This window comes from Stenella coeruleoalba, assembly GCF_951394435.1.
Source record: "Stenella coeruleoalba genome assembly, chromosome: 10".
Lineage (NCBI taxonomy): Eukaryota > Metazoa > Chordata > Mammalia > Artiodactyla > Delphinidae > Stenella > Stenella coeruleoalba.
Window position 1 is genome coordinate 73976663 of NC_137156.1, and position 234987 is coordinate 74211649.

General features: G+C 44.6%; 6 protein-coding genes across 19 annotated transcripts; 4 read left to right on the top strand and 2 right to left on the bottom strand.

Moving 5' to 3' along the window:
* Positions 1-13815: 13815 nt before the first annotated feature.
* DNASE1L3 (deoxyribonuclease 1L3) lies at positions 13816-34762 on the bottom strand. Of its 2 annotated transcripts, XM_079934173.1 has the most exons (8): positions 34505-34762; positions 29725-29813; positions 26256-26345; positions 25575-25687; positions 22880-22992; positions 20109-20266; positions 14875-14971; positions 13816-14562 (listed from the first exon to the last, which is right to left on the bottom strand). In XM_079934173.1, exons 1-8 carry the CDS (start codon positions 34640-34642, stop codon positions 14446-14448), a joined length of 915 nt encoding a protein of 304 aa, XP_079790299.1. In that variant the 5' UTR covers positions 34643-34762; the 3' UTR covers positions 13816-14445. The 2 variants fall into 2 exon arrangements, with proteins under 2 accessions (XP_079790299.1, XP_079790298.1); XM_079934172.1 differs by lacking the exon at positions 13816-14562 and having other exon boundaries at positions 14578-14971.
* Positions 34763-61175: 26413 nt separating this feature from the next.
* Positions 61176-114884, top strand: ABHD6 (abhydrolase domain containing 6, acylglycerol lipase). Of its 6 annotated transcripts, none has more exons than XM_079934396.1 (10): positions 61176-61440; positions 79152-79216; positions 87335-87487; positions 98206-98362; positions 100012-100125; positions 101429-101561; positions 105058-105215; positions 108429-108483; positions 108691-108791; positions 113772-114884. In XM_079934396.1, exons 3-10 carry the CDS (start codon positions 87369-87371, stop codon positions 113946-113948), a joined length of 1014 nt encoding a protein of 337 aa, XP_079790522.1. In that variant the 5' UTR covers positions 61176-61440; positions 79152-79216; positions 87335-87368; the 3' UTR covers positions 113949-114884. The 6 variants fall into 6 exon arrangements, 5 of the variants coding, with proteins under 5 accessions (XP_079790522.1, XP_079790521.1, XP_079790523.1 ...); XM_079934395.1 differs by having other exon boundaries at positions 61176-61435; XM_079934397.1 differs by having other exon boundaries at positions 61176-61430.
* A 6216-nt stretch (positions 114885-121100) lies between these two features.
* Positions 121101-128823, top strand: RPP14 (ribonuclease P/MRP subunit p14). 4 transcript variants are annotated; one of them, XM_079933976.1, is made up of 6 exons: positions 121101-121933; positions 124731-124849; positions 124950-125034; positions 127395-127471; positions 128156-128234; positions 128686-128823. In XM_079933976.1, exons 2-6 carry the CDS (start codon positions 124773-124775, stop codon positions 128740-128742), a joined length of 375 nt encoding a protein of 124 aa, XP_079790102.1. In that variant the 5' UTR covers positions 121101-121933; positions 124731-124772; the 3' UTR covers positions 128743-128823. The 4 variants fall into 4 exon arrangements, with proteins under 4 accessions (XP_079790102.1, XP_079790100.1, XP_079790101.1 ...); XM_079933974.1 differs by having other exon boundaries at positions 124752-124849; XM_079933975.1 differs by lacking the exon at positions 121101-121933 and adding an exon at positions 122003-122215.
* A 37-nt stretch (positions 128824-128860) lies between these two features.
* Positions 128861-131296, top strand: HTD2 (hydroxyacyl-thioester dehydratase type 2; the record flags this gene model as incomplete). Its single annotated transcript, XM_079933973.1, has 1 exon — positions 128861-131296. The coding sequence occupies one exon, from the start codon at positions 128861-128863 to the stop codon at positions 129365-129367; it is 507 nt and encodes a 168-aa protein (XP_079790099.1). The 3' UTR covers positions 129368-131296.
* Positions 131297-136325: 5029 nt separating this feature from the next.
* PXK (PX domain containing serine/threonine kinase like) lies at positions 136326-212072 on the top strand. 4 transcript variants are annotated; one of them, XM_079933476.1, is made up of 19 exons: positions 136326-136527; positions 161924-161974; positions 163805-163852; positions 171858-172044; positions 180784-180861; positions 181365-181438; positions 182166-182240; positions 185186-185290; positions 186069-186170; positions 186634-186795; positions 187227-187344; positions 188604-188682; positions 191355-191403; positions 195885-195962; positions 196496-196582; positions 197026-197095; positions 200140-200202; positions 209298-209334; positions 210783-212072. In XM_079933476.1, the coding sequence occupies exons 1-19, from the start codon at positions 136426-136428 to the stop codon at positions 210967-210969; spliced, it is 1752 nt and encodes a 583-aa protein (XP_079789602.1). In that variant the 5' UTR covers positions 136326-136425; the 3' UTR covers positions 210970-212072. The 4 variants fall into 4 exon arrangements, with proteins under 4 accessions (XP_079789602.1, XP_079789603.1, XP_079789600.1 ...); XM_079933477.1 differs by having other exon boundaries at positions 200143-200202; XM_079933474.1 differs by lacking the exon at positions 209298-209334.
* A 541-nt stretch (positions 212073-212613) lies between these two features.
* PDHB (pyruvate dehydrogenase E1 subunit beta) lies at positions 212614-218361 on the bottom strand (the record flags this gene model as incomplete). 2 transcript variants are annotated; one of them, XM_079935354.1, is made up of 10 exons in its annotated part: positions 212614-213125; positions 213432-213573; positions 214855-214946; positions 215293-215403; positions 216041-216326; positions 216481-216516; positions 216620-216682; positions 216773-216880; positions 218046-218099; positions 218209-218361. In XM_079935354.1, the coding sequence occupies 10 exons, from the start codon at positions 218248-218250 to the stop codon at positions 212980-212982; spliced, it is 1080 nt and encodes a 359-aa protein (XP_079791480.1). In that variant the 3' UTR covers positions 212614-212979. The 2 variants fall into 2 exon arrangements, with proteins under 2 accessions (XP_079791480.1, XP_079791479.1); XM_079935353.1 differs by lacking the exon at positions 218209-218361 and having other exon boundaries at positions 218046-218186.
* Positions 218362-234987: the final 16626 nt, after the last annotated feature.

The window sequence follows — 234987 nt, forward strand, 5'->3', positions numbered from 1 at the left end:
CCAGTGGGTCCGGGGTTCAATCCCTGGTCAGGGAACTAGATCCCACATGGCGCAACTAAGACCTGGCACAGCCAAATAAATAAATAGATAAATAAATATTTTTTTAAAAAGAGCCTATTAGTCGTTGAGTGAAGTCACTCAGTGAAGCCCCAGCTCAGGGCCTGGCACAGAGTGGGTACCACCATACACCAGTAGTGTGCCCTGGGGCACATCATTTCTCCAGGCCTCCATTTCCCCACCTGAAAAGGAGGCTCTGCGAGCCCCAGTAATCACGCAGGTGGCTTAAGGCACACGGAGTGCAGCCTAGCAGCTGGCACCTAGCAGGTGCTTGTTAATCATCAGCTGACGTTTACAGAGGGCTTCCTCCGTGCCAGGTGCTGTTTGTCTCACGTTGTTAAACACTGTTCTAACGTCATTCTCTGAACACTAAGGGTAGTTCCCGCCATCATCTCGCTGTACAGATGAGGCCATACCGCTGTCAAGTGGCAGAGCTGTGTGTGAGGAGTAACCAGAGCTTCCTGGAGTGGAGACGACCTCTCTTTAGACCCCCTTGGGTGCCTGGCATGCAGTAGGTGTACACTGGGGTTTGCTGAATGGACTAGAGGCAGTGGAACCCCATGCGCCACCTGGGATCCTCTGGGTATGAGGAGGAAAGGCCTGGGCCCTGGGTTCCTCTGGGGCAGAACAGGGCCCCCTCCCAGGCACCCTGGGTAGGTGTGGCCTTTGCTCCTTTTTTCAGTCTGGTCTGTCCCACCCACTGCCTGTGTGTGGCTCGCAGTGCCCTGAGCAGCCCAGCCTCTCCTCTCCGGCAGGGCCTTGGCAACCCAGCCCTCATTGGCTGCACGTATCCTTGGAGATGAGGCACCAGCAGTGCAAACATAGGCGGCAGAATGTTTCCTCCCTCCCCCGCCCCCTTGCCCTCACTGCCACGAGGGATCTATTCACCTCCCAGAAGCAAGCCTGCTGGCAGGAGCACATCCGGAAGGAGACTGCCGCCCAGGTCGCCTGGAACATCAGCTATGGCCACAAGCACCTGAAGGAGGGACCCTTGCCCAGGAAGCGGCTCCAAAAGGCCCCCTTCAGGTCAGTCTGGGAGTGGGGCCATCCCAGGCCACCAGCTACCTGTTGGAAGGCCAGAGACCAGGGGGCTCCAGGATCAGCTGTCCAGGGGAGTAGGTGTCCAGGGCCCTCCGCCCAAGGGAGACAGAGTCAGGCAGACCCGAAGAGCAACTCGGGGGCTAGCAGGCCAGACCAAACCAGGGGGCTTAGGCATGAAGCAGGTCCCCCCGCACCCTGCAGCTGCTCTTCCAAGGCATCTCCCTCGACGGCCAAGGCCAGGCCTCCTACCTCCGGGATCGGCATTGGCAGAAGCCGGAGGAGAAGTTTCCGTCCTGGGAGTACAGCTGGCCTGTGGGTAAGGGCCACCACCCTCTTGCCATTCCAGGCCTTTGCAGGCAGGCCCAGCCTCGTCCCTCATCATATTCCTCTGGCTCACTATTCTCTGAGCAGGACTCCAGGCCTTTGCACGTTCTGGTCTTTCCACCTAGAATGTTCCTCCTGCCCCATCTTCTGCTGGCTAACTTTCAGATGTCACCTCCTCTGGGAAGTCTTCCAAGAGTCCTCCAGGAGACTAGTTGAGCCCACCTTTGTGCTCCTGCAATTTTTGAGTCTGCGCAGCACTATCACCACTCCTTGAGGATCCATCTGGCCTGGTGAGGCCTTGGGCTTCCAGGGCTTCTTAGTTAATTTTATTAACGCCCTCCCAGCTCCCAGGTTGGGGCTGGCACTCAGTCACTGTGGGATAAATGAGTATGGACTAGGGAATGAGGCCTTGAACTGGAATCAAGAGGTTGTGAGTTCAAATCCTGGCTCCGCCACTTTCATGTTGTGTGAGCTCACGCAAGAAACTTAACTTCTCTGGGCCTCAGTTTCCACACCTGAAAACTGGGAACAAATGAGTACCTCCCTTCCTTTGTCACAGGGTTTTGGTGAAATCAGGCGGGAAAACACTCCGAACAGGAGTTATCCTCAGAAAGCTGCATGAGGTGGGTAGGACACATTCATTCATTCAGCGTATAATCCTGTCGTTCAGAACAGCCAGTAGACGGAGATCTGGAGCCACTGAATCCCGGCTCTACGCCAAAATGAGTTAGTGAACCAACAGGCACAGAGCGACTCAGGTTGAAATTACCAGGCTGGGTTTGAATTCTGGTTCGTTTGTTTGTTCATTCACTCATTCATTCATTAACAGATGTTTATTGAGCACTTAATATGTGCTCCTCTTTTTGTCCTGGGGTGTATAGCAGAGAGCAAGACAGACATGGGCCCTCACAGAGGGCCGATGACAGATATAGGTAGTGTCAGGCTGTGGTCCGTGCTACAGAGCTGCACTTTTCAATCTTTACCATCACAGGAATTACCTGGGGATCGCGTTACAATGTAGGTTCTGATCCTTCAGTGACGTGAGTGGGGTGAGATTCTGCATTTCTAACAAGCTCCCTGACGATGCTGATGCTGCTGGTCCGTGGACCACACTTGAGTATCAAGGCTGTAAGAAGAGGTAAATCAGGAGAAAGCGATGGAGGCTGAGGGGCTGCTATGGTAGACAGGGTAGTCAGGGAAGGCCTGCTGGGGTGGGACGTTGAGCAGGGTCCCGGGTCGAATCTCCCCCATCGGATTCTTCTGAGAAGGGCCCGACTCCCTGTGCCCACAGTGTAAGACTCAGTTTAGGCCTCACATGGGGCTTCCCTGTTCCTCCTCTCCTGCTCGGCCCACAGGTCCATACCTGCTGCCTGTGAAACCACTGCCAGGCATAGGGTCTCCAGATGGAGCAAATTAAAATACAGAATGCCCAGTTGCATTTGCATTTCAGATAAACAGTGTAAGTATGTACCAAAGGTGGCATGGGACATACGTATGCTGAAAAAATTACTCATGGTTTATCTGAAATTCAAATGTAATTGGGCATCCTACGTTTTATCCAGCAACCCAAGCATTGGAGTCAGGGGAGCTGATTCTGGCTGCCCCCTGGGTACAAGGGCAGTGCTGGGTTCAGGGCAAAGTTCAGTTTTTCCCCATAGTGTTCTGTTTAAACCCACAGTTGCTCCTAGAATCTCTGGAATATTCTGTAAGCATCTGGCCTCATGCCCCTAACCCAACCGGTTCAGAAGCCAGATGGGGAACAGATGACAGACCTTCCACTGACCACTTCTCCCCTCCCCAAACAGGTACAGACAGGAGCTGTGTCTTCTCAGTGGGTGCAAATAGCCACAGAAGAGGGGTTGAAGGCATTGTCTGGGCCCCAGCTAGGTCAGCCCCAAGTGCCTTTTACACATAGAAAGCACCAGTCTGGTGCCTGGCACATAGTAAATGCTCAAGAAATGGTAACTGGTACTATTATTATTATTATTAATTCAACAGGGAGGATTTGCAGCCAACGGGCATTTGGGAAGCTAGTTCAGCCTTGGGCCACCCTGGAGGTGTTTACCGTGGAGCATTGGGATGGCTGGGGAATCACTAGACAAGGGGAGAAATGTGATGAGGGGTAAGTGAGGTTGGGGTTGAGATGGGATCGAAATAGTTAACAATTAGCATAACCTGCGTGCCCCCAATCAGGGCAGATCCTGGCCATGGAGCCAAAGCAGGGTCTCGAGATGCCCATGCTTTGCCAACCATACCGTTTAGTTACTGGATCCTAAGAAGGAATGGGGGGCCTAGGGTAGGGGTCAAGGAGCACAAGGGGCAGCGCTGTTGCTAAGTGCGCAGAAGCATTTCACTGTTCTAGCAGCTGGAGCAGCTGTGGCACTGTGTTGTGTTGGGCTGTGGGTGCGCTGGCAGGAGTGGTGGGCCCAGCACCGGGCCCTTGTTGTGTTCAGGGGAATCCATGAAGGACATCAGGGCTCCAGCTTACGCCAGGTTCCAGCCCATCACAAAGAGCTTTTACATCAAAAGGAGCATCTTCCATGTCCCACGGCGAACAGACCAGCGGATGTGAATTTGCTGGGGGTTCAGAAGCTGCTCCTTCCTTTTCCTGTGATCTGTCTGGACCCTGAAGAACAGAGACACTGCCAGCCCCACCCTCCCTCTGTTCTGTTCAGCTCTGCCAAGTGGGGAGGGGCACGAGTCCTACTCTAAGGTGGGCACATGTCTGGGATTCAGGGGGGCCCACCTGCTGCCTCTTGTCTGCCCTCAGGGACCTCAGCTCCTTGCAGAGCTCCTCGCCCCTGCCATCACCGTCACCAGCACAGGTCACTCTCCTGGGGGAAGCAATGGAACCTCCAAGTGCTCCAGCAGCAGACCTGGGGCAGGGGAGGGGCATCTTTAAGTTCTTAAGGTACTAAGGGGAGAGGAGGGGGATATATCCCTGTCCTTACTCTCTACATCCTGTTGAAGGGACCCATAGCAGAATTGCTCAGTCCCAGGGTATCCCAGAGTTTAGGGAGGAAGTCGTTTCCAAGTTTACTTTCTGCTTCTCACACCTCCAAGAACCTGCACAGGTCAGGGTCGCCTCACTGCTGTAACAAACAGCCCCTAAATCCCAGTTGCTCAAACGTACTAAAAAAAAATGTATTTTTTACAGCACAGTGCAATCTGGTGTTCAGCAGGCCACCTGCCACATGCTGATCTGGGGACGCAGGCTCCTCCCATCTGGTGGCTGTGCCATCTCCTAGGGCCTCAGAGTCCTTCCCTGAGTCCTCTACACCCGGCTGCGGGATGAGGGAGGAGAGACAGGGGCCTGGAGAGAACATGCCCACCCTTGACCACCTTGGCCTGGAGCCGACACATCCTATGGGTGAGAGCAAATCACATGACTTCTAGATGTGAGAAGGCTGGGAGTGCTGTGTGACCAGGTGGCCAGGAAGAAGAAGGGAGAGGGTCCCCAAACACCCAGCCCATCTCTGCCGCAGAGCCCGATGTGCCCTGCGGCTGCTCTAGGGGTGGATGTGAGCTTGGCCACCACCCTAAACTCACAAGTCCCTTCCTCTATGAGTTTGCTAGGACTCCCATAACAAAGGACCACACACTGGGTGACTTAAAATAACAAAAAGTTGTCTCACAGATCCGAAAATTAGAAACCTAAAAATCCTGCTGCCTCTGAAACCTGCAGGGAAACCCTTCCTGGCCTCTTCCTGGCTCCTGGGAGTTTGCTGGCAGTCCTTGGCATTCCCTGGCTTGCAGCTGCATAACTCAGTCTCTGTCTTGGTCATCACATGGCCCCTGTGTCTCTGTCTTCATGTGGCCATCTATTTTTTTTTTAATTTATTTATTTTATTTATTTATTTTTGGCTGCGTTGGGTCTTCATTGCTGCTCACGGGCTTTCTCTAGTTGTGGCGAGCAGGGGCTGCTCTTTGTTGTGGTGCACGGGCTTCTTATTGTGGTGGCTTCTCTTGTTGTGTAGCACGGGATCTAGGTGCGTGGGCTTTAGTAGTTGTGGTGTGTGGGCTCAGTAGTTGTGGCTCGCGGGCTCTAGAGCGCAGCCTCAGTAGTTGTGGCACACAGGCTTAGTTCCTCTGCAGCATGTGGGATCTTCCCGGACCAGGGCTTGAACCCATGTCCCCTGCATTGGCAGGTGGATTCTTAACCACTGTGCCACCAGGGAAGCCTATGTGGCCATCTTCTTATAAGGACACCAGTCATATCGGATTAGGGGCTTACCCTACTCCAGTATGTCCTCATTTTAGCTAATTACATCTACTATAACCCTATTTCCAAATAAGGTCACATTCTGAGGTACTGGTGGTTAGAACGTCAGCGTTTTTTTTTTGAGGGGACACAGTTCAGCTCATAACCCCTCCCTTCTGATAGCTAAACCTTGGTTACTGGGGCCATCTTGAAGGACCTTCCTCTTTCCTTGGATTCCCTCCCAGAATCCCAGACATGTCAAATGTTTGTGGCTGGCATCTTACCCAGCATTGGTGCACACAGCACCTCATTGCTTACAAGGCCTCTGGCATGGAGGGAACCCAAGGATTCACCCTGTTACCAACCAGGGTTCTTGGCCCCCTTAATCGATAGAAGTTGATCAGAGTCCAGACAAGAAATTCAGGCATGCTTTATTGGGGCACCTGCTGCAGCGGGGGAGTGAGAGCAAACAACATGTTCCTTGCCTGCTGGCTCACTCCCTGAGGCAGGGGCGAGCTTGTTCCTTATATGGGGTGAGGGTAGGGGTGTGTCCGGGGGGTCGAGCGGGAGGGGTGGCTTAGGTGGTTGGCCCACCCCTTAGGTGCTGTTGTGTGCAGGGGGCATGTGCAGTACCCTGCTTTTGCTCCTGACCCCCTACTTTTGCTCCAGGCTCTTCAAAAGTGGCAGTTGGGGTTTTTGGTCTTTTGTATCTTTTGGGCCCAGAATTTGCCCCAACTGTGCATGCACGCAGTTATTTTAGTCACATACAGTTTCTTCGTACTTTGTTGCTGGAGGAGAGGTGTGTCCAGGTGCAAGCACTGCAGCACTGCAGCAAAGGGCCCCAGGTCCCAGCCTGTCTCAGCCCTGCGCACAGCCCTTTGTGAAACCAAAATGCTCACGGGCCCACCCTGCTTAATCAGGGCACTGTGGTACCCTTCTACTCCGCTCGTTCAAAGAGCAGCCCCTCAGTCTGGCCGAAGAAAGAACGAGGCAAACCAACAGCTCTGTGAGGACCACCCCCAGAGGAACTTTCCAGGTGTCTCCAAGTTTTCCCCTTAGCCTGAAACTCCACAAAGGAGCTAGTAGTTTTAAAACAGCAAATTGAACTAAGTTGCCTGCTTTTCCCTTATCAACTTTGGGAAAGTTCTTGAGTGGGAAAGAGCAGGAGGCAGAGAGCGTGAACAAGGCTGTGTGTGCATGTGATCCTTGGGAACTTGCACCGCAGCCTTGCACCCTAGAGGCAGGTGCTTGAGAAATACCTGCCGAATGTAATCAACCAGATAGCCCACTGCGTTCTTTGGGGTCATTTGACTGAATGCAGCAAACCTTGATCTGATAGCTCCCAGGGGCCAGGTCTAGGCTGGGTCCCTGGGGCAGAGGGGGCAAATCTTCTTGGAGCTCATGGCACAGAGTGAGAAGGGCTGTGATGGGGGAAGACGGGCACCTTTGGAGCGCAGAGGGGACGCCTAAGCCAGCATGGGGTGTCAGGGTAGGCCTCCTGAAGGACATCACCATTATTTCTGTCATTAAATGAAACAATGCTCAGAAAATGCCTAGCAAATGGCTGGCTCTCTATATGTGAATTATATTAGTTGTTATTATGATTATCTCTATCGGCAGCAAGGCTGCAAAGCTGCTTAGAAGAGGACAGGCTGCTACCAGGGCAGCTTTTCACAGCTGGGATTTTGCAAATAAATTAAGTCTTTTGGAACATGATTTGAGTGATGATGTTTTCAGTTCTCCCAAGGATGATACCACATTGCTAGCACCATTCTAGAAACATGGGAAAAAGGTTGATTCATAACAAGCAATGGATGTTCCAGGTTGTTAGGGCTTAATACTTCTGGGGAATTTATTTATTTACGTATTTAGTGAGCACCTCTATGATATTTGCTACATGCAGGGCCTTATTCTAAACCCACACTGTCCAGTTCCATAGTCATGAGCTACATGTATCCACTGAGCATTTGAAATGTGTCTCATCCAAATAGAGATGTGCTGTAAGTATATAAGTATAATAAAAAATGTAAAACAGCTCATTAATAATTTTTATATTGAATCACATGTTGAAATGACCAAACTTGGATATATTGGGTTAAATCAAGGATCAACAAACTTTCTCTGTAAAGGACTAGGTAGTGGGTATTTTCAGCTTTGTGGGCCATCCAGTCTCAAATAAGCAAATACTCAACTCTGCTGTTGCAGTGTAAAAGCAGCCGTGGCTGGTACATAAACAAATGGGTGTGGATATGTTCCAATAAAACTTCATTTAAAAAAACAGGTGGTGGGGGCTTCCCTGGTGGCGCAGTGGTTGAGAGTCCGCCTGCCGATGCAGGGGATACAGGTTCGTGCCCCGGTCCGGGAGGATCCCACGTGCCGCGGAGCGGCTGGGCCCGTGAGCCATGGCCGCTGGGCCTGTGCATCCGGAGCCTGTGGTCCGCGGCGGGAGAGGCCACAGCAGTGAGAGGCCTGCATACCGCAAAAAAAAAAACAACAACACAGGTGGTGGGCTAGATTTGACCCATTGCCTGTAGTTTGCTGACCCCCTATGTTAAATAAAATACATTATTAAAATTAGTTTTACTTCTTTTTGCTTTTTAATTAATTTATTTATTTTTTGGCCGTGCCAGACGGCTTGCTGAACGTGGGCCACGGCAGTGAAACTGCCAAGTCCTAACCACCGGACTGCCAGGAAGTTCCCTTGTTTTGCTTTTTTAATGTGGCTACTAGAAAATTTCAAATTACAAATTGGCTCACATGCTATTCCTATCGCACAGGGCCAATCTAGGAGTTTTACAAGTATTAACTCGGAGGGATAGCTCTGTTGCCCTGAGAGAGGGGTGCCTTTGTGTGTGTGTGTGTGTAGGGGGGATGTGTGAATTCTGATGACAACCTAAAGAGAGCATGTGGAGTTGGTGCCTTGGCCTGGCTTCCCCACTGCTGAGTATGGAGTCCAAGGGCAGGCGGGTAGCTGCTTCCTGGGGTATCTGGACCTGTGCCCTCTCTCTAGGTTCATCCTTTGACTGAAGCGAAGTTCCCGGCAAGACCACTAGGTGGTGGTGTTGGACCACAGGGTACCATGGTTGGACCACTGGAAACCTGCATTTTCGGCTTGGCTCTGCCATGCATTTGTCGTGTGGCCTTGGATCTCAATTTCCTCACCTGTAATATGGGGTTACACTAGACTAGTGAAAACATTAACTTTGGGGGCATACTGACTTGATTTGACTTTTGACTCCACCAGGGCCACATTATGACTTTTGTGGGTCCTAGTGCACTTTTGCCTTCACGAATCCCTTCTTCCATGAAAAAATAGTAAAAATTATATTTTACAACAACACTGGTATAAAGACAGTTATGTTAATATTATATACTAAAACTTTGTCTTCAACCTAAATTTTTATTTTTTCCCTTCTTATCCTGAAAGAAATTAAAACATTTCCGTGGCCCCTAAAAGTGTTGTGGCCCTAGGCCCTGCGCCTACTCTGCCTCATGGAGGGAGGTGCCACCTCCACTACTCGCCAGCTGTGTGACCATGGGCAAATTGTTTAACTTCTCTGGGCCTGAGTTCCCTCATTTCTAAAATGGAGATGACAACAGAGCCCACCTTTTTAGTGCTATTGTTGGTATTTAGTAGATAGTGTATACCATTCCTTCTTAAAACACAGCCTGGCCCAGAGCAAGCTTTAGCAAATGACAGCTGCTGTCATTATTATTATTACTACTATCTTTAAAGACATCTTCAGCTTAACTTCTATGAAACTATTAAAGTAACTCAAGCAGGAATCTCAAAATAAGTAAGTTGGAAAAATAAAATAAAACTTCCAGGGTATTTGATGGGGAAAGTAAAAGAGTTTCCTAGAGGAGAGAGGGTCAGCAGAAGGACTTTTTGCAAATAACTAACACGTTTTCTCCTGCCATCAGGGAACTCATAGGAGGTAAGAACACGGGCTTGTTAACAATCAGTGGAAACCTGGGCCAGCTGGGGACTATACGCCAGGTGGGCTGACCCTCGGGTAAGGGGCGGGCATGCGTGCGTGTGCGTGTGCGTGTGCGTGTGGGCGAGAGAAACCGGAGCGTTCGTCTTAGAGAAGGGAAGTTTGCATGGAGTTTCGGAGGCTGTGATAGCCCTAGACCCACAAAGAGAGGGACAATGTGTTCACAGGTTAGAGGGGCAAAGAGGGGAGGGCAGTTTAGGCAGAAGGCACCGCACTGCAAATACCTGAGGTAGGAGGGTGGAGGGCAAGTTCAAGGAGCCACAGTGAGGTTTACCTTTAGCTGGATTTTAAGGTTTTAGTTCTTGTGTCTCTGGTGCCATCCTGTTTTATTTTTTATTCATTTGTTTATTTTTTGCTGCGTGTTGCTGTGTGCGGGCTTTCTCTAGTCGTGGCAAGCGGGGGCTACCTGTTGCGGTGTGTGGGCTTCTCATTGCGGTGGCTCCTCTTGTTGTGGAGATCGGGCTCTAGGTGCACAGGCTTCAGTAGTTGTGGCACGTGGGCTCTAGAGCGCAGGCTCAGTAGTTGTGGCACGCAGGCTCAGTAGTTGTGGTGCACAGGCTTAGTTGCTCCGCGGCACGTGGGATCTTCCCGGACCAGGGCTCAAACCCATGTCCCTGGCACTGGCAGGCGGATTCTTAACCACTGCACCACCAGGGAAGCCCTTCCTGTTTTAAGTTTAGTTTTTTGTTTGTTTTTTGACTGCATTGGGTCTTTATTTCTGCACGCAGGCTTTCTCTAGTTGCGGCGAGCGGGGGCTACTCTTGGTTGTGGTGCGCAGGCTTCTCATTGCAGTGGCTTCTTGTTGCTGACCACGGTCTCTAGGTGCACGGGCTTCAGTGGTTGTGCCACGTGGGCTCAGTAGTTGAGGCTCGGGGACTCTAGAGCACAGGCTCAGTAGTTGTGGCACACGGGCTTTGTTGCTCCATGGCATGTGGGATCTCCCTGGACTAGGGCTCGAACCCGTGTCCCCTGCATTAGCAGGCAGATTCTTAACCACTGCACCACCAGGGAAGTCCCCCTATTTTATTTTATTATTTTTTTTTGCCACACCACGCAGGCTTGTGGGTTCTTAGTTCAGCGGCAGGGCCGTGGTAGTGGAAGCACAGAGTCCTAACCACTGGACCACCTGGGAATTCCTGCCATTCTAGTTTATATCCTTCAGGTGTTCTTTGAGAAACTACAGTACACTAGAGGGTACTGTTATTTTTTTAAATCCCCAGTTTGAACCAGCAAAAATCATTCCCTGACTTTGCAAATTAGGTATTTCCATCCGGAAGGATTTCTAAAAGAAAAATTACAACAATTTTACTACCCAATGTTTACTATCTTTTTTTGTTTGTTTGTTTACTATCTTTTGCTCAAAATAATTTTTTTTAAAGGATAACTGTGTAAAGGCTATTGCTTTTTATTCCAAGATGGCACAGTTGTGCCCCCTGAGTTTAATTAACCTGACAAAAATTTATTGAGCAGTGACTAAGAAGACATAGCTCTGCTCCCATAGAGGTAGTAGGTTGGGGATGGGAAACAGACATTGGACAGGTGATTACACATGTGATGAGGGTTAGGAAGGGGACACGCAGGGCACTGTGGGAAGATGTAAATAAAGGTCCCAAAGTAGACTGGGGAGAGCTGATCAGGGGAGGCCTCTCTGATTGAGTGAGGTTTAAGTTGAGTTTCGAGGAATGAGAAGTTTGTTAACTGAAGGGGGAGAAGAGTGATGCAGGAGGAGGGAAACAGCACGTGAAGAGGCCCAGAGGCTGGGGAGAGCCTGAAGAACAGAGGAACAAAGTGATGTGGCTACAGAATGTACATGGTTGAAAATGGAGCTGGAAAGGTAAGTGAAAGCCAAGAACCACAGAGCTTTGTGGGCCGTGGTGAGGACTTGGGTCTTTATGCGGAGAGAAATGGGGAGCCATTGAGGGTTTAAGGCAGGGGAGAGATAGGATGAGATTTGCATTTTAGGGAGCACACCCTGCTTGTGGGAGGAGAACAGATTGTAGTGGGGAGGTGGTGGGACCAGTAAGGAGGCTGTGATGTCATCAAACAAGAGGCAGTGGCTTGGACTAGGGCCGCCCCCTTTGCCCTTGGCCCCATGAAGCCTGGGGAACCAAGCAGTCATTCAGCGAGTGTTGCATGCAGAGCCCTCACTGTTTTCCATCCCATTTTCCCAGAAGGATCAAGTGTGTATGCGTGCGCATCCTTGTTTCCTTGAAATTCCTTTAGATTTACTTAATTTCAGTAGTTTCCCTGAATCCTAAAGCTTGAACACACTGCTGCCAGCGTCCTGTGGGACCGCGGTTACCCACTCCTCCTTCAAGATGTGACCTGTGGGTTAGTGACGTGGAATACTGGCTCCTCAGCGTGGCCTCTGCCTTCAGGACTCTTTGGGTGGAAGCCCCGATAGGGGTCCTAGGTGGCTGACACAGGTGTGAACCTCTCTCACCCACACATCCCTGGGATGGGTGCGTTTTCTCCTTCTGGGAGGGAAGAGGGATGTGGCCTCCAGTTTGTCACTCTTTCCTCTCCCGGTTTGGCAACTGCCCTTTATACTTGCCTTCTTCAGTCCGAGGGAGAGATGGGAGCCAGGGTCGCTGACCTGGAGAAGCTCCCTTCTCTCCTTCCCACCCGCGCCACTGACTCACAGGGACAGGATGAAGGGCACTGGGGAGCATGTTTGTTTGAGGCAGGAAAGGAATGTTGATGAAGACGAGAAAATAGCGAAGACTGGAAATAGAGGCATCTCCATTTCTCAAGACTTGCCAAAATACTTGCTGTGTTGAATGATAAAGAAATGGAACACTTCCCTGGTGGCATAGTGGTTAAGAATCCTCCTGCCAATGCAGGGGACATGGGTTCGAGCCCTGGTCCGGGAAGATCCCACATGCCGTGGAGCAACTAAGCCTGTGCGCCACAACTACTGAGCCTGTGCTCTAGAGCCCGTGAGCCACAACTACTGAGCCCACGTGCCTAGAGCCCACGGTCCACGACAAGAGAAACCCCCACAATGAGAAGCCCGCATACCGCAATGAAGAGTAGCCCTGCTCGCCACAACTAGAGAAAGCCCGCGCACAGCAACGAAGACCCAACACAGCCAAAAAACAAACAAACAAATAAATTTATAGAAAAAAAATCAGGCTTACAGTCTCGTTTTCTTATATCGAAAGTCACATCATCCTGGATATATTTAGGAAAATCAGCAGAGAGGGACCACGTGTATAGAATGCTATACTCTGTATTTCTCAAAGTTACACACGGTGCTTATTTATGCAGACTCTTTGGTGGAATACGTAAGCTGGTAGGAGGGGCTGCTTCTGAGACAGGACACCGGGGGGCCAAGGCACAGCGTTCCTTCTCTTTGCTTATTCCTTGGTACTGCTTGCAGATTTAGCCCTGTTCATGTACTACTTGGACAGAGAAACAATATAAGGGAAAACAAAGCAAAACAAACCAAAAAAATGATCACCGTGGATATAGGTAAAATGGTGCCTCGCTGTTGGACTCCTCTGCAAGTCTTTAGTTGCAGAAAGATAACAAAATCCTCCAGTCCCTCCCAGTCAACTGGGCCTTCGTCCCACCAGGTCCCCCAAAGAGCCCAAATAGTGGCCTTGGTGACATGCAGTGTGGTGAATGTTATAATAGGGGTATGGCATATGTTGGGGTGGCCGGGGTTAGTTGCCCAGGCTCTGGGCTGGGCTGAGCCAGAGCCCAGAAGGAGGGAGAGCTTGGGGCATGCGGGGAAGGGGCAGTCCTGCTGGGCGAAAGTGCAAGGTGGGACGAAGGTAAGGCTGACATGATAGGCCAGGTAATAGAGACCTTCATGGGTGTCCAAATGCCCTGGGCTCTCTCCAGGTGGTGATGGGAGCTCCTTCAGGGGCTTTTAAAGCAGGGGGTGGGAAAGAGGGGGTGCTGTGGTCAGATTGGAATTTCAAAGGAGGACACTGGTGGTTACTGGGCTGGCTGAGTTGGAGGACTATTTGGAGGCAGGGAGACCAGTGGGAATGGCCTTCACCCTTCATCCCTGCAAGATATGATTGTGGCCTGACCTCAGACAGGAGGGCCAGATCCTGACTCAGTTCATTGCCCAAATCATGGGCTACAGTTGAGGCCTTGGTGTTCTTGGCATTTCTGGTCATTTCGCATGGAACAGGACGCCCTCAAGAAGACGGAAAGCTGATGTTCCTCTTCCTGCGGCCTCTCTCGGCAGGTAGAGCAGTGACAGCTGATGAGGCTCTAGCTCCCGACATGAAGGCCATCGTTTTGGACTGCAAAAGACCCTAGTTTCCTTTTGAGTAATTCAGGGGAGGTATGAGCTCGAGCTCTAGAGGGAGAATAGAAGACACTCTTCCCAGTTTGGCTCAAGATGAATTAGATACAAGTTGAAAAATGAACGCAGTTGGGCCAGTCTTGTTTCCTGAGCGCCGGGAACAGTTCATACCTATTGGAGCTGCTTTATGTAGTGCGGCGGGCCGTTTCCGACCAGCAGAATAACGAGCCGCCACACGCAAGATTCTTCTCGTATCACACTTTATTGGAGCACAGCTTGGTTGAAGAAAGATGGAAGGAAGACACCGCAATCCTATAGCAGTCTGCTTATATAGGGATTAAGAACATGTGTCGCTCTGTGATTGGCTTTTGCCGATGGTGCGACTTGTGAGCCAGCATCGGATAGGTCGCTACTTTAACCTCATTAGTATACTTAGCGCAAGCGCAGTGGCCACAGGAAGGATGATTCAGCTTACTTCAGCTTCCTGCTGCGTGGCAGTTAGCTGACCGCGCCCTACAATGTAGAGGCAAGAAATGGTGAATAAAATGGCACCCTTGTATCTAGGCGTGACTGGTCTTTTTTTTCTTCTTTGGAGAGACAGATTCTTTGCTGTTGGTGAAGGCCCTTGAAGACTGAAGTTTAAATTCAACTGGAAAGTGGTCGCTGACATCCAGGGCCTGTAAAGAGAAAGGAGAGAGAAATTTGGGAATTAGGAGACACTTTCATTTTAGTGATGAACGAATTCAAGCTGAGGGAGGCCCAGGATGAAATGCCCCAAGTCACCCAACAGGACATGCGCTGGGAGCATTGTCCCTGCACCAGTTCAGTCAGACATTGAGGCAGGTCCTCAAGTCACGGAATCATAGACTTTGAGACTCAAGGTCCGGTGGCTCAATGTCAGATCTCCATTGGTGACCTGAACCACCACTGGGTGACACCAACCCGTCCTTCCAGGACAGTGGCACAGAAAAACAAGACGACAGCTGTACCTTCTCTTCAGTCAACCCGTAAGCTTTCTGGAAGTCAAAGATGCTGTTTGATTGAGGAACAACAGAGGTGACGATCTCTTGTCCTCTAAGCACGATCCTGGAGAAGAAGAGGGAAGATAGTTAATCCACCCTGTTGATTTCTGAGATCAAACCAGGCTTCCTGCTTGACATCTAGAATGACTGAACCGCTTGGCGCTTTCACATGGAGTTCAAAAGTCCAGCCCTGGCTTTAGCTTGTGTTGAAGCTCAGGGCGGGCCACCCCAAAATATGCCACAATGGCATATTGATTATTTTGAATTAAAGTTACTTAAACGGCTAATGCAGTAGGGACACTGACCCTCCTGTCAATCTCCCTGAAAGCAGGAAATAAATCTCCCCTGTGAAAGATGCACTCCCTGCATCTGGAGGTAGAAGGAAGGACCAGCACCCTTATCCCCAGAGCAAGGGAATTCAGGCCAAGAAGCCTGTGTGAACAAACCTTGTTACTTCTTTAATTCACTACTCCAAGCCCAAATTCTCTTTAGATTCTTCACTCATTGAGAACCCAAACCTTAGTTTCTTTGTCCTCTCAATTCCTCACAAATGTATTGTTTTTTTGGTCTAAAAAGTATAAAAGCTGCCTGCTTTGACCACTTCTTTTTTTTATTTTAATTTTATTGGAGTATAGTTGATTTACAATGTCGTGTTAGTTTCAGGTGTACAGCAAAGTGACTCAGTTATACACATATATATATTCATTCTTTTTAAGATTCTTTTCTCATATAGGTTATCACAGAATACTGAGTAGAGTTCCCTGTGCTGTACAGTAGGTCCTTCTTGGTTATCTGTCTTATATATAGTAGTGTGTGTGTGTGTGTGTGTGTGTGTGTGTGTGTGTGTTCATCCCAAGCTCCTGATTTATCCCACATTCCCCCTTTGGTAACCATAAGTTTGTTCTCAATATCTGTAAGTCTGTTTCTGTTTTGTAAATAAGTTCATTTGTATCTTTATTTTTTTAAATTAGATTCCACATAGGAGTGATATCATATGATATTTGTCTTTCTCTGTCTGGCTTACTTCACTTAGTATGATAATCTCTAGGTCCACCCATGTTGCTGCAAATGGCATTATTCCATTATTTTTTATGGCTGAGTAATATTCCATTGTACCATATTCCATTGTACCACATCATCTTCATGCATTCCTCTGACAATGGACATTTAGGTTGCTTCCATGTCTTGGCTGTTGTAAATAGTGCTGCAGTGAACACTGGGGTGCATGTGTCTTTCGGATTATGGTTTTCTCTGGATATATGCCCAGGAGTGGGATTACTATATCATATGATAGTTCTAGTTTTAGTTTTTTAGGGAACATCCATACTGTTCTCCGTAGTGGTTGTACCAATTTACATTCCCACCGACAGTGTAGGAGGGTTCACTTTTCTCCACACCCTCTCCAGCATTTGTTATTTGTAGACTTTTCGATGATGGCCATTCTGACTGGTGTGAGGTGATACCTCATTGTAGTTTTGATTTTCATTTCTCTGATAATTAGTGATGTTGAGCATCTTTTCCTGTGCCTTTTGGCCATCTGTATGTCTTCTTTGGAGAAGTGTCTATTTAGATCTCCTGCCCATTTTTTGATTGTTTTTTTGACATAGAGCTGCATGAGCTGTTTGTATATTTTAGAGATTAATCCCTTGTCAGTTTCATTTGCAAATATTTTCTCCCCATTCTGTGGGTTGTTTTTTTGATTTGTTTATGGTTGCCTTTGCTGTGCAGAAGCTTTTAAGTTTAATTAGGTCCATTTGTTTATTTTTTTTTTTATTTTCATTACTCTAGGAGGTAGATCAAAAAAGATATTGCTGCGATTTGACCACTTCTTAGGTCCTATTTCTATGAGACCTCCATGTGCACAAATTAAGATTTGTTTCTTTTTCTCCTATTAATTGGTCTTGTGTCAATTTTATTATAGTCCAGCCATAAGAACTCAAGAGGGGTTGAGGCAGAAATTTCCCCCTCCATGACGGAGACCCTCAGGACAGTGCCTATGTTTGGGAAACAGGGTCAGCTCTGTGGTGATCTGTGGGCACCAGGGCAGTGTCTCTCGTGTGAGCAGGGAGCCCTGGCGGTAGAAGAGACATGGACATCACAGCACATTGCAATGGCTTGCGTCCTGAAAAGATGTTCCCTTTGCAATTATTTTCACATTTTCTGATTCAATTATGGAGAAAGGTTCTGGTTTTTTTTTTTTTTTTTTGCGGTACGCGAGCCTCTCACTGTCGTGGCCTCTCCCGTTGCGGAGCATAGGCTCCGGACGCGCAGGCTCAGCGGCTATGGCTCATGGGCCCAGCTGCTCTGCGGCATGTGAGATCTTCCCAGACCGGGGCACGAACCCGTGTCCCCTGCATCGGCAGGTGGACTCTCAACCACTGCGCCACCAGGGAAGCCCTCTGGTTTATCTTTAATGCCTCCCTAAGCTCCTATTTTGACCAAGAGAGAGCATTCTGCAGATGAGAGAATTAAGGTATAATGTAACATTGTTCGGTTTTCACTGGGCTTACTTTTACAATTGTATTTTATTTATGGCAAGTGGTGCTGTTTTCTTACCTTAGCTTTATGAAATTTCCTTTTAAAATATATTTATTTCAGTAATAAATGAATAGATTTAAAGACAAATATAGAGAAAAACCATAGTACAGTTGCTTTGCAGTGATAACAGAAAATGGGGACGCGGTGGTTAAATGGAATCTAATGTATCCCGAGTGGGGTGATGCAGTTGGGGTCTACATGGCCCCACTGACTGGCTGAAGAATGACAAGCTGGGTTAAACTGCCAGCCCATGACTGTCCAATGAGCTTTCCCCGATTCGGACCAGCTGACCTGGTTTCCTTTGTTTGCGACCAGCACCACCTGGTTAATTTTTAACTAATCTCCGTAAGTAAACTCTTCGCATTTGGGTGGAGATTTCTTTTTTTTTTAAAGATTTTTTTCTTTTGATGTGGACCATTTTTAAAGTCTATTGAATTTGTTAACAATATTGCTTCTGTTTGATGTTTCTTTTGGCTTTTTGGCTGCGAGGCATGTGGGATCTTAGCTCCCCAACCAGGGATCAAACCCCCTGCATCGGAAGGAGACGTCTTAACCACTGGACCGCCAGGGAAGTCCCTTGGGTGGAGATTTCTTGAAGCCATCCTTTCAGACCCAGAGAGTCAAGAAGAGCATAGTTAAGGCTCCCCCATTTCAGACTTCTGCTAGTTGTGTGTGCCGGTGAGTCTGCAAATCACACTAAGCTCCCTGAGGCTGCTCCAGTGCCCAGCCAGCTCTGGGCATCTCGGCCTGTCCACTAGCACTCAGCACATGGAAAGTGTTCAATAAATATTTGCACACAGAACAAAGACTGGAATTGAGGCCATTTTATCTTCTCCCCTCATATGCCTTTTTACAAACCATAAAAGATATATACTGTTACGGAAAACATAGAAAATTCAGAGCAGCAAAACAAGAAATTAATGTTTAAAAAAGCACATTGTAATCCTGCCACCTTTTGGCATACAAGTGCGTAATACTGGGGGTCCTTTAGTAAACACCTTTTTTAACCTGTTCGGCCACCCCATCTAATCCATCTTTCCCTGGGATTCACTGTTCTTCTGCTCCATTACTTTCGATCACCTCCCTCTCCTCTGCCAGGGAAAAAGAATGGGACCACAGAAGGGACTTGACCTGCCCAAGGCCACACAGCTGGCACGTGCAAGTGGGCGAGTGGGTGAGTGGCCCTCTCCAACCAGCTTTGCTGCAGCCCCTCACAATGGGATGGAGGGGGCAGGTACCCAGGAAGCTCAGTCTCCTGTAACTTCTCACCTTGGTTCTACTTCCCCCAGGGCCAGGGCTGTTTCCACCTTGGGCAGCAGAAGTGATGATGTCTGCAGAGGGTGCACCAGCCCTGAAAGCTCTAACAGGAGCAGAGGAGGTCACGGGATGGGAAGGAAACTCAGAACTCAAAACTAGAGAAATGGAAACTGTCTGCTTGCAGATGGCCATCTCGTGTAGACTGAGCTTGGGGAACAGCAACCACTCCTGGGAACAGGGCTCCTAGGGACTTTCCTGCCTGTGGTGTCCGCTGTGGATGAGCCAGTCATGAACATTCACACGCTTCAGGTCCCCCCCTCAACTCCCTGCTGACTTAAGGAGCAAAGCTGAAAGCTGATTGAAAATCTCCAGGGAGGCTTTACAAATACCAGAGAATGCTATTATTTAAATGTATATATTTGCATTTAGAAATGTGTAGGAATTCCTTGGCAGTCCAGTGGTTAGGAGTCGGCGCTTTCACTGCCATGGCCCGGGTTCAGTCCCTGGTCAGGGAACTAAAGTCCCGCAAGCTATTAGGCACAGCCAAAAAAAAAAAAATTGTATAGCAAAAGCATTAGAAGTGTAAATTTCCTTGCACTAACTAGTCTCATTTTTAGACTTTTACCCTGAGGAAATCATAAATAAACACAAAATTCCCTGGTGGCGCAGTGGTTGAGAGTCCGCCTGCCGATGCAGGGGACACGGGTTCGTGCCCCGGTCCGGGAAGATCCCACACGCCGCGGAGCGGCTGGGCCTGTGAGCCATGGCCGCTGAGCCTGCGCGTCCGGAGCGTGTGCTCTGCAACGGGAGAGGCCACAGCAGTGAGAGGCCCGCGTGCCGGAAAAAAAAAAAAAATTATATATAGGATGTTCATTTCAGCTATGCTTTTAATAGCAAACCCTTGGTAATAACCTAATGCCCAGTGACAGAGGACTGAGTGAGTAAACTGTGGTATGTCTTTGTGATGGAATAAGTGACAGCCAATGAATATATTGAGCATTTACCATATTCCAGACATTGCATGTGAAGATTTATATATGTTACTTTGTTTAGTCTTCATGTATGAGTGAGGCACTACTACAATCTCCATTTTACGGGTAAGGGAACAAAGACACAGAGCGCTTAAGTCTCTTGGTCCCAGACATATTAAGTGGTAGAGCTAGGATTTGAACACAGGCCCGTCTGACAGCAAAGCCTGCATTTGCCACTGCTAAGCTACAGTGACCAAGGCCATCATAGATGGTCACGCAGGTTGCGTACTGCACAAAGTACCCAGTGGAGAAGCTTAAAGTCTATTTAGGCTCAGCTCTCCAAGCCAAGAGCTTCATCTGCCCAGAGGGGGCCACCTTTTCCAATGCACACCGAGCACTGTGTGGGCTAGCGATGGTCTGGCAGATGCCTCCTACCTGTCATAGGCACAGTTTGTGCTCTTCTTGATCGTGGTATCCTCTTGGTCCCCGATCAGCCAAATGAACTTGGGGTCGGTCCTCAGGCGGATGTCCTTCCAGGCCTTCCTGGGGACGTAGCTGCAGCCGGCATTGAAGTCACCCATGAAAATGAAATTCTGAAAGACAAGATGCGAAACTGTCACCTGTAGGCATTGTTGTCTAATGCTTTCAGGCAGAACTGGTAGCAGTGACTCCACCTCGCACACCCAATAAACGACGAGTTCTATTATCAGCTGAATTGTGTCCCCCCAGATTCATAAAATTCATGTTCTAACCCCCAGTACCTAAGAATGTGACTGTATTTGTAGATGACCTTTAAAGAGCTAATTCAGGTAAAATGAGGTTATATGGGTGGACCCTAATCTGATGTGACTCGTGTCCTCATAAAAAGAGATTAGGACATAGACACAGAGGGAAGACCAAGGAGAGAAGCCTCAGAAGAACCAAACCCTGTTGCCGCTTTGGTCTTGGACATCCAGCCTTCCAGAACTGTGAGGGTATAAATTTCTGTTGTTTAAGCCACCCAGTCTTTGGTACTTTGTTACGGCAGCCCCAGCAAAATAATAAAGGGTCTTAATTTCATTTTGCTTTTTAAAAGAAGAGGCCACAGTTTAAAATTGAGCCACAGTTCTGCTGAGTATTTGACAGGCGAGTATGACAAGGAAGTGTGTCCTCAGTGGGAAGAAGGTTGTTTGCTGTAGCTGCTCCCTCCTGTTCTTAGTCACCAAATCTCTGGAATTTGGGGTGCAGATGTAGGTGGGGATGGAAGAATCCAGCTCAGTCATTCCCTCACTTCTTTTGTCTCTGGCTTAAACTACTGTAAGGTATAAACATATGAATGACTTGATGCCTTTTGTCTGCAAGCAGGGAAAATGAACTCGGGTGGTATATTTGACAGCTCTGGCACTTCTCTTTCTCTCCTCTTTTGAAGCTAGGAACTTACTCCTGTGGAAATTTTGCCTATTGGGGAAGTGAGAAGAGGCTTAAGTGGGGGGTGGAGGGGGGGTGATAGAATGAGCTGTCCGCCTCTGCCCCGAGGCCACCATCAGAGCATTCTATCTTGGAAGTGTTTTTCCTTGCAGGGCTCTTGAAACAGAATTTTAATATTCCTCAAGAGGAAACACAGATTTCCTTGTTTGTGCTATTGTTTGGCGCTGTTGCTAACTTTAGAGTTTTCGTCAAAAACATTTTATTTTGACCTTGGGTATCATGGTTTTCCCTGAGGTCGGTGGGCGCAGTTGAGGACAGGATGTCATCCTTAACCCGAGTATCAACCAGCTTCTATTAATATAGGCATGATTTATTGAGCATTCACTGTGTACCAGGCTCAGCGTTAAGCATTTTCTAAAGTTTAATTTAAATCTTAGAATAAACACCAGGAGGTAGAAGGAACCTTTGACAGCCCTGTGGAAAAAGGATAGAGGGGTAAAGTGACCCGCTCTAGGCTATTGAACCCTGATCAGCCTCACTGAAGGCCCCTCTCTCAGAGCACAAGAGTTTCCCCTCTTGTTCATTTTTGTGCCACTGATGGCTCCCCACTGCCTGGCACTTAACAGATGCTCAATAAATTCTTGCTGAATGAATAAGTGGAATTTATAATTTTAGGAACAAACGAGTCTTTCTCTTGCCCTGCTTTTTACAAATAAGTAATGAAATATACCCCTTGTGTGCGCCATGCCCCAGCTCTGTGTCCACACTTTATTTGACTGATTTTGCGCTTAGGGCAGCAAAACTGAGGGGGAGGAAGGGGGTCACTGGAGTCACATCTCAAAAGGAGAAAAGAGGAATGAGGAAGAGCCCTCTGAAGCACTTCCACATTTGCCAAGAGCTTTCACAGGCCTCGCAGATCAGGAGGTGGCATCCCTGTTGTCCACATGAGGAAATAATTGAAACCAAGAGAGGTGGTGGATGTATTCCCCTTCTGTGAGAATAGCACCCCTAATTTCTTTGGGAAACCATCTCCCTCCTCCACCTTAGTCCATGAGGTTGGGGTAAAGCTGAAACAGACTTAACCAATCAGGGCATCTCAACCACCTGATCACAGTGATTGGTTCAGGGACGGACATGTGACACAATTATAGCCAATGAGACTCAATCCCAGGGTATCTGTTGCATTGTGGGGCAGAAAATTTGTCAGTTGCTCTGGAAGCTGCTGGCAACTATCTTACCATCCCAAGGGTGGGGCCAGCCTGAGAATGGAGCCCACCCAGGGGAAAGGAAGGTCAAGAGATGGAGAGAGAGGCAAGACAAGCCCTGATTACCTTGTCTGAGCCCTGGGTCTAGCTATGCCTGAACCAATAAATTGCTCTTCCTTTTCATGAGCCATTTTGAGATTCAGTCCCTTGTAGCTGAAAGACTCCTGACCTCTCTTCGTCTTACTATTCTCAGTCGTGAAGTGGGAATGATCAAAATAGTTATCTCATCAGGCTATTGGGAGGATTAAATAAACTTGTCCGTGTCCAGTCTTGGCACAGTGCCCGGCACCAGGTACTCATTCGCTCTGTGAATGTTGGCCGCCATTATCAGTGGAGCAGTGTGTGAATTCCCAAGGCCCACATGGATGGTACCCAGGCAGATTCAGCAGAGAGATATTTAGGGCTGAGGAAAGGCCTAAAATGAGCCTCTAAAGTGGTGGTGGTCTGCACAGGCCCTGCGTCCTCGCCCTCCCTCTCAGGGACCAGATTCTGCCCCTGCTAGATGGGCATTCAGCAGACACAGAGGGTCATCACCTCCGCCTTCCAGCGACGTTTCACATCCGTATAAACATCAGCCAGCTCGTCAATCTCTTTAACGGATGTCTCAGGGGTGGTGTGCAGGGGAACAATCACGAAGTCCTTGACAGCTGAGGAAGAGGAAAGAGGCAGAGGTCACACGTTTCCTCTGGTGAGATTCCACGAACACTGCTTGAGGGAAACAGGCTGTGCCCCCAAAAGGCACGGACTGTGTCGTCTGGGGCCCCCCATTTCCAGAGGGTCCAGCGGTTGAGATTTGAATGATCTTAGGGTCATAAGGCAGCTATTCTCAGCACACGAAAGCCTCTTTTCTCCGACTCGCCCTGCGTGGCTAAGAGAAAGCTGGTAGACAGTGTTCCTCACCGGCATTGTGGGTGTTTTTATTTTCTCATTTTAAAAAACCCTGTATTTTCTATTTTTTTAAAATATGAAGGCTGTTTGGCTTTGTACTAAGAAAAAAATGTTTTTTCTAATTTAAAAAGTTGAGGCTTGTCAGTTTATACTCCTTTTGTAATCAGAAAAAAAAAAAAAAAGCCTGGAAAAGTTTATTTAAAACACAAAGTGGTCCTTTGTGGAGTGTCTGAAAACCTCCCCCACCAGGAGGGACTGAGGGAGCCTGAGAGAGGGATGGGCGTCTTGCCCATCTGTGTCGTTCTGAATACCTCCTCCTCGGGCTTTCCCTTGTTCTGTGCCTGGGTCCTCACTCCTACTCAGGAGCAGGGGGCTGTTGAGTGATCACTGCTCAAGTCCCACAGCAGGGAGCCGGGACTCAGACCAGCAGCCTGTCCCCAGGACCACACCCTGGTCCAGCAGCCTGTCTCTCACTCTCCCCCACACTCCTCCTCTCCACTCCCCAACCTCTTTTTGGTCCCCTAAACACCCCAGCTCCTTTCCCACCTCTGAGCTTGTGTGCTCACTGTGCCCTCCTCCCTCCAGAATGCCTTTCCACCACCTCTCTGTGACTGGCTTCTTCGGGTCACAGCCACTGTCACCTCCAAGGGGCCATCCCTGATTGCCCTGTCTAAGGTGGCCCCTCACCCCGCTATTCAGTGAACCCTGCTTACTGCCTTCATGCTCTGAAATTACCTGCTTAGCTCCTTAGTTTGGCCCACTGGAACCTAAGCTCTGTGAGAGCAGGCTTATCTGTCTTGTTCACCCTCTTGGCCCCAGCACCTAGTACCGTGCCCGGCACATTGGAGGTGCTCAGAAATGTTTGTTGATTGAATACATGAATGAATGAATGAGAGAATAAATGGAGGAAAGAAAAGATAGATGAATGGCCAACTCCTTCATCTTTAATCCCAAACAGGCAGGACATAAAGACATTTCCTTGGGCAAGATAGACACAAACAAGACACAGCTGTAGTGCCATCCCAGCCGGGGTGGGTGTGTGGGAGGGAGGGGTAGGGAAGGGTGGAAGCTCCAGACAGACAGGTTTGTTCAGCAGTTCACAAAGGCTGAGGACTCTCTCAGAGAAGAAATAATAATTTGGTGGGGAGGGCCTCTCCTAACACTGCCAGGTGAGCTAAATGTGAGTTGTGTGCGTGACAAAGACAATTATTGAACATGCTCTCTGAAAGGCATTTCTTGCCCTCAATAGCCCCCATCTCCTCATTTTTTTTGTTTTTTGTTTTCCTACTGGGAATTTCCTACTATTCTCCCATGTTTGTTTTCCTGAAATACTCTGCCCCTGAGCTAATTAACCCTCTGCCAAAATAGTGAACTTCATAGTTCAAGATGTTAATATTTGTGTAGTATAGATATAGGTGTTCATATGTACAGCTCTGCATATATTTATTTGGTCATTATCTGTCTCCCCCTCTGCAACATAACTTCACAAGGGCAGGGACCTTTCGTCTGTCTTGTCCAGTGCCCAGAACAGAGCCTGACATGTAGTGGGTGTTGAAAAATATTTGATTCTATATAGTTCCAGTCTATAAACCAAATTAATTCTTGACTGTCCATTGAGGGTTGCATGGTGGTAAAAAGTGTGGGCTCCCGAGATGCCAGTTTGAGTTGCAACCCTGGCTCGTCCACTTCAATAACTGCTGGGTGACCTTGAATAAGTGACCCCATCTATTTGAACCTCAGTCTCTTCCAGTGTAAAGTGGAGATAATCCTAGTTGCTACCTTGCAGGGTGTTGCAAAGATTACAGGAAGCTGACGCTAATCAGGGATCAATAATTGTTAGTGACTAATACAAGTACTATTGTTGTCAGAGATCAGGGTGCAATCTTTTGGATTTCCTCTCCATCCCCAGTCTGTGCGGGAGATTGCTCAGTGGGTACTGGAGGGACAGTGTGATTCTAGGTTGGGAGATCATCTTTGCTGGCCATTGCTCGAATTTTTCAAATGAAGGAATAGCTGTACTTGATTGGGACTAAGGGATTTTTGTAAATAATTTCCATCAGCCTAAATGCTCCAAAGAGAGTAAGGTTATCATTGATTTAAGAAAGTGGCTTCTTAGCTGAGGAAGTCTTGAGTCGTGGCATTCTGAGAACCCAGGCTAGTGTCATCAAACTATACTGCATCCTCTACATTCAAGTGTTAGAAGTTCTTAACGGTCATCTCAAGCCTGATGCCTCACTAAAGATGCTGCATAAACCCTGGGGTCACAGCCCACACTCAGGGCTGCTGCCCGTTTATGGGATCGCTGGGGATATCAGGGGTGAGAGGGGCCTGTGGGTCTCACCAGTGTGGGGTGACTGGAACCAGACCACAAAGGGTTCCCTGGAAAATACATCTGCATCGCCAGCCTGGTAGTCATGGTAGAGGTAGCTTGCTTTCACAGACACTAGCTTTTCCCTAGAAGAAAAAAAAAAAGAAAGTCCTCCCAGATGAGTTGGTTGTCTTCTTCCGTCTTTCAAGAAGCAGAGACGTAGGTTCTCACGGCTCTGTTGGCCTCCCCTGCAGGCTTGAGCGCTGGAAGGGATCTTTTGCCTGCGAACAAGGCTCAGTTGAGTCTTCTCAAGGACCAGAGCCCTTTGAGAGCTGAAGATCTGAGCAATACTAGTTATCTAGGGAACTCACAACTTAAAGGTCAGATTCAAAACAAATTATTAGTAGGAAGAAGATGAGAATATGAAGTCCCAGAGCAGCCATGCTGGGCAACTCAGGTTTCCATCACCAGCCAGGACTTAGCCATGAAGAAAAAAGAACTCTTCACTCTCCTGACCAGGTCACTGAGTCAACCAGTAGATTAGTTTTGAAGAGTTAATACTTTGCATCAGCCCTGATTTTGACAGCAATTATTTTGATCAATATTGAGAACTGGTTAGAGATCCAAATTTGGTTTGAAAGGAAAAATTTTGATTCTATTCACAGTCATAATTGATAAGTGAACCATGTTCCAGCAAGCATAACTTATACTTACTTATAGAAAAAGGCATACTGTTCTTTGTATGTGTTTCTTCCAAGACGAGAGCTAATCACATAGTTATATGTTTCGCCTCTTCTTGAGTTTCTGGAAGACAAAAAAGAGTTTACATTGCATCTTAAAGAACAAACGTTTCTCTACTGCCTAGGTTCCCCTCCTTCCAGTCTGCCTCTGTATCTCCTGTGACATCATGTAGGAGGGCCTCTGTTCATCATAAGCTTTGAGTCTCATAAGAATGGCCACCACCATTGACTGGGACTGTAACATCTACCAGGATCTTTACAGCCATTACTTCTTGTCCTTATAAGGTGGGTACTATTGTTACTCCATTTTTATAATTTGCAAGTACAAAGCTGGGATTTGAACTCAGATCCTACTCACCCCCAAATCCACCTGCTTTGGCCTGTACCTGTGGGACACCACTGAGACCATGAAACACTGTTCTGGCCCGTGGCTGGGCTGCACCTCATACTTCCTGGTGGAGTATACCTCACTAGGTCACCCTGTCCATGCACCACTCCTGAGCATTTATCACGTGCAGGATTCCCAGTAACATTTTTTTAGACATTCTCTTCTGCTCTGAAAACCCCCGGGCATTTTCTCACAAGTCCTGGAACTATGATTCCAAATCAGCTATTGTTTCTGTCCTGGGGGCTGAGGATATTGTCGTGAAGTCCCATTGATCCTACCCCTCACCCTTATCAGGGAAACTTGACTCTCAGATGTGTTTGCCAAATTTGCTGATAACTCCACCCTGGGCAGAGCCTGACGGTTCTACTTCATCTTCCCACGAGAAGATCTGGGGCATGTCTAAGCTGTGGCGTACTCTCAGGTTCCGTTGGAAAAAAGCAGAATGTTTAGGGGTCAACTTAGACCCGACAGAAATTCCTGGGAATGAATATTCTAAGGCAGATCTGGTCGTGGGAGCCCCAGGAGTGCAGACAGTGGATTCTGCTGGGCTTCCAGTTTGGGAAGGCTGGCCCTGTCCTGAATCTAGCCTTGCCAAGTCCTGGGTTGGCAAACTACTCGCAATGACTCAGCTGTGAGAGGAGAAGGGCCCCTCCTGGCTTACAGGGAATTAGGAGACAAACAGGCCTGGCTCTGCCTGGAGTCCATGGCACAGTCTAGGGAGGTTGGGGAGAACCGAGACCACTGGAGGTGGCAGGACTTAATCCAGACCAACTGCGGGCAGGTGCCTGGAGCCCCCATCCCCTCCGTCCCTCATAATTCTGAAAACTGGCCAGAGCCGCTCCAAGGACGGCTGAGGGGGCTCAGAATAGAGCATTGGCCTTGGAGACAGACACCACCAAGGTTCAAAAGTAGGTTTGGCCATTTACTGGCTGGGTGACCTTGGGCAGGTCCCTGCTCTCTGTGCCTCAGCCCCTCAGCTATAAGGGAAGCAGTAACAGTACCTACTCTACAGGCTGCTGTGGGGAGGAAATGAAATAGCACATGTAAATTGATTAACAGGTTGCCTGGCAACTGTGATACCCTGGTTAGGGTGTTAACGGTAGCTGTTTCTTACGGCCCTTTGGACCATCACCTGCCATCACAATTCCCTTACTTTGACGAGTAATGAACATCCCAATGTTTAGTCGCCACTGCTCCATACCAGGCACAGCTCAACCACTTACATGCATGACTAAATTTAATTATCGCCACATCCCAGGAAGATGGTGGGTTCTATTATTATCTCCATTTACAGATGGGGAAAATGAGGTACAGTGAGGTTCAGTAACTTGCCCTTTGTGGCAAAGCCAGAATCCAAACCCAGGTGGTCTGAGCTGAGCGTAGGTGCCTAACCCCTGGGCTACACTCCCTCTGTCATTGTCAAGAGCAGACTCAGAAACAGAAGACCTGGGAGGCTAAAAAGGAGACACGCTGCTCCAAGTCTGAGGTTTCCAATGAGAAACTGAGGCCCAGAGTGGGTGGGTGCAGTCAGCCCAAAGAGCCCTGTGTGTGAAGGAGGGAATCCAAGGCTCTTCCTCCCCAGCCTAATGAGGCTGGATTGACCATTCATTTCTAAAACACAATGTGAGTTTTCCTAATTATAAAAATAATATAATAATGGCCAGATATCACTGTTTTTTCAATCTGAATGGGGGGCTACATAGCTGTTTGTTATCTCCTCTGTGCTTTTAACTAAGTTTAAAATATTTCATAAGAAAAGGGAAGGGGGAGTGTAACATGCTCATTGTAGAAAATTCGGAAAATACATAGAAGCAGAAATCACATTAAATTCCTTGTAAATTTGTACCACTGTCCACATTTTGGTTCATTGCCTTTGAATCTTTTGTATGTTTTTTATTTCGTTTTGCTTTTTTACATAATTGAACTTGGTACCTATTGTATACTCTATTGTTTAATCTTATATCTACAGAAGAAACATTATATTAGAAGTTTTAAGAAATTAGTGTGTCTCAGAAGTAATAGACGGGGGCCCTTGAATATGCATTTTTAACTCACTCTGGGGTGATTATTCTTTGAGAAATAAATCATAAATATAACCCAATATCATTGAAAGCTATTCGAGGACATTCATTTATAAAATTTTAATTTATAGAGTCAATTCAGAATTTTTGTCAAATATTCAAATCATACAGAAGTATATGAAATAAAAAGCAAATGTTCCCCATTTTCTTCTCACACCCCTTCCACAATGGTCCTCCGATCATACCCACCACCGCCCCAGAAGTAACCACTAATAACAGCTTGAGCACATCCTTCCTGTCTTTGTTTTATGCTGACGCAAACTCAAACACATCCTCATTCACATATGATGTATTGTGACTACTAAAATGGGCTCTTCTACCTACAATTCTGAACTCGCTTTTTTCCATATGTGGTAGCCATCTTTCCATGCTAGAATATTTAGCTCTAACCTATTCTGTGGTAACCATGACATTTAATCGCTACATAGTATTCCAGCCTGTGGGTATATCATGATTACATATTTGCGCTCAATCTTTTCTTTGTAACAGTACTTCTCAGCTCAGCCTCTAGTCTGTTTCTTTCATTTCTCTCGGTCCTGACTCCTCACCCGTTTCCCTCTTTTGCTTTATCATGTTAAAACTAGCTGGTTGGGGCTTCCCTGGTGGCGCAGTGGTTGGGAGTCCGCCTGCCGAGGCAGGGGACGCGGGTTCGTGCCCCGGTCCGGGAGGATCCCACATGCCGCGGGGCGGCTGGGCCCGTGAGCCATGGCCGCTTAGCCTGCGCGTCCAGAGCCTATGCTCCGCAGCGGGAGAGGCCACAGCAGTGAGAGGCCCGCGTACCGCAAAAAAAAAAACTAGCTGGTTGAACGTTCTCAGGACCACGGTTAATAAAGTTGAAAGCCTGGGCAGTGTTGGCCACGTGACCTGGTGGTCTGGGCCAGTGCTGGCTCTCACGCTAGTTTCAGTTCCCAGGGACTTTCAGATGCCCTTGCACCTGGCTTTGAGCCAACAGTGTCCAGGGGCCCTGTCTTTACCCGTTCAGTCTCTCCAGCAGTGTGGGACAGATTATGTTGTTGCTGTCCTTGATTTCCATCAGGAGCATGATGTCACAGCGTTTGATGACCTGCAGAGAGAGAATTCCCGGGGTTGTGAGGCCATTTACTACAAATAATGAAATCTTCTGTTGGGCACTTACTATAACATAACATACTATGTTACTATTTTTTTTAATTGAAGTATAGTTGATTTACAATGTTGTGTTAATTTCTGCTGTACAGCAAAGTGACTCAATTATACATATATATACATTCTTTTTTTTAGACTTTCTTTTTAATATTCTTTTCCATTATGCTTTGTCCCAGGACATTGACTATAGTTCCCTGTGCTATACAGTAGGACCTTGTTGTCCATCCATTCTATATGTAATAGTCTGCATCTACTAACCTCAAACTCCCACTCATTTCTCCCCTCCCCTCTCCCCCTTGGCAACCACAAGTCTGTTTTTTATGTATGTAAGTCTGTTTCTGCTTCATAGGTAGGTTCATTTGTGTCATATTTTAGATTCCACATATAAGTGATACCACATGGTATTTGTCTTTCTCTTTCTGACTTACTTCACTTCATATGATAATCTCTAGTTACACCCATGTTACAGCAAATGGCATTATTTCATTCTTTTTTATGGCTGAGTAGTATTCCATTGTGTATATGTATTCAATACCACATCTTCTTTATCCAGTCATCTGTTGATGGATGTTTAGGGTGTTTCCATGTCCTGGCTATTGTGAATAGTGCTGCTATGAACATAGGGGTGCATGTATCTTTTTGAATGATAGTTTTGTCTGGATATATGCCCAGGAGTAGGATTGCTGGATCATATGGTAATTCTATTTTTACTTTTCTGAGGAACTACCATACTGTTTTCTACAGTGGCGGCACCAATTTACATTCCCACAACAGTGTAGGAGGCTTCCCTTTTCTCCACACCCTCTCTAGCATTTGTTATTTGTAAACTTTTTAATGACGGTCATTCTGACTGGTGTGAGGTCATACCTTATTGTAGTTTTGATTTGCATTTCTCTAATAATTAGCAATGTTGAACATCTTTTCATGTGCCTATTGACCATCTGTACGTCTTTTTTGGAGAAATGTCTACTTAGGTCTTCTGCCCATTTTTCGATTGGGTTGTTTGTTTTTTTTATTATTAGGCACTATGTTTTAAGTATCAAATTGGGTGCTTTGTTAAATTAACTAACTTCTCTGAAATAAATGATGGACTCCCTGAGGTAAGTACTATTATCATGTCCATTTTAAAGACAAAGAGCCTGAGGTTCTTTCTGGGAAAGCTGAGATAGTATCCAAAGTCACCCAGCTAGAAAGTGGCTGAGGCAGAATGTGAACCTAGGCAACCCAAGTCCAGAGCCCAGGGTCATGACCCCTGCACATCCTACCTCTTGGCTTTGCTTGAATAATTACAATAATAATAATAGTAAACATTTATTAAACCCTTAGTAAGTGAAGAATACCAGGCTGGATACTGCAGAAATAAAGAGGTATAATTATAATGTTAATAACTGTAAGAGATAACATTTACTATGAGCCTACTCTGAGCCTCATCAACCCTATCAGATGACTACGATTTTTAGCTCATTAAGCATAGGAGGTAACAGAGCTCAGAGTGGTTGAGTAACTAGTTTAAAGTCACACAGCTGGTATAGGTGGAAGACTAGGATTTGAACTCAGGTTAACATGACTGCAAAGCCCAGCATGCTAAACTATTAAAATACAGTTCCGCCCTCAAAGACTCATTATCAGTGAGAGTGACAAATGCAAAGAACTAGCTACAATGAGAGGCAAATGAAAGTTGTGCTAAATAAATGTCAGAGCTGTGAGAATGTTGAGGAATAATTAATTACATCTGCCCAGAGGATCAGGAAAGTCTCCAATGAGGAGGAGGCATTTGAATAGGCCCTGAGAGGTGAGGAAGAACTTAGTAAAAATGCAGGAGAGGCTCCTTCAGGACGAGCAATAACCTGGAAACCAGGGTGCAGACCAAGTCGAAGCCCATTAGAGACGACAGGGACCTTTGTGTGTATGGGGTCCTGGTGGGCTGGAATTTGTTGCTGAAGGACAGGGTATCCCCAGTGTTAATTTCGTCCTCTCCAAAGACATGGAGCGGGGGGAATATGCCACTGGTCCTGTTTCCAGAGCACATATATGTTCCAGTTTCCTCTCCAAGAAGGGCATAGAAGAGAGAGCCACCAGCACTGGCCGGTGCAGCCATTAAGAAGTGCTGGGGGCTGAGAATGCACCTGTGTAGTGACAGAGGAGGAAGACTATGTCCAAGTCTGGATCCTTCCATTAATAGGCTTGCATTATATACCCTGAGAAAGCCATAATTCAAAAAGTGTCATATAGGGCTTCCCTGGTGGCGCAGTGGTTGAGAGTCTGCCTGCCGATGCAGGGGACGCGGGGGTTCGTGCCCCGGTCCGGGAAGATCCCACATGCCGCAGAGCAGCTGGGCCCGTGAGCCATGGCCGCTGAGCCTGCGCGTCCGGAGCCTGTGCTCCGCAACGGGAGAGGCCACAACAGTGAGAAGCCCGCGTACCACCAAAAAAAAAAAAAAAGGAGTCGTATAGCACAATGTTCACTGCAGCACTATTTACAATAGCCAGGACATGGAAGCAACCTAAGTGTCCATTGACAGATGCATGGATAAAGAAGATGTGGCACATATATACAATGGAATATTACTCAGCCATAAAAAGAAACGAAATTGAGTTGTTTGCAGTGAGGTGGGTGGACCTAGAGCCTGTCATACAGAGTGAAGTAAGTCAGAAAGAGAAAAACAAATACCGTGTGCTAACATATATGGAATCTAAAAAAAAAAATGGTTATGAAGAACCTAGGGGCAGGACAGGAATAAAGACGCAGACATAGAGAATGGACTTGAGGATATGGGGAAGCTGGGACAAAGTAAGAGAGTGGCATGGACATATATACACTACCAAATGTAAAATAGATAGCTAGTGGGAAGCAGCCGCATAGCACAGGGAGATCAGCTCAGTGCTTTGTGAGCACCTAGAGGGGTGGGATAGGGAGAGTGGGAGGGAGACTCAAGAGGGTGGAGATATGGGGTTATATGTACATGTATAGCTGATTCACTTTGTTATACAGCAGAAACTAACACACCATTGTAAAGCAATTATACTCCAATAAAGATGTTAAAAAAAAATATAGACTTGCATTTCATGGCATCAGCCTTGCAGGGTTCACCAAGGAGAGCTGGGTGCTGGTCATCCAGCCAGCCTGCTGATTTAGTCACTTATCACTGTCAGATCTTTCTGGAAGACATTTTAGAATATGTATCAAAAGCCTTAAAAAATGCATTAATCCTTTGGTCTAGTTTTCCCACTTTGAGGAATGTTTTCCATTGTAAAAAGGTATCTACTACTTCTCTACACCTCAGTTTCCTCATCTGTAAATTGGCATAATAGTCATTGCCTCACAGGATTGCTGGAGGACAGATGGATACTTAGAGCAGTGCCAGACATATAGGAGGCAAACAACAAAGTATTGTTATTATTATTACTTACACAGATCAAAGAGGAAGATGCATTGCAACAGAAAAATTGGAAACAGCCTAAGCATCCCCAAATAGGAAAGCATTAAATGAAACATGTTGCAAACACAGCATAAGGCATTAAAAGTTGTGTTTTAAAAGAATATGAATAACATGTGAAATACTTCTCATATAAAAGCAGAATACAAAACTGATGACATGGGGTGTCTCCATGCTGCAAAATAGAAAAATGCCCATAACAAAGTTACCCAAGTACCAACAACTGTTGTCTTCAAGTGATAAGATACTTCTTGATATGTTTCTGTATTTTCAAAATAGTCCATAATGACTATTTTTAATTTAATAAAATTAATTTGTAAATTATAAGTTTATAATTGAAAAATTATACCTCTATAATTTTAAAAAATTAAGCTGTTATTAAGAAAGAAAGTTGCTTTATGAGGAAGGAATTGTGGGTGAAGAAGTGATGGCCGATATTTATGAAGACATGACAGGTGTGATCATAGCTTATTTAACATAAGTTAAATGAGTTGTCTTATATAAAGCGTCTACAGTGCCTGGCATATAGTGGGCTTAGCGAAGGCTTTATAAATGTTAGCTCTTATCATGGACTCTTTACATTTTCACAATAACCCTGTGCTGCACTTACATTTCACAATAACCCTTTCTTGCTGAAAGGCACGGGGTGGGGGGGCTGGGGGGCTCAGAGAGGAGAAAGGCCTTCTGGAGCCGGCGCACCTGGCTGCCAGGTGGAAGCTGAACCCAGGGCTCCTGGTGCTCCCACCACAATGTGGTGCCTCTGGGATTTTCTAAGGTAATAAAACCCAGAGTCCTGGGAAAGGTTTTAACTCCAGCATCAAAAATAAATTAACCTCTAAATAAAGCGAGTCAACTGCCTCCAGAGGAAAGTGAACACAGTCCCAAGACATTGGTCAGATTACCCAAGGAAAGTCTTATCTAAGTGGGGAGAAAGATTAGAATTGGAAGTTGGGATAAGGTGGATGGCTGGAGGGGGAGAGAATGAGGAAGAAGCTCGCGCGCGGGCCGCGTGTGCGTGCACACACGCACACGCGCGCGCGCACACACACACACACACACACACACACACACACGCTACCTTCACCCTAGGGACTAACTTCAGTTAAATTCCTCCTGAGTCTCTTAAAGTCTGAAAGCTGTAGAGAGAGTGTGAAGGGTGTCCAGCGATCCTTCTGACAGGAAAGGGGGCTCACCTTCACAATGACATCCATGGCATTACAGTTTGCCTTCTTGGATTTCCCAAAGGACCTCACATTAAAGGAGCAGATCCTCAGGGCCAGGACGCTGTGGGTGGAGAGGAGGAGCAGCAGGGTGGCCAGCAGCAGAGACATCCCGGGCTCCCCTGGCTTCAGGGCTTGAAGAGAGGACAGCAGTGTCTGGAGAGCAGGCTCCTGGCCACCACCTCAGGCTCGGCTGACTTGTTTGGCTGACTTGTTAAGTCTGCAGATAACAGGAATTACTGGATTCCTTGTTGCTGCTTTCACTTCTCTGAGGAACTGAAGATCATGGGTTTCATTCCGCAGGGAAATGAAGGAAATGAGCTAGTTTTTGGGATCCCTTGTTTTTGTCACTCGGGTAAGGAAACTGGTCAGTTGAATCTAGGCACCAGTCTCTGCAAAGTCACTCTTAACCCTGCTGGAAGCCAGCTGTGACATCTGGTCATCTCTACTGTGGTCACATACCATGTACTTTCTCATGGAAATTGATGAACTCGGAAATGGTCCACCCCAGAGGGCACCTGGGGTGTGGAGCCTTCTGCAGGGGGAAGGGGTGGGGCAGAGCCAGTGGGAAATTCTGCCAGATTTTCTGCCATCACTGGGATTTGGCAGCTGGCTATCCCTGGATACACCCAGATTCCAGCTCACCAATGACCCTGATGGGCATAATTAAGATAGAGTCTGGTTTGTTTCTTTTTAAATTTAATTTAATTTAATTTAATTAATTTGTTTATTTATAACTGCATTGCATCTTCGTTGCTGCGAGCGGGGGCTATTCTTCATTGCGTTACATGGGCTTCTCATTGTGGTGGCTTCTCTTGTTGCAGAGCACAGGCTCTAGGTGCACAGGCTTCAGTAGCTGTGGCACGTGGGCTCAGTAGTTGTGGCTCGCAGGCTGTAGAGCACAGGCTCAGTAGTTGGGGCACATGGGCTTAGTTGCTCCGTGGCATGTGGGATCTTCCCAGACCAGGGCTTGAACCCATGTCCCCTGCATTGGCAGGCGGATTCTTAAGCACTGCTCCACCAGGGAAGCCCCTGGCAGGCAGATTCTAAACCACTGTGCCACCAGGGAAGTCCAAGTCTGGTTTGAATTACATAATTTTTAAGGCAAGTTTTGTTGTGTACGGTTTAACATACCAAGTACTCGCAGTGTGTTGCCAGGAAAAGCAGTTGCTTGTCTGCTGGGATGGGTCTAATACCCTTGCACTTAAACCCCTGGAGAGATCCATGATTCAACCCGTATTATTTAATGTTTATGAGAGAGAGTTGTGTGGCCCCAAGAAAGGAAGGTTTTGCAAGAATTGTAGGATTTCAGTCCAAGTAAAATAGCTTTTAGAGATTTGGGCAGGAAAATAGGAAGTTCTGAAAAGCAAAAGAAGTTTGTTTTATATGGATAAAATCCAATCAAGTTATAAACCCAAGTAGGATTTGCAGACTTTGGCAAGGAAAATTCTTCTGCAAAGAGGGGAGGTAATGAGAATAACTTGAAACCAAGCGTTGGTATCTCCGGACTACCCCCCCTGAAGTGATGGGCATGTGGTCACAGCCACCGGGAAAAGCGTGCAGGTATCTCCAACATACATCCAGTCAGCATCCTGGCTGAAGTCTGTGGCCAAGTACACCCAGGCATTCTCAGGAGATAATCCCAAGTAGTACATGAGAGGAAGTAATGGCTTCCTAGGCTCATGGAGATGTGAATCTCCCTCTTGGCCACAGCCCAGGCCTTAAGCCTGGTTGAATCACTGATGAAAAGCTGGTGGTGACTGTCCTCCCTGGCGAGTGGGCATCTCCTGACCAGAGGAAGATTTAGAAGTCAGTGTGGTACACAACTTTTGTGCCTTTCAGGAAGGAATTTGTACGTATGTGGTTTTTATGATCTTGTAACATATGAGAGATTTTGACCTATTAAATTGGCAATCTTGTAATCCCAACATAAAATGTGCAATTGAGGGAATCTTTTTATTTTATTATATATATATATATATATATATATATATATATATATATTTTTTTTTTTTTTTTTTTTGCGGTACGCGGGCCTCTCACTGCTGTGGCCTCTCCCGTTGCGGAGCACAGGCTCCGGACACGCAGGCTCAGCGGCCATGGCTCACGGGCCCAGACATTCCGTGGCATGTAGGAATCTTCCCAGACCAGGGCACGAACCCGTGTCCCTTGCATCGGCAGGCGGACACTCCACCACTGCGCCACCAGGGAAGCCCTTGAGGGAATCTTTTTAGATTTGTAACTTTAAGTTGAAACCTTACTGAGTTTCTGTACAGTTCTGGAACATTTATAAGAATTTTGGGTTAACAGTGTTTTATAAGTTTAATTTTTTTAGACTTAGAATTATTTAGTATTAAAAAAGGTGGCTTTTTTGTTAGTTCAGAAAACTGAAGAACTTTACAAGGAAATAGGTGTATAAAAGAAGTTTAAAATGTTTGTAAATGGGTCCATAACCTTTATGGGTAATTATTTAAGTTTGTTGGATGTAGAATTGTCAGATTTAGCAAATAAAAGTACAGAACACTAGATCAATTAGAATTTTAGATCATTCAAATTTAATTGGGCATCCTATATTTTATCTGGCAATACCAACTGGACTTAAAAAAGGAATAAACACTTTTTTCTTAGGTTTATTTATTATTATTTTATTTATTTTTGTCTGCGTCAGGTCTTAGTTGTGGCACGCAGGCTCTTCGTTGAGGCACACGGGCTTCTCTCTAGTTGTGGCTTGCAGGTTTTCTCTTCTCTAGTTGTAGTACATGGGCTCCAGGGCGCGTGGGCTCCGTAGTTGTGGCGCACGGGTTTCAGAGCACGTGGACTCTGTAGTTTGCAACGTGCTGGCTCTCTAGTTGAAATGTGCCTCCCCTGCAGTGTAAAGCAGATTCTTTACCCTGGACCACCAGGGAAGTCCCAGGAATAAAAACTTTTATAAGCTGAACTTAAAAGCATGACACTATCTAAGGCAATAACCACCCTGCCAGGGTCCTGGGAAAGGTTTTAATTCCCAGCATCAAAAATAACCTAAACTAAGGCTTCCCTGGTGGCGCAGTGGTTGAGAGTCCGCCTGCTGATGCAGGGGACACGGGTTCGTACCCCGGTCCGGGAATATCCCACATGCCGCGGAGTGGCTGGGCCCGTGAGCCATGGCCGCTGAGCCTGCGCATCCGGAGCCTGTGCTCCGTAATGGGAGAGGCCACAACAGTGAGAGGCCCACGTACCGCAAAAAAAAAAAAAAAACAAAAACAAACCTAAACTATAGGATGAGTGAGTCAATTAATGTTTTGAATTTTTAAGTTTGATACTTTTTTAAAAAAATAAATTTATTTATTTATTTTTGGCTGTGTTGGGTCTTTGTTGCTGTGCACGGGTTTTCTCTAGTTGTGGCGAGCAGGGGCTACTCTTCTTTGCGGTGCGTGGGCTTCTCACTGTGGTGGCTTCTCTTGTTGTGGAGCGCGGGCTCTAGGTGCGCAGGCTTCAGTAGTTGTGGCTCACAGGCTCAGCTGCTCCACAGCATGTGGGATCTTCCCAGACCAGGGCTGGAACCTGTGTCCCCTGCATTGTCAGGCAGATTCTTAAGCACTGCGCCACCAGGGAAGCCCCGGGGACATCTTTTAAATTTGATAATTTGAATATTAATTTGAAAAATAAAGGAACCTCTGATTAGTGGTTTCTGTATATAGAAACTGCCCTTGAGGACTTCAAAAAAATCACATGAACAGATGGAAGCGATTGACCCCATTCTGTAATTAGCACATTGACTGCATGGACTTGAACTTTTTTAAAAAAAGTGCCTGGATTCTGGAAATAAAATCCTAAGAGTCAAATTTAAGTGAATCCAGCTAAGTGCAGGGGCTTTGCTTTGTGCTTTCTGTTTCATCTCACTTAACACTCCCCCAGGTCCTTATTTTGGTCCCTCCATTTTGCAGATGAGTAAACTGAGGCTTGTGCCCAAGGATACACAGCTAGCATGTTGCAGAGCTGGGATTCGATCCCAGTCACTCTGACTCAGGGTCAGCCTTCTCCCCCACCAAACCAGGCACACCACACCTCAATGAGAAATCTGCAGGACTTCCCTGGTGGCGCAGTGGTTAAGAATCCGCCTGCCAATGCCGGGGACACAGGTTCGAGCCCTGGTCCGGGAAGATCCCACATGCGGTGGAGCAACTAAGCCCACATGCCGCAACTACTGCGCCTGTGCTCTAGAGCCTGAGAGCCACAGCTACTGATCCCACGCACCGCAACTACTGAAGCCCTCACGCCTAGAGCCCGTGCTCCACAAGAGAAGCCACCGCAGTGAGAAGCCCGCATACTATAACTAGAGAAAGCCTGCGTGCAGCAATGAAGACCCAATGCAGCCAGGCAGTGAGGAGATAAAAGAGAACTTCCACTTTGTATTTATACACTTGGGTGTTGTTTGAATTTTTTTTTTTTAACAAAAACATGTACTTGTTCAGTAATTAGAAAAATAAAGTGCTAAAAAAATAAAGTGCTAAAAAATAAAAAGCTAAAAGCTTTTTATTCTTTTAAGCTGATTAAACAATGCCCATGCCAGCACGTCCTTCTGTGCCAACTTAGCCTCAGGCAGCTCTCACCCAGCCCCAGGAGTGACTGATAATGTGAGTGACTGGACCGACAAGGCTGCACTGGTGGCCCTCTGTTCCTCCTTCTGTCGGGCCTCCTTGTTGGGAATTGGGAGTTTGAGGCCATCTCTTCCGGCAGCCTGGAGCCTGGAAGGAAAGGCAGGCACTCACCTGACCCACACTGAACACTCTGAGGTGTCCTTCCTTCTGCCATTTAGTGGCTATGGGTGACATTTCCTGTGGCATGAACTTCCAAACAGTAGTCTGTTAGATGCTCCTGAAAAAAAGGATACACATACATTGGAGATTTATAATGCACATTAGCATATTAATGCTAATATTAACTGCTGAAAAGTCCTGTCATAAACAAAGCTGCTTAACTATGTTGGAACAGTATGTCCTGAATTTATTGTCCATGGAACACTCTTCTTCACATAATTCCTTTTAGTATCTTGAGCTATGTCCACCTTGGGAAACACCATCCTGATTGAGCGGGGACAGCCTGATCCCCTTAAAGCCTTAAGCACTAGTCCTTGTCAGTAGTCCCTACTGAAGAGTCCCATGTGTGTCATACGAGTGGGCAGACATGAGGATCAGCAGTTGAGATGCAGGGCCCCGGACACCACAGGCAGCCACAGCCATTCACCATGGGCACTGGTGGGGCAAGAGTCACTGGGGGACAAAGGGTACCTCAGAATTTGAGGAAGGCAAGATGGGGATTCCGGCGGGAGCAAAAGTATCACAGGCTGAGTTACCCAAAAGCAACAAAAAGAAACAAGGGGCCTGGGGCATCCCTGGATGTCCAGTGGTTAAGACTCCGCCCTTCCGCTGCAGTGGGCACAGGCTGGATCCCTGGTCGGGGAAGTTCCCTGAAAAAAAAAAAAAAAAAAACAAGGGACCTGTAGGGAAGTTTCTATTATTGGCAGGGGATGGACTGCATAACTCAGAACAGGTGTTTCCAGTGGCGGATGCCATTCTGTGTGTAATAAGGAGGGAGCCCTAACAATAATCTTGTCATAAATGCAAATTGCTCTAGTCATTAAGTTTCACAACCAGCTTGGGGTTTGGACCAGGGGAGGTGCATTATTTAAGGTTGTGTAATTGTGACAGATCTCACATTTGTATGATGGTTTCCAACTGATGAAGCAGGCTCTGGTTTGACCTCAAGCAGCATCTTCCACAAGGGGCTGTGTCTGGACCTCAAGCAGGTTGCTCTCTGAAGGCAGTCACTGCTCTGACTAGAGCCCTTCAAAGGCTCTTTATTTGGCATAAAGACCAAACTCCTTATTGTGGCCTCTACCTACCCACCCCTTCAAGGTCACATCCTCTATTCTCTTCTTCTTCCCCTGCTGGCCTCCCCTGGCACTGCTTGGCTTTCAGTTCCTGCCTCAGAGCCTTTGCATGGCTGTTCCCTCCACCTGCAGGGCTCTTCCTTCCTCCCACCTCCAAGTCTCAGCTTCAATAAAGACTTCAATGAAGTCTCAGCTTCAAGGGGGTGCCAAACAACTCTCTCCCTGGCCCCCCTCAGCCCATCAGGGGCTTCCCTCTCACTCTCTATTCATGGAACCCAGGTCTTTGCTTCATGGCGTGTGTGACAATGTATTATTGTCTACGAGCTTGTGTGCTGTCTAATGTCCACCCACCCCCGACCTCTGACAGCTCACACCAGCAGGGACATCTATGTGTGTCTGTGCTGCCCAGGACAGGACTGGGCATGTAGCAGGTGCTCAATAAATCATTGTTGAATGCATGATGTGATGCTCTGACTGACTCCAGAGCCTAGCTTCTCAACCACCTGAGAGGTTGCTGAGCCAGGGGAACTCAAGTCCCTGGATAACCAAGGGAGACCCCAGGCCACTGAGACAGAAGAAATAATAACAGAAACCACTACACACCATCTGCCTTTCTCGGAGCACTAGGTGCTAGGTTCTCACATAACTCCCTGACCTTGGGAGCGGAGCATGGAGCAGGCTTCTCGCTCTCGGCACTGATGACATTTGGGGCCAGATAATTCTTTGTTGTGGGGACGGCCCCATGCATTGTAGGATGTTCAGCAGCATTCTTAGCCTCTACCCACTAAAGGCCCGTAGCAATCCCCTAGTCATGACCACCAAAAATGTCTCTAGACATTGCCAAATGCCCCTGTGAGGGTGGAGATCACCCCATGTTGAGAATGTTGGTGTGGAGGTTAAAGTATATGCACTTGCATTTACGGCTCTTCAACCTTGGGCAAGTGTCTAAACTTCTCCGTGCCCATTTCCTCGCTTTTGAAAATGGGGATAATAAGAGCTCTTACATGGTAGAGCTGTGAAGATTTAGTGAGTTAGGGGTATTTAGTGGCCCTTAGGGATGTTCAGTTAGGGTGATATTCTGTCTTCAGAATAAACTGTGCGAAGACGGGGTTGCCATCCCCATTTTACAGATGAGAAAATTGAGATAGATAAAGAAGTCAGGCCCCAGTTGCTGACTGTGAAGTGACATCAAAGGCAGGAATTCGGGTTCTCAGGATTAATTCCCTTTGCCAGATCTTCATGGGTACAAAATGACCCATTAACTCTAGACCTCATCTGACCAATTGCAAACTCTGAGCTGGTGGTGTCATATTTAATGGGTTAGATCTGCCAGGGTGGGACTAGGGTGAGGCAAATGAGACACTGGCCTTGGGTGTGAACTTTAAAGGGGTGCCAAACAACTCAGTAATCAAGATAAATAATACTTTATGAAATATTTTGAATAATTAGTTTGAATAATTATTCAAATGAATGCAGAAACATCCATAATGAACAAAGTATCAAAATCTAAAATAAAGACAAGATTCAACTGTGCACTTTCATGACTCTGCCTCATTCAGCTCACCCTAATTCTGCCCCTGGGATCTGCAGATCTGTGCAACCACTCAGTGGGCACACTCGGCGGGAAGGATGACATTGGAGAAAACAGCGCCCTCTTCTGACTGGCAGTGAACACTGCTCCTTTTCTGAGGCACCAAGTTCGCCTTTCTTGCCCCTTGAAGCAGCATCCCCATGGTAGAAGAGTCTCTTCGGGCACCACAATGCTTTTCGCCCTGACCCCTTAATGAGCCATCTAGATTAAAAGGTTACAGGCAGGTCAAATGATGCCGTTGGCCCCCCGGCCCACCACTTCCCACTGGCCTCTGCCCTGCGCTGGATCGGTTGCCTTTCTCGTTACCACCTGTGCAGACATGCCCAGTGACCTGTCTCCACTTCTAGGGAAGATTCTAAAGCTGCCCATTAATAGAAAGTAAGCCTTTCAGGCTCACCACGTAAAGGGACGGTGAAGAAACAGGACCAAGAGGCTGCTCACAGCTGCTGACTACCGAGCAGGGAGCTGGCTACTTCTGTAACTGCACAGTTTCTTTCTCTTTTTTTTTTGGCTGTACCATGCGGGATCTTAGTTCCCCCACCAGGGATCGAACCTGCACCCCCTGCAGTGGAAGTGAGGAGTCTTAACCACTGGACCGCTAGGGAAGTCCCCTCTTATTCTTCTTTTAAATGTGTGGTAGCTCTTAGCTACGTTCTATTTATTTTGAAATAATTTCAAACATGCATGAAAGTTGCAAAAATAGCCCCCAAACTCACATATCCTTCATCCAGATTCACCAATGAAGCACAGGATAATTATAATGATAAAATATTATAGCAATTATAAAACTAGAAAGCTTAGCAATTATATATTAGCTAATCTACAGACCTTATTCAAATTTTACCAGTTATTCTAATAATGTCCTTTATAGCAATATTTTCTTTCTGATTCAGAAGCCAATCCAAGATTATGCATTGTTCTTAGCAGTCTTGTCTCCTTGGTCTCCTCTACTCATTTAATTATTTATTTATTTATTTATGGCTGCGTTGGGTCTTCATTGCTGCATGCGGGCTTTCTCTAGTTGCGGTAAGCGGGGGCTACTCTTCCTTGCGGTGCGCAGGCTTCTCATTGCAGTGGCTTCTCTTGTTGCGGAGCACGGGCTCTAGGTGTGCGGGCTTCAGTAGTTGTGGCACGTGGGCTCAGTAGTTGTGGCTCGCGGGCCCTAGAGCACAGTCTCAGTAGTTGTGGTGCACGGGCTTAGTTGCTTCGCGGCACGTGGGATCTTCCCGGACCAGGGATGGAACCCGTGTCCCCTGCAGTGGCAGGTGGATTCTTAACCACCGCGCCCAGGGAAGCCCGGTCTCCTCTACTCTTTGTCTTTCATATCCTCGACATTTTTGAAGTGTACAGGCCAGTTATCTCAATTTAAGTTTGTCTGAGGTTTCCTCATGATTACATTCACAGGATGCATTTTTGGCATGAATACTAATTTATATGTCACATGGAATTTCTTTTTCTGTTTTTTTAAAAATTAATTAATTAATTAATTTTTGGCTGCATTGGATCTTCGTTGCTGCGTGTGGGCTTTCTCTACTTGCAGCAAGCGGGGGCTGCTCTTCATTGAGGTGTGTGGGCTTCTCATTGTGGTGGCTTCTCTTGTGGCAGAGCACAGGCTCTAGGCACGTGGGCTTCAGTAGTTGTGGCACACGGGCTCAGTAGTTGTGGCTTGTGGGCTCTAGAGTGCAGGCTTATTAGCTGTAGTGCACGGGCTTAGTTGCTCTGCAGCATGTGGGATCTTCCCCGACCAGGGCTTGAACCCATGTCCCCTGCATTGGCAGACGGATTCTTAACCACTGTGCCACCAGGGAAGTCCCACCATGGAGTTTCTTAAGTGAGCTTTTTCTAGTGTTCACAGGGCAGCCAGGTAATTCTGAGACACAGGAAGCAGATTGATTTAAAAGCCCTTAATAACAGCTAACATTTATTGAGTGTTCGCTGTTTGACACTCCTCTCTGCATTTGTTGATTTGGGGCTATTCTCCCCTTGGAACAATGTTGTATGCGATACTTATGTCGGATCACAGCAATAATAGCAGCTACAGACCCTGTTAGGGGTCTATTAAGCTGTATTAGGCCCCATATTATATATACTGTTCATATGTACTAGGTTTTTAAAGCCTCCCTACCATCAAGTATTACTACTGTTCTCATTTTACGGAAGAGGAAATGGAGCCTCAGAGAAGGTGATTCACTTGCCACAAGTCTCCCAGCAAGTAAGAGGCACAACCAAGACTGTTCGATACAAGAGTTCAAGCCCCTGCTCAGTCTTCTGTACCCTGTCTTCTCTGGCGTGTAGCAGCGACAAGGCCCCATCAGTGTTCCATCTCAGAACACCGAGAACAATCCATGTCCCCATCCCCCAGACTCCCTACAAATGGGGTGCTTTCTCCCTGTGTTCTGAAACCTCCTTCTTACCCCGCACAGAAGGCACATGAGAGCTTGGGAGACACCCCACGCTGTGAGTAGGGGACCTCAGTAAGTTGTGTGGTGTTCTCTAGGGGCCGCCACCCCTTCTGGGTCATCATGCATTGGGCAATTATTTACAAACCATTGAAAATCACGTCAGTCCCAAAGACAGGGTGAGGAGGGTATTTATGAGCAGAAGGTGTCAATCTTTAACCAAACTGTGATTCATGAATGAGTCTCAAGGCAGGAATCCCATTTCAGGATGGAATTTCCCCTCCACAGACAGAACCTGCTCCAAAGTCGTCCCCAAACGGGATTTAGATGCAGGCCAGTGTCCTTCATAACACATGACCTTAAGAAATCAGCCTAAGTGTGCAGAGGGTACAACGATGAATAAGACAGCTTCTGCCCTTGGGGACTCAAAAATAGAGAGTTAATTGGACTTACCTTTGGTTTCAGTGAGTTTTCTGTGCCTCTGAGCTATCATTCTACATCCTGTGGCCACAGAATGTCATGATTTTGAATTACCAATGGAACTCTGGGATTCAAACCTTCTTGAGCCCCACTGGCCGCCATTTTATCTGGCCTATCATGACTTCTCTGACTGCAGAGTCAGGGAGGGTGGCCAACGGTCCTGGTTTGTCGAAGATTTGGGGGGGGTGGGTGTTCAGTGTAAAGACAGGGAAGGTCCCAAGTAAATCAGGATAATTGGTCACCCTGCTGTTGGGAACAGGGGCGGCAGGGGGGAAGGGGTAGGTGGGAGAGGAATAATGGTAGCCAACACTTACTTTGTTAAGAATTTAGTAACACTGAGAACAAATATATGAATTAAGTACTTTATTACCCCTGTTTTGTAGAGGTGTAAACTGGGACCCAGAGAGAGTAAGTAACTTGTCAGAAATGCATATTTAGTAAATGGCAGTCAGGCTTTCCAGAGAGCAGTCTGTGTTCCCAGCCATTACTCTGCACTGCCTCAGAGGTCTCATGTGAAAACGATGCAGATAAAGTCTCAATACTATATTTGAAGACTTGGCAGGTTCTGTGAAGATCAAGAAAAGACAATATATGTCTGAATGCCCGTAAGTTACTGCTCAAATCACAAGTTCTTACTGGGGAATAAAGAGCACTAGTTTTTTTTTAGAGCAAAAATAATGTGTATAATTCCCAAACATCTTTACAGAAAGAAAAAGAATAAAAAATTATCAGTCAAAAAAAAAAAGCCAAGAGAGGAGAAAAAACAACCAAACAAAAAAACAGATCAGGTACAGCAAACACAGTACAGAGAAAACACAGTAAGATGGTAGATTTAAACTCAAGTATAACAGTAATTACATTAATCATAACGGACAAAGTATTTAAGTGCAAAGATTGACAGACTGATTTAAAAAAATGCTGCTATTTAAAAAGGACACATCTAAAATATGAAGATACAAAAAAGTCAAAAGCTGGAGAAAAATACATGACGAGCGATTAACCAAAAGGAGGCTCCTACAGCTATAAGAATATAAAACAGACTTTAAGACCAAAAAAGGATTCCTGGAAATAAGGTGACTCCACAATCATCAAAGCCTCGAGTCACGAGGAAAATGTAGTTTTCAGCTTGTCTGGAAGGGATGAGCAGCCTGCTCAAGTCAGCCGGGGAGGTGACAGGCCGCCACATTACCTGACCCCCTCCCCAACACCTCCGGCTGAGCACTGTGCAGGCTCCAGAGGCCTGATGGCGGCCGGCCACGCCCCCGCCCCCTGCTGGCGGTCGGCCACGCCCCCCGCCCCCTGCTGGCAGCGCACAGGGGCTCCCTCTGCCCGGAGCCTACTTCTCCCTCGCCTTCGCAAGGCTAATCCCACAGGTCCTTTGAGAGGAGCTGCCAAGGTCTCTTCTTGGGCTTCCCTCTGCCCCTGGCGAATCCCGTGGCCGCCGGGCCTGCCCTCTGTCCCCTCTCTCAACTCCCAGGGCTGCCTTTGACCCGTGTATCCTCGGTGCCTAACCGGTACCTGGTATATATAAACAAGGGTGCGTGAGGGTTGTTAGTTTTGAAAGGGTAATTCATGAACACTGCCACATTTTAACAGGAAATTATCATTTTAACCTTTAATTCGCCAAGAGGGTCAGTCTGGGCACAGCTGAAGACATCCAGCCTGGTATGCACGGGAACACTGGCCAACCTTCCTCAGAAAGGCCCCGCCAGGCAGAATTCCCTTCTCTCCCCCTGCACCCCTCACATCAGTCTTGAAGCCCCAACTCACTGCACCGCAAACTATGCTATTAGCATGTCGTGGTGGTGACCGTGGTGACGGTGTTTGGCAGTGGTCCATGGGAGCAAAGGCCCTGCCCAACGCTGGAGAAAAAGGGAAACAAGTTTCCCTGGTTTAAAATAACTCAACTCCTACAACGAGAGGAGGAGACGGAAAATCTTTCCAAGCCCCTAGGTAGGAATGGAGACTCCCTGAAGTGGATTTGTAATGACACATTTAAGGGAGGGAAGTGTCAACAGCAGAAAGTAGCCAAACTGAAAAAACAAAACCTGCCAGTAAGTGCCCAGCATCCTCCGAGGAAAGAAACAGAGACTTAGGAGCTCACAGGCCTCAGTGCAACATCACCTCCTCCCTCTGCTCTGAATTCACACTCATCTACAGCCTTCTAATTACGAGGTATCACCCTGGATACCCAGGAGGGGACACCCAGAATATGGGTTGAGTATGTCACCACCCATGGGAAAGGGACCCCTCTGTTGCACAGTTTTAAAATGTCTTGCATGTTATATCCTTTCCACTTTCAGCGCATCCCTGAGTGGGGTCATCCACATCCTATCAATCATTCCCCAGGGACTGGGCCACACACACCCACTGCACCGAGGGCACGGCAAGGGACTTAACTGTTCCTGAGTCCAAGGAGCAGCTGATAAGTGACCCTTTGTGAGTAAATAATAACTACTATTAGGGCCCAGAAATCTAGAATCCCTGTCTCTTGAGCAATTCTCAGGCTATACCCTGAGGCACTAGAGTACACTGACCAGGGAAATGGGTGTAGGGCCATCCCACCCAGGTTCAAATCCTGGCTCTGCACCAACCAGCAGTGCAACCTGGTCCCAGGATGAGGCACTGATGAATACCTACACCAGAGGCAGCACAGAACTCCACACACACAGTAAGCACGGAGCATTCACTTTGGTGGGTTGGAATGGTAAGAAATACAGGACTACTTACAGAAAATAAACCACTCTAAAAAGTGACAGTGGACTAGGTGAAAAGCATAAGCTGGTTGTCAGAGAAGAGGACTCATCTTTCAAACACCCCCAATTCTGTCTAGTTTCTCCGTTTCCACTACCCCAGACAAAACCTCCTCCGCCTCTCGTCTGTACCCCTGCAGTCGCCCATTCTCTACTGAGCAGCCAGAGGGTCTCTGAAAAACCCAACCCCCTTTCCTAACACAACAGCTTCCCAGCCTGATGGACCTCTGGCCCCTCCATGTCTGTCTGCTCCCCTCCCCTCCCCAACAAGCCAGGCCGCACAGGCCTTCCTTCCCTGCTACAAAGGCACCGACCCTCCCGCACCTCGTGGCCTTGGCAATGGCTCCCCCGCCCCCCCCCCCACAGGCTCATGCACCTGCCCTTCCCACGGCTGGCCTACTCTGGTAACTCAGACCTGCAAACGTCACCTCCTCCGTGGGAACTTCCCCAAACACCCAGTCTTTCACATCAACCAATGTTAATCCTATGTACGACGCGACAACGACGTCTCCTGTTCACTTGTAAGTAGTTTCTCCATCATTTACGTGGCATCTGCCTTCCTCCACCAGAGTGCAGACTCCCCAAAGCATGGATCCTGTCAGTCTCGTTCACCACCGCATGCCTGGACCTTGAAGGGGGCCCGGCACATAGTGGGTGCTCCATAAATACCCAGACGGCAGCTGTCCGGACCCTGGTGGCCATCCTCACGGCCAGTTTTGTGCGCCCTGCCGTGGGTGGCAGGACCCAACAGCTCCCAGATCTGTAGCCAGAGGCGCTCGGTCCTGGCTCTTGACCGAGCGGCACCCGCTCCGGGTGCTTTGCCCGACAACCCTTGGGCAGACGAGGTCGGTGCGCTCCAGCTCAGGTCCCCACCAAGGGCATTACATTTTGTTTTTTAATTTTTCAAAAATTTATTTAGTTTTGGCTGCATTGGGTCTTCGTTGCTGCACGCAGGCTTTCTCTAGTTGCAGTGAGCGGAGGCTACTCTTCGTTGCAGCGCCTGGGCTTCTCATTGCGGTGGCTTCTCTTGTTGTGGAGCACAGACTCTAGGCACGTGGGCTTCAGTAGTTGCGGCACGTGGGCTTCAGTAGTTGTGGCACGTGGGCTTCAGTAGTTGTGGCTCGCGGGCCCTAGAGCACAGACTCAGTAGTTGTGGTGCATGGGCTTAGTTGCTCTGCGGCATGTGGGATCTTTCTGGACCAGGGCTCGAACCTGTGTCCCCTGCATTAGCATGCGGATTCTTAACCACTGCGCCACCAGGGAAACCTAAAGGCATTAAATTTTTTTTAAAAAAAAAGAAACCATATTTGAAATTAATTCTCAGATTGGGAGCAGACTTCTCTGGAAGCAGAAGTCAGTGGAAGTTGTGTTTCCATGGAGACCCAATCACATGCAACCAGGCTGTGATCACATGTAGCCACAATGATGGGGGAGCTGCCATCACTAAGATGAGGTGCATTTTTTTTTAACTTTAATTTGCATTTATTTCATGCTGAATTAATTCCTAGGCCATGAGTTTTTGTTTCTTCGGTTTCTTCTGGGATGTCTTTTCCTTCTGGGCAGCCTCCTCTTCTGGTTTAGGACCAATCTGTTCTTTTTCAGTGAGGGTCATCTCAGTGTGCTGGGGAGAGCTCACACACAGGTTAATCCACCCACGAGTTTGCTAAGTCCTGTACTGTATCTTGGGGGCTTTGTTCACCTGATGTTCTCAATGACCAGAGAATCTACATCTAAACCCTTGAGTTCAGTGTTACACTCTGCATTTTTAATCACGTGCAGTAAAAATTCACCACTGTTTTTGAGCCGTTGACCCTGCATCCAGACCCTCTGTTTCGCCCGGGCACACCTACCAACGCTACCATTGTACCAACAGAATGGCCCTTAAGGCTCTGTAAAGTGAACATCCTTCAGATACTTGGTGGATTTGGGGATATGCACACCCTCATTGGCCTGAGCAGTTTCACGAATGTTCTGAAAGTGAACACAAAGGTTTGAACCTCTTGATTTGCATGATTTTATGGGGTTTTCTGGGTCAAGTAAATAGCGAACCATTTTCAGAGGTCACCTCAGACCGCTTATGAGAAGAGAAATGAGGTGCGTTTCGTAAGGAAAAGACCCCAATGCCCATTCTGTTGTTCCGAACTTTGGGGAATCTCCGTGGCAGCCTGCAAAATGTAAGTCTTGAACAAGGTACTAGGAGGTAGTCATTGAGCACCATGTGATACAGCAGTTAGGAGCATGGATTCAGGAGACAAGTGTCTACCCCACCAATTGCTGGCTATGTGATCTCGGGCAAGTTACCTAACATCTAAGCCTGTTTCCTCATCTGTTACATGGTGGAAGTAATAACACCCACACTCGTGGCTGCTGTGAAGATGAAAGCCAATGGGCTAATGCATGAAAAGCACAATGTCCAGGACAGAGTGTAGGCAGTGAAGACATGTCCACTAGCCACTAATTGCCATCTGCCCACCCTATGGATTGAAATGAAAACAATCCTTTTGAGAACTAACACTAAGGAGTGGATGACAAGCCATCCCCTACAACTGCCTTCTCCTCCTGGCTTTGCCTGCCCCACCCCCGGGGTCCGTCCCGTTTCTGACTCTTTGGCCTGTTCCTGCCACTCGTGCTGCTTCATTCCTCCTGCTCCTGGCCCTGTTGGGTACCCCCTACTACCAGACCCCCAACCCAGGCACCAGAACTACTGCTTGAAGGGTGACCAGACTACGAGCCACCCATATAGATGTGTGACCTGGCTCCCTGCATGACCTCAGCAGCTCAGAGAAGAGACAACGTGGGAAGAAATGAGGGTGCACTAGCCTGTTGATAAATTAGATCAGGAAGCATCCTGATTTAGGTGGCATAATGTGATGCACATCTTTGAAAGTTTCATTACGATGTTCATGTTTAAGTGGCCTAAAGGCCCCAGCAGAGACAGCTAAGAGGGAGAGGTCTTGGTACAATGACCTGGGTGAAATGGATGCTAAAGTGAAGCCTATGAGGCACCCAGCAAGAAGCCTTGGAGAGATGTGTTCTCTTAGCAAGAAGAACTCTTGCCCTACATTCACACACGCACATGCACACACCTGCTGGCAACCTTCACCCATTGATTCCTGGCCTGCGTTTGGGGTCTTCATGCTCTCTTTTCCATAACTAACCTTTGACTATTCAAAGACAGTTTTCCAGCCCCTCTAAGGACTGGATGTGCCCCGTGAATGCTTGGTTTGGCTTGATCATCTCTGTAGACACATGAGGTTGGTACCATTATCAATTCTTCATCGTCATCCCCTGTCTCTACGTGAAGAAACTCAGGTTTACAGAGACAGCCAATAAGTGGTAGAGCTGGGCTTCATGAAGCCAGAGATCACCATCTTCACCTGAGTTACGTTCAAGTGACTCAAACACCTGGAGCTTGTGTTTCCACATCTGCACCACCATCTGTGTGTTCTTGCCAGCTCAGCATCCGCTGGTCACAATTTAGTACCTACATCCCTAGTTTCCCTGGGGTGCTATATCTCCCCTAATCTAGCCATGTAGCTCAGGAGAGGTAGGAAAGGATTTCTTAAACAAGATATAAAAAGCACCAAATACAAAGGATAATTTAACTAAATTAAAATTAACGTTTGTTTATCCCAAAGTACTAAAGAAAGGGAAAAGATAAGTCACAAACTGGGAGAAGATATTTGCAACACATGTTAACTACAAACCATTAAGGCATGGACAGAAAAATGAGGAAATGATATGAACAGGTGTTTCACAGACACAGAAACAGGAATGGCAAATAAATACATGAAAAATTGCTCAAGCCCATTAATCATGGCCATGAAGATTAAGATCGCAATGAGATACCATTTTACCCACTAGATAAAAGAAAAAGCCTTGTTTTGCCAAGTGTTGGAAAGATCCTAAAAATATTCTCTTATACTGTCTTCTAAAAATTTAGTTTTGCCTTTTATGTTAAAGTCTTTCATCTATCTTGAATTAATGGGGGAGGGGGGTGAGAATCGTTAAATTCCATATTCTTCTATACAAATAATTAATTGTTCTAGCACTTTTTACTGAATTGTCCTCCTTTCCCTGCTGATCTGAAATGTCAGCTTTGTCATAAACCAAGTTTCCCTATGTGCATGGGTCTGTTTCTGTGACTTCTGTTTCATTAGTGTTTTTATCTACCCCTACATGAATAGATAACTGTCTTAATAACTATACATTTTTAATAAGCTTGATGCTACCTTTCCTTCTTCATTGGAAGTATTTTGGCTTTTCTTGACCCTTTGCTCTTCCAAGGAATCTTAGAATCAGTTCATCTTCCTTGAAAAGCCCTGTTGAGATTTTGGTCAGAATTGCTTCTGATTTTGAAGGAAGTATTCCTAACTTTTCATTATTGAGGATCATACTTGCTCAAACTGTAGGTCTTTGGTAAATGCCTTTTAACTGGTTAAGGAAGTTCTCTTAGTTTCCTAAGAGTTATTACCGTAAGGGACCGTTGAATTTTATCTTAAAATTTTGCAACTATTTAGATGATATTATAGTTTTTCTTTAATATATTGATGAGGTTAACTACAAGAATATTTTTCTTATCTTGGTTACGAAGTATCAGCCTTTTTATTTATTGCTGGACTCGATTTACTAATATTTTACTTAGAATTTTTACTTCTTTGTTTTTGATTTATTTATGAGTAATACTGGTCTGATGATTTTGGTACAGAATTTACATTGGCATTGTAGAGTGAGTTGGGAATATGTCCTTTCTTTCTATTTTCCAGAGGAACCTATGAGAGAGTAGAATTTTCTATTCCTTGAAAGTTTAGATGTGCTTCTAAACTTTCTTAATGTTTCTGGACTTAAAAGTTTTCCTTTTAAGGAAAAGGATTAAAGATTGATTAAAGATTTCATCAATATCTTTAGTAACTATAAGATACGTTTTCTATAGTTTAGAACTGACATTTTGCTGATGAACTGAACTCTTTATCATTATGCAGTGATCCTCTCCATCCTTCATAATATTTTTTGTTAGTCTATGTTATCTAATATTAATTTAGCTACACTAGCTTTCTTTCGGATAGTATTTGTCAGGTGTATAATTTTCCATACTTTTACTTTCAACCTTTCCAGATTCCTGTGTTTTGGGAGTACTTCTTGAAACAGTGCCTCAGATTTTTTAACATTCAATTTGACAACTTCTGATTTTTAACTGAGGCGTTTAGCTAATTTACATTTATTGTGATAGTATATCTGGACTTATTTTTACTATCTTTTTGTGGGGGGAAAGTGTCACTTTTTAATATACTTCTTTTGGGTTGATTGGTGTTTGTTTTTTTATTGGCTTATGTCATTTCCCTCCTTCTATTGGTTCAAAAGATATATATGCATGTATGTTTGTACGTACATATATATGTGTCTTGTTTGTATTATTTTAGTGAATACCATTGACTTTTTACCACACATATTTAACAAAGGCCAAAATTATTATACTAATTCACTTCTCACACAAGTGCAAAGGCATTAGGACACTTAAACTCCAGTCACCTCTTTTCTAATTTATTGTTCCCAGCATTTTAGTTCTGACCTTGTATTAAACCTATAAATTTTATATTATTATTGTCACCATGATTGCTTTCTACTGACAGTTTTGTTTAGATTCACCATATTTACCAATTTCTTCACTCACTATTCCGGTTTTCATTTCAGTTCTTGAGTCATGCTTCTTCTTTCTGAAGTATATCTTAGAAGTTCAGTTAGTCAAGTCTTCCAGTTGTAAAATCACTTTGTTTTAATCCGTATTTCACCCTCATTCTTTTTTTTTTTCTTTTTAATATTTGGCTTGTAGTTAGAATCTGTTCTTACAAAGACAACATGAATCTTTACACAGCAATATCTCAAAGTCTGGCAAGATGCCTGCACTGTGAGAGGTACGTAGGGACTGAGACTGTTCTCGAACCAGTAGAATCATCTCTACAAGCCCACACTCATCTTGGAGTATATTCTCAGACTAATTTTTCTTTTTCATCCTTAATTGCTTCAGTATTTACCTCTCAAAGATAGACATAAATGAAAAGAACAATAATAACATAGCAAACATATCAAAACACAATACCATGATCATATCTAAATTATTTTTAAAACCAGGAATCTGCTTTTTTTTTTGACAAACATTATATGTTTTACTTATTGGAGGTATCTAAAGGTAGAGACAGAAAGTAAAATGTTGGCTACCAGTGGTGGAGGTAAGGGGGAAATAGGGAATTATTGTTTAGGGGTATAGAGTTCCAGGTTTGCAAGATGAAAAACTTCTCTCAGACTCATTTTTTTCTGCACCCGGCAGCCTGTGGGATCGTCCCTGACCAGGGATTGAACCGCACCCCCTGCAGTGGAAATGTGGAGTCTTAACCACTGGACCACCAGGGAAGTCCCTCTTAAGATGGTGAGTATCCAATTCCCAAGTCTTTGAAGATATTATTCTACTATCCTTTAGCTTCCAATGTTGCCATTGAGAAATCTGCTAACGATGTGATTCCTTCTTTTGTGAGTAATGTTTTTTTAATAACTAGCTGCTTTTGAGATCTTTTGTTTTTAGTGTTCTGCAGTTTCACTACCTTGTTTCTTGGTGTGGATTTCCTGTTATTTATCCTGCTTTATATGTTATATTTCCTACATCTATGGAGTCATGTCTCTTTTCTGCTCTGGAAATTCTCAGCCATTACTCCTTCAAATTTGGCCTCTCCTTCCTTCTTCTTTGATGTTGTTTAAATGGATTTTTAGATCTTCTCAGTCTATCCTGCATATACCATATCTTTTTTCCTGTTTTTCATATCATATCACTCTGTGCTAATATGTCTGAGTAATTTCCTCAGATATGTCTTCCAAATCACCATATTTGGTTAATCATGATCTACGAGAATACTGGATGCTCTCTTATGGAGAACATCCTTATTTGTGCTTGGAGTGAAGGAACGCTACCCACCTGAGGCTGCTGTAGCCATTTGAGGGTCCTGATAACTATGGGACTCGCACGTGCAGCTTCTTCAACTTAGAGCTGAAGGCTTAGTCTCCCAATATTGCTTATGGGTCTGCTATACATATCTGGTCCTGGGACAACCATGCATTTCACATTTATTTACTGCTCACTGCCCCCTACTCTTATTTTAACACTTTAACACTCTTATTTTATTTCAGCCAAGCAACCCACGACAAAGTCTATTTTATCCAAGACAGAGGTGTTTTGAGAAGAAGGGTGTTTCAGAATATCTGGTCCATGGTATGCTGAGATACCATTTGAATTTTAAAAGCCTAAAGATGAGACTGTTAAATTTCACCATGTTTTTGGCATATTCCAAATTATTGAAGCAATTTTGAACCCTGATTTTCTTCCCAGCTTTGTTTGATTTAAAATTTGATGACAAGTTCAGATTTCTGTTTATCTAAATTCTCTTTTTTTTTTTTAATGTCATGGACATAGAATTGGAGAATTTCCATTAGAAAATGGCTTCCAGTCTGATATTGTCAGATTAAAGAAAGTTGGGCCACTGTTGTTTAACCTTCTACGAATCCACTGAGCTGTGATGTTATACAGTCTAGATTGCTTCATCTTGCCCATAAACAGGTAATAAAATGTTTTGTCCAAAGCCTACTACAGTCTGTATACAGTTCCTACAGCAGTCTTCAGATCTACTTATGATAATAACTGTTGAAAAACCCTTCCTTTGGAGTGATTATGCATGCTGAACCCTTGGTAGTTACCTATTTTGTTTCGGTTTAATAATCATGCGCAGAACTTTGCTAGAAGTCAACACCATCCCTCTTGGTCTCTAGATTCCTATATCAATCTTTCTCCCTATTTGAAGTGGGACCCTAACTCTAATTAGAGTCTTGTGGCATGACTTCTCGAAGATCACTGAATACGTCTCTGAGGTCATACCCAAATATCCTTTTGGTTCCCTGGGCAATAATTTCTTTTGATCTGGTAACTGGGACTAATTTTTTAGGTTGGGTGTTCTTTCCATGTCCTTTCTTCCTATCCTGGACTTGTTTTCCCTCTTCGTGATGTTCTAACCTGACCAAATGGAAGCTCTTTCTGTGTGATGAAGATGAAGTAAACAGGAACCTGGTGGTTTTGCTTTCCCTTTGCCATCTGTTAGCATTACATATGCTCAGTTCCTTTTTTAAATTCATCTTCTTGATCCAAATCTGAATTTAAATTAAACTTTTTCTGTCTTTGGCATTCCAGTCTCAACCATTCTGAGTATTAGTCTCTTTTGCTGCTTGTTAAAAGTTCAGGTTAATCTTTTGGAAAATTTCCATTATCTTCTAACTTATACACAGGTGATTGGAAAATACTTGTACAGTGTTGGGGAGGAAGAAAATTTCCTCTACCCTTGTAAATTCTTTTGGCTGGTCTAAGAATTAAACTGACATGAGACACATTAACAGATGAAAATCAAACAAAAGTTTAATAATGTGTATATAAGGGAGAGACCCAGGAGAACTGAGTAACTTGCCAACATGGCCCAAACCCTCACCTTAAATATCATCTTTGGCTAAAGACAAAAAAGGATGTTTGAAGGTAGTGGTTTGGGACTTTATAGGGGAGAAGGCAAGTCACATAAAGATGGAAAAGCAAATGTTTGGTAAATAAGTGTTTGCTGGGCCAGGCAGAGACAGTGGACACAGAGTGAACTCTGCTCTCTAGGCCCTGCTGGGGTTTCCCCCACCATGCCTACTCCATATTCTTTGCAGATATGTCTGATGATAACTCTATCCTGGGAACAGCCCCTTTATCTAAATTGTTTAGGCAGCTAAGGGGGAGGTAAAAAGAAAGATTTCCTGAGTCTTCTGTTTCTTAAAAGTAAGGAGCCTAAATCAATCCTCATGCCAAAGAGACGTATTTTGAGGTGGCAAATTTTGCTCCCCTGCAGCAGTCACATTGCTCTCTCAGAGGCTTCCCTTTCCTTCCCATCCAGGATCTTCTCTGACCTAGGACTGTGCTCAACCGGCATTTTCAACAAATGAATCAATAGTGGAAGAACTGTCGTTTTAGAGCCTCCTGATTATTGAGTCCTTCTTTCCATGATCATATGCTGCATTTTGACATATGTTGACTTGTCTCATGATATATTTTTACTTCTTAACTCTTGCTTTGATGTTCTGTTTTGGGGGTGTGTAATAATTCAACCTGTAATTTAGACTAGAGTCAAAATGTATCTCCCACAACTTGATCCTACACATAAACAGAGGCTTGACAATTATTTAATTCACAAATAAATGTATAAGCAGTATTTTGAATTTTTTGTAAAGAAGATGCTTTTTTGCCTAAAAATGTTAGTATTTCATAGATTTGTAGATATAAGCTGCAAGGTGAGCTTTGCCATATCTTTCATAATTAATTCCATTACTAGTTATGGCAGTAGGCATCTCAGTGGTTAGAACAGAGATTTTGTGTTCATACACAGCTTGGTTTGGATTCTGGCAGTATCAGCTGTGTGATCTTGGGTAGCTTAACCTCTTTGAGCCTCAGTTTCCTCATCTGTAAAATGGGGCTAATAATAGTACCCACTTCATAGAGTTGTTGGGATGATTCATTGAGATAATATATGTAAAGCACTGAGCACAAAGTGAGACACACAGGAAGAGCTCAACACATGGTAGCTAATATTTGCCTGCTCTGTGCCACTCATCATGTTGGCCCCTGGGGAGACGGAGGTGGAAAAGGAGTTCACAACTCAGTGGAGTCAAGAGTCACTGAAATGAGTAAATATAGCTTCATGTACAATGTGCTACAAGGGTATGGATGATGGAACAGTTAATTTTTTTTAATAGTGTGGTTTTTTAAATAAATTTATCTTATTTATTTATTTTTGGCTGCATTGCTGCGCATGGGCTTTCTCTAGTCGCAGCGAGCAGGGGCTACTCTTCCTTGTGGTGCGTGGGCTTCTCATCGCGGTGGCTTCTCTTGTTGCGGAGCTCGGGCTCTAGGTGTGCAGGCTTCCGTAGTTGTGGCACGCAGGCTCAGTAGTTGAGGCTCGTGGGCTTCAGAGCGCAGGCTCAGTAGTTGTGGTGCACGGGCTTAGTTGCTCCGTGGCATGTGGGATCTTCCTGGACCAGGGCTCGAACCCGTGTCCCCTGCGTTGGCAGGCGGATTCTTAACCGCTGCACCACCAGGGAAGCCCCAGAACAGTTAATTTTGCATAGGTAATCAGGGAAGACTGCTTCAAGGTGGTGACATCTGAATAGCCTGTTGGGCAGGGGGCTCAGTGGTTGGCTCAGAATTGCCACGCAGTAAATTTTTGGAGAATGGATTGTGCGGATGGCTCATAGGCCCAGGGATGCTGCCCAGCTGGCATCTGTGGACATGTGGTATCATGTATTTTTCATTTTTCTCCTATGTATATTTCCGTATACTATTGACTTTTTAAAATTTTTATTTATTTATTTATTTTGGCTGCCTTGGGTCTTCGTTGTTGCACGTGGGCTTTTCTCAAGTTGCGGTGAGCGAGGGCTACTCTTCGTTGTGGTGCACAGGCTTCTCACTGCGGTGGCTTCTCTTGTTGCAGAGCATGGGCTCTAGGCGCACAGGCTTCAGTAGTTGTGGCACGCGGGCTCAGTAGTTGTGGCTCGCGGGCTCTAGAGCACAGGCTCAGTAGTTGTGGCACACGGGCTTACTTGCTCTGCGGCATGTGGGATCTTCCTGGACCAGGGCTCAAACCCGTGTCTCCCGCATTGGTAGGCGGATTCTTAACCACTGTGCCACCAGGGAAGCCCTCCATATACTATAGCATTTAAGTCTCAGCCATGTTGCGTTTGTACTTGGCCTTTGTACTTATTGTTACTCATAATTCCATCAGAGCTTGTGTATAATCCTTGATTCAATAGTTACTAATATTTTCTTATTATTAAAAGACTCTAAGTCCTTTGAGGCAAGATGTGTTCACCAGAGTGTACCTGGAATGCAGTAGGTCCTTGGTAATATTCGATGAATGAATGAATGAATGAATGAACTTCTTTGACTGCTGGCCCCACCACTGGCTATGGGATCTTGAGTGAGTCAGTTAACCCCTCAGTGCTCCCATCTGTAAAGTGGGTTAGCACATCTCACAGGGTTATTGTGAGGACTAAATGAGGTGATGTCCAGTGCCCGATCAGTAATAAGTGTGCATTAAACGGTGGTGACCATTGGCACCACTCAGTTCTGACTGGTATGCTGCTGAGTCTAGGAGATGTCCATAGACTGTGTGGCAGGGTGAAGTCTGGGGCCCTTTGCTGCACCAGCTGGCAGAGGAGAGGTTTCCAAACTCTTTCCTAATGCTGGGGTGAGACCTGTCAGGTAATAAGGAGTTTATACTTAAAATGACTGAAGGTGCCATTAGGAATGTGGATTGCCCCTGGGACTGCTCCCTGGCCTCCCACCCACCGCTGATTCCTCAGAGAGAGTGAATGGGGCATTGCTGACTTGAGGTGGGACCACAGGTGAGTCCCCTCCTCTTCTCCTGCCTTCTGAGCTTCACCGTGAAACAGAAGCTAATTAAGGCTTCTCTACTGTCAGTCACCAGGTGGAGAAGAGTCACAGGGAAGGTGACTCCCACCTGGAGCTCAGTGTATCTAAATAAAAAACTCCGGGGGGAAAAAAAAACCTCTCTGGATTTAGAAACTCCAGACCCTAGCAGGCCTCTGGGGCCACAACTATGAATTAGAAGAAAAGATGAATTACCCATTTTCAAGGTTTTGGAGAGGAAAAAAAAATTAAATGTAAAAGACAGGTGTTTTCCAGTGTTCCAATACACCAGGTAAAGCTTATTGATGGCTTCCAATGTGGGGTCTTCCAGGAAGTCATCCATGCATTTCATTCCCTTATTTATTCATTCACCCCCTCGCTGTTTGGTGAATGCTCCCTGAGCCTGAGATTGCTAATAAGTTGTAACTGAGGACTAAAGATCAGTCTTAGTCCCTGCTGCCTCTCTGGGCCTGCTCGGGGGTGTTGAAGGACTGCTAGTTTGAGGAGAGTTAAAGCCAGAGAAGGTAACATGGCCTTTGATGAATAAATTGTCCCCAAAGCTCTGAGAACAAGTCCATGAAGCAAGTCAGATGAAGCCCTTGAAATCTGAATGATGAGGTGGCTAACATCTTAGAAGAAGATGCTCCAGCTCCAGCCAGGGAGATTGTCCCAAACTCTGGATGGATTCCAGCAGCCCTGACAGAAGCAGATTTTACAGGGTGGTCACCAGTGGCCTCAGAGATTCACCTTTGCCACACCTCTGGGGCTTCTCATCCACATCCCATTCTTAAAACCCAAGACCTGCCCAACTCAGCTAGGCTTTGCCAGTCTGGAGGGCTTGGCAGGCCTGAGGCTGCCTTTGTGGTGGATTTAAATGGACAAGAGAGTCCTGCTGGGTACTGGTCCCACCTAGGTCTGGAGTGAGAAGCAGACAAGCCAGGGACTCAGTGCAGGAGGAAGACATCTCTGTTGCAGCCACCACCACCACCACCACACACACACACACACACACACACACACACACACACACACACACACACACACACACACGGTGCTCAGCACATAGCAAGTGCTCAGTAAATATTTGTTAAATGAATGAATAAGTACTTTGGTGGAAGAAGCCCGCAATACAGTGTGGGTCCAAAGGGAACTTAAGGAAGGCTTCCTGGAGGAAGTGACATTTGAATTGAGGTATGGAAAAAAGAGAGGAAGGAGTAGCCAGGCCAAGTAGGAAAGGATGAGAGTTCTTGGCAAAGGCCGAGGTGGTAGACTTCAGCCCAGGCGCCCTTGGAATGCTAGGAAATGAGGCTGGAGTAGTAAACTGAGGCCAGATGTTCAAAAACCTAGGCTTTGTGGCGGATAAGTTAGACAGAAAACAGTATTTGAATTTTAATGGGTGATAACCTTTATGCTCCCCTTCCTATTTTTTTGGCCTAGTGAGGTTTAATTGTCCTTAAAATGAAGAAATGGCCATAGCGGGCATTTAACCAGTGGTGGCTGAAAGCCTTATAAGATGGCTATTTTTGTCCCCAAGAGCTTTGGAGCTAGACGATCCAGGGTTGGAATTCCCAGTTCTGTCCTTTACAGGGCAAGCCCCTCTTCTCAGAATTCTGAAACAGGAAGCCAAGCACAATGTCCACCTCATAGGATCAAATGAGATAACCCATATAAGGTAGGGTTACTTTGCTTGCCCGAGAACCTGTCTTTCTCTCCGAGCCCTTCGGGGTCAGAGATCCAGCGGGAGTTACTGCCGGGTGCGGTGCCCAGCAGAGCTAGGCACACAACAGGTGCTCAGTAAATGAAACACAATGCCGCGACGAATTCTGGCGTCGCATTGTGAAACTGTGTGTGGCCCTCTGGGTTCCGATCTCTCCCCCAGGGCGCAAGTGAGCGCCTTCGGGGCGGGGCTGGGGTGTTTGGGTTCTTCCCCTCTTCCCCCAACCCCGCCCCTGGCTTCGCGGCGTGAAACTATTGGATGCCTGGAGACGGGTTGCTGGGGTCGGGTTGTGCGGAATACTAACTTTACACTCCGGGCTTAATGCTATAAGCCGGGGGCGCCGGGGAGCTAGGGGTTCTTGCCCCTGAGACCCCAAGACAGAACGCAACAGCCGGGGAGCAGCGCTGGGGGCCGGGCGCGGGCGGAGCCGGCTTTTCTGTCGGAGGACGTAGGCCCTCACGCAGCGCCTTTAAGGCTCCCATCCGAGCCGGCCCCGGAGCTGAGAGCGGCGCGGGCGCGGGCAGTGCTGCTGGACCTGAGCAGGAGCCCGGGGCCGAGGACAGGCGTCTAGATAGTGCGGCTGGTCCCAGGCGGCTGAGGTCAGGTGAGGTGAGCGCTGGTGGGGTGGGGCGGGCTGAGGCGGGGTGGGGGTGTGCACGTCTAGGAGGGAGTATCCGGGGGCTCCTCCAATGGCCCCGTGACCTACCTTCCACTTACCGAGTGCGGGCTGCCTGGCCTCCCTCCAAGCGGCACGAGGTGAAGAAGGGTCGGGAACATGCACCTCCCTTTTTACTGCGTTCCCCCGCCCTGGCATCAGCCCCTGCGCGCTTCCTTCCGGTGCCTGGATAGGTTTGACATTTCCGAATCCCTGGTCCCCCTACTTCCTGCTTTCCTAAGGCCGCGGACAAGGTGAGGATGGGTCGGGGACCTGCAACCTCTTTCTATTTGGCCTCCCCACTGCTTGCGCCATCATCAACCCGTGTGCGCTCCCCACCCAAGTGCCTGGGTGGTTTGGAGGCTCCTGCACCCCCATTTCTCCCACTTTCTGGGGAAGGGCTGCTGCTCGGCTGCCCTCCCAGCCGCAGTCACCTGCCCCCGTCCTGCCCCCAGACATCCGCACCCCTCAAGACCTCTCCCAGCCCAAACCGACCTCCAGCAGCCTTTCAGCTCCCCTTTCCTCAGCCTGCCCCAATTCCCTTGCCCTTGCGCCCTCTCCTCCCCTCAGCTGGCGAGTCAGGATACTGGTCCAAACACCCTGACAGCCCGGAGCCGGCCGGCCAACAGCCGCAGCATCCCCTGCCCACTCCTACAAGGGCTTCCTGGCAGTCTTGGAAATGCAGATTGTGTAACGCCAGCTGCAGGGCAGAGCACGTGCGGGTTTGCACCCCTGAACCCGCAGAGGAGGGGAGGAGGCCAAGTTGACAGAGTGAGGTAGGGAGGGAGGAAGAGGGTGCCGGAGGGTGAAAAGGCTGTACATCCAGGCCAATGTTTGAGTCCTTTTTTGTGCCCCCGGGCCTAGCTGGTTAAGTAACAAAAGGTCCCTGCTGGGACCAGAGGCCAGCATTTGTCTCAGCTCTCACCGGCTCAGAAATCCCTAATGGCTGACTACACCTGGCTGGGAGTTAAAAATAGTTTATTATTAATGATAGCAGACATACAATAAGCAAATACAGGGTGCCAGGCCCTTTCCTAAGCACCTTAAAAAAACCTGCCTTATTCCTCTCAACAGCGCCATGAAGTAGGTGCCACCACTGTGCCCATTTCTTAGAGGAGGAATGTGAGGGGTTCAGATATGGTTCCCTCCCAGAACACACAGTGAGTCTGACCTCAAGGCCCCTATTCTGAACCACTAGACTTATTTTATTGTTACTAATAAATTCTTATCAACAATATTTTTAAAATATAGGAAGTTAAAAATTAGAGAAATTAATAACCTGTGTTCCTACCATCAGTTTATTTTTCTAAAATTAGGTTTTCAGGCCAGCAAGAAATCCTTGGTAGCCTCCTGAAGAATACTGATGCCCAGAGAGGAGAAGGGACTTGCTTGAGGCCACACAGCCTGACAGTGCCAGGACCGGGGTGCAAAACAGGTCCTCGGATAGTTACTTGGGTACTTCCTGGGTTCTGTGATGCTGCCTCAGCCTTTCAGCTAGGCCCCTGGAGACCCTGCCCCCTCCCCCTCTGCACTGTGACCTCCCCTTTCCTTCTCTGCTTCCTTTGCTCTAGCCCAGGCTAGTGAACACACATTCTTCCTGCTGCTGCCTTTGCTTAGGCTGTCCGCACCTCTGGGAATGCCCTTCATGGAATCTCTAATGTCTAAATTGTCAAAAGTCCAGAAATAACAGAAGTAAAACCGATGAATCACCAGAGTAGTAATTAGTAAAAATTTATTGCGCAAACACACCAACAAGACAGAACCCGGAGCACTCAAACCAAAACGATGGAATGAGGCTCAGGGATATATTATTATAAAGCAGCTTACATAGGGAGAAAGCAGTGACGGTTTATTCTTTACAGTGGTTGGTTATGGTGTTAGAATTTTCTTAAATAACAGGGAATTGGTTAATAGTTACCTCATATCAACCTTGGGAAACAAGGTTTTGCTTATGATTTTTAGGGACAAGCAAGAAATGACCCAGGTCAAGTTAGTCTTGCAAAATAAATTAAGCTTTGTTTGTATGACTGAACTGGTCTCATCTGCTCAGGGAATTTTTAAGGCTGGTCTCCATTTGTTTGTTTGTTTGTTTGTTTTGCGGTACACGGGCCTCTCACTGGCCTCTCACTGTTGTGGCCTCTCCCGTTGCGGACGCGCAGGCTCAGCGGCCATGGCTCATGGGCCCAGCTGCTCCGCGGCATGTGGGATCTTCCCGGACCAGGGCACGAACTCGTGTCCCCTGCATCGGCAAGCGGACTCTCAACCATTGCGCCACCAGGGAAGCCCTCCATTTGTTTTTGATTTAACAAAATATTACCTACCCCTTAGCTCATCTGTCCCCTCCAAGAACACTACCCTGATTTTTCCCCTGCCCCCAACTAAAATTTGTTTCTTTCTCCCTTGGGATCCCATAGCTGGGACCCTACTACCTTCTACTCCCATGGTGGCGTTTGGAAAGTTCTGCAGCACGCATCTGTCTTGTCCTCTTGGGTGCAGTTGTCCTAGCAGGATCACGAGTGTTCCCCAAGACTCCTCTTCCACTTGCCTGGTGAAGCCCCAGGACAGAGAAAGAGGTCCATGGGGGATGGGTTGGTTTCTGAAGTAAGGATAAGCTCAGGATTTCTGAACCCTGCTACCCCAAACTCCCTTCATTGAGCTGCAGCTGATCAAAGAGAGAATGGCTCAGTGTGGTACCGAATGCTATAATTACATGTTTGTTTTTGTTTACAACCCAAAGGATTCCCACCAGAAAATCAGAGAGACTTGGGTCCAAATCCCATTTCTACCACTTGGTAGCTGTGTGGCCATGGGCCAGTTACCTAAACTCTGAGCCTCAGCTTCTGGTAATGGTACCTGCTTCAGAAGGCAGTGGTGAGATTTAGATAAAATAAAGCACAGGGCCCAGCATGTGGTAAGCACTCAATAAGTACCAGCTATTATGAAGAGTGAGCACCACTTTGAATTACTGGAGAATTATTAACTCATTATTAAATAGCTCATACTCTGCTTAGAGGTGGGTCAAGGGAGTTCGGGCCGAGGAGAGTAAGCATTTTTTTTTCCTTTATTTTATTATTATTATTTTTTAAAGATTCTGTACTTTAATTTATTTTTTATTTATTTATTTTTGGCTGCACTGAGTCTTCGTTGCTGCACTTGAGCTTTCTCTAGTTGGGGCGAGCAGGGACTACTCTTTGTTGCGGTGCGTGGGCTTCTCATTGCGGTGGCTTCTCTTGTTGCGGAGCGTGAGCTCTAGGCGTGTGGGCTTCAGTAGTTGTGGCATGCGGGCTCAGTAGTTGTGGCTTGCCGGCTCTAGAGCTCAGGCTTAGTAGTTGTGGCGCACGGGCTTAGTTGCTCTGTGTCATGTGGGATCTTCCCAGACCAGGGCTCGAACCCGTGTCCTCTACATTGGCGGGCGGATTCTTAACCACTGCCCCACCAGGGAAGACCTCTTTTAATTTTTATAGGAGTATAGTTGATATACAATTTTTATTTTTGAGATAAATATATTTATTTTGTACTCAGGAAGGCCGGTGAGAGTTTCTTCAACTCCAAACCATCCATTGCCTTTACAATGAGATAGAATTGCCTTTCTATTTGTTAGCTTTTTAAAAATTTATGAGCTACTAGTTCTGTGAGGATCTGCACACCTGGAATGAATGCGTGAATGCGATTTGTTCAATTGTAAGTGATTATGAAACAATGATAGGAGAAAAAAAACTTGCTCTTAGAGATGACCTTGGTTTTCATTGTGTGTTGGTTCAGGCCTATCTTGGGGGCAAGAGGTTCCATGCAAAAGTTATCTGGGTTTGGAGGGAAGGAAAGCAAGAGTGTTTTATCCTAGTACTCTAATGAACTGCTGAGAGTGGAAATCAACTTCCCTGTGTCGTGTTCTTTTCCAGCTCCTGGTTATTCTGATGACTAGATCAATTATTACAATGATGAGAGTTCAAAAGAAGAGGGCCAGGAATGCCCCCCTCAAAGCTGTGTTTGGAATATGCTGGGAAGCTAGTTATGCAAGTTGAAAAAAAATTTTTTACTTTAAAATTTCTCCTAAATTGATTCTTTGTTGGAATACATTAGGATCCCATTTGATAATTTAAGGACTGTTGAGTTTAGATATTTTAAGACATAACGTTTTGTAAGTTTCACAGTTCTATGGAATTTAGCAGACTTTAGGACTTTTCTTTATTTCTGTGACCCTGTAGGGACATAAACACTTACTGTACTATCCGTTACAGCGACCTTTAGCCACATGTGGCTATTTAAATTCAAATTAATTCAAATTAAATAAAATCAAAAATTCTGTTCTTCAGTCACACTAGCCACATTTCACATGCTCACGTGCCATGTGGCCAGCAGCTACCGTATTAAGCAGAGCAAATAGAGAACATTCCTGTCTTCACAGAAAGTCCTATGGGATAGCACTGTTTATATCTATAAGGCCATGGGAAAGCCACTTGATTACGGGGTTAAGTTCCCTTCTTTCTGGCAAGTCATCTGCAGGCCAAGAAATGGAGTGTGCAGAGGAAGTTTTACTGTCAAGGATGAGGATGTTAATAAATCCCCTTAGCCTCATTTTGGCTGAATGGCTCACTGGCTTTTAACACTGCCGGATTCAAAGGATGGGAGAGAGGGTGGAATCAGATGAAGTGTCTCTGGGCAGTGCATCTCCTGGCTGCATGTTATAACCTTCTAGAGAAGGTTAAAAAATACCCATGCCTGGGGCTTCACTGGTGGCGCAGTGGTTGAGAGTCCGCCTGCCGATTCAGGGGACACGGGTTCGTGCCCCGCCCCGGCCCGGGAATATCCCACATGCCACGGAGCGGCTGGGCCCGTGAGCCATGGCCGCTGAGCCTGCGCGTCTGGAGTCTGTGCTCCACAACGGGAGGGGCCACAACAGAGAGAGGCCCGCGTACGGCCAAAAAAAAAAAAAAATACCCATGCCTGGACTCTGCCCCAGGCCAGCTGAATCTGAATCTCTGAGGGTGGTCCCTGGAATCCGAGGAATCTGTATTTTTTTTAAAGCTCCCTGGGGGGTTCTGTTGTGCAGACCGGGTTGAGAACCACTGCCTTCAAGAGAACTGCCTTCTAGACTGTGCCCTTAAAAAAAAAAAAATTCCTGAGCACTGGAAGAAAATATGTCAAAGTAGATTTGGTGAGTGGCTAAAAATGTTCCTCACTGATTAACTACAGTAATAAAGGTTGGAGTTGAGTGGGCTCACTTCCTGTAGAAGTGGTCTCCCCTGAGGGCAGCTTTCCCCCTAGGGAGCATTTGGCAGCATCTGGAGATATTTTTGCTTGTCACAACTTGAGGACTTCGCCTGCGATACTGTTAATTACCCTCACAATGCATAGGAGATGCACAGCAAAGAATTAATCCGGCCCCAAAGACATAATTTTTGCAAACCAAAGTCCTCTCTGACCTTGGATGTAGTTGCCTCTTCAGAAGAGGTCAAGGGGGCTTCCCTGGTGGCGCAGTGGTTAAGAATCCGCCTGCCAATGCAGGGGACACGGGTTAGAGCCCTGGTCTGGGAAGATCCCACATGCCGGAGCCGCTAAGCCCGTGCACCACAACTACTGAGCCTGCGTGCCACAACTACCGAAGCCCATGTGCCTAGAGCCCATGCTCCGCAACAAGAGAAGCCACCGCAATGAGAAGCCCGCACACCGCAACAGAGTAGCCCCTGCTCGCCGCAGCTAGAGAAGGCCGGGGCGCAGCAACAAAGACCCAACGCAGCCAAAAAAAAAAGTTAGGGAGAGATTAAGATATCCTCCTAAACGGAACCCTCAGAAACCCTCTTGATCATATTTCAGGTTTTTCAATCCCAGAAGCTGTGTAGGGTGTTGCTGTCCGTGGTTGGACGCCTTTGGGGCTGTACCAGGGAAGCTGCTGATTCAGGGAAGCTGTACCTCCTGCTGAAGGTGTGGGCAGGTTCTTACTTACCCTGCTGCAGGTTGAGATCCTCTTCTTGTGAAGTAATTACCCAAAGTGACAGCAGCCTTTCTCCTAGGTGGTTTAAGCTGTGGCTTTTGGCTATTGGTATTGGGTGTTTGATCTGTGATATACCCAGAATAGGATTCAAGCTTGGACTTCCCTGGCGGTCCCGTGGTTAAGACTCTGCACTTCCACTGCAGGGGCGCAGGTTCTATCCCTGGTCTGGGAAGTTCCACACGCTGCGTGGTACAGCTCCCCCCTCCCCCCCCCCCCCCAGAAAAGATTATATGGAATAGAATTCAAGCCTTATATGTGATGAAGTTTGGGAACTGAGCTATGGGTTACACTCTGGGAATATAAAGATAGCAGGCATCTGAACAGACCTGGGCACAGTGGCAGTGCAGGGTGATGGAGGTGTGGTGTTTCTGAACACAAGTTCGTGTGCCCGACACACAGAAAGGCCAAGCAAACCAAAACGTCAGATTTTGGAGCAGAGAAAGTTTATTGCAGGGCCAAGCAAGGAGAACAGGTGACTCATGCTCAAAAACCCCGAACTCCCTGGTGGTTTTGGGGGAGACCATTTTAAAGTCAAATTTGGGGTGCGGGCTGCAGGTTGTGAGTTTCTTCTGATTGGTTGGTGGTGAGGTAACAGGGTAGTGCTCCAGGAATCTTGCGCTCATCCTGAAGTTACCATCCTCCACCTGGGTGGGGGACTTAGTTTCCGCAGAAGAGGGCAAAGATACTGTGATGTATATTCCCTGAGGAGGAACCAGGACCCTGCCCCAAGGCTGCACTATTCTGACAGCTCCTCTGTTTCTGCATTCCCTCTCTTCCCTGATTAGCAACTGTTTGAATATTCCCTTTGGAACTCAGGGAAGGTCAAGGAGGCTGAATGAAGCCTACAAACAAGAAATGGAGGACACAGAAGGGCTTTTGTGCCTAGGAGGGCCCCATAGGGTCCTGCTCAGTTTCAGTGGCAGGGCTTTCTAGCGCCGCCTTGGAAGGCAGGGCAGCTCTTCCCAGCTGTGCTGAGAGCGGTCGCATCCGCCAGTCACTGCTGTGAGCAGTCCCCGTGCATCATCTCATTTTGTCCCCACACCGAGGCTCTAAGAGGTTCAGTGACTTGCCAAGGTCACACACGGATCAGCGACAGAGCAGAGAATTGAACCCAGGTTATGGAACTGCGCAGCTGAACCCTCAGAGGAGCATTTACAGATGGGGTAATATTTTCATAGCCAAGACTTGAAGGTTGAGCGGGAGCTCAGCAGGCAGGGGCGTGCTAGGAAGAGGGGAGCGTTTGTGCCAAAGCTGTGCGGGTGTGAAGGAGCGTAAGGCTTAGGGATTGCAGATCATTCAGGGAAAGGTGGGGCGGGGGCCTTCCATGTCATGCTGAGGGCCACTGTGAGCCACCAGTGGAGTAGGGGCAGAGGAGAGAAGAGCTGTGTGCCATTGGGCACCTGGCTTAACCTCTCTGGGTCTCACCTTCCCATCTGAACTGGAGCCTCTAAAGCTACACTGCTCTGATGAGGAAAGTTCATTTGACTGGTGGCCGTAATGGGCAAAGTGAAGGAATGGCCTGCAGTGGCGCTGCTGGGGCCGCCCTGCTGATTCAGGGCTTCCATGCTTTCACTTGGTATTTATACCAAGTGACCACCAAGTGTTACCGAGCTCAAGCTCGCTCTGCTCGCCGCACAAGAGGCCAGTGAATCGGAGACGAGGTGTTGAGGCAAGGAAGACGACTTTATTCGGAAAGCTGGCTGACCGAGAAGATGGCAGACTAGTGTCTCTGATAAACCATCTTATCTGGACTTGGATGCCAGTTTCTTTTATAGAATCAGAGAGGGGGAGGTGGTGAGGAAGTAAAGTAAAAGGGCCATCGGTCTTGCAGAACATCTCCTGGAATGACCAGCCTCGGTGAGGGGATGTGTTTCTTTTTTTCTTGCAGTGGTTCACAGGTGGGCAGGGTTCCCTGAGGCAGGCCGTTATGTATGAGTATAATAACAAAAGCAACGAAAGGCAAAGGTTAAAGTCAAGCAGATCCAACGTGGGGTCCCATTTAGCTCTTCCCTTGCCCTTCGTGTATGCTAAAGTGCCACGGCAGATGCAGAGATGTAGTAAGACTTGTCTTCAAGGAGCTTGCAGCCTAGTGGAGGGTACAGCCAGTGTTTTCGTGAGTATTATGGTAAAAGATGCAGGTCATAAATACTTGTAGGTATGGAGAATGAAGCCGAGGTTGCTAATGGCTGGGGGACTGAAGGAGATAACTCTTAGTTCTGCCAGAAAGAATTGTTAGGAGATGGGGATAGATAGAGAGGGTATCATCCAGGTCGACAGAAAATGGGGCAGTGGAGAAAAATACAAAGCCAGTTCAGGTACAGTCACCAGAGGGTCTGATTATCAGCCTATCTAGTAGCAGATTCCCCATAGTTTACAGGTTTTAGTGGGGAAGCAGACGTTATAACAGGAAAATATTCATTAATGGACTTGCCACTTACAAACTTGGGTCCCACCCCGTCGTGCCTCCGTCTCTTTTCAACAGTGGTGTCCAGCCATGCTCCAGGAGCATCCACCTCTTGGTCATCGTCTCTCCCAGGTCTCAAGGACATTTTACAAATACAAGACAAACCTTGGAGAGAGAGACATGGGATTTCATGAACTCACCGCAGAAGCCGCTTGACTGTGGAGGCAGTAATAGATGTGACACCTGTTAGTTGATGACGAGAGGGCGGGACTTGAAAATCAAAGGATTGAGAGGCCTGGGGCAAAGCAGTAAAGCATTTTTGCAAAAAACATCCCTTGTATAATAGCGCTGTGCCAACCAAATGTTAACTGGAAGGACTTACCATACTCTAAGGCAATTTACGTGTGATTTATTCTTTGTTCTAAGAATTAGCACAGGATGACAGTTATAACTTAAATCTTGTTCCATATTTGCTATTGATCTTAGGATAGATTTTGATTTTTGTTTACTTATTTGGATAAAGTTCTAAACAAAACTGTGTTTTGACTAAAATTTTGAGCGTGGCATCACCTTTTTCTGATGCTGATTTCCCTGTGTACAGAGATCTCTGGGGAAGAGATTCTGGCTGGAGAAGGTAGGGACCAGCTCACGAAGGGCTCTGAATGCTGAACCTCATGCTGGAAGCCAGAGTTCTTGTCCTGGTAGAACCTGCCAGCTGTTTATAACAGGGCTCCTTTCTGTCTCACACTGGCTTTGTCCCTGCAGTTAGAAAATACTGTAGACCAGCTTCCCTCCTTTAGAAATGACAAAGCCCTCTTTAATCTCCTTGCTTTTCTTTTGAGTTCGGAGCACAGATTCGAGCCATGGGAGAGTGTTTTGGGGCCCTGAGGTTCTATTTCCGGCCTTCTGCTCTTGCATACCCATATAGAGGGCTATTTTAATTCCTTTCAGTCATGTGGAAAGTAGTCACTTATGTGATGCTCTTTCTAGCACCTTACCTTTGAGAGCTGATCTCAGCCAATGACAGTGCGTGTGTTTGCATTAATTCATAGAGCAGTGTTCGAGTTAAAGCTTGTTCTGGGAGAGCCTAAAGGCTTCGTGGTCCCTGGAGGTAAAGGGTCAAGTGGCTTTTGGCTCCTCTTTTATCCAGTGGAAGACTGGCTTGTATTTCTGTAGGGTTTTCTTGCTTTAAGCATGATTTCAAGCAGGTGGTTATTTCAGACTAATCGCCAGCCTACATCTTGATCCCAGAGGCTGCTGCTTTGAAGGTGCTGGGCTAGTTCAGGATACGTTGTGCGTGTTTCATTGCCTCGCTTCTTGGCCAGTACGATTTTTTTAGAAGATGTGCCACTGGGTATATAAGCCCCCTGTCTTCCAGCTGAGCCCCTGATTGACCTGCCTGCCTCTCTCTCTCCTCGGGCTGTGTCCCTTCTCCTCAGGATTGGGTAGCAGGATTTTCTGGTTCTCTGATTCTCTGTCTACAGGACCAGCCTGCTGGGCTGAGCTTCCTTGCCCACAGTGCTGCCCCAGGTGGCAGAAGCAGGGCCTGGGGCTGTGGGCTTGGCTGGCTCTCGAGCAAAAACCCCCGTGGGGAATCAGCTGCTAGTGATTCGGTACAAAGCAGGACGGAGTGAATCTTCTTATCAGTACCTTTCCCAGAACCATGAAGGAGATACACTTTCTGTGGCCATTGAGCATGTGAAATGTGGCTAGCGCAGCTGAGGAGCTGAATTTTATGTTTTATTTAGTTTTGATCATTTTAAATTTAAACAGTCACCATGTGGCTAGTGGCTACTGTATTGGACAATGTAGGATAGACCATTGTACTTGAGGAGTTTATATTGTATTTTTAAAATATTTTATTTTATTTGCTTATTTTTATTTTTGGCTGCGTCGGGTCTTAGTTGTGGCACACGGGCTCTCTTCTTTGTGGCTTGCAGGCTCTTCACTGTGGTGTGTGGGCTTCTCTCTGGTTGCGTCGTGCAGGTTTTCTCTTCTCTAGTTGTGGCGCATGGGCTCTGTAGTTTGTGGCACGCGGGCTCAATAGTTGTGGCGCACGGGCTTAGTTGCCCTGCGGCACGTGGGATCTTAGTTACCTGACCGGGGATCGAACCCACGTCCCCTGCATTGCAGGACGGATTCTTTACCACTGGACCACCAGGGGAGTCCCTATATTGTATTTTTTAATTAAATAGGGAAAACCTTGAACGTGCACATGGTAGCAATTCAAAAGGTACAAAAGGATATCAGTGAAAAGTCTCCCTCATCTCTGCCCCTAGCCTCTCAGTTTCCTTCCCAACCCCAGTCATGATTATCATCTGTGTCCGTCCTGAAACATTTTACACACATATAAGCATAACATGCATATTTCTCTCTCTCTCTCTCAATGCAAGAGATGTTATTCTACCCATTCTCTTCTGTTCCTTGCATTTTTAGTTAACAGTGTACCTTGGAGGTCATTACCCGTAGAGACAAATATGCCACATTATTTTAATGGCTTATAGTTAATTTTATTTGTATTTAATGGCTGTACATTATACTTCTTTATAAAGTTGTACCATCATTTACTTAACATATCCCCTACGAGTGGGCATGTGAGTGCCAATTTTTTTTTGCCGTGATAAGTAATACTATAACAAATAACCTTCACAAACATGTTCTCAAACATGTTCAGGTATGAACACAAATCAGTTCCTAGAAATTAGATTATTAGATCAAAGGTATGTGTACTGTACATTGCTGCAGATTTTGCCAAAATGCCATCTGTAGGGTTTGTTGATGGGAGTATAAATCTGTACCTTGCGTGAGGGCATCTATTTTCCCACGGCCCCAGCAGCACAGTCTGTTATTACGCATTTTGTTCTTTGCCAATACAATAAAGATCACCATCGCCTTGTAGGTTTAATTTGCATTTCTCTTGTAAATGAGAATGAGCATCTTTTTATATGTCGAAGAGTCATTTGTATTTCCTTTCTGTTACATGAACTACTCAGATCATTCGCCCATTTTTCTACTGGATTTTATTGTTGTTTTTATTGATTTGTAGGACCCTTTATTAGTCTGTCATCTCTGATATGTATTGACACATTTTAACCTTGGTCATAATATCCTTTTTTAAAATATTTATTTTATTTATTATTTATTTAATTTATTAATTTGGTTGCGCTGGATCTTAGCTGTGGCAGGCAGGCTCCTTAGTTGCAGCTCGCCGGCTCCTTTAGTTGTGACACATGTGCTCCTTAGTGGCGGCCAGCAGGCTCCTTAGTTGCAGCTCACAGTCTCCTCAGTTGTGGCACGTGAACTCTTAGTTTCGGCATGCATGTGGGATCTAGTTCCTTGACCAGGGATCGAACCTGGGCCCCCAGCATTGGGAGTGTGGAGTCTTAACCACTGCGCTACTGGGGAAGTCCCATGATATCCCTTTCCATGTGGACATTTAAAAACATTTTTATGTAGTCAGCTTATTAATCTTTATGTTATGGCCTCTAGGTTTTAAATCTTAACTTAGAAAGGCTTTCCCTGTGAAGGTGTTTTCAAACAGAGTTCTCATGTTTTCTTCTAGAACTTTCATAGTGTTATTATTTTATTTTATTTTCAAATTTTATTTTATTTATTTTTTTATACAGCAGGTTCTTATTTGTCATCAATTTTATACAGATCAGTGTATACGTGTCAATCCCAATCGCCCAATTCATCCCACCCCCACCCCCACCCGCCCACCGCTTTTCCCCCCTTGGTGTCCATACGTTTGTTCTCTACATGTGTGACTCAACTTCTGCCCTGCAAACCGGTTCATCTGTACTGTTTTTCTAGGTTTCACATGCATGTGTTAATATACGATATTTGTACTTCACTCTGTATGACAGTCTAGATCCATCCACATCTCAACAAATGACCCAATTTCATTCCTTTTTATGGCTGAGTAATATTCCGTTGTATATATGTACCACATCTTCTTTATCCATTCGTCTGTCAATGGGCATTTAGGTTGCTTCCATGACCTGGCTATTGTAAATAGTGCTGCAATGAACATTGGGGTGCATGTGTCTTTTTGAATTATGGTTTTCTCTGGGTATATGCCCAGTAGTGGGATTGCTGGATCATATGGTAATTCTATTTTTAGTCTTTTAAGGAACCTCCATACTGTTCTCCATAGTGGCTGTATCAATTTACATTGCCACCAACAGTGCAAGAGGGTTCCCTTTTCTCCACACCCTGTCCAGCATCTGTTGTTTGTAGATTTTCTGGTGATGCCCATTCCAACTGGTGTGAGGTGATGCCTCATTGTAGTTTTGATTTGCATTTCTCTAATCATTAGTGATATTGAGCAGCTTTTCATGTGCTTCTTGGCCATCTGTATGTCTTTCTTGAAGAAATGTCTATTTAGGCCTTCTGCCCATTTTTGGATTGGGTTGTTTGTTTTTTGAATATTGAGCTGCATGAGCTGTTTATATATTTTGGAGATTAATCCTTTGTCTGTTGATTCGTTTGCAGATATTTTCTCCCATTCTGAGGGTTGTCTTTTCGTCTTGTTTATGGTTTCCTTTGCTGTGCAAAAGGTTTTAAGTTTCATTAGGTCCCATTTGTTTATATTTCCATTATTCTAGGATGTGTGATTTATGTCAAAGAGTGTTCTTCTATGTTTTCCTCTAAGAGTTTTATAGTGTCCAGTCTTACATTTAGGTCTCGAATTCATTTTGAGTTTATTTTCGTGTATGGTGTTAGGGAGTGTTCTAATCTCATTCTTTTACATGTAGCTGTCCAGTTTTCTCAGCATCACTTATTGAAGAGACTGTCTTTTCTCCACTGTATATCCTTGCCTCCTTTGTCATAGATTAGTTGGCCATAGGTGCGTGGGTTTATCTCTGGCTTTCTCTCTTGTTCCATTGATCTATGTTTCTGTTTTTGTGCCAGTACCATATTGTCTTGATTACTGTAGCTTTGTAGTATAGTCTGAAGTCAGGGAGACTGATTCCTCCAGCTCTGTTTTTTTTCCCTCAAGACTGCTTTGGCTATTTGGGGTCTTCTGTGTCTCCATACAAATTTTAAGAGTTTTTGTTCTAGTTCCGTAAAAAATGCCATTGGTAATTTGATAGGGATTGCATTGAATCTGTAGATTGCTTCGGGTAGTATAGTCATTTTCACAATATTGATTCTTCCAATCCAAGAACATGGTATATCTCTCCATCTGTTGGTATCATCTTTAATTTCTTTCATCAGTGTCTTATAGTTTTCTGCATACAGGTCTTTTGTCTCCCTAGGTAGGTTTATTCCTAGGTATTTTATTCTTTTTGTTGCAATGGTAAATGGGAGTGTTTCCTTAATTTCTCTTTCAGATTTTTCATCATTAGTGTATAAGAATGCAAGAGATTTCTGTGCATTAATTCTGTATCCTGCGACTTTACCAAATTCATTCATTAGCTCTAGTAGTTTTCTGGTAGCATCTTTAGGATTCTCTATGTATAGTATCATGTCATCTGCAAACAGTGACAGTTTTACTTCTTCTTTTCCAATTTGGATTTCTTTTATTTCTTTTTCTTCTCTGATTGCCGTGGCTAGGACTTCCAAAACTATGTTGAATAATAGTGGTGAGAGTGGACATCCTTGTCTTGTTCCTGATCTTAGAGGAAATGCTTTCAGTTTTTCACCACTGAGAATGTGGGTTTGTTGTGTATGGCCTTTATTATGTTGAGGTAGGTTCCCTCTATGCCTTACTTTCTGGAGAGTTTTTATCATAAATGGGTGTTTAATTTTGTCAGAAGCTTTTTCTGCATCTATTGAGCTGATCATATGGTTTTTATTCTTCAGTTTGTTAATATGGTGTATCACACTGATTGATTTGCATATATTGAAGAATCCTTGCATCCCTGGTATAAATCCCACTTGATCATGGTGTATGATCCTTTTAATGTGTTGTTGGATTCTGTGTGCTAGTATTTTTTTGAGGATTTTTGCATCTGTATTCATCAGTGATATTGGTCTGTAATTTTCTTTTTTTGTAGTATCTTTGTCTGCTTTTGGTATCAGGGTGATGGTGGCCTCATAGAATGAGTTTTTGAGTGTTCCTTACTCTGCAGTTTTTTGGAAGAGTTTGAGAAGGATGGGTGTTAGCTCTTCTCTAAATGTTTGATAGAATTCACCTGTGAAGCCATCTGGTCCTGGACTTTTGTTTGTTGGAAGATTTTAAATCACAGTTTCAATTTCATTACTTGTGATTGGTCTGTTCATATTTTCTATTTCTTCCTGGTTCAGTCTTGGAGGGTTATACCTTTCTAAGAATTTGCCCATTTCTTCCAGGTTGTCCATTTTATTGGCATAGAGTTGCTTGTAGTAGTCTCTTAGGATGCTTTGTATTTCTCCGGTGTCTGTTGTAACTTCTCCTTTTTCATTTCTAATTTTATTGATTTGAGTCCTCTCCCTCTTTTTCTTGATGAGTCTGGCTAATGGTTTATCAATTTTGTTTATCTTCTCAAGGAATCAGCTTTTAGTTTTATTGATCTTTGCTATTGTTTTCTTTGTTTCTATTTCATTTATTTCTGCTCTGATCTTTATGATTTCTTTCCTTCTCCTAACGTTGGGTTTTGTTTGTTCTTCTTTCTCTAATTCCTTTAGGTGTAAGGTTAGATTGTTTATTTGAGATTTTTCTTGTTTCTTGAGGTAGGATTGTATTGCTATAAACTTCCCTCTTAGAACTGCTTTTGCTGCATCCCATAGGTTTTGGATCATCATTTTTCATTGTCATTTGTCTCTAGGTATTTTTTGATTTCCTCTTTGATTTCTTCAGTGATCTCTTGGTTATTTAGTAACGTATTGTTTAGCCTGCATGTGTTTGTGTTTTTTATGTTTTTTTCCCTGTAATTGATTTCTAATCTTATGGTGTTGTGGTCAGAAAAGATGCTTGATATGATTTCAGTTTTCTTAAATTTACTGAGGCTTGATTTGTGACCCAAGATGTGATCTGTCCTGGAGAATGTTCCGTCTTGCACTTGAGAAGAAAGTGTAATCTGCTGTTTTTGGATGAAATGTCCTATAAATATCAATTAAATCTATCTGGTCTATTGTGTCATTTAAAGCTTCTGTTTCCTTATTTATTTTCATTTTGGATGATCTGTCCATTGGTGTAAGTGAGGTGTTAAAGTCCCCCACTATGATTGTGTTACTGTCGATTTCCTCTTTTATAGCTGTTAGCAGTTGCCTTATGTATTGAGGTGTTCCTATGTTGGGTGCATATATATTTATAATTGTTATATGTTCTTCTTGGATTGATCCCTTGATCATTATGTAGTGTCCTTCCTTTTCTCTTGTAACTTTCTTTATTTTAAAGTCTATTTTATCTGATATGAGTATTGCTGTTCCAGCTTTCTTTTGATTTCCATTTGCATGGAATATCTTTTTCTGTCCCCTCACTTTCAGTCTGTATGTATCCCTAGGTCTGAAGTGGGTCTCTTGTAGACAGCATATATATGGGTCTTGTTTTTGTGTCCATTCAGCAAGCCTGTGTCTTTTGGTTGGAGCATTTAATCCATTCACGTTTAAGGTAATTATCAATATGTGTGTTCCTATTACTATTTTCTTAATTGTTTTGGGTTTGTTTTTGTAGGTCCTTGTTTCTCTTGTGTTTCCCACTTAGAGAAGTTCCTTTAGCATTTGTTGTAGAGCTGGTTTGGTGGTGCTGAATTCTCTTAGCTTTTGCTTGTCTGTAAAGCTTTTGATTTCTCCATTGAATCTGAATGAGATCCTTGCTGGGTAGAGTAATCTTGGTTGTAGGTTCTTCCCTTTCATCACTTTAAGTATATCATGCCACTCCCTTCTGGCTTGTAGAGTTTCTGCTGAGAAATCAGCTGTTAACCTTATGGGAGTTCCCTTGTATGTTATTTGTCGTTTTTCCCTTGCTGCTTTCAATAATTTTTCTTTGTCTTTAATATTTGCCAATTTGATTACTGTGTGTCTCGGCATTTTTCTCCTTAGGTTTATCCTGTATGGGACTCGCTGTGCTTCCTAGACTTGGGTGGCTGTTTCCTTTCCGATGTTAGGGAGGTTTTTGACTATAATCTCTTCAAATATTTTCTCTGGTTCTTTCTCTCTCTCTTCTCCTTCTGGGACCCCTATAATGCGAATGTTGTTGCGTTTAATGTTGTCTCAGAGGTCTCTTAGTCTGTCTTCACTTCTTTTCATTCTTTTTTCTTTATTCTGTTCCGCAGCATTCTGTCTTCCAGGTCACTTATCCGTTCTTCTGCCTCAGTTATTCTGCTATTGATTCCTTCTAGTGTAGTTTTCATTTCAGTTGTTGTATTGTTCATCTGTGTTTGTTTGTTCTGTAATTCTTCTAGGTCTTTGTTAAACATTTCTTGCATCTTCTCGATCTTTGCCTCCATTCTTTTTCCGAGGTCCTGGATCATCTTCACTATCGTTATTCTGAATTCTTTTTCTGGAAGGTTACCTATCTCCACTTCATTTAGTTGTTTTTCTGGGGTTTTATCTTGTTCCTTCATCTGGTACATCTTGTCTATCTTTCTGTGAATGTGGTTTTTGTTCCTCAGGCTGCAGGATTGTAGTTCTTCTTGCTTCTGCTGTCTGCTCTCTGGTGGATGAGGCTATCTCGGTGTTATTTTTTTATGTTTAATTCTTTGACCCCTCTGGAATAATTCAGGGGTTTTGTGACCTTCAATCACCCATCTACCTGTCTCCTCATTTTTCTGCTGCAGTGCCTTTGCCAGCATCTCTGCTCTGTCCAGCCCTGTTTTTGAGCTTTGCGGTCCCCTCTCTGTAGCCACTCTAATAGAAATACTGTATTCATTTCCCCATTGGTTGCCACCTTCCTCTCATTCCTTTGTGAGTATAACTTTAGGTAACCCTAATCCCAGATGGAGAAGGGGAGTTTTAATCTTTATTTGAAGGTCTTAGTTAAGTTTCAAGCCTTCAGTATCCCCTCTCACCCAAGCATGCCTGTTTCCCTTATTGCCTTTCTCGCTCCTGCAGGCCAGGTATCACCAGCTCAGTCCCTTGCTTTATCCTCATTGCAGATTCCTTCTTTGACCTTCACACCTTCCTGGCCAAGCTCTTTATCTCACTTGCCCTGCCTACCCTTGGTGCAGGTTGTTTAATTAGGGGAGGTGACCTGACCCGGAGGGAACTTTAAAGCCACAGGATATTTGCACTTCTCCTGTGCCGAGGAGGAGATGTTCTGCCTCCCCGGTTGGTTGTTAGCCCTTCATTCGTATTCTCTGATATGATTTAATGCTTTGTCATTTTCTTTCCTGTGATTCCAGAGTCTCAATTTCAGCTTCTGCCAGAGCCAGTAGCAGTTGGGAAAGAAGGCTGTGCTCTTCAAAGAGTGAGTATAGATTTTTAACACCATATATTACGGGGTGGGCGGGCGGGCAAGGCAGCCCTTTAATGAGACTGGGGCTACTCTGTAAGCTCCCTGGCACCCTTCTGCAGGCCAGCCTGTCTGGGGGCAGAAGTGTTCTCTGGTTCAGTAGGTCTGGTGGGGAGGGGATTGGGCACCTGAAGATTTTTAAAGCTCAAGATATATATCCAAAAGCCCTCCCTTCTCAAAGACTGTGCCTGGAGCAGGGCTCTGAGTTTGAAGGGAGTCAAGAAGACCTGGGCCTGTGGGGAGCAGGATGCTTTCCTGGGGAGTGTGACACTTGAATCAGCCCCAAAGACAGAGAGGAGTTCATCAGGCAGGCGGGAAAGAAGTGCTCCACACGAAGGGGACAGTGTGAGAGAGATGAAGTGTGAGGCTGTGCGGGGCTTTTGTGGGGGCAGGAGTTGGATGTTTGGGGTGCAGGCGGAGGTGGGGGCCAGGAAGTTGAGTCGGGATCATACGGAGTACTCAGAGTTCACACTAGACCAGAGCCCCCTGTCCTCGGTGTGAACTGAGAAGATTCCTCTGGCAGCTGGTGGTGGAAGGACTGAACGGGGTGTGAAAGAGCAGTCTTCACAGAAGTGGGAGCGAGGAGAGATGACGACCTGGACGCAGTGTGGCGGCCGAGGGAGCTGTGGTCTGACTCCTACGACGTCTCACACCTGGTGGGAATGTTTCTTCCCCCACGACGTTCCTAGTAAATGTTAAGCCAAAGGAATTGGTTGCACAGGCTTTCGGGGGGTGTGGACACCTTAAATCTGTGCTGTCCAGCGCAGCAGCTCCTATTTATATGTGGCTCTCAAGCGTTCACAATGTGATGGATGTGACTGAAGGACTGAACTTTGAATTTTATCTAATTAGTTTACATTTAAATAACCACCTATAAACAGTGCAGTTTGTCTAGACTCAGACAGGTTGGCTCCAGTGCTGGCACCTCCTTGTCTGACAGGAGTGTTGAGCAAGGAGGAAGAGTGAGACATGCATCGGAGTCTGGGAGGCCAGACTGATGGGGATACTGTTGGCAGAAATCGACAAGTCAGGAGCAAGGGGAGAGATGTACCTGAGACCTTGTAGGACAGGACTTTTGGGTCATGGAGATAGTGAAGCAGGCTTTTGGAAAAGTCTGGAAGAAGGTCCTGGCCAGGTATGTTGATTTTTGCGTTTCCTGTAGGAGGGAGTGGCAGAGGGTGTAGATATGGTGAGCTCTTCAAGGAAGACAATGAAGAGCTCATCATGGGACTGTTCAAGGGGAAAAGTAAGGAGCGTATCATGGGAATATCCAGGGGAGAGCGGGAGCAGAGAATCTTAGGAACCAAGCTTTGCATGCTCAGAGCCATGGCTTGTTTGAACAGCAGGGGTGTCTGAGCTGCAAAGTACAGAGGAGGAATGGGCTCAGCCAGAGTGAGGGGGAGACAAGGCCAGGAGGGCAGAGGTGAGCACCTTATGGCAGCAATCCTAGGGTCATGCCACACGTTCAGTGATGACTGGGCAGGCTTAACTACTTCCTTGGAACTTTCAGTGCGATTTTCCTTCGTGATGGAGAAGATTCCTGTGACAAGGCGTTAGAGCTGCTCATTTCTCAAATTACTCTATCTCATCAATCCTGGGGCTTCCATACAAGAGAATCTTAGTATCTTTTTTAGCTGTTGGTCATTAGTAATAGGTTTTTTTTTTTTTTTTTTTTTTTGCGGTACGCGGGCCTGTCACTGTTGTGTCCTCTCCCGTTGCGGAGCACAGGCTCCGGACGCGCAGGCTCAGCGGCCATGGCTCACGGGCCTAGCTGCTCCGCGGCATGTGGGATCCTCCCGGACCGGGGCACGAACCCGTGTTCCCTGCAACGGCAGGCGGACTCTCAACCACTGCGCCACCAGGGAAGCCCTAGTGATAATTTTGAGGAATTGGTTTATCTTTACAAGAACCTAGTTTCAGGACTTCCCTGGTGGCGCAGTGGTTAAGAATCAGCCAGCCAATGCAGGGGACATGGGTTTGAGCCCTGGTCCGGGAAGATCGCACATGCCGCGGAGCAACAAAGCCTATGTGCCACAGCTACTGAGCCTGCGCTCTAGAGCCCGCGAGCCACAACTACGGACGCCCGTGTGCCTAGAGCCCATGCTCCGCGACAAGAGAAGCCCACGCACCGCAACGAAGAGTAGCCCCCGCTTGCTGCAACTAGAGGAAGCACGCACGCAGCAAGGAAGACCCAACGCAGCCAAAACTAAATAAATTAAATAAATAAATAAATAAAAATTATTGAAAAAAAAGAACCTAGTTTCAGAAATCAGTGTTGGGTAGATGCAACAATGTTTAACAGCTGGGATTTTATACTCAGATTTCAAGAACTTAGTGCTTTTTCCAGGTGGACAACACTGTGGAAAGAATTTTCATATTGCAGAGTTCAAGAAAAAAATTATGAGCAGCACTGGTTAGTTTGTTGTTGTTTGTTGTTTTTTGGTGTTTTTTGGGTGTGTTGGTTCTTAGTAGCGGCACATGGGCTCTTCGTTGTGGTGTACGGGTTTTCTCTTCTTTAGCTGTGGCGAGCGTGTTCCAGATCACGTGGGCTCTAGCAGGCTCTGTAGTTGAGGCACTCAGGGCTTAGTTGCCTGCATTGTGAGACGGATTCTTTACCACTGGACCACCAGGGAAGTCCCAGCACTGGTTAGTTATTCAAAGACACCAGCAACAATAAGGTAACAAGTTGTTAACTTGTAAAGTTAGCATGTTACATCCTCTTAAAATAGTTCTGGAGAAGTGCAAAGAATGTCTATGGGAACACTGAACTCCGGGTCTTTTGTGTAACTGATGTACAATAAATATCTGCTTAGCAAGTGCTGAGAGAAGGCAAAGGTAGCATGAACCAGGCACACCTACAGGATTGGACTGAAATGCAGCTCATGCCAGGTACCAGTCAGGTGACCTTGGGGGCATTTGTTAACTTCTGTAAGCTTCAGTTTCTCCATCTTTAAAATGGGAGAAATGCTTCTTACTCCCAGTGTTGTGCAGGATAAAATGAGAGGATGTGTGTGAACCATCTACACGGGGCCTGGCATACAGCAGTCGTCCAGTACATGGAGGCTGTCGCTCTTCTATCTTTGGCTATGGTGGTAGTGGCCATGGTCATTATTGTTGTTGCTATAGTTATTAAAATAATCGTGATTTTGAAGAGACCAGGACTTTAGTTTGTCAAAATTGATGGCATATGATGTCCAGGGGAAGGCAAGATTCTATAAAAGTGTTTTACATTCTATTTATTCTTGGAATTTTGCTTTATACCTTAAGATTAAAGTATCAGAACTCAGGATGACGGGTTTTAAAAGTCAGTGAGAACATTAAAAGACAGTTGTGACACGTTATGCCTGACCTCTAACCCCTGACTAAACCTGGGAACATGAGTCCAATGTTTATCTAGATCTACTGATTAATTTTTGTCCCTGCGTTCAGAGATAAAGGCCCTGAATGCACAGCTTGGATGTTAACAGGGGAAGGCCACGTGGGAGCCTCCGGTCTCGGGGTGAGAGTGTGTTACCCTCCCTGGTACCATAAAGACCAGCTCTCCTTCCTGATGTCCCCTCGTGTCAGACTGTGCTGCAAAGCCGCTGAAATCACTGTCATTAACACTGGGGTGTCTCACGTGACACAACAGATACGTAAAACAAGTTCATTTTTCTTTTTCAGTCTATTCAGCCATTATCAAACACCAAAACGTTATCAAACATTAACCACGCACCAGATATTTCCCAGATACTGTTTTAGGTTTTGGGGAAAATGTAACAGGGAACGAGATTCTCGTGGGGAGCGAGCCAGATCCTACTCTTCAATTGTCTGGCATAATTTCAGAAATGTTTTAAGTCACCAGAGTAGGAAAAGGCAGATGAGATGTTTTGGACGAATGTTCTCATTGATAGATGAGGAAACCAAGGTCTCCCAGCCGGTGCGTGGAAGAGCCAGCGGAGCGCCCCACCCCCAGCCGCGTGCCCGTCCATCACACACATCTGCCCCAGTGGCAGCCATTCATCTGTCACCACCATGATGTTCACCAGATCCGTGAATCACCTATTAGCATTTTTCTTTAACTCATTTCCTTCTTTTAACTTAGATTAATGTGCATCGCTACCATAAACTGAAAATATCCATAAAAATCAACACAACGTTATTAAATAGCTAGATACCGTTGCCTGCGGGAGGCTCAAGGGTTAGAAAGCTATTTTGTAACCACACTGAGTTTCTCTTTGACCTAAGCAGGGCGGGAAAAGAACTGCAAAGAGATGACTTTCTCAGTGTGAATGTGAGTGTTACCTGATGCTGTGTAGCCCTGAGTGTTCTGCCCCCTGAAGTCATCTCGCAAACATCAGTTGTTTGGTCCCTGTGCTTAGGGAAACTCCACGCCCTACCCCTTAGTTGATGTTCAGTCATTGGTGATTCTGGGTTCACAAGGCTTCAGTTTTTCTGTGTCCAGCCTTGGGTACATAGAACATCCTATAAACAAACCCCAGCAGGGTAGGGCAGCTGCCTTTTCAAAGGCTGGGGCAAGTCCTTTGTAAAACGAAGGATGTTGCAGAGGTAGGAATAATGGTCAGCTCTTTATAGAAAACTCAGAAAACATGAGTGTCTTCGCTCAGGGCCTGTCTGTATTTGATGTCATCAGGGAAAGTGTGCAGGATTCTTTGTAACAAGTCCAAGCCTTGCTAAATTGATGATGCTCTGCAAAAGCTCCTTATTAAAGACTTTATTCTGCCGTTAAATGGAGGATGGAGCCAGATAAAACCTTCCCCCAAACTGACTGTGACATCCCTAGCAGGCATTGATGAAGCCATGAGGTTTCTTTTTGATGATCATGACTTCATGTTGGGGCTCCCATCTCCAGTGTCAGAGTCTGTGACATCTATGGCTTTGGGCATAAAATGTTCTAATTCCTAGTCTAAAATAACAGCATGCAGTTAACTTCCTGCAGCTCAGGAATCAGAATTCACGGCGGCCCTCAGCAGTTTTTAAGGCCTTTATGTGATGTGGAAAAGTCCTCTTGAATCCGCCAGTTCCCATCTTCACCAACTCTTGTGACCCACACTATTCAAATAGATTCGTAAAATACCCTTCACTCTGTGATTAATTTTCTTACCCCTTGACAGTGGGGCCTTTGTAGCATCGTAAATTGTATCCAGCATTAAATAGGTGACTCCTCTGGGGAGTTTTGTAATTATTGAAAGAGAGAAAAGTCAGGTCTCTTATAACATCACTGGGAATGGTTGTCCCTAAAACAAATAGGATTGAACCCATTTTGTAACTTTGATTTTCATTAATTCATTTGCACCTTATTTGTGTCCTGTGCTTATTCTAGGCACTAGAAAGAACATGTATGATTATTCCTACCGTCTAGGAGCTCTGGTTCTGGGAGGAGAAAGAGGCCAGTGATATAAGTGTGCTGGAAAAAGTGTTTACAGTGACTGAGAAACTGAGAGGACAGTTGAATCAGAAACACAGACAGTGCTTTTGCCCCTGAGAAGGCGGCAGCTTTCATTACCCTAGACTCAGTACTGTCCCCGGATAGAGTGTGTGTGAAACTGAAAGGAACCATCTAACCCACCTACAGATGTATCTGTTTCCCCCTCTAGACCGAGGGGCTTGTTTCACCAAACCTCTCACAAGAGACCAAACATCTAAATGGAGATGTCACATCTTCATGGAGAAATCAGGGGTGACAAATGTGGGTATTTAAAAGCAGAGAGGTTACAAAGATTGAGAAAAGGCCATTTGAAAAAAATTAGACCAAGTGGAGTTAGGAGCAAAGAGAGTGGGTCCAAGCCAGAAACTTGTTTTTTAATCATGACTACCAGCTGAGTGACCTTGCGCAAGTTACTTAACCTCTCTGTGCCTTAGTTGCCTCAACCTATAAATATAGGGAATAAAACACTCGCCTTGCCTGTCTGATGGAGTTGGTGTGCTCTATCAAGGGTTAGCAAATTACAACCTGAAGGCTGTTTTTTACAATACAATTTTATTGGCACACAGTCACACCCATTCATTACATGTTGTATGGCTGCTGTCTCGCTACAAGGGCAGCTTGAAGAGTTGCGACAGAGACCTTATAACCCACAATGCTGAAATATTTATCGTCTGCCCTTTACAGAAAAAGTTGGCTGACCCCCATGCTCAGTGGTCATACTGTGCCATCTTGAAATCATTATAAAATTGAAACACACATCAGTTGATAGAGGTGTATGGGACAAAGCCTTCCATTTCACAGGAAATATAAGGAAGACCATGATTTGCTAGATGTTTGCTTTTTCTTGAAGGAGCCTCTTTTTTATGTTAGTGAGATGCACACTTAACACAAGTGGCCAAGTCCTCAGATGGCAAAGGGCCACACCTGACTTACAGATCCTTGCAGAAGTCGTTTTCTCTATTGGGGAGGATGACGGGACTTGAAATATTTTTTATTCCATGAAAAAAAAAAAAACATGTTGTGAGTGAGTTCATGAGACAGGACTGGGTGGGGACCTCTAATTCAGTGGTGATTTCTAGAGTGCCTAGAAATGGGTCAGGCCCTAGTCTGAATGCTGGGGATACAGTCCCTCCCCTCCTGGAGCTCACGTCCTAGCCTTCAGATGTGTCCACCAAGTCTATGGAAGGACATCAGAAAGTATACTGAAAACTCTGCTGTTCTAATGTGTTCCCTCCTAACGTTTTACTGTATATCACTTATATGTGAAGTCTATGCCTGTACATGATACATAAGCAAAGATTTTAAAGGGTAGACCATGAAAAGCAAGTCTCCCTCTATCCCTGACACCCATCTGATTCCCACCTCAGATGCAACCACTGTTGCTGGTTTCTTGTACACCTTCCAGTGATAGTCTGTATATAGATAAGCATCCATGTGTACATGTGTATGTTTTCCTTCCTCTCCTCCCTTCCTCCCTTCCTTCCTTCCTTCCTTCCTTCCAGGCCTTCTGTCCTCCCTAACTTTTCATTTTTAAAAATTGCAAACCTAAGGGCTTCCCTGGTGGCACGGTGGTTGAGAGTCCACCTGCCGATGGGGGGGGACGCGGGTTCGTGCCCGGTCCGGGAAGATCCCACATGCCGTGGAGCGGCTGGGCCTGTGAGCCATGGCCGCTGAGCCTGCGCGTCCGGAGCCTGTGCTCCGCAACGGGAGAGGCCACAACAGTGAGAGGCCCGCGTACCGCAAAAAAAAAAAAAAAAATTGCAAACCTAGTAGGAAAGTTAGAGGTTACCAGTACATTTCACCACACTTACTTTATTTCTCCCTCCCCTACACACACATGCACGCATGCACACACACACATGGGCAAACCCAGATGCACACACGCATGCACACACGCATGTGCACAATGCACGCACAGATGCACACACGCTCACACACACACATATACATTTTTTCTCTCCTCAACTTTTAAAAGTGAGTAGCAGATATTACTATTCTTTATCCCTTAATACTTCAGCAGACGCTAGGAACAAGGACGTTCTCTTACATATAAACATAACCACAATTTCATCGCCACACTCACTAATACAATAATATTATCTAATAACCAGTCCTTACTTACATGTCCCCAGTTTCCTTTATAGCTTAAAAAAAACTCCAGGGTCATCTTAAGGATTCCTCATTACATTTAGTTGTCCTGCCTATTTAGATCTTTTAAAGCACTTGCCTCCTGATCCTTGCTCTCATTCTGTGTCATTCACTTCTCTGTTCTGCTTTGCTTCTTCACCTTGTCTCCTGAGATGGACTTTCTTTTTTTTAAATTAAAAAAAAAATTTTATTTATTTTTGGCCGCATTGGGTCTTTGTTGCTGCACGCAGGCTTTCTTTAGCTGCGGCGAGCTGAGGCTACTCTTCGTTGCAGTGCGTGGACTCCTCATTGCGGTGGCTTCTCTTGTTGTGGAGCACGGGCTCTGGGCGCGTGGGCTTCAGTAGTTGTGGCTCACGGGCTTAGTTGCTCCAGTGCATGTGGGATCTTCCCGGACCAGGGATTGAACCCGTGTCCCCTGCATTGGCAGGCGGATTCTTACCCGCTGCGCCATCAGGGAAGTCCCTGAGACGGAGTTTCAATACTGTCTCTCTCTTCAGCCCCTGCAGGTGTCAGCCAGCCCTAAAGCGCAGGATGGATCTTGACATGGTTAACATGTTTGTGATCGCGGGCGGGACGCTGGCCATCCCGATCCTGGCGTTTGTAGCCTCATTTCTCCTGTGGCCTTCGGCACTGATAAGAATCTATTACTGGTAAGTTCGTTTTATAGTTCAAGTTTTCAGGAGTATCATGACCATGCCACCTTCTCTGCTCGTCCTTTTTGGTTGTGGCTGTTCAACATTTATCATGAAATATTTCAAACTTACAGAAAAGTTGAAAGACGTCCTTTCTTGAATGTTGGGAGTGTTCCTGAAGTAGTGGTAGCTTCTCCCCAGGTAAATTCTTCCAGGTTTCTGATGGTGTCTTTACTCAGGAGACCACCCTGTCTCCCAACATCACTGATTCATGGTAATTCCTTTGGTTTTTCTTGGCCGTTGGATTCTGATCCAGTGATGTCTTGACAGGTACAGTGAAATACACTGAAAAATGAGTTAGAAAGAGTAGGATCGTGGAGATGGCATGGATAGGACAGAATGGTTTTAGATGTTTTTAAAAGCAATCATTAGTCGCGCCCACCCAGGGACGCCAAAAAAAAAAAAAAGTGTTCATTAGTAAAGTGACGGAAAAGAAGTTTCCAAAACTTCTGTCATTCTTGAGTCACCTTTATGCTTCTTGCTCTATCTGCATACCACCTCTACTTTTCTTTTGTATTTTCTTTAGAGTGACTTTTTAAGAAAACCTTCAATCAGTTTAAGAGTGACATATCACTACCTTAAGTGGAAAGCTTGCCATACATACCAAAAATATTAAATTAATATAAGAAAGTAAAAATAAGCACAATGCCATTAAATTCTGTTCATAAATTCTAGCCTAGATACCATTGCCTACCAAAGACTCTCTCCTTTCTCTGTGTTAAAAAGTCTGAGAGGTGTGAAAGGTATAGAGCCTTTCTCCTTGATGGAATCAGAAGGTTAACAGTTGAAAAGAGAGAAACTTTCTCATGATGTGCCTCAGGGACTTTTCATGCCACAGTCCATTTACCAAATAAAATCACCTCTCACACTCCCATGGTTTCATCCCATGATGAAGGAAATACTGAAATAGACCTGGTTCCTCTCTGTGCCATAGGGAAGCACACTGAGATTTAATCACAACTTCTGAAACTTAGGACTGCGTTCTGTGCCCTGAGAAAAGAATGCAGGGAGGTTGTGCCTGTGCCCTTTCTCTGCCCTCCGTTCTGGCTCCCTTTTGTTTCATTAGAGTGTGGAATTTTCCGCCTGCCAGCCAGGCTCTGATCCTTGAAAAGAAGCTAATTGAACAGAAGGGAGCTTTCATGTTTCACTCACTCTTGTGGGGAGGTGATGACCCCTTCCTAGGGTCACCCAGGACCCACCTCCGCATTGATGAAGCTAAGACTCTGCCTGCTTAAATGCCATAGCCCTTGAAGCACTGGCAGTAGGAGTGCTTTGGGGCCAAGGCTCCCATGTGGCCCCTGACGTGGAGAGGCCAGAGTGGTGTGCCCCTCTCCACCCTTGAAGTGAAGCAGAGAATGCCGTTCAGCGACGTGACCCATAACCACGTATATGGCTGCATGCAGAGGTGTGATCATTCTACCCACTGCATGCGGAAACCAGCCTCTGCTGCAGAGCCCCCCAACACCCAGTTCCTTGGGCCATCGTGGAGAAGGCTTTCAGAGTCAGAATGTTAGAGTAATTTTGATGCTTGATCTTTCAAGAGAAAATTAACTTCATAGCAAATAATTGACTTTTTTGAGTTAAAATTCATATAATTTAAACTTCACCATTTGAAAGTGTACATTTAATTGGCTTTCACCGTACTGTGAATTACCACTATCTAATTGAGAACATTTCCATCTCCCCCAAAAGAACCCCCATACTTGTTAGCAGGTACTCCCAGTTTTCTCCTCTCTTCATCCCCTGGTAACTAGTAATCTACCTTCTGTCTCTTTGAATTTGCCTGTCGTGGACATTTCATATAAACGAGATCGTACAATTTGTGTTTTTTGGGGGTCTGGCTTGCGCTTTTCAAGGCTTACCCATGCTGCAGCGTCTATCTGTACTTTGTTCATTGTGATGGCTGAATAATGGTCCATTGTATGGTTATACCACATTTTATTTATCCAAATGGACGTTTGCGTTGTTTCCACGTTTTGCTATTATGAATAATGCCTCATAGCAAATAATTCACTCTTATGAACAAGTAATACCACCAAAACCCAGAGAGGCCCCACAGAGAACATTCAGTCCTTTATTATCTGACAGCGCAGATGCAGGTGACCTAAAGCCTGCCCATGCCTGTCACTTCACTCAGAGCTGTAGCTGGAGGATGAACACAGATCTCTTTATTTTGTGAACTCAGCCACACAGGCCAAGAAGAAACCCAGTTGGCTGGGGAGGATGAAAATCCTAGAAATCCTTTGGGATTATGCCGGGTAGCGCTGTGGCAGAGGGGCTGTGATTACGGTAATAGCACCTGTAATGCCATTGCAGGGTCGCTGGAATTCCTGTGAGCGGCTTCCCCCACCCCACTGAAACGCACAGCCTGTTTGCTTCACATCACCTCACTGCAAGTGACACTTTCACAGTGGTTGTCATAGGATGAGCAGCTTTGCTGTGAGCCACTTAATGTCCCTTAACCACAGCTGCTCCTCCAAAGGCCTTCATTTACTCAGCTGCCCGTAATGACCACCCAAAGGTTCACCCTGCAGACCTGGCTTAGCCAAGTTAATTTTCAGGATTGCGATGTGAACAGGAACAGCAGGCAGTAGAGGTAGCTGGGCATCCCTGATACCCCAAGCCACGCTGCCGAGTGAGCGTATGGGTATGAGGAAGGCATCTCGGGGCGCTCGCGCCTGGACTTCCCTCTAGGTCTTCTGAGTTCCTCAGGGGCACAGACCCCCCGGTGGGTCACAGCCAGCCTTCAGAGAATTCTCTCTGGGTCTAAGTGTCCCTGGAGCATGGCTAGCACAGTTCCACAGAGATGGGGACTGTGATAGCTCCTTCAGGAGATGGCAAACACGTGGCTGTGAGAGTCCACAGGCAGCCACACTGGAGATGCCGTGGCCACTGTGGGTGACATAAGGGGCTGCTCTGGCTTTCATTTTCTAAACTGTCAAAACTGTTCACCGGGGCTTCCCTGGTGGTGCAGTGGATGAGAGTCCGCCTGCCGATGCAGGGGACGTGGGTTCGTGCCCCGGTCTGGGAAGATCCCACATGCCGCGAAGCTGCTGGGCCCGTGAGCCATGGCCGCTGAGCCTGCGCGTCCGGAGCCTGTGCTCTGCAACGGGAGAGGCTACACAGTGAGAGGCCCGTGTACCGCAAAAAAAAAAAAAAAAAAAAGATAAGAAATCATACATATAAGAGAGAGAAGAGGATAATTGGAAAAGAAGAAACAAAACTGATGTTGTTTCTGATGGCATGATTGTGTACGTAGGAAGTCCAGAAGAATCTATCGATAATTTGTTAAAATTAAAAATGTGAGGGGCTTCCCTGGTGGCGCAGTGGTTAAGAATCTGCCTGCCAATGCAGGGGACACGGGTTCGAGCCCTGGTCCGGGAAGATCCTACATGCTGCAGAGCAACTAAGCCCGTGCACCACAACTACTGAGCCTGCACTCTAGATCCCGCGAGCCACAACTACTGAATCCACACACCACAACTTCTGAAGCCCGTGTGCCTAGAGCCCATGCTCTGTAACAAGAGAAGCCACCGCAATGAGAAGCCTGTGCACCACAACGAAGACCAGCCCCCGTTCACCACAACTAGAGAAAGCCCGTGCACAGCAACGAAGACCCAAAGCAGCCAAAAATAAATAAATAAATAAATAAATGTGAATTTGGCAAGATTGCTAAATACAAGATAAGTAAACAAAAATCAGTTGTATTCTTATATAATAGCAACAAACAAATAGAAAATGAAAATATCTTGTAGCAACAAATATAAAATACCTAAGAATAAATCTAAAGAACTATGTGCAAAGCCTTTACTCAGAAAACTACAGAGTATTAGTGAGAGAAATTTTGAGCGACCTAAATTAATGGAGGGGATAGACAATATTTGTGAGTTGCAAGACTTTCCAATAGAGAGATGTCAGATTTCCCTACAGTGACCTGTAGATTCAGTGTACACACGTTTTAAAATCCCAGCAGGTTATTTTCTTATGGAATTTAATAAACTGATTCTTACACTTATAAGGAAAAGCAAAGAGCCAAATTAAGCAAGACAGGGCTTCCCTGGTGGCGCAGTGGTTGAGAATCTGCCTGCCAATGCAGGGGACACAGGTTCGAGCCCTGGTCTGGGAAGATCCCACATGCCGTGGAGCAACTAGGACCGTGAGCCACAACTACTGAGCCTGCGCGTCTGGAGCCTGTGCCCCGCAACAAGAGAGGCCGCGACAGTGAAAGGCCCACGCACCATGATGAAGAGTGGCCCCCGCTTGCCGCAACTAGAGAAAGCCCTCGCACAGAAACGAAGACCCAACACAGCCAAAAATAAAAATAAATAAATAAAAATTTAAAAAAAAAAGTAAAAAAAAATTAAGCGAGACAGTCTTGAAGGAGAACAATATTAGATGATTTACACTACCAGCTATCAAGACTAATTATTAAGCAATAGCAGTCAAGACGGTGAAATTGGCACAAAGGACAAATAAACCAACGGGACAGGAGAGTCCGGTAGCAGGTTTACATAGATACGGTCTCTTGAATTGTGACAGGTAGCACTGCTCTGCAGCAGGGAAAGGGGACTAGGTTAACTAGATATCCATCCTCAAAAAAGTCAAACTTGACCCCTTTGGCAGGTAGAATTACTAAAACAGCCCCACCAAGAACTACCTCCATAATCCCCAGAACCTGTGAGTATGATGAAATATCACTCCCACGGTTATGTCGTATTATATACACTTGACCTAAAGATGGGGAGATCATGGCCAATAAACATGTGAAATGATGATCAATTTTGTTGGCCCTAAGGGATATTCAAATTAAAACCACAGTGAGATACCATTTCACACCCATCAGAATGGCTAAAATGAAAAGGGCTGACTGACAATTCCAAGTATTGGCAAGGATGTTGTATTAGTTCTCTAGGGCTGCTGTAACAAATTGCCACAAACTGGGTGCCTTTCAACAACAGAAATTTATTCTCTCACAGCCCTGGAGGCTAGAAATACTAAACCAAAGTGCTGGCAAGGTTGGTTCCTTCTGGACTCTCTGAGGGAGGATCTGTTCCATTTCCCCGTCCCTAGCGTCTACTGGTTGCCAGCAACCCTTGGCATTCCTTGACTTGTAGTTGTGTTACTCCAGTCTCTGCCTCTGTCTTCACATGGTGTTCTTCCTTCTGTGTGTTTCTGTGTCCTAATTTCTCTCTTATAAGGACACCAGTTGCATTGGATTTGAAGCCAGCCCTAATCCACTATGACCTCAACTTAACTTGACTACATCTGCAGAGACCCTATTTCCAAATAAGGTCATATTCACGGTTTCCAGGTGGACATGAATTCTAGCGGGATACTATTAACCCACTACAGATTTGCAACAACTAGAATCTGGTGTATTGTTGACTGAAGTGTAAACTGGTTCATCCACTTTGGAAAACTCTTTGACAAAATGACCCACTGATTTCACCCAACAGAAGTGTGTATATGTATTGATCAAAAGATATATACAAAAATGTTCCATAGCAGCTCCATTTATAACACCTCCAAACTGGAAATACCCAATGTCCATTAATACTGTAATAGATAAATGAATTGAGGTATAGTCATACCATTATTCACACAATGGAGTACTATATAGCTATGAAAATGGAAAGAAGTAATGCTACATTTTACAACATGAATGATCCTTACAAACATAATATTGAGTGGAAGGAGTCAGATACAAATAAGAACTTATTGTATGATAAAATTCTAAAACATGCAGAACTCTCCTGTTTGAAAATGAGGTAGTGGGTACCTTTAGGAGGTATTAATGGGGAGGGGCATGAGGTGAATATCTGGGATGCTGGTCGTAGTCTAGACCTTGATCTGGGTGGCAGATAATGGGTTCATTCACTTTGTGCAGATTCATCAGGCTGTACACTTACAATATGTGTACTTTTCTGTATTATTTATACTTACATTGAAAGTTTCTCTAAAAAATAACAATGAAGGATGTAGAGAAATTGGATCCCTCATATACTGCTAGTGGAGAATGTGAAATGATGTAACCACTTTGGAATACAGTCTGGCAGTTCCTCAAAAGGTTTTTTTTTTAAAAGCTACTATATGACCCAGGAATTCTACTCCTACATGAACTGAGAACACCCAAGAGAACAGAAAACATATGTCCATAGGAAAACTTGCATATGTATGTTCATAGTGGCACTATTCCTAATAGCTCAGAAGTGGAAACAACCCAAATGTCCATCAACAGATGAATGGATAAACAAATATGGCATATCCATATGATGGAATATTATTTAGCCTTAAAAAGGAATAAAATACTGATATATTCTATAATGGATGAACTTGAAAACACTCTAAGTGAAATACGCCAGACACAAAAGGCCACATATTGAATGAACCCATTCATGGGAAATGTCTAGAATAGGCAAATGCATAGAGACTTGAAGTAAACTGGTGGTTGCCAGGAGCTGCAGAGGAGAATGGTGAGTGAGTGCTCATGGGTATGGATTTCTTTCTTTTTCTATTTTAATTGTGGTAAAATATACACAATATAAAATTTACCTTTTTAACTATTTGTAAGTATATAGTTCAGTTGGGTTTCTTTTTTTTTTGAGATTGAAGCAGTGCAAGCTTTATTCAATGGCCAGAGAATGGAGAAGTGGGAACTTAGTTTACAGCTGTCAACTTAGTTTACAACTATTACCTTAATGGCGAGAAGGATTTGCTTTTCTGGGGATATAGTTGTTTTACAATGTTGTGTTAGTTTCTGCTGTATACAGTGAAGTGAAGTAGAGTACCCTATGCTCTACAGCAGGTTCTCATTAGTTATCTATTTTATACATATTAGTGTATATATGTCAATCCCAATCTCCTAATTCATCCCACCCCACCCCCTTTCCCCGCTTGGTGTCCATATGTTTGTTCTCTACATCTGTCTCTATTTCTGCAGTCAGGTTTCTTTTTGATAAAAATGTTCCAGGATTAGTGGTGATGGTTGCACAACTTTGTGAATATACTAAAAACACCTCAGTCGTACCATTTAAAAGGGTGAATTTTATGGTATGTAAATTATATCTCAATAAAAAGAAATGTATATTCAACATCCTTGTCCTTAGGGAAATGCAAATGAAAACCACAGCGATATACTACACACACATTAGGATGGCTATTATTAAAAAAATGGAAAATAGCAAGTGTTGGTGAGGATGTAGAGAAACTGGAACCGTTGTGCTTTGCTGGTAGAAATGTAAAGTGGTATAACTACTGTGGAAAAGTTTAGTGGTTCCTTAAAAAGCTAAACACAGAATTACTATGTGATCCAACAATTGTACTTCTATACCCCAAAGAATTGAAAGCAAGGACTCAAACAGATACTTATATACCAATGTACATAGCAGCATTACACACAATTGCCAAAAAAATGGAAACAATCCAAATATCCATCAATAGATGAATGATAAACAAAATGTGGTATATACATACAATGGGATGTTATTCAGCCTTAAAAAGGGATATAGTTCTGATGTAGGGTACAACATGGATGAACCTTGAAAACATTATGCTAAGTGAAATAAGCCAGACACCAAAGAACAAATGATTCCACTTATATGGCTATAATATTTGTCACAAAATTTTCCACAGTTTTCCCTGGAATTTTGGCAAATGATATATTTGAAGGACAGAATCTTTTTTATATAATAATAAAACTACCATTTATTGAATATTTCCCGTGTGTTGGGCATTGAACCAGAATTTGTAATGGATTATCTCTTTTAATCTTAACCATATATATCCTTAGTAGAATGCAACATTTTCCCATATTATAGATGAGGAAATTGAGTTTCACGATCATATAGCCAGTAAATGAATGAGCTGGGATATGAATGAATGAACAAATTCATGTTACCATATCATATTTGATATCATGAAATATGTATGTTTTGTCATAAGAAGAGCTGTTAAGCTAGCCAGTTTTATTGTATCTTTAATGTTTTCAATAGGCAATATATTCATTGAAAAAGTACTAAAAAAAGCATGGTAAGTCTGCCTCCCACCGCTGTTCCCTCTCCACCTACTTCTCACAGTATTTCCCACCTCCGCTCCAGATACTCATTTTAATAGTACCTTGTATATGCTCGCATGCATTTTGTATGCAGGTATGAGTAAATATGAATATATATCCTCATCTCCCTCTCCCTTTATTTTACACAAAGGGTTAAAGTTGGTCCATTTAGGCTATTTGCTATTGTAAGACTTGGCTACCTCTTTGGTGCAAAGTATACCACAAAGTGAATCTCTGATTGAATTAATTATCTTTCATCTTGGAGAGATTCTTCATGCAGAGAGTTCAATTTGTTTAGATGGTAATTTCATATTGAAATCAGTTTCAGGCCAAACTCCAGCACTGCCAAGTCTTATGTAACCAACAGAAGCTGAGCTTTCAACCAGCTGCCATATGTTGTAAGGAATAAAACCAGAGGACTGATGAGATAATTCTTATGAAACAAGTTCTCACTGTCAGAGTCTCTAGGAAAAATATATCTGGAGTGGAAGGCAGGGGAGGGCATATGACCTTTATCAAGCTTATCCACCATAGTGGAAATTATGTCTGTACAAAATCAAATGTTTGTTACCATAAATTCCGCATCACAATTAAAATCCAAACAGTTTTTTTTTTTTTAAGCAGTCAACTCAATCAAAATCCAATACTTGAGAATGAATAGCTTCTTTGAAACCACACTAACACTTAAATATGGTTAAGACTCTGATGGCCAGTCTTTGTGTCTGAGTGATTCCCTGGGCCCAGCAAAGGGACCACGTTTCCAGAGCCCTGAAGACAAGGGATAACACCCCAAAATATGGTCTGATTTTCCACTCCATGTTCATTGGCCAGGCAGCTGCTAAGAACAAAGGCTGCATCTCCCAATACCTGGCCAACAAATGCAGTATATCCTCATAAATTGATTGCTTCTCTCAGGTGCCCTCAAGTGTATTTGTGGAGAAGCTTCAAGAACAAGTCAAGGAGCAGCTGTCCTTCTATGAGACTGGAGAGATTCCATGAAAGAATCTGGATGTCATGAAGGAGGCAATGGTTCAGGCAGAGGAAGCCACCGCTGAGATTACTAGGAAGCTGGAGAAACAGAAGAAACGCGTCAAGAAGGAAAAGAACAGCTGGCTGCAGTTCCCTTGCATCTTCAGAAAACAGCGTCAGTGCTCAGGGGGAGTGCAAGGAGACAAGTGCAAGACCCAAAAAGAAGAAAGTGAAAGCCCCAGGAGGCTTCTCAGGAGAATGGCACGGAAGATTCGTCGGTCTCTTTCTCCAAACCCAAGAAAAAGAAATCTTTTTCCAAGGAGGAGCTAGTTAGTAGTGATCCTGAAGAGACAGCCGGCAGTGGAAATCTTCCCAAGAGGAAGAAATCTTTCCCCAAAGAGGAACCAGTTAGTGACCCTGAGGAGTCAGGAAACAAGAGTGTCCCAAAGAAAAAGAGGAAATTCTCCAAGGAGGAGCTGTAAGCTGTGGACCGGAGGAGGCTGCTGGCAGCAAGAGCAGCAGTTCCAAGGAATGAAAAAGTTCCAAAAGCTCCCCCAGGAAGATTAGAATGGACCTTTCCCTGGTGGGGCGTAACCTGCAGCGATACTTCCCAACCCATCTCCTGTATCCCAATAAAAACAAATTCACAAGAATAGATAAATAAATAAGGTTAAGACTCAAATGCAGAAATTTGGTTGGTTGAAAGGCTAATTAAACTTCCAGCTTGCTCAAATAGAATTACAAATAGGCCAAGTAGTGTTTTTCACAGCAGTCACTGGAATCACCCACACTGGACAGCTGTGAGGTATGTTGAGTCCTGAGACAATAAGGAATCCAGGCGTCCATCAGACAGCCTCCTGTTGTCCTTTCTTGCCATCCAGAGATTTGTGGATGTGGAATGACACCACCGCCAGCAAGTGCAGCCTTGATGAGTCCGATTCTTCATCTCCATGAGTAGCGAGTTGTAGGTGACAAGAGGTAACACACTTTACCTTTAAGTCTTCTGATGCATTTCCTTCCAATTAAAGTACCTCTGCAGTGAGGTCCTCTAGGACTCCAGGGCGACTGCCCTGTACCCAGAGTCACTGACGCCTGCACGTCCACAGCTGCTCGTCCCAGATTTCAGGTGTCAATGAACATGGCCCACCAGGAACCGCAAGCTGGCTGTCTTCGAGGGGAAACCACCTTTGTCTTGGCATTTCTGGAGTCCTTCCCAGCCTTACCACCAGCCGTTTCCAATTCTGTGAAGCTCAAAGAAGCAAGGCAGAGAAAGGGCTCAAGTCAGACACCCAGTGAGGTCCCATTGCCTGCTCCTTCTTTGCACTGCGGTTCAAAACTGCTAGAAATTCATGTTAACAAAGGGTTATTATGTGTCATGCTTCTTAAGAAAACACCCCCTTTTCCCTTTCTAATAGACTGCTTAGTAACGTATATACATGTTACTTACAGAATATTCATGTAAGGTGCTTTCTGGAATGGTTTGGCTTTGTGCTTCTTGAGGGTGAAGCTCTGGGGGCTCCAGAGACATGCGTGGAGGATGAGGGCTGGGAAGAGCATTGGTCTTACTTCAAAGTGAGACTATACAGAGTCCCCCTCCCGAAGCTGCTTCTCTGGTGCTCAATGACTTTGACTTGCCTGTATTTTCTGTCCCCAGGTACTGGCGGAGGGCACTGGGCATGCAGGTGCGCTATGTGCGCCACGAAGACTATCAGTTCTGTTACTCCTTCCGCGGCAGGCCTGGGAACAAGCCTTCCATCCTCATGCTCCACGGATTCTCTGCCCATAAGGACATGTGGCTCAGCGTGGTCAAGGTGCAGTCCTAGAGCCTTCTCTCTTCAGAGGGTGTCACTCAGTCAAGAAGAGGTTTCCACTTGGACACGATGTCATCAGCAGGGGTAGAAAGCAAGGGGAACCCAGAACTGTGGCTCAAATCATCCTAAAATTAATGCAGTATATTATTCAGATCCTTTTATCAGACAAAATTAACTGAATTGAATGTTATTTGTAAAATCTGTGCCTTAAGAATCGTGTCACCGTATGAGTATTTCTTAGGGAAGATTCCTGACACTCACCTTCATCTCAGGCCTGTCATGACTATCAAGATCCAGCTTTTAAAAACTCACTTTTTTTTTGTTTTGTTTTGTTTTTATTTTTTTCACTTGTTTTTTTATACTCCAAGATTCTCCTCTTCCTTCACTCCTCCTCCCTTTTCTGTTTCTCCTTCTCCCCTCCCCATCTCCTTCCGTCTTCCTTCTATTTCTGCTTTTTCTTTTCCTTAGCCCTTTAGAGAAACAGTCTTGATCTGGCAGCTTTCTGGGATAGTTTTCCAAATCACTCCCTTTCTGTCCTGGTTTACTTGGGTGTGGCAACTTGCTTTACTGGTAAGAGTGAACAGCTGGTGAAGATGGGGGCTGGGAGAGGTCTTGGGAGGGAAGCACCCCAGGCTCCCACCTCAAGCAGGACCATACCCGAATGACCCCAAGTATGCTTCACACCAGGAGGAAAAGGCTCATACATCCTCTACTTCCTTATGTTCTTCTTTTTTTTTTTTTTTGCCGTACGCGGGCCTCTCACTGCTGTGGCCTCTCCCGTTGCGGAGCACAGGCTCCGGACGTGCAGGCTCAGCGACCATGGCTCACGGGCCCAGCCGCTCCGCGGCATGTGGGATCCTCCCGGACCGGGGCACGAACCCGTGTCCCCTGCATCGGCAGGTGGACTCCCAGCCACTGCGCCACCAGGGAAGCCCCTTCCTTGTGTTCTTATTTCCAAATCTCACTATGAGGACAGTCATCCTCATGCCTTAATGAACCTCTCACTTGCTGTCTCCGTCTTTCATATAACTGGATATTTGTTTATTGATAACAGATGTTTCTCAGATTCCTGGTTAAATGTGGCACATATTTAAATGGAAGAAGGTGTTTAGGATAAAAATACCCTAGGAATTAGACCTAATGCAGGAAAAAAAAAAAGTTGAAACCAGAATTAGGACGATCAGACATGGTTCTTAGGAAAGGCATTGCTCCCGTGGGCTCTGGAGCTGGACAGGACTCTGGGAGAGCAGAACTATCCCTTATAGTCCCAAGTCAGTGGCTGCGTGACTAGAGTTAAGCGTGGAAGGGGTGAGGGAAAGGAGAAGGATGTAGTACCTGCCAGCTGGTGTCAAGAAAGAGCAAAGGACGCAGGCCTGCTACCCTGACCTTTGTCCCCCTTTTCCAGTCATTCCCCCGAGTCCCCTTCCATTTCTGTATTAGATTTGGGGGGTTCCTGCTCCCTAGAAGGCTACTGGCAATGTTTATTCACGTCAGATGTTTCTAGGGTAAGATACTGGGTGGTCCAGGTTCATAACCTCCCAGGGAGTGGCTGTCCAGGTCACTTGGTAAGTAGGGGTAGCCTCCCCAGAAAAATGGGCAGACATGTTCTACACTGCACGTACTGACAGTCTGTGCCTGTGTATCCTCAGTTCCTTCCAAAGAACCTACACTTGGTCTGCGTGGACATGCCAGGACATGAGGGCACCACCCGCTCCTCCCTGGATGATCTGTCCATAGATGGACAAGTCAAGAGGATACACCAGGTAAGCAGGAGGCTCCACCAAAGATTGCCCAGGTGGGTCTTGCCCACTATTGCATGCCCGAGTCTGAAGAGCAGGCAAGGGAGTTCCGTTCTGACTCAACCATTCTCCAATGCATCCTGTCTGCAAGTAATTGCAAACAAAATGGCAGCAGCCCAGTGGTGTCCTTGGTCAGCTGTGGAGGACCAGGGCTTATTGCAGGCTGTTCTCCTCTAAACCTATTGCAGTTGTTTCTAAGGAAATGCCATCTGGGCGTTTTCTCAGCTCTTCAGAAAGGGAATTTAGAATTCCTCAAGTCCACTTCATTTTTTAGAGTCTATTTTTCTGCTTACCAGCTCCATGATGACAATGACAGCATGTCTGCCTACTTGTAGAGGATGGGGAGGGTGCTCTTTGCATTTTGTTCTAATTCAGTATCTATCTTCAGCCCCCTCTGACTGGGCTTTCAAGGTCTTGGGGCTCATGAACTATTTCAAAATTTAGTGGTTCATAAGCTTCAAATTGACATATTTTCCCCAGTTGAGGATATTTATTTCATGCCTGCCCCTCTCCCCCCATTGAACTGTGTATTCTGTTGAGGTCAGGAACCTTGTTTCTTTGACTCTTTGCTGTATCCTCAGCAGCTGACCATAATTCCTTGTACATAATAGACATCCAGTAAATATTTTTTAGGTGAATGGGCAGATGGGTGGATAGTTGGTTGAATGGTTGGATAGATGGAAAGTTGGATGGATGGTTGGATGAATGGTTGGATGGTTGAATAGACGGATGGGTGGATCGTTATCTGAATGGATGGTTGGATGGATGGGAAGGCCTGTAAATTAGGGCAACAGTCAGCAAACTGTGGCCTGTGGGCTCTGTTTGGCCTGCCACCGAGTTTTGTAAGGTAAGTTTTACTGGGACTGAGCCACACTCACTCGTTAACATGTTGTCTTTAGCTACTTTTGTGCTACGACAGGAGAGTTGAATAGCTGCAACAGAGGTCATGTGGCCCTCAAAAATTTTCCCAAGAAAATATTTACTCTCGGAACCTTTATTTTAAAAGTTTGCTGACTGATGAATTAGGAGAATCCTTGTTGATTTTATACTTACAAATGACCCTTCAGTAACCTGTGTCAGGTAAAGAGAAGTACATGCATGTAACAGGGCTCATCTGGATAATAGATCCAGTAGATTCCAGATTCCCTTTCATCAACAGTCCTTTTCACTTGTCCCCATAGGAAGTACAGAGGTTTTCTACTCTGTAATCACCGTTGTCATTGTCCACAGCTGTATAACCAAGCCTCTTTCTCATTTCCCTTCCTAGTTTGTAGAATGCCTCAAGCTGAACAAAAAACCCTTCCACCTGATAGGCACCTCCATGGGCGGCCACGTGGCTGGGGTGTATGCCGCTCACTACCCATCAGATGTCTGCAGCCTGTCTCTTGTGTGCCCTGCTGGTGAGTTACGAGGCTGAAATAACCCTATGAGTGACTTGAGCACAGCGGGGTCTGAATCTCTGAAGACATAAATGGCAATGTCTGCTTTGTTTTTTTTTTTTCTGTGGTACGCGGGCCCCTCACTGTTGTGGCCTCTCCTGCTGCGGAGCACAGGCTCTGGACGCACAGGCCCAGCGGCCATGGCTCACGGGCCCAGCCGCCCCGCGGCATGTGGGATCCTCCCAGACCGGGGCACGAACCTGTGTCCCCTGCATCGGCAGGCGGACTCTCAACCACTGCGCCACCAGGGAAGCCCTGACTGTTGAATCATCTTTTTGACGATATTTTAGAGATACTAATCAGATTGCTTCAGTGATAGGTACAATAGTTGTATAACCATAATCATAACCATATTGAGTTTTTTTTTATTTTAACATCTTTATTAGAGTATAATTGCTTTACAATGGTGTGTCAGTTTCTGCTTTATAACAAAGTGAGTCAGTTATACATATACATATATCCCCATATCTCCTCTCTCCCACCCTCCCTATCCCACCCCTCTAGGTGGTCACAAAGCACCAAGCTGATCTCTCTGTGCTATGCGGCTGCTTCCCACTAGCTATCTACTTTACATTTGAAAAATATGGAACGCTTCACGAATTTGCATGTCGTCCTTGAGCAGGGGCCTTGCTAATCTTCTCTGTATTGTTCCAATTTTAGTATATGTGCTGCTGAAGCGAGTGCTTGAGTTTTAAAATACAGAGCCAGCCTTGTTCCACAGTTTGAGGGGGTTAATGTAAATGTGTATAGTACTTTACAACATTTAAATACGTTGAAATATAATGATAATATTAACACCCAACATTGATTGAATTCTTATGAGCTAAGAATTTATATGGATTTATATGGATTTAATTCTTGCCTTAACCTTATGAGGTGAAGGTACTATTATCGTGCCTCTTCCTTTTTTTGCTGAAAACTCAGAGATCTTTATTCATTATAAGATTTTTTTTAATTAATTAATTTATTTTTGGCTGTGTTGGGTCTTCGTTACTGCATGCGGGCTTTCTCTAGCTGTGGCGAGCGGGGGCTACTCTTCCTTGCGGTGTGTGGGCTTTTCATTGCTGTGTCTTCTCTTGTTGTGGAGCACAGGCTCTAGGCACGGGGGCTTAGTAGTTGTGGCTCCCAGGCTCTAGAGCGCAGGCTCAGTAGTTGTGGCGCACAGGCTTAGTTGCTCCACAGCATGTGGGATCTTCCCAGACCAGGGCTCGAACCCGTGTCCCCTGCATTGGCAGATGGATTCTTAACCACTGCGCCACCAGGGAAGTCCCACAGATTTTTTTTGTTTTAATCAACAAACTTTAGTTTCTCTGTTCTTACAGGTATTCATGTCAACTTGAGCTGTAACGTGTCCCCTGAAATTATGATCTGAAGTTGGATTTTTATTTTTTTTATTTTTAAAATATGGTACTTCATGAATTTGCATGTCATCCTTGCACAGGGGCTATGCTAATCTTCTCTGTATTGTTCCAATTTTAGTATATATGCCCCTGAAGCGAGCACTAAAGTTAGATTTAAATTTTTTTTAATATATATAAGCCTTCAAACTTGGATTTACAGTGTGTTAGTGAGAAAAATCTTAATTCTTCTCTCTTCTTCCTTCACTTGCTCCCCTCCCCACCCCCGGTACTTTATTGGAGTGTGATTTACACATAGTAAATTGTTCAGATTTTTAGTGTATATCTCAGTGACTTTTTACATATGTAATTCTTATCTAGATCGACTTAGTATGCCCATTTTATAGGTGGGAACATAGAAGTAATTACGTTAGTGTTGGAGCCAGGATAGGGACTGACCCTGGGCTGTCTCACTCCAGAGCCCAAGCTGTGGTTTTGGGGGGAAGTCCTTTCACATTCACTACCTCTTTTATATATGACTCATACTCATTACCTCCTTTACCCGGTAGAATCCAGCCATGAATTGAACTTGTACACCTTCCACTGAAACATAACTGAATTTACCTTTGAAATCTTTTACTTACTCTGAAAGTTCAGTTTTCAGGTCTGTTAAGCTGATTGAAATCAAAGGCAAGCTCCCAAAGGGTTTTCTCTTCTCCTTTTCCCAAGCACTGTGTCTGAAATCATTTAGTCTTATAAAGTTTGAGAATTGGAGGAATAGCCCCTCTGGAAGGTTATTTAGATTTTAAATCACTTACGGAAGGTCAGATCTTAAATCACTTACGGAAGGTCTTTTTTGAGTTTCTGTTCATTTGCTCAGAGAAAGAGTTTTATACCAGAGTTTCCATTAGATGTTTAGAATTACATTTGTTTGTATACGAAAATGAAAAGATATGCTTTTTTTACTTTGAAATAATTTTACATTTACAGAAATGTTGCGAAGATAGTACGGAGAGGCCCACATGCCCTTCACCCAGTTCTCCCCTTAATAGCTCATGAACCTCAGTAAATTTGTCACAACTAGGAAACCAACACTGGTTCATTACTGTTAACTAAACTCCAGACCCTCTTTGGATTTCATTAGTTTTTCCACAAATGTCCTTTTCTGTTCCAGGATCCAATTCAGGGTATACCATATGACATTTAGTTTAGGATTATTTTTAAAGCAGAAGGAAATAGATCATGTAATCTGCCCATGGCATCATGAGAGCCACACGATACCCATGTTAGATTTATAGGAGTTGCTGAACATAGGAGTTTTATAAAGTGTGGATCTCTGTGGCACAGTATGGATGCCACTGCCTCTCTTGCAAAGCTCTAGCTCTTCAGCTAAGTTAAACACTTAGACATTTGCTCAGTGTTGGAAATGAAATTAGTTTTACCCTCCTGTGTGCGTCAGCTCGTGTGAACTCTTGGTGTCGTGCTTCAGGTGATAGAAAATAATGGTCAATCTGAGAGCTGTTCCAGCTCAGGATCGCCTATTGCTCCCCTGGAGGAGGAGGGACTACATGGGGGACAGCTCACAAGGGCACTCATTCTCGCTGTGTTTACGGATTGACCCCAAATAAGAGATTATTAAGTGGGTCCAGGCAGACGGAAGGAGTAGTCAGTTGCTCCAGTCCAGTCATGCATTTCACCAGGTCTCCTCTCAACCATACAGATGTGAAAGGGGCTCAGGCAAGCTGTCTTAGTCTAGACTGGTGCTCCTTCAACTCTATCCTACGTATGAATCCCCTGGCAACTTTAGTGAGATTCTGATTTAAGAGACTTAGGGAAAAGGCTGAGATGCTGCATTTCTTATGGGCTCCCAGTACTGCTGGTCCATGGACCACAGTTTGAGTAACGAGCCCCTCAAATATTCTGAAGAATTTTTTTCTATGTTTCTCAGAGTGTGGTTTTGACTTTGAGCAAGGATGTCGGTACCAATGAAAAAGAAATCTACTGGTGAAAAACACCAGGAATATATTAGTTCTGGGCTGATACGGGAAGTTCTCTATATAAAATGGGGTTTGGTAAGAAGGTAGATATATTGCCAAGCTGTTTTGGTTTGAATCCCACAGGTCTGCAGTACTCAACTGATAATCAATTTGTACAACGGCTCAAAGAACTGCAGGAGTCGGCCGCCGTAGAGAAGATTCCCTTGATCCCATCCACTCCAGAAGAGATGAGTGAAATGCTCCAGCTCTGCTCCTATGTCCGCTTCAGGGTGCCCCAGCAGGTAACGTGGTCTCAGCAGCAGTGTGCCTGCCCTCTGTCCAGGGCTCAGGTCGCCAGTACCTGCTTTCTCCTTGCGTTCCTGCCTTGTACTCATCTGTTCATTCATTCAACAAGTATCTGTATCATGCCCATGATGTATCCGGCACTGTGCTTGAGCACCGTGGGGAGTAAATAAGTCAGAGAAAGTCCCTGGGCAGATGCAGGCCAGTGGGGGAGGCAGACAATTAACAAGAAGACGAATAATTACAAATTGTAATAAGTATTATAGAGGAAATGAAGATGGTGCAGTGATTGAAAACAGGGGAGACCAGAGAAGCTTTGATAAGCCTCTGTGAGACAGCAGCATCGGCAGCGATGGATAAAACACAGTCAATTCCAAGATGCTGGAAGGAGGCCAGGGTGACTGGAGCCCAGAGGGTGAGGGAAAGAATGGGTTGAGAAAAGGTTGGAAAGGGATTCTGGGGCTGAATCAAAGAGTCTCATGTTTTAAAAAATCTCAGGACCCCTCTACACTCATAAGAATTATTGAGAACCCCGACGAGCATTTGTTTATAGAAGTTATAACTATTGATATTTACCATATTAGAAATTAAAACTCAGAAAAACTTAAAACACAAGGATACACAGCACTTATTTCATTAGCCTTCAGAATGATGACATTATCCCTCATTATGTAGGCTCTGAACATCAGTATGCTTTAGAGAGAATAAAAGTGAAAAAGACAAGTGACATTTAGTGTTATTATGAAAATAGTTTGACGTCTTGGACTCCCAAGAACCACTTTGAGAACCACTGGGCTAGATCATATAGGACCTTATAGGTTAGGGGAAGGAGACTGGAGTTTTTCTAAGTACAATAAGAGAAACACTGAAGAATTGTAGGTGAGCACAGACAGAAGCAGAGAAACCCATTAGGGTGCTGTTGTGGCTTGGAGATGAGGGTGGTGTAGACTGGGGTGGTAGCAGTGGAGACAAGACCGGAGAAGCTTTGGAAGGAAGAAGACAGGACTTAACTGGCAAATTGGAATGAAGGATGAGGGAAGGTGAGGAGTCCCAGGTGACTTCCTGGTACTTCAGTTGGGTAAAGGTAGTGTTTTCTGAGTAAGAGAAGGAGACGGATGGTGGGCTTGAGCGATAAGCTAAGAGCTGCATTTTGGATGTTTGAAGTTCAAGTTCCCTGTGAGACCATCAAGTGCAGGTGTCAAGTAGACAGTTGGCTATACAGGTGGAGCTGAGGAAAGTCTGGCCTGGAGTTGTACAGTTAAAGCCATCAGCCAATGATGATATTAAAGGTCTTGGGTCTAAATGAGGTTGTGTGGGGAAAACCAAGAGAGGAAAGTGTGGGGAAAACCAAGAGAGGAAAGTGTGGGGAAAACCAAGGGAGTCTGAGGCTGAGACCTCACAACAGCAAATTATCTCACTCTGTTGCAGGAACTGGACCCTGCCTCAGGGTGGGGTGGGTCCTCCTAGGAGTTGAGAGAATGGGCTCTATTTAGAAGTTGTGAACATGACTCATGCATGGGTGTGGCCCATCTCTGAGGAAGCACCCAGAATCAGATTTCTGCGGTATGTTCTATCCATGAAATCCTCTTTTCAGTCGTGACATTGCACTGATCCACTCTCCACTTATCTCTTTCCAGAATAGAGCGGCCAAACAGGGTTTTAGAAATTTCCATGTTTTGAGTGGTCAGGGATGTGAAAACACTGGGAGCAAATAAATGCAGGTCCCAAAGTCTTTTCTGGAGCACCCGAGCACTCAGCCCATTGCGTCACATTGTGTTATGGTCGTCTGTTTGCTTGTTTGTGTCTTCCATTCTTACCTCTGTAAGAGCAAGGACTCTGTCTTTGGCTGTTCTTGCATGAGGTAGCTCCTAGGTATAGATTCGATGGATCAACGGATGGGAGGAAGCCAGGATAATGCAGGGATGGAGAATGGATGTGTAGGAAGATACAGGATAGATGGATGCATGAACTGATGTATGTGCATGCATCGATGATTTAGGGATGGTGAAAATACCCGGATGGCTGAATGCTTGGTTGGATGGATGGGAAAATGTCTGGAGACAGCAGGGATGGAGGGTGGATGGATTGGTGGCTGCAGGAGAGATGGATACATGGGTAGACATATGCATATATGATTCAGAGGTGCAGGATGGATAGGTGATGGAGGATGGATGGGCAGATGCAGGATAAGTGGACACATGGATAGACATGTGCATGTCTGAGTCAGAGATGCAGGATGGATGGGTAGTTGGGTAGGTGGAGGATGGATGGATGGAAGATGGATAGATGCATGAGTGCAGGATAGATAGTAGAACAAAGAAAATATCTGATGCTCAGCACTGTGTGTTGGACAGCTTGCCATTGGTCTCACCTCTGGGCTTCCACTTCCCGAGTAGTCAGATTCTGTCATGCTCCAGCACTTTAGTCCAGAGCAGTTACGGCAGGATCTTCCCACTTCAGTCAGTGCACAGGACTCCTGAGAGTGCAGTTAAGGGGTTCAGACCATTCCCAGGGAGATGAGAGGAGTGATGGCTGCTAATGTGAGCCCTGGACGCTACCTCAAGAACCCTGAGGCGGGGGAAGAGGCGGGCCGTGTTCCTTCTGGCCACAGTACCTCTCTGGGCCCATCTCGCAGGTCCCGGAGGCCTGTCCTGTCCACCTGTGCTGCTGCCTCACAGCCCGCGGCAGGGAGGGCCAGGGCAGTGTCACACAACGAGCACAGGACACTGGAAGCCTTCCCACAATTTCTGCAATAGTTTATTTCTTCATTGTTTGAGAGGCCCTTCATCCCCAATGGTTTAATGTTTTTTAAATAGACCTGTTTTGCATTGGGTATTACTGAATAATTAGTTGATATTATTTCCATCCTGATTGTGTCTCAGGCTAAGCGGAGATTTTCTCAAAGGTAAAGCAGCTATCAGGCCATCTCGGGTGTATCTTACATGCCGCAGGGGACCTTTGGCTTCACAGTATTACCAAAGTTCCTTTCTAATGAGAAAGAAAAAAGCCTCTTATGAACCTGACTCCCCGTTACATTGCATGATAGTACATCATGGGAATTTGGAGGACCAGGCCCTACAGACCTTGACAATACCCTAAACTGCTGGAACCCTGAACTGCTGGACTTCTTTTCCTTCGTTGTCCCAGACCCATGTGAGGCCTGAGGATAGGAATCTTCCCTTGCCTTCTGACTTTGGGTTATTTATCTTCAGATCCTGCAAGGCCTTGTCGACGTCCGCATCCCTCATAACAATTTCTACCGAAAACGTAAGTAGCCCTGCGTTAAGCTCTGAGCTTGTGTGACAAGTCAAGCTTTATGGGTGGCTGGCTCTTTTTCCTTACATTTCTGAGACTGATAGTTTTCTGGGGCCCCTCAAGAAAAAAGCAGTGGCTTAGACTCAAAGACTGTCTACACTCGGTGGTGTCCACAGCCCAGCCCAGCATGCACTCACTTTATTTTCCTTCTCTCAAAAGTGTTTTTGGAGATCGTCAGTGAGAAGTCAAGATACTCCCTCCATCAGAACATGGACAAGATCAAGGTCCCGACGCAGATCATCTGGGGGAAACAAGATCAGGTGTGTAGCGTGTCCCTGTGACCTCCTGTGTCAGTCAGACCGGGCTCTGAGGAGAAGCTAGAGGTCATTTATAATGGGAGCCTGGCTGGTTTCTGATCCCAGGAAGAGGTGGCACACACCTGGTTCAGGTGCCAGTGTTCACGGGGAGCATCATTCTGTGAGCTGAGAGCAATGACATTGACCTCCTAAAATGTAAGGCAATTTTTTTTTTTTTAAACACACAAACTTTATTTTATAAATGTATTTATTTTATTTTTTTATTTATTTTTGGCTGCGTTGGGTCTTCGTTGCTGCATGCAGGCTTTCTCTAGTTGCGGCGAGCGGGGGCTACTCTTCATTGTGGTGCTCAGGTTTCTCATTGTGGTGGCTTCTCTTGTGGCAGAGCACAGGCTCTAGGCACGCAGGCTTCAGTAGTTGTGGCTCACGGGCTCTAGAGCACAGGCTCAGTAGTTGTGGCGCACGGGCTTAGTTGCTCCGCGGCCTGTGGGATCTTCCCGGACCAGGGCTTGAACCCGTGTTCCCTGCAGTGGCAGGAGGCTTCTTAACCTCTGCGCCACCACGGAAGCCCGTAAGGCAATTTTAAATCATTTTTGCAAATTATTTTTCTCAAAGCCATATAATCAAATGTTACATAAAACTTTAAAGAGTACAAAAAGATTTATAATGCGAACTTGGTCTCTTTAACATTCCAGATCCCAATTCCCATTTCTTTGAGGCCACACTTACAGTCTTGTGTATATTTCTTAAATTTTCTAAGGCAGGAGTTGGCAAACGTTTTCTGTAAAGGGCCTGGTAGTAAATATTTGCAACTTTGCTGGCGATAAGTTCTCTGTCACATCTACTCAACTGTGCTGTGTGTTGCAAAAGCAGACGTGGGGACATGCAGACAAATGGCAGGCAGAGCTCCAGTGAACCTTTACTCACAAAACAGGCAGGGGACCATTGTTTGCCCATTCCTATTCTAAGCATATATCAATATGCGTAAATAAGTTTATCTGTAAGTTTTTCAAACATGCTATATATATACTATTTTGCACCTTAGTTCACATATATAAGAAAGATATACCTTGGAAATCACTTCATATCAGCCCATACAGATGTACTCATTCTATTTTTAAAAATACTTTATTTTGAAATAATGACAAATTTATAGAAGAATTGTAGAAATAGTACAGAGCACTCCTATATTGCTTTACCACATCTCATCTGTTTTAACTGCTTTATTGAAATATAATTCACATGCTGTAAAATTCGCCTTGTGCACCCCACTGCAGCCCAATCGTAGAACACTTCTGTCACTCCCCAGAGTTCCCTCTTGCCCATTTGCAGTTAATCTCCATTCCTATCCCAGCCCCATGCAACCACTGATCTGTTGTTTGTCTCTGTAGTTTTGCCTAGAATATAGTTCTCTAGAATTTTCATAAAATGCTATCGTATTGCATGTAGTCTTCTGCGTCTGGCTTCTTTCACTCCAGCGTAATGTTTCGGAGGTTCATCCGTATTGTTGCATATGCCAGCAGTTTGCTCCTTTTTATTGCTGAGTGTCATTCCGTGGTGTGTGTGTACCACATCTTATTTATTACCAACTTTTGAACAGTTGCCACACTGGCTTCATCATCCTCATCTAGATAGATCTAGAAATATGTATTTTTGGACCATTTGGAGTAGGTTGCTTACATTATGTACCTTTACCCCCAATATTTCAAGGTGTATTTACTGCAAACCAGGATATTCTCTCACGTAATCACGGTACGTTGTCACATTTAGGAAGCTTAACATTGATGCGATCGCTTTTAACTAATCTACAGTCCATATTCCAAATGTATTTGTTGTTTCAATAACGTCCTACATAGACCCCTCCTCCTGCCCCCTGAACCAGGATCACATACTGCATGTCATGTCTCTTCCATCTCCTTTAATATGAAATGTTTCCCTCAGTCTGTCTTTATCTTTTGTGACATTGAGATATTTGAAGAGGGCAGGCCAGTTATTTTACAAAATGTTCCTCAATTTGAGTTTGTTTGCTGTTTCCTCGTGATTAAATTCAGGTTATATATCCCTGCCATATATCCCTTATCTCATGGGTGATAAGATACCACATCCTCAGAGGGACAGTGTCTTTCTGCCACTGGGTGATGGGGATTATTTTTTTTTTTGGCCACGCTGTGTGGCATGTGGGATCTTAGTTCCCCAACCAGAGGTTGAACCCATGCCCCCTGCGGTGGAAGCACAGAGTCTCAACCACTGGACTGCCAGGGAAGTCCTGGTGATGGGAATTTTGATTGTCTGGTCACGACGTCTTGTTTTCTTCATCTAGAGTAATTATTTCTCCCCTGGCAACTGGTAAGCGGTCTGGGGGGAGGCACTTTGAGACTGTGCAGACATCCTGCCCCTCATCAAACATTCCCCTTAGATTTATCATTCGTGAATGATCCTTGCCCAAAACAAAATTTTCTGTTCTTTTTGGGAGCTGCATAGTACTCCATTATATGGCTCTGCCGCAGTATATTTAACTAGTGCCCTATTGATGGTCCCTTAGGTCATTTTCAATTTTGCCATTAAACAACACGTCAGTGAACATCATTATACATGTGTGTTTGTGGAGTGTTGAGAGCATATCTGAAGGGTCAGTTCTTAAATGTGGAATCGCTAGGTCAGAGGCTTTGTCAGGTGGCTCTATTAGTTTACTAGGGCTGCTGTAACAACGTACCACAAACTGGGTGGCTTAAACAACAGAAATTGACCGTCTCACAGTTCCGGAGACTGGAAGTCCAAGATCAAGGCATCAGCAGGTTGGTTCCTCCTGGGAGCTCTGAAGGAGAGTCTGTTCCATGTCCCTCCCCAAGCTTCTGGGAGTTTGCTGGCAGTCTTTGGTGTTCCTTGGCTTATAGACTCATCACCCTCATCTCTGCCTTCATCGTCACGTGGCATTCTCCCTGTGCCTATGCATCTCTGTGTTTAAATTTCCCCTTTTTGTAAGATGCCAGTCATACTAGATTAGGGGTCCACCCTGCTCCAGTATAACCTCTTCTTAACTAATTACATCTACAATGACCCTATTTCCAAATAAAGTCACATTTTGAGGTTTTGGGGGTTAGGACTTCAGCATATGGATTTGGGGAGGGGGCACAATCAACCCATAATAAGCCCTCCAAAGAAATACTCATTTATACCCCAGAAGCTCCCCTTTGGTTTGCCACTGTTCTTTAGAAATCATATCTTATTGAACGTTCTTGGAAAGTTAAAAGCAAGAGGAGACGGTGGGAAATGGAGCCCACAGGCAGACAGAATTACAGTGTCTGTTAAAGGGTATCTAGCAGTCTTATGCTGTTGACAGTCGTGAGAAAGGAAATTAGAGTAAAGCTTTCCCCGTTGAGACAGCTCCCCTGTGGACACCAAGGTGAAAGCCACCATTGTGAGCCCTGGGCAGGCTGCACATCCCCACTGTATGTGTGTGAAAGCACAGGCAGGAAGTCAGGCTGCACCACAAAGGCTCACGACTGCGGACGACCCAGGAGAAGAGACTGGGGAGGGGGAGCCAGGTCTGTGTGCCTGGCGCAGGCCGGGAGGCAGCGGTGGTGGCGTCGTCCACGTGCAGCTGTCTCACGTCAGCCAGGTGCAGCCGAGAATGCACAGCACAGGAACGAGGGCATCCAGAGGAGGGAGGTCTCCTGTGCTTCCTTCGCACCAGCCAGGGACTGAAAGCAGCTTTGTGGATGCCTGATAGGAAAAGTGGGACCCAGGCTGGGCCAGCAGGGAGTCATTCAGTCAGAAATCAGAGTCAGAACAATGAAGGCCTTTCTTCATTCTAAAAATCCCAAAGGTGATGTGGGCTCTCGGGGACCAACAGGGAGAGGCGAACTCCTGTCATGCTCCCCATTAGCTGTTCCTTTTTGCATTTTTGCAGCCCAGGGTGCTCTGCATTCTGCTCACCCCGCTTCCCAGTGGGCGGCAAATCTTGGTTTTAATGATCTGGGTTGATGAGACTAAAGCTCGAAAACAGACCGTGCTCGAGGTTGTTGGGGTTTTGCTCTTGCTCTTATGGATGGAGGGGCCCACCTTGTCTGGGATGAGTTGAAGGTGAAAGTGACTAAGAGAAGGGGAGTCAATACAAACCCGACACCAAAGGAATGTGTTGGGGAGAAAGTCGGTAGGTTGGCGTTAAAGTAGCAAGGTAACCCAGGTGAAAATGCAATTGCGTTGTTCAAAAGGTGTTGGGCCTGGAAAAGTGGTTGGAAAAGCACTCCCCGTTTTAACAAACTTCAGTGCCGGAGGTCCCGCAGCTCAGGGACCCCCCAAAGGACCTTCAGGAGATACTCCTCCAGCTTGTGATAATTAGTCTTCCCCTCTGCGCGTCTCCTGTGTGGCCTCCCCACAGCTTGGGCTCCCCTAGTCCAGGGGCAGGGTGCGTTCTCCTGGCCCAGCCTGATCACATCACTGGCCGCTGTCCTTGACACAGCTCCACGGCCCCCAGCTGCCCTCAGACTGAGGCCTGGCTCCCGGCGTGGCTGGAAGAGTGAGCCCCCTCTGTCCCACCCCACATCCACCCCACTCAGACAGCACCAGACTCCTTGCCGTCCACTGCATTTGCCATGACCTCCCACCCTTGGGCTGCTCCCTCTTCCGTGAATTCCCCTCCCATGTGGTTTCTCAGCTCCCAGGATCCTCCCCGATCAGAGTCCTCGCTACATCGTTCTGCATTTGTCTGCTGTCCTGTCTGGCTTCTCCACCAGACCAGGATGTCCTCAGGGCAGGGTCTGTGTTTCCACCTCAGTAATGCCGCCAGCGGCACACCTCCTAGCGCCGAGCTGCAGGATAAAACGTGAGGCATGTGGTCACTTCCGTCAGAGAGCCACAAGCCCCAACACTGAAGTGACTTCGTCCTAAAAATCACCCCTGCCAGGCCTGGATGGGAGTTCTGTCCACAGAGCGCACAGGGGTCTGAACCTTTTCCGTCTAGTTTCCTCTCTCATCCTGCAGGTGCTCGACGTGTCTGGGGCGGACATGTTGGCCAAGTCGATTGCCAACTGCCAGGTGGAGCTCCTGGAAAACTGTGGGCACTCGGTGGTGATGGAGAGACCCAGGAAGACAGCCAAGCTCATTGTCGACTTCTTAGCTTCTGTGCACAGCACAGACAACGACAAGAAGCTGGACTGAGGCCCCAGTGGCAGCCTGCGCTCCGCACCCAGCATCCACTACCATCTCCAGAATCTGACACAGCCACCACTTCTCAGGGATCCTGCCCCAAATGCGGTGGGAGCGCCAGCGTCCCTGAGGAAGCCAAGTCCTCCAGCCCCAGTCTCTACAGATCCACAGAGCTTCGGGGGCCACGAGGAAAACTCCAAGATGTTTTTCACAAAATGCACATTCACATGGAACGAAATAAGAAAACCCATCTATGAAATCTACCCAGAAGTCTTCAAGTTCATGTCACAAAGCGCCCACATTGGACCATAACCACCGAGGACATTTTCTTTAAGATGTTCCTCACAGACTGAGGCTCGAGGTATTTCTGTTGCTTCTGACACTCTCCCGTGCATGCTCAGTGGCTGTTTTAGGAGCGTTAGTCCCCATTCACCAAGCCCCTCCCGTTTATGTCTAATTTAAGTTTACGTAGAGTCCCATATGTGAATGCAGCCCGTCAACTGCAAGACCACGGAGGAACACGGCAGGCTGTAGAAAATATTTACACATGCAGAAGGGCGTGTTCTGCCTTGCCAGCTCTCAGAGCAGCAGAGAACACAGGTGGGTGATTTGACCAGCACCCCCGTGTCAGGTATGTCTTGAGTGAACCCGGGACAGCTGCAGTACAAAGAACACCTGGCAGGGTGGGTTCCCTGGGAATAATTTATTATTTTTTAAAAAGAACTAATAAAGCAATAATGTTCTAGACATCTATCTAAATAATCAGACTCGGGTTCCGCTCCCAAGCACCTCTTTTCTATCTTGCTGTGCTATTGAAAACCCTTGGATGTAAAATACTAGATTGTTAATGAATTCTGTGAATTCTGTGAACAGTAATGTGATTGAAAATAAATCTAAACTGCTGTAAAAGTGACCACAATGACATAAAATAAATTTAATAAGTCTAGATCAGCAACATGCAAGTGGTTTCTGGTTTTTGGTGTTTTTTTAACATCTTTATTGGAATATAATTGCTTTACAATGGTGTGTTAGTTTCTGCTGTATAACAAAGTGAATCAGCTATACATATACATCCCCATATCTCCTCCCTCTTGCGTCTCCCTCCCACCCTCCCTATCCCATCCCTCTACTGGTTTCTGTCTTTAAGCTCTTAATGAAGTGCAATGTTGGCAGACGTTCTGTTAACTTTAAAATGTGTTTTTTAAAGTAAGGCTTGTTCTACAGGCATTGGAAGACCTTGCTTATATGAGTTGCTACTTTCATTTCCAGAAATCATGTTTGCAATTTTTATTCAATTGAAATTATATATCAATTTTTTAAAATTTATTTATTTATTTTTGGCTGCATTTGGGTCTTCGTTGCTGCACACGGGCTTTCTCTAGTTGTGGTAGGCGGGGGCTGCTCTTCGTTGTGGTACGTGGGCTTCTCATCACGGTGGCTTCTCTTGTTGCGGAGCATGGGCACTAGGGTGCATTAGGACTTCAGTAGTTGTGGTGCATGGGCTCAGTAGTTGTGGCTCACAGGCTCTAGAGTGCAGGTTCAGTAGTGTGGTACACGGGCTTAGTTGCTCTGCTGCATGTAGGACCTTCCCGGACCAGGGATTGAACCAGTGTCCGGCAGGTTCTTAACCACTGGAAGGCAGATTCTTAACCACTGTGCTACTAGGGAAGTCCTGAAATTATATATCAAAAACAAAAGGCATGAGTCATCAAACTGTTCCTTTTGACTCTCTTCTGTGGCATTTAGGAACCTAAACTCCCCAGGAGATTCACTCTTTCAAATCTTCTTACAGAGTCTGCAGCCATATAGTTCTGGAAATAAAGTGAGAACTTTGGTGAACATTGTGGTCTAAACTGGAATTCAGGACTTGGTCTGAATATTTTAGTTTATCAAGGAAGAGTAGAATATAGATCTTAAAAACAAGAGATGTGAAAATGTGACATCAAACTTGTGGGGTTCAGCTAAAGCAGTGCTCAGAGGGAAATTTATAGGCTGAAATATGTATATTAGAAAAGAAGAAAGGCTAAAAAATAAATAATTTAAGCTTCTATTTTAAGAAGCTAGAAAAAAAAAGTAAATAAATCAAACCTAGAAAAAAATAATACAAATGAGAGCAAAAATCAATGAAGCAGAAAAGAAAGCAGATATTTGACATGTTGCTTGTTCCAGTCTCCCATATTCACCAAAAATTCTGAGCCTAGTAAGGCTCTGGGAGGAGTCAGTCTTGATAGGTTTCAGTAGGGAGAGATGGTTTCCTTGGGGAAGAAGAAGCCTGAAGAAGCCCCAGACCTGGGATAACTACCCCAGATCATTAAGCCTGTTAGATGCAGGAATTGTTATGTCCTGGGTTGAACTAAGAATCAGGTCCAAAGGAGCCAATGCACTGCACCCTCAGTGGGGTCATCCAGAAAGGGGCATGTGCTGGCCATCCCACCTGGAAGGATAGTGGGCAAGGTGTGCAGGACACGGCTCCCACCTGGAAGTGGAAAGCACTCCACTGTCACTGGAAAACGTCACTGGAACCCACACCGCCTGCAGTGGAAGCGCAGGGTCTTAACCACTGGACAGCCAGGGAAGTCCCTTGAGAGTTTTGTTTTTTAAATTTATTTATTTGTGGCTGCACTGGGTCTTCGTTGATGCGCGCGGGTTTTCTCTAGTTGTGGCTTGTGGGCTCTAGAGTGCAGGCTCAGTAGCTGTGGCGCACTGGCCTAGTTGCTCCGCGGCATGCGGGATCTTCCCGGACCAGGGCTCGAACCTGTGTCCCCCCTGCATTGGCAGGCAGATTCTTAACCACTGCACCACCAGGGAAGCCCGAGAGTTGTTTTTGACAAACCTGCAAAGTGGGTTTTCAAGTTTCTCTCTTGGCCCTGCAATTCTGGTCCCATGGTGCTAGGAAGACTCGAAAGCAGAAAAGCACATCTCCCTCTTTAGCCCCACTTCCTGCCTTTGTGATTATGAAGAGCCTGCTGGTTACTGCCCCACTGGGCCCTTTGGAGTGTCTTTAATGACGGTCTTAGAAAGAAGAAAGGGGTCAATCATCACAGCCCTCCCTCAAAGACTGCCCGAAGCTTCTGAAATAAGAGTGGAAAGCCCCAGGAATCATAAGTGGGCTCTTCCCTCACTGCCTGGAGCAGGGTTGTCGAGGCTGCTAGGGATGGAGCCTCCAGGCAGATGTTGAAGAGGCTGAGGGACCAGTAGTGTTTAGAACCCAATCTGCCCGTTAGTCTGGGCTTCTTGTTCTGGGCAGAAGTGACACCAGGAGTGACTGATGCAAGACACTGGATGGAGCTGCCCATGTGTGTAAGTCTATCTTCTAGTTCCCCATCCCAGGGAAACTTAGTTGTTGCTTTGTCCAAAGGAGGTCCCCAGAAAGTACTGGGAAATTGTAATGTATGTCAGGCCAGGCTGAATCATGTAAATTACATGACTGAATCATATAAATGTGCCAGGCGCTATTCTAAGTGTTTTCCATGCATCAACTTATCAAGCTCTCACACAGCCCTAAAAGGGACATAGGACACTGTGCCCATTTTACAGCCAAGGAGACCAAGGCATGGAGAGGTAAAGTGTCTTGCCCAAGCTCACACAGATAACAAAGAGAGAGAAGCCTCTTGGTTTATGATTGAAGGTGCCTTGCAAAAACCGTGCTTTCACCGTTTCAGGCAGGAGCTGTCTTGCTCAATTTCCAGCAGAGCCTGGGGCCCTGTTGGCTTGCCTAGACCAGGCCAGTGTGTGGCAGCTTCAACCACAAATCACTGAGGTCACACCTTGGGCCCCTGCATGTGGGATCTAGTTCCCTGACCAGGGATCGAACCCGGGCCCCCTGCAATGCAGGATGGATTCTTTACCACTGGACCACCATGGAAGTCCTTGGGGTACAAAAGCCTCTCTGTGTTCCCTGTTTCCTGTTTGTAGAAAAAGGCTTTAGTCTCCTAGGCCTTCCCTGAGTTCCTGAAGAGCAGATTCAAGAAGTTACTAATTAGGAAAGTGAGGGAATGCAGAAACAAAGTAAAAGCAGTTAAGAAACAATAGTTCAGTAATAAAACACAGTCCTAGTTCCTCCTGGAGGGATATACATAATAATCCGACACGTATCTTTGAGTTGCTCGGCTGGAACTAAGGACCCACCCTACACCCCCCCGCAGGTGGAGGATGGTGACTACATGCTGAGCACAAGCACTAGACCCCAGACAGGTTGGAACCAGAAGGTTGATGAATAGGATTCCTGAAGCATCACCTGTTACCTCACCACCAAACAATTGGAAGAAAGTCGTCCACCCTGCAGCCCTCGCCCCAAACGTTGCCTTTAATAAAAAGCTCTTCCCTCAAAGCCATTGGAGAGTTTGGGTCTTTTGAGCATGAGCTGCCCCTGCTCCTTGCTTGGCCTTGCCATAAACCTTTCTCTGCTCCAAACTCCGACCTTTCAGTTTGTTTGGCCTCACTGTGCCTCAGGCACATGAACTTGGGTTGACCAAGTCTTTTATTGAAAGTAGCAATTTAGGACTTCCCTGGGGGCGCAGTGGTTCAGAATCCCCCTGCCAATGCAGGCGACATGGGTTCCAGCTCTGGTCCGAGAAGATCCCACTAGCCGCGGAGCAGCTAAGCCTTTGCGCCACAACTACTGAACCTGTGCTCTAGAGCCCACGAGCCACAACTACTGAGCCCACGTGCCACAACTACCGAAGCCCGTGTGCCTAGAACCTGTGCTCCGCAACAAGAGAAGCCACCACAATGAGAAGCCTGCGCACAGCAAGGAAGAGTAGCCCCTGCTCACTGCAACTAGACAAAGCCTGTGCGCAGCAATGAAGACCCAACACAGCCAAAATTAATTAATTAATTAATTAATTTTCAAAAAGTAGCAATATATTGGGTCTATTTCAGAAATGTTTGCTTAGGCCGGGTTTGAGAGCATTTTTTTAAAAAACTCTCATAGTCTCTCTCTGTCTCTTTCCAAGTCTTTCTGTCTCTGTCTCTCCTCCCCCACCCCTTGCCCCATCTCTGTTTCATCATTTTGTCTCGTACCCGTCTGTCTCCATCACCCACACAGACACTCTTAACAGTTGGAAACCTGATTCTTCTGATCCGTCAATCTTTCAAATCTTCCAGCGTCACTCCTTTAACCATACAGACTGGGCTTTCCCATCAGCCGCTTCTCCCTCCCCCTTTCATCCCTCCCACACTGGATGACGTTCATACAACCCTTCCATTCCTCGAAAGGAGGCAAAAAAGCAGTGCAAGTGGTCACAGATGGCGCAGTGGAAATGTCCTCAAGTTACCTGCCACGGTCAGGGCCAGAGGGCAGCGGTGCTGGGGCTGCTGTCCTGGTATCTCCAGCTACCCTTGGGGCCCAGTGTTGCTCTCTGGGCTGGAGATCACCAGGATGTGGGCCTGGGGTTGCCAGTGCCTGTGATGGGATGAGGGTCTTGTGGGACCATAAGTCTAGTCAGGGTGAGGGAGAGGATGTCCTCTGAGCAACAGGACAGCCCCTCTCTCTTGGCTCCTGGAGGAAACTTTCTTTCCATGGTTTCTGGATCTTTGGTCTCTAAACCCTCAGGACAATGACTAGGAACCTCAGGGCACATGTAGAAGGCTGCCAAGCTCCAGCAAGGGATGAGAGGAGAAGAAGGGATTCTTAGGGGCAGGAAGTGGCACCATGGTGACAATCCCAGTGACCCAAGGTGAAAGCTGGCTGGGATTGGGTAACTGTTGCTGAAGGGCAACTATTAGTGTGAGTGTAGGTCTGCAGTCCCTTACCACATCTCACAGAGCCAGATGTGATACCGAATTCAGAAATTTCAGACTTTACAGAGGTGGTATTTTGTGTATACCATACGTTGTGCAACACCCCCAGTGGGATCTGGGGCAGCTTTACATGATCAAATGCATTCGTATTTCTGCTGTATGCTCTATGCATATCCACAGCAAATGGGACAAAAGCTATAAAGAGCTTCACCTCAGGTAGGATTAAGCATTATGCCAGATGAAGAAAGATTTGGTTTCTGGATTTTTCTTGGATTTCAGGATTGCAGATAAGGGACAGTGAACCTGCACTCCCTGTCCCCCCTCTCTTACCTTGGCGGGTGGGGGTTGGAGCTGACATCTTGAGGAAGAGTCTGTTCTTCCAAGGTGGAAAGAGAGACATCCAGATGGGTGTGGTCCACGGCTCCACCTGGTGACCATTAGGGGCAAGTCCTGAATTTTATTTAACAATTATCAGTATTATAAAAGTGATGCCCTGTCACTTTAAAATAAATCAAACAAAATGAATGCTAAAACATTGTGAGCGTCTCCTATACCCTCCACACAGCCCCACCTGTCTTCCATCAGTCCACTTGGAACCCTTCTAGACATTATACTTAAGCACATATGTATGTGTGTGCACACATAGACACAGACATATGTGTAACTGGATGAGGCAGGTACTGAGCCCAAGTTTGACTGCTTGCCGCTCGAAAGGTCAGTACTCGAGAGACAAGTGTTAGTGAAAAAAGTTGTTTTGTTCAGGAGGCCAGCAACCTGCGAAAATGGTGGACTAATGTCTGAGACCATCTCCTAGTTGTGGGTTCAAGGACAAAGGTTTTAAAAGGGAGTTTCAGGAGTGCACAAGCAGGGGGCTACGTGCAGAACAGCACGGTCAGCTCCAATAATCATCTTGAGATGGGTCGTGCAGTGGTCTGGTCAGTGTCATCTTGGTGTTTTTAATGTGTACTCAATTAGTAATTTACTCCAGGGTTGGTCTGCTTCCACCTCCTTAAGTTCAGCCCCTGGAATTCTCAAACAAGCAAGATTAATTCTCTCGTAGTTAGACATGGAAGGAATTTTGTAGCTGGGAAGGCTCCACAGGGTCCTGCTTGGTTTCAGTCCCCCCTTTTCTTTGCTACCCTTCAATCCTGAGGGGAACAGGGGTGGGACAAGAAAGGGAATAAAGTTTTGGATAGGGAGATTAATCATAAACTTGTCAAGGGAACTCAGTTTTCAGAGAACGCGGTAGGAGTTGAGTGCCAGACACAGGATAGCAGTGGTGAGCCAACAAAGACAAGGCCCCAACCTCATGGGCTTTACACTCAAGTTTTGGCAGCCCCGAGGCCCTCTCCCATGTATGCCCCTGACTCATATCACACAATTGGTGGTAATACTGTGCAGTGTGGAGAAAACCATCTGAAGTCAGATGGCCCAATCCACCACTTATAACTGTGATCTTGGGCAAGTAACTTAGCCTCTTGTACCTCAGTTTCCACCTCTGTAAAATGGGGATGATCGTAATAATAGTTACTTTACGACTGTGTGAGAGTTCCATGAGATAACATATATAAAGGTTTTTGCATAGTACCTGGCACAAAGTAAGCACTTGATTATTGAATACACACGATATGTTTCACGAGTGCAGGGGCCATATCATCTTGTTGCCAGTGCCTAGCACATAATAGGGGCTCAGCAAGTACTTACTCAATAAACGAATAGATGAAACTTGGCTTACATTCGGAAATAGGACCATCTGGGGTTTTTTTATGTCAACCCAGACAGAACACTTACTATGCGCTGGGAGCCACAAGAGACACTGAGAACCGGTTCTGTCCTTGGGGATTGCTTTATTTAGGAGATGCTCAGCAGAAGAGACGCTAGATATAAATTTTTTGAACGAATGAAGGCATAGATAAATGAATGATTACGAAGCACGCTCTCGGGCACAATAAACATGCCCTGAGTCCCCTACCCTATGCAGACATTTGCGCACACGGCTTTCTGCAGCGTGGGCACTAGAGGGCACTAAGCATGGAGAGTCTCAGATTCAGAGTCACGCCTGGGTCCTTAGGAGAACTTCGCGCGGTGACGTCATATCCTCCCTAGACGTCACGTATCCGGGGGCGGGACAGAGGGGAGCCAAACGTAAACACCCCGGAGTTCGGGCCGTAGGCTTCGGGGGAGCTCCAAGTCTTGGTGGATTCTTGCAGGGAAAAGGAGTCCGGGAGGCGTCAGTCCAGTCCGACGGAGAGCGGGTAGGCGGATAGCAGGGCGGCTGTTTTCCGGGAGTGGGCTCAGTTGGCCGCACTGGTGACGTATGGACGCGCGCGCCTGGGGCGCATGCGCAAGGCGGAAGGACGGCGGGCAGCGAGGAGTGGTTAGCGGTACCTACCGCTCCGGCCGCGGACGCCAAGGGCTGAAGGCGAGGCTGGGCCGCCAACCTCCCCGGGCTTCTCTACAACGCGGTGTTAGTCGCGGAGGGCGGCTGAGAGGACCGAACGGGTCACGTGTGCAGAGCGCATGCGCCCGGCCCCCAGGTGGGCGCTAAATCAATGGCGGACGTTAGTCTGAGAAAGTTGAAAACGACTTAAGTGCCCAACAGTACGGGATCGAGGATTCTGGGTTTTTTTGTAAATCGTTGACTTCGTCCCAAAGTTATATATTGAATGCTTGCTGTATGCGATGTATTGTTTTAGGTTTTCGGGAAACATCAGAGAACAAGACAGAAAGATGCTTGTTTCTTTTAGAATGTATATTCTAATAGGGCGGGGGAGGGAAGTACGAATAAAGAATAAATGAATTTCACAGTTATGTTAGAGGGTGGTGAATGCTATGAGGAAAAAGTAGAGCAGTGGCATGGGGGGATGACATTAGATCTAAATGCTACTGGAATAAATGGAGGAATGAAATTAAGCAAAGCCATGAAGGAGGCAAGGGAATGAGCCGTGTGGCTATCTGGAGGAAGAGTATTTACAGCATGTGGAAAGGTAGGAGGGAGGCCCAGAGGCGGGAGGGAAAAAGCTAGGAGGTCTGTGTGGTGGGACTGAGCAGGGGAGAGCGGTAGGACGTGGGGTCAAGGTGGTGGGAGGAACCAGTGGTCCAGATCACGGCTGTAAACGCTTTGGCTTTACTCTGAAACGGGAATCTTTGCAAGGTTTTGAGCAGAGGAATGATGTGGCTTGGATGGTTTTTAGTAGGGTCACTCAGGCTGCTGTAGAGACTAGATTGGGGAGGGAAGCAGGGACACCTATTACTAGTAGATCAGGTAATGAGCATCCCTACAGCCACCAAAAAGGCTGACTTCAAAGATGATGATGACAGCCACCATGGAAGTGCTCACATTTTCCTGGTGAGCCTGGTGAATATGCCGGGCTGTAGCGAGGGTTTCACAAGCATCATCTCCTTTAATCTCAGGACAACCTGAAGAGGGCAGAGCTATCACTCACCCTGAGGCTCAGCCCTGTCAGAGGTGACTGCTCAATAAACACTTGCTCCTTCAGTCTTTTTTTTTTTGTAAAATAAACATAACCTAAAATTTACCATTTTTAACTGTACAGTTCATTGGCATTAAGTACATTCACGTTGTTGTACAACTATCACCGTTATCCATTTCCAGAGTAGTCCTGAAATCTTTGCTGTTATTGGCATCCTAAGCCCCAGTCCAGTCTCACTCCCCTACCTCAAGCAGCCAACTCCTCTAGGGTAGTCCGTAACACTTAAAAAACACCTATCGTGTGCCGGATAATGAATGGAATGACTGAGGGTCCTGTTCTCCTTGCCCCTTTAGTCGGGGAGACTCTGGTGATGGGGAAAGAAGCACCAGGTAACTATTGCTGCAGTCCTGAAACCAAAGATAACTCTTGAACATACAGGCCTCACACTACCACCATTTGATCAGTCCTGTATTCAGAAAGTGATGAATACTCTGTGCCAAACTCAGTAAATATTCGTGTTTGTTGAATGGATGGTTGGATGTACCTGCTTGACCCTGACTTCTCATTTTCTCTTGAGGTCATCATTTGGGGGTAGTTGGAAGTGGGCCCAGAGAGGTTTTTGTAAATGCTGGTCTATAGCTATGTGACCTTGGAAAAGTCCCTTTCCTTGGCTCGGCCTCAGTTTCCTGGTCCCTTTAGTGGGAGAACCAGATGTTAAACAAATAGACAATGTTAAGAGATTGTGTAACAAGAGTACCTAACTTAGGGTGTCACAGAAGACCTCCCTGAAGAGGCAGTATTCCTGGAAGAGGTGAACTTTAAGTTAAAATTTGAAAGATGAGTAGGAGCTATCCAGAGTGAGAGTGAGGTAGGGGTGGAGCCAAAGGACAGGGATTCTCTCCAGGGGGACTAGCATGTTCTGAGTTCTTGAAAGTTCCAGATCTGTTAGAAATGGCTTGAGTGTCCGTTCCAGAATTCTTCTTAAGACCTTTGCTGTTTAAGCTCAGTCTTTTGCAGGGCTGCCAAATAGCCCTGTACAGGCCTGGCTTCTAGACAGAGAACAGGCAAATCCAACGTGCGGGAGGCCAGGAGAACTACCACCCCTCATTCTTCTGTTAGTGTTCTGTGTTGACAGAGTAAATAAGAAGAGGGTCTTCGGTCCCAGATTTTACTCCTTTACGCTTTTTACTTTTTTTTTTTTTTGGTATGAATAGGCATCATGCCAGAGTGGTCTTGAGGCAGCTCAGGAGTGGTTGGAATCTCTGTGTGCCTCTGGGCAGGTGTTAGCTATCTTTGCTGAGCCTCAGTGTTCACTTCTCAAAAATGGGAATACTGATAGCTTTTAGCTCATGGGATCATTTTGAAGACATGACCTAAGTCATGTAAAGTGTTTAGCACAGAGCTGGGTACTCAGTAAGGGAAAATGTTTGCTGGGATTAAATAAGAGTACAGTGGTCTGGCATATATAAAATATAGAAACTTCCATTGTGTCTGTATGGGTAACATCAGTTTGACCAGAATTAGATAAGTTATTGTACTAAGAGTTCTTTTAAAAAATCATATAGGTCAAATTCTCATTAAAAAAGTGAAAAATAGCTTGTGTCTTGGTAATTTCTAGCCCCCTTGACCCTTCATGTAGGTGTGATCAGCACTGGAAAAGATGCCAGCCCCAGCTGCCGCATATGAAAGAATAGTTTACAGAAATCCCTCTGAGCACCACTACATGAAAGTCCACCTGTAAGTTCAGTCTCCTGAGTTTTATTTTCGACTACTCTTTTATGAATGTGAATGGCATGAAATTTAATGCAATGCATTTTTTAAAAAATATTTTTTACAGAGAATTTCAAGATCATGGCATTGGACTGAATGCTGCACAGTTCAAACAGCTGCTTATTTCAGCCCTGAAAGACCTGTTTGGAGAGGTATGGAATCACTTGGTAGTTTGAGCACTCCTAAGGTCTTTGTAAGACATAGTGAAAGGACACTTTTCCCAACATTATTTTAAAACTTTAAAACCACATTTGAAATTGCAGAAGCAGACTTTCAGAAGTGATGAGTTTTGTGTAGGTTTGTTCTCATATGCCTTCTAGTTGACAAGAACTTGTTAGACAAATGTTCAGTGTAGTGCAACTCAAAGTATGGTGTAGACTGGCAACCTGCAAACTGCTGGGGTTTTGGGGGGTTTTTTTGCCTGTTGTGGCTTGTACCAGAATGTAAATGAGCACACCGTTTCCTTTACTGAGACAGTCTCCAATGAAAAAAAACTGAGCTGAAATAAACAGTGTGCTCACTGATATTGTTGATTTCCACTCTGGCGCAGCTCCTTATCACAGACCAGCACTTTGAGTAGTCTGTTTTCGCATTCAATTGAAAACAAGTAGAGTTTTGAAGAGAGAACAAAGACAGATGATTCTCAGGAAATTATTTCCTGATACATATTCTATCAAATTAAAATCTATCAAGCACTCATCAAAATAAAAACGTTTACTCTGCAAAAGATTTGGTTCAGAGGCTGAAAAACAGACTACAGACTGGGGGGAAGATATTTGTAAACCACATGTCTGACAAAGGACTAATATCTAGAATATATAAAGATCTCTTAAAACTCAGTAGTAAAGAAAAATACTCAAACACTCCAATTAGAAAATGGGCAAAAGTGGGAGTTCCTTGGTGGTCTAGTGGTTAGGATTCGGCGCTTTCACCGCAGAGGCTCGGGTCCTATCCCTGGTTGGGGAACCATCCCGCGTGCCACATGGCATGGCGCGGTGCAGCCAAAATCCAAAAAAAATTCTTAAAAATGGGCAAAAGATACGAACAGACATTTCACTAAAAAGGGTGTACAGTTGGCAAAGAAGCACAGGTATGGAAAGATGTTCAGCATCATTAGCCATTAGGGAAATGCACATTAAAACCACAATGACACATTACTATACACTTGGCAGAATGACTGAAATGAAAAATAGTGATAACAGTAAATGCTGGTGAGGATGCAGAGAAACTAAATCACTCATACGTTGCTGGTGGGCATGTAAAATGGTGCAGCCACTTTGGAACAGTTTGGCAGTTTCCTTTAAAAAACTATGGTAGTTGTTTTTAAACTACCCTACAACCCAGCAATTGCATACCTGGCTGTGTATCCCAGAGAAATGAAAACTTATGTCCACACAAAAACGTGTACACAAGTGTTCATAGCACCTTTATTAGTAAGAGCCCCAAAATAGAAGTAAGCCACATGCCCTTCAGTGGGTGAATAGTTAAACAAACTATGGTACATTCATACCGTGGAATATACTCAGTAATGAAAAGGAATAAACCATAGATACACCTGACAAATTGACGGAATCTCTAGAGAATTACGCTGAGTGAAAAAGCCAATCCCAAAAAGTAATATACTGGGTGATTCCATGTATATAATGCTCTTGAAATAACATAATTATCATAATTATATAATCTAGAGAAAGATAAGTGTTTGCCTGGGTTTAGGGATGAGGAGGAGTGGCGGGTATGGCTGTAAAGGGGGTCGAAGGAGAGAGCCTTGTGATGCTATAGCTCTTTATCGTGATAATGGTAATACTTAAATTACCTGTATGGTAATATTGCATAGAACTACACACATATACATGTAAACAAATATGAGTGCATGTATAATTGGCAAAATTGGGATAAGCTCTGATTTATTATTTTCGGTTTTCTGGTTTTGATATTGTACTGTAGTTATGCAAGATGTTGACACTGGGGGAGGCTGAGTGAAGGGTGCATGGAATCTTCCTGCACCTTTTTTTTGCAATCTCATGTGACTAATTTTTCAAAATAAAAAGTATGAGAAAAAAAATCCATGCACCCTCTATATGTCAAGTATAAAACCTGGTTCCTGGGGATGTAGTTGTAAACAAACAGACATGGCTTCTGCCTCATGGTCTTGGTTATTTTAATAGGAAACCATCTTGAACAATTAATGGCAAGAACGATGAGTATCTTGAAATAGGAAGTATGTGGGTCCTGTATGTGAAAGAGCGTAGCAAGCAGTTGAGCTTAATCTTGGGAATCAAGGAAGGAGCAATTTAAACGAAGACTTGCGAAAGGTAAAGAGGCCTTAGCAATATGAAGAGGTACAGGAAGAATGTTCCAGGCAGGGGGAAGTTATAAAAAAGCAGGCCCAGTACTCCAGTCCATTAAATAAAATACTGATTTTTTGGAGAAGAAAAGCAGTTGACAGAATTAGTTATTAGAGTTCAAGAGTAATGATGATAATAGTCTGCTGACAGCATTATTCCATACTTAGGTTGATGCTGCTTTACCCTTGGACATTCTAACCTACGAAGAGAAGACCTTGTCAGCCATCTTGAGAATATGCAGCAGGTACGACAGACAGTGGAACACTTCTAGTTTAACAGAGCAGAGAGACGGATGGCAAAAAAAGAGCAAAGGTGCTCTCCTCTGAGAATGAGAAGAATTTTGTCATTGTGAACTCCAGCCAGCTTTTGGAAGTTTAAATTGGGGAGAATATGAACATTCATCCACCAGGAACTTACACCCTAGAGAGCCAAACTTGTGATTTGCTTACAACTATAATGTTTCCCAATTGATAGTCAGGGTTGCAAACTCAGAAGTGTATATTTTAGAAACATTCCTGACTGAGGTTCATGTTTTTCTTTGCCTTTGACATACTGTGCTTTTATTTTTTATTTTATATTTATTTATTTATTTATTTTTGCGGTATGCGGGCCTCTCACTGTTGTGGCCTCTCCCGTTGCGGAGCACAGGCTCCGGATGCGCAGGCTCAGTGGCCATGGCTCACGGGCCCAGCCGCTCCGCAGCATGTGGGATCTTCCTGGACCGGGGCATGAACCCGTGTCCCCTGCATCGGCAGGTGGACTCTCAACCACTGTGCCACCAGGGAAGCCCTGTGCTTTTATTTTTAAAGTTTTCTTATTTTAAATAGGTTTTCTGGTAGAAACTACTTTCTGGACCATCATAAACAAAAGTACTAGGGAGATGTTGCAGGGACAAATCTTTACTTACGCTTTCTCGATCTTTCCGTAGTGGTCTTGTCAAATTGTGGAGCTCTTTGACCCTGTTAGGATCCTATAAAGGCAAGAAATGTGCTTTCAGAGTGATTCAGGTAAAGACCATTCCTTCACATATTCCAAATGAGCTGAGTAGTAGACCAAACTACTTATTAATATGTGTCTCATTTTTGCGCTTGCATAAATCTAGTGTTGTTAACATCATCCAGCTGGGAGGGGAAAATTCAGGGCTTCATTAATTACAAAAATGTGAGACAAAGCACTTAGGTTTTAAATTTTATGGGGAAGGTTTGGGAATAAAACTTGGAACACCTGTGGAAAAGTCTTAACTTTTGTTGCTTAATGCCTAGCGCCTAATGTATTGGAATGCTCTTTCTGAGTTTATCATGACCACTTATTTATCTAAGGCTAGCTCTCAGGATGCTCTTTAAAATGCTACTACCTCACTTTGGTTTATCCTATAGAATAGGGCATGTTTCTACATTGTACTGTGTTGTGGTGCAGTTTTCTCCTGATACTGCCTTAAACTTTTTCTTTCTCTTATAGGTTTCTCCATTTCTCCTTGCATTATCTGGTAACAGTAGAGAACTAGTATTGAATTGAATAGTCTTCAATTTCAGAAGTATTCCTCGCTCTCAAAAGTACATTTTGGTGCCAGCATAATGTATGAGGACTGAAACAGCCTAAAAGCTCCTGTTGATGGAATTTGAGACCTCTGAAGATGCTCCCAGTAATTTCTAGCCATCGCCTTGGGTGGGGTAGGCTTCAGAGGAGTATCTGCCTGAACCAAGCAGTGCTAAACAGGCAGCACTTACAGCATGTGCACATCAGAGTTGGAGACCGGGCTGAACTCAGTAGGGCCTTCACACAGAGGGATGTGGCTATCTTCTCAGAATTAACAGGGGATGTCAATCCTTTGCATTTGGATGAAGATTTTGCAAAACACACCAGATTTGGAAAGACGATTGTACATGGAGTTTTGATCAATGGACTTATTTCAGCTCTCCTAGGTACTAAAATGCCAGGGCCAGGCTGTGTATTTCTTTCCCAGGAAATTAACTTTCCAGCGCCTTTATATGTTGGGGAAGTTGTTTTAGCTTCTGCAGAAGTGAAAAAGCTGAAGCGGTTCCTTGCTATTATTGCAGTGTCATGTTTTGTACTAGAAAGTAAAAAGACTGTTATGGAAGGCTGGGTTAAAGTTATGGTCCCAGAAGCTCCCACATCCTGAAATATGTCTTTAAAGATGCAAGTGCAGACATCAGTGTTACTATTATTGAACAGCCTCTGAGGAAAACAGGGATTGCTGTTCTTCACCAAGGAGGGGCTGATGGACCCATAAACCCACATTGGTGGAGGGGAGCTGATAGAGGGGTGTTCCATTGTCCACTTATGCTTTGGCCTTATGCATCACACAGGCTTAAGTATATTTATCATCTGTCTATAGGGAATTCCCTGATGGTCCAGTGGTTAGGACTCTGGGCTTTCACTGCCGTGGGTGCGAGTTCAGTCCCTGGTTGGGGAACTAAGGTCCCGCCAGCTGTGTGACACAGCCAAAAAAAAAAGCAAAGAAAAAGTGACTAGACGAAATCAGAGATGGGGCTTCCTTGGTGGCACAGTGGTTAAGAATCCGCCTGCCAGTGCAGGGTTCACGGGTTCGAGCCCTGGTTCAGGAAGATCCCACATGCCGTGGAGCAAGTAAGTCTGTGCACCACAACTGAGCCTGCGCTGTAGAGCCTGTGAGCCACAACTGCTGAGCCCGCGTGCCACAACTACTGAAGCCCACACCTAGAGCCCGTGCTCCACAACAAGAGAAGGCACCACAGTGAGAAGCCCGAGCACCACAACGAAGAGTAGCCCCTGCTCTCTGCAACTAGAGAAAGCCCGTGCGCAGCAACGAAGACCCAACGTAGCCATAACTAACTAAATTAATTAATTAATTAAAAAAAAAGAAAATCATAGGTGATTCTAAGGTTGGACATTGTGTCCAGGCTCCCATGAGGTGCCATTAAAAAAAAACCAAAAACTGAAAAAATATTGGGAGAGTTATCATTTAGCTTAATGTTCTACTTTTAGGATTTCAGACCTGATTAGATTTGCATTTGGATAAGAGAAACCTACCTATATCTGTGTAGAATAAGTTTCTCACTGAATTTATAACTAGCTAGCATTTAATTATTGAAGAAGATAGGTCATCTTTGAACACCTATCTTTTACTAGTAAATATTCTTAGATTCTGTTCTTCAGCAGTTTCTGGGTCAGAGTTTATTGTAATTTGTTACTGTTTACACCAAGATGGTAATTTGTTCAATGTTCAGTGTCACTTGCCCTTCAGATGGTTTTCCTGTTATCGGAGGAGGGCTTATGTGCAGATTTGGACTCAGCTATGTAAGTTCTCTTGGTCCCATGTATAAAACAGGATAAAAACACCTGCCACACAGGATTGTTGGAGGTGACAGATACAAATAGTTAAGCACAAGGTCTAGCTTATAAACAGTAGCTACTACTATTGCCCATTCTCTTCTGTGAATAAGGTTAGAGGTTTTCCTGAGTTTGGTGCTAACTGGCCAAAAGTTAGAGAACAGACCAGTCTTTCAGGATGTCAGCCAATCTCTGTTGGTATTCTAAACTTGGAATAGATCTTGAATGCAAAGCTCCTATTTTAGTAATCCAGATTTGTTTATCTCTCCCTTGAAAATACTGTGGGGTCCCCCCTTATATAAATAATATATGCTTTTATTTAAAAAATTATAAGGTAAAAAATTTAAGGAACACTGTGGAGGCCACGTTCTTAAGAGCTGAGGGGTATTAGAGAGGAAATGTGCCTAATGTGTTATTACTAACTGGTCATGCCCAACATAGCCAACACTATTAAGACAAGAATCTATAGTAGAACATACAGGTGGTCCACCTGTGCTCTGTAGCTTTAGGTGGTGGCTCAGACCACAGCTAGAAGCTTTGATGAGGAAGGTAAGATCAGGTTTAATTGGTTGCATCAACCAACATTTCCTGGAAAAAGATTTTTTCTTCCTGCTGGTGGATGAGTAACTAGATTTTTAATTTATTTTTTACATCAAGGGGGTCAGACTACTAGAAGGAATTATTCTAGTCACTAGAGGGCAGTGATGTGTATAAATAAAGTGAGTATTTTAAACTTTAATACTGTACCATACTCTAGTTTGTTGGTGAGATGAAAATACCAAAATCAGAGTGAGAAGCAAGGATGCCATTATCATGAGTTTCAAAATGGGCAGCATGTGTAGATTTAGATCCACCTGAAGATGGTGTATTTATAGGTGAAATACTATACATGCCTAAAATTTGATATGACATTGAAAAACAAAATGGGAAACTTAAGTCACAAAATAGAGACTTGAAGCTAAGACTGTATACTCCTGCAGAACTCATTCTCTGGGACTTAGCAGCAGTCCTGAAGCATGGGTTCATAAGTAGAGTGTGATGTAATCATTAATACTATAAGCTGCCATTCTTTCAATGATAAGCCAATTTTCTACATTAATTCTAATCCTTTAAACAGTTTTATGAAGTTAATGTTCCATTTTATAGGCAAGGAAACAGACTGATGTGGTGTGACTTGCCCAAGGTTGTACAGGTAATATGCAGTAGAGCTGGGATTCAAATAGCCCTGCCTGGCTCCAGGGCATTTTTTCCATCACCCTGTGGGTCTTAAAATGTTCCCATACTGGAACACTTTCAGTTTCTATAATGATATCTTGTTATGTGGCAGTAAAGTGTTTGGAACCACTATTCTATATACTTCTGTTTATACTCAGAATGTTCTAGATCTTATTCCCTTGCTACAGTTGTAGTGTTTTCCCCTTTGCTGTTACTTGATGGCTTCTACCCACACCTATTGCCTACACTTTTTCTAAGCTGACATTCAGTGATTATTTGTCTTCAGAGCAGAATTACTGAAAGAGTTATTCTAAAAATGAAACATCATGTGCAAGTCAAGTATGGTGGGGAGGGATGGATGTCAGATCTGGCGGATAGCTGATTAATACTCTGTAACTTAAAGTAGCTTCTCAATATGAGCATTTCCTTTTTTTTTTTTTTTTTGTGCTCAGTAGATGTCATGGTCTTCTTTGTGAACCAGTGATCTTTGTAAACCAATAAAAAGTTGGAATAGAGAAGCAGGCAAGAAGTTAGGGATACTTGTCTGTACACAATGACTTGTTTTTACTCAGAGCCAAGATTCTCAGACCTCTCATGCTCTGTTAAAGCTGACTAACAAAAACTAGCTGGTTGGCTTTTTCATTTTGAGCTCTGTACAAGTTGCCAGAAAGAATGGCTCTTCTAATGAAAGCATGGGTGACCCTCAAATCAGGAAGTCCCCTTCCAGGTAATTGCGAAGTGGCTTTGTACAGGGTCACAAGTGGAAGTGAGTACAAAAGTACTGACTAAAATATGAGGCCAAATTGTACTAGCACTTTCCACATAGGGGCATTATAAGACTGCAATTTATGTAATGTTTGATTGCCACAGAAATGTATACCCATCTTAAGCAATTTCAGTCTAATGTACTGGAAAATTGCTTAACAGCTTTTTATATTCTATTAGAAACATTTCCATATTGGTGAAGTGCCACTCATTTCTTTTTCTGGGCAGCAAATCTTAAGTAGCAGCAGGGAGAAAGCCTCACCACAGCCACCATTCATCTTGTGTATTCAGCTAGAAAAAGAAGAAACTGCTAAATGCACATTCGTACCTCTTAGGTAACCACAGGTTTTCATTTTGTGCTGAATTGTTAGTCATTTTTCTTCTATGTTCTCAGAGTATGATTAAGAGACCAATTTACTCCCAAAGAAAATTGCTACTAAATTACATCTATTAAGTTTTTATATTAAAACATACTCCACCAAAGGTTGACAGTCACTCTGAGCAGTTGTGCCACTCTGAATGCCTCATGCACTGGCATAATTTATTAACTGGCTCTATTTGAACAGAATGCAAGTGCTGTGGAATTACTCTTGGGCTGCAGTTGAGTATCTCCAGTGTCCCAGATGTTTCACTTCCTTTGTTCTTGGCTTTTCTTCATATGGATTACAAACACAGCAGAGGCTAGAATTCTCGACATCTTCAGAGAAATTTTGAGTTGGAGCAAAATCGTAAGAAAACCCAAAGACAAATGTGGACATTACATAAATAGAACAGGATTAATGGAAGGCTCCACAAGCAGTCGATTTCTAGGCTACAATCAATTTTTAGGGCGGCTCTTAGGTAGGCCACAGTTCATATGACCTTATAAACCCTGAGCAAAATTCCTCTGCGATGTGATGGGAAATAACCCGTAAGGGAAGTAAGAAAGATCAAATGTGAGTTGTTTGATTTATCCAGATGGTGAATATTTAAAGAAAGTCGTTCAGAGTTGGGAGGGGATGCTGCTTAGGAAGCACTGAGTTTTTCACAAGCTTCTATGTCTTGATTTGTAGAGCAGTTGCCAGGTCTAGAAGTAACCTCACTAAAACTCATTATCTTCAGTCAGTCTGGCCAAATGTCAAGCTGTTAGATAAACAACCTGTGGGCCATCTAAACATTCGGCAACGTGCAAGAATGTAAATTTTTTTTTCCCTCTGCCAGCCCTGAGTAGTGTATGTGGCAACAACTAAGGTACTGCATATCTCATTTGCTTTACCCAGCATGAGACTGGAAGCAAAGTTGATTTGATTCAGATCAGCTCTGGACTGGGGAGTTGCCCCACCTTCAGTATGAGCCACTTCAAAAGCCAAATGGATAGCGAGGCTGTCATAGGATTGGGGCCAGGTCTCCAGAGGATCTATTTAGTATTTATTCTGAGAGGTTTACTTTAGTCAAGAATTTCTAGAGAATGAGAAAGGCTAGATTGAGAGTGTGGCTTCATTTCATCAAATATCTGGTTTCTCAGTTTCGTTTTCATAGTAAGGAAGACAACAGGCTGTCACTTGATGACCTTTGCAACTCAAAGGTTATATAACACCATTATTTTTCTCCTAATCATACAAGTAGCTTCACTAGAGACATTTTGAAAAGTGCAAGAAAACAAAAAAATAGCATCATGATTCCACTTGCTAGAGACCCTCAGTTAATACTTTGGTGGGCTTCCTTCTGGTGTTTTTCCTAAAATATATTTTTAAATCTTGGGATCATAAAATGTATATATTGCTTTTTTCTACTTACTGTTATATCTAGAGCATTTCCCAACATCAACATCCTTTGATAATCTCATTTTTAATCATTGCAAAATATTCTGTTTATGATTGTACCATGATTTGTCCAATCTCCTATTGTTAGATATTTATCCTTGAGTGCTATATATTTGCACTTGTCTCTGATTATTTCCTTAGGATACTCTCCTGGAGGTGGGATTACTGAGTGAGAACATTTTCAAAGCCCTTGATATGTGTTGTCAAATCCCAGTTCCTAGTGCCAGGCCTATTACATGCTTAAGCACTCAGTAAATAATTGTTGAATGCATAAATGCCTTTTGGAAAGGTTGGACCAATTTATATTCCCACCAGCGGTATGCGAGAAGAGCCTTTTCTTGATCAGCCCACGTGATAGGAATAATGATTAAAGCAGAATTTTGGTTTCTGTGATTCTGGTAATGAAATAACCCATTTGCCTTAAAGAAATGGAAGTAAAAAGTTGAACCCTCCCTAAGTGATATATAGTTTTGTTTTAATGGACTGCTGCTTTTAAACACACTGGGACAAACATGGAATGCAGGAGAATTTTGATTATTTTAGGATGTAATCATGAAGTTCCATGTTTCCCTCTTCATATCTCTCTCTCCACTGAGTCTTGGCTTCTAAGTCAGTCTGTCATGGCTACTTGGCCACTTAGAGTTGCCCAGCAATCCCCTTAAGCTTGTGATCTGGGGCGGGTACCCTTTAGATACTGTCTGGGCTTGTGCTGTGATGTCAGATTGTGGTCATGGTGTTTCCAAGAAATTTTGTTCTTTTGTCTGAAATGTAGAAATTTAGGGAAGATAAATTTAAGAGTTAGAAACTTCCATCCTGAACTGTAGGGGAAGGAAGAAACTAATATTGTCTGAGGTTTTATTATGTGCTGAGCCCCTTCCCATCCTACTGCATTCCTCATATCAACCCTTCCAAAAAGTATTATCTCCATTTTGCAGATGGGGACTGGGGCTCAGAGAGGTTGGGTAACGAATTCAAGGTCACACAGCTGGTAATTCCTGGAGCCCTGAAGATCCTGGTCATCTAATTCCAAGTCTAACTCTCTCCACTGTCCTGGGACACTGCCCGGGGAGACAGCACTGTGGGTGGGCCAGGATTATGGCCTTGGGTTCAGGCAGATGGGGCCAATTTGGGGCTGAGAAGTTGGTGGCAGAGTTCTCTGGCTCTGGTTTGAGATTCTTGGAGCCAGTACAGTGGGACTGACCACCGCAAGCCTGAGGTTGAGAGTTCTCAAGTTTGAAGGCCTTGTGGGCTGAGCTAAGAGCTGGGGCAAAGGGTAGAGGTTGGGAGTTCGTGGACCAATACCCAATTTTTAGGGTCCCCAGTTCAAAGAGCTCTGGGTCTGAGGGTCCTGGAGTCTTAGGGCTCCAACTCTGGGGTCCAATCTTGAGGGCCCAGCTGTTAGGTTCTTGGGTCTGAAGAGCCAGGTTCACGAGTTCCCCATAAAACCTGAATCTGAGGGGTTTGTTTTAGAAAGTTTCTGGGTCTGCAGGGCACAGACCGAGGGTCACATCCTGAAGCCCCTTTTTTTCTGGGTCTTAGGGTCCTTGGACCTGGGAGGCCTGAGTGGGAAAAGTCCAGTTGGAAAGGTCTCGAGACTGAGAGTCCAGCTTCTGAGGGCCTAATGCGAAAAGCCCATCAGCGAGAGGCTTGGGATCTTTGCGCCTGAGGGTTCCCGACCGCAGGGTTCCTGACCGCAGGGCCCCAGACGCGATGTTTTCGGCTCTGAGGACCTCTGGAGGTGATGATGGCTTAGGGTGAATTGCCCCGAGATCTGAGGCCCGGTGCTAAGGGTACCGGTCCTGCGGTGCGGCCACGTGGAGGCGCGGGTCCAGGGCAGCGGTGACTGCGACAGTTTGGCGCTAGGAACCCGCGGGAGGCGGCGGGGCAGAGGGTTGCCAGTGTTGACAGCAGCGGCGGAGGGGGAAGATCGGCGCTAGGACCCCGAGGACCCGGCGGGCGGCGGCGGCGCGTGGGGCGGCGCGTGTTGACAGCGGCGGCGGCGGCGGCGGATCCCGGCGGGCGACGGGAGTCGGCGCCTCTGGTTCCTGCCCCTGGTCCCGAGGCGGTGGTGGACGGGCGTTCCGGGATGGCCTTCATGGAGAAGCCGCCGGCCGGCAAGGTCCTGCTGGACGACACGGTGCCGCTGACAGCAGCCATCGAGGCGAGCCAGAGCCTGCAGTCCCACACGGTGCGCGGCCCACCGGGCGGGCGGGCTGGCGGCGCGGGGCGGCCCCGGGCCCTGAGAGGGCTGCGGGCGGCCGGGCGGGGCCCGGGGCAGGGGTCGGCGGCCCAGGCCGAGACGGCTCTGTCGTGGCGTCGTTCCTGGGCCAGGGTCCCCGGGGCCCAAGCGGTCGCTGAAGTCCGGAGGGGTTGAGGGTGGGAACCGCAGCCCCTTGGGCCAAGGAGTGGGAGGGGCTCGGCGGTGCCCTGGAAAGGGACTCCGAGTTGGGGGAGGTGTTGGATTCCCGGGCCCACGTCGGGCCGGCGGAGTAAAGAGACCACTCAGGACCCTCTCATCCGTTTCTGCCCTCCGCCAGCCATCTCCTCCTCTTTGGGGCCAGTTTCCCTCCTTTAGGCTGGGGATATCGGTGGTGGGGTTGAGAGTGTGCCAGGCCAAATGGAAGTGTGACTTTAGAGCCTACTTGTTGGGATAGCTGCGGCCGGGGTCTGCAGCCCCATTTCCAGGTCAGCTGTTTGACCGAGGCACGGGGAGATGGTGAGGGAGGCAGTCTGGGCCCCTGCTGAGGCAGGTGTTTGAAATTGCTCCTTCCCTCCTCTAACTTGCTCTTTAGCAGGCAGTGGTAGCAGTCATTTGAGTTTAAAATCCACTGGAGTAGCATAAAGGAGTAGTAGGTCCTCATAGTAAACACAGGCAGAGTTGATTTCTGTTACATATAGGGTGTTTTATGGGTCTTTAAAACCGTGGTTGTTTTCATTTACCTGTACCTTGTTTTTGAAAAGCACAATATAATTTACAAGTAATAAACCCAGAAACCAGCAAAAAAACAGGAGCTGCCAGCCAGTGGGACTTTGTTTGGGAAATGATGAATGGGAGAGAGAGATTCCTTAAATTGTAATGTTTTGTTAGGTTCCCACATCAGATTCTGGCTCAGAGGCTTGTTTGTTTACCATTGCAGGGCGTTTGGGGTTCATCGTCTGGAGGCTAAAGCCCCACAATAGCCTTCTGTTTCTCCTTTTGCTCAAGCTGTTCTGGCGACTTCAAAGAGACCTTTTATTCTGTTGTATTAAAGTGGGACTTTTTTTAACCTCAGTTTCCTCTTCCGACAGCCATGTTTTGTAGGGCTTGGATTGTTCAAAGTGTTCATTTCCAGTTAGGAAAATGATCATACATTTTCTTTCGTTGTGCATATCTTTAATCCTGTTCTACAGACTTGTGAGAAGGCACCGTATAGGACAGAAAGGAGTGGGGTTGAGTCTTTTAGGCTTATTTGGTACTGAAAGTCCAGAGAGAGAAGCTTGTAAGTGCTCACAAACCACTTCTTCCAGAAAGCATTTCATGGTGGCCACTGCCCCAAGCCATGTGCTCACCTCCACCTTAACCCTGATCAGTTTATTCTGTATTTACTTCTTTAGTTTACGTCTCCCCCAGGCTGCGAGAGGAGCAACACTTTTGTGTTCATTTTTGGGTCCCAGCTCCTGGCGTCTGATAGGATTTCATGTGTTTTTGAATGAATAAGTAAATGAATTATAACCTTACTTCGTCTTTTTTTCTGTTTGTGTAAAATGGTAGTGATAAAAATTGGAGCAACGTGACATCTGAGGTTCTGCGTTAAAGGGTGAGTGCTGCAGCAAGGTGGTGAAAGATGTAGTAGGATTCCATTTTTATTGCAGAGATTTTCTTTAAGAAATAAAGTAAAATAATTTAGGGTAGAGAGTGGCAGTTCCTATAATGATGACTGAACACAATGACTCACAGGAGACACATAGAGGCAGATGTGGTGGAGTAAAAAAAAATGCAGCATTGTCTTGCATAATTTTTGACTGTTTTGTGTTCTTGTCATTTTAGCTGTAAAATCTAAGAGTGAAAAGTATTGCATCAGCCCTGAACTTTATTGAGAAAATGATACGTGATGCAAACTTTTTGAACTATTAGTGTCATAAGAGTAAGTCCCCTTTAGAACAGGAACTGTTGGAAATTGTTTTGGAAAGAAGTAGTTGCTAAGAGTGGTCTACAGAAGAAAAAGGCATTGTTTTCTGTTGGGAAGGTTGAAGATGGCTTTCTGGCTTGTTAGCTGAAGGGAGATGGTATCCCCAAAGTCAGAGGACAGTCCTCCCTTTCAAATGCCGAATCTCTAGGAAGTTGCTCCTTGGCTGTAGGACAGAAACCTACAGAGAGGGTACATAGTGGACATCCTTTGGGTTGGAAGAGGCAGGACCTTAATATGGGTTTGGGCTGATGCTAGTCATGTGATATCATTGGTTGGGCAAGTCACTTAACCTTTTTTGATGTTTAGTTTCGTCATCTGTAAATGGCAGTAATAAATGCCTGCCCTGCCTGTCATCCACAGTTGTTACAAAGATCAAATGAAATAATCTTTATGAAGTATTTGTAAAGTGCATTCCTTCCTTCTTCCATCTATTCACTTTATGGCGCCATATATGCAAAGGATTAAACACATTAATGCGTTTTTATTGCAAGTAAGCGCATTTCTGTCCATGGTTGCTTTCATTTATCAAGGTTGTTTAGTCTTGGGAAACAGGATTTATAGCAGGAAATTTTTTGTTACCTATGATTTAGGATTTTTGGACATGGGAGGGGAAAATTCTGTGGATTGGAAAATACAGGTGCCAGAAGGATGAAGGGAACACAAGATCACCACCAGAAAGGCATATTGGGATAAGCAGCTGGCGGAATACAGGTGCCAGAAGGATGAAGGGAACACAAGATCACCACCAGAAAGGCATATTGGGATAAGCAGCTGGCGGAATACAGGTGCCAGAAGGATGAAGGGAACACAAGATCACCACCAGAAAGGCATATTGGGATAAGCAGCTGGCGGAATACAGGTGCCAGAAGGATGAAGGGAACACAAGATCACCACCAGAAAGGCATATTGGGATAAGCAGATGGCGGAAGGTGCAGGTTCGTAGGTGATTCTGTGCCTGAATGTGGTTTGAATGACTTTATTTTGACTTTTATGGAGCCCAAATAATTTAGCTTCAGGAAATAGACCAGGCCTCTGCTGCAAGGAAATGAAGCTTCCATAAAATAAGAAAGGATGGTATTTAGGGATGCTTTCAGTAAGGGGAATGGAGGGTGGGGGGCGTGGAAAGGGAAGGATTTTCCTGACAAAAGGGATTCTGGTAAAAAGCCACACAGGTAAATTGTGGGAAACTTTGGGAGCATTAAGAATGAAGACAAGGAAATATGTAAGTTCTTGACTAAAAGGGAAAACTTTTAAAGTCAGTAGACTGAAGAAAAATGCTTACTTAGCTGAAACAGAAACCAGAGGAAGCTGCCAGTTTTGGAGAAGGTTGTTATCAAATGCACATATCTGGTTTCTGCTGGTGACTGTGCTGTAGTGCCATAGCTCTTAATCTCCATTTCCTCCTTTTTAGGAAGGAAAAAGGTTCTCGGAGGTTCATCTGAATCAGGGCCCATTGATTCTGTGTTTGGTGCATTTTGTTCTTGAGAAACAAAAGATAATTTCAGTGGTATTTGAGGCATAACAGAGTATTTTAAAAGTCTGTGGAAAAGATAATATTTCATGTTAAGATCTTTACTGAAAATGGATCTCACCTTGAGCCTTTGATTTTGGAAACTGCATTCCTGCCGTTTGTTTATTCAACAATACTCATTCCTTCACCAGAAATGTACTGAGCACCTAGTTGAGTGCCAGGCGGAAGCTGGAGATCTGGTGGTGAACTCAGCCGCTTCTGCTTTCATGGAGCTTTGTTCTATGGGATTCTGAGATCTTCTGTCTTCCAAGGTGTATACAAGTCAACCAGAATCTCTACCTGTCATAACACAGATACTTTAAAGTTCCTTTTGTGGCTTGGTTTAATGAGCTTCAGCCTCTTCATCAGTCACCTTTTTTAATAGTCTTTTAAACTCTATTCACGTATCACTAGAATATCTGTTCAAATGGGATGCCAAAACAGGAGACGTCGTTGCCTTAGAGATCCTGACGTTTGAAGGCAATCCAGTGCTCAATATCAGAATCCATCTCGGCTTCCTTTGGAGATGCTATTTGGAGATTTCTTTCAAATTCCAATTTATACTGAATATTTTGAAAGTTTTTTTGAAGATGTGTGCCTAGACACGTAGAGACAGGATGATAGTTAACTTGCAGCACTTGCACACATTGTAAGAAGATAACAGTAGTGGTTTTCTGGGAATCTAATTGCTGGTCTTCCACTTGGTTATATATTTTTCTCCGCTTGTCCTTGAAACCCACGATGGGTGCAGTTGGAAAACTGAGTTGGAAGCTTAGAGACTGGTAATTCGTTAATTTGTAGAGTCAGTCTCTTCTTCATTCTCTTCCTATTGAAGAAGTCAATTTTTTCACAGCTTCATTTAGGTGCTGAGGACTCAATTCTCCTACATCACCTCTTTCGAGGAGTATCCCACTAGAAAGGTTTCTTGTTGTGGGAATACAAATAAGAAACTGGCTGTAGTTACTAGAAGGAAATGCAGGATTCTGGGGCTAAGGTTTATTTTATGTGAAAAGATAATTTGCTTTGCTCGCCTGGGGGCATAGTGGAAACAGCCACCCATGTGTACACAGCTTCCCTGTGGGTTGTGGTCTTGAGATTGTTCAAAATACAGGTTGTTGATTGGATACCTAAATGGGTTCATTTGGGGCAAGTTAAACAAACCCTCTGTTCTCCACTGCAGGCAGGTAGTGCTAGCAGTTGCCGGGGCAGCTTCACATGAAATGAAGCTCCTTTCAGTCCCACCCTGAAAAGGGCAGAGCTGGACCCAGACGTTGTTTTAGAACTCAGAAGTGTGTGGGGCGTTGTGGAGGGAGAGCAATAGGCTTTTCCCGTTGTTCTCCCCTGAGCCTGGAAGTCATCCTTGCCTGTGACTTTTTTCATGGGTGACATGCACATGGTTTGGGGAAATTAAGGTGTGCCTCTACTTCTGGGTGATGAAGGGGGCCCCGTTTCTTCAGTTTGAAACTTTTGACTCAGGGCTAAGGAACAAGTACTTCACCTTGGTTAAATACTCCGACCTCAGCCGGGGGAAGAGTCTATGCAGGTTGGCCATTTTGTCTCTGGCTGACTTTCTGATCACCAAATTTGAGGTAAATTTGGCCATTTCTAGCTAAACATCAAGGTATCACGTGTTTCTTCCTGCTTACTAAAAGAGTACAGTTGAAAGCAAAAGGGAATTCTGCTGTCTTCAAATAATACAGTAGTCACCTTTTGGTGGCTAACAGGTATTTATTAACATAATGTTAGCTTGGGGAATCCATTGCAGAGCAACAGGAGTCTTCCTGGAAAGTTGTTTGTGTAACAGCTTTATATAATTCACATACTGTACAGTTTACCCATTTGTGGTATACAACTCAGTGGCTTTTAGTATATTCACAGAATTGTATATCTGTCGCTATACTCAATTTTAGAACATTTTTGTTACCCTGAAAAGAAGCCCCCAACCCCTTAACCCTCACCCTGGAAAGTTTTATAAAATTGCAGGATGCTAACCTCGGGATATATTCTGAGTCCTTTAGCTCTTTGGGTCCAGCTCATTTAAGGATCTCGTCAGAGGGACAAATTCTCCATAAACAGTCATACACACGTTTATATGACCTCTCAGAACCTCACTGACCTGAAGCCTGCTCTTGGGCTGTGGATCTTCAGGCTGGAATCTCTGGAAAAATCTTGAAAACTGTAAACTTGGAGAGTTACTTATTTCAATTGGTGAGAGATGTGCATCTAAAAAAATGTGCTGCACTACCATATATACCCTTACTTTTTTTTTTTTGCCACGCCCCACGGCTTGTGGGATCTTAGTTCCCCGGCTAGGGAACCCGTGCCCTTGGCAGTGAAAGCTTGGAGTCCTAACCATTGGACAGCCAGGGAATTCCTACATACAGCCTACTTTAAGAAAACCCACTGCAGTTGACCCTTGAACTACACGGGGGTTAGGGCACCAGCCCTCCTTGCAATGGAAAATCTGCATGTGACTTTATAGCCAGCCCTCTGTATTGGAGGACTCAACCAACCACGGGTGGTGTAGTACCGCAGTACATATTTACTGAAAAAAATCCCCGTGTAAGTGGACCTGCACAGTTCAAAGCCCTGTTGTTCAAGGGTCAGCTGTATCTAGAACAGTAGATGAATTATGTCCTGTTAGTGTGAAGAGTTGCTCTCAGTCACAGCCTGCCTGGGGCAGGTAGGTGTGCATGCCAGGTGACTTAGTAGACAGAGTGTACAGGGGAAGGGCAAAGGGCGCTGTGCTGGAAAGCCCGGGCCTCGGATCTGCCTCTTATCACAGCACTTCTGTTTATGATATCCAAACAAGGCTGCCCACATTTCTTTGACATGGCTCATCAGAAACAGGCCATTTCTCCTCATTAATTCAGCTGAGGCTTTTTTGGGGTGCTGGGAGGAGGAAATGACTGGAGGATTGCTATGGGACAATCCTGAATCAAAAAATGTCTGAGGACCGCCTGGAGATGTGAAAGGGAAGGAGTGTTGTTCATCCATCCTTCCTTTGAGCCTGCCCTTCCCCAGGGGACAAGTGATTTCTTGGCCAGGACTTCAGTCCTGCAGGCTTTGCTCTTTGCAGAAGCAGAGGGGAATGAAACCCGAGGCGGGCCTGCTCACATCAGACCTCTAATGTCAGGGTAAGGGTCTGGCCAGTGCGATGGCACCCACTGACCCAGCAGAGCACAGGGAGTGGCTGGGGGCCCATTGTCATGCTCTGGGCATCTCTGCCTGTGACCAGGTAGATAACCACACTCAATAGCAGCCTTGCGCTCATTTGTCCCATGGGTCCTTCTCGAGCTCCGGTTCTTTCCTGGCAGTGTGGTCAGCTCTAGGGATGCAGTGGGGAGAGGCCCTGCTCTTGGCGCTCTCAGGCTTTTGAGGGTGGAGAAGTGGGTCTGCGCTTGGAGGGCACACCTCTGCCCCTTCTCAGTCCTTAGATGGAAAGGGCCACATGGACCTCTTGTTCTGCCCATGTGGATGCCTTTCTCTTTGAGGTGTTTTTTTTTTTTTTTTACTCTGAAATCCAGCCTTTCATGTCTATGTATTGCTATTTTGATTCAGTTTCAAACCATGTTCCTGCCACATAGATAGTAAGCATTCGGTAAGTATTGTTGAATGCGTGAGTTTGTTGAGTGAATGCATTTATTCAAGGCGCAGCTCAGGAAACCCTTCCTGTGGACTGCTACCCACCGTCTTACCTACCAAGCTGAGTGTGATTTCCTTCCTCTGAAATTCCCATTCAGTTTTATTTGTCCAAAAGTTGCAAGCATTTTACACACCGATTATTTCTTATTCCCTGTTTTCTATTTACACCCTCCCTTTCCAACACACGTGAAACTGTAAATAACTTGAGGAGGGGGCAGTGCCTTAATGATCTTGCTTAATCTCTCCAGCCTCAGTTTCTTCATCTGTGAAGTGGGGATAGTAAGAGGATGCTAGGGCTGCTGTGAGGATTAACTGAGCTCAGACACATGGGGCGTTCTGAACAGAGCTCAGCACACAGATCTCACTGTTCTTGTTGTAGTTTATTACCTCTGTATTTTCTAGAGCACTAGTAACTTTTTAGGCACTAGTACTTTTTAGGTGTTGAATGGAAAAAGGAAAATTATTTATTTAAAAGTATGTCTCACTGTCAACTGTGACTGCTAACAAATAGCAAAAAACCCAGTGACATCTCAAAGAACACTCCCACTGCCCTTTCACCCCTGCTCATTTTCCCCTTTTACCCTGGAGGGACACGCTGTGACAGCCAGGCTCTGAGATATAGCACAGGGTCCCCTGCCTGGCAGCAGAGCTGGCTGTTGGTGTTCAAAGGTGGCAGAAGAGGTGGAAGAGGCAAGTGGGCAGGCCACGGGCTCAGCTGCGGGCCTGGCAGAGGAGCTCCCGTAGGCCAGGCCTGAAGGGAGGAGACCCCTGGCCAGTGCCCATTTCATCTCCTCACATCCCAGCTTTTGTTCATCGCCAAAGGAATCCCAATGTCAGTTCACACCACTTGACCTCTGGCAGCGGAGTGAAAAAATAAAATCACCCTCTGCGTTGTTCTTTTTCCTGCCACTTCCTCTGACAAGTGACCATGCTAATTGACATTTGTGGGGGTAGGGGACAGCTGACATCTTTCAGAACGCTGCTTCCTGAGAAATGCATTTATATTCTATGTGGCCCAGCTGTCTTCCTTTCCCCTAAGAGGAGTGCAGTCAGGCTGTGGGTGTATATCCTGGGCTTGGATGCAGTCTGCTCTATGAATGAAGCACACAGTTTCTGCCGTGTCAGAAAGCCTCTAAGATGTTGGGAACATTAATGAGCATTTATGAAGAGTCTTCTGCGTGCCAAGCACTGTGCTGTGTATTAAAGTAAAAAGATGAATGAAATAGGGAGCTTATATCCTGGTAGAGGTGGCAGACCTCTAAACCAAACAAGAAGTAAGGTATTGGAAGTGCCAGTCTGGAAGGATTGGGACTTTGGGATTAGTAGATGTAAACTATTATATATAGGATGGATAAACAACAAGGTCCTACTGTATAGCACAGGGAACTATATTCAATATCTTGTGATAAACCATAATGGAAAAGAATATGAAAAAGAATATATATGTGTATGACTGAGTCACTTTGCTGTACAGCAGAAATTAACACAACATTGTAAATCAACTATACTTCAATAAAATTTAAAAAAAAAGAAAGAAGGTGTCAGTCTGCCCTGGAGCAGGGAGGGCAAAGTGGGCGTGGCTCCACCCAGGTCCTCCTGGGGGAACTAAGAAAGCCTTAACAGAGCCTTTCAGAGAACTTGTTCTAAATCAGCACTCCCCAGGCCTTTTTTTTTTTTAAATACATCTTTATTGGAGTATAATTGCTTCACAGTGCTGTGTTAGTTTCTGTTGTCCCAGGCCATTTTAACTGATATATATATATATATTTTTTTCATTATTTATTTATTTATTTGGTTGTGGCAGGCAGGCTCCTTAGTTGCAGCAGGTGGGCTCCTTAGTTGTGGCTTGCCAGCTCCTTAGTTGCGGCATGCGAACTCTTAGTTGTGGCATGCATTTGGGATCTAGTCCCCTGACCAGGGATCAAACCCGGGCCCCCTGCATTGGGAGTGTGGAGTCTTATCCGCTGCGCCACCAGGGAAATCCCTCCCCAGGCCTTTTTTTTTTTTTTTTTTTTTTTGCGGTACGTGGGCCTCTCACTGTTGTGGCCTCTCCCGCTGCGGAGCACAGGCTCCGGACACGCAGTCTCAGCAGCCATGGCTCACGGGCCCAGCCACTCCGCGGCATGTGGGATCCTCCCGGACCGGGGCATGAACCCGCGTCCCCCGCATCGGCAGGCGGACCCCCAACCACTGCGCCACCAGGGAAGCCCCCCAGGCCTTTTTTAACTTGCAAACTCTTTTTTTTTGCGGTACGCGGGCCTCTCACTTTGTGGCCTCTCCCGTTGCAGAGCACAAGCTCCGGACACGCAGGCTCAGCAGCCACGGCTCACGGGCCCAGCCACTCTGCGGCATGTGGGATCCTCCCAGACCGGGGCACGAACCCGTGTCCCCTGCATCGGCAGGCGGACTCTCAACCACTGCGCCACCAGGGAAGCCCTGCAAACTCTTTTCATAGTAATAATGAATTGTGAAAACCTCCTCTGGAAGTGATTTTAAATTTAAAAAATATTTTATTCAGATTAGCACATTTTTGAAAATTATATTAATGTTTGGGATCAGAATTATACTGGTTTTTGAAATCTTACAGACAGTAAGAATTGTGATAAGGTGAATAAAACTTAAGGCACTGATAAAGGGCTTTTTCAGACAATTTGCAGAATAACCATTTTTATATGATTCGCACTTCCTGTATTTCTCACTAATTTCTCACTAACTCATATTTTGCCATTGGCATTCCTTAAGCCTGCCTTTAGTCATGGTCCATTACGGGTGTAAATGAAAACATATATGACTAAGAACAAAATAATTTTAAAAGCTATGTAATGGTCAAAACCATGATAAACCACCTAAATGATGAGCACCCTCATCTGATCTCTGTGGTGCCTCCTGTACTTCTTGCATGCACACTTGGAGGCTCTTTACCTGTTTTGAGTTAAAGGGAGAAAATATTTAAATAATTATTTATTGACAGATTTTTTTTTTAAGTAGAAATAGAAACAGAAGCCTTGTAGCCTTTAACACATAAATTCTGCAACACTTTCCAGAGCCCCTAACTGTTCATCTTGTTCCAAACTCTTACTAATCCACCATAAGGATCTCAGTTTAAAAAAAACTAAAGAATGAGCAGCTATGTTCTCTGAGGTCAGGATGCATTTGCAGGCTGCAGGAGGTCATTAGTTCATTCAGCTGATACTGCTGTGAGTATGCCCCCGTGTTCCTGGCACTATCCTAGGCACTTGGGATGTAGGTCTAAGCAAGATAGACTTGGTCCCTGCCTTCATTTGTTCATTCATCCCACAAGGATTTACTGTGGAGGATTCTGGTGTGGAGTAAAAGATGGAAAAGGGGGACTTCCGTGGTGGCACAGTGGTTGGGAGTGCGCCTGCCAATGCAGGGGACGTGGGTTCGAGCCCTGGTCCAGGAAGATTCCACATGCCCTGGAGCAACTAAGCCCGTGCGCCGCAACTGCTGAGCCTGCGCTCTAGAGCCTGCAAGCCACAACTACTCAGCCCGCAGCTGGAGCCCACGCTCCGCAACAAGAAAAGCCACTGCAATGAGAAGCCTGTGCACCACAACGAAGAGTAGCCCCTGCTCGCCACAACTAGAGAAAACCCGTGCGCAGCAATGAAGACCCAGTGCAGCCAAAAATAAATAAATAAATTAAAAAAAAAAAAGATGGAAAAGGGAGACTAGAGCCAATTGTGGGGCCCGTTGGGTGCCAGGCTAAGGGATCTGAACAGCAGTGAGGGGGCTTGAGCATATATGTGGCAGAAAGTGGTATTTTAGGACGCTTAGTTTGCTGGTGGTGTTCGAGGTTCAGTAAAAAGGGTGAGGGAAGGGGAGAAGAGAGTCCAGGGTGATAACGAAGCAGTGCAGTTAGAAAGGCCACATCTCAACTCAGTGGCAGAAGGGAGAGAAGGTAGAAAGAGAAGGAGGAGCACATCAGGGGAAAAGTCTGCTAGGTAGGGGCCGGGAGGGAAAAAGAGGCACTAGAAATGATTAGAGAAATAGTACAAGGTAAGCAAGGGGTACCTGGTCTTCCCAGGAAGATCGTGAGTCTAAGTTTGGTTTTAGACAATACTTGTCATGATAACAGCTAACATTGTTTAAGCACTTATTATATACCCTTCCCTGTGCTAAGTGCTTTACATTACTTATTTGATAAGTTTTGACAAATGTAAATGTAACCACGGTGTAACGTTTTCATCACTCCAAATATTTCCTTGGTCCTCTTTGCAGTCAGTACTTTTCCTCTGATCCCTGGCAACTACTGATCTGCTTTCTTTTACTATTGTTTCACCTTTTCTAGAATGTCATATATAAATGGAATCTTGTAGGATATAGTCTTGTGTCTGGCTTCTTTCACTTAGCATAAAGCTTTGAGCTTCCTCCATGCTGTTGCATGTTTCTTTTTATTGCTGAGTAGTATTCTACTGTATGAATGTACTACAGTTTGTTATCCATTCACCAGCTGGAAGACTTTTGGGTTGTTTCCAGGTTGGGGCTGATTATGAATAGAGCTGCTGTGAACATATGAGAAATGAAAGTAGACACACTTTCATTTCTCCTGGGTAAATATCTAGGAATGGAATTGCTTAGTCATATGCTAAGTGAATATTTAACTTTATAAGAAATTGCCAGACTTTTCTAGATTCTCATTTGATTCTCATAACCACTGTGAATTGAGTTTGTTATTTTTCCCATTTTTCCGTTGGAAGAAAGTAAAGTGCAAAGAGGGTACGTAACTTGCCCCAGGCCATAGGACTGGGGGCAGCAGAACGAAGGTTTGTATGATGCTAGTGGACTTTGAATGAAAGAGATACCAGTCGGGAGCCATAGCCAACCTGATCTGTTATTACGGCCACATCAGTATGATGGCTCCACAAAGCCTAGGCCTAGCCAAGGACAAGTTAGCGGTCCTTCCCTGAGCCGCAGAACCGGACACGGAGTTGGGGGACTGTTTTCTCGTTCTTCCATTCTGGCTGCTAGGAGTGGAGTTAATTCATTACATATAGTGGAGGCCTTAGGGCAGTGCTGTCCAATGGAAGTATAACGCAAACCATGTGTGTAAATTAAAATTTTCTAGTAGCCCACATTAAAAACGTATAGAGAAACAGGTGGCATTAATGTAAATAATATAGCCTACTTAACCCACTATATCTGAAATACTGTCACTGATTATATGTAATCAATATAAAAATTATTAATGCATTTTACATTCTCTTGGTCATATGAAGCTTTTGAAATCTGGTGTGTATTCTCCAGGATTAGCCTCAATTCAGCTGCTCAGTAGCCACACACTGCTTGTGGCTACTATACTGGACAGCACAGATGTAGACATTAAAAATGTCCGGAGGCACAGTTACTAAAATGGAAAAAATTCACGTTATATTAAATGGGGGAAAAGCAAGTTTTAACACTATGCTTAGTATGCTTACATTTTCATAAATATCTGTTTATATCTGCAAATAAGTAGTCTATAATGGTACTGTAGCCACTGGACTACTTAAATTTGATAAAATTTAAAATTCAGTTCCTAAGTCACACACAGGCCACATGTGCATAGTGGCTGCCATATTGGACCTCACAGCCTTAGGTCATTATTTTCTTCAAACCGTTGACCTGATTGGGGAAGGCTGAGCTAGAGAGTAGAACCTTTCGGTCTGCATCCAGCGGGGCTTTGTGACCATTGAGATCCAGAGCCGCCGTGGTTTTTAACAGTAAAGCACAGGAAAGAGGTTCACTGTTCATTGTGCAGCTGTTGTTAGAGGTTAATAGGAGCGTAGTGTAGAAACAGCACGGCCTAGTCAAAGACTCTGTTCTGGTTTGGTGCAACTGCCATTCAGATGGCTGAGTACTCTGTAAATCTGTGTCCACTTTAGGCATGTTCATATAAAAATGCTTCTTTCTGCTTCTTCAGAACCTAGTGTTCATAGTGGGGCTTGTTTAAAACAGTTTTCTTACTTGTACACAGTCTCTGTGCAGTGCCCAGGTAACATCCAGCCCAGATGTACGTAGACAACAGTCTGTGTACATGTAGTAGGAGGTTAGGTTGCAAAGTGCAGCGCACTGAAGTCAGGAGACTGGGCTGGGAGGCGCTGTGCGAGCCCCATATTAACTCAGATCACCCAGGCCCGGGTTCTCCTTACTTTGCCTCCACTCTCTCCCAGCCTCTTCCTGACTTGATGGACTGGTTCTGCCTGTTCAGCCAACCTCAGTTCCTCAGAATGAGAGGGTAGATGGTGAGAAAGCGTTCTGCCCAAGGCCATAGAACCAAGGAACTGCTCTGCCCCTGGGTCAGTCAGGCTTGGGGTGGAGTCTGTTCTCAGCACTTACTAGCTAAGTGTCCTTGTTCAGGGCATCTACCCTCTCTGAGCCTTGGGATTCTTATAAAAGAGGAATAGTGATATCTACCTCCACACATTGCTGGAAGATGGAATAAGCTGAGGAACAGAAGGCGTAGAGTAAGTGCTCCATAAACAGCAATTATTAGCTTCAGCTCTGAAGAGATAAATGGCAGCATGGTGTGAATAGTCACGTATGTGGTTAGTTATGAACTGGAACTCATGTCTCAGGAAAGAGCACAGTGACATTTTTAGGCCAGGTAGAATAGATTTATGTGTAGGCAGCTCTCCATTATCCTTAGAGATGGTGGCCAGTTCTACTATAAATTATTGAAACCAGTAGGGACTCCCCTAGCTTGACTTCAACTTATAGTTTCAAGCTTTTTTCCCACCAAATGTTTTAGCATCCCTGATACAAGTAGAAGAGTTCATTTATTTGACTTTCATCTTCTGTTTTTCCAGTCTTCCCAGCACAGTAAAAGTGCTGTAGGGTTGTAAAATGACCAAAAGATCCCTTGCCAAAGGAAAAAAGATGCTAGCTTGCATTTATCATTAACATCCTGTGCTCTTATCTAAGCTCACATAATTTCAGTCCTTATCACTCAGGATTCCTTATTTTATTTACTAAAATTTTATTTATTTATTTATTTATTTTTGGCTGTGTTGGGTCTTTGTTGCTGTGCGCGGGCTTTCTCTAGTGGCGGTGAGCGGGGCTACTCTTCATTGCGGTGCATGGGCTTCTCATTGCGGTGGCTTCTCTTGTGGAGCACGGGCTCTAGGCGCGCAGGCCTCAGTAGTTGTGGCACGCAGGCTTAGTAGTTGTGGCGCACAGGCTTAGTTGCTCTGCGGCATGTGGGATCTTCCCAGACCAGGGCTCGAACCCGTGTCCCCTGTATTGGCTGGCGGATTCTTAATCACTGCGCCACTAGGGAAGTCTGGGGATTCCTTATTTTAAAGTAGCATGTTTTAAACTACATGTGTGACAAACCAAGGAACTTCTTAAAAAATTGTTTTTCCTGATTGCAAATGTAATATATGCTCATTGAGGATAAAGTGAAAAATAGAAAACAATAGCTAAGAGAATTTAAATCACATATAATTTCACCTCCGGAGACAACAACTGTTAACATTTGGTGTAGTTCCCTCTTCCTATCAATGTTATCACAGAATTTTTAATCCTTTTTTAATAGTTAACATTATAATATATACCTTTTCCCAAGTATTGAAAAATCATTTTAATACATCCTTTTTTTTTAAGATTTTTTTTTGATGTGGACCATTTTTTGTTTTTTAAGACTTATTTATTTATTTGGCTGCTCCGGGTCTTAGTTGTGGCAGGCTGGCTCCTTAGTTGTGGCATGCAAACCCCCAGCCCCAGCATGCATGTGGGATCCAGCTGCCTGACCAGGGATCGAACCTGGGCCCCATGCATTGGGAGCGTGGAGTCTCATCCACTGCGCCACCAGGGAAGTCCCTTTAAAGTCTTTATTGAATTTGTTACAATATTGCTTTTGTTTTGTTTTTTTCGTCACGCGAATCGCAAGGCATGTGGGATCTTAGCTCCCCAGTCAGGATTTGAACCCTCATCCCCTGCACTGGAAGGTGAAGTCTTAACCATTGAACCTCCAGGGAGGTCCCAGTACATCCTTTTAAAGGCTTGTGTATTCTTCCACTATGTAGATAAACCATAAATAGCTTGTCCAATCCTGTCATTGCTGATATCCAAGTTATCTTAGCGGGAGAGGCTTTTTTTTTTTTTTTTTTTTGCGGTACGCGGGCCTCTCACTGTTGTGGCCTCTCCCGTTGCGGACCACAGGCTCCAGACGCGCAGGCTCAGCGGCCATGGCTCACGGGCCCAGCCGCTCCGTGGCATGTGGGATCTTCTCGGACTGGAGCACGAACCCGTGTCCCCTGCATCGGCAGGCGGACTCTCAACCACTGCGCCACCAGGGAAGCCCCGGGAGAGGCTTTTTAATTAGCCCCCTTTAAAACTGAGTGTAGAAGCTGGGACGATAGAGGCTGGAAGGATGGTACTCTTTGTTAGCAATCAGAGACTGATGACATTGTTTCCCATGTTCAGAGAAAACGGCTGCTGCTTATTTCTCCTCGGTGCTCTTGGTGCTGCTGCTGTCTTGTGTGAGCTGATTCACCTGCAGACACCTTGCCTTCACTGTTTTCTTGGCAGAAAAGAAAACTAAGTTACAAAGCTAGCCTTTGTGCCGGAAGATTTGAGTACACGACCCTGCCTAACGCTCGCCACAACCCTGTTGGAATGGTATGGTTTTGCAGATGAGTAAACTGAGGCTCAGAGGAATTAGGTCACAAAACTAGTAAGTGGCAGAGAGCCGTTGCCCTTTCCCTGGGGCCTTGTGGTTGTGACGCGGGGAAGGGGCACACATCGTAGCCGATCTCCACATAGTGGCCAGCTCCTGCTGCGGGCTCCAAAAGGACTCTGGGTGGCCTGTCCCCGGGCAGCGGCAAACGGGGGTAGATAGAGAATTAGCCCAAGGAAGAGGAGCACTTCAGTCCCGGCAGGTACTTAGGTTGGAACCAGCTCAGGGCGTGAGGGTGAGGAGTTGGCCGTCTTAGATACCAGAACCCACATAAAAATCCTGATTGCCAGCCAGATGAGAGTTTGTGTATTTGTCTTTTCTAGCCAGTTAAATATGTCGGGTGTGGTTCTCTGAGATTATGTTCACTGCCTCTGTTTCTGCCCTTTCAGGGCGTCGGCCCAAGACATGTGAGGATTATTGAACAAGCGAAGGTTGTATTTCATTTTTAATTACTATTTAATTGAGCCTCAGATTTTCCAGGGTTTATTTTCTTTGCTTTGACGTAAGATGGAATTCATGGGTTCCCATCTTAGCAAATTATGTAATTGCTTTGGCATCATTTAGGGGTCTCTGTACTATAGAATGCTACAGAAACTGCTGTTTAAAATGCCGCATGCATTCCGTAGTCGTGTCTCAGGTCAAAGGATTTTGGAGTGCTGCTTTGCAGTATTTCTTCTGGCTGGAACATTGGCTGTCTTTGAAGTCAGCGTGGAGGCCAGCTCCCCTGGCAGGGCAGGAGACCGTCCCACAGAGGAGAGCGTGGACTTCAAAAGGCCTGGAGAAGGAGGCATGCGCAATACAGCCGCTGAATCTCACTGCGGGGATCAGAGCATGTTTGTGATGTGTTCCTTGCCCCTTCTGTGAACGCAGTGGAAACTAGAGAATTTGTTTTGCATAAAGTTAAAGCACAGGGTTCTGTGATTCAGTCAGTTTTGGTTGAAAAGGAGATACACTTGGCTTCGCTCAAAACTTAACCTGAGGGCTTCCCTGGTGGCGCCGTGGTTGAGAATCTGCCTGCCGATGCAGGGGACACGGGTTTGAGCCCTGGTCTGGGAGGATCCCACATGCCGCGGAGCAACTAGGCCCGTGGGCCACAACTACTGAGCCTGCGCGTCTGGAGCCTGCGCTCCGCAACAAGAGAGACTGCGCACCGCGATGAAGAGTGGCCCCTGCTTGCCGCAACTGGAGAAAGCCCTCGCACAGAAACGAAGACCCAACACAGCCAAAAATAAAAATAAATAAATAAATAAAAAACTTAACCTGAGTTGCCAAAACTCAGGTTAAGATGGTGGTGATTCTTCAGATGCCTTTTAAAACCCTTAACACTTTCATTCGTTTGGGGGCAGGTTTTGTACATTATTGACTTGCACAGCAATTAAAGCAAAGGCATGCTCCATCCCTGAAAATCTGCGGATGAAACAACGATAAGTAATGCATATTCAGCAGAGCAAGGAGTAATCATTAATTCTAAGTGGAATATTAAGGATTGTAAGCAGCCAGGCAGGTGGCCAGTGGGCTGAGCAGAAGTCCTGCAACCGTGAGAATTTCCTCAGAAAGCTTGCTGTCCAGCAGGGTGGTGCCGCCCACTGGCCCAGAGGCCGCAGCTCTTGTGCCGTGTGATACCGTAGGTTTGAATATTGATTTTATAAAATCTGAGGGCGTGGGAGACCCGTGGGGATTTTCCGGAGAGTGCTGTTAGACTTTACCTGCATATAGGTGCACATGAAGATAGCAACATGCTGCCTCCTTCCCGAAGGTGCAGGCGGTCAGTTAACAAATACCCATCACCAACCGTTCGCTGCACTTGAGCCCGTTGGCTTGACCTTGTGCTGGGTGCTATTTGGAATATGAAGAAACGTGTGTTCTAGCCCTTGAAGAACTTAGTTCAGTTGGAGCGGAAACCTGGCCCCCACCCCACCCCTCACACATAGGCAGACACGGGACAAAGATAGCCGTAACATGGTTAAAAAGCTGACCTTCCCAGGTTTTGATTAGGTAGCAAAGCAAAGGGAGAGGCGTGAGTGAGGGGTGTTGAGGATACGCAGGGTCTGACTGGGTAGAGGAGGGATTAAGCAGAAAGAAAGGGTTAGGACAGTTCAGGCAGGCAGTGGAAGAGCATGGAAGCTAGGCTAAGGAGTTTGGGTTTTATCCCGTGGCCAGTGGGAGCCCTAGAAGGTTCCTGCGTGGGGAAGTAGCATAGTGTTGGGTGTCTAGCAAGGTCACTTGTGCTCAGCCTTCTCTGCGGGCCTCCCTATGAAGGGAAAGTGCCGGGAGGACGCAGGTCTGGCAGTGAACTGGGAGTGGTGTGGTTCGTGGGCGCTGGAGACGCACAGATCTGGCCTCCTATCCCAGAGCCACTGCTCTCCAGTCAAGGCATTTATGCTTTCAGAGACTCAGTGCCCCTCCCTGGCTGCAAATGAGAGTTACTGTTCTTCCTTGTTCACCCGAAGGTGACGTTGGCGGATTTTGTGAGTGGGGCCACCACCGTAGGACCATTCGGGAAACCCTAGAGGGCTCAGGTTAGGTACCTCCTACACCGAAGAAGAAAGCAGAGGGCCTGCCGAAGAGGCCAGGAGGGCTGAGGGTAGGCGGAGAGGATGCTGTGAGTTGTGGTGGGTGCTTGGTTCGCTGGTTTCCTTCCTCTCAGGACAGGGTGTTTCTTTTTGTAGTGTGAAGCTGCTTCCTATTGAAGAGGTTTTAGAACCGTGATTCTTGCCTCTGGCAGCACATTAGAATCATCTGGGGAACTTTTAAGACCTACTAATGCCTGTGCCTCGGCCCAGACAAGTTAAATCAGAATCTCTGGCAGGTAGGGTCAAAGCATGGTTGTTGGCTTTTTTTGTGTTGTTTTTTTTTTTTAAGTTCTCTGGGTAATTCTAGAATGTAGGAGGGTTGAAACCCTCTGCTTTAGAGGTAGAGATGTGGGAACGCTGACAGGTAAGAATACCTCCAGACAGCTGCCCCGTCTCTCTGTACTCTGAGTCTCAGTAAATCTGATAGCTGTGCCAAAAGGGAAGAGAGAAGAATGCCGTGGGTTAGGTGGGTTTGGAGGTTGGCTTAAGTTTTGGCTTTAGCTTCTTACACATTTCTTTCCAAGTGGTCTGTGTTTGTACCCTCACTAAAGTAATTTGGGGCCAGAACGATTCAAAATAAGTTTTCCTCCCTAGTTTTTCTAAAATCTCATCACACTGAGGCATCTTTGAATGCCTGCCAGCTACAGTGCAGTGAAATCTTAAGTATCTCTTCGGAAACTCGGGAGATACAAAATGTCAGTGAGGATGCTTACTGGGGAAATGGCCTGCACTGGAAGCATTAATCAACAGTTGTGGGAATGACAGGCCCTACCCCTGCACCCTCAGGATGAGTCCACCCGAGTTCCCCAGACTGGTGAGGACCCCCATCTTTCAGGGCTGCAGAAAGAGCCAGGCTCAGGGCGTCCCCAGGTCCCTGGGGGTTGCCAGCCATGTCTGGCAGGTTGGAGGGTCCTAGGAATCAGTGACTGGGGTTCTGGTTCCCAGTCAGCTGCTTCCTAGCTGTGCAACCCTGGACAGGCTCACTTAATTTTGCTGAGATCTACCCTCCAGGCAGCTGTGAGGATTGGATGAGAAGTGTTAATGGGCCTAGGAAAGTTCCTGGCACAAGATCAGTGCTTATTTTACGCTAATTCTCTCTTCTCTTCCTTTACTTAAGTCAGAAATCACGTGGTCCCAGTGCCTTTCCACTTTGAACAACTTCGGTCCCAACCACCCTGACTTGCCCAAATGCCCACCCTGCTCCGCCAGGATAAGGGTGTGGTGTTGTGAAGAGGAGTGGGAAGAAGGCCCTTTGGGCGCGTGGCAGCAGATGGCAGGGATGGGCAGCCGGCATAGGTCTGTGTGACGCAGAGCCGCCCTACAGGGCTCTTAGCTTTCCCTTCTGTGCCTGGTGGTTGATTGTCTCTTACATAGACTGCAGGTTCTGTTCCACACAAGAGAGGGTGGCAAAGATGGGAATGAGTCACTGGAGGATTCTGGGCTGGTGACTCCGACTCTGGAGGTGGAAGCCTGACTTCAAATGTTGCGTTTCTACTGGTCCCCAGGGCACTCCTCTCTCTGCTTTAATCAGAGCTTCAGCCTGGTTGCAAGCAGTAGAACAGCTGTACTATGTTTAGTTGACAAATTGGAGATTTGAGGTGAAAGTATTTCCTTTTGGTCAGGCTGGGTGGTGGTACCAAGCCAACGAAAAAAATTAAAATGTTTTGTAGTTAGGGATGAACTTGCTCCATTCAAGTGGAATGAAAGTATTTCTGAGCAAAATCACTGTACCTATTTCCCATTGTCTTTCTGTATCTGCAACCACACGGCAGATGGGACCTGAGGGCAACACTGGAGCCTTAACGTGTCTTAGTGTGTCTTTACAGAAGAAACACAATGGGGTTTTTGAGGCCACCAGTAATTAAGCGAGCCCTCTAGGTGGGAGTGCACATATTCTCAACGGTGTGGTGTGTGGAGTACCAGTAAGCTGCAGCCTGGGGCAGATGATGACAGAGGTAACCCCTCCACCACCCTGCATCCCCAGCCTCCATAGACTGGAATGACCTGTTTTACTCGATGCACCTGGAACTGGGTTTCTCAACCTCAGCACTGTTGACATTTGGGGCCAGGTAGTCAGTCCTTCCTTGTAAGGCTGTCCTGTGCATCGTAGGTGTTTATCAGCATCTCTGACCTCTAGCTGTCAGATGCCCATAGCACTCCCGCATCCTGTGACAACCAAAGATGTCTCCAGACATTGCCAGGTCTCCTCTGGGGCAGAACCACCCTCTTTGTAGAAACACTGATATAAACATAAAGAGTGTCTGGGCAGAAACATTAATTAGGATGTCAGTTTGGGATATTGTAGTCTGACATCAGGGCCCAGGCACCGTCTTGTAGTTACTGCTTCCCTCTTGCCAAATGCTTTTCCCCAACATTATTGTGTGCCATATTATAGCCAAGTTAAAAAAAAACACAAAAAAACCCCCAACTCCCTAAACTGTGCATATACAGAGGGAAGGAATGGAGTCATACTGTACCTTTCCTGTTTAGAATTATACCCCCAGCATGAACAAAACACAGGGATTGGAACATGATAGGTGCTTAATTGATGTTTACAATTGGCTGCAACATCTTTGTAAAACACAGGTCTAAGCTTTAAACCCAAAGTATATAAAGCAGGACAGCAGTGTTAGCACCTACCAAGTGCTCAACATTGAACTGAAATTTTTAAAATTAATATTATTCCTCTTATAAATCATAGTGAAGCAATGGATGCTTGAAGTGATTTTTGAGAAGTAACAGTTCCTCCCTGACTTAGACATCAGCTTGTCTATGTGTAGTTGTTTGGAAGTACTCAATTATATGTGCTGATTTTAGCTCTACTCTAAGAATGTAAAAGCCCAGACAATTTGCCAGTAAGACAACCCTGAGAAAAAAAGAAAATTTTAAAGCTAATAGACTGATCCCCAAATACAAGAATATCAGATATTTCTAGTGTTTTATCTCTGTGTATTCAGAAATAATTGCACTGGCATATTGCTTAAGAGATTTGCCGTAGTACACAAGTTAATTTTGAAGTATTTATTTTATAACCCCACATGTAACCAGCTAAGCAGGGTGCCAGGTACATAGTTGATTCACTCGTAAGTTGAGTGGATATCGTTGAATGTACCGTTCTTAACATAGTCCAGAGCAGGAGAAATTCCTGCGTATGTGGACTTTATCAACCTTTGCAAACTAAACAGAATGGAGGGCGCTTCCCTGATGGCGGAGTGGTTAAGAATCCGCCTGCCAATGCAAGGGAAACGGGTTCGAGCCCTGGCCTGGGAAGATCCCTCATGCGGCGGAGCAACTAAGCCCGTGCGCCACAGCTACTGAGCCTGCGCTCTAGAGACCACGAGCTGCAATTACTGAGCCCACGTGCCACAACTACTGAAGCCTGTGTGCTTAGAGCCAGTGCGCAGCAACGAAGACCCAACACAGCCAAAAATAAAAATAAGTAAATAAATTTATTAAGAATAAATAAATAATAAACAAAATGGAAATGAATGGTAGTGAAAATAAGATCTATTTTAAAATTCAGTTACCAAGTTAACAATGCTTATTTGGCTTTATTTTCTAAATAACCTATTTAAATCAGAATTAATTCAGTAGAAAGGATTTGTTGAGTACTGTGTTGATAAGCACTTGTTGAGTAGTGACTGTGAGTAATACCTGAATCATACCATCCAAAGATGTTAAAAGAATTCTGAGCATTTGAGGAAAAAAGTTAATGTTTTTTATATGATTTCATCTGTACCTTCATCATGACTCCTTGTGTGTATAAGCAGAATGCTGGACTAGGTCTCTGTTTCCTTCTTATTTGATTAGTAAGAATTACCTGGGGAGGCTATTAAAACTTCTAATTCCCAGTTTCTATCCTAGGGATTCTCATTCAGCAAGTCTGGTGCAAGGCCTGTGAATGTGTATTTTTAACACCCTCTCTTGTCTTCCCTCCCCAGGAGCAGGAAGATTTCAATGCTCAGGCAGCTTTGGGGGTCACTAGATTTGGTTTCTTTGGAAAATGCCATCACTGCTTATCTATTCTACCTTTTTACTTGTTTTCTTAACCATGGCCTTTTCTAGTTGACTATGCATATAAAATGCAAACTTTGGTAAAAATCATGAATCTTAGTCTTCTGACTCTACCATAGTAGTTTTGAATGCCTAAGGTTAAAATTTTTTATTTGAGATAATTGTAGATTCTCATACAGTTATAAAAAGCATTGCAGGGCTTCCCTGGTGGTGCAGTGGTTGAGAGTCCGCCTGCCCATGCAAGGGACATGGGTTCGCGCCTCAGTCCGGGAAGATCCCACATGCCCCGGAGCGGCTGGGCCCGTGAGCCATGGCCGCTGAGCCTGTGCTCTGCACCGGGAGAGGCCACAACAGTGAGAGTCCCGCGTACCGCAAAAAAAAAAAGCATTGCAGAGAGATCCCATATATTCATCATCCAGTTTTTTCATTGGTAGTATCTTGCAAAACTTGGTACAATATCACGACCAAGACATTAACATTGATGTAATCAAGATACATAATCCAGAACATTTCCGTTGGTTCAGACATCCCTCATGTCTTAGTCCATTCAGGCTGCTATAACAAAATGCCATAAACCGAGTGGCCTATACACAACAGATATTTATTTCTCATAGTTCTAGAGGCCGGAAGTCCAAGACTAAGGTGCCAGCATGGTTGCCTTCTGGTGATGGTCCTCCTCCGGGTTCATAGCTAGTAGCACCGTTTCAGACTATCCTCACATGGTGGAAGAGGCAAGGGCCCCTCTGAAGCCTCTTTTATAAGGCACTAATCCCATTCATGAGGGCTTCACTGTCATGACCTAAGTACCTCCCAAAGGTCCCACCCCCTAATACCATCATCTTTGGGGGTTAGTATTTTAACACATGAATTTTGGGGGGACAGAGACCTTCAAACCATAGCACTTCATTTGCCCTTCTATAGCCACACTAGTTTCCCTTCCACACACACCCTCCTACCGCAGTCTTAACTCTTGGCAACCACTAGGCTGTCCTCCATATCTATAATTTTGTCATTTCATGAATGTTGTAGAAATGGAGACATGTAGTTTATAATCTTTTGGTATTGGCTTTTTCACTCAGCATAATTCTCTGGAGATTCATCCAATTTGTTGCATGTATCAATAGTTTATTCCTTTCTGTTGCTGAGTCGTATTCCCTGGTGTGGATGTAGCAAAGTTTAACCATTTACCTGCTTAAGGACATCTGGCTTGTTTCTACTTTGGGGCTGTCACCAATAAAGCTGCTGTGAACTTTCATGTGTGAGTTATTGTATGGACATAAGGTTTTGTTTCTCTGGAATAAATGTCCAGGAGTGCAGTTGCTGGGTCATATGATAGTTGCATGTTGTAGTTTTTTAAGAAACTGCCAAACTGTGTTCCAGAGTGTCTGTACCATTTAGAGTTCCCACCATTAATTTATGAGTGATCCAGTTTCTCTGTTTTCCTAGCCAGCATTTGGTGTTATCATTATTTTTTGTTTCAGCCATTCTCATAGGGATATAGTGATATCTCACTGTGATCTTAATTTACATTTGCTTGATGACTAGTAATGTTGAATATCTTTTCCTGTGCTTATATGCCATTTGTATATCCTCTTGAATAGCAGAATATTATTGGATGGAGTGCTATTGTTGGATAGAGTGTTCTATAAATGCTGATCAATCTGTTGGTTGATGGTAATGAAATAAAATTCATATTTTATGGCAAGACAAGAAAAATTCGAACATAAAATTTTTCTCAGGAAAAGGCTTCCATTTAGTCTTCCTCCCTCCCCTTTAGTATGTATTGTGTGGCTGCATTGACTAGACCTCCTTAGGAGATAACATTCCTTCTTAATCTGGTAAAGGGTCACCATGACCCACGACTTGCTTTGTACGTGCAGATCTGGATTGTGTAAACTGTTGATATGTCATTTGATGTATAACCTGTTTGTCTTAAAAACTTATATAACTGCGCTTTGACCTCTAACAGGCGGAACAGTCCTCAGAGCTTTCTGAAAGACTGTCTCCTGGGTTATAGTCCCCAGGTTGGCTCGAATAAAAGTTTTCATTTCTTTCTTAGATTAATTGGTTATTAATTATTAATTAATATTATTAATTAATATTCAGTAAGATTATGAATCTTATTATTAATTAATATTCAGTAAGATTATGAATCTTACTGATTAATTTTTCATCAGTAATGGTATTGCTGAATTTGTCTGTATCCTTACTGGTTTTCTCTTTAGTTGTTCTATCAATTGCTGAGAGAGGGGTGTTGAAGTCTCCAACTGTAATCATGGATTCATCTATTTCTTCTTCCAGTTCTATCAGTTTTTGCTTCACATATTTTGCAGCTCTGGTATTTGGTGCACGCACATTTAAGATTGTTATGTCTTGCTGTGAGATTACCCTTGTATCTTTATGTCCCTCTCTGTTTCTAGTAGTCTTTTCTCTGAAGTCTACTTTATCTGATGCTTTCACTTAATATTTTTGATCCTCTGATTTGGGTGTTTTTTTGTTCTGTTTTGTTTCTTATTAAAAATTTGTTTTTATTAAAATATAGTTGATTTACAATGTTGTATTAATTTCAGGTGTACAGCAGAGTGATTCAGATATGTATTCTTTTTTAGATTCTTTTCCATTACAGGTTATTACAAGATATTGAGTAGAGTTCCCTGTGCTATACAGTAGGTCCTTGTTAGTTATCTGTTTTATATATAGTAATGTGTACATTTTAATCCCAAACTCCTAATTTATCCCTCCCCCCCGGCCCCCACTTTCCCCTTTGGTAACCATAAGTTTATTTTCTATATCTGTTAGTCTATTTCTGTTTTGTAAATAAGTTCATTTGTATCTTTTTTTTTTTTTTTTTAGATTCCACATATAAGTGATATCTTATGATATATGTTTTTCTCTGTCTGACCTACTTCACTTAGTATGGTAATTTCTAGGTCCATCCATATAGCTGCATGATTTGGGTGTTTTGTAATTGAGGCTCTTTTCCCCTTCTTTTTTAGGAATATATCATTCGGGTACAAAGAGGAATTTCTGTAGAAAATAGCTGGCAGGTAAGCTTTTTTTTTTTTTGTCATTAGAAAAATGTTTAAACAAAATTCTGACTTGGGGCATCTAAAAATCTGGAAAAACTATATTAATCATATGTCTTTTAGATATAAACGTTTAGCTCTAACACATGTATTCTAAAAGGCTTTTATGTTCCCAGTTGTTCAGTTTAATTCGTGTATGTTACTACGGAGAGTAGGAATCTGTTCTCCAGGTGGACACAGAGTAAGTGGGCTAGGCAAATTACTTGTTTTGTTCCTAGTAATTCAAACCTCACCTGAAGCCATGGCTTGTTGGGTGAGGCAGGTTAACGTTCAGTCCACCAGGTAGAAGGGTGAGACAGTGCCCTGGACATTGTGCATTTCATGGACTCCCAAGTCCAGTCATGGACAATTTCTAGTGCTAGTTCCCACACTGACCATAGGTAAGGATCTGCTTACAGCCCCAGGGCCTGCTTTCCTCACAGGTGGCCTCAGAGAGGCAGAACTTACTATACACATCTAGAGGTGCTTCCCATCCCAGCTGACTTGCAGAGGGTGGCTGAATTCTGTACAGGGACCATTTCTTTCCTGCTTTAGTAATTATAATGACCCTCCTGCCTTCCAAAAATCTTACCTTGTCCTTCATAGCCCAGGTTGAACCTTACCTCTCACCTTAAGCAGTCTTTGACCTCAGTGACCCATACTTGGTCTTTTCTTTGCCTGAAAATTCAAACTGCTTTTTGTTGGACTAATTATACTATTTAACATCAGTTGAGCATTTATTGTTAGGCACATTAATTCACTTAGCCCTTTAAAGGCAGTTCTGTGTGATAGTATTAGCCCCATTTTACATTCAAAAGGTAAGTAACTGGTCCAAGGTCACGCTTATATCCCTGACAGAACAGGGGTGGAATTTGCACATTCTCTGTGGTTAACTATTGTACTACCTTTTGCTCCTTTGCACTTATCAGGGATGCCCTCATGTTTAACTTTCTGATGTATATTTGTCAAACAGGCCCAAGGGCAATGTCCTACCAGAAAAATCAACCCTTGATGTAGTTTTCTAGATCCAATGCTTTAGAGTCCTGGGGGACACTTAACAAAAATGTTGATACTTAACCTCCTTAAATTCCTGAATTCCTAGGTGATCTCCAAGTAATTCTTATGCACACTAATATTTGAGAATCATCAATAAAGATTGAAAAAACTTTTTGAAAGCAAAATAACTTCCTTCCCCGGAGACTGAAGAGCTAGTGGAATTTGGCTATGGCCTAATCAATGGCATCACCATAACTAAGAAAGAATGCATACACAGTGGATGTGGACCGTTGGCCAAGAGGGGAAATGGGCAATCAGAGAGCGGTGTGGCCTCTCTGCCTGCAGATGCATCCAATCTCTAGACTGGTTGGATCTCAAATGGGGGAAGTTTTATCCAGGGCAAGGATGAAATGGCCTCAAGACTGTCCACATGCTTTAACTTTAATTTCATGTTCACTAAAACTTTTTTTTTTTTTTTGGTAAATCATTAATTCATCTTTCTAGGTGCCTGGTTAATAAAAAAAAATACTTAAAGGGCTATTCACCCTGGAAACAAATACGTCATCATTCTTTCTTACCTGTTGGCATCTTGCGAGTTTGGCTAGCATTAACCAGTTTCCCATGGCCCAGCCAGCTCAGGGGCACTGCTTGGTCTGTTTTCTGGGGCTGCTGAGTTAAGCAAGTTAAGCACCAGGTATATAAGCCCTGCTACCCTTAATGCAAGTGCCTTGGCTCTAAAATGCCAATAAATATTAAATAGGGAAATGAAAATTGATGGTCTTTGCTGAATCAAAACACCACTTTTATTTCTTACAGATTGTTAGGAGATACAGTGACTTTGATTTGCTGAACAACAGCTTGCAGGTAATTATTTTAAAACACCAATGACACATTTATTACTTGGGGTATCTTAGAAACTGGTTGGAAACAACAATATTAGGAACAAGAAATTAGCAAATTTCCCTAGCAAAGGAGATAAGCTCATACTTTAAACAGATGATGTGTGACTCTAAAAATAAACTTTGGGGAATAAACATCATTTATAATAATCACCTTGCAGCTGGGTACCTTTGAGCCAGACTGCGTCCTTACCACAATCATGGGATGCTGTGTGTTATCTCCTTTTCGCAGGTTAGGAATGACTAGATGGGTTGCTAGAGTTGTTCACTGAGAGCTGGGACTCTCAGACTCTCTTAAACAAGGCTGCATAGTCAGCATTGCAGATCAACAACACTCAGCAGTAACTAGAGACTCAGCCTTTTTCAGTGTAACTTTTTTTTTTTTTTTTTTTTTTTTTACTTTTTAAACTTATTTTTTGGCTGCATTGGGTCTTCGTTGCTGTGCGCGGGGGTTACTCTTCGTTGTGGTGTGCGGGCTTCTCACTGCAGTGGCTACTCTTGTTGCGGAGCATGGGCTCTAGGGCATGCGGCCTTCAGTAGTTGTGGCACGCGGGCTCAATAGTTGTGGTGCACGGGCTTGGTTGCCCCACGGCATGTCGGGTCTTCCTGGACAAGGGATAGAACCCATGTCCCCTGCATTGGCAGGCAGATTCTTAACCACTGCGCCACCAGGGAAGTCCCTCAGTGTAACTTTTTTCTCTTAAATATGTATTTCTAAATCCCTTTGATTTAAATGTTTGTAACTTGGTGGCCATAATGCAAAGAGGGGTGAGCTGGAAACAAAGCTAGTGCTGGTAATGATCGAAGGGTCCTAGAGAAGTGTTAGCACTGTAGGTACTGGCAATACCACCTATGTCTTCACCTGGTAGATTGGTCTTCAGGGGCCATGGGTTATTGAAGACCACTGGGCTTGTATCATATCTCAGCTTTGATTGGTAGCATAAACCCTTGAGCCAGAGTGCTTGGCTTACGACCAGCCCAGCTGGGAGGTGAACTGGCCATCATCAGTCATTCTGAGTGACCTCTGATCCTGTCCACAAAGGTCAGGAGGACTGCTGACTGGGAGGCAGCGTAATGCTTCATTTCCTTCAAAAGGCCATTTTTTATTGACCAGACTTTGGAAAAATAGCATTTGTAGAGTCCAGACTTTGATGTTATTTACAACACTGCTGGAAGCATGAATGCCTTATTTTCCTTCCAGTAGATCTGGCCTGAGTATCTGCAGACCTTCTTGTAATTGACATATGGTCCTGCATTTCACACATGTTGTCTGTCTACATTTTTTTAAAAATAAATTTATTTAATTTTTAAATTTTTGACTGCATTGGGTCTTTGTTGCTGTGCACGGGCTTTCTCTAGTTGTGGCAAGTGGGGGCTTCTCTTTGTTGTGGTGCATGGGCTCTAGGCACGCGGGCTTCAGTAGTTGTGGCACATCGGCTCAGTAGTTGTAGCTTGCGGGCTTAGTTGCTCCACAGCATGTGGGATCTTCCCCGACCAGGGCTCAAACCCATGTCCCCTCCATTGGCAGGTGGATTCTTAACCACTGCGCCACCAGGGAAGTCCCAGAAGGGGGAGTGATTTTGTACAGTGCCATTCAGCCATGGCTGAGTAAGAATCATGGGAAAAATACTTCTGAAATCGAAATTGCCTAGGCCTAGCCCCCAAGAATCGGGGGTGGGGAGGAGGGTTTTATCTCCTATTTGTTCTTTCTTTGGGGATATAAAGTTGAATCTCCATGACTATTCAATTATAGCCTTTTTAATATAATAGAATTTTATTTTTGCATCAGTGTAATTTTCCTTGTTAAAATGGGCACTTTCACTGTGCATCTTATTTCAGATGCAAATATCCACATGTATTGATGTTGGCTTGTGCTGGGCAGGATATGGCCAGACAGCATTTCAGTGGGAGGTTTTTCTGGATCCAAGTAAACAAACAGAAGAAAGCACATACAGCTTTTTGGCAACAAAATAATTTCAAAACAACCCCATAAAACAGACCAAAAAGATTCCAAAACCACAGAAGAAAACTGTGACCATGAATTTCAGTGTCTGATTACCCTTCTGACAGATAAATGAGTTCCTGCTGAAAAAAGAGAAATGTAATACACATATGCAGAGTTGTCTTAGTCCAATAGGAAACATACCTAAGCAAAAAAACCCAAAAAACCAGCAGGATGTAAAATTATACATGCAATATAATAATTACATTGAAATGTTTAGGAAAAAAGCTTGGAAGGAAATATGCCAAAATGTTAACAATGGGGTTCCCCAGGTGGCAGGATTATGGGTTATGTTTATTTCTGGTTCTTTATACTGTTCTGTACTTTCCAAGTTCGGTACAAGTAAACACATGCAAGCTGTATAAGTAGAAAAACAGAAAAAAAGCTGTACTTTCCCAACTTTTTATAGTGAGCATATCTTGTGGTAACAGTGAAGAAAAATCACCACCTTATTTTAAAGGCACCATCAAATTGGTGACCATCTAGAGAGATAGCATGCGACACAGAAAAAGAAGAAAGAACTGCAGTGATGGGAACTGGCAGGGAACCCTCAGACTTGGCATGGGACCCAGCCTCTGCCTCTTACCAGCCCTGAGACCTGGGCTCAGTTACTTCCTCTCTCTGTCCTCACTCTCCCTGTCTGAAGCCAAGGGGCTGAACCAGATGACTTCTCAGGTCTGTTGTAGCACAAATGTTTTGTGATTTGGCTGTACTGCCCATTGTTGACGTAGGAGAGACTACTGAACACTGGGGGGAAATGGGGACAAATTAGGGTCTGTTGAGAGCTTAGAACTCCCTAGAATACTCCCTAGAATGTAGTTGAAGACAATTTACAGATCGTTAAGGTCTGATAACAGAAATGAGAGACTAGTAGATTCAGAGTTAGGTTTTTCCTCCAGACAAAAAGCTGGTTTTCTTGAAACTGATAGAGTTTGTCATGGAATTTAGAAGCTTCTGCTAGGCTAGCATGGGTCAGATTATGGGCTCCAGACCCCAGTTTGGCTGTCATCCCCCCTTTGCTTTGTCACTCTGCAGATGTTATGAATGGAGGAACTTTTATGAATGGAGGAACTTTGGGGACTTCTCTGCTGGGCTTCTTGTTCTCTTTTCCTTTATACAAGGAACTCAAGAAGGGAATACATAGGGTACGTTGAAGAGGGAACAATAAAAAATGGGATGATTGGCTTGAAGCCATCCCTGTGGAAGTGTCTAGGAAATCACTGACTTAGTGGCTTCATCACTTTATGTGCTAGTACTCTCTCTCCCTCCTTTCTAATTAGTCATGGGAGTTCTGAATTTTATATTCTGTGACTGGTAAGCATTTGAGAAATTCTGGGAGGAAGCTGAAAGAGAAGTTTCTGTTGAATGTTAATCTCCTTTCAAAGGCAAGATTTTATTTTAGTTTTATTTATTTATTAGTGAACTTTAAAAAAAAAATTTATTTGGCTGCGCCGGGTCTTAATTGCGGCACATGGGATCTTTGTTGCGGCATGCAGGATCTTTTAGTTGCCACATACGGGATCTTTATTGTGGCATGCGAGATCTTTTTAGTTGTGGCATGTGGGCTCTTAGTTGTGGCACGTGGGATCTAGTTCCCTGACCAGGGATCGAACCCAGGGCCCCTGAATTGGGAGCACGGAGTCTTAACCACTGGACCACCAGGGAAGTCCCTCAAAGGCAAGATTTTAAAGTAACACACACAGCATAGTTTTAATACTTTTAGGAATATTTATTGTGAGATCTTAAACCAGGGCAGGAAAACACCTCCCATCTGTCTAGCAGACTGACATGGCAGGAACACTCTAATCACAGCTGTTGGCAAAGAACTCTGTTTCACCTGTTGATTTGGAAGAGCTGATGGGATGTCTGGGCAGATCAATACATTTTCCTAAAGAGAAATGAAGCATGAAAAAAAAGATTGGTTCAAGCTTGGAGGCCACAAAGTTTGAAACAGATAGCTTATCAAATTCATGAATGAAAAATAGCACCCCCCCAAAAAAAATAGCCCTGTTGGGGTTTGAATCCAATGTTGTCAGATGTGACTGTCCATTCCGAGTGATGTGTGAGGTTCAGCTGGGTCCGCTCTTGGGCAGGTAGTGCAGGAAAATGCGCTGATATTGGCTGATAGTAATTTTAAAAAAAATCCTTGTTGTGTATATGATCACTTTGATGAGCAAAAGGGATTTTTCTTTCTTTTTTTTAATTGAAAAAAGTAGTAAATGAGAAATGTTAACATTTCATAGTATAGAAATAAAAATTAATTCACCAACCCACTCCCAGAGGTAGCTATTTTCAAGCAGGTAGTGTGAGTCCTTTTAGATGTTTTTGGTGCATGTATAACTATATGCCTGGGCTTATACACACACACACACATACATACACACACAAATGAGATTATATCCTGCAACTTAACAAGGGAGCTTTTAAAAGAAATCAGTTATGTTTTCAGTAATATATTACCTTTGATTCCCCTGTATTACTCAATGCTCCTGAACAAAACTAATAATAAAACGATTGGCTTGGATGTGTGCTAGCTGAGTGATGTGCTTTCTTCATAAGTATGCTTTGTATTTAGCTAATAAAGGAGCTGCTGTTACGTAAAGCCTAATTGTATGAGTGAGGAAAACAACCTGAAATTGAAGTGTGTCATCTGGCAATGAATTTTGCCATGGTTGAAAATTCACTCTAAGTATGTTCTGACATATTTTCATAAATATTTTGGAGAAATAGGCAATTTAGAATTGTCAACCAACCTCTTCATCTTGCCCAATATCAAGTTCAAGGTCTTCAGCATTGTTTGAAAAATACAACAGAGTGGAACAGGCTAAGTTAGGTTCATTCACATGGGTGATTTACATGACATGCTTGTCTGAATTCAAGATGCCCTTCTCTTTAGACCTTCCCCTTGATCAATACACATGCCACTTGGACAGCTCTAATCTACGTACAAGTGTAGACTAGCAGTGCTCTTTGAAAGCAGTTTTGCTCATTAAATTAAGATACCAATCTGACACTTTGTTTTTTTAAGTTTAAAAAATAGATTCATAGGGAGTTACCTGGCAGTCCAGTGGTTAGGACTCCGTGCTTTCACTGCCAGGGGCCCAGGTTTGATCCCTGGTTGGGGATCTACGATCCTGCATGCCGCTCGGTGTGGGCAAAAGAGAAAAAGGACTTATAAAGTTTTTTTGTTGTTTGTTATTTTTATTTCAAGATATCTTCAGCCACTATAATTTAATATTTAAATATCTGTGATTTCTTTTAGTGGCAAAAGTCAGATATTGCTAATAATACCAGGTTTATGGCCTACATTTATAATTGAGGGATATGCTAAGTTTGTTTTTTTTTAATTTATTTAATTAATTTATTTTCGGTTGCATCGGGTCTTCGTTCCTGTGTGCGGGCTTTCTCTAGTTGTGGTGAGTGGGGGCTACTCTTCGTTGCGGTGCGTGGGCTTCTCATCATGGTGGCTTCTCTTGTGGCAGATCACGGGCTCTAGGTGCCTGGGCTTCAGTAGTTGTGGCTCGCAGGCTCTAGAGCGCAGGCTCAGTAGTTGTGGTGCACGGGCTTAGTTGCTCTGCGGCATGTGGGATCTTCCCGGACCAGGGATCGAACCCTTGTCCCCTGCATTGGCAGGTGGATTCTTAACCACTGCGCCACCAGGGAAGCCCAGGACTCAAAGTTTTAAATGATCTGGAAGACGATAGATTGAGCACCCGCATTTACTTTTCCTCTCTCCCGAAGCCACTCTAAAACAACAGTAAATTGATCTTACACACACACACACACACACACCCTCAAGGACAAATAGAATAGGAGAGGAGAAAACTACAACAAAAACATTTGAAACTGAAAATCCAATGGATGAGAGCTAACTAATTAAGCAGATATGAGAAGGCAGAATTCTGAGATGGCAGTGAGGGTGGCTAACCCCATTGGGTCCCAGTTTATACTACAGAACCTCCAAAAGATTTAGCAATTGACAGCACCAGCTGCTGCCTGCAGCCTGGGCTGAGGTCAAGCTAAAATCAGGAGTTGAAAGTATGTTTAAGCAGTCAGATCACCAAGTCTCCCCATGTGAGCAATTTATGGCTGCTCTTCTCCCTCCAGTAGAAAAACTGAGTTTATTCTCTAGGGAGGGTAGAACAGTCTTTGGACTGGAGAATGCGGGCATAGTTGGAAAATTTACATAACAAACAGGAGACCTGACTACTCCCCACCCCTACCCCCAGCCAAGCCCTCTTCTTCCTTTCAGCTCCCAGAATACTGGCAGTCAGGCGTAGACCCTCCAGGCAGGAGACTGGAAGATTCTTTTGGGAGGATCTGTCCAGCCTAAGAGGAAAGAGCTAAAGAGAGTGAGGTCACAGGTTCTTAGAAAAATTGTCTTTTATAATGTCAGATTAAAAATTGCATTACATTACATCAGGATGCTATTAAGGAAAGAAAAGTATTTAGAAGTAAAAAAGATAACAGTAGGAATGAAAACTCTTTAGAAGGGCTGAAAGATAGAGGAAATATCCCAGGGAGAAAATGTTTAACATAGGTGGAAAATGGGAGCGAAAAGATAAGAATAGAGGACCAGTCCAGAAAGTCCAACATTGGAAAACAGGAGTTCTAGAAAAAGAAAGCAAAGGGAATGGAGAGGAAGAAATAATGACCTAATTCAAGAAAATACCAAAGAATGTAAGGATATTAGTTTCTAGATTGAAAGGGCCGAGTACTCAGCACAGAGAATGAAAATAGAGCCATATAAAGGCACATGGAATTCACAAACCGAGGTCAAAGAGAAGATCCTACAAGCTTCCAGGGAGAGAAAAAAACCAGAATGAAGAATCTACTGCTTGAACCTTTAACAGCAGCACCAGAAACTAAAAGACAATAATGTAGCTCCTAAAAATTCTGAGGAAGAAATGTATTTCCAACTTAGAATTCCATATCAAGACTCGTTATCAATCAAGTGTGAGGGTAGAATAAAAACATTTTTTAACATGCAACGTTTCAAAACACTTATCTCCCTTGCTCCCTTTTTAGGAAGCTGACAGAGGGTATCTCCACCCAAAGTCAGGGAATTATCTAAGAAAAGGGCAGGTATGGATATAGAAATGGGGTTCAGCAGGAGAAAGGGCAAAAACTTCTCCAGCATGATGGTGAAGGGAGGTCCCAGGATGCCAGCTTTGCAGCAGGTATAGGGACCACCAGTCCTGCTTGGAGCATGTTGGTGGGTTCTGGAAGGTACTCCTTAAGAAGATAAAATTGATACATCTTTGTATCTGAATGTGTTGAGAAAAGGCTTAGGCGGAGAGTTTGGAGTTGAATAGAAAACTTAAAAAGACTACTAATTGACAGAAAGGAATAATAAGCATGCTCTTTGGCTCAGTTGTGAATATCATTTACCTAATGTAAATATGAATATTGCACTAAATAAAATTATAACATCACTATATTGGAAGGAGTAGTAATAGAACGTGTATGGAATGAGATTAGGATTGTGAAAGAGAACTTAATCCTAATCTTCCATAATTAGAAACTTACAGATAATGCCTAAAAGTGAAAAATCAAGACATAACAATGTGAACAGTCCCCTATTCCAGAAGATCAGCCGAAAGCGTTGAATGTGGCTGCCTCTGGGGAGTGGGGAATGGATATGTCACCTGTTGAGGGGGGGTAGTAGGAGCACTGTGGGACTGCTAGTAATAATAAAAAAAGAACTATTTGACTCTTGAAATTATGTTCATGTATATGTTTGATAAAAAGAAAACCACATTACAAAATTAAGTTTTAAAGTTGCTACGCTGAATAAAGCATCTTACCAATTCTTAGTTGTTACGGTTTTTCACATTTTTATAGTTTGACAAATTAGGATGCATCCTAAAATACCTTAGACCTAATGAAATATGATGGCTCAGGATTCTGATAATGTATCTTATTTGGGGATGACATGAGTATAATACTTTTTTTTTTTTAATTAAAGATTGCAGGCCTAAGTCTACCTCTTCCTCCCAAAAAATTGATTGGTAACATGGATCGTGAGTTCATAGCTGAGAGGCAGAAAGGTCTTCAGAACTATCTCAACGTTATCACCACAAATCATATCTTGTCTAATTGTGAGCTGGTTAAGAAGTTTTTAGATCCAAACAACTATTCTGCAAGCTATACTGGTAAGTAGAGGAATCTATCAGCTACAGTCCCGGGACAAAAGAGGCGCTTTTCTTTGCTGGAGATAATACACGTGGGAGAAATTCTCCTTCCAAATGAGGAGATGTGTACATCTGTTATAGGGTGTTATTCATTTACTAATAATTACCTGATTGTATTTTTACTGTAGATATATAAGAAGAACATTGTTCTAAAATGTTTGTGATGTCTGTTTAGAAAAATATGGAGGAGAACTTATTGTCTGTGTACAGAGTCTTGTCTTTATTATCTTCCCTGACAAAACAGAGAGTAAATAGTTCACAATAATCTATACAGTAATCTCAATTTGATTTGTATTTGGCTCTGTTTTTGTGTTTACAGTATATACTATGCCTGGTTTTCCTGGGAATTACTTTAAACACAACAGTGATCCAGAAGTGTTCTTTCTGTGTCTTCCCCGTTGCTTGCTGAAATCCACTCTGTGCAAAGCCTAAAGAAGAGGTAGTTCTCTTCCAAACCTTCCCTGGGTCAGGGTGGCAGCCAGGGGCCTGAGTTGGAAAAGGTGCCAGTCACACACAAAGCTAGCATCAGTAATGTAAGCCCGTTGTCAGCAGAATGAGTGATTAAATATTTAATACACTCTGGCGTGGCCTTGAAGAGACCAATAGAAACTGTTGTAGAACTGAACCAGTGACTAGAATTCAACTGGTTTTTTAAAACTAAACCATGCTTAGAGTCTAAGTGGAACTCTGGGTATTATTAATAAGCTGATTTCCTTGCTAAGAGAACAGATTGTTTACCGGCTACATTTTAGGTCCTCAGAACGCTGCTTTTGAAGTAATTGGGGGGAGACACTTTTATTTCTGCGTCAGATAGAGGGGCTGCTTTTGAAGTAATTGGAGGGAGACACTTTTATTTCTGTGTCAGATAGAGGGAAATAGAGGACTACTTGTCAGGCACCAAACTTTTCTGCATAATATAATCCACCTGGGGAGCTTTAAAAAATCCTGATGCCCAGGCTGCATTCATGCCAGTTAAATCAGAATATCTGTGGATTGGATTCCTAATTTGTAAAGCTCCCCTAGAGATTCTAATTGCCACCGAGTTTGAAAACCACAGTTAGAACTTGCTACTTGCAGTGTGGTCCTTTGACAGCAGCACTGGCATCACTGGGAGCTTGTCAGTAATGCAGGATTTAGGCCCCAGCCTAAACCTAGGATCAGGATGTGGTTTTAACAAGGTTGCCATGTGGTTTGCATGCATACTTAAAGTTTGAGAAGCCTTGTCCTAGAATGTACCTGCCATCTTCTAATGGAAGTGCCTGTAAGAAAAATGTGTTTCTAGAATGCAATCAAGTGAAGGAAAGTTAATTTCACACTCACATTTACTGTAAGTAACAATGAATTGTTACAAGGCTTGCATCCTTCCCCCACTTGTTTCTCGGTTCACGTAGGAGAAAAGGGGCTCCCGGGACAGCTCGCATTCTTTCAGAGTAGATCTCGCTTGGCTTTCAATTCACCATGCTTTATTTACCTCACTTGTTCTCAGAATTCAGATCATGGGCCTTCTGGATTGACTTTTTTTTTTTTTTTTAATTTATTTATTTTTGGCTGAGTTGGGTCTTCGTTGCGGTGCGCGGGCTTCTCATTGTGGTGGCTTCTCTTGTTGCGGAGCACGGGCTCCAGGCATGTGGGCTTCAGTAGTTGTGGCATGCGGGCTCAGTAGTTGTGGCTCGCGGGCCCTAGAGCTGAGGCTCAATGGTTGTGGCGCACAGGCCTAGTTGCTCCATGGCATGTGGGATCTTCCCGAAGCAGGGCTCGAACCTGTGTCCCCTGCATTGGCAGGTGGATTCTTAACCACTGCGCCACCAGGGAAGTCCCTGGATTGACTTTTATCAAATCAGTCCCAACCCAGCCCTCTTCATTGGTTTGTCCACATTTTTTCCTGAGGGTGTCTGCTAATGTTCTCCCAGGGCAAGTGTCAAGGTGTAGTGCACACATGATGATGCCATTCATTCCATAAACCTTGACTGTCTGCTCTGCCTATGCCATGTGCTGGGTGCAGGGCTGGGTGTTGGGGTGCAGGTGTGAAGAAGATGTGCTTCCTGTTCTCAGGGAGCTTATACCGGAAGTACCTTGGGTTGCCAGGGGTCAGAGCTAGCAGGGATCTTGGAGCAGACGTATCAAAACTAACCCTCCCGTTTTATTTTTTAATGTTATTTTTTGTTGTTGTTTTCCTTCCGGTTTTATTGAGATATAATTGATATACAGCACTGTATAAGTTTAAGGTGTACAGCATAATGATTTGACTTACATACATTGTGAAATGATTATCACAGTAAGTTTAGTGAACATCTCTCATCTCATACAGATGCAAAATTAAATAGAAAAAAATTTTTTCCTTGTGATGAGAACTCTTAGGATCTACTCTCTTGTTAAATTTCATATATAATGTACAGCATTGTTAATTATAATTATCATGTTGTGTATTACATCCCTAGTACTTATTTATCTTATAAGTGGAAGTTTGTACCTTTTGGCCACCTTCATTCAATTCCCCATCCCCCTATACCCCCTAGCCCCCACCTCTGGTAACCACAAATCTGATCTCTTTTTCTATGAGTTTGTTTGTTTTTGAAGAATAATTGACCTACAATACTATGTTAGTTCCTGTTACACAACATTGTGATTTGATGTTTCTATACATTTCAAAATAATCATCATGAAAAGTTGATGATGTCAACTTACAATATGTCACCATACAAAGATATTACATAGTTATTGACTGTATCCATCCATGTGGTTGCAAATTTCATTCTTTTTTGTGGCTGATTAATATTCCATTGTGACTCTTAGATTGCTTCCATATCTTGGCTATTGTAAATAATGCCACAATGAACATGGGGGTGCATATATTTTTTTCTAATTTTCATTTTCATTTTCTTCTGATATATACCCAGGAGTGGAATTGCTGAATCATATGGTAGTTCTACTTTTAAGTTTTTGAGGAACCTCCATATCATTTTCCATAGTGGCTGCACCACGTTACATTCTCACCAGCAGTGCACAAGGGTTCTCTTTTCTCCACATCTTTACCAACACTTGATTTTTATTTGTGGCCTTTTTGATGATAGCCCTTCTGATGGGTATGAGGTGATACCTCATTGTGGTTTTGATTTGCATTTCCGTGATGGTTAGTAGTGTTGAGCATCTTTTCATATGCCTGTTGGCCATCTGTATGTTGTCTTTGGAAAAATGTCTATTCAAGTACTCTGCCCATTTTTTAATAGGGTTGTTTGGTTTTTTGATGTTGAGTTGTATGAGTTCTTTGTATATTTTGGATATTAACCACTTGTCAGCCATATTTTTTGCAAATATGTTCTCCCATTCAGTAGATGGCCTTTTTGTTTTGTTCATGGTTTCCTTTGCTGTGCAAAAGCTTTTAAGTTTGATTAGGTCCCATTTGTTGGTTTTTGCTTTCTGTTTTTCCCTTGCCTGAGGAGACATAACCAAAAAAATATCACTAAGACCAGTGTCAAAGAGCTTACCACCTATGTTTTCTTCTAGGAGTTTTATGGTTTTAGGTCTTATTTTACATCTTTAATCCATTTTTTAGTTTATTTTTGTATATGATGTGAGAGAGTAGCCAGTTTGGTTCTATTGCATGTAGCTGTCTAGTTTTCCCAGTACCATTTATTGAAGAGGCTGCCTTTTCTCCATAGTGTATTCTTGCCTCCTTTGTCGTGGATTAACTGCTTATAGAAGTATGGGTTCATTTCTGGGTTCTCTCTTCTGTTCCTTTGTTCTCTGTATATGCATGTGCATGTGTGCACGTGCATGTAAATACCATACTGTTCTGATTACTGTAACTCTGTAGTATACTTTGAAATCAGGAGCATGATACTTCCAGCTTGTTCTTCTTTCTCAAGATTGTTTTGGCTATTCAAGATCTTTTGTGTTTCCGTACAAATTTAGAATTATTTCTTCTAGCTCTGTGAAAAATGCCAGCGGTATTTGATAGGGATTGCACTGAATCTGTAAATTGCCTTGGGTAGTACAGTCATTTTAGCAATACTAATTCTTCCAATCCATGAACATGGTATATCTTTCCATCTGTTTGTGTCCTCTTCAATTTCTTTCATTAGGGTCTTAGCGTTTACGAAGTACAGGTCTTTTACCTCTTTAGTTGGACTTATTCCTAGGTATTTTATTCTTTTTGATGTGATTGTAAATGGAATTGTTTTCTTACTTTTTCTTTCTGATAGTGTGTTGTTAGTACACAGAAATGCAACCAGCTTCTGTATATTAATTTTGTATCCTGCAACTTAACCGAGCTCATTGATGAGTTCCAGGAGAACCCTCTCGTTTTATACATGAGTGCCCCCCCCCAAGAAGGGCCTTACCTAGGGTTGCACATTTGTATGATTGTACAAGTGTCCAGTGTCTGAATGTTTCCCAGTTGAAATGCTCCTCAACCCCTGGAAGGTTGTCTGATCCCTGTATTTCCTTCTATTGTACGTCTCTCACATGCTGCTCTTGTCCTGATCTTTCCCCTCTCCCAGCATGGCAGACAGTTAGGAGTCCAAAGCAGATGTGGGCAGGAGTATAAGAAAATTGTCAGAGGCTCCTGCCAGAACTCAAATGCTCGAGAAGCTGCTGCTATTTAGAGGGCACAGTCCTGATGTAAAGGGATGGATGCTGTTTTCAGAGAAATGCTGATTTATTTCCCCCTTTGCATGAAATGTCAGAACTTGTCTTTCCTCTATGCTGACTCACCAGCAGCCTCAGGAAAGGGAAACCCAGGCCGCCTCCTCCACACCATCTTAACTGAGCCATTCCCCGAAAAGCCAGACAGACTTGTTCAGGTTTCCCAAAACTTACAGCGTGGCTCCCTGCACACCTCACACTTCTGGCACTTCCCTAAGCGGAGCCAGTTTCCCTTTAATGTGGATAACGTCTCTACCTCTCATCAGTTTCCAAATGGTCTGTGCTCACCACCCGGCTTCACTGCAGCAGGATTTGAATTCTGCATTCAAATGTGGCCGAAATCACCATGCTCACATTCCTGCCTGTTGCTCTGACTGAGCCCAGAGGTGCTTTGTTGGAGGGGAACTGTTGATAACAGCCGTTCCCCAGGAGATGGGTGACTAGGAGCTCGGAGGACATCAGCAGCTGCCTCGTCTCCTCCCTGGGTCCCCAGCTTGGGATTGCTGGTCCCTTTTTTCTTTTTCGTATGTTTTCCTTATGACCAAATTCACAGAAGGGAAATAGGTCCTTGGTGCTTTGTTGAGGGCAGGTTTTGGGGTGTTCATTTGAATTAGAAAGTCTAATTGAGGGCCAGCTACTGTACAGGGAAAACAGGTGTCTCCCGGTCATGAGGGGTTTGTGTTGGGAAACACAGGCATGCACGCACACACACACCACCTTATTCATCTTGTTAGCAAGGTGCTTCACTGCACTGTAGCCGTCTTTGCCCGGTAAACGACTCCGTAAGGAAGCTTTTAATGTCCACGCAGAAGTCACTTGGACCAGAAATCAAGAGGCCTGTGTCCTGGTCCCAGCTTTTTTATTAGCAGCATCTCCACTCTGTAGGCCTTGAGGTCCCAACCTATAACACAGGAGGTGGGGGTGGGGACAGTGGACCAGGTAGTGTCGAAGCTCTCTTCTAGTCCTAAAAGCCCAGGAATCCTATGAACAGGTCAGATAGTAGAGGACTCCAAGATGAAGGGAAGGAGGGAGTGAGAGAGGGATTGGGCAGGAGGGGAGGTTGGGAGGGAAGATGAGATTATATTCAGAACAAGAGCAGGATGCTTCCGAGAGGCTGGAGGCCCACATCCGCTTTGCAGGCCGCAGCAATATCACATGCTGTAGTAGTTTGGGGTATCTGGAGCCTAGTTGTGGGATGGGAGGAGTCAGTGTTTATTCCCTTTAGTCATCCCACGGGGCTGGGATCTAGGACGTCAAAGGCTGCACACAGTGGGGGCAGCTGGTACGTTCTGAGCTGAGAAGTCTGAGCTCTGAGGGAAGCACAGGATGGACTTGAAGGCATCGCTCTGCATTTCCTGTCTGGGGCTTGTTTATCAGCAACTACCGAGCATGCAGCTTTTCCCATGTGTCAGTGCTAGAGAAATGGAGGGCAAATGCCTTCCTTTTCATGGATTTCATGTTCTAATGGGAGGGAGTGTCCACATCCATTGAACATGTATTGAACCCTTAGTTCTTACTTCATCAGCTATTTATTGTGTACCTACTATGTGCCAGGTGCTACGAATACAGCACCGAGGAATGAATAGTCTCCTAATCCCATGCCCACCCCGTGGCACTTCTGCAGGGAGATTGACAGGAGAAGACTGTGGCAGGTTAAAAATATGGCAGCACCTTGAGGGTGGGGGTCAGGGTGCAGATGATCCAGATCTGAAGATGGAGGAAGGCTTCCCAGAAGAGGTGATACCTACATAGAGATCTGCGGGGTGAGTAGAAGTTAGCCAGGCCAAGAGGCAAGGGCCAGTGCTCCCAGAGAGAAAGAAGTATTTTCGTATGGCTGTGGGCTCTGCCCTGTTAAGTTATTTCTTTCCAGCCAGAGTTCACAGTCTAGTGGAAGACAGTAGCCCTAATGTGAGACAGGATCCCATAGAAGAGGGACACGTGTAGCACCGAAGTGTGCAGAGGAGGGAAGAAGGGAGGGAGTCCCGGCTAGGGGAGCAGCAAATGTGGGCTAAGCCTCAAAGGATAGATGGATAGGAATAGAAAATGCCAAGGGGTGGAGGTAGACCAGTCTTCAGGGGCCTTGGCAGGCAAATCTCAGTGAAAAGAGTGTGAGGTTCATACACTGTGGGGGGTAGAGACAGAAGGGTAAGGTAGAGCCAGAGCTAGAAGCCTGGTCTTGATTTGGGAAGGAAATGGGGCCCCAATAAGGGCTTCTTAGCAGAGGAGTAGATGTTTAGGTTGGAAGTGTGTTACCTGAATCTGGGGAGAGAAGGGATTAATATCGGGAGCATGGTAGTCCTGTGATTTACTGACAATAAATCATAGTTCAGAGGAAAGAAAATGTCCTGTCTACAATTCCCTGACCCCAAAGGTAAAAAAAGCTATTTTCTAGTCCTTAATTTGCCAGTAACAAATCTACCATATTCCACTTGCTCACAGCTGTTTCACCCATTCCTAAAACAATGTATAATACATAGTAGCGTACAGTAAACATTGTGGAATAATGATATTGTGGGGAATTATGAGTCACTGTTAGTTTTGAACCAATTGTCCTTTACAGTCTCTGAGAATGACATTGTATCCCATTTAGAAAATTATTTTTCATAATCCTCCTCAAAGTTGTTATGATTTTCACGTAAAAGAATATCTTTTTAAGCAGTTTATGTTCAAGTTATTTTGGAAATACTAAAAGCATTTTATATCCGCATTACTTATAGAGGAGGTTCAGAGTTCCCAGTGTCGGTTATAAAAATTCATCTGCTTCTTCCACTCCGAACCTCTCCAAATGTGTTGTCACATTGGAGTAGTTAAAACAAATGTAAATGGAGTCTGTTCTGTGTCTGTCATCTCATGTTCTCTTTTGTGTGGACAACACTGACACTTTACATATTGAGTCAGTAAGATTGTTTTCTTCCCCAAACTTCAATTCATAATGTACTGTAAAATATATCAAAATGATATTGTTTGCCTAGTTCTCGGCGTAGTTAATTCCAGACTAGGTCATTTTGACACATGGAAAACATTTCTGCTAAATCCCTCGTGCCTGGGATGTAACTAATGCTAGGCAGAGGTGCAGTTCCACAGTGAATTTGCAGGATTGCTCTTTGCTTTCAGGGATCCAGTGTGGCTTCATTCACTCACTACATTGAGGGAAAATAGCAAATTATAGATGTTGCTTTTTGCAGGAAATGTAAAAACACAGTTATTCTGATAATTTCCTTATACAGTGAACTTTAAAGAACTTCCTCTTTTCATTGTCTTCTTAGAAGGGGGAAACGTTCTCATGATAAATAAACACAAAGAGAAGGGTGGATTTTTTTCCAGTAAACAGGCATACGGTAATTTCCCACCGTAGAACCATATTTTTGCTGTACATGGATGTTTTTCTAAAACACTGGCTTTTATTTCCAGTATGTATATATTTAAGGCTAATCGCTTCTTTGTTGGTGAAAGCTATAATTTCATGAGGAATGAAGGCGGGATAAATATCACTTGGAGCAACATTTCATGTTCTTCCAAGCTGAGCTTACAATACGCTTTGAGTTTTGTGCTCGGGTTGTTGTCTGGTGCATATATTGAATTCTTGGGTTAAGCCAACTAGTTTGCATATTTTAGATCTTCCAGTATAAGTAATTATTCCGCTAGTAGTTACTTTCTTTTCTTTACTAAACCTTTTATTTTGGAGTAATTTTAGATTTACAGAAAAAATGGCAGTGATAGTACAGAGTTTCCGTATACCCCTCACCCGTTTTCCCCTAATGTTAACATCTTATGTAAGCATGGCACATCTGTCAAAACTAAGGGATTAGCATTGGTACATTACTCTTAACTATAGTTTTATTCAGATTTCACTAGCTTTTCCATTAATGATCTTACTCTATTCCAGGATCCAGTCTAGAATCCCACATTTTATTTAGTCTGTGTTCATTTTTTTTATAATTAAGTTTTTCAAGAAGGTCATAGACCATAAGAATTTCATTTGCAAGAATAATATTTTAAGCATATGGCACTTTCCTGATAGTGTTTGACTAATGAGTTTCTAAAATATCTTTGCAGAGATTGCCTTACAACAGGTTTCCATGTTCTTCCGATCAGAACCAAAGTGGGAGGTGGTGGAACCATTGAAAGACATAGGTGAGAAACCGCCATGCCCATTTTGTTAAGAAAGATCAGAGAACTGGGTTCTTTGTCATGCTTTCTTATGAGTATCCCAAGAAAGTTTTTATGCAGGTGAAATGCATAAGAAATGCAGGTGATTTCTTTTTCTTTTTGCCTCCGTACGGTTTTAGGATGCAGTCCTTAACTTTTATTACTTAATGAATCTTGGTTAAAGCTCCATCTGAAGATTTGGATGGTAGTAACTAATAGTTTCAGAACCATCATTCATTCTTGTTTTACCTTTTTCACTAAATCTAAACTGAAGTGCTGTTTTCCCTTTTCCATGAGTAGAGTAATTTCTTTGCTTTTTTTTTTTTTAGTTCAGCTTTTACCATGTCACTATTACCAGATAGTTTTTTAATGGTGCCTATATAGCTATGAATAATATTTCCAAAATTAATTTTTATTAATTACTTGGTCACCAAAACATATCGGTGTAAAATCATGTAGCTATAAACACATCTCTGCTTTTATGACAGGTTGGAGGATAAGGAAGAAATATTTCTTGATGAAGATTAAAAATCAGCCAAAGGAGCGGCTAGTGTTAAGCTGGGTAAGCTGTAGCTTTTTTTGCTTCAGGCTCATTTCAAGGACTTCAGATGGGTTTATGAAAGCAGATATTGACAAGAGAATTACAAAATTGTATTGTGCTCCTGAGTGATGTAAAGGCCTCCTTAGTCACACATCAAAGGAGAGTCATTTTAAGTCACTTTTTTATGCATTTGGTAGTATCGATGTGATTATGTTTGATCAACTAGTAAACATTTGGAAAAAATACAAACAGTTTAAAATAGTTCTCTGTAACCTCTTTAGGGTTGACAGTTGGGCAGTTTGTTTTAAAGAAGATACTTGGGTAATACTTTGTTTCATCTATCACTTTGAGAGTTCTAGTGATACACTTGATTAATGGAATTAGGTAAGATTACAGTTAAGTCCTAGTATTTGTATGTTTATATGCTGTCTCTCCAAAAAGGCAGTGAGACAGCAAGAAGTAATGTGGTTTTCATCTTTGGTTTACAGTTAGATATTTGGACAGATTAAAAAAAAGGGAAAGACTCAGGAAGTCCCTGGCGGTCCAGTGGTTAGGACTCCCACACTTCCATTGCAGGGGGCACAGGCTCAATCCCTGGTCGGGGAACTAAGATCCTGCAAGACATGTGGCGCTGCCAAAAAAAAAAAAAAGGAAGAAACATGAAAAAAAGAAAAAAAGGAAAGACTTAAAAGGAGTTTTTCTTTTGATGACCAAGACAGCACCCTGATATTTCTTCCCATGTTTGCAGGCTGACCTTGGTCCTGACAAGTATCTGTCAGATAAAGATTTTCAGTGTCTAATCAAACTTCTGCCATCCTGTTTGGTGAGTACAAGTCCTTCTGTTATTCTTGGTGCTGATGAGAGATTCACAGTGTTTTCTCATGAGTGACCATGGACAGAAGAGCCGGAAATAGTCTCTAGGCTTGAGAATGGAGAGGTACAGTGGATTTCATTTCAGACTGAGAGAGCTCGGGGCTACTCCCATAGATCAGAGGCCATTTAAATGACATTCATGACCTCTAGACAATCCATGACACATGTGGTAATGTAAATGTAGTTTTTGTGTTTTAAGCAAATACCAGAAGAGGAAAGCAGCCACTTCTCTGAGCCTCTTGTTCTTGGTAAGGACGTTTGTATCAGTGAATTGAAAGAGCTCTTTCCAGCCTGAGAAAACAGAACTGATACAGTTTTAGGTAAACTGCATGAAGAATTCTAATCGAAGGCTTTCAGTGGAAAGAATGTCATAAGTGTATTTCAAAATATATGCAGAAATTTTTAAGGAAAAGAGTAATCTGGCCAGAAAATTGAGTTAGTGTTGATGTTCTTTATCTGTTTTATGCATGAGGTTGTGGGACCCTTGAATGAGCACAATTAATCTGACCTGTCCAGTTGGGTTGGCAAGTTCATTCTTCTTTTTTTTTTAAGTTTTTTTTTTTTTTGGCTGTGTTGGGTCTTCATTGCTGCACACGGGCTTTCTCTAGTTGTGGCGAGTGGGGTCTGCCCTTCATTGCAGTGCGCGGGCTTCTCATTGTGGTGGCTTCTCGTGTTGCGGACCGTGGGCTCTAGACATGAGGGCTTCAGTAGTTGTGGCATGTGGGCTCAGTAGTTGCGGCATGCGGGCTCTAGGGTGCACGGGCTTCAGTAGTTGCAGCTCAAGGGCTGTAGAGCACAGGCTCAGTAGTTGTGGTGCACGGGCTTCGTTGCTCCGTGGCATGTGGGATCTTCCCGGACCCAGGCATCAAACCTGTGTGCCCTGCATTGGCAGGGGGATTCTTAACCACTGCGCCACGTGGGAAGTCCTGGCAAGTTCATTCTTGAAGATAGAGTGTCTTGTCAGGCTAGCAAAACGAAGCTTTTAATGAGGTGTGATGCCTGGCCAAAAAACAAATGCTGTGGTCTTTGAGTTTGATTAGTTGTGTCACACAGGCTGTGAACACCTAATTCTAAATTTCTTGGAATGGATGTGCTTTTTAAAAAGAAGATAGTGCAGGACTTCTCTGGTGGTCCAGTGGTTAAGACTCCGCACTTCCGCTGCAGGGGGCATGGGTTCAGTCCCCGGTTGGGGGAACTAAGATCCTGCATGCCATGTGGCATGGCGAAAACAAACAAACAAACAAAAGTAAATAAATAAAAAGATGGTGCATATTAATTACAGAAACTCAGAAAACACAGATAAGCAAAAGTAAAATAAAACTTGCCCATAATTCCAACCAACCAGAAGTATGAACCAAAATGTCCAGTTGTTACTTTTCTAGAATTTTATATGATTATATTTGAAAAATTATATAGATGTTGTTTTAAAACCTGATTTTTTGTTGTTGTTAATGGTATACCATGAACATCTTTTACTGTTAATAAATATAGTATAATATCATTATTACTGGCCGCGTTAGAATTATCCTTGGCTCCACCTCAATTCACTCAGCTAATCTATTAGACACTTGGATCACTTCTAGTTTTTTGCTCTTATTAAAAAAAAAAAAAAGCCATAGTGAACAATTTTGGCTAAACATTTGTACCCTTCCTTAATTATTTTTATAAGATAAATAGCTAGAATTAATAAGTAATTGAAGGAGATTTTTTGAGACTATATAAATAGCCTGTTTTTTATCAAATCCACTGGTTTTAGCATTCATAGAGATTTTCTAATTCCATCATTCCTCTTCTATTTATTAGTTGGCATTCTGTAAGGAATAGCTTCCTCTTCTCTCTTCTTTGTCTGTTTAAATCAATATGGACTCAAGGACTTTTATTGTATTCATTGGGTTTCATTTTGAGGTGATGAAAATGTTCTAAAATTAGATTGTGTGATAGTTGCACAGTTCTGAGTGTACTGAAAACCATTGAGTTCACTTTATAATGGGATGTGAATTATATTTAATAAAGCCATTAAAATATCAGCAGCAGTCGCTTCGCTGTGATAATCAGGAGAAACTTCATGATTAATTTACTATATTTCACTGGGCACACCCTTCCATCCCCTGACGCACTCAGTCCCTGCTCATCAAGTCCTTGCACAGCCCAGCTCCCAAGGGTTTAAATGCTCATGGTACTCCTTTGAGCTAATGGACACTGTAATACCTGAAGCCAGTTGGTCCATGTAACCAAAATTCCAGGTCACGTGAGGACTTTTCTTTCAGTCATTAAACAATTTGTCTTACTCCCCACCCCGCTTTGTCGACATCCATTGCACACTCCAGTAGAGGGACAGGAAGATTCATGCTAGCTGCCCTGGAAAAGGGCCATAATGCCGAAAGAAGGCTGCTGTTGCTTGTTTCCTGGCTGTTAAACTCCCAGGCTTGTCACTAAACAGCAGTGTGAAATGTTAGGCAAAGCTGTGAGTGAAGACACATTTATCCTTGTTCCCACTTGCTGTTCTAGGATTTGGCTGTATTTCTTACCAATTTACAGAGGCAGAATATTAAAACCACTGTTCCAAAAATGCAGACTTTCTCTCTCTTGCACCACACTTTTGTCTGAACTGTGAGACTACTCGGACCAAAGCAGGCACCTTCACTTGGAGAGCTTAGCTCATCATTTATCCACTTCCTTTTGTCACTATAGTTCACCTTCCTTCTCTCATCTAAAAAATGAATTACTAGTTGGCCATCTAATAACTTGAAAATGCCACGTGTTCCGGGAATATTCTGCATTTATGTGCAATTAAACTATCGAGCTGGTACTTGACTCTGCATAACCAGATCCTGGATCTAAAAGGAATGTAGATGCTGATGCAGATAAACGTGAATTTCTTTTTTGTTTTGGCAGCACCCTTACATCTATCGTGTTACCTTTGCCACAGCTAACGAATCCTCAGCATTGCTAATTAGAATGTTTAATGAAAAAGGAACTTTGAAGGACCTGATCTACAAGGTACTTGTGGTGCAAATTCATGGTCATAAAGAAGTTCTCAAGTCCCTTAAGAACCTGTTATTCATACTTGATCCCTAGGCTTCCAGAAGCTAGGCCCTGAGGATTTAATTTTAATTTTATTTGGAATTAATTTTTATCTTAGCAATAGAAACTACCCAATTTGGCTAAAGAGCATTCCTTTCTCCACATGAGGGAAGGTTGAACATTACATGATTATATCCATTACATTGTAGGCTGCTCTTAGGTCCGTTTTAAAGTTTATGACTTTGACTTAACAAAGCAATGTTGAACTATCTCAATAAAGCTGTAAAAAAATTTTAAAAAAATACTGAGAAGCTTTACAAACTCATAGAAAAAGAGGTCAGATTTGTGGTCCCCAGAGGTGGGGAGGGGGTTGGTGAGGGGGAAGTGGAAGAAGGCTGTCAAAAGGTATAAACTCACAGCTGTAAGATAAGTAATATAAATAAGTACTAGAGATGTAGTATACAACATGATAACTGTAATTAACACTTCTGTATGTTAAAAAAAAAAAAGCAATACTGAAGAATTCTAACAGTATACAAGACTTCGGCGTCTTCACTGGACTAGAGAAAGGCTGGAACCCAGGTCAGCCTCTTTCTGTTAACTGTGCAGACTGCTGTATTTAAGAGCCCACATCCTGCCAGCTGGACTCATCTGGTGTCCCCCAGCCTCTTAGCGTCCTGCCTGTTCAGGGAGGCCATGTGTAGAATTCAACCAGTCTCCTGCCTTCTTATGCGCTCTTTGTTCCTTTCCAAAGGCAAAACCAAAAGACCCATTCCTAAGGAAGTACTGCAACCCTAAGAAGATTCAAGGCCTTGAACTTCAGCAAATAAAAACATATGGGCGGCAAATATTAGAGGTAAGAGTTATTTAATTTTGGTGTAAGTTGCATTGGAATTTCACCCAGCCTCACCATACTCTTTTGGGAAAGTTCTCAGGCAATATCCAAAGTAGTTTAAGTTGTCTGATGGCTTATAAACTGGAGACATTGTCATATTTTATCCCAAAAAGCAAATATTTGAGACTAAGGCAGTAATTTAGATCAACAAAGTTCCAAAAGCTTAGCTATTGGAAATTCCTAAGTTAGTGTCTGATTTAAGAACTTTATTGTGTAAGTACCAACTTTTGTGTTATTTTCGGTTGATCTTTATCTTGGTGCCAAGATAAGACAGCTATCTTGTTCAGTTTTTTTCTAGTAATCTCCCCAGTGACCAGTTTGGTTTTGTTTCAAAATATATTGACTGAAAAAGCAAAGTTTAACCTGTCTTGTATCTGAATGAGTTGGGGGGTGGAGAATGTGACCTCTACCTAGTTTTTAATAGGTACTAAAGTTTCTCCATGACAAGGGATTCCCTTATGGGCATCTTCATGCTTCCAACGTGATGCTGGAAGGGGACGCTTGCCGGCTGCTGGACCTTGAGAATTCCTTGTTGGGCCTTCCTTCCTTCTACCGATCTTATTTCTCACAATTCAGGAAAATCAATGTAAGTTGCTGAAAGTCATGAAACAGTAGGTTTATATTTAGGTGTAAATTATCCCCATGGCAGGATGCATGATCTGTCACTGTAAGAGATATGCACTAAGCAGTGACAGGTACAGTTGGGGTAGGCATGCCTGTTGGCGCTGTTCTCCCACAGCACTGCTGTTTCTCCAAGAGGCTAGTTGAGGTGGTGGCTGGGACGAGGAGGGCATAGAACCAGTGACTGGAATACCATGGAGGGTAGGACCAAGACCTTTGGTCAGAGCAATGCTTTGTGAGCTTTTACAGAAGTCTTTGGAATTGGGTCATCACTACCAGTTGTGAGTGGGGTTGCCCCTGGGCCATGTTTCCTAGTGGAAGCCCAGGGCAGGAGGCTTGGGATTCACAAAGCCAAAGCAAAGGCCAAATACGCCACTGCTCTCTTTTCTTCTGCAGACATTGGAGAGTGTGGACGTCCACTGCTTTGGCCACTTACTGTATGAAATGACTTACGGACGACCGCCAGACTCAGTGCCTGTAGACTCCTTCCCTCCTGCACCGTCTATGGCTGTGGGTCAGTATGGGGTGTGGAGGGGGCTTCTGGGCCCTTGTAATGTGCAGAGCTACTCACCCTCTTTCCAGAGTCCAGGGAAGACCCAGAGGAAGTTGCTACGTTCCACAGCCAGAAAGTCTTACTCGTATAAAAGTAATTTGAGTGACTTCCTCAAATGCATTTCCCTGAGAATTCAGATAGCTTGTCTATTTGTCAGGCTACCTGAAACCTCAGGGGACATTTTATAACATGCATTAGAATTTTGGAGGCCAGAGAATGTGAAGAGAAGTATGGCCAGACTGAGTCTGATACAGAAGCAGGAGCCAGGAGCAGGAAAGTTGCAGCCAGTCTTGCGGACTCAGGCAGGTGTCAGGAGTCAGACCAAGGCTGGAGAGAGACCTGCGAGGACAGCCACAGGCTAGACACAGGGTAGAGGAGAGCCTGGCAAGCCTAGGGCTAGGAAAGGCAGACAGGAATGCAGATACCTGGCACCAGGATCCAGGAGCTCTTCTAGCATTACTGAGGGGGCTGAAGCGAGTGCGGGGATGAGTGGGCACCTGTAAGAAGAAGGGATGTGGGGACTGATGCAGAGTCATCCGGGGACCCTTTCATCCCCTCCACAGCCAGCTCAGAACTCACTGCCAGAGCAGAGGGAGCGGAGGGCGGGGCAGGTCTTGGACCACTGTGCCTTCCAGGCATGTGGGGCAACCCTCCACCAGTGTTAGTTTTGTATCAAATGAGATGGTTCCAGAGAACAGGCCCCGAGACTTCTTTGGGTTGAGTTTGAACAGAACAGCTGACACTGAACAGTTACCTGCAAGTAGAAAAATCTGGCTGCTTTTGTTTACATCATCCAGGGTGTGGGATGGTGCAATACTAACAGTTGGCATTTCGTGTAATGGTTTTGACTAAAAGCAGGCAAGCAGAGAAATGTCACTCAGGTTCAGAATTTTACTTCTGTGTAGTGTTTACTTCTCTTTTCAGAGAGCAAACATATTTATGGATGATATCTTGAATCCCTCCTCCAGTTATCTCTGGAATATATTTAGCTTTCTGTCAGCATGTGGTTCCTGAACCATTTCTTTTGAGGCGTCAGTAGTGTCAGTGTTGCCAGCATCCCCCTCCCCGGCACGTATGCCATCTGTCTGTGCGTGAAGAGTTTTGACACTGTCCTGATCAGCCCGCAGACAGTTGTTGCAAAGCGGTGTCAAACTTTTCATCACCAAGTGGATTTGCCAGCATGTTCTGTGGAACTAAAATGTGTATCTGTTCATTTCAAGTGGCCGTGTTGGAGTCTACGCTGTCTTGTGAAGCCTGTAAAAATGGCATGCCCACCGTCTCCCGGCTCTTACAGATGCCGTAAGTCAATCCCACACCTTGGCTGTAACCCTCCTAACCGTGTTGACCACTAGCCCAAGTGTCTGGTCCTGGTAGAGACTCAACAGCGTCCCCGCAGAGTCACCGTGACCTGCTTGCTGGTGGTCACTTGCCGCATGATGTCCTGACCTTTCCTTGTGACCTCTCTGCACCACAGCCTGACTGCTGTCTCTTCACATCAATGTCATCTTCACATGTGTCTCTCCCTGTCCATGTTGGCGTTGTATACATGGACTTCCCGCTTGGGAGGTACTGAAGGGGGGCCACCCTGTTTCAGTGCACCGCGTGGCCCACGGCTGTGGCTGCTTCGCTAGCCGCTGGCTGGGGAGGTTCTGGCCTTTCGGAGGAGGGCACCGTGGCTCTGGCCTCCCCTGCACTTGTTTGTTCATTTCCTCACTGGGTAACACATATCTAACGTCTGACGTGTACCAGGCACTGTGCTGGGGCGTAGAGCTCAGGAGACATTCTCCTTTAAACAGGGTTATGAATAGTCAACTGAGGTGGGTGAAATAGTGCTTTGGGGCCTTTCCTTTAGGTATGTTTTCTATTCCTTCATGGAAAGGCAGCAGGGTGGTTAAGAAGCATGTGTCTGAGGTTAGACAGACCTGGGGGTGGGCCCAGGCTTACCACTTCTACCTGGGTGACCTTGGGCAGGTTTCCTAACCTCTGGAAGCTGAGTTTCCCCGTCTGTAAGTGGGGACAATAATAGCCCCCACCTCAGAGGGCTGTTGGGAGGATTTATTGCAATGATTCCTAGTACAGTGCCAGTTACTAAAGCAGAGCTTATTAAATGTTAGTTATGCTTACTATTGATTCAGCTCATACTCTGTGCCTTGCGACTTACCCAGTGCTCTGTAAACAGACGTATTTGGGAAACAATTGTATGGGGAAATAAGGCGGGACAGCTTGAGGTACATACAGCCCGAGGTCAGAGGAGGCGGTGATAACTTCAGATTCCTTGTGTTAGGGAAAGTCTACTCCAGCTCCGGCACAGTCCTAGGCCCTGGGGAGGCTGTGATGGACAGAGCGGCCCAAGCCCCCACCATGTGGATGTGACTTCCTAATGTTTGACTGACACTGGTGCCTCCCTCCCCAAACCAGCCACCATTAATAACAGTGTAAACGTGGAAAAATAGATCTAGTCAGGGAAACAAAACAATTTTCACACACACTTTTAGAACATATGCATTTGTAGTTAGGGAACAGCTTGTATCCATGTTAATTTACTTGGGTTTGTAGTCGCACCCCCTGCTCCAAAGCTCTTACATTTTTCTCCCAATCTTCCAGTTCTAAAGTGAATCCAGATAATTTTTCTTCACTTAAGTCTTTCTACCGTGTGGGCTTCAGCCTTGAGACAGCACTTGGAGAGGTGTGAACTCTGTTCAGTTCAAAACGTGTTGTCTGGAAATAAGTGGACCCTCGGCCTTGAAGGGGAGAGTTCTGTCTCCACCTCCAGGCCGCCCAGGGAGTGCTGTGGGGAAAAGTTAACCCTGTCACTTGTACTTGTGATGTAGTTCCTGTTTTTTAAAAAGGGGAACCATTCAAAGAAAGACTTACTTAGAGCCTTTTGGGCACTGCCCAGACAACCATTTAAATTCTCTGACCTGTTTTAGCCAAAACAGTTCAGAATTCCTCATGCTGTTGTTTTTAATAACACACTTTTGGGCCTCCCTGGTGGCACAGTGGTTGAGAATCCGCCTGCCAATGCAGGGGAGACGGGTTCGAGCCTTGGTCCGGGAGGATCCCTCATGCCGCGGAGCAACTAGGCCCGTGTGCCACAACTGCTGAGCGTGTGCTCTAGAGCCTGTGACCCACAACGATTGAGCCCGCGTGCCACAACTACTGAAGCCCATGAGCCTAGAGCCCGTGCTCTGCAACAAGAAAAGCCACCGCAATGAGAAGCCCGCGTACCTCAACAAAGAGTAGCCCCTGCTCGCCACAACTAGAGAAAACCCACGCGCAGCAATGAAGACCCAACACAGCAAAAAATAAATAAAATAAATTTATTAAAAAAAAATAGCTCCCTTTATAAAAACAAAAAACACACTTTTGAAGAGAGAATTGATATTCTCCCAGAGCTGCTATTTCTTTTTAAGAGAGCATGAGAAACACTACTTTTCTTAGAAGAAAATTATTTTCTCATTGGATTCCAATCAGAACAATTCCTTTTTTACTTACTCTCATGTTTTTATTATATTGAGCTCTAGAATAAATTTTGTCCTCCTCTGGGGCAAAAAAAAAAAAAGGAAAGCCAATTATTCTGTTTAGAAATATCTACTGCATATATTATTTGCAATATGATATAAATACAATAAATAATGTGCAGATTTCTTTTCAAAACGTGAATTAATTCACTATGTAGCGTGAGAAGACTGTCACCCCTCAGTGGGGAAATCAGCTCCCCTACACAGCTGACCCAGTCCCCATGGAGAGCTCCGAGATGGTGGGGAGTGGCGGAGTGGCGGTTTCTGGAGGTCACCTTGGGTGGCCCGGAAACTCCTTTGAGTTTGATAAACATGAGATGGTGTATTGGCTCGGGGCCGGGAGATGTTGGGGGGGACTTGATGGGCAAAAAATGTCTCATTCTGCTTTGATCGTGTTCTGGGAGTGCACCTGGTTTAAGAAAGATATTTGTTTGTTTCTTTTCTTTACAGATTATTCAGTGATGTTCTGCTAACTACTTCCGAAAAGCCACAGTTTAAGGTAAAGCAAATTATATCATTTCTTGGTTTGTGACATGAATGTGTACTTGGAAAGTTAGCGCTTTTTTAATCAAAAAAAGAAGGTACAGTATTTATAAGTGTGGACTGGAAAAGCGCACACTTAAGAGCGTTTTTATTTGGGGACCTTACTGAGGACAGTAGCCGGGAGACAGCTTCTCAGATAACTCTAAGGAACTATGAAGAGGCAGGGGAGGGGCCAGGATATATATGAACTTTTTGCTGGAAAAAAACATGTAGTCAAGCATGAAAAGATTACTGCTAATCACAGAAGACAGATATCTGAAGTTAATGATTTTAGTGTTTTTCTATGTATGAAAGATGCCAAGAACCTGGGGTCATTGAAATTTTTCCTTAGATAGGCATCTTAACTCCCTAGGGTCCTGTATATCCAAAGCACAGAATGCTTCCTGTTTTTCTCCACCCTGAATTCCCCCCAGCGTGAACCTTCGGGGGCAATTGCAATGGGTTGCAGCTTAATCCTTGTGGAACGGGAATGGCCAGCAGCCTTCTTTATTTTACATAAAGAAAAATTGCAAATAATCTAAATATCCTATAATGAGGGAATAGCTTAATAATTTAAGTACATGTATTGGATTAAATATGTTTTATCTAATAAAAGTAAAATTTATAAAGACATTGTAGTAGCCTGGAAAATGATTATTATTTGGGCTAAGGGAAAAAAACAGGATATAAAATACAGTGTGTAAGAAAAAAATACCTCTGTCTAGAATAAGGACTGGAAGGAAGTATCCTGGGAAGTGGCAGTGTTATGTGGTGTTATGCAAAGAGCGGGGGCTTTGGAACAAATGTATGGACGTCAAGGGGGGAAGCGGGGGTGGCATGAGTTAGGAGATTGGGACTGACATGTATACACTAATATATATAAGATAGATAAGTAATGAGAACCTGCTGTATAGCACAGGGAACTCCACTTCGCTGTACAATAGAAACTAACCCAACATTGTAAAACAACTATATCCCAATTTTAAAAAAGGAAGAAAAAAAAGAGCAGGGGCTTTGGAACTCCCCCAAACCAGGTTGATGCCTTGCTTTGCTTTCATGATACCAGCCATTTATCTAAGGCAGGGTTTCTTAGCCCTGACCTTTGACACTTTGGACCAGGTCGCTGTTCTTTGTTGCCGGGGCTCTGCTGTGCGTTGTGGGATGTTGAGCAGCACCCCTGGCCTGTACCCACTAGATACAAGCAGTACTCTCATTCCACCCCACAACTGTGTGACCGTGAAAACTGCTTCCAGATGCAGCCAACCGTCCCCTAGGGAGGGGACGGGGGCAAAATCACCCTCATTTGAGAGCCACTGATATATGGGCAAGGACCTATTCTTTGGGTCTACGTTTACTCGTTGTGTAGAATTGGTGAGTAAAACTTGTCTGTTGTCACTGGACAACTGAGATGATCCCTGAGAACGCCTAGTTCAGGGCTGGGCGCTCACTGTTAGCATTGTTTTGGGTAGTGAGATGAAGGGTATTTCTCTTTCTCCTCTCTCTATTCCCCCAAAACCTGTAAAACTCTTACGAAGAAATTACATTTAGGGGGGGAAAAAACAAAAGAAAACCCCAAACAAGGTGGGGTCAGAAGATTTATAGGCAAGGGAGAAGTTTTCCTCTGTCCTGTTTTGCCAGTTAGAGGAGTTCTGACAATAATAGCTTCTTTGGATCTGATGTAGGAAAAAAAAAACTTAAATTCATGTCTTTGTTACTGAAACTCTTCAGGAAATGCATTCAGCCTTGTAAATAAATATGCCCTCCTCAACCCTAGTAGTCCAGCCCAGGGGTTATCATCAGCCCTTGTTCTTCCTCCAAGCCAGAGAGCCTGCAGCAAAGACACTGTGATCTTAAAAACCAGTGTATGTCTGTTTTCTTTCTGGAAAGATACACGAGAGACTGGCGATGTTGGTTGCCTCCATGGTGGGGGACTAGGTGGGATGTTTTTTACTGTGGATATACCCTTTTTATGCCTTCTGAGTTTTGAACCATATCACTGTGTATTACCTACTCAAAACTTTTTTAAACTTAAAATTTTTTTTTAATATTCATTTAATTTATTTATTTGGTTTTGCCTGCGTCGGATCTTAGTTGTGGCATGCAGGCTCTTCGTTGTGGCGCGCAGCCTCTTCGTTGTGGCGTGCAGGCTTCTCTCTAGTTGTGGCACACAGGTTCCAGAGCGCATGGGCTCTGTAGTTTGTGGCACGCAGGCTCTCTAGTTGAGGCACGCGGGCTCAGTAGTTGCCCCGCAGCACGTGGGGTGGTAGTTCCCCGACCAGGGATCGAACCTGCATCCTCTGCACTGGAAGGCAAATTAACCACTGGACCACCAGTGAAGTTCCCTAAACTTAAATTTTTAGAAGAATAATAGAGACAAAAAGTTGAACATGGTCTGGGTGTCTGTTTTCTAGGCCTGAACTCCTCATGGTTTGAAAAACTAATAAATTAAGAAATGACAAGCTCAGAACCACACTAAGCTTTTGTTAATAGCATCTTCCAGTAGGAAAAAACTTAATCTTGTGAAATTCAGAAAATAAGTCTTAAGAAAGAAAGGAAGGGAGGGAGGGAGGGAGGGAGGAAATAAGTCTTTCACAGAGAAAATCCCTCTGAAGTTATAGAATATTATAATTACTTGAATTTGTTTGTGTGTGTTCCAATAAGCTTTATATATTTTTTTGTTTTTAGTTATGATAAAAACATCATGTAAAAATGTATCCTCTTAGCCATTTTTAAGTGTACAGCTCAGTGGTGTGAAGTGTATTCACATTGTCGTGTAACAGATCTCTGGAACTTTTTCATCTTGCAAACCGAAACTCGAGAACCACCTTAAGTACAACTCCCAATTTTTCCACCCCCAGCCCTTTGGCAAACACATTTTACCTTTTAGATATCTCATATAAGTGGAATCATACAGGATTTGTCCTTTTGTGACAGGCTTATCTCACCCAGTGTAATGTCCTCAAGGTTCATCCATGTTATAAGCATATGACAGTATTTCTTTCCTTTTTAAGGCCAAATAATATTCCCCTGTGTGTATATACCACATTTTATTTATCCATTCATCTATCGATGGACATGTGGGTTTCTTCCATCCCTTGGCTATTGTGAATAATGCTTCAATGAACATGGGGCATGCTTTGATATCCTGCTTTCAGTTCTTTGGGATATATACCCAGAAGCAGGATTGCTGGATCATATGGTAATTCTATTTTTAGATTTTTTTGAGGAACTTCTATGCTGTTTTCCATAGCTGCTGTGCCATTTTACATTCCCACCATTAGTGTACAATTTTTTCCATCCTCACCAACATTTGTTATTTTCTGTTTTTTTGATAGTTACCATCCTAATATGTGAGGTTATATCTCATTGTGGTTTTGGTTTGCATTTCTGTCATGATTGGAGCTATTGATCATCTTTCCATATGCTTGTTGGCCATTTGTGTATCTTCATTGGAGAAGTGTCTGTTTAGGTCCTTTGCCATTTTTTCCTTTGATTTTCTGCTCTTTATTTATTTTTTTTTCTGGTTTATTGTGGCATAATCCATTTTTGGTGACAAGTCCATTTTTTAATTGATTACTTATGTTTTTGTTTTCGAGTTGTAGGAGTTCTTTATATATGCTGGATATTAACCCCTTAACAGATGTATGATTTCCATTTATTTTCTCCTATTCCGTAGGTTGCCTTTTCACTCTGTTGATTGTTTCCTTTGATGTTCAGAAGTTTTAAGCTTGATTTAAGCTTGATGCAGTCGCATTTGTCTATTTTGGCTTTTGTTGCCTGTGCTTTTGGTGTCCTGTCCAAGAAATTATTGCCAAATCCATTATCACAAAGCTTTCTCCCTATGTTTTCTTCTAAGAGTTTTATGTTTTTAGGTCTTAGGTTTAGGTCTTTAATCCAATTTTGAGTTAATTTTTGCATACAGTGTAAGGTTGGGGTCCAGCTTCATTCTTTTGCATGTAGATATCCAGTTCTACCAGCACCATTTATTGAAGAAACTGTCCTTTTCCCACTGTGTGCTTTTGGCATGAGGGTTAATTTCTGGGCTCTCTGTTTGTTCCGTTGGTCTGTGTGTCTGTCTTTATTGCCAGTATCACACTGTTTTCTGTAGCTTTGTAACACATTTTGAAATCAGGGAGCGTGAGGCCTCCAGTTTCCATCTTCTTTTTCAGGATTGTTTTGGTAATTTGGGGTTCCTTGAGAATAACTTGAAATACTTGAAACATACATCATGCTTATTTATGTGTTAGTTTTATATATTTATTGCTAAAACATGCTAATGAGGTGAGTGTGTTTGGGGATACCAGAAGTGGCCAGGATAGGAGTCAAGTGGACAGCTTGTAACTGATTTCATTCCAGGTGTCCTCTTCCTTGACTAGCAACTGTTTTTTATTCAAACTGGGACTTGAGAGACTCTCCAGCTGTTTTACTCAGTAGATTATGTACTTTCTCTTCTTTCAGATCCCCACAAAGTTAAAAGAGGCATTGAGAATTGCCAAAGAATGTATAGAAAAGAGGCTAATTGAAGAACAGAAACAGGTAAATTGCTAATAGTTCCTCATTGCCTTTTGATCTTTTAGTGTCCCCATCCTCTGCTGTGGTGATCACAGTGATTTACTTGTAACTGAGTGTTCATTCCATAAACAGTTCTTGCATACTTGCTCTGGACCAGGCTCCATGTTCAGTGCTACAAGACAGCTGAGTACTTCACAGTCCTACCCTCAAGGACCTCAGCCTGTGGGGGAAACAAACATGTCCACAAAGAGCAGTCCTCCTTTATGATCAGGGAAGACTGGGTGGTGGTGGGGCACACATGCTCCATGCTCTAAGGGTGCTGGGGACCACTCTCATTTTCCATAAGAGAGAGAAAGGCAGGAAGGAACTCGGGGAGAGAGAAAGGTCTTCATCTGCTGGCACACTCTTCTCCCAGACATCCAGACCCAAGCTTGGAGGCAGACAGGCTGAGCAAGGAAAGATTTTTCATCCAAATGATTTGATTTGGCAAAACATGTTAGAGATTTTCATTAGTGTAGGATATGCTTACAGTTGTGGTGAATTGTGGTCTCTTAAAGATCCACCAGCATCGAAGACTGACAAGAGCTCAGTCTCACCATGGATCCGAAGAAGAAAGAAAAAAGAGGAAGATCTTAGCTCGAAAGGTAAGTCCGGTGTCTCTCTGAATTTTTTCTTGCGAATTCGTGACTAGATGTGAAAAAAGTTCTAGGTTAATGGTGCCCATTTAGTTAATGACAGATTCTGTGCTTTATCTCCATGAAAGCTAAAACCATTTCCAGATGACTGGTTTGCAGCTTCTGAAAGAAAAGCCATATAATATCAGCAGAGAAATGGACCATAGAGTTTCCTGGCTTGCTGGGCTGATTATGGCCTTAATGTAATTGCGGGAAATGACTGGCCTGAGAGAGTGAACTCAGCATTCTTGGTTTTATTTCTCCCTTTAGTTTTGGCTTGTGGCTTCTTCACTGTGTTCAGTTATGAGACCAAATATGACTTTGTGTGTAGCTAGTCTAACTATGCCTGGAAAATGTTTTTATTCTGGTATGTTTATTCTTCGCTTTTCCCCCTCTATTTTTTATTTTTAAAGAAGTCAAAACGATCTGCTGTTGAAAATAATGAAGAGCATTCAGCAAAATACAGCAACTCCAATAATTCAGGTAACTGGTTATAGGTTGCAGTGGGGCCAGGCCAATAATTCAGGTAACTGGTTATAGGTTGTAGTGGGGCCAGGCCAATAATTCAGGTAACTGGTTATAGGTTGTAGTGGGGCCAGGCCAATAATTCAGGTAACTGGTTATAGGTTGTAGTGGGGCCCAGGGCCCAAAGGTTAGGACCAGGAGTCAAGAGTTCTTGGGTCCTCCTGGGCAGTGTGGTGACCAGTGCAGAGGACAAAAGAACTCTGTCCCCAGGGAAGGATTGCCACAGCATTCGGAGGCTCACAGGACTCAAGTGCTAGAAGGCACCTCAGCGCTTACTGGGTAACCAGCCTCCTCACTGATGGCAGCATCAGCCCTGGAAGAAAAACCCACCCAACTTACAGTGCAAGGCCTCCTGTTTATCAGCAGAGCCTGTAGGAACTGAAATGGCCGTAAATCCCGCCCTCTGCTTGGTGCCCACATGGCAGAAGGATAGGCCCTCCTGCATCAAGGAGAGGCCTCTATAGTGTGTGGGGATCGCAAAAAGCCACATTCCAGGAGGGCCAAGATGGCACAGAGTGCAGTGTCATGAGTTAGCCATCCTTGCTGTCACTCCTGGATGCCCCTTGCCCAGCCCTGCTGGCTTTGGGCCTTAATGTCCCCATCTTTGGAAATCAGATCAAGTGATCCCTTGGGACTTTCTAGGTCTTCTGCCTTATGATCTGTGAAGTAGAGTTCCACATAGAGAAGGGAAGGTTTCATCCTAACGGGCAGCTTTGGTTTAGCCCTGGAGGGCCAAAGGAAGGGGAGGGTTTTTTTAGGTTGAGGGATAGCTGCATATACTTCCAGGCGGGATAAGGACCAAGTAGAGACGGAGAAGTTGAAGATGGCAAAAGAGAGAGTGATTGTTGGGGGGAGTGAGGGGGCTGGGGGTCAAAGGGTTAGCATCAAGTGCCCAGCTGTCAGTCTCAGCCTTGGAGGAAACCCATCCATCCCTTCGTGGTGTCAGGAGCCAGGAGGGGTAGGTGAAGAGTTAGAGGTGTTTAAAAGTGGAAGGAAGGGAGGAAATTGAGGGTGTTCACAGCTCATGCCTTCTCAGGTCTTCTCAGGGAAGCCAGTGAGGAAGGCATCTGCCAGGGGCAAGAGAAGAAGAAGTGAGGGGTTCGCAAGACCTGAAGGCTGGTCTAGCCATAGCCAGAGAATGCAGGCAGTGTGGGTAGAGCTGAAATTGGAAGAGTTGGGATGGAAGAAGATCATAGACTCCAGAGGGAGGGTGGGAATCATGCCCGCACCACTGCTTCGAGAGCCAAGCCAGAGATGGGCTCTGGAGGGAAGAGAAAGAGGGGAGGCTCCAGGCCCTGGAGGTCCCTGTGAGGACCAAGGCAGGCTCCTTGGGGATGGAGGCTAGGAGAGGAGAAGGGGCTGGAGGCTGTTGTGGCCGGCGGGTAATTTCAGAGTTGGAGGTCTGTTTTCTCCATGGTTGATGGGATGGACATAGGCCAGTCATTGTCATCACTAGGCTGAGACTCATGTCTCCAACTAGCCTGTCACCCTGGCAGGCACTCTGTCCAGCATCTACTTCTTTTATTTTTTTATTTTTTGCGGTACGCGGGCCTCTCACTGTTGTGGCCTCTCCCGTTGCGGAGCACAGGCTCCGGACGCGCAGGCTCAGCGACCATGGCTCATGGGCCCAGCTGCTCCGCGGCAGGTGGGATCCTCCCGGACCAAGGCACGAACCCGCGTCCCCTGCATCGGCAGGCGGACTCTCAACCACTGCGCCACCAGGGAAGCCCCATCTACTTCTTTATAAAGCAGAGGAAGCCTGGCTTGGTGTACTCCACCTTCCTGAGGCCCTGCCTGCCTGCAAGGCTCTTTGCCAGATGCAGCTGGATGGGACGCCAAGGACCCCCAGACACCACCTCAGGGAGTTTAGGAAAGCAAAGCAGCAGTTGATGGAAATGTATAGATCATCTCCACACCCCACTGGAATCACAAATTCAAACCTTCTCCCCCTTAAAATCTGTGTTAGCACTACAAGCAGTATGATATCAGGATGGGTTGAATTTCACCATCTTTTTCAGTGAAACGCCTCTCCCTTTTATAGGGAGACGAGAGGATATTGCAGATGGTGGAAGGGTCTTCAGCTGGAGGGAGGTGTGGCTTCATTAGGACATTTCTCCTCGTGCTCAGTGTCCGTGCTGTGCCCCCCACGTCCTGTGGGTGTGAGGGAGGTGGTGGGAGGCTGCCCCAGGACAGCTAGTGGCTTCTCAGGGGCATGGCCTCAGCCCTCCAGGAGCTTTGGTAACCCCTTGATAGGACTGCCATGTGAGGGAGGGGGCTCATGTGGGAGCTTCCATCTGCTCATTGGGCTACTTTCATGTCAAGCCAGGAGGACGTATTCTGGGGATTTCTGAGCAATGGAGGAGATACTGGGAATTTGGCAATATTTGAAATATAAAAAGGTTACTAGGTCCAGAAAAAGCATGCAGCGTATGGGAATGTGCACACTATTTTGATGTAAATCATGGTATTTACTGAATTTCAGGTAAGAAAAGGCCTGGGAAATCCACACACTGAGTAGGCTGATCCTAATCAATTGAATGTGCCTGCTGGTAAAACGGAACTTCTCCAGAGAGTGTTCCTGGGTGGACGTGGTGGGGAACTCTCGCTTCTTTTGGAGAGACCTCCCCCAGATGGTCCTGCCCTTCTCTGTCACCTCTACTGCTGTGGCACTGTCATTTGTCTTTCATTACCCGAGGACAGGGCTTGGGTCAGGAAGAGAAACTGCAGCCAGTTGCGTAAGCCATTGGATTGCACAAAGTTGGTTGCAAACCAGGCAGGCTGTGGGGAGCAGTGGGAGGCAGCGCGGGCTGGGGAAGGAAGTGGGTTGGACGCCTGTGGTCAGGGGTCCCGTCCCTGAATTCTCTGCCCAGCCTCGCTTTTTCCCACAAGGCTCACACACTCAGCCCAGTGCAGATTCTCAGACAGTGGTGGGTGCCGGCTCCGGCCAAGCCCCACATGTCTTCCTTTGGTCCCCATGAGGGTCTCTCTGTGTTTTCTCTTAGCAGGATCTGGGGCCAGCTCACCTCTCACATCCCCGTCATCGCCGACTCCACCCTCCACAGCAGGTTAGTGAGGAGGAAGAGAAAGCTGCCTTCCTCCCCTTCTGCACCAGCCCGGGAGAAGGGTGGGGCTTTCTCTTCTCACCTTGGCCCAAACATTTCAGGGGTCAGAGGGGACCAGCCTCCTCCAGAGAAACCAGTGGGAGCGCAGATTAGCAGTGTCACTTGGGAGAGACCAGGGTCCAGGTCTCTAGAGTCGGATTTCACGGGGAGCGGGATGGTCGGCTTCAGGGCTGCTCACTGCCCCCACCTCCAGCTCGCTCTCTCTACTGAAAAGCCTCACGCAGGCTCCTCAGATCACAGCCTGTCTGGGTACGCGCTCAGCTGAACAAAACAATCGTGCTGCTGCCCGGGGGCCCGGTCCTGCCAGGGCTCTCTCCTCAGGGAGACCAGCCACAGTGTCGGCTTTGTCACAGGGCACAGCTGGTGAAATGCCTGGGTGTGGGAGTGAACTACCCACCGAGCTTCTGATTTCCTGATAACTATTTGTGCTTTATTCTGCTCTGCATTTCATCACCTGAATATTTTTCTGTGGCTAGCTAACCTTTGTTTTGCGTTTGTGACTTAAATCAGATAGATACTGGGAGTTTTGTTTGAAAAATGTAAAAAGAGTTTATTTCAGGGAATACTTATAAAAATTCTCTCTAATTCTGTGGAGTGGCCTCATAATGCTATCTTTCTTCTTTCTTTTTTTGAACTAATAGCTCTCTCCTAACCATTTTGCAAGCCTCATAAAAACGCACTGGGGCACCAGTATCTCCTTTCACTTCTTAACTGAACCAGATGTTCTGGATGTCAGAGAAGTCGGTTCTGCCACTCAGAGCTTGTCGGCTGGCTGTGCTTGGAAGAGCTGCTGCAGCTGTCTGGAGGGAGAGTCACGGGCTGGGGTTGATTTATGAGTTGATGACACCATATTCATTAAGGCTTAAAGTGGTGCCCAGGAGCTACCAAGAGCATAACCGACAGCTCTCAAATGCTTCTAACTGACCTTCCAAAAAAACCCCCCCAAACAACAGTCAAATGTAAGGAGACCGGTTTGAAGGCCTCGCGTCTGTCTGGTGGGTGTCTCTCCTTGCTGGCCGAGCCTGGTTACTGGTAGTTTGCTGTCGAGTGTTCTGGGCCCAGGGCCTATTTTAATAGCAAAGTACCTGGCTGATGGGGGATAATATTCTATTTCCTGTCTGACTTTGTCAGCAGATTTTACAAGAAAGCTTCCAAATATTGATCAATATAGAAAATAGACTTCTCTGTCTTTTGTAGAGGTGACCTGTATAGGCCGATCGGAAATTTCGGGGGAGCCACTGCCCAGATCATGCTGAGGCGTTTTCTAGAAGATAGGATATTAATTTCACACCACTTAGACATACTAAGGAGACTGGAGAGAATTAATAGTGAGAATCCATGAAGCCTCCTTTAACAACTGAGGTGTCTATCCGGTAGCTCAGAGCACTTTGCTGTGTGCATTGGACGTGGGAAGTTACCTGCCAGTGCTCATTTTTAAACGCCTTGGAGAATTCAGTCTATATGGATTATTTTTGATGAATCCTCTAATTGACCTGAGTTCTCAGTGGGAGGATTCTCATACAGTAGCAGGTTTGCATGAGATGAGGTAACTTTTAGAACAAGAAGAAAAAGAGGAATCTTTTGTTATTAGACTCAACGTTGGAAAAAACTTCATCTGAGGCGAGAGGGAGCAATTGGGTGGATAGTTCCCTATCCTGAAGGGGAGTTGTAAAGATTCAGAGGGAAACATATGTGAGGCCACAAGCACGATGCCTGGCAGAAATGGGAGGTTCCCAGCAAGTGTTGGCTCCCTCTTTTCCTTTATGTCCTTTAATGTTTTATTGATGAAATTATTGATTCAGCCCCAGAGACTGTACTCTGACCTCTGCTGGTTATTTATTGTAACGCGTCTCATAAAAATAATAGCTAGTATTTGCCTATCAACCTAGCATTTCAGGCCCTAAGCGAGCCACCCATGGTGAGTTTATTTATTCATCTACTGGAGATGCATTTATTGAGAGCTGCTGTGTGCCCAGCACTGTGCTAAGCGCTGGGTCACAGAGATGAGCAGGCAGACAAGGCCCCAGCCGAGGTGGCCTCACATTGCCAGCACCTCTCAGGAGCTCCAAAATGATAGATACAATTCAAGCAAGTGCTTTCCTTGGGGTCCACCCATGGTAATTTTTTTCTCTCAGTAGTTCCCCTTCTTAAATAGAGAATCTCCACCTGAAAAAACTAGCCCACCAACAAAGTGACATCTTGAGCTTCTGTTCTGTACAAGGCATCAGGGAGCTACAAACAGGTGATAGTCTCATGCTACCGTACCCATGGGAGATGCTCAGTAAATCCTTATGGGTGGATTTGCTTGGACTTGGTCTGCCTTCAGGGTCTCTGCTGGGTGAGGGCAAGGCTGTAGGCCTACGGGTGGCAACTTCTGGCTCAGAAGCCCCTGCTTAGACTGGTCCTTTTCCTTCCAGGACAGGAGGCCAGGCTTCTCATTGGGCTCATCTGTGTTGCCGCCTCTCTGCACGCTGCCTGTCTTATTGCTGGAATCACATTTACTCCAATTTATGTCTTTACTTCTAGGCCACATCTATGGTTTATCTGGGAACTAAGTCAAGCATAGTGTCTTCCAGCTTTATGATAAAATGCAATTTTCTCAAGAAATGAGGGAAAATTCTTCATTTTCAAGGGCTAGTTTAGAAAAGGAATTCCTGCTAAAGGTAGCATCTCAAACACAACTCGATCTGGGAGCCCTTGGAAACTACACCTTGGGCTGTGGAACCTAAACTCGAGGATCACCACTCGCTAGTTCTGGGACCTTGGAGGAGATACTTGACCTCCCTGGGCTTCAGGTTTTGAAACCGAGTGAGGCCCTGTGGGACTCCCGGGCACGGAGGCCCTCTTGTCCTCTCTTTCTTGTAGGCAAGACTCCAGGTTCCTTGACCTTCCCTGAGTTCCAAAGGGCAGATTGGAAGAGTTGCTAATCACGGGAGGAGTAGCCAGGAAACCACCTGAGTTGAGATTAAGGAAGTGCAAGTCCGGCACACGCCCTGATCTTGTCAGAGACTCCACCCTTGGACCTATTGTTATCAAACCCTTCATCAGGTCGTCTGGGGTGGGGACACATAGTTTCTCCAGGCAGGAGCCTGCTGTGTCCCCGTTTGCCTGGCAAAGTAATAAAGCTATCCTTTTCTACTTCACCCAAAACTCTGTCCCCGAGATTTGATTTGGCAGTGGTGTAGAGAGAGGCTGAGCTTTCAGCATCAGTTTCCCATTTGTAAAGGAGGCTAATAACAGTGCCTGCCTAGGGGGTTTATTACGAGGGTCCAGAGGGTTCCATGCCCATGGAGTTAGAACAGCGCCTGATACACAGTAAGCCCTCAGGACACTGTTAGTTACTGAGAGACCTTGAGTGAGTCACTTTCCGTGTCTGGGTTTGGGTTATGTCCTCTGTAGAAGGCAAAAAGCGTGGGAGTCAGAGGGGACTATCTCACAGTTCTAATCAAGCATCCTGTAAACCCACTGTGGACCCCGCCCTTCGGCAGTTTGTTCAGCAATAGATCAACTGAGGCAAGTTCAGTTTGACAGCATTGCCTTTCTTCCTGAAAGCATCAATTTTAAGCACATTTGTGGTAGCTGAGGGTGGTTTTCAGCTCAGTTGCTTTCAGGACGGGGCAGAAGTGACAGATGTTTCTAAGCGAAGGGGTGTTACTCTCATGAGCCCTTTCCAGCATTTGTGTAAGGACTGGGGCCTCTCCTGTTTCTTACTGTACTTCCCTGCTGTGGGCCTCTTCTTGAAATCCTTACCAAATTGATGGGAGAAATATTTCCTTAAGTCTGCTGGCAATTCCATCAGGTAGGGTGGGATTCTCTAAAACTCTTTTTTTTTTTTTTTTCAGTGAGAACATTCCTAGCACTTTCTTTTTTTGCTAAGATTTCTGTTTCCTGCCTCTAGAAGATCATTCTTTCAAGAACTTTAAAATACTTTATCTTGACTTATGTCACGGTCAGTGTCACCAGCTAGTGTTTACACTCTGTATTCATGGACCTGAGTGGTTTAGATGGTCCTAATTGACACACAGATATTTGCTCCTACCCTCCCTTTGGGAGGAGACAAACCTGTTGCCTTGCCATTGTGTGTGTGTGTGTGTGTGTGTGTGTGTGTGTGTGTGTGTGTGTGTGTTTAAACAAAAGATTTGCAGAAGAGTATTTGGGAAAATCTTAGTAAGCAGAAGACCCAAATTATTACTGTTGTTGTTAATAATTGTGTTTAACATCTTTTGAGTGCTTATTCTGTGCTAGGCACTGTTCTAAGTGATTTATAGTTACTGTTTTATTTAATCCTCATGAATACCTCCCTATCCAATGAGCAGGGATTATACTTATAGCTCCATTTTACAGACAAATAAATTGAGGCACTAGTGGCATTAAAGGACTTTGACCAAGGTCACACAAGTGGGGGATACTAGAGCCAAGATTTAAACTTGGTTCTGTCTTTGCTCATCTACTTGATTTCTCCTGAGCGCCTGCTTTCTCAGGTGCACTACAGGGCCTGTGCTGCTAAACGCTCTGCTTGGCTGGCGTGAAAAGAGCTCCAAAAGAACAGTTAGAAACCCCGGGCTTGGGTCGTAGCTCCACCACTTTCCAGATGGCCTTGGACAAGTAATTTTCATCCTTTGAAGCTGTCTTTTAAGAGAATATCTTGGTCTTTATGAGGTAGATAATGTACACAACAGGGCTTTATAAGCAGTAAAGTACTGTCGAGTGTAAGCTATGAATGCCTTGCAAGAGAATTCTAGCCCTTCTTGCTTGAAGTTTATCATTTTCAGCAATACTTTTGAAGAGAGAGCTGGCAGTCTGTAGAAACCCAGTCTGTGAGCATGACTGGAGGGAGAGGGAAGTTTCATATCTGGAGACTGGAGGAGGGAAAACAGGGCCTTGTGGGCACAGAGTGACTGAGAACTTGAATAACAGGAAGGAGGGTTAAGAATAAATAAGGTGCAAACTGTGATGCATAAAATAAGCTACCAGGACATATTGTACAACACAGGGAATATAGCCAATATTTTATAATAACTATAAATGGATTATAACCTTTAAAAATTGTGAATCACTATATTGTACACCTGTAACTTATATAATATTATATAATATTGTATATAATATTGTATGTTAACTATACTTCAGTAAAAAAAAAAAAAATTACAAAGAAAAGGAATAAGTAAGGCACAAGAAGAGATGAATTCATTTAGAATGTTGGAGCTTCCGGAATTTATCTAGCCAGGTCAAAATCTGAAACCCATTCTAGGCTCAAAATCGATGGCTCTGGCCCTAAGAACTGCCTCGTTTTCTCAAAACTACACAAACACAAAGCAGTTTGTAGGGTACACAGGTCTGCCCTGTAGTGCTTCTCCAAACAGTGTTGGTTCTGCTGTCCTGCCGGCTCACAGCCTTCCTCCCCGCTTCCAAGCCCAAGTGTGTGAGCTCCTCTCCAGGGTACTCAGCTGCTGGGGGTGGGGCAGGCAGTGTCCCCAGCATCCTCCCAGAGCCCCCCGAGATTGGCAGTGGTCAGCCTGCCCTGCCCCACGTGGGCCTCGCTGAAGGGATTCTCCTCTGGGCAGTGGGGCACGTTGGTTTGGAACGCTGGGATTCACCGTCAGGGAAAGGGTTATCTTTCACAATTAACCTGGAATCCAGTCAGTTAAAAAGAAGATAGGAAGAAATGTTTGCCTTTTTTTTTTTGCGCTGCGCCTTGGGCCTTGTGAGATCCTAGTTCCCCAAACTGGCCCGGCAGTGAAAGTGCTGAGTCCTAACCACTGGACCGCCAGGGAATTCCCACCTTTTTTTTTTTGAATGGTTTTCTAGCCTTAGGTCAGCTAATGCTGCTCGCTGCCCTATTCAGCCTCTGGAGCCCGCTGCCTTCAGGGGAGAGGCCCCATGCTCCTGCCCAGGGGCCCCACCTTAGACGTCCCTGTGCTCTTGCTCTTCCCAAATTTAAAAAGACAGTTCTCTATTTTAGACCATAGACTTGCTTGGGGAAGTGATGAGTTCTAATTTTTCTCCCCTCTTGATAAACTGTCCTTATTTAGTACACTAGGTACGCTCCCAGTACCCGTTCCGCTTTCCAGGGGAGGTAAAACCGTGATGGGTCTTCTTAAGTGAGTGCTGTGCTTGTAAATAACTAAAAATATCTCAGAAGAAAGAAAGAAAAAAAAAAAGAATGAAGAGGAAAGTGACTCATTAGTTACTCTGTTAGTGTGTTTGCCATGTTCTAAAAGGGTCACAGTCATGTTTACAAACCAGTGCTTCTTGTGGTTAACTTAAGTATATCCTAGTTCGGCAGTAAGAATAATCAGCATGTGATTCAGACTAATATTTTGCTGTCTCTTACTATTTGATTAAATGACACTAAAATCTGAATAATGACTTGTGTCCCCCCTCTCTCTCTCTCTCTCTCTTTGCTGTTTTCAGTAGAGCATGCACCATTTTGAACGTGAATTTTCGGTAAAGTAAGCTATACTGATTTTTCTAACTTTAAAGATGCTCTGTTTCTGTATGTGAAATGGGACCCAGTGTGTCTAGCTCACTGAAGTGATGAACAAATGGGAAAGCAGATTCGAGACAATTTCCTTATCTGAATATTTAAATGAAATACAGCATCTTTAAAAAGCACCCAAGTGACTTCATTTACATTCATTTCATTTTCATCATGACCTTCAAAATCTTCATTTTCACTCTGATTTTAGTTCTAAAATAGAGCTCTAAAACCTGTAAATCAACTGCATGGCATTTTGGTATCTTTTAATTTTGGAAACCAGCACCTCACAGTCCTGTTGCTGCAAATGTGTCGGTTCCTTGTTCCCTCTGACAAAGGGGAAAAGGCGCTGGGCAGTTGCATTCTTGGTCACAGGGAAGCAACTTACAGCTTGTATAACTGACAATAGGGAAAAACAGTTCTTTTTTAAGCATCCTTAACAATACTTGAGTTGGGACATGAGTACAGCCTCCACGTCTTTCTGAGGTAAGAGGCTAAGGCGGTTCCAGAGAGCTGGGGCCTGCCTGCTTCCAGGCGTCCCCGCCCTCCACTCCCTCTCGAGGGTAGCTGGTAGGTGTGGTGTTGGTCTCGCGGCCATGTGGCCTCCCCTGATGTGTGTGGAGACCACAAAGGAACCCAGGCCGCAGACACGAGTAGACTGCCCACTGTCAGAGTTGGTCCAAGGCAAGGGGACGCTCAAACGTCCTTTTGACGGGGCTAGGGACGGTGTTTCTGGCGAGACATTCCTACCCAGATCTAACCTGTGCTCTTGCTGCAACAGTCTGTGGCCTGTTGCAGGGCCTCCGCTGGATTTCCAGGCTCCCATCTGAGGTTCTGGGGAGGGTGGAGTAGTTGGCTCTTGGGGTTTTTGTCTAAGAGAAGGTAAGATTGGAGAGATCAGGGCTGACCTGGTGATCACTGGAGGTAAGCTGTTTCAGAGCATCCATCATCCTGGGGTGTTGCAGGCCAATGTTTTTCAAAGCTGGGTGAATTCATTTGGCAATCAGCCTGACACGGAATCTGGTTTTGTCTGCGGCCTGGGGATGAGGGTGATAGGAGGCCTCTGGGGGGGCGCCCCCTCATATTTGGGGAGTGGGGGGCCCGGGCATTAGGCAGTTGTTCCCAGGTTTGCTCCAGGCCAAAGAGCCAAGTCCGAATTTGGCCCCTTGTTAACATTCCCCCCTCCCACATCATTACCAACGTGTTGTAGCTTAAGCTCCAGTGAACCTTTAAAGGAATTTTGTGGACGACAGAAGAGGCAAAAAGGAAAAACTTAAAAAAAAAAAAATCGATGGAGGCTGTAATTAGAGACTGTGAGTCCCTGGGTCTATGTTCTTGCCTCCTCCAGTGTTGACCTTCAGACCTGGACCTCCTCTCCCCTTCCAGAGCATTCTGAGCTGCTCCTGGCCCTAATCATACATATCAGGATCTGCCCTAGTTGTTGCAGGCCCAATGATGAAAGGTGGACCTCATGGGACATCGTGCCCTTTACGACTGGTTGGGCCCTCTGTGAGGGGACCACAGGTGACCTGCTCTTTCCTCTTGGATGGACATAGTCTCCTTTCTCACAGCCCTCAGCATCATATTATAGGCACAGGCTACCCTGTGGCACTTTGGACAGTGTATTTATTTATGCTGCCTACATATTCAAAGCGATTCATTCAGACAGTTTCAGCCTTTACTTGTAAGATGAAGATCCATTTACGGAATACCACGCCCCAATTCCCAAACTCTGTGGTAGTGAATTTGCACTTTTAATTTAGAGTGCCTAGTAATGAGGCCAAAGTCAAGGGATGGTTCCTCACGAGGGCCAAGCAGTTTCGTTCTGTGCCAAGAGAGCAGCCTGTACCCAAGTCCAGTTCCTGAGGCCCATCTCTAGCCTCCGAGAATCCTGGGCTAGAAGACTTGCAGTCTCTGGATGGCCAATTCCATGCGTTTAGTGGAACAAAGTGCTACTGCAGGCCTGTCTTCTCGTCTATAACCCTCACTGACTCTTCTGCCAGGGTCAAAGCACAAAGCTGGGAGGCAGACATGCTGGCACTCATTTGGGTACGTGTTGGGCCGTACATGTCAAGCCCAGATTCTGCTGCCCTTTTCTGGCCGTTGGGTGAGAGTGCTGGGAAGGGGAGGGGGCAGCTGGGAGGGCACTGGCGCCCACTCAGTCCTCCGGGCTCTGCAGTTGAGTTCTAAGAGGCTTCAGAGGCCGTCTCCTCTCCTCCTGGTATTTTACGGGTCACTTTCCAAGAACCCCCTTCAGAGGAATGCTTATGTCACACACTTACTCTCCCTGCTCTTTTCATCTCAACAGTCATTTCAGGTTTGAAGTCCTTTTTATCTCTGTAACCCTGTAACGTAAAGCCAGGAACATTTCCCCATAATCCACCTTGGCATAGAACATAATAGAACTTCATTCATTAGTTGTTATTGTACAGAACCAGTGAAAATTACATTTTGTTCATTTGTCTGTATTTAATGTTTATTTGTATTGCTATATTATTTTTTGAGAATTCCAAGATTGCAGAGCATGAGTGTGTGCATCTGTGTGATTCTTTAATTTCAGCTGCCTTAGGTTTGGGTAAAGATGTAAAGGAAGGTAAGTGGTCTTCTATGAAATACAATGCTTTAACCATTGCCTATCACAGTTGGGAAAAAGGTTGCACTTACTGAAGTATTTTATGGATGATCCTGACCACTCATCCATATAAACTCAAGTAGCAGTTGGTATGTTTACCTAGTATCACCACAGCTCAGTAGCAGTTTGAGGGAGGTGGTAGGGGAGCCATCTAGCAGAATGTCTTCTGTGGTAGCACTGGGGTGGGGTAGAGGATAAGACTAGAAAGAGATGTGGAGTCACGGGGAGCTGCAAGGGTCACAGGAAATGGGACAACTGTGACACAGTCAAGTTCTTCTTTAAAGCAGGGCTTTTTTTTTTTTTTTTTTTGTGGCCATGCCACATGGCACGTGGGTTCTTAGTTGCGGCATGCAGGATCTTAGTTCCCCAGACCAGGGATCAAACCCACGCCCCCCTGCACTGGAAGCACGGAGTCTTAACCACTGGACAGTCAGGGAAGTCCCAGCAGGGATTTTTCTGTACCTAGTGTTTATTTTGTCCCAAGAGGACAATTCATTCATTGATTCAAAACTGTAAAATTCGAGCGCCCAATGTTTGTGTTTCTGAAAGCTAAGGGAGGATTCAGATACCTGTCCAGTTACCTGCTCCTTGCCCACCAGGGTACAGCTCGGCATTCCGGTCTCCCCTGACACTTCAGCAAAGATGTAGGGTTAGGGCATTTCCATCCTGTCCCTGGGTTGGGCCACAGTGGAAACATGGGTGCTTGAGGAAGATTCCTCCGAGAATACCATTGCTGGAGAGAGAAAGCCCTCTGCGCCTTGCTGTGCATTGCTAACATTAGCGTTTTATGTTTTTTTCATGCAACCTAATAGGAAATGATTATTCAAGATGGATGCCCCTGGGGAGCCCATAACCCAGCAGACAATGGTTACTTGCCGAGAATCCTAAGTGATTTGTCATTTTATGTTAAATCACGTCCTTCAAATATTGTGTGTTGGAGCAGCTAAAGAACCGTTCATCCCTTACTAGTAATTGATATTCCAGTAGCCCAGCTCTATGCATACAGATGTCTATCTTTAATTGCTAGCTCAGGAATAGGTGGAGCTGCCTGGAACCTGGAAAAAGTAGCTAATGGAACTTTTCTTTTGGGACCATGATTAAAGTTTGGAAATGGAAGTAGAGCCTCATCTATGCTGAGAATGTCGCTATGTATAGTTTCATGTAATCTGTGATATTGTTCAGTCTTTTCTCACATGACTATTACTTGGGAGAAATGGCAACTTTTAATTAATTCCCCTTTAATGCTTCTACGTTTCTTGTTCAAGTATTTAAAAAAAATCACACAGTACAGGGTGTGTTGGCCCGTTTGAGGGAAAACATTTGCAGTCTCACCGAAGTCCTTTCTGCCCAGGACTGAGCAGTAGCACGGATACAGGGTGTGTGGAGATACTGACTGTGCCCTTTCCTCCACAGGGATGTCCGCGTTACCCCCACCTCCTCCACCTGCGCCTCCGCCACCAGCAGCTCCCTTGCCTCCTGCGAGCACAGAGGCGCCCACACAGCTTCCGCCCCAGGCTGTGAATGGTGTGAGCCGAGGGGCCTTACTCAGCTCCATCCAGAATTTCCAAAAAGGAACTTTGAGGAAAGCCGAAACCTGTGATCATAGTGCTCCTAAGATCGGCTAAAGCTTTGTGTTTACACTTGGAGGGAAAATTTGTTTTGTTTTCCTTCCACCTGCAACCCCTAAAGTACCCTCTATCTGGATGAATAATTGCTGAGCCAGTACAGTCACATACGACTTCGCAGATGCTCATGTAAGAGGCTTTTCAAGAGGGAAATAGTCTTCAAGTAGAATAAAGTCAGGCTGGCATTGCTGCCTTAAGAAATAGTTTGCTCCTTTGTTACTCTTGTAAAGGAGTCTTGCTCTTCCTCTAATGGTCATCTTTTGGTGGCAGCAGCATATTGGAATCAATTATTTCCACCAACAGAAGGAAGTGGACAAAAAACAATGACAATATACAGTCACAGTGGTGGATGGCCTTCGTGTCGCAATCCCTCCTATACCATTAGACAGCTCCTAGAAATGTTCCTCTCAGAGTTCATTTCTCTATTCTAAAGCATTTTCTGGTTATTTCTTAGATAACTCCCATTTTTGCTACCTTAATTTCATCCTAGACATTAACACTGTAGCCCAAAGCATAGTTATGTCGCTGAGAGTCAGAGAAGCAACTGAGTTCTTCATTTTCCCTTCAAGTGGAACGGGGAAAGTTCGTAACAGTCTATTAAGTTCAAACAGGAACTCCATTGTGGTTATAGAACTCAGGGCTGCTAAAGGAACTACTCTAGACTCTTAGTTCCTTTTAGTATGTATCGAACGGACAAAAAAATGTTGACATCCGAAAAAGCTCTTGCCAATTAGAGGATCTTCTTAATCCTCAGCAATTAAGTCAAGTTTGGCGTTTGTGGGGGTGGATTATTATTACAACACAAGTACATCTGGCAAAATCAGTTCTGATTTTCCAAAGATTTATCCAAATATATCATCTTTTTAATGTTACTCATTTATTAGAAAGATCCTTTATCCTATGATTTGCTTAAACCCTTAAATAAATTGCACTTTAAAGGATTATAAATAATCCATCTAAAAATTCAAGTTACACACATCAGTGTTGGTTACTATGCAGAGAGAATGTCATTGTGTATAGTTTCATGTAATCTGTGATAAATGTTCAGCTGTATTTTTTATTAAAATAAACCATGTCTAGAAAATGTGTTATTTGTAGCTTGGCTAGATATTTTAAATGGGAACTTTTTGTAGTAACTTTGGTAAATATAAAGAAAAGATTCACACAGTATTTCTAAAGTTTCCTCCCTACCTATTCTATCTCTATTTTCTTTTGTGTCGTATTTTCCCTCTTAATTAATAAGAGCTAATAATCCTGTGTTCCTGTTTTAATTAGGTACCACTTGTATGCTTCTGTAACTAATTTAAATCTATCTTTTCCATCTCAATTTCTGAAGAGGGCAGTGTATGGCAGAGTGTGTGTCTGTTGGCAGTGGGAAAAATACCTGACACAGATTTTGGTTTAACTTTAAAGAGAACCTACTAGAATTAGGCATTTGAAGAGTCGGGGGGCAAGTTCCTGTTTTAAGTAAGTAATGCAGTCTAGGAGATTAATGATTACTGATTAGTTCCCGATGGCAGTAATTTCTTAACAGAATTTTAAGACTTCTATCCCACATTTATTATCTCAAGAATATAAAAATACAATTAGTCATAGTTAGGAATTCCTTTATTCCTTATCAAAACAGTCTAACAGTAAACGTAAATTATATGCTTTTATTTTTACATATAAGTTATGTTTTTTTGGAGATATCTTTCATCAGGACTCTTGCCACATTTATACCTTGTCCTTCTAATGAGAGGGTAAAATTTTACATTAATCTTATTCAAAGAACATGGCTATTGTAACAGATAAAAAAAGCGTGGCCCCTAGGCAGGAAAGTGGAGAGTTTTTCCACAGACATATTTAAACTTCTTCCCAGTACAAAAACGTATGTTGTTGCTTTAGACATAACTTTACAAATCAAAAGGTCTTATAGGACAATCCAGATGAAATGTCATTAAGTATTTTAAGGAAATCCCAATGACTTGAAATTCAAGTCCAAGCTACATATTTAGTGCTTTCTTTATTGCAAATATGATGTCTTTAACCTGAGGTACAGAGTTGTCTTCTAGAACCTTTGCATAAGGCATAGGGACATCGGCACCGGTGACACGAACTACAGGAGCATCCAGAAAATTGAACGCGGGGCCTAAGAGGGAAGGAGGCGCAAATGAGAGACGCATGAAAAACCAGCTGAGCACCACCACCTCAGCATAGCAGGTATGGCTGCCCAGAGAAGGAAAATCTGAAGAAGGAAATATGAAATCTGAAAGGAATGCTAATTACAGAGAATTGTCTCTGGCTTGCTTTCTTAAACATTTACCCAAAGGAAAAATACCAAGCTGACAAGTTGAAAATTCAAGTCATTTGACCACCCCTAGCTTTTGATTGTTTTGTCCTGTAACACAGTGTTTATTACAGTTTAACTATTCTGGAATCAGTTTCTCTGAAATACCTTCCATGATCCTGGCACAGATTTCAGCTCCTACTCCAAACTGTGGCCAGCCTCCTTCCACAGTTACAAGGTGATTGGTCTTCATGACACTGGCTTCTATTGTTTCAATGTCCATTGGTCTGATGGTTCGCATATTTATCACCTAAACAGATAATAAATAGCTTTACAGAGCCACTTCCTCACAAATATAGTCTTATCCCCAAAATGCCACTTCCTTTCTTGTTTCCTTTTAATCTTTGGGTCTAGGGAAACATAATCTGCCCATTCATGAACAAACTGTCAAAAGGGAAACTGTAATTAAAACAAAAATCTTTATCTCTACTACAAGCAGCTTTGTTCACTTACAGAATTCACTTATCCTCCCTTGGCCTTAACTTCCTCCTCATTAAAATAATAACTAACATGTGACCGCTTACCCTGTACCAGGCACTACACTAAGTATAATTCTACAACCACCCTAACGGGAGAGTAAATGTATTATCCTCATTTTATAGCTGATGGCAGAGATTTAGAGTACGTAACATGCCCAAGTGTTAACTAGGAAGTGGTACCTCCTGGTTATGAAAGTGTTAGACTCGACGACTTCTAAGTTTTCTCTTCTCCCAAACTCCAGCTCCAAGGTTGGATCTTAACTTGACAAAACACATACTAAAAAGATCCAGACCCTAGGTGGTAGAAGGCTAGGTATTTGAAAAGCACGTAGGCTCCCAGCTTTAAGCAGAAGCAGAACTAAGTGACAAAGCAAGATTTTATACCTAATTAACCTGTTACAGAACTCAAACGCCTCTTTCTGGGTCTTAAAGGGAACTTTCTGATTCTTTTTTTTTTAATAAATTTATTTTATTATTATTTTTTGTGTGTGTGGTACGTGGGCCTCTCACTGTTGTGGCCTCTCCCGTTGCAGAGCACAGGCTCCGGATGCGCAGGCACAGCGGCCATGGCTCACGGGCCCAGCCGCTCCGCAGCATGTGGGATCTTCCCGGACCGGGGCACGAACCTGTGTCCCCTGCATCAGCAGGTGGACTCTCAACCACTGCGCCACCAGGGAAGCCCTATTTATTTATTTTTGGCTGCGTTGGGTCTTTATTGCTGCGTGTGGGCTTTCTCTAGTTGCAACAAGCGGGGGCTACACTTCGTTGTGGTGTGCAGGCTTCTCACTGCAGTGGCTTCTCTTGTTGTGGAGCACGGGCTCTAGGTGCATGGGCTTCAGTAGTTGTGGCACATGGGCTCAGTAGCTGTGGCTCGCGGGCTCCAGAGCACAGGCTCAGTAGTTGTGGCGCACAGGCTTAGTTCTCCGCGGCATGTTGGATCTTCCCGAACCAGGGCTCGAACCTGTGTCCCCTGCGTTGGCAGGCGGATTCTTAACCACTGCGCCACCAGGCAAGTCCCCTGATTCTTTAAGAACAAGTGAATGTCCACTCACCTCACATTCAATTCCCTCTTTAGATAGCACCGTTGCAGCTTCTAAGCAGTGGCTCACAGGTCTTGAATGGGAAACTATGGTTACATGTGTCCCTGAAACAAAGTGGTCACAGATAAGAGGTCAGGTTGAAACCAAAGACACTGTCCTGCTCTGCAGCCAGCTATGGTTCTTCTTCATTTTAGAATCTTAAACTCAACTACATTCCAGCGAGATGAGGAATGTGGCAGCCTTTCTAGAAACGAAATACAAATCTACTGGACCAAGATTTAGAAAAGAACAAATATATGTGCAATCAGGGCATGACACATTTTAAACTTGAACTCATCCTATAATTTCCTAGTCAAAGTAAAGGGCAGTGACTTCTAGACTGAATTTGACCAACATAAATAGAGGGCACGGATTACAAATAATGTTTACATGTATACTAATTTCTCTTACCTTGCCTTTCTATTTTAGCTTTTCCAATAGGAATCAGAAAATCTTTTGACTGAGCCTCTGGGGGAAGTTCAAAAGGAACTCCATACATCAATTCATTCTCCAGCACCACCACTGCAAAATATACATATTTAAACCAAAGTAACTACATGACTAAAAATGTATATGCGGGCTTCTCTGGTGGCGCAGTGGTTGAGAGTCCGCCTGCCGATGCAGGGGACACGGGTTCGTGCCCTGGTCCGGGAAGATCCCACATGCCGCGTAGCGGCTGGGCCCGTGAGCCATGGCCGCTGAGCCTGCGCATCTGGAGCCTGTGCTCCGCCACGGGAGAGGCCACAACAGTGAGAGGCCCGCGAACCCCCCCCCCCAAAAAGTATATGCAACACTATCATTCATATTGTGAAAAGTTTCACTGTGCTGATTAGGAAGCCTCATACCTATCGTGTCCAGTAGCCTTGAGGATGGTTTAAGTACAGACATCTGTAGTCTGGGCGATCCTGATTTTATCTATGGGGTTAAACCGGTGTTGTAGGTATGCAGCAAATTTCTCCGGTATCTAATTGGCCCCGTTATAGTCAGAAATAAGAAGAACACCACATTTTTTCCTATCTTTACTATATCTGTAAATCACTAACATTTTATATGATACGTCTAAGCCTAACTAGAAGTCTTTAATGGTTCCTTCCATGCAGATATTTCATTTTTGTTCTTTAATGTTCAAAAGAGACCCACAACACGTCACGCTACTGACCTGGATTGTTATCCCGAATGGCTGATTTAATAAGTCCTTTTGCATCCTCTGAACTCCATGGGCTGACCACCTTTAAGCCTGGGCAGTGCCCATACCAGGCAGCAAAGCACTGTGAGTGTTGGGCAGCTACGCCTGCTGAGGCGCCATTGGGCCCCCTGAAGACTATGGGCACAGACTGAAAGCCCGCTGACATGTAGTAGGTCTTGGCAGCTGAGTTTATAACCTGGTCGATGGCTTGCATAGAGAAGTTGAAGGTCATAAATTCACAAATGGGCCGCAACCCAGCCTGTCAAATCAAAAACATAGATGTTAAAAAGACGAGAAAGAGCAATTTAGAGTGGCACACCAGCACTTCGCTCCCCCAACATTCAAGCAATGTTTTTAAACGGTCATGTTGAAAGTAATCTCTTTGGATAAGATTCATAAAGAGGACTACATACCATAGCTGCACCTACAGCAATTCCAGCAAAACCCATCTAGAACGTAAAACGCAAACATAAGTAAAAATCCACAAAAATTAGAACAGTACCCTTTAATAGACATGCCCCTCAAAGGTCTGCTTCCTGATGGAAGGCTTACCTCAGATATGGGAGTGTCTATGATCCTCTTATCTCCATATTTCTTCCACAGGCCTCGACTAACCTACAATTAAGCAATGACCCCATTACCTTTAATTGTACTGGGGGCAAATGGCCATCTCAGTTCTGTGTAGCTTTCATGTATCTTGGTTACCTTATATGCCCCATCATATTGGGCAACTTCTTCCCCAAGTAGAAATACCTTCTCATCTCTTTCCAGCTCCTCATCCATACCTTGATTTATAGCCTCACGAACTGTCACCTGTCACAGGTATGGGAAAGCAGTCAATAAGCTACAGCATTACTTAGGAGACTATTGAGATTCTCTCTCTTGACCTAGGCTGCCCACAGCACACAATGTAAAAACTATCACTAGAACAGGCTTCTCTTCAAAAGTTCAAAAAATTCAAAAAGTAACATTTCTATCACTCATAGCCAGTCTTTGATTGGATGTGTAAGTGAGAAGTATACTGAACACTTTATTGATGTGCACCTAAGCTTAAGAAATCTGCTCGCTGGCCATACCAGCTCATAGGTGGCTTCCTAAGTAGAAAAGTGAATTTTATTTCCACATCTGGTATACTGTGGGGCAGCGAACAGTCAAGGAAGCCTAAATAATACTACATATTGAGCGCTCGCTAGGTGCCAGGCACTGCCAAACACTTTGCCTTCAGGATGTAGGAGTTATTTTACTACACAGGTTGGCAGAATCCTCCAGTAACAAAAAGGGGGAGAGCGGGCAATTCCTCAAAACGTTGAACACAGAATTACCATATAATCCAACAATCCCACTTCTAGATATAGACCCAAAAGAACTGAAAAGCAGGGACTCAGATAATCGCACACCAATGTTCACAGCAGCATTATTCACAAATCCAACAGGTGGAAGCAACCCAAATGTCCACCAAAGATGAATGGATCAGCAAGATGTGGTATATGCCTACAACGGAATATCATTCAACCTTAAAAAGGAATGAAATTCTGACACATGCTACAACATGGATGAACCTTGAAAACATGCTAAGTGAAATAAGCCAGACATAAAAGGACAAATGCTGTATGATTCCATTTATGGGAGGTCCCTAGAGTAGATAAATTAATAGGCACAGACGCACAATACAGGTTACCAGGGGCTAATGGGATGGAGAGTTATTGTTCAATGGGTACAGTTTCTGTTTGGGATGATGACAAAGTTCTGGTGGTGAATGTACTTAGTCCCACTGCATATACAGTTTAAAAGGGTAAATTTTCTTATATTTTACCACAAGAAAAAATTTTAAGGGGGAGGGTGAGGGAAGAAGCGTCAAGTCTAGTTCCCTCAGATCGGACATCTGATTCCCCTGAGCCTCGCGTGGGTGACATGCGGCCCCAGCTTCCGCGCCGGGACGAGGGGCCTCGCCGGCCCGGCTAGCTTCCAGGCCAGTTACCTGCAGAGCAGCCGGCGCGGTCCGGTGGAAGCGCCTCCTCAGCAGCCCGGAGACCTGGCGGGGAGAGAGAGAGAGAGAGAGAGAGAGAGAGAGAGGACGCTCTGAGGGGACGCAGACTGGGCAGGGGTCGCGCAGGGTCATGGGCCCGAGAGCCGCTGCCGACCTGCTCAAGGGGTCTCCGCGTCAAGGCAGCCACCACCGCCATCTTGACCGTGTCCTCTAGCCGCCGCCGGATGACGACACAGCAGGGACGCGGACTAGTCAGGCCCTAGTTCCCCTGCCGGTGCGGGCCAATGGCAGGGCACGGCGTCTGCGTGTCCCGCCCCCCAGGGCGTCGGGGGCCGAGGGGTGGGGCCAAGGAGGCGTGTCGGGTGTCTAGCCACTCAGCCTGAGGCAGCCTGGGATCAACGTTATTGAGAGCTGCCGGCTCCTGGCGCGCCGGTTGCACGCCGGGAGCGCGTCCCTGCGTGTTGATACGTGGATCGCAGGGACCAAAAATCAGACTGTAAGAATCATAACTCGAGGCCGAGGGACCTTCAGAATTAGGCCACGCTTCTGCAGGCGCTGAAATTCTTTGGTACGGAGTAGCCCTTATACACCGTTTGGTGACTGGGGATTTACAGTCTTACAGGCGAGCCTAGTTTCTCTTGGAAGCACTGTCTGTTCGCTCTTTTTTTTAAGAACATCTTTTTTGGAGTATAATTGCTTTACAATGGTGTGTTAGTTTCTGCTGTATAACAAAGTGAAGCAGCTATACGTATACGTAATCCCCATAGCCCCTCCCTCTTGCGTCTCCCTCCCACCCTCCCTATCCCACCCCTGTAGGTGGACACAAGACACCAAGCTGATCTCCCTGTGCTCTGCAGCTGCTTCGCACTAGCTATCTATTTTATATTTGGTAGTGTATATATGTCCATGCCACTCTCTCACTTCGTCCCAGTTTACCCTTCCCCCTCCCCGTCTCCTCAAGTCCATTCTCTACGTCTGCGTCTTTATTCCTGTCCTGCCCCTAGGTTCATCAAAACCATTTTTTTTTTTTAGATTCAATATATATGTGTTACCATATGGTATTTGTTTTTCTCTTTCTGAATTACTTCACTCTGAATGACAGACTCAGGGTCCATCCACCTCACTACAAATAACTCAATTTTGTTTCTTTTTATGGCTGAGTAATATTCCATTGTATATATGTGCCACATCTTCTTTATCCATTCATCTGTTTATGGACACTTAGGTTGCTAACATGTCCTGGCTACTGTAAATAGTGCTGCAGTGAACATTGTGGTACGTGACTCTTTTTGAATTATGGTTTTCTCAGGGTATATGCCCAGTAGTGGGATTGCTGGGTCATATGGTAATTCTATTTTTAATTTTTTTAAGGAACCTCCATACTGTTCTCCATAGTGGCTGTATCAATTTACATTCCCACCAACAGTTCAAGAGGGTTCCCTTTTCTCCACACCCTCTCCAGCATTTATTGTCTGTAGATTTCTTTTTTTTTTTTTTTTTTTTTGCAATACGCGGGCCTCTCACTGTTGTGGCCTCTCCCGTTGCGGAGCACAGGCTCTGGACGCGCAGGCTCAGCAGCCATGGCTCACGGGCCTAGCCACTCCGTGGCATGTGGGATCTTCCCGGACCGGGGCACGAAGCCGTGTCCCCTGCATCGGCAGGCAGACTCTCAACCACTGCGCCACCAGGGAAGCCCTGTTTGTAGATTTTTTGATGATGGCCATTCTGACTAGTGTGAGGTGATACCTCCTTGTAGTTTTGATTTGCATTTCTCTAATGATTAGTGATGTTGAGCATCCTTTCATGTGTTTGTTGGTAATCTGTATATCTTCTTTGGAGAAATGTCTATTTAGGTCTTCTGCCCATTTTTGGATTGGGTTGTTTGTGTTTTTGATATTGAGCTGCATGAGCTGCTTGTATATTTTGGAGATTAATCCTTTGTGAGTTGCATTGTTTGCAAATATTTTCTCCCATTCTGAGGGTTGTCTTTTCATCTTGTTTATGGTTCCTTTTGTTGTGCAAAAGCTTTTAAGTTTCATTAGGTACCATTTATTTATTTCTGTTTTTATTTCCATTTCTTTAGGAGGTGGGTCAAAAAGGATCTTGCTGTGATTTATGTCATAGAGTGTTCTGCCTATGTTTTCCTCTAAGAGTTTGATAGTGTCTGGCCTTACATTTAGGTCTTTAATCCATTTTGAGTTTATTTTTGTGTAAGGTGTTAGGGAGTGTTCTAATTTCATTCTTTTACATGTAGCTGTCCAGTTTTCCCAGCACCACGTATTGAAGAGGCTATCTTTTCTCCATTGCATGTTCTTGCCTCCTTTAGCAAAGATAAGGTGACCACATGTGCATGGGTTTATCTCTTGAGTTTTCTATCCTGTTCCATTGATTTATGTTTCTGTTTTTGTGCCAGTACCATACTGTCTTGATTAATGTAGCTTTGTAGTATAGTCTGGAGTCAAGGGAGCCTGATTTCTCCAGCTCCGTTTTTCTTTCTCAAGATTGCTTTGGCTACTTGGGGTCTTTTGTGTTTCCATACAAATTGCGAAATTTTTTGTCTAGTTCTGTGAAAAATGCCATTGGTAGTTTGATAAGGATTGCACTGAATCTGTAGATTGCTTTGGGTAGCATAGTCATTTTCACAATGTTGTTTCTTCCAATCCAAGAACATAGTTTATCTCTCCATCTGTTTGTATCATCTTTAATTTCTTTCATCAGTGTCTTATGGTTTTCTGCATACAGGTCTTTTGTCTCCTTAGGTAGGTTTATTCCTAGGTATCTAGGTATTTATTCTTTTTGTTGCAATGGTAAAGGGGAGTGTTTCCTTAACTTCTCTTTCAGATTTTTCATCATTAGTGTATAGGAATGCAAGAGATTTCTGTGCCTTAATTTTGTATCCTGCTACTTTACCATATTCATTGATTAGCTCTAGTAGTTTTCTGGTAGCATCTTTAGGATTCTTTATGTATAGTATCATGTCATCTGCAAACAGTGGCAGCTTTGCTTCTTCTTTTCCAATTTGCATTCCTTTTATATCTTTTTCTTCTCTGATTGCTGTGACTAATACTTCCAAAACTATGTTGAATAATAGTGGTGGGATTGGGCAACCTTGTCTTATTCCTGATCTTAGTGGAAATGGTTTCAGTTCTTCGCTATTGAGAATGATGTTGGCTGTGGGTTTGTCATATATGGCCTTTATTATGTTGAGATAAGTTTCCTCTATGCCTACTTTCTGGAGGGTTTTTAACATAAGTAGGTGTTGCATTTTGTCAAAAGCTTTTCCTGCATCTATTGAGATTATCATATAGTTTTTATTCTTCAATTAGTTAATATGGTGTATCACATTGATTGATTTGCATGTATTGAAGAATCCTTGCATTCCTGGGGTAAACCCTACTTGATCATGGTGTATGATCCTTTTATGTGCTGTTGGATTCTGTTTGCTAGCATTTTGTTGAGGATTTTTGCATCTATGTTCATCAATGATGTTGACCTATAGTTTTCTTTTTTTGTGACATCTTTATTTGGTTTTGGTATCAGAGTGAATGTGGCCTCGTAGAATGAGTTTGGGAGTGTTCCTCCATCTGCTATATTTGGAAGAGTTTGAGAAGGATAGGTGTTAGCTCTTCTCTAAATGTTTGGTAGAATTCACCTGTGAAGCCATCTGGTCCTGGACTTTTGTTTGTTGGAAGATTTTTAATCACAGTTTCAATTTCAGTGCTTGTGATTGGTCTGTTTATAGTTTCTATTTCTTCCTGGTTCAGTCTCAGAAGGTTGTGCTTTTCTAAGAATTTGTCCATTTCTTCCAGTTTGTCCATTTTATTGGCATAGAGTTGCTTGTAGTAATCTCTCACGATCCTTTGTATTTCTGAAGTGTCAGTTGTTACTTCTCCTTTTTCATTTCTAATTCTATTGATTTGAGTCTTCTCCCTTTTTCTCTTGATGAGTCTGGCTAATGGGTTATCGATTTTGTTTATCTTCTCAAAGAACCAGCCTTTAGTTTTATTGATCTTTGCTATTGTTTCCTTCATTTCTTTTTCATTTATTTCTGATCTGATCTTTATGATTTCTTTTCTTCTGCTAACTTTGTTTTTTCTTTTGTTGTTGTTCTTCTTTCTCTAATTGCTTTAAGTGTAAGGTTAGGTTGTTTATTTGAGATTTTTCCAGTTTCTTGAGGTAGGATTGTATTGCTATAAACTTCCCTCTTAGAACTGCTTTTGCTGCATCCCATAGGTTTTGGGTTGTCATGTTTTCATTGTCATTTGTTTCTAGGTATTTTTTTTAAAACATCTTTATTGGAGTATAATTGCTTTACAATGGTGTGTTAGTTTCTGCTTTACAACAAAATGAATCAGTTATATATATACATATGTTCCCATATCTCTTCCCTCTTGCGTCTCCCTCCCTCCCACTCTCCCTATCCTACCCCTCCAGGCAATCACAAAGCACCGAGCTGATCTCCCTGTGCTATGCGGCTGCTTCCCTCTAGTTATCTGCCTTACGTTTGGTAGTGTATATATGTCCATGCCTCTCTCTCGCTTTGTCACAGCTCATCCTTCCCCCTCCCCATATCCTCAAGTCCATTCTCTAGTAGGTCTGTGTCTTTATTCCTGTCTTACCCCTAGGTTCTTTATGACATTTTTTTTCTTAAATTCCATATATATGTGTTAGCATACGGTATTTGTCTCTCTCTTTCTGACTTACTTCACTCTGTATGACAGACTCTAGGTCTATCCACCTCCTTACAAATAGCTCAATTTCATTTCTACATATTTTTTGATTTCCTCTTTCATTTCTTCAGTGATCTCTTGGTTATTTAGTAGTGTATTGTTTAGCCTCCATGTTTTGTTTTTTTTTTACATGTTTTTTTTCTAGTAATTGATATCTAGTCTCGTAGCATTGTGGTCAGAAAAGATACTTGATACAATTTCAATTTTCTTAAATTTACCAAGGCTTGATTTGTGACCCAAGATATGATCTATCCTGGAGAATGTTCCCTGAGCACTTGAGAAGAAAGTGTATTCTGTTGCTTTTGGATGGAATGTCCTATAAATATCAACTAAGTTCATCTTGTTTAATGTGTCATTTAAAGCTTGTGTTTCCTTATTTATTTTCATTTTGGATGATCTGTCCATTGGTGAAAGTGGGGTGTTAAAGTCCCCTACTATGATTATGTTACTGTCGATTTCCCCTTTTATGGCTGTTAGTATTTGACTTATGTATTGAGGTGCTCCTATGTTGGGTACATAAATATTTACAATTGTTATATCTTCTTCTTGGATTGATCCCTTGATCATTATGTAGTGTCCTTCTTTGTCTCTTGCAATAGTCTTTATTTTAAAGTCTGTTTTGTCTGATATGAGAATTGCTACTCTAGCTTTCTTTTGATTTCCATTTGCATGGAATATCTTTTTCCATCCCCTCACTTGCAGGCTGTATGTATCCCTAGGTCTAAAGTGGGTCTCTTGTAGACAGCATATATATGGGTCTTGTTTTTGTATCCATTCAGCCAGTCTATGTCTTTTGGTTGGAGCATTTAATCCATTTACATTTAAGGTAATTATCGCTATGTATGTTCCTATTACTATTTTCTTAATTGTTTTGGGTTTGTTATTGTAGGTCTTTTCCTTCTCTTCTATTTCCTGCCTAGAGAAGTTCCGTTAGCATTTGTTGTAAAGCTGGTTTGGTGGTGCTGAACTCTCTTAGCTTTTGTTTGTCTGTACAGGTTTTAATTTCTATGTCAGATCTGAATGAGATCCTTGCTAGGGAGAGTAATCTTGGTTGTAGGTTTTTCCCTCTCATCACTTTAAATATGTCCTGCCAGTCCCTTCTGGCTTGCAGAGTTTCTGCTGAAAGATCAGCTGTTAACCTTATGGGGATTTCCTTGTATGTTATTTGTTGCTTTTCCCTTGCTGCTTTTAATATTTTTTCTTTGAATTTAATTTTTGATAGTTTGATTAATATGTCTTGGCATGTTTCTCCTTGGATTAATTCTGTATGGGACTCTCTGCACTTCCTGGACTTGATTGACTATTTCCTTTCCCATATTAGGGAAGTTTTCAACTATCATCTCTTCAAATATTTTCTCAGTCCCTTTCTTTTTCTCTTCTTCTTCTGGGACCCCTACAATTTGAATGTTGGTGCATTTAATGTTGTCCCAGAGGTCTCTGAGACTGTCCTCAATTCTTTTCATTCTTTTTTCTTTATTCTGCTCTGCGGTAGTTATTTCCACTATTTTATCTTCCAGGTCACTTATCCGTTCTTCTGCCTCAGTTATTCTGCTACTGATTCCTTCTAGAGAATTTTTAATTTCATTTATTGTGTTGTCCATCACTGTTTGTTTGCTCTCTAGTTCTTCTAGGTCCTTGTTAAATGTTTCTTGTATTTTCCCCATTCTATTTCCGAGATTTTGGATCGTCTTACTATCATTACTCTGAATTCTTTTTTCAGTTTAGACTGCCTATTTCCTCTTCATTTGTTTGGTCTGGTGGGTTTTTACTTTGCTGCTTCATCTGCTGTGTATTTCTCTGTCTTCTCATTTTGCTTAACTTACTGTGTTTGGGGTCTCCTTTTCGCAGGCTGTAGGTTCATAGTTCCCTGTGTTTTTGGTGTCTGCCCCCAGTGGGTGAGGTTGGTTCAGTGGGTTGTGTAGGCTTCTTGGTGGAGGGGACTGGTGCCTGTGTTCTGGTGTGTGAGGCTGGATGTTGTCTTTCTGGTGGGCAGGACCATGTCCAGTGGTGTGTTTTGGGGTGTCTGTGGACTTATTATAATTTTAGGCAGCCTCTCTCCCTATGGGTGGGGTTGTGTTCCTGTCTTGCTAGTTGTTTGGCATGGTGTGTGCAGCACTGGAGCATGCTGGTCATTGAGTGGAGCTGGGTCTTAGCGTTGAAGTGGAGATCTCTGGGAAAGTTCTCACCTACTGATATTATGTGTGTCCAGGAGGTGTCTGGTGGTCCAATGTCCTGAACTCAGCTCTCCCCACTCAGAGGCTCAGGCCTGACACCCGGCTGGAGCACCAAGACCCTGTCAGCCACACGGCCAGGTATGTGGGGAGTTTCTTGCCTTTTGGAAAGTCTGCGGTTTTCTGCCACTGTTCAGTAGGTGTTCTGTAGGAGTTTTTCCACATGTAGTTGTATTTTTGATGTATCTGTGGGGAGGAAAGTGATCTCCACATCTTACTCCTCCACCATCTTGAAGGTCCTCCTCTCTGTTGGTTCTTTAGAATGTGAACAAGAGCTTTCATGTGTGCCAGGCATTGTGTTATTTAATTCTCACAAGAACCCTCTCAGGTAATTAGTGTTATTATTATGGGCTCCATTTCTCAGATGGGTAGACTGAAGCTGGGATTGGTTAAATGAGCCAGGATTTGGCTTTAGGATTGTCTGACTCTGAAGGGTAGTCTTTTCGCACTGCTTCCTAAAGTGGAAGTTGGGGTCCCGCCTGGAAGGGAGTTACAACAACCTGCATTTAGAGAGAGACTTATGGGGCCCAACACCCTACTAGGGAAGCCTCCTCTCCTTGGTCTCATTTCGACTGGGGTGGGGCTGGGAGGTGGGGAGGGGGAGGGTGGGGTCAGGTGGGACCTCTGGGGACTCCCTCAGTCCTCACTCTTCCCCAGGACATTCCAAAAACTTCTCTGAGGGCTGAGGGCTGCTGATCTGCAACCTTAGAATGTGGGTTTACTGTAAGGGTTCTGGGAAGCCAGTGCAGCAGGGCAGCGACTAGGTCACAGGAGTGCGTCTGGTTGCTGAGTGAGAATGAAAAGAGGAGGATGAGCAGGGAGACCTCAGGGAGTCTTTGGCAGAGGGAGAGCTGGACTAGAGGGCAATTTCAGCATGAAGAGGAGGGGACAGGTTTGAGATCTATTTTGGACTGGAATCGATAGGATTGCCGTGAGGAAAGGGGAAGAGTGGAGGAAGATTTGGGGGTTTTTTGTTGTTGTTGGATGGGTGCGGGTGGGGAGCCTGAGAGCAGGTGGGAGGTAAGAATTCATTCTGCATAAGCTGTATTTAGGTGACTGGATCATACCCAGGTTGAATATAGAAGCTTGGAGCTAGAGGCTAGGTAGCGCTAGAGAAATAAATTTGCGCGCAGCTGCATAGAGATGGCCTTTAGTCTCTGGGCCTCTGCTTCATCGTCTTTAAAATGGAGAGATAGTCTCTAAGGTATGAAGTCAAGAGCTTCTGTCTCCCTCATCTGGCACCGTCATCTAGTCCCTTCAGTCTGTGGACTGAAATAAAAGCTCACAATGTGAGAGCTGTGAGTTTCGTTTTATTTGGGGATGTACTGAGGACTATAGCCCAGGAGACTGCCTCCCAGATGGGGCTGAGGAACTGCTCCGAACAGGTAAGAGGGGAGGTCAGCACATACATGATTTTGGAGACGGGTATGCGGTCAAGCACACATCTTGGTAGAAGGTTACTGCTAGTCATGAGTAGATATTTTAGTTAATGATTTTTAGTGCTTTTCTAAGTATAGTAAGATGCAAGAAATTGGGTTCATAAATTTTTCTCTTGAAACTATTTATTTGAAGGCCTGTTTAGCCAATTTCCTCAGAGCATAGAGTGCCTCATTGTCAGTCTCTGTCCTGAACACCTTTCAGGGTACATTGATGGTCAGAGGCTGCAGTGGCTAATGACTCAATACTTGTAGAGCACGATGGTGAGCAACATTCTCTACTTGACAAGTCCTTGGCAGGAGACCCCAGCACTTTCCAGACAGCCACGGCATCCCTGGGAAATCCCTGAATTTGAGGTGTCAGCCCTCACGGATTCCTGGGTTCTACTGAGAATGAAAATGTGAGTCAGTTCTCCCACCACTCCCATCTGTCCCACCATCCAGCACTAAAAGATTTCAGGATTGGGAATTCCCTGGCAGCCAGTGGTTAGGGCTCCACACTCCACTTCAGGGGCATGGGTTCAACCCCTGGTTGGGGAGCTAAGATCCCACAAGCCATGCAGCATGGCCAAAAAAAAAAAACCAAAGATTTCAGCATTAAAATTACAAAGCAAAAGGAGACATCAAGGTAAGGGAACAGTGACCCAAAGAGAAGCCAGAATTCTGTCCTTTGATCTAGACAAAGGACAGGATTCTTGGGCTGTATTTACACAGAGATCCCAAAAAGCCAGGAACCCTGAGTCCATGCAGCTAGTCTGCCCAGTTTAGTCAGGAAGACCGTGGCGAGTACAGAGGACTCAGCTGGCCTCAGGTGAGAATTTCCTTTTAAAATAATGACTGTGGACATTTCAGACACATTGAGTATCTTCATCAGTATATGTGCTTTCCTTTTAAATTTTATAAATGGCCAGTTTGGAAAAGCTAGGCATAATTTTATGTTTCAGAGTAAAAAGCACAGAAGATGGAAGTGCTGAATTTTATTTTATCCTTAGTTTTTTAATAAACTTATTATTTTTTTTGATGTGTTGGGTCTTTTTTGCTGCGTGCGGGCTTTTTCTAGTTGCAGCGAGCGGCAGGGTTACTCTTCGTTGCGGTGCACAGGCTCCTCATTGCAGTGGCTTCTCTTGTTACAGAGCACGGGCTCTAGGTGCTCTAGGTGCTCTAGGTGCGGGCTTCAGTAGTTGTGGCATGCGGGCTTCAGTAGTTGTGGCACACGGGCTCAGTAGTTGTGGCTCACGGGCTCTAGAGCACAGGCTCAGTAGTTGTGGTGCACGGGCTTAGTTGTTCTGCGGCATGTGGGATCTTCCCAGACCAGGGCTTGAACCCGTGTCCCCTGCTTTGGCAGGCAGATTCTTAACCACTGCGCCACCAGGGAAGTACCGGAAGTGCTGAATTTTAAATCCATTATCTTTTAAAAGCCACTCTACATTTATGTGCTCGCTGGATTTTACAGAAAGGGATTGGAAAGTGTAAGTTGGCCAACTAGGCCACTTTTCTCTTGGAATTAAATCTTCCCAAAGTTCCAGGAACATTTGTCCTCCAATCTCTTCGGGTTGTCAGTCATCAGAAAGTCCTTTATCCAAAGTTTTCGATCTCCACAGGCTTGACCAATTTTTTTTGTGTGGTGGGTTTTTTTTGTTTGTTTGTATTTTGGTCATTGCAAGCAAGGTTTATTAAAGAGGACTTCTCGCTCTTCCATCTTTTTAGGTGTAACTTAAACACAGTAAAATGCACATTTCCACCACCCCAGAAAGTTCGCTCATGTCTCCTCTTAAGTAATTCCCCACACATCACCTCACAGGCAAACACAGATCTGGTTTCCATAGTCATATTTCTGTTGGCCTGTTCTAGAACTTGAAACAAATGGAGTTATACACCGTGTGCTCTTGTGTCTGGCTCAGCAAAATGTTACTGAGATTGATTCATCCATGTTAAGTATTAATAATTTACTCCTCTTTTTTTTTCTCATAAATTTTTCTCTTGAGAGATCTTAAGACTCACAAGAAGAACAAAAATACAAAGAGTATGCAAGAGTTTTCATATACCTTCCATCCAGCTTTGCCCAATGGTAATATTTTATATAACCATAGTACGTTGTCAAAACCCAGAATTAACATTAGTACAATACTGTTAACTCAGGTAGATACTTTATTCAGCTTTCACCATTTTTTATATGCATTTGTGTGTGTGTGTGTGTGTGTGTGTGTGTGTGTGTGTGTGTGTGTGTGTAGTACTACGGAATTTTATCATACGTACAAATTCATGTAACCACCAGCACAATCAGAATACAGAATTTTTCCATCACTACAGAGAAACTCCCTCGTGTTACCTCATAGATACACCTCCTCCAACCCCTAACTCCTGGTAACCACTAATCTCTTCTCAAACGCTATAATTTGTTATTTCATGGAATCATGCAATATGTAACTCTTTGCGATTGACTATTGTCACTCAGCCTAATGCCCCAAGATCAGTGCAAGTAGTTGCAGGTATCAACATTTCATTCTTTTTTATTGCTTAACAGCTGTATGGCTATATCAGTTTATCCATTCATCCACTGAAGGACTTCTGGGTTGTATTCAGTTTTAGCTATTTCCAATACAGCTGCTGTGAACATTGGTTTACAGGTTTTTTTGTGAACATAAGTTTTCATTTCTTTAGGTATCCAGCAGTATGATTGTATGTTAAGTGTATGTTTAACTTTTAAGAAATTGCCATACTGTTCTTCCAGAGTGGCTGTACCATTTTAGGGTCCCTCCAGCAATGTAGGAGACATCCAGTTGCTCTGGGGTCGTTGCCAGCACCTGATATTGTCAATAATTTTTATTTCAGACATTCTAATAGATGTATAGTGGTATCCCTCCTGATTTTGATTTGCATTTCCCTAATATTTAATGATGTTGAACACCTTTCTGCATACTTACTTGACATCCATCTTTGGTGAAGTGTCTGTTCAAGACTTTTGCTCATATTCTAATTAGATTGTTTTATATAGTGATAAAATATGAATAACATAAAATTTACCATTTTAACCATTTAAAAAATAAATTTATTTTATTTTATTTATTTTGAGCTGCATTGGGTCTTCCTTGCTGCTTCCTTGCTGCAACTAGAGAATACAACAACTTCTCTAGTTGAGGCGAGTGGGGGCTACTCTTTGTTGAGGTGCGTGGGCTTCTCATTGCGGTGGCTTCTCTTGTTGCGGAGCACAGGCTCTAGGCGCATAGGCTCAGTAGTTGTGGCTCGCGGGCTTAGTTGCTCCGTGGCATGTGGGATCTTCCCGGACCAGGGCTCAAACCCGTGTCCCCTGCACTGGCAGGTGGATTCTTAACCACTGTGCCACCAGGGAAGTCCCTTAACCATTTTTAAGTGTACAGTTAAGTTGTGTTAAATACTTTCACACTGCTGTTCAATTACCACCACCATCCATCTCCAGAATTTTTTCATTTTCCCAAAAGGAGACTCTCTATCCCATTTCTGAGCAAAATATCTTTTATAATGTTTGCATGTTTTATTCCAATATATCCATATACACTTTGTTTTATATTTTAGTTTAAATTTCAAAAATGTTTTGAATAGGAAATTCATCCCATTGCAGGAAAAAAAATTCAAGTAGTTCAGAAAGGTACGAAGTAATCGTCCTTCCTGCTCCTGAACCTCAGTTACGCTGCCTCTGCCCCGTGCCGCAGCAGACACCATTCTTATTTCTTCTGTCTGTTTACAGAGAAGGGCTATTTAGCTATAAGCTCTTTCTTTACACAAATGTTAGGTTTTTAAAAATATTGTTTTAATGAGCATATAGTTAAGTGTGTGTGTGTGTGTGTGTGTGTGTGTGTGTGTGTTTCTAAGCTGGTATAGATTTGGGTAATGACAGCCATAATCAGCATACACAATGGCTCTTTGACCCCCCAAAACTCCTGCTGTCCATCCTTGTGACACCACACCCTCCATCCCTAATGCCTGACACCCCCTAATCTGTGTCTCTCTTGCCACACTATTGCCTTTTCCAGAATATTATATAAATGCAATCACACAGTGTATAACTTTTTGAGACTGGCTTCTTTCACTCAACACAATGCCTTTGAGATTCATCTGTGTTGTCACATGTATGGATAGTCCCTTCTTTTTTATTGCGAGTATTATTCTGTTTTATGCACGCACCACAGTTTGTTCATCCGTTTACCTGTTAAAGGACATTTTAGTTGTTTCCAGTTTTTGGTGATGATGAATAGAGTTAATATAAAATTTTTGTGCAGAATTTTGTATGAACATACATTCTCATTTCTCTACCATGCGATTTTGGGATTGCTGGGTCATATGCAAGTGTATATTTAACTTTTAAGAGACTGTCAAACTGTTTTCTGGAGTACCATTTTCTATTCTCAACAACAGTGTATGAGAGTCCCAGTTGTTCCACATCCTCACCAACTCTTGATGTTATAATTTGTTTTTGTTTTTTGCCTTTCTAATGGGTGTGCAGTGATATCTCATCATGGTTTTGATTTTCATTTCCTTAATGGCTAAAGATGTTGAGTATCTCTTTGTTATTGGCCATTTGTATATCATCTTTGGTAAAATGTCTGTTTAAGTCTTTGCCCATTTTTTCTTGGGTTGTTTGTTTTCTTAAGGTTGAGTTTTATATGTGTGTGTGTGTGTGTGTGTGTGTGTGTGTGTGTGTGTATATTCTGGATATAAGCCCTATGTTGAATATGTGATTTGCAAATACAGTCATCCCTTGGTATCTGCGAGGGGATTGTTTCCAGAACCTCTCCCATCCTGAGGTTACCTAAATTTGTGACTGTTCAAGTCCCTTATGGTAGTGAGACAGGCTAGGACCTGGGATCTGGGACCCTCTACTGGAGTGCTTGCACCTGGACAAACATCTCCTTCGGCAATAAAATACAAAGAAAGTATAAGGGACTAAAAATAACCGCATGCATGTGCAGTTGGGGCAAAGTGTGAACAACAAGATGCAAAAAGGCCAAAACCCAACTGCCCAGAGCAAAAGCAGGGTACCCTGATGGTCCCTGCACACAGCACTACCGAGGGGGTGGGCAGAGCATCGAAGCTTGCCCACCTCTAGCCTCACCCCATTTAAAGAAGCAGCTCGCCACCCGCCTCGGGGAGTGAGCAAGGGTAGCTCTGACTTGTTCTCACTCCCTCGTGCTGCAGCCCGAGCCCCAGTACAGCCTTGCCCGAATTCCTTGTCCAGCCTCTTATCAATTTCTAACAGTAGGACCTCTGACACTGTCCTCTGTTGGTTGAATCTGCAGGTGTGGAATCTGCGGATACTGAGGGCCCACTGTATTTTCTCCCAGTCTGTGACATATCTCTTCAATCTTTCAACACTGTCTTTCAGAGAAAAGGTTTAAATTTTGATGAAATTCAATTTACCAAAATTTTCTTTTATGGTTCATGTTTTGGTGTCATGTCTAAGAACTCTGCCTCACACCAGGTTGTAAAGCTTTTCTTTAATGTTTTCTTCTACAGTTTTATAGTTTTATGTTTAGCTCTATGGTCCATTTTGAGTTAATTTTTGTATAAGGTGTGAGGTTGAGGTCCAGAGGGCTTTTTTTTTTTTTTGCAGTACGCGGGCCTCTCACTGTTGTGGCTTCTCCCGTTGCGGAGCACAGGCTCTGGACGCGCAGGCCCAGCGGCCATGGCTCACGGGCCCAGCCGCTCCGCGGCATGTGGGATCTTCCCGGACCGGGGCACGAACCCGTGTCCCTTGCATCGGCAGGCGGACTCTCAACCACTGCGCCACCAGGGAAGCCCAGGTCCAGAGTTTTTTTACATATGGATGTCCAGTCGTTTAAACACTGTTTGGTAAAAAGACCATCTTTCATCCATTGAATTGCCTTTGCACCTTTGTGCAAAAATCAGTTGGTTGTTTTGAGTGGTTTCTGGTTTTGGACTCTGTTCTGTTTCATTGATCTCTGTGTTTATCCTTTTTTCAGTATTACACTGTCTTAATTACTGCAGCTGTACAGTAATCTTTAAAATCAAGTGAGTCTTCCAGCATTTCCTTTTCAAAGTTGTTTTACAATCAGCTTAACTGCAGCTACAAAAAAAAAATCTTGGTAGAATTTTGGTTGGAATAGTGTTGAATCTATAGAACATTTTGGAAAGAACTGGTATCCCATTTACTTCAGTCTTCTTTGATTTTTTTCATCAGACTTTTGTAGTTTTCAGCATACAGATCTTGCACATAGTTTATTGGATTTATGCCTAAGATTTTCTGTCCTTTTTAGGCTATTGTAAATGTTATGTTTTAAAAATTTTGGTTTCTGGTAGTTTACTGCTAGTTTACAGAAATGCAGTTGATTTTCAGGTGTTGACATAATGTTCTGCAACCTTGCTAAACTCATTTGTTATTTCTAGAAGATTTTTTTTGTTGATTCCATGGGATTGTCTGCTTGGACAATTAGGTTGTCTGCGAAAGAGACAATTTTATTTCTATCTTTCTAATATTTATGTCTTTTGTTTCTTTTTCTTGCCTTTTTTGCTGGCCTTCTAGTACCTGTGTTGAATAGGAGTGGTGAGAAGGAACATCTTCGCCTTGTTCCCGATCTTAGAGGAAAAGCATTCAATCTTTTACCAGTAAGTGTGATGTTCGTTTTAATTTTTTTGTAGAGATCCTTATTCAGGTGAAGGAAGTTCCCTTTGTTTCTAATTTACTGAGTTCTTGTATCCTGAATGGCCATTGAATTTTGTCACATGCCTTTTATGCATCAATTTATATGATCATTTGATTTTTCTTCTTTAGTTTGTTAACATTGTGGATTACATTGATTTTTAAAAAAATATTTATTTATTATTTATTTTATTTTTAGTTTGGCTGCATCGGGTCTTAGTTGTGGCACGCAGGATCTTCGTTGTGGCACGCAGTATCTTTAGTCGTGGCATGCAGGCTTCCTAGTTGTGGCATGCATGCGGGATCAAGTTCCCTGACCAGGGATCAAACCTGGGCCCCCTGCATTGGGAGTGTGGAGTCTTACCCACTGGACCACCAGGGAAGTCCCTACATTGATTGATTTTTAAATATTGAACCAATATTGCATTTCTGGTATATACCCTGCTTGGTCACGGTGGAATATATGTACATACATATACACATACGCACACACATCTATATTGCTGGATTTTGATTTGCTAATTTTTGTTGAGGAGATTTCTATGTTTATGAAAGATAATTGGTCTATAGTTTTCTTCTGTTGTCTGATTTTGGTATCAGGGTAATGGTGGCCTCAAAATGAGTTGGGAAGTGTTCCCTCCTCTTCTGTTTTCTGAAAGAGGTTGTGTAGAATTGATTTTATTTCTTCTTTAAATGTTTGGTAGAATTTATATTTGAAAACATCCAGAGATCTCTTTTTTATGGAGTTTTTTTATATAAGATTTTTTTTTTTTACAATTTAATCATTCAACAATTTAAAAATATATATTTATTTATTTATGGCTGCTTCAGGTCTTAGTTGCAGCACACAGGATCTTTTGTTGTGGCACTCAGGCTTCTCTCTAGTTGCAGTGCATGGGCTCTGTAGTTGCAGTACACAGACTTTCTAGTAGTGACGCGTGGGCTCAGTAGTTGCCCTGCTGCATGTGGCATCTTAGTTCTCTGACTAGGGATTGAACCCACGTCCCCTGCATTGGAAGGCGGATTCTTAACCACTGGACCACCAGGGAAGTACCTTTTTTATGGAGCTTTTATTTATATATTTATTTAATTAAAAATTTTATTTATTTATTTATTTATTTATTTTTGGCTGCGTTGGGTCTCTGTTGCTGCTCATGGGCTTTCTCTAGTTGTGGTGAGCGGGGGCTACTCTTTGTTACACTGTGTGAGCTTCTCATTGCAGTAGCTTCTCTTGTCGCGGAACATGGGCTCTAGGCGCATGAGCTTCAGTAGTTGTGGCATGTGGGCTCAGTAGTTGTGGCTCATGGGCTCTAGAGCACAGGCTCAGTAGTTGTGGCACGCGGGCTTAGTTGCTCCGCAGCACATGGGATCTTCCCAGACCAGGGATCAAACCCCTGTCCCCTGCATTGGCAGGTGGATTCTTAACCATTGCACCACCAGGGAAGTCCCTTTATGGAGCTTTTAACTACAAATTCTATTTCTTTAATGAATATAGGATTTTTCAGGTTATCTTTTTATTCTTGGGTAAATTTCAGTTGTTTTTATTTTTCAAGGAATAAGTCCATTTCATCTAAGTTGCCAAATTTATATATTGTTGATTTGTTCACAAAATTCACTTTTAAAGTCTGTGGGGTCTGTAGTCATATCCCCTTTTTCATTCCTGAAATTAGTACCGTGTGTCTTTTTTTTTAATTTTATCCATTTTTAATTTTTATTTTTGGCTGTGTTGGGTCTTTGTTGCTGTGTGCGGGCTTTCTCTGGTTGCAGCGAGTGGGGGCTACTCTTCGTTGTGGTGTGCGGGCTTCTCATTGCAGTGGCTTCCCTTGTTGCAGAGCATGGGCTCTAAGCACGCGGGCTTCAGTGGTTGCGGCATGTGGGCTCAGTAGTTGTGGCACATGAGCT

Bases quoted from the DNA above. Each gene is read 5' to 3' on its own strand.
- ABHD6 (XM_079934394.1), top strand. From the start codon at position 87,213: ATGTGGGATCTTCCCGGACCAGGGATTGAACCCGTGTCCCCTGCATTG. The intron at 100,126-101,428 runs GTAAGCAGGAGG...TTCCCTTCCTAG, and splicing joins AAGTCAAGAGGATACACCAG to TTTGTAGAATGCCTCAAGCT. The intron at 105,216-108,428 runs GTAACGTGGTCT...ATTTATCTTCAG, and splicing joins GCTTCAGGGTGCCCCAGCAG to ATCCTGCAAGGCCTTGTCGA.
- DNASE1L3 (XM_079934172.1), bottom strand. From the start codon at position 34,642: ATGTCTCTGCTGCTGGCCACCCTGCTGCTCCTCCTCTCCACCCACAGC. The intron at 22,993-25,574 runs GTGAGACCCACA...CCTCTTCCTCAG, and splicing joins GTTCCAGTCACCCCACACTG to CTGTCAAGGACTTCGTGATT. The intron at 20,267-22,879 runs GTGATGACCCTC...CTTGTCTTTCAG, and splicing joins AACGTCGCTGGAAGGCGGAG to AATTTCATTTTCATGGGTGA.
- PXK (XM_079933476.1), top strand. From the start codon at position 136,426: ATGGCCTTCATGGAGAAGCCGCCGGCCGGCAAGGTCCTGCTGGACGAC. The intron at 161,975-163,804 runs GTAAGCTTTTTT...TATTTCTTACAG, and splicing joins CTGTAGAAAATAGCTGGCAG to ATTGTTAGGAGATACAGTGA. The intron at 188,683-191,354 runs GTAAGTCAATCC...TTTTCTTTACAG, and splicing joins TCCCGGCTCTTACAGATGCC to ATTATTCAGTGATGTTCTGC.
- RPP14 (XM_079933976.1), top strand. From the start codon at position 124,773: ATGCCAGCCCCAGCTGCCGCATATGAAAGAATAGTTTACAGAAATCCC. The intron at 124,850-124,949 runs GTAAGTTCAGTC...TATTTTTTACAG, and splicing joins CACTACATGAAAGTCCACCT to AGAATTTCAAGATCATGGCA. The intron at 128,235-128,685 runs GTAAAGACCATT...TTTCTCTTATAG, and splicing joins GTGCTTTCAGAGTGATTCAG to GTTTCTCCATTTCTCCTTGC.